Genomic DNA, 288,358 nt, shown 5'->3' on the forward strand with positions numbered 1-288,358 from the left:
GAGAGATGAACCCCTTGACTACTGGGTGTGCCGGCTTGACCTGTGGCCTGAGCTATCCCAATTTGCGATAGAACTTCTGGCCTGCCCCGCTTCAAGTGTCCTGTCAGAAAGGACCTTCAGCGCAGCAGGAGGTATTGTCACTGAGAAGAGAAGTCGCCTAGGTCAAAAAAGTCTAGATTACCTCACCTTTATTAAGATGAATGGGGCGTGGATCCTGAAGGGACTGACAGTGGGGGATGCATTTGACTAAAAAAGGCCTGATGAGATGCCTTGGGCCAAAAATGGTCCACACGCTGCTGTATTTAATCTCTGCATGCCGGATGACTTACGTGTAGGGTTGAGCAAACACGGACTGTATTATTCGTGTTCGTACCGAATAATTGGATTTTTGTTACCCGAACACGGACCCGAAAACTTTACTGTATATTCGGGGAAAAATCCGTGTTCGGTCGTTTTATTTCTGGGTTTTGCATGCTTTGGCGCGCTTTTCATGGCGAGCTTTCAACAGCCAATCAACAAGCGTTTAACTGGTGTGCCTAAGCCATCCCAACCATGCCTACAAATGTATCAGTAGCTGTGATTGGCCGTCTGAAGCATGTGACCAAGTCTTTATAAGTTCGAGGCAGCGCCGCTGCGGCGTCATTCTGCTGTTTAGTTCAGGGAGAGAGCACACATCAACGTGCTGGCTGCTGATTAAGGACAGACAGGAAAAAAAAACATTTGTGTCCGGATAGAATTGAGGGACAGGTCTGAGTGTGTTAGGCAGGGCAAGTTGTAGGCATTTTAGGGAGAGAGTCTGCTGATTTTTAGGGTCAGTGTGTTCTACAAACTACAATCGACATTGCTGTGTGGGATGGGGTTTGCAGTGACCGATCTACGATCTTATCAATCCTTTTAGGGAGAGAGTCTGCTGATTTTTAGGGTCAGTGTGTTCTACAAACTACAATCGATATTGCTGTGTGGGGTGGGGTTTGCAGTCACCCGATCTACGATCTTATCAATCCTTTTAGGGACAGAGTCTGCTGATTTTTAGGGTCAGACAGTGTGTTCTACAAACTACAATCGATATTGCTGTGTGGGGGGGGGGGGTTTGCAGTCACCCGATCTACGATCTTATCAATCCTTTTAGGGACAGAGTCTGCTGATTTTTAGGGTCAGACAGTGTGTTCTACAAACTACAATCGATATTGCTGTGTGGGGGGGGGGGGGTTTGCAGTCACCCGATCTACGATCTTATCAATCCTTTTAGGGACAGAGTCTGCTGATTGTTAGGGTCAGACAGTGTGTTCTACAAACTACAATCGATATTGCTGTGTGGGGGGGGGGGGGGGGGGTTTGCAGTCACCCGATCTACGATCTTATCAATCCTTTTAGGGACAGAGTCTGCTGATTTTTAGGGTCAGACAGTGTGTTCTACAAACTACAATCAATATTGTTGTGTGGGGGGGGGTTTGCAATCACCCAATCTACGATCTTATCAATCCTTTTAGGGACAGAGTCTGCTGATTTTTAGGGTCAGACAGTGTGTTCTACAAACTACAATCGATATTGCTGTGTGGGGGGGGTTTGCAGTCACCCGATCTACGATCTTATCAATCCTTTTAGGGACAGAGTCTGCTGATTTTTAGGGTCAGACAGTGTGTTCTACAAACTACAATCGATATTGCTGTGTGGAGGGGGGGGGGGGTTTGCAGTCACCCGATCTACGATCTTATCAATCCTTTTAGGGACAGAGTCTGCTGATTTTTAGGGTCAGACAGTGTGTTCTACAAACTGCAATCGATATTGCTGTGTGGGGGGGGGGGTTTGCAGTCACCCGATCTACGATCTTATCAATCCTTTTAGGGACAGAGTCTGCTGATTGTTAGGGTCAGACAGTGTGTTCTACAAACTACAATCGATATTGCTGTGTGGGGGGGGGGGTTTGCAGTCACCCGATCTACGATCTTATCAATCCTTTTAGGGACAGAGTCTGCTGATTTTTAGGGTCAGACAGTGTGTTCTACAAACTACAATCGATATTGCTGTGTGGTGTGGGATAGGAGATAGGCAGGTGTCAGTGGTCCACATCCATTTTGCTGTGTGTGGGCTGCAGTGAACAATCTTTTTGCATACCTCCCAACCGTCCCGGATTCCGCGGGACTGTCCCGCAATTTGGCGGGAGTCCCGCGGTCCCGGGAGCCGGGCTGAAGTCCCGGAAAATGTGGCCGGCCATCTCTTCTCCCCCCTCCTCCTCCCAGCTCTCTCAGCGCCGCTGCGCCGGCCGCGATCGCTGCAGCGGGGGACAATCAGAGGAACACATGTCAGGGGAAGATAACTCTTCCAGAGAGTAGACAGATGCAGATCGCAGAGACCTCAACTCCCGGGTCCCGCTGCACCCGCCCGCAGGTCCTGCTGCTCGGCACTTCCTGTAATCATCATCATGTGTCAGGGGAAGATAACTCCGCGGCCGCCTGACACAGTCTGCAGTTAATGCTGCAGCGGGCTGTCTTCACCCCTGTACTTTTTAACTACCGTCTGTGTCAGGCGGCCGCGGAGTTATCTTCCCCTGACACATGATGATGATTACAGGAAGTGCCGAGCAGCAGGACCTGCGGGCGGGTGCAGCGGGACCCGGGAGTTGAGGTCTCTGCGATCTGCATCTGTCTACTCTCTGGATCTCCCTGTCTCCCGAGAGGTTAGTGTCCTTTTTGGAACTCCCTACCTCTTGCTGCGATGCGAGGGGGGTTGTAAATGGAGCTGGGGTGAATGGATGTACCTGGGGAGGGATTTAACCGTGGGGGAGGGACCTGGGGGAGGGATTTAGCCAGGGGGTTGTATGGAGCTTGGGTGGGCATTTGGGGTGGATGGAGGGATTTAACCAGGGGAGGCTGTATGGAACTGGGGGGGGGGGGGAAGAAGGAGGGATTTAACCAGGGGGGGGCTGTATGGAACTGGGGTGGATGTAGCTGGGGGGGTTATTTGGAGCTAGGGTGGATGGATGGATGGAGGGATTTAACCAGGGGGGGGGGCTGTATGGAACTGGGGTGGATGTAGCTGGGGGGGGTTTGTTTGGAGCTGGGGTGGATGGAGGGATTTAACCAGGGGGGGCTGTATGGAACTGGGGTGGATGTAGCTGGGGGGGGGGGTTTGTTTGGAGCTGGGGTGGATGGATGGATGGAGGGATTTAACCAGGGGGGGCTGTATGGAACTGGGGTGGATGTAGCTGGGGGGGGGGTGGATGGACCTGGGGGAGGGATTTAGCCAGGGGGGTGTATGGAGCTCGGGTGGGCGATGTAGCTGGGGGGGGTTGTATGGACCTGGGGGGATGGATGGACCTAGGGGAGGGATTTAGCCGGGGGGGTGGATGTAGCTGGGGGGGTGGATGGACCGGGGGAGATGTGTGGAGCTGGGGTGGGCATTTGGGGTGGATAGAGCTGGGGGAGGGATGTAGCTGGGGGGGTGGATGGAGCTGGGGGAGGTATTTAACCGGGGGGGTGTATGGAGCTGGGGTGGATGTAGCTGGGGGGGGTGTATGGACTTGGGGGATGGATCGACCTGGGGGAGGAGGGATTTAGCCAGGGGGGTGTATGGAGCTTGGGTGGGCATTTGGGGAGGATGTAGCTGGGGGGGGTGGATGGACGGACCTAGGGGAGGGATTTAGCCGGGAGGGTGTATGGAGCTGGGGTGGGCATTTGGGGTGGATGTAGCTGGGGGGAGGGATGTAGCTGGGGGGGTGGATGGACCGGGGGGGATGTGTGGAGCTGGGGTGGGCATTTGGGGTGGATAGAGCTGGGGGAGGGATGTAGCTGGGGGGGGTGGATGGACCTGGGGAGGTATTTAGCCAGGGGGGGTGTATGGAGCTGGGGTGGGCATTTGGGGTGTATGGAGCTGGGGGGTAGATGGAGCTTTGTTGGGTATTTGGGGTATATGGAGCTGGGGTGGGTGTTTGGGATGGATAGAGCTGGGATGGCAGGTTGGGAAGGGGGTGAATGTAGCTGGGGGGGGGGTGGAATGAGCTGACGGAGGGATGTAGCTAGGGGAGGGGTGTATGGAGCTTGGGGTGGGCATTTGGAGTGTATGGAGCTGGGGTTGGCATTTGCGGTGGATGGAGCTGGGGGGGTGGATGGAGCTGGGAGGGGTGTAGGGAGCAGGGGTGGGCATTTGGTGTGTATGGAGCTGGGGGGTAGATGGAGCTTTGTTGGGTATTTGGGGTATATGGAGCTGGAGTGGGTGTTTGGGATGGATAGAGCTGGGACGGGAGGTTGGTAAGGGGGTGAATGTAGCTGGGGGGGTGGATGGAGTTTGGGGAGGGATGTATGGACCTGGGGTGGGCATTTGGGGTGGATGGAGCTGGGGGAGGGGGTGTATGGAGCTGGGGTGGGCATTTGGGGTAGATGGAGCTGGGGGGGGTGTAGGGAGCTGGGGTGGGCATTTGGGGTGGATGGAGCTGGGGGGTAGATGGTGCTTTGTTGGGCATTTGGGGTATATGGAGCTGGGGTGGGTGTTTGGGATGGATAGAGCTGGGATGGGAGGCTGGGAAGGGGGTGAATGTAGCTGAGGGGGGGTGTAGCTGTGGGAGGGATGGAGCTAGGGGGGTGTATGGAGCTTGGGGGGGTTATGGAGCTGGGGTGGGCATTTGGGGTGTATAGAGCCGGTGAGGGGGTGGATGGAGCTGGGGTGGGCATTTGGGGTGTATAGAGCTGGGGGGTGGATGAAGCTGGGATGGGCATTTGGGGTGAATAGAGCTGGGGGGTGGATGGAGCTGGGATGGGCATGGGGGGGTGGATGGAGCTGGGATGGGCATTTGGGGTGGATAGAGCTGGGGGGTGGATGGTGCAGAGTCCGACCCCTGCATTCTGTACATTACACTCCTGTCCCCTGCGCTCTGCACATTACATACTCCTGTCTCCTGCATTCTGTACATTACATACTCCTGTCTCCTGCATTCTGCACATTACATACTCCTGTCTCCTGCATTCTGTACATTACATACTCCTGTCTCCTGCATTCTATACATTACATACTCCTGTCTCCTGCATTCTGCACATTACATTCTCCTGCATTCTGCACATTACATACTCCTGTCTCCTGCATTCTGTACATTACATACTCCTGTCTCCTGCATTCTGCACATTACATACTCCGGTCTCCTGCATTCTATACATTACATACTTCTGTCTCCTGCATTCTGCACATTACATACTCCTGTCTCCTGCATTCTGTACATTACATACTCCTGTCTCCTGCATTCTATACATTACATACTTCTGTCTCCTGCATTCTGTACATTACATACTCCTGTCTCCTGCATTCTGCACATTACATACTCCTGTCTCCTGCATTCTGTACATTACATACTCCTGTCTCCTGCATTCTATACATTACATACTTCTGTCTCCTGCATTCTGCACATTACATTCTCCTGCATTCTGCACATTACATACTCCTGTCTCCTGCATTCTGTACATTACATACTCCTGTCTCCTGCATTCTGCACATTACATACTCCTGTCTCCTGCATTCTATACATTACATACTTCTGTCTCCTGCATTCTGCACATTACATACTCCTGTCTCCTGCATTCTATACATTACATACTCCTGTCTCCTGCATTCTGCACATTACATACTCCTGTCTCCTGCATTCTGTACATTACATACTCCTGTCTCCTGCATTCTATACATTACATACTCCTGTCTCCTGCATTCTGCACATTACATACTCCTGTCTCCTGCATTCTGTACATTACATACTCCTGTCTCCTGCATTCTGCACATTACATACTCCTGTCTCCTGCATTCTATACATTACATACTCCTGTCTCCTGCATTCTGCACATTACATACTCCTGTCTTCTGCATTCTATACATTACATACTCCTGTCTCCTGCATTCTGTACATTACACACTCCTGCACTATATACACAATACTGTACATTATATACTTCTCACCAAAGTCTTCATTGTCCCAACAGTTGCTGGTTGCTATGCAGTCTCTGACTATTTTAATGAAGTTCTTCTTTAAGGTAGGCTAAGCAATCAAAGCTTATTTTATGAGTACTAGGAAGTCTTGGTTTTGTTTACCCTATCCCTTAAGCCCCTCCCACTGCTACGCAATTGGCCACACCCACAATTTGCCTCATTTAGTGTCCCTCATTGCGAAGTTCAAAAGTTGGGAGGTATGTTTTTGGGGTGCAGTGAACACAATCTTTTTGGGGTGCAGTGAACACAATCTTTTTGGGGTGCAGTGAACACAATTTTTTTGCCCACTGAGGAGGAGGGAGAAAAGAATTTTTCTATCAGGCACTGTGTGCAGCATTTTTCCTTCAGCTGTGCTGTGCTGAGTGACTGATCATACACTGCTGTGTTCAGTTCACATGTGCTATTGAGTGGTTTCAAAAATCATACACTTTTTTTCTATTCCACTATTCAATATACAGCCTTGGGTTAAAAAAAATTAAATTGTGGCCTGCAGCAGAGCTGAATGATATTTGGGGTTTTTGGGGTTCATCTCATACTTCTGAAGATTTGAGGGTGCTGCCTGTTCCAAACTCCTCCTACTCCTCATCCAGCCTTTTAGGGGTACAAACAATAGTAATTGGGGCCTAGTGTGGTTTTGTACGCTTGAGATACATACACTTGTTTTGATCATATTTTCTATTCCGCTATTGAATAAAAACCTTTGGGGATCAGTTAAATTGCGGGATAGTCTGTGTTGGTACGTGTGAGATCCACCTTTCCAAGTTTTTGGGGTTCATCTCATACTTCTGAAGATTTGAGGGTGCTGCCTGTTCCATACTCCTCCTACTCCTCATCCAGCCTTTTAGGGGTACAAACAATAGTAATTGGGGCCTAGTGTGGTTTTGTACGTGTGAGATACATACACTTGTTTTGATCATATTTTCTACTCCGCTATTCAATAAAAAGCTATGGGGATCAGTTAAATTGCGGGATAGTCTGTGTTGGTACGTGTGAGATCCACCTTTCCAAGTTTTTGGGGTTCATCTCATAATTCTGAAGATTTGAGGGTGCTGCCTGTTCCATACTCCTCCTACTCCTCATCCAGCCTTTTAGAGGTACAAACAATAGTAATTGGGGCCTAGTGTGGTTTTGTACGTGTGAGATACATACACTTTTTTTGATCATATTTTCTATTCCGCTATTCAAGAAAAACCTTTGGGGATCAGTTAAATTGCGGGATAGTCTGTGTTGGTACGTGTGAGATCCACCTTTCCAAGTTTTTGGGGTTCATCTCATACTTCTGAAGATTTGAGGGTGCTGCCTGTTCCATACTCCTCCTACTCCTCATCCAGCCTTTTAGGGGTACAAACAATAGTAATTGGGGCCTAGTGTGGTTTTGTACGTGTGTGATACATACACTTTTTTTGATCATATTTTCTATTCCGCTATTCAATAAAAACCTTTGGGGATCAGTTAAATTGCGGGATAGTCTGTGTTGGTACGTGTGAGATCCACCTTTCCACGTTTTTGGGGTTCATCTCATACTTCTGAAGATTTGAGGGTGCTGCCTGTTCCATACTCCTCCTACTCCTCATCCAGCCTTTTAGGGGTACAAACAATAGTAATTGGGGCCTAGTGTGGTTTTGTACGTGTGAGATACATACACTTTTTTTGATCATATTTTCTATTCCGCTATTCAATAAAAACCTTTGGGGATCAGTTAAATTGCGGGATAGTCTGTGTTGGTACGTGTGAGATCCACCTTTCCAAGTTTTTGGGGTTCATCTCATACTTCTGAAGATTTGAGGGTGCTGCCTGTTCCATACTCCTCCTACTCCTCATCCAGCCTTTTAGGGGTACAAACAATAGTAATTGGGGCCTAGTGTGGTTTTGTACGTGTGAGATACATACACTTTTTTTAATCATATTTTCTATTCCGCTATTCAATAAAAACCTTTGGGGATCAGTTAAATTGCGGGATAGTCTGTGTTGGTACGTGTGAGATCCACCTTTCCAAGTTTTTGGGGTTCATCTCATACTTCTGAAGATTTGAGGGTGCTGCCTGTTCCATACTCCTCCTACTCCTCATCCAGCCTTTTAGGGGTACAAACAATAGTAATTGGGACCTAGTGTGGTTTTGTACGTGTGAGATACATACACTTTTTTTGATCATATTTTCTATTCCGCTATTCAATAAAAACCTTTGGGGATCAGTTAAATTGCGGGATAGTCTGTGTTGGTACGTGTGAGATCCACCTTTCCAAGTTTTTGGGGTTCATCTCATACTTCTGAAGATTTGAGGGTGCTGCCTGTTCCATACTCCTCCTACTCCTCATCCAGCCTTTTAGGGGTACAAACAATAGTAATTGGGGCCTAGTGTGGTTTTGTACGTGTGAGATACATACACTTTTTTTGATCATATTTTCTATTCCGCTATTCAATAAAAACCTTTGGGGATCAGTTAAATTGCGGGATAGTCTGTGTTGGTACGTGTGAGATCCACCTTTCCAAGTTTTTGGGGTTCATCTCATACTTCTGAAGATTTGAGGGTGCTGCCTGTTCCATACTCCTCCTACTCCTCATCCAGCCTTTTAGGGGTACAAACAATAGTAATTGGGGCCTAGTGTGGTTTTGTACATCTGAGATACATACACTTTTTTTGATCATATTTTTTATTCCGCTATTCAATAAAAACCTTTGGGGATCAGTTAAATTGCGGGATAGTCTGTGTTGGTACGTGTGAGATCCACCTTTCCAAGTTTTTGGGGTTCATCTCATACTTCTGAAGATTTGAGGGTGCTGCCTGTTCCATACTCCTCCTACTCCTCATCCTGCCTTTAGGGGTACAAACAATAGTAATTGGGGCCTAGTGTGCTTCTGTACGTGTGAGATACATACACTTTTTTTGATCATATTTCCTATTCCGCTATTCAATAAAAACCTTTGGGGATCAGTTAAATTGCGGGATAGTCTGTGTTGGTACGTGTGAGATCCACCTTTCCAAGTTTTTGGGGTTCATCTCATACTTCTGAAGATTTGAGGGTGCTGCCTGTTCCATACTCCTCCTACTCCTCATCCTGCCTTTAGGGGTACAAACAATAGTAATTGGGGCCTAGTGTGGTTTTGTACGTGTGAGATACATACACTTTTTTTGATCATATTTCCTATTCCGCTATTCAATAAAAACCTTTGGGGATCAGTTAAATTGCGGGATAGTCTGTGTTGGTACGTGTGAGATCCACCTTTCCAAGTTTTTGGGGTTCATCTCATACTTCTGAAGATTTGAGGGTGCTGCCTGTTCCATACTCCTCCTACTCCTCATCCTGCCTTTAGGGGTACAAACAATAGTAATTGGGGCCTAGTGTGCTTCTGTACGTGTGAGATACATACACTTTTTTTGATCATATTTCCTATTCCGCTATTCAATAAAAACCTTTGGGGATCAGTTAAATTGCGGGATAGTCTGTGTTGGTACGTGTGAGATCCACCTTTCTAAGTTTTTGGGGTTCATCTCATACTTCTGAAGATTTGAGGGTGCTGCCTGTTCCATACTCCTCCTACTCCTCATCCTGCCTTTAGGGGTACAAACAATAGTAATTGGGGCCTAGTGTGGTTTTGTACGTGTGAGATACATACACTTTTTTTGATCATATTTCCTATTCCGCTATTCAATAAAAACCTTTGGGGATCAGTTAAATTGCGGGATAGTCTGTGTTGGTACGTGTGAGATCCACCTTTCCAAGTTTTTGGGGTTCATCTCATACTTCTGAAGATTTGAGGGTGCTGCCTGTTCCAAACTCCTCCTACTCCTCATCCTGCCTTTAGGGGTACAAACAATAGTAATTGGGGCCTAGTGTGCTTCTGTACGTGTGAGATACATACACTTTTTTGATCATATTTTCTATTCTGCTATTCAATAAAAACCTTTGGGGATCAATTAAATTGCGGGATAGTCTGTGTTGGTACGTGTGAGATCCACCTTTCCAAGTTTTTGGGGTTCATCTCATACTTCTGAAGATTTGAGGGTGCTGCCTGTTCCAAACTCCTCCTACTCCTCATCCTGCCTTTAGGGGTACAAACAATAGTAATTGGGGTCTAGTGTGGTTGTGTACGTGTGATATACATACACTTTTTTTGATCATATTTTCTATTCCGCTATTTAATCAAAACCTTATGGTATAAACAATTAAATTGCGTGATAGTCTGTGTCGGTACGTGTGAGATACACCTTTCCAATTTTTTGGGCGCATCTCATACTGCCGAGGATTTGAGGGTGCTTCAGTCTGCCTCCTGCCTGTTCCGAACTCCTCCTACTCCTCATCCTGCCTTTAGGGTAGAAAAAATTGTAATCGGGGGCCTAGTTTGTGTTTGTACGTGTGAGATACACCGTTTTGTAAAATTTGTCCTATTCCGCTATTCAATATACACCCTGTTTGAGTGTAAAAAATTAAATTGCGGGATAGTCTGTATCGGTACATGTGAGATACACCTTTTTAAATATGTTTGACGCATCTCCTTCTACCGCCGAGGATTGCAGGGTGCTTCAGTTTGCCTCCTGTTCCCAACTCCTCCTACTCCTCTTCCTCATCCTGCCTTTAGGGTACAAAAAATTGTAATCGGGGCCTAGTCTGTGTTTGTACGTGTGAGATACACCGTATTATAAAAATTTTCCTATTCCGCTATTCAATATACACCCTTTTGGAGTGTAAAAAATTAAATTACGGCATAGTCTGTATCGGTACGTGTGAGATACACCTTTTAAATTTGTTTGGCGCATCTCCTTCCCCCGCCAAGGATTGCAGGGCACTTCAGTTTGCCTCCTGTTCCCAACTCCTCCTACTCCTCTTCCTCATCCTGCCTTTAGGGTACAAAAAATTGTAATCGGGGCCTAGTCTGTGTTTGTATGTGTGAGATACACCGTATTATAAAATTTTTCCTATTCCGCTATTCAATATATACCCTTTTGGAGTGTAAAAAATTAAATTACGGCATAGTCTGTATCGGTACGTGTGAGATACACCTTTTAAATTAGTTTGGCGCATCTCCTTGTAACGCTCCTACGTTTTACGTATGATGTGGATTTTCAGCTGCAGAAATATTCCACTTCAGTAGTCATGTAGAGAAACGCTGAGACACCATTCCCAACTCTCAATGACTCATCATGTGTGGATGATCTCAATTCAGCAAGTAAATACACACACTCAATAAGATGTTTCCTAGAGTGACTTATGTATATAGTAACACAGTGATGATAGGCTGAAGAGACAGGTTGGGTAGAGATGGTAGATGGCAGACACTTGAAAGGAAATGTTCTTGAAAGTAAGATAGTAGCAGATGGGATGCAGATAGGTTTAGCAATCATGTATGGTAGTAGATGACAGAGTAGCAGGTGGACATACAAGAGAGATCAACCCAGTGCAAGAACAGGTGGTAGTAGGCTCAAGAGCTAGCAATCTTAGATAATGCAGATGTAGTAATAGTCCTTAGTATGCAGAGCTAGATAGTGTAAGCTTTAGTATAAAGGTTATAGAGGTTTCCCCTGTGGGGTACTTATCACTAATAGCAATGTAGCAGAGGAGAGGTTCGGCAAGATGATCCGGTAGCGGGATACAGGGATCAGCGCAGCGTGGTTCCGACAGCGAGGTATGCTTGCAAGCATGTGAGCTTCAAGACAGGTTAGCATCAAGGCACAAAGCAGTTTGAACGAACACATGTGAGTGAGAGCCGGCGATCTAAATAGCCATCCAGTCCGGCGCTCAGTGATGACAGCATCAGTCTTAAAGGTGTATGCGCACCTTACCAAAAGAGAATGGTGGGGCGCATACACTTATGAAAGAGTAATTAGGGTACCCAAAGGTACCAGAACATTACACTCCTTCCCCCGCCAAGGATTGCAGGGCGCCTTAGTTTGCCTCCTGTTCCCAACTCCTCCTACTCCTCTTCCTCATCCTCCCTTTAGGGTACAAAAAAATGTAATCGGGCCTAGTCTGTGTTTGTACGTGTGAGATACACCGTTTTTTATCCTATTCCGCTATTCAATATACACCCTTTTGGGGTAAAAAACATTAAATTGCGGCATAGTTTGCATATTTGACTGTGAGATACACCCGTGCCATACTGTTGTTGTTTTGTTCCGCTATTCAATAAACACCTTTCTAGGGCAAGATCTTAAATTACAGAAATATGAGGAGACCGTCAAATAGGGGCCGTGGCCTGGGTCGTGGTGCTGCTGGTAGAGCTCCTGTTGCAAGGAGAGGACGTGGTCGATCTGTGCCAGCTACACGCACAAGTGAAACACCTTCCTCAAGTGTTAGTAGGCGACAGAACCTGCATCAGTATTTGGTAGGGCATCATACTCCTCTAGAAGTGATGAGGCCAGAACACAGAGAGGCGATAGTAGATTGGTTTGCTGCTGACAGTGCCTCCAGTTCCTTCACATTGTCTCCCACCCAGTCTACTGCAGAAAGGTCAGAGTTGGCACCTGCAGCCGATGTCCAGCCGTCTTTCACCTCACCCCCTTGCAAATCAGGCAAGCAGTCTGAGCCCCAAGCCATACAGCAGTCTCTTGTTCTTTTTGAGGACTCTGTCAGCAGGGTTTCCCAGGGCCATCCACCTAGCCCTGCCCCAGAAGTGGAAGAGATTGAGTGCAGCGATGCCCAACCACTTATTTCTCAAGATGAGTACATGCAAGGACCATCGCAGCACATCTCCGATGATGACGAAACGCAGGTGCCAACTGCTGTGGCGTTTAGCATTGTGGAGACCGTCAAGGAGGGCAGGGGTGAAGACTGGGTGGAAGATGATGTGGAGGACGATGAGGTCCTCGACCCCACATGGAATGAACGTCATGCAGGTGACCTGAGTAGTTTGGAGGAAGAGGCGGTGGTCGCACAGAGCCACCAGCACAGCAGAAGAGGGAGCAGGGTGCAGAAGCAGAGCGCCCGTGCCCTAGACACTACGCCTGCTACTGCCCATCGCAGCAAGGGAACGAGCGCACCAAAGTCAGCTCAAAGGAGTTCTCTAGCGTGGAAGTTCTTTAGAAAATGTGCTGATGACAGGACACGAGTGGTTTGCACCCTGTGCAATCAGAGCCTGAAGCGAGGCATAAACCTTCTCAACCTGAGCACAACCTGCATGATCAGGCATCTAAGTGCAAAGCACGAGCTGCAGTGGAGTAGACATCTTCAAAACCAAGAAACGTCTCTGGCTCATCCTGCTTCCTCTTCTGCTGCAGTCTCGGCCGCTCCAGCCACATCTGTAGTGATACCGGCACCTGCCACCCCGCAAACAGAGGATCTGTCAGCAACACCACCACCTGGGTCACCAACCATCTCCACAATGTCCCGTGGAAGCGTTCAGCTTTCCATCTCCCAAACACTTGAGAGGAAGAGGAAGTACCCCCCTACCCACCCGCGATCCCTGGCCCTGAATGCCAGCATTTCAAAATTCTTGGCCTTTGAAATGCTGTCATTCCGTCTGGTGGAGACGCACAGTTTTAAAAACCTTATGTCGGTGGCTGTCCCACAGTACGTCGTTCCCAGCCGCCACTACTTTTCCAGGCAAGCCATCCCTTCCCTGCACAACCAAGTGGGGGAAAAAATCAGGTGTGCACTGCGCAACGCCATCTGTGCCAAGGTCCACCTAACTACCGATACGTGGACCAGTAAGCACGGTCAGGGGCGTTATATCTCCCTAACGGCACACTGGGTAAATGCAGTGGCGGATGGGCCTGAGGCAGATAGCAATTTGGCGCATGTCCTTCCAACACCGAGGATTGCAGGGCGCTTCAGTTTGCCTCCTGTTCCTAACTCCTCCTACTCCGCTTAATCATCCTCTACCGCCTCCTCATCTGGACAGCGTAACACCTTCACCACCAACTTCAGCACGGCCAGGGGTAAACGACAGCAGGCAGTTTTAAAACTTGCCTGTTTGGAGGACAAACCACACACCGCGCAGGAGTTGTGGAGGAGCATGGAACAGCAGACAAATGAGTGGTTGCTGCCAGCGAGCCTCAAGCCCGGCCTGGTGGTGTGCGATAACGGGCGAAATCTCATAGCAGCTCTGGGCCTAGCCGGTTTGACGCACATCCCTTGCTTGGCGCATGTGCTGAATTTGGTGGTGCAGAGGTTCCTTAAAATCTACCCCGATATGTCAGAGCTGCTGCAGAAAGTGCGGGCCGTCTGTGTGCACTTTCGGCGTTCTCACCCTGCTGCTGCTCATCTGTCAGCGCTGCAGCGTAACTTCGGCCTTCCCGCTCACCGCCTCATATGTGACGTGCCCACAAGGTGGAACTCCACCTTGCACATGCTGGAAAGACTGTGCGAGCAGCAGCAGGCCATAGTGGAGTTTCAGCTGCAGCACGCACGTGTGAGTCGCTCTGCGGAACAGCACCACTTCACCACCAATAACTGGGCCTCCATGCGAGACCTGTGTGCCTTGTTGCGCTGTTTTGAGTACTCCACCAACATGGCCAGTGCCGATAACGCCGTTTTCAGCGTAACTATCCCACTTCTATGCCTCCTTGAAAAAACAATTCGGGCAATGATGGAAGAGGATGTGGCACAGGATGAGGAGGAGGAGGAGGAGGAGGAGGAGGAGGATGAAGAGGTAACATTTCCAAGGCTTTCAGGGCAGTCATTCGCAAGGGGCTCCGAGGGTGGGTTCCTGCACACACAAACGCCAGGGTCCAGCAGGGGCACAGTTCTGGAGGATGAGGAGGAGGAGCTGGAGGAGGAGATGGAAGCATGTTCACAGCAGGGTGGCACCCAGGCCAGCTCATGGCCATCACTGGTGCGTGGCTGGGGGGATACAGAGGACACGGACGATACACCTCCCACAGAGGACAGCCTTTCGTTGCCTCTGGGAAGCCTGGCACACATGAGCGATTACATGCTGCAGTGTCTCCACAACGACCGCCGAGTTGCCCACATTCTAACTTGTGCTGATTACTGGGTGGCCACGCTGCTGGATCCCTGTTACAAGGACAACGTACCGTCCTTAATTCATTCACTGGAGCGCGATCGCAAGATGCGCGTGTACAAGCGCACGCTGGTAGACGCGATGCTGCTGGCATTCCCACCTGACAGCGGGGCCACAGTGGAAGCACAAGACAGAGGAGGAGGAGGAGGAGGAAGAGGTCGCCAATGCAACCAGGGCACCGCCAGCACCTCAGAAGGCAGGGTTAGCATGGCCGAAATGTGGAAAAGCTTTGTCAGCACGCCACAACAAACAGCAGCACCAGCAGCTCATATGGAACGTCTTAGCAGGAGGCAGCATTTCACCAACATGGTGGAGCAGTATGTGTGCACACGCCTATATGTAGTGAATGACGGGTCTGCCCCCTTCAACTTCTGGGTCTCCAAATTGGGCACATGGCCTGAGCTTGCCCTTTACGCCTTGGAGGTGCTGGAGTGCCCTGCAGCCAGTGTATTATCTGAACAGGTATTTAGCACGGCTGGGGGCGTTATCACAGACAAGCGCAGCCGCCTATCCAGAGACAATGTGGACAAGCTCACGTTCATTAAAATGAACCAGGCATGGATCCCACAGGACTTTTCCGTACCTTGTGCAGAATAGCGATGGATACCGACCTTACCCACCCATTGTTCCATTTTTGCTCTTTCTCACTCTTTTGGGGTGTACCCTCATTTAAAATTTGTGAAAAGAAGCAGTGTTGGCTATCTCGTCCTCCTCAGGGCCAGATTAACGTAGGGGCTATTGGAGCTGCAGCTCCAGGCCCCTACCTTTATGTAGGCCCCGGGTTGGCCATATTCACTGTTACCGCTCTTCTGTCACTTGTAAACACAGAAGTCTGGCTTCTATGCTCGCTTCCCCAGGCAGCTCCCTCAGAACCTCCCCACACAGCACGAAGGCCGGACAAGGAGGGACAGTTGCCGATGCATGGATGTGTTTATGGGCTTCAGAGACAGCATCCCATGTTGAATTAGGCATGCATGGCTGCACCCTTCCTCCTCTGGGTGCATGCCAAGGCACGGCCTTTAAGGCCCTTCAAAATCCTCAGCACCAAGCCGATGATGCTCTTAATCCGGCCCTGGTCCTCCTCCACCGCCGCTTCCACCTACACCGCCCATAGGTGTGCGCAGCCTATTGCATTAGGGTGTGCACCCCAAAGTTTAAATACACATGCATGTGTTTGCCTACATGTACATGGCCCCGATACATTACTCTCCCTGCTGGCAAAGTGAAATAGAGCAGAGCAGGTCAGAGGGAGATCTTTCCCATCTCCTCACTGGCAAACAGAGCGATAATGCTAATGTGCCCTAGGTGATTAGGGTGTGCCCAGGTACACCCGGCACACCCTGTGCGCACGCCTATGACACCGCCACATCCACCACCACCTCAACCTCCCTCCTACTCCATATGGGCCTCGTCCTTCAGAGATGAAGAACATTGTTTTATTTTTCTGGTTTTTTTTTGTTGTTTTAAGTTATTTCCCTATCCACATTTGTTTGCAGAGCACTTGCCATGCTCTTAACTACGTTTTGCTGCCATTTGCAGCACTCTAGCCCTTTCCATTGGTGTTTTAGAGCCATTTTAGTGCCTGAAAGTTCGGGTCCCCATTGACTTCAATGGGGTTCGGTGTCCGGGAAAAGTTCGGCAAAAGTCCGGGACACGGACCCGGACTTTTTTTTAAAGTTCGGCCGAACCCGCCGAACACGGACATCCAGGTGTCCGCTCAACTCTACTTACGTGACTTCTCCGCCACCAACTACGGTTCAAGCCGCAATGTTTTAGTGAACTTTCTGCCTGGAAAACCTCAATTTTTCCGGCCGCGGCTGCAACAGTACCTACTTTTTCAGGCATGTGTACATGCCTAATTTTTCTGGCCTCTGGTGCTACACTGGGGCTGCAAAAAACAAAACACAAAAAAAGGCACATACATGTGTCAATTCCCCTTCGTGATCGTTACCTTGTTGTGGTGAAGGGGCTTGCGTATCACAATGAAGCGATCACCTCTAGGAGTGTGTTGGCAATGTTGGCACACCCCAGATAATAAGGTCGTTGCTTCATTGTGAACAGACCAAAAGCGATCCGCTGGATGATTTTTCATAGAAAATACATTAATTTTCTTTATGATCATCTTGGGTGATCATTAAAACCTGCTAGGCCAACAATGGGCCCACACTGCAGAATCATTGTTTTCTGGGTCACTTAATTGTCACTGAACTACCTCAGCATGACCATAGGCTTTGAAAAACCGCCATCGCCTGCAATCTCCCAAACGTGCGCATGAGCACAGTCATCACTACAGCAAGATTGACGCATAGAGGAATAAAATTTATGTCATGAGTGTGTCAACTATTGACAACTCTTTGCGCTTGTCTAAAATCTATTCGATACACGTCCCATGATAGGGGATGTAACAGGGATTAAACTGATAAGAATAGTACCACGTAACACACCACTCATATAGGATGGCACAGTACATTGCACGGCGCACGCGCAGTGCCCAAAATTGGAAGTAAGAGGACAGACCAACCATCTTTTTCCATCTCCCGGTTACTAAAATCTATTCCATACACCGGCCCCTGATAGGGGACGTAACGTAACAGGGATTAAACTGATAAGAACAGATTTTTTAATTAAAAAAAAAGAGGACAGCCTCTGCGGAGATGGGTATTTTTTGGCCATGTTACTGAATGCTCATGCACAATGGCTGTAGGCTCATGCGTCCTTTTGCAGAGGTGACAAACCTGGTCAGTCAAACCCAAGGCAACATCATCGACCTCATCCCATATGCATTTTTTCTGGAGCGTGCCCTGCGAAGAGTACTGGATCAGGCCGTAGATGAGCCTGAAGAGGAAGAGTTGTGGTCCCCATCACCACCAGAAGCAGCCTTGTCGTTGTCGATTGCTGGACCTGTGGCAACGCAGAGAGAGGAGTCTGAAGAAGAGAAGTCAGAGGAGGAAGGTGGCTTTGAGGAGGTGGAAGACCAACCACAGCAGGCGTCCCAGGGGGCTTGTTGTCACCTTTCGGGGACCCTTGGTGTTGTACGTGGCTGGGTGGAGGAAGAGACCTTCAATGACGTCAGTGAGGACAAGGAACGGGACATCGCTAGCTTGGTATCCAACCTTGTGCAAATGGGGAGTTTGCGGTTGTGCAAATGGACTGACTGTTAAATGGGTGTCAGGTCACCTGTGGCCAGGTGACAACTGCACCCTGTTGGAGGCAGGGGCGCAGCGCAAGGTAGTGAACCCAATAGCAGACTGCTGCGGATGGACCGGAACGTGAGCCCAAGATTCCCCAGGGCGCGGAGTCTAAGACCCAGCAGGTGTTCACCAGAGCCTCTAGTGGTGAGGATGGACTTGGCTGCAGCTGGGCCCAGGTCGCGGCCCCTGGGGTCCCTCAGGTCACGCTCCGTAGGGAGAGAAGGGAAGCAGCCACTCAGGACACACGGAATGGTGATGGGTAAGCCGAGGTCGGGGTAACAGGCAGACAAGGGTAACCACAGGACCACAGGACAGGCCAAAGGTCAGGGTAACAGCCAAACAGGAATAGTCAAGGACAAGCCAAAGTCGGTACACAGAACAGTAGATCAAGCACACAGGAAACAGGAAACTAGCAACAGGGAACAGCAAAGCTGACCTGCAGTGCACTGGTTAATATAGACTTCCTGGAATGGCCTGGGGTGGAGCCAAACAGGGAAGAGAGATGATAAAAGCAGCCAGAAGGAAGAGTCTGGCCATGAGGATGAGGAACAGGTAAACTACCAGACATTATTGCATGTCCATGACAATGGGGAGTTTTGTCTGTCAGAGTTTGGTCTGTCACTGTGAAGCTGGCGTAACCCTTACACTACCTGATTGATACAACATCATACCTGATCGTATACACACACTGGATGTTTTAAAGCACGTTATTCCAAACAATTTAGGAATGTTAGGTGATTTATGTCCTTTATGGATTAAAACCCGACTCTGCGTCAACTACGTAATTTTCCATGGGAGTTTTGCCATGGATCCCCCTCCGGCATGCCACAGTCCAGGTGTTAGTCCCCTTGAAACAACTTTTCCATCACTATTGTGGCCAGAAAGAGTCCCTGTGGGTTTCAAAATTCGCCTGCCTATAGAAGTCTATGGCGGTTCGCCCGGTTCGCCCGTTCACGAACATTTGCAGAGGTTCGCGTTCGCCGTTCGCGAACGGCAAATTTTAGGTTCGTGACATCACTATCAGCCATTAGCTGAGAGTGCTGACCGGGAGCCAGACCTTTTTCGGTCATGAGCCTTCAACATCCATTAGGAGGATATCTCTGGTTAGGAGAAGATGTTTCCTTTTTGGTAAATAGGGTAAAGGAGCTAACATCTGTGGTGGCACTTTTGCCCCAGGTGCTAATGTAATATCTTTATATGGTTTACAGCAGCAGTTTGGCTCATTCGTGATTGATTTTTGGAGACATTACCAACTAGCACATTTTTTTAAAACTCTTGAAACCCCAGTCTGGTTTTAGACTCTAACTGAGTAGGAAAAGATGCGTGTTAAAAAATCTAGGTGAAGCTCATGCCTTGTCAAAAACAGATTAGCTTCTAGTATCGGCTTATTCTCCCGGAGAATCACCCTTCTGGAGAAAAGGGGAGAAAGAACTGAACCAGGAGATCCCATTGTGTAGCAAACTGAAAATCTTTACACTTGTGTTCTTCATGAGTACGAAAACACAGGAATCATATTATAAATCCATCTCTAGATAGTACAGAACCCTTGTTAAACTCACATGAAGGAATCAACAACATACTTTAAATTGCTGGAGAGATTGTACTCAACCATGGAACATTTTTACAGATATGGTGGGAATGTCAAGGGATTCAAAAATTCTGGGAGGATATACTGAGGTAGGTGGAGAAATTATCTCCTTTTCCAGTAAAGAAAGAGGCTTTGCAAGTCCTTTTTCATAACACACAGGTCTCTGTCAAGACGTATAAGGCTTCATGTACACTGCAGCGTCTAAACTTGAGATTAGGCGATTTTGGCGTTTTTTGGCCACAGCTCCAAAACTTAACTACATAAAAGCCTATGTGTCAATACAGTCCTAGGCTTTTAGCAGAGTTCAGGATCTGCCTTGTTTAGGTGAGCTTCAAACTCCCTCTCATGAACGTGGAAGAATCGTGTTCAGGATAGGAACGTTTTGAACCGCAGGCTATGGGAAACTGCAAAATGTTGCAAAAACCACAATTTTTTTCCCCAATTTTCTGTGGTCGAGGTAAATGTAGGCCAGTGTACATGAAGCCCAAGAGTAGTGTCAGTCCTCATCTTTTGAATGCTGCCAAGTGTCTTATACCTTGTTATTGGAAGAAGGGGATATACCCAACTATAACAGATTGGAAGATGGAAGTGGACAGGATCAGTGAGGCAGAATGGTGGGTTTATAAATGTAAAGGAGAAGAGGAAAAATACCATAAAATATTGGATATATGGCTTTATCATTTTCCTCTAATTTGGATAGGAAGGGATTCTATGATAGATTGATGTATTAAATGTATGGATGAAGACATGGAACCCCATAACTAAAATGAACTGAATATGGAAACATCATTATTTCTCTCTTTTTGCTTTTCTTTCAATACCGTTATCAAAAATTCTGTGAGACTATTTAAAATCGCATACTATGGGTATTAGCTTGGTTCTAAAGCCTTAAGGTTTTTTGCACCCTATTGCATTCTATGCATTAAGGTGAGAAGCCTTCTGTGCTGCAGCTTCCCCCCTTTTTCTTACTTGAGCCTGATCCGATCCAGCAATGTGCACAAGTGCAGCAGCTTGTCACTGTCTTGCTCCTCATTGGGCAGATTGGGCAGATTGATAGCAGCGAGACCCATTGGCCCCCACTGTTTTCAAGAAAATACTGTGACACAGGGGTTGTGTAACGCTCCTGCGTTTTTATATGGTGTGGATTTTCAGCTGCAGAAATAGTTCCACGTCAGCAGTCATGTAAGAGATATGCTGAGATACCATTCCCAACCTCAATGACTCATCATGTGTGGAAGGTCTTATTTCAGCCAGTAAATACACACAATTAGCAAGCTGGTTCTTAGAGTGACTTTATGCATGTGGTAACACAATGATGAAGTTTGAGGGATAGGTTGAGTGGAGGTGGTAGGTGATAGACACTTGAAGGTGAGACAGTAGCAGATGGATGCAGGAAGGTTTAGCAATGTTGTATGATAGCAGATGATAGAATAGCAGGTGGACATACAAAAGAGATCAACCCAGTGCAGAAAAGTAGCAGTAGTCTCAAGAGCTAGCAATTTAGTTTATGCAGATGTGATAAACTGTCTCTACTATGCAGAGCTAGATAGTGTAAGCTTAGTATAAGTTTATAGAGAATTCCCCTGTGGGGTACTTAGCACTATTAGCGATACAGCCGAAGGGTGGTTCAGGAGAGGCGGATGATCCAGTAGCGGGATACAGGGATCAGCGCAGCGAGGTTCCGTCAGCGAAGTAAGCTTGCAAGCATGGAAGCTTCAAGCAAGGTTAGCATCCAGATAAGGGTGTTTGAACGAACACATGTGAGTGAGAACCGACGCCTTAAATAGCCATCTAGTCCGGCGCTGAGTGATGACAGCTCCAGTCTTAAAGGTGTATGCGCACCTTTCCAAAAGTAAATGGTAGGGCGCATACACTTGTGGAAAGTGTAATTTAGGGTACCAAAAGGTACCGGAACATTACAATACCCCCCCCTTAAGGCCTGCTCCTGAAGGCCTCTGGAGCTGGTTTGTCTGGGTATCTCGCATGAAAATTGTGGATTAATCTAGGGGCATGTATGTCAGAGGTGTTTAGCCAGGTGTCGTCTTGGGGCCCATAGTTCTTCCATCTAACCAAGTACTGAAGTCTTCTTCTGTAGATACGAGAATCCAGAATTTCTTTTATCTCGTATTCTTCTCCACCTTCAACTTGTACAGGAGGGGGAGGTGGAATATTAGGCCTTATTCCTTAGTCCGGAACATGGGGTTTTAGTAGCGACACATGGAAAATGGGATGGATTTTTAGGTCCATTGGCAATGTAAGCTGCACTGCAGCTTTTCCAATAAGTTTCTTGATTGGGAAAGGTCCCAAGAACAGAGGTCCAAGCTTTTTGCTAGGGATCTTCAGTCTCAAGTTTTTTGTTGAGAGCCAAACGAGGTCCCCGATAGTATACTGTGGAGAAGGTCTTCTACGAAGATCATAGTACTTCTTTTGTTGACTGTGAGCGTGTGCAATGGTAGTATTTAGTAAACCCAGAGAATCCTTTATTTGGGAAAGATAGTCTGAGGCTACTGGGTTATTTGAAGGAAGGATGCGTGGAGGGAGAATAGAGGGATGGAACCCATAGTTCAAGTAGAACGGACTCTGCTTGGTTGTACTGTGAGTTGCGTTGTTGTAGGCAAATTCTGCCAGAGGGAGAAGATCCACCCAATCATCCTGTTGGTAAGAAGTGTAACAACGTAAATACTGCTCGATGCATTGGTTGACTCTTTCAGTCTGTCCGTTGGTCTGCGGATGGTAAGGAGAAGTGAGCTTCCGCTCAATCCGTAGTATGTGACATAGTTCTTGCCAGAATTTAGAAATAAATTGGGATCCACGGTCAGACAAAAGAGTTTTTGGGATACCATGTAATCTGAAGACATATTTCATCAGGAGTTCTGCCGTTTGTTTGGAAGAAGGTAGTCTGCGAATAGCAATGAAATGTGCCATCTTTGTCAGATGGTCCACTGACACCAAGATGGTATTAAATCCTTTGGAAGGAGGCAATTCTACGATGAAGTCCAATGACAGAACCTCCCATGGAGTTTGGGGTATTGGTAGACTGCATAGTAGACCGGATGGTCTCGTAGTGTCAATTTTGGACCTGGCACAGACATTGCATGAAGAGACGAATTTTTGTATAGATGTTTTCATGTCAGGCCACCAGAATTGCAGAGAAATCAAATTGAAAGTCTTTGTCATACCCATATGTCCTGCCATAGGCACATCATGCGATAATTCCAAGATCTTGGTGCGTAGGGTAGGTGGTATGTAAAGTTTGTCGTTGTAGTAGAGGAAGCCTTCTGCATCGGTAGTTAGTTGTGGTGGGGGTGAATCCAACCTTATACCATGCAGAACCTCTTCCTTCAAGGAACGGACAACTCCAATAATGCGTTTGTGAGGTATTATAGGAACGGAAGGAATTTCAAAGTAGTTTTCTTCAGTTAGTCGTGATAGTGCATCCGCCTTTTTGTTCTTATCTGCAGGTGTGTAGGTCACTAGGAAGTTAAACCTTAGAAAGAATAGTGACCATCGTACCTGTCGATGCGAGAGAGTTTTGCTAGTCTGAAGATATTGGAGGTTTTTATGGTCCGTGTATATAATTATTGGTAATTGGGTGCCTTCAAGTAAATGTCGCCAATTCTCCAGAGCCAATTTTATAGCAAGCAGTTCCTTCTCACCCACGGGGTAATTTATCTTGGGACTGCTCAGGGATTTAGAAAAAAAGGCGACTGGATGAAGTGGTGAAGTGGGGGTAGGTCGTTGGGAGAGTATTGCTCCTACTGCCAGGTTTGACGCATCTACCTCCAGAATGTATTGGAGGGATGGGTCTGGATGGCGTAATATGGGAGCGGAAGTAAACCTTGTCTTTAACAAGTGGAAAGCCTTATTTGCTTCTTCTGACCATTTAAATGGTATTTTTATGCTAGTGAGCTGTGTGAGGGGTCTCACAATAGCAGAAAAGTTTTTTATGAACTTCCTGTAGAAATTTGAAAATCCCAGGAATCGCTGTAGCGCCTTGCGTGTAGTTGGTGTAGGCCAATCCTGAATGCAGGATATTTTACTCATGTCCATCTCGATTCCTGTTTTGGATATGATGTAGCCTAGAAAGAGTACCTCATCTTTATGGAACAAGCATTTCTTCAGCTTCACATAAAGATTATGTGCAAGCAATCTCGATAATACAAGTCTTACATGTCTTATGTGTTCAGACAGGGTCCGTGAATATATAAGTATATCGTCCAGATATACCACAACACAGACATCTAGTAAGTCTTTAAAAATATCGTTTATAAATCGTTGGAAAACTGCAGGGGCATTGCATAGGCTGAATGGCATCACGAGATATTCGAACAATCCGTATCTAGTTCTGAACGCAGTCTTCCACTCGTGTCCATCACGGATTCGAATGAGATTGTATGCTCCTTTTAGGTCTAATTTTGAAAAATAGGTAGCTCCACGCACCTGCTCAATGAGCTCAGGGATAAGCGGTAGAGGATAGCGATCTTTTATTGTGATATGATTCAATTTCCTGTAGTCGATGATAGGTCTGAGACTTGAATCTTTATTGCGAACAAAAAAGAGTCCTGCTGACGTGGAACTATTTCTGCTGAATCCATTTTTAGGTTCGTTCAATCTGTAACGCTCCTGCGTTTTTATATGGTGTGGATTTTCAGCTGCAGAAATAGTTCCACGTCAGCAGTCATGTAAGAGATATGCTGAGATACCATTCCCAACCTCAATGACTCATCATGTGTGGAAGGTCTTATTTCAGCCAGTAAATACACACAATTAGCAAGCTGGTTCTTAGAGTGACTTTATGCATGTGGTAACACAATGATGAAGTTTGAGGGATAGGTTGAGTGGAGGTGGTAGGTGATAGACACTTGAAGGTGAGACAGTAGCAGATGGATGCAGGAAGGTTTAGCAATGTTGTATGATAGCAGATGATAGAATAGCAGGTGGACATACAAAAGAGATCAACCCAGTGCAGAAAAGTAGCAGTAGTCTCAAGAGCTAGCAATCTAGTTTATGCAGATGTGATAAACTGTCTCTACTATGCAGAGCTAGATAGTGTAAGCTTAGTATAAGTTTATAGAGAATTCCCCTGTGGGGTACTTAGCACTATTAGCGATACAGCCGAAGGGTGGTTCAGGAGAGGCGGATGATCCAGTAGCGGGATACAGGGATCAGCGCAGCGAGGTTCCGTCAGCGAAGTAAGCTTGCAAGCATGGAAGCTTCAAGCAAGGTTAGCATCCAGATAAGGGTGTTTGAACGAACACATGTGAGTGAGAACCGACGCCTTAAATAGCCATCTAGTCCGGCGCTGAGTGATGACAGCTCCAGTCTTAAAGGTGTATGCGCACCTTTCCAAAAGTAAATGGTGGGGCGCATACACTTGTGGAAAGTGTAATTTAGGGTACCAAAGGTACCGGAACATTACAGGTTGGGGCCGAGTCCCGCTGTCTGTATCAATAGACGCAGGGCAGGGAACGAGCGAGCACGCACAGGTGCCCCTATGGAAAGCGGCTTTCGGTGGGGGCACTCGCTGAAGAGGAGAGGCCTGGAGCGCTGGCAGAGGACCGCAGAACAGGATCAGGGCTGCACTGTGCAAAAGCATTGCACAGAGAAGGTAAGTATGACATGTTTGATATTTTAAGAAAAAAACCAATATACCAATAATACAAATACCAATATATACATAGATCAATACCTATACATTATGCTCAAATTCATTCCTAACTACAACTGTGAAATTGACATTGGCACTTTTTCTTTCACATCATAGTACACTATATTGTCAACAGTATTGGGGCACCTGCCTTTACACACACATGAACTTTAACGGCATCCCAGTCTTAGTCCGTAGGGTTCAGTATTGAGTTGGCCCACCCTTTGTGGCTATAACAGCTTCAACTCTTCTGGGAAGGCTGTCCAACAAGGTTTAGGAGTCTGTGGGAATGTTTGACCATTCTTCCAGAAGCGCATTTGTGAGGTCAGGCACTGATGTTGGATGTTGGCCTGGCTCGCAGTCTCTGCTCTAATTCATACCAAAGGTGTTCTATCGGGGTTGAGGTCAGGACTCTGTGCAGGCCAGTCAAGTTCTTCCACCCCAAACTCGCTCATCCATGTCTTTATGGACCTTGCTTTGTGCGCTGGTGCGCAGTCATGTTAGAACAGACAAACTGTTCCTACAAAGTTGGGAGCATGAAATTGTCCAAAATGTCTTGGTATGCTGACACCTTAAGAGTTCCTTTCACTGGAACTAAGGGGCCAAGCTCAACCACTGAAAAATAACCTCACACCATAATTTCCCCCTCCACCAAATGATTTGGACAAGTGCACTAAGCAAGGTCCATAAAGCCCGGGATGAGCGAGTTTGGGGTGGAGGAACTTGACTGGCCTTCACAGAGTCCAGACCTCAACCTGATAGAACACCTTTGGGGTGAATTAGAGCGGAGACTGCTAGCCAGGCCTTCTCGTCCAACATCAGCGCCTGACCCAACAAATGCGCTTCTGGAAGAAGGGTCAGAGATTCCCATAGACACCCCCCTAAACCTTGTGGACAGCCTTCCCAGAAGAGTTGAAGCCGGTATAGCTGCAAAGGGTTCATGTGCGTGTAAAGGCAGGTGTCCCAATACGTTTGACAATATTAAATGCCTTGAGTAATCTACGGAGAAATGGTACCAACTTCCAGAAAAAATGTCAATATAAAATCGGGTAATGGGATAAGTGAGGCCTCAAGCTCCCCAAATATAGAGGTACTCACTGGGAAGGGGGGAAAAAAGGGAATAGGAAATTAACTGGATTTTGGGGTACCAATACCTTTATGTTAATATAGCTTAGATCTCATTGTTTAAAAAATATCTTTATTGAGTATAGAAAATCAGCCAATACATAATTACAACAATTATGACCAAATCACATATAATTGACATAGTTAATGACAGCTAAAAATTTACTTAAATGTGGAGAGTAGTCGGAATGTCTCCCCAGTTTTCTCTACATGTTTCGTGGACTGGGCCGCTTCTTCAGGAGAATATAATGCATGAATTTTTACCAGAGTCTACAGAATAAAGCAAAAATTAAGTCAGAAACAAAAACATATATGACCAAACCATAAGGCATAAAGGATCTTTAACATTGGGTATGGGGAGAGGTACCCACCTTACCTGTGGTCATCATAGGGCATAAATGCACCAGAGGGGAGAGCAGGATCACCAAGAATCTCACCGGCGGGTATGGGAGACCTTAATTATGATATATAATGGTGTATACGTTAAAGAAATAGATATATCCATAGTGTGTGTCAATATATATATATATATATATATTAGGGATGCACCGAATATTCGGCGGCCGAACATTATTCGGCCGAAAATAGAAAAAATAGCACTTTCGGTGTTCGGCCGAATAAGTCAAAAGGCCGAATAATTTTGTGCCGAACAATAGGGCTGAACGATAGTCGATATGATATCGACTATCGTTCTGTGGCCGTAGGCGATATTCATATCGCCGAGGTCACGATATTTACAGGGGGAAGGGACTCGGAGGAGGACAGGAGGACTCACAGACTTCCGTGTTAGGCAGGGGAAGCCGGGACACTTCAGCGGTGAGCATACATACATTACTCACTCGTGCACTGCAGCCCGCCCCACACATTCAGTGAGTCTTACTCTCCTCCCTAGTTTTTTCAATGGCACATTCAGAAAGCCAATCACGCCGTGATTAGCTGCACAGCGAACCAATCACGCATGCCTGCACACCTGATTGGTTCCGCTGTGCCGCTACTCACGGCGTGATTGGCTTCCTGAATGTGCCATTGAAAAAACTAGGGAGGAGAGTAAGACTCACTGAATGTGTGGGGCGGGCTGCAGTGCACGAGTGAGTAATGTATGTATGCGGCTGTGCTCCTTTCCAGGCTCCTACTAGTCCACCTCCAGCCTCCTACTACCACCACTATGAGAGACTGTCTGTCACTGTATAATCTGATCGAGTCCACACTGACACTGACTGACTGTCACTGAGTAATTGATGTTACCACATTAACCCTGACCTGCCCAGTGCCCTGTATCCGCAATAAAATTTTACAAGGCTGCCTGCATGCTTCCTGATTTCCATTCCCAGCATCCTTCCCAATCCCTACAGTGTCACTAACATTAACCCTATGGTACAAGGCTGCAGTGTGCACTGAATCCCATTCCCTACAGTAACATTTAGGGAGAGAGACATGAGAGGACGAGAGAGAGAGAGAGAGAGAGAGAGACATGAGAGGACAAGAGAGAGAGAGACATGAGAGGACAAGAGAGAGGACAAAAAATTGGCAAAATAAATGGAAAAAATGCGAAACACCGCGTTCGGTATTCGGCCTTCGGCCTTCGGCCAAACATTTCATTATTATTCGGCTTCGGCTTTGGCCAAGAATTTCATTTCGGTGCATCCCTAATATATATATATATATATATATATAGAGGGGATGAGGGGTTTGGAAGAGAGGGAAGAGAAAAGGAATCGGAATGAGAAGGGAGAAAAAAAGGGGGGAGGGGGGGGGAATGGCTGGTGAGAGTGTAGAGAGAAGATGAAGGAATATATATATATATATATATATATATATATATATATATATATTGCTATGTCACATACCAGGTAGAAGATCGAATACAGGATCTGTTAAAATGGTACATAAACCACACAGAGAGGGCTAGAGGACACCAGTTTTAAGAGCCTATATGCAAAAAGGCTATTTTAGGGAACATAGTGTAGCCTAGGGACAATCAGATCAAACGATATCCATCTGTCTGAGTTCCCTAGGTTATAATAAATACCATTATTGCTGTTTATATGATTCAGATAGAAGCAGACAGGATAAAACCCCAAAGAGAAGGATAACTGGTTTGCCACCAAAAGACTCTGATCGGATATAGAGACAAAGTCCTGGAAGACAAAATGCGACAACAAAAAAGGATAAGTCCAATTAGAGTCTTAGTATCCCAATGGGGGAATGAAGTCTTACTAAACCCAAGTAAAACAGTTACCTTGTGGGTCACCTCATGAGCGTCCTCTCTGTGTTGAGCATAAACGGCCGACGCCGCCATATTGGCAGCGCCGGCTATTTATGTGTCTCCAGGCGCGACAGACGTCCAGAGACTGCTAGTCAGGCCTTCTCGTCCAACATCATCGCCTGACTCAACAAATGCGCTTCTGGAAGAATGGTCAGAGATTCCCATAGACACACCCCTAAACCTTGTGGACAGCCTTCCCAGAAGAGTTGAAGCCGGTATAGCTGCAAAGGGTTCATGTGCGTGTGACAATATAGTGTACTATGATATGAAAGAAAAAGTACCAATGTCAATTTCACAGTTGTAGTTAGGAATGAATTTGAGCATAATGTATAGATATTGATCCCTTTTTTTTCCCCTAGGGATCTATTATATGAAAGTGATTGCACTATGAGTGTGTAATTATTTTTTTCTTTATTATTTTTGTTTTTGTTTTGGATTATAAAATTGCATTTAAATAAAAATAAATTATGATATATATGTATATATATGTATATATACTGGCCGGAACTGGCTAAAAGGGAGTGTCCAAAGGGTGGTAATAAATAGCCCGTACTCAGACTGGTGTGGGGTCCCCCAAGGCTCAGTCCTGGGACCAACCCTGTTCAATTTATTCATAAACAGCTTTGAGGACGGGATCAGTAGTTCTATATCAGTTTTTGCAGATAGCACAAAATTGGGCAGGGCAATAACTGCACAGCATGAGGCAGATATCCTACAGAATGACCTGGACAAAATAACGGAGTGGGCAACGACATGGCAAATGAGGTTTAATGTGGAGAAGTGTAAGGTTTTGCACTTGGGAACTAAAAACATAAAAGCACAATACACTTTAGGGGGGGGAACCTTTGGGGGAATCAAAAATGGAGAAAGATCTGGGAGAAGCCCCGTACACACGTACTGATCGTCGGCCGAACGATTGGCCGTCTTTTGTCCAGGGCTGTCATGTCTGTTGAAAACTGCAAAAGACTGCACACGAATTTTGTCGCCCAACAAAAGCCGACTGCAGAAGTGATGTCATGTGATGGTTAACTTTCCTTGTCTTTTTTCTTTTCTGAGCATGCCCAGTCTTGCTAATCTGCTGTCTGTTGGCCAAAATCGGTACTGACTGGCGAACAATCGGCCGTTCTGGTGTTGGCCAACAAAAATTTTAATGCCTGCACGACAGATTCTGTTCGGCCGAAAATGCGCTGTCGGCTGTCGGAAGCATCATACTAACAAGCCTACAATCGGCCGATCGATCGTCGGCCGAATATTTACGGCCGACAATCGGTACGTGTGTACGTGTGTACGGGGCTTAAGCAATAGCATGCAATGTCAAGCGGCAGCTGCCAAAGCCGGCAGAATATTAGCATGCATAAAGAAAGGGATATATTCCAGAGATAAAACTATAATCCTTCCACTTTATAAAACTCCGACCACATCTGGAGTATTCTGTCCAGTTCTGGTCGCCAGTCCTCAGGAGGGATGTGTTGGAGCTGGAGAGAGTCCAGAGAAGGGCAACTAAACTAATTAGGGGATTGGAGGACCTTAATTATGAAGAACGTCTACAATCGCTTAATTTATTCTCCCTGGAGAAGAGACGCCTGAGAGGAGACATGATAGCAATTTATAAATACCTCAATGGTGATCTCAGCATAGAAAAAAAGCTATTCAGTCGCAAGGATTGCATGAGGACTCGAGGACATACAATGCGATTAGAGGAGAAGCGTTTTGACCTCAGGAAACGCAGGGGGTTCTTTACTGTTAGGGCTACACAATTGTGGAATTCTCTACCACAAAAGGTGGTTTCTGCAGGAAGTATGGCTACTTTCAAAAGACTCTTGGACGTACATCTCAAGGATCAGAACATTAAGGGGTATGAGAGATGATTACGGCCACACGCGCCTACACAGGTTGAACTGGATGGACTTTTGTCTTTATTCAACCTCAACTACTATGTAACATACGGTATGTGTACTTTTATTGTAGGTGAGTCAGGACATCATGAAGACTGAGGATTATTCTTCAATTTCACGACCAAGCTCAAGCTGTCAATCTTCTAAAAGTAGATACTGGTCTACAGGACTGAGCAGAATAAAAAGGCTAAGCATTTTTCTAATACTTTGAGGGCACAAGTCATACATATACAGTGCTCAGCATAAATGAGTACACCCCTTTTGCAAAGTAAGTTTTGAATCAATATCTCAATGAACACAAGAACAATTTCCTAAATTTTGACAAACTGAATTTTATAGATTTGTTTAGCTCATTACGTGAAAGTAAGGTACAGTGCTTTGCGAAAGTATTCGGCCCCCTTGAACTTTTCGACCTTTTGTCACATTTCAGGCTTCAAACATAAAGATATTAAACTGTAATTTTTTGTGAAGAATCAACAAGTGGGACACAATCATGAAGTGGAACGAAATTTATTGGATATTTCAAACTTTTTTAACAAATAAAAAACTGAAAAATTGGGCGTGCAAAATTATTCAGCCCCCTTAAGTTAATACTTTGTAGCGCCACCTTTTGCTGTGATTACAGCTGTAAGTCGCTTGGGGTATGTCTCTATCAGTTTTGCACATCAAGAGAAATTTTTGCCCATTCCTCCTTGCAAAACAGCTCGAGCTCAGTGAGGTTGGATGGAAAGCGTTTGTGAACAGCAGTTTTCAGTTCTTTCCACAGATTCTCGATTGGATTCAGGTCTGGACTTTGACTTGGCCATTCTAACACCTGGATATGTTTATTTGTGAACCATTCCATTGTAGATTTTGCTTTATGTTTTGGATCATTGTCTTGTTGGAAGACAAATCTCCATCCCAGTCTCAGGTCTTTCGCAGACTCCATCAGGTTTTCTTCCAGAATGGTCCTGTATTTGGCTCCATCCATCTTCCCTGTCCCTGCTGAAGAAAAGCAGGCCCAAACCATGATGCTGTCACCACCATGTTTGACAGTGGGGGTGGTGTGTTCAGGGTGATGAGCTGTGTTGCTTTTACGCCAAACATAACGTTTTGCATTGTTGCCAAAAAGTTTAATTTTGGTTTCATCTGACCAGAGCACCTTCTTCCACATGTTTGGTGTGTCTCCCAGGTGGCTTGTGGCAAACTTTAAACGACACTTTTTATGGATATCTTTAAGAAATGGCTTTCTTCTTGCCACTCTTCCATAAAGGCCAGATTTGTGCAGTATACGACTGATTGTTGTCCTATGGACAGAGTATCCCACCTTAGCTGTAGATCTCTGCAGTTCATCCAGAGTGATCATGTGTCTCTTGGCTGCATCTCTGATCAGTCTTCTCCTTGTATGAGCTGAAAGTTTAGAGGGACGCCCAGGTCTTCGTAGATTTGCAGTGGTCTGATACTCCTTCCATTTCAATATTATCGCTTGCACAGTGCGCCTTGGGATGTTTAAAGCTTGGGAAATCTTTTTGTATCCAAATCCAGCTTTAAACTTCTCCACAACAGTATCTCGGACCTGCCAAGTGTGTTCCTTGTTCTTCATGATGCTCTCTGCGCTTTAAACGGACCTCTGAGACTATCACAGTGCAGGTGCATTTATACGGAGACTTGATTACACACAGGTGGGTTCTATTTATCATCATTAGTCATTTAGGTCAACATTGGATCATTCAGAGATCCTCACTGAACTTCTGGAGAGAGTTTGCTGCACTGAAAGTAAAGGGGCTGAATAATTTTGCACGCCAAATTTTTCAGTTTTTTTATTTGTTAACAAAGTTTGAAATATCCAATAAATTTTGTTCCACTTCATGATTGTGTCCCACTTGCTGATTATTCACAAAAAAATTACAGTTTTATATCTTTATGTTTGAAGCCTGAAATCTGGCAAAAGGTCGCAAAGTTCAAGGGGTACTTTCGCAAGGCACTGTATATATATATATATATATATATATATATAGTATATGGTCATGTTTGTCTGCATTCAGGCCCTTCAATGATGAGTAGATGATTGGCTTATTGTGCCCAGGGCAGAAATATGTATTGATGTGTACTTTTAGGTAATCTGAGAGGTCATAAAGACTGAAGATTCTCCAACTTGACGACAAATCATCACTCTTCTACAATGTAATATTGGACTACAGAACTGAGCACTTTAAAATGGCAGCCTCTTCGGTTTGTGACCAGTGGCATAGCCTTCATCCCTTCAGCCTGTGACCTGTCAGAGGCCATTGAAGTGGACCTCAACACTTCCATTGGTACAAAGGAAAATACACTGCATCACACAGGTAAATAGACATCAGCATTTTGAAGCAGGCCCTGCAATGTCTGTTGGAAGCAGTGTAGCAGTTCCTTTCATGGCAGGGCAGTGATGCAGTCGGACTCCTCACCCCTTTCCGTTGATGATAGTGGATCTGCCCCCACCCTGCTGCAGTGAACAAGTGGATCAGACCCCACCTCTGCCATGGTTGACAAGTGGACAATACCCCACCTCTATCGTGGTCAGCTGTGAGTGAGCGATCACTCATCGGTGAACAGTGAAACCACCAGTTCCCACAGAGGCCATTGAAGTGGACCACACCACTTCAGTTGGTAAGAAGAAAAGTGCACACAGGTACGTGGCTTTCAGCAATGTGAAGCAGATCCAGTGAAGCAGTGAAGCAGATCCAGTCATGGTAGGGCAGTGATGCAGCCCTCACCCCTTCCACTGGTAATAGTCGATCAGGCCCCCCACCTCTTCCATTCATGGTACACAGATCAGGCCCCCACCCCTTCTGTTGCTGGTAAGTGGATCGGCTCCCATCCTTTCCAGCAGTGGTCAGTGGATTGGCCCCCATCACTGCTTTTGTAAGTCAGTGGATTGTCTCCCACCCTGCTGCGGTTGGCAAGTGGATCAGGTCCCTTCTGTGATTGGGTGATTTTCCTTGCATATGATGTCACCAGTGAAGAAGCCTCTTCTGTGGATGGCCAGTCACGTGGCCACCACCCTATCTGTATGTGACCAGTGAAGCAGCCCCTTCCATCAGAGGCCATTAAAGCAGGCCACAACACTTCCATTGGTAAAAAGGAAAATGCATTTAAGTACGTCACACAGTTAAGTGGCCTTTAGCACTGTGAAGCAGGCCCCACAACGTCTTCCGTGTGCAGTAAAGCAGCTATTTTAATGGCAGGGCAGTGATGCAGCCCTCACCCTGCTGTGGTGGGCAAGTGGATTCAGCCCCCCTAACTTTGCCATAGTATTTAAGGCCCCACCTCTAATGTAATTGAGTGGATGATCACTCATGCACATGATTTGTTGGTGTCCAGTAAAGCCAGCTGTTCTGTCAGAGGCCATTGAAGCTGACTTTACCAATTCCATGTTGTGGCCCTCAACCCTTATGTCTGTGACCAGTGAAGCAGCCCCTACTGTCAGAAGCTATTGAAGCGGATCTCAACAATTCCATTACTGAAAGAAAATGCATCTAAGTACATCACACAGGTAAGTGACCTTCACTTCACTTACTTAGTACATCACACAGGTAAGTGGCCTTCAGTAACTGGCACTGTGAAGCGGGGCCCTGCAACATCTGTTGGGATCAGGCCCCCATGTCTTCCATTGGTGGTACACAAATCGGGCCCCTCTTCCATTGGTGAAAAGTGGATTGGCTCCCACCCATTTCATGGTGGTCAGTGGATCAGCCCTCACCCCTGCTTTTGTGGATAGGCCCCCACTCTGCTATGGTTTGCAAGGGGATCAGGCCACACCTCTACCATGGTAGAAAAGTGGACAAGGCTTCATCTCTACTGTGGTTGGCTGTGAGGGGGCGATCACCCATGCACATGATTTTGTTGGTGACAGTGAAGCAGCCCCTTCTGTCAGTGGCCAATAATTTGACTCTCACCCCTTCTGTCTGTGACCATCAGAAGACATTGAATCGGACCTCAACACTTCCATTGGTGAAAAGAAAAATGCACTTCAGCACGTTATACTAGTAAGTGACTTTAACCACTTACCCACTGGGTACTTAAACCCTCTTCCTAACCAGACCAATATTCAGTTATGCAACACTATACCCATTTGAAATTTTCATCCTTTTTTCACACAAACAGAGCTTTATTTTGGTGGTATTTAATCATCATTGGGTTTTTTATTTTTTGTGCTATAAATGAAAAAAGACCCAAAATTTTGAAAAAAAATGCATTTCCTGACAGACTCCATGGCAGCACACGTATGGGTAGGCTCCACCTCCTCTCCTACCCTATAGGACCCCACTCCCATAAATCTTTGCTCCATACCAGGAGCCGTGTTCCTTTTTTGTCCTCCTCATGCAAGAAGGAAGTCTTACCTTATAGGATATATATCGGTTTCAGGCGACCTGGTCGCGTGTGGACCTTCCTGTTGTCGTATGCCTCCTGTTTTATGTCCAGCAATCTCGATATTTATCGGGTGGACCTGGGCAATATTGTCTTGATGCTGAAGATGCTGTAAATCCTGCATGAGAGGTGGGCTGCATTGTTGGCCAATACGTCCTTGCTATTAAGCGGATAGGCCCTGATGCCCTGTCACACACGCGTGTATTTATCCAGGCCTGAGACTGTTCGGCTATCATCATGGTGGTAAAGTATAAAACTTTCTTTGGTCATTGTATTTCCTGTTTGTTTGCGGCTGGAGCGCTCCTGCGTTCCAGATCGCTGCTTAGGCTCCCCCCCCCTGCTTCTCTGGACCTCCGATTGGTCGTCCAGGATGAGGCTTGGCTCTGGCTTCGTTCGCGCATGCGCACGCACCGCTCCCGATCTCCTATGACGCTATTGCGTTGATGGGGGCGTGGCTTCGCGGCTCCCGGGAGATTTAAGCAGCTGTCAAAGCTGTTTTTAGTGGGATGTCTGCGGGCGTTGCGGTGGCTTCCCCATGCTGTCTTTCTGCTCCTCAGCGGTGAGTCATGCTTTGAACCAGTGGCTATTGGGGGTTGGGGGGGATGGTGTGGAGACGAAAGTTAGTACATGTATGCTTACTTTCTTCCTGTTGCAGGCTATGCTTCTATCTGCATTGGATGCTTCACCACCCCCCGGTGGCCAGTCCCTGCGCAACAGGTAAGCTAGTTACCTTAACCCTTACCTGTTTGCGTTGGCTGGTGGTGTGCGGAGCCTAAGTGTGTTTTCCCTGTTTCTTTCTCTATTTTCAGCCCTCTTAGGTCTGACCAACGTCCCATTTCTGGATCAAAGGATCGATCTCCTTTAGTCCACCGACACTCTTCATCAAAATCTGGTCATAGGTCTAGCTCCAGGTCTAAACGTCATGAAGACACTGCCAGTTCAGTCGCACCGCGACAATCCCACCATTCTGACCGTGGTTCAGGGAAGTCATGCTGGGGCTGCCGAGCCCGTGTCCCTGAGGATAGATCCTTGTGTGATACCTGTTTATTCCAGGGTACTAAAGGAGAAGCAAGACACTGTACAACCAGTGGAGTCTATGGTCAGGCGGATTGTACAGGAATCTCTCAGAGACTGGGATCCTGGTAGGCTGTCTGGTCACTCTTCAGAGGCTCCGGGTCCCCTTCCAAGGGATGAGTTGGAGCCAGGTACTTCTCAACCGAGTCGCTTTTCGGAAGATTCTACAGACAGCGAGGATGATTTGGAAGACCAGAATGTAGGTTTTGAACTTGCTATGGTTCCACCGCTAGTTAAAGCGGTTAAGGAGGCACTAAAGTGGGAAGATCCAGCAGAGTCCCCAGCTAAGCAAAATAGATATTTCAAACATCTTAAGAAAGAGCGTTCCCATTTTCCCCTTCTGGGAGAATTGGGAGAAATTATTACAGATGAGTGGCAGGGAGTTGAAAAAAGAAGCTCTTTGTCATCCAAGATCTCCAGGATGTATCCCTTTAAGAATGATAAAATGAAACATCTAGATTCTGCTCCCACAGTGGATGCGGCCTTGATGAGGTTGGTGAAGCACGTGACCTTACCATTAGAAGACTCAGTTTCCTTCAAAGACGCTCTTGACAGGCGGATCGACACAGATCTTAAAAAGATTTATCTCTCCGCAGGTATGGCTTGTAAGCCGGTCCTGGCATTGGCAGCCACATCCAAGGCGATGGAAGCCTGGGTGGAAAACGTGGAGACTACACTTCAGAGTGTCTCCGAAGAGGTGGCCAGGAGCTCGGCCATTCAAGAGTTGAGGCTGGCAACGGCTTTCTTGGGGGAGGCATCCATTGATATCATCCGCTTGGCGGCGCGGGTCATGCTGTCCTCTGTCACGGCCAAGCACGCCTTGTGGTTGCGTCCCTGGTTGGCTGACCCTGCCTCTAAACAGGCTTGGTGTAGAATCCCCTTTGAGTGTTCTTCTCTCTTTGGTAATAAACTGGACAGTGCTATTACCCGTGCCACTGGTGGTAAATCGGGGTTCCTTCCCCAGGATCGCCGGTTGATAGACCAGAGAAGACCTCCAAACAGGCAAAATCCCAATCGTGCCAGAGAGGCTCATTTCTACAGGCCTGGCTGTGAGTTTAGGAAGAACTGGAAGCGCCCTCAGTCTACGGGGCAAAAGTTCTCCAAAGGGAAATCTTCTGGAGGCCGAGAGGCAACTAAGTCCTTTTGATATAGAGCCTGTCCAGACAGTGCGGGTAGGCGCACGCTTACTTCAATTTGCGCACATCTGGGCAGCCTCAGTCGAATATCAGTGGACTGTCAGAACTGTATCACACGGGCATGTGTGGATCTTCGACAAAAGTCCTATTCTTTGTTTCATTCCTACGGCCTTACCCCGTTCAGAAGAAAAGAAGTTGACTCTTCTATCATTTGTAGAATCCCTGGTTGCCCAGGGTGCGGCAGAGCCTGTCCCAACCGAGGAAAGGTTCCAAGGCATCTACGCTCTTCATGGTCTTGAAGAAACGCGGCTCTTGGAGGACGCTCATAGATCTAAACACCTTCATCAAGAAAGAGAGGTTCAGGATGGAGACACTTTTCACAATTCGTCAAGTGGTGCAGCCAGAGGATTGGATGATATCCATAGATCTGAAAGATGCTTACTTTCACGTCCCAGTCGCAACAGAAATGCAGAAATTTCTTTGATTCGCAGTGGGTCAGGTGCATCTTCAGTTTACCTGTCTCCCTTTCGGGCTTACCACATCACCTCAAATCTTTTCAAAGATCTTACTGGCTGTGGTAGCCCTGATCAGAGCAAAAGGGATTCGTCTTTACCATTACTTGGACGATTTGCTTCTTCTGTCAAGACACCAAGATCAAATTCTGCATCACAAGGCTCAAGTAATTTCCACCCTTCAAGAGTTCGGGTGGCTCGTGAATTTGGAAAAAAGCCATCTGGAACCCACAAAGTCGTTGGTCTTCCTAAGGGCCCTCTTCGACACTTCCAGAGGCACTATCTCCCTTCCATTGGAGAAGATTCCGATAATTTGCAGCAGGATTCGTCCGGCATTATCAGCCTCTCATCTCCGTGCGTCCCAGTGCATGAAGATAATTGGGACCATGGTCTCCACGGCTCCCATGGTGAAGTGGGCACAATGGAGGATGAGGCCCTTTCAGATGGGATTCCTCCAACAGTGGAGTTTCGAGAGTCCGGAAGTCCTCATTCGGAATAACAGCATCCATGAGGGAAAGCTTAACCTGGTGGCTTCAGTGGGAAAATCTCTTAAATTGCCATTCGATCATTCCAGCATTCTGGTTGGTCGTGACTTCGGACGCCAGCAGGATGGGATGGGGAGTGCACTGCCTGTCGGAGGTGGCCCAGGGCAGTTGGGATTTCCCTGCCCACGGGGTGGTCTCGAATGTACTGGAGCTTCGGGCAGCGTTCTGTGCTCTCCAGGCTTTTCAGCATCTGGCGACCGATGCCTCAGTCCTCCTAAGACTGGACAATATGACAGCTGTCGCCTACATCAAGAGACAAGGAGGCACCTGAAAGAAGTGAAACCAATTATGGATTGGGCTCAAAGACATCTGTCCAACCTGTCGGCTGCCTACCTTCCAGGTGTCCAGAATGTCCAGGCAGACTTCCTTTCGAGGTCTGTTCTGGACAACAACGAGTGGTCACTTCATCCAGAGACCTTCAGGTGGGTCATGTCTCTAGAATCTCGTCCGGAGGTAGATCTATTTGCATCTCCAAGCAATGCCAAACTAGAGAAATTCTATACGAGGTGGCGTTATCCCCAGGCCTACGGGGTAGATGCCCTGATGGATCATTGGAGCTTTCACAGAGCTTACCCGTTTCCCCCAGTGCCAGTCATATTCAAGTTTCTTCAGAGTCTCAGGACGGAGAGAGTGGAGATTGTAGCGATTCTCCCCTTCTGGCCAAAGAGACCGTGGTTCCCTCTGTTGCTCCAGCTGAGCTGTCGGGACCCGGTACCTCTGCCAGCCAGGCCGGACCTTCTGTCCCAAGGGCCTATTCTTCATCCCTGCCCAGCACAGCTTCATCTCATGGTATGGCTTTTGAGAGGGAAAGACTGAAAGCTCTTGGTTGTCCAAACAAGGCGATCTCTACAATGATGAGTGCCAGAAGACCCAGCACCAACAAAGTTTACGAAATAATCTGGTCCAAATTTAAGGATTATGTGAATAGCAGATTTGGTTCTGTTACTGACCCAGGAATCCAGGATATTTTAGGCTTCCTCCAGTCTGGGCTGGATCTGTCATTGGCAGTAAGTTCTCTTCGAGTCCAAATTTCAGCCATTTCGGCTTTTACTGGGACTGCATGGGCGAAACACTTTCTGGTTCGCCAGTTCTTCAGAGGTGCTACCAGGCTAAGACCTCCTAGAAAACCCAGGTTTCCTAAGTGGGATCTTCCTACGGTTTTGGATTTTCTTTCCTCAGTCACCTTGAATCAGGAGGATCCATTCTTCCTTAAAAATATCTCAATGAAGACGGCCTTTCTAGTGGCTATTAGCATCAGCCAAATGGGTTTCCGAACTCAGTGCCTTGGGCTACAAGGAACCATTCCTTAAGTTTTTTCCTGACTGGGTAGTATTGGTTCCGATGCTTGGCTCCAATCCAAAGGTAACGTCGGTCTTCCATGTCAACCAGGAGATTGTCCTGCCTACGTTCAAATCTCAGAATGAAAATTCTACCCATCCTTTGGATGTGGGGGAAACTTTATGGCTATATCTGGAGACCACGGCTCCTTTTCGCCAGTCAGACCATCTTTTTGTCCTCGTCCACGGGAAAAACAAAGGCAAACAAGCTTCCTCAAGATCTATAGCGAGTTGGATAGTTCAGACCATCCAGTGGGCATATAGAGCCAAGGGACTGGCTCCTCCAGAGGTGGTGATGGCTCATTCCACTAGAGGGATCTCTACGTCGTGGGCAGCTTCTCTTCATGTAGCTCCTGACGTGATTTGCAGAGCGGCTTCTTGGTCATCAATCAATACCTTCGTGTCGCATTACTGTGTTGAACCGGCTTCGTTGTCTTCGGTTAAATTTGGTTTAAAAGTTTTGTCTGTTGACGGTGCAAATTAAACCTATTTTCTGTTAAACCAGCAGTTACCCGCCCGGGTGTGTATGGCTAGTTATTTCCCATACGTGTGCTGCCATGGAGTCTGTCAGGAAAACTGAAAATTTATATCAATACTTACCGTAATTTTCCTTTCCTGATGGACTCCATGGCAGCAGGAGTCACCTCCCATCTGCTGGAGTAGTCTATTTATGGAACACAGCTCCTTGTATGGAGCAAAGATTTATGGGAGTGGGGTCCTAGAGGGTAGGAGAGGAGGTGGAGCCTACCCATACGTGTGCTGCCATGGAGTCCATCAGGAAAGGAAAATTACGATAAGTATTGATATAAATTTTCATTTTTTTCTTTGTTCCGGTTTTAAAATTTTGCAAATTTAGTAATTTTTCTTCATAAATTTTGGCCAAAATTTATACTGCTACATATCTTTGGTAAAAATAACCCAAATAAGTATAAGTATAAATGATTTGGTCTTTGTGAAGGTTATAGAGTCTTCAAGCTATGGTGCCAATCATTGAAAATTGATCGCACCTGATGTACTAACAGCCTATCTCATTTCTTGAGACCCTAACAAGCCAGTAAAGTACAAATACCCCCCAAATGACCCCTTTTTGGAAAGCAGACATTCCAAGGTATTTAGTAAGAGGCATGGTGAGTTTTTCGAAGTTGTAATTTTTTTCCACGAATCTTTGCAAAATGAAGATTTTTTTTTTCCTTTTTTTCACAAAATGGTCATATTACAAAGTTATTTCCCACACACTTTATTGGCATACTTGCAACTACACCCCAAAATACATTCTGCTCCTCCTGAGTATGGTGATACCACATCTGTAGGACTTTTCCATAGCCTGACCACATACAGAGGCCCAACATCCAAGTAGCACCTCCAGGTGTTCTAGGAGAAAAAATTACACATATCATTTCCTGACAACCTATCACACTTTTGAAGGCCCTGGAGCACCAGGACAATGGAAACACCCACAAAATGACCCAATTTTGGAAAGCAAACACCCCAACACATAATCTAGAAGTCATAATGCTTCTTTTGAACGTCATTTTTTTTCCACACGTTTTTGGAAAATGTGGAAAGAATATGAAAACGCACTTTTTTTTACACAAAGTTGTCCATTTATAAGATATTTCTAACACATAGCATGTACATAGCAAAAATGACACCCCAAAATACATTCTGCTACTCCTCCTGAGTATGGCGATACCACATGTGTGACACTTCTACACAGCTTGGCCTCATACAGAGGCCCAACATTCAGGGAGCACCATCATTTCCTTACTTCCCATTAAAATTTTGTGAGGCACTGATAAGCACTGCAGTGGCACTGATGTGGCATGGATGTGGCATAGATAAGCAATGATGTGGCATGTATGAGCACTGATCTGTCATGGATGTGGCACTGATGAGCACAGACGTGGCATGAATGTGGCAAGGATGAGCACTGACGTGGCATGCTTGAGCACTGGCATGGCATGGATGAGGCACGGATGACCACTGACGTGGCATGGATGTGGCACGGATGAGTACTGACGTGGCTTGGATGAGGCACGGATGAGCACTGACGTGGCATGGATGTGGTATGGATGAGCACTGATGTGTCACGGACGAGCACTGACATGGCATGACGCTGTACCGATCGTTGTGTACAGTGTGCTGGGAGAGGAGAGAAATTAACTGGACATGCACCGGTTTGTTGACAAGTGATTGCTCCATCATTTGACGGAGTGATCAAGTGGTAAAGAGCCATTGTCATTGGCCCTTTACCACGATCCGTGAAGCGCCGGGTCCCTGGAACATGGCGAGCACAGACACTTCCGTGTGCATTCCCTAGGGGGCGCGCGGGAAGCACGATTCTGGGAGGAGGTCATTGTACGCCCTCCCAGAATAAGCCGACTGCGCTGTAGCCGTCATTTGGCTATGGCCCGGTCGGCAAACGGTTAAGCACTGTGCATCTGCCATGCACATAGAAAGAGCTTTCATGGCAGGGCAGTGATGTGGCCTGCACCCCTTCTATTGATGGTAATAGATTAGCCACCACCCTGCTGTGGTGGACAAGTGTATCAGGATCCACCTCTGCCATGGTGATCAAGGTCCCACCTCTAACATGGTCAGCTGTTAGTGGGCAAACAACCGATCACTAGTGTAGGTAAGCCGGGAGGTCATGAAGACTCTCCAACTTGATGACGGAACTGAATCAATCGATCTTAATCAATATTGGACTACAGGAGAACATTAAGATGGCTAGGTATTTTAATTGTTAGTTTTTATAAATTTACAAAATGCAAATTGAGTGAACAGAAGGTAAATCTAAATCAAATCAATATATGATGTGACTACCCTTTGGCTTCAATCAGCATCAATTCCTCTAGGTATCCACAGGGCTTGTGCACTTGAAGGAAGTAGGCAGGTAGGTTATTCTGGAGGGTAGGTTATATTGGAGAATTAACCACAGATCTTCTGTGGATTTACGCTGCCTCAGATCCTTCTGTCTCTTTATGTAATCCCAGACAGACTCCATGATGTTGAGATCAGGATCTGTGGGGGAAAAAAATCATCACTTCCAGGACTCCTTGTTCTTCTTTACGCTGAAGATAGTTCTTAACGACATTGGCTGTATGTTTGGGGTTGTTTCTAAGTATCTGTCTGTATTTCTCACCATTGAGGGCAGGATGACAGGGAAAAAGGCTCATAGCGTACAACCATTCTGGTATGTTTATTAATGAATTGAGGTATACAGAATTGCACTAACTTGCTGCTGTGCCCTATAACCAGGCACCTGGTATGTACAGCATTGTGTGTGTTTGTAAGGGGATGATGGCCACCACTCGTTCAGATACTGGAAGTCAGTTGTGGGTCACCACCCAGAGATTACGTCAGCAGAAGATAAGTCACGCTCACATGACCAAACTTTCTATGCCTTTCAACCTGATTGGTCGTCTTCAGGAAGCTCAAAATCCTCGCAGTTTGTTACAGGTTTTTATACCCCATGGGCATTAACCATTAAATAGCCAATTGTATTTCATCTGGAATTTTAATTTGCTGGGTGTTCTCATGTAATATTTGTACTTTAATGTTCATGCATAGGTTTTACAACATTGCAACAATTACATAAAAATATATGACATTTGTTACCATTAAAGTACTCCATTATATAATTAACCAATAAACACCTACTTTACATCTTGGAACATTAGTGCCAGATCTCATTGCCATACTGACATCTAGTGGTAAAATACTATATCAACACCTAAGTTCACCACTACATATTAACATGCTCCAATAGACAAAACTGAACATTTATAAAAAATAAAGAAGTTGTATAAAAAAATAAAATAAAAATGTACCGGTGTATATATATATATATATATATATATATATATATATTAAAAGTATTGGGACGCTTGCCTTTACACACACATGAACTTTAATGGCATTCCAGTCTTATGGGCCATACACACTATAAGATTTTCTGAAGACTTTTTCCTTTAGATTTACCAAAACCATATAATATGAGGTCAAACCTAAACACTTTCAATTTGTATGCAATCTGGCAGGCCCTTGCACTACATAGAAAAGGTAAATCTGAAGAAAAAGGTCTTCAGAAAATCTTATAGTGTGTATGGCCCTTTAGTCTGTAGGGTTTAATATTGAGTTGGCCCACCCTTTGCAGCTACAACAGCTTCAACTCTTCTGGGAAGGCTGTCCACAAGGATTAAGAGTGTGTCTATGGGAATGTTTGACCATTCTTCCAGAAGCGCATATGTGAGGTCAGGCACTGATGTGGATGAGAAGGCCTGACTCTCAGTCTCCACTCTAATTCATCCCAACGATGTTCTATCGGGTTGAGGTTAGGACTCTGTGAAGGCCAGTCAAGTTCCTTCACCCCAAGCTCGCTCATCTGTGTCATTATGGACCTTGCTTTGTGCACTGGTCCAAAATGAAGGGGGGATTTTGGTGTGGGGTTGTTTTTCAGGGGCTGCACTTGGCCCCTTAGTCCCAGTGAAGGGAACTCTTAATGCGTCAGCATACCAGGACATTTTGGACAATATCATCCTTCCACCTTTGTGAGAACAGTTTGGGGAAGGCCCCTTCTTGTTCCAACATTACTGCCCCCAAAGTGAACAAAGCAAGGTCCATAAAGACATGGATGAGCGAGTTTGGGGTGGAGGAACTTGACTGGCCTGCACAGAGTCCTGACTCCTGTGTTCAAATAGAACACCTTTTGGGATGAATTAGAGCATAGACTGCGAGCCAGGCCTTCATGTCCACATCAGTGCCTGACACTTATGAGCACTGTAGTTGCATCGTTGGGTGACGGGTGTTCTTTGGAAGTCTGTGCTCCACCCAACTCTTGTCTGATTTGACAAGTATTTTATTATGCCATGTGTCTATATTCTATATTTGCTGTTTTTTCTATTAAAGTGGAGTTCCACCCAAAATTGATACTTACCTCCATCTTCTCGCTCCGGGTCACCTGAAAAACAAATGGATAATCGCAATTTTTTTTTTTTTTACTTACCTTGTAGAGAACATATACTTACCTTACTTCCTTCTTCCTCCCCTCAGCGGCCACGGCAATTCGTCACTTCCTGGCCTTTGCAATGTTTCCTGGGAGCTGAACGTCATCGCTCCCAGGAATCATTGCGCCTGCACCGGCCCCGACGTCAGTTCCGGGGCGCGCGCGTCATTCCCTTCTAAACAGCTTCTGGGCATGCCCAGAAGCTGTGGAGGGATGACGCGCGCGCCCGGAAGCGACGTCGGGGCCGGTGCAGTGCATCGTGGGACCGAAGAAGAAGGAAGAGGACGCCGAAGAGGATCGCGCTGGCTTCAAGCTGCCCACACCTGAGATGGCAGCGCTGGAGAATACTTTTTCAAGGTAAGTATTTCTCCTAAAAGGTAAGTGCAACCCGGGACAGATCAGAGGCTAGCCATTGTGGAATGTACTAGCCCTGACTGCCCCGGGGGTATTTTTATTAAAAAAGGTATCCCCTGGGTGGAACTCCGCTTTAAGTTGATTTTATGTATATTCAATAAAAACATTTTTTAATTTTACATTTGGTGTTATTTTGGCCTTTAAAAGTCCCATTCCCTTTAGGGGGGTTTTCTTTCTATCCTAGTTGCATCGTTGGGCACTGATGAGCACTGTAGTTGCACCGTTGGGCACTGTAGTGGCACTGTAGTGGCACTGATGGTACTGTAGGGCACTGATGAGCACTGTAGTGGCACTGATGGTACTGTAGGGCACCGATGAACACGTACTGGCACTGTAGGGCACACAGGATCAAGGCAGCTCATGCTGATGCGATGTTTCTCTCTCCTCTCCTCACACCGATACAGTGCGTGAAGAAAGAAGAGGAGAGGAGAGAGAAACATCGCAGCAGTGTGAGCTGAACTGGTCATGATCCCAGTTTGTTGACAAAGTGATCGCTCCGTCATTGGACGGAGCGATCACATGGTAAACGGACGGACGCTCCACCTTTGCCTGTGGACATAGACGCTGCTGGTCACCTCACAGTGCCATGGGAACATCTGCCTCTCCTTGTTGGCCTTCCAGACATGATGGGGGGGGATTACCGAAATGTACTAGAGACAGGGAAACGTGTACTTGGATGCACTTTATTCAATGGAAAGTGGTATTTGGTGCATTTTAACTTGAGGACTCACTACACAGACACTCTCCACTAACACACTACAATATACTGCAGTAAAGCTGCACTGATGTACTTTAATATACTGCAGTAAAAGTGCTCTAATGCACTTCAATACACTCCAGTAAAAATGCACTAATGCACTACAATATACTGCAGAAAAAGTACACTAACGCACTTCAATATACTGCAGTAAACGTGCACTAACGCACTTCAATACACTAAAGTGAAAGTGCACTAAAGCATTTCAATATATTGCAGTAAAAGTGCACTAACGCACTTCAATATACTGCAGTAAAAGTGCACTAACGCACTTCAATATACTGCAGTAAAAGTGCCCTAACGCACTTCAATACATTGCAGTAAAAATACACTAATGCACTTAAATATACTGAAGTAAAAGTACACTAACGCACTTCAATACACTGCAGTAAAAGTGCACTAACGCACTTCAATACACTGCAGTAAAAGTGCACTAACGCACTTCAATGCACTGCAGTAAAAGTGGACTAACGCACTTCAATATACTGCAGTAAAAGTGCACTGATGCACTTCAATATACTGCAGTAAAAGTGTACTGACGCACTTCAATATACTGCAATAAAACTGCACTAACGCATTTAAATATACTGCAGTAAAACTGCACTAACGCATTTCAATATACTGCAGTAAAAATGCCCTGATGCACTTCAATATACTGCAGAAAAAGTGCACTAACGCACTTCAATATACTGCAGTAAAACTGTCCTGACACTCTACGCTGACACATTTCAATATACTACATTAAACCTGCCCGGACACAGTAAACTGACACTAAAATAAAAAAGGAAGGTTGCACTACACTCACACTGCACCATCACTATATTCACACTACACTGATACTTTGCACTCACAATAGAATCACTATAGCACACTAACTCACTAGTAGCAATGAACAGAGCCTTTCTCTATCTATCTCCACTTCTATATCACACTGCAAATGGCTTCTCTGGGAAGGAACCTTTTATAGTGTGGGGTGGGTCTATGGCAATGAGCCATGATTGGCTTAAGTCATCATTACTTTCTCCAATCATGGCTCTGACAGTTGTGAGGGATTAGCTCGGTGGTAGGCGTGGATGACCCCTTGGGGGGGTGCATTTACACATTAAGATAGCCGAGAAGTGGTTGCAAAAACAGTGTATGAGTTTTATTCTTGCAATTTTTCTTCATACCAGTGCAAGCATCAAAACAGCCAAAATAAAATAAAACAAAATAAATCCTTGCCACGGTGGGCGGCTACCTTCACACACTGGAACCTACCTAAGAGTCTGTCCCCAACCTACTGTTGGGCAGACTTGGCTGATCATACAGCAGACAATCAATAGTCCTTGTTTTATCTTCTCACAGCACATGTTCATTGGACTTTCCTTTCACATAGAAAACATGTCCCTTTGTTTTCTCTCCAGCTAGAGAACTTTCCTTTGTTTTCTTTCCACATAGAAAAATAATCCATGTCCTCACCTTGTGAAGTCTTCACAGCGGTTTACCCTCCTTAGCGCACATCACTTCAGGGGGTCTTCTCCCATGCTCACCAGCTTGTCGGGAGGCACTCATCTGTCTGTCCTCCTCTCCCAGCCCACACAGCTTCAGGAGACAGCTTCCGGAGGCAGCAATCAATAGGACTTCCTTTGGACAAATTATAGAGGCCTTCATTTCCTCATTCTGAACAGCTGAAGTCTGTTCAACTTCCTGCTGGCTAGCTCTGTAGCCAACACCCTATAGTAATTGGTGAACTTTCTAAATCAGGTGGAAATGTATCTCCTGCCTGTGACTACATTCCCAGATTTACCTGACTTCCTGTCACACAGTGTTCTGTTCCCTGATTGGGCAAAGCCTTCATTGCTTCATGCAATCAGGGCTTCCAATGCACTGTGCGGCGCGCAGTGCATTGTGGGGCGTTCGGGGGGCTGAACAAACAGTTGAACACCCAGACAATTCGGGATGTAGATGTGGTGATGTTTTCTGTACTGAATGGCGAACTTATGCTCATTTTATATGTCACCTGTTAACGACTCTGATCTGTTTACAGGCAGCTGTTAGAAATCATGGGGTCCCTTTACAGCATACCTGACAGGGCCCCCGACCCCGCACTTGCCCTGAGCCCACCACCGACCTCACCCCATGCTCTTATCTCAAAAAAAAAAAATTCAGCTTTGTTTTCAAGTGATATTTATCATCCCTTGTGATCGGTGGGGTTGTACACATGCTACAGCCACAGTAAATGGGGCCACTCTGCCCCACAGGGGTTAAAGCTGGCAGGTAGGAGGCAATACTAAAAAACACTAAAACATTAAACACTTTCTGAAGAGCGATCTGAATATGGATCACTCTTCAGAGATCAAAGCACATGTGAACGAGCCTGTACATTAGTGCTTGGGGGTAGTAAAACTCCATGGTTTACCACATTTTTACCACCCCTCAACTGCGATGATACCCCCGTCATGTTTGGTGGGCACTACGATCTGCCAAATGTGACCCATTTAAGTAAATAGGGCCACACTGCAACCATACACACTGCATGCAGTTGTGGCATGGCAGTCTGGCATTTAGGTGGTTAAAACAGGCAGAGAGAAGGCCATACAATGCCTCTTCACTGCCTGCCAAATGCTCTCTGATGCTAGGATCACATCTATGTGTTTTGTGTGTGCTGCGTTTTTACACGGGCACGGCAGCCAATTCAAATGAATGGGCTGCCATGCCTCTGTTTCTGAAAAAAAAAAAAGGTGTATGCACCTTTTTAAAAACACGGCCCGCAGGGAAATTGCATGGTCTTTTTGACTATGCGATTTCCCTCCAGTTCCTGCACCTGCACTGCAATTTTACATGTGTGGGGTGCCATTCAGAGTGAATGGCAGCCCCGTGCGTTTCCACAGAATTGTCAAACGGAAGCTGTTTAACCACTTGCCGCCCGCCCGCCGCAGTTTTACTGTGGCAGGCTGGCTTGGCTATGCGAAACGACATAGTCCTACATTGGTTGTGCGTGTGGTGTGGAGGGTGAGCACGTGCTGCCGGCGGCATGCTCCCTCCCCCACTAGACAGCGGGGATGCCAATCCACGGGACCAGCGGCCGCGATTGCCGCCGGGCACCCGCGATCGCTCCCCGCTGAGAGAGGAGGATGGTCAGCTGCAGTGGTGGCTGGTGCTCAAAATTTTTGGGGGGGCGCAAACAGAAAAATGAGTGACCAGCGTGCCCCCAATCAATGCAGAGCACCACAGCATGCCCCCATCAATGTAGAATGCCACAGCATTGCCCCCAATCAATGCAGAGTGCCACAGCATGCCCCCCAATCAATGCAGAGTGCCACAGCATGCCCCCCAATCAATGCAGAATGCCACAGCGTGCCCCCCCAATCAATGCAGAGTGCCACAGCGTGCCCCCCAATCAATGCAGAATGCCACAGCGTGCCCCCCAATCAATGCAGAGCGCCACAGCGTGCCCCCCAATCAATGCAGAGTGCCACAGCATTGTCCCCAATCATTGCAGAGCGCCACAGCATTGTCCTCAATCAATGCAGAGCGCCACAGCATTGTCCCTAATCATTGCAGAGCGCCACAGCATTGTCCCCAATTATTGCAGAGCGCCACAGCATTGTCCCCAATCATTGCAGAGCGCCACAGCATTGTCCCCAATCATTGCAGAGCGCCACAGCATTGTCCCCAATTATTGCAGAGTGCCACAGCATTGTCCCCAATCATTGCAGAGCGCCACAGCATTGTCCCCAATTATTGCAGAGCGCCACAGCATTGTCCCCAATTATTGCAGAGTGCCCACAGCATTGTCCCCAACCATTGCAGAGTGCCACAGCATTGTCCCCAATCATTGCAGAGCTGTAAAAGAATATACATCAGAATATGTCATCAGGTGCGTGATGACGTCAGCTCTGACGAAACGCGTCGTGCGTGGTTACGTCATTTCCGCCCCACTGGAACGCAGAACCTGGTCGCTGGTTATCGTAGCATCCCGGAAGTAACCGTAAACGAGGGACTCGCGGCCCCTACTACCTTTTATGCTGTATTTTCTCGTTCTTAAATGTGAGTACCTGTTTTATTTTATGCCCTAATAAACGTATCAAACGGTACTTCACCATATGAGGTCTTCCTTTTTCATATGTTATCCTGGGATATCTCCCCACACTGGAGAATGAATCTATAGAGTGATCTTGCTTATTGGAGATTTCTGACCGCACAGTGAGAGGACACCCAGGGATATTTCCATCTGAGAGCCTACTATTGGGATACCTAGAGAAAGGCTATTACCCTAAGGCTTATTACCCCTGCAGGGGTATATATCTCTGGTGAGTGCGGGACACACAAGAGGGGTGCACGATTGTTCCCACACCTATCACCGAATCACCCCCTGAATATTATGGAATCACGTTTTCTGAATCACAGATTTTTAAAACACTGTATGGACTGAATTTGGACTTTCAACATATTTATACTTATTTATTTAATTATTTCTGGTGATCGTATTGGATATCACTGCACTAGCACTTTGTTATTGTCACTTTATTTTGCACTTATCACTTTATATTCACAATCCATGTGCCTAATTTCTAATTTATATATTTATGTGTACTTAAGACCACATTTTATTTAATTATTTATTCATTTCTTAGATTTATGCACAGCGTCTTATATTATATTTAGTTGCACATTAGTAATTTATCATTTTTTATCCCTTCCATATGTGTATTTTTTACTTTTTATAGGTAGCGCCATTTTACCTCAATTTTACTCTTTTACCATTTGATATAGCCCTTTGGGCTATATTCTGAGGTAGGCTGCAGCCTTATTTCCATCCATAAGCGCGGATTTTCCATTCTTTTACCATTAACGCTTTGGTGGCCTCCTGGGCCAAAAGGTTCCCCTTTGGGCGGTCCTGTGGACTAGTAAAGATCCTTTGGACTCCGGGGTGCAACAACCCAGTATGATAAGAAGGAGAAGAAAGAAAGCTCCAAATAGCGTAATAAAGTCAATTTTAAAGTTTAAAGTGCCGAACATGAACGCAAAGTAAAAAACACCCCCTGGGGGTCAGCGGTGCGGGCTGCGCATCCTCCTCGCAGAATCAACGGGCTTACTTCCGGCTTGCGTTCCACCCAGGGTAGCGTCGTGACGCTATGCGGTCCAAGCTGACGCGTTTCGTCACATCCTACTCAATATTGGACTGTTCTATTCTTTGAATTGTATTAATACGTATACTACAGAATTCAATTATTTATTGTTTGATATATTTATTAAAATTTTATGTCACAGCCACTCATGCACAAAATGATATAATTTGAGCACATAATTCACTTTTTCCCCTTTTATTGTTTTTTTACTGTGGATTTCATATTTTATTAAGTCATTTTATCGAGTCATTCATGCAATTGGTTTAATCAATATTGGGAATCTCCATATATATAATTTATTTAACTTTTAGCTAGCAAGCTCTGTATGTGGCCTTTTCTTTAAAAGTCCATTCTTTTACAATCATTGCAGAGCTCCACAGCATTGTCCCCAATCATTGCAGAGCGCCACAGCATTGTCCCCAATCATTGCAGAGCGCCACAGCATTGCCCTCAATCATTGCAGAGTGCCACAGCATTGTCCCCAATTATTGCAGAGCTCCACAGCATTGTCCCCAATCATTGCAGAGCGCCACAGCATTGTCCCCAATCATTGCAGAGCGCCACAGCGTGCCTCCCTCAATGCAGTGTGGGCTCCCCCCCCCCCCCCGAGACAAATGCACTTACCTGGCGGCGGCTTCCTCTTCAGTCCCGGCGGTTTTTCCTCACTCTGTCCCCCGGCACGTCTCCACGAGTACTTCCGGTCCCGCCTCCTCCTCGGCCAATGGCAAGGGGTTTGCCTTGCGGCCAAACAGGAAGCGCGTATCGGAGGCGCTTCCTGATTGGCCAGGAGGAGGATCGGTGTGGCAATAGCAAATTTTCATTCACTATTGTCACACAATGGGTGGAGTCGGGACGCACTGCTCTGTGCCCCGGCTCCACCCTTTGCATCGCCCTATTAGAGCCTCTGGCTCTAATCAGGTGATGTTAAAAAAAATCCCCATTAAGCTCCATGCGTCCGGCGCCCTGCATGCAGATTAGGGGGCCGGACGCATGGATGGGGGGATGGGGGGGGATTGGGGGGGGGGGATTGGGGGGGGGGCGGCAATTTTCCATTAAAGTAACACAGTGCCGAATTGCAAAAAATTGCCTGCTCATTAAGGGGGCAAATCCTTCCGGTCCAAAACTGGTTAATGTGCAGGAACTAATTTCAGCTGCAGTGAGCCAGCAGTAGGGGTAGTATGATGCATGGTTTCTTGCATCACACTTTTATTGAACTATATTTGAAGTGCACCGAACAGGAGCGCAGTGCGTTGCTCTGCTGTGTGGTGACATGCGGTTCCTTCCTGTGAGCTACAATAAAATGCAGCAGCATGTCTGAATTTTATTGCAGCTCACTGCACTGCACCTCCAGGCTGTATTGCAGTGAGAACAGGGCACATAGAAATCAATTGTTCTCTATATGCCCTAGCACTGACTGGCTTTCTTCCAGTGCAGAAATACTCCAGCCACTGCTCTAGTGTGAACAGGATCCAAATGCGGATCGCTCATCAGAGAGCACTACTAGTGGAAGAGGGTCCCTTAACCAATTAAGCCCCGGAAGATTTTACCCCCTTCCTGACCAGGGCCTATTTTGCGATTCGGCACTGCGTGACTTTAACAGACAATTGCGCGGTCGTGCGACACTGTACCCAAACGAATTTGACGTCCTTTTTTTCCCACAAACAGAGCTTTCTTTTGGTGGTATTTGATCACCTGTGCGATTTTTTTGATCATGCGCTATAAACAAAAAAAGAGCGTCAATTTTGCAAAAATAATATTTTTCACATTTTTTTATATGAAATTCCCAAAAAAAATGTAAAAATCAAAATTTTTTAACATTTTAGGCCAATTTGTTTTATGCTACATATGTTTGGTAAAAAAAATCGCAAAAAGCGTATTTTGATTGGTTTGCGCAAAAGTTATTGGGTTTACTAACTAAGGGAAAGATTTTTGTCATTTTTGTTGTTTTTTTTTTTAACGAGTAATGGCTGCGATCTGCAATTTTTTTTTTGCGGGACTGCGACATTGCGGCGCACAGATCGGACCCTTGACTGACATTTTTGACACTTTTGGGGTTACCAGTAACATTACTACAGTAATCAGTGCTATACATATGCACTGTTACTGTAAAAATGACACTGGCAGTGAAGGGGTTAATTTTATTTGAGAGGGAGGGGTTAAGTGTGTCCCTAGGGGCGTGATTCTTACTGTGATTGGATGTGGCTGTGTGTGTAACAGCACAGATCAACGGTCCTACATAGCAGGATCGAATGATCTGTGCTGTTACAGAGGGGAGAATGACAGGCGGCTTTGTTTACATTAGCCGCCTGCCTTTCTCCCGCTGTAACCGACGATCACGAGTGACCGGCGGACATCGGGTCCGCCGGTCACTCGCGTGGGGGGGTCTGTGACCGAGCGGTAGCGAGAGTGCACCTCCGGCGGCGCGCGCTCGCTCCCTGGACCCTCACAGGCTAGCGATGTAGACCTACGTCGCTTTGCCTGTAAGGGGCTGACTGCCATCGTAAATCGTCGTTAGGCAGTCGGCAAGTGGTTAATTAAAAACTCAGCCAATGGAAGTCAGGAGTGTGTAGCGTGTACGCAGGCAGCTCAGCTCTCCCATTCCCTGCAGCCAGTTCTTAGCGCGAACAGCAATAACGCATCGAGACATGGAGTGCAGCTGTGAGTCCCTCCGCCGGGGACAGTAAATGACCTGGTGTTCTGCTGAAAACTCCAACTCGCCAAAACCTCCAACCACGTCACTTCCGGTGACTGTACAGCAGGAATAATTGGAGATTTAGGTGAGTTGCTGTTTGCACAGACCCCCGCTGCCTGTACACTATGGTACATGACCAGTTGCCTCTTTTTATAGAACACCAGGTAAGGAGAAAAAAAGTTGTCGCCGCCTCTGAGGCGGCCATGTTGTTGGTTAGTGGCGGCCGCTACTAACAATGTGCAGTCATTATAGCGTGTTCTGTAGTGTACAGGCCTGCCGGTGGTCTGTGGAAACAGCAACTTGTCTAAATCTCCAATTGTTCCTGCTGTACAGTCACTGGAAGTGACTTGGTTGGAGATTATGGCGAGTCTGAGTTTTTGCAGGACACCTGAACTAACATTGTCTTTACATGCGGCCGCCTGCCTACTCCCAGGCAAGTGCTTCTCCAGGCCACATCGCAATTTGAAAATATTTCCCCCAGGGCCGCTGAAAGAGGGGGACCACCAGTCCTCTTATGGGGTGCCCAACCAAACAGGGGGGGGGGGGATTGGTGATGAATGACATTTATAGAAATATTCCTCCAGCAGCTGAAAGCTGATCTCTCCCCCTCTCCCTGCTGCCAGCTTTTATCTGCTGAGACAGTTGTCCCTCACTAATCCCCCTCCCTATGTGGGCCCCCCTCCCAGCACTGGCTCTAATGTTAGCTCTGCTCCTAAGTTTGTTATCTCTGTAACTTTGTTTCTCTCCCTGCAGTTCTTCCTATACTCCTTGTCCCAGCATGTATATTTTTTTCATCTCACTCCCCTTTTCTCAGTCTCCCTGACACAGTCACAGCTCATCAGCTGCATTGCCATGAAGTAGTTACTGATACACCAGTTCCATAGATGCCTGTTATCTTGTCACAATGCAGTTTAATGTGCTTTATGTAGCTGGACTTCCCACTCCTCTCCCCCAGACTGCTTCCTGATCTTCACATCTTTGCTTCTTCTCCCCTACACTGTCAGTTCCCTCTGCATCCGTGTATCAACTCCTTCTATTTAACCATTTACTAACTGATCTGGCAGGAGTAAACTCCATTTTTTATCTTGTATCTACAGGTGCGCCTATAATAGGGTTTACATGTGGGTACAGTAAATATCTCCTAAACGCAGCAGCCGGTAATAGCACCAGCGCATGTGCACTGGGAGGGGGAGGGGGGGAGAATGAAAAAGTGCCTACAGCTGCATAAAGAGGATCGGTGTCAGACAGTGCAGCTGGCCGGGACCCGGTACCGGAGGGCCGGCTGTACTGCCCTATCAGCAGCCCTGCCTGTTTCACTGCCAATTATGATTTTTGTCCTTTATGTAACTCTGTAACTATGCCAAGCTTTTCAATAAAGGAACATTCTGTTTGTAAAAATAAAAGAAAAAGAAGGGAAACATAAAACTAGTGCGATATTTGACACTGTTTTTCGATAAACCTATGCACCAATATCTGGTTGGATGGATGTAGCAATTCTCTATGAATTCTCAAGGTGCTCATCAGATTTTTTGGTTCTAATTTTGCCCTTCGTGTGTTTCATCCTTGAAAATAGTTGCTCACAAATATAGGTGCTGCCGAAAACTGATGACATGGAATAAGGTATGATTGTGAAGAGTGCAATATTTTTCTTCGGGAATATAAAACATAAAAGTCCAGTAAAGAAACACTATTAAATTTTTCTTCAGCCGCATGTGTTTGCTAGTAGTGTAAATGCATTTTTACAAAAAATTCCACAAATAAATCAACATTTTGCAGTAAGTTTACGATTTGGTGTTGGGCTATCGTAGGCCGATTGCGGTCCGTGGGACACAGGATGGGCACCCTTGCCTTGTGGTGAGATGAGCTAATTGATAATTGATGGGAAAAACAGAAAGTATTTACAGGTCTCACTTCTATCACAAATATAAAAACAAAGGGTTTGGATAGTGGGCGGAGCAATGCAAATCACTATTCTCTGCCCCCCTGGCCAACTGCATATTCAGAACATATAGTACTACAGATACAGTCTAATTGTGGCCGTACACGTAAAAATCTGATCCTAAGATTCTTCACAGAACCAAACAATATAATCAAATCTTTAAATGATCAAAAAGACACATACTGTGTCATCGATTGATTGAGGAAAAAACAACTGATTACATTGAAATTGTTCTGATTGATCTGGATTAAAAATCTGATCGGAGGAAAGTAGATCAATAGGATCACCCCACTTCCACCCCTGTATTTTTCTCCCAGACAGTAAATCAGTCTACAATATGATTATATACAGTGAGCACATAAAAGTGAACCACAAAAAGTACAAGTACTTAGGTGGGGCTCCCCGAAAAGAGACCTCATGGGAGGGGAAGAACCTGACCATAAGGTCACAGGCCCTCACCTCCAAGACTTTCCCGGCAAGTCTACAATACGATTTCATGGCAAGTCTACAATACGATTATATACAGTGAGCACACAAAAGTGAACCACAAAAAAGTGAACTGGGTGTACACATGATCTTCTGGTCCTGATTCCCTGGGGCCCTCCCGAAGGGGACTGTGGCATTCATGGTCCACCTAGCTGAAACCAGAAGGAACCCATTCTTCAGGCAAGGTCCACCCAATTACTTAGGTGGGGCTCCCTGAAAGGAGACCTCATGGAAGGGGAAGAACCTGACAATAAGGCCATAGGACCTCACCTCCAAGACTTTCGTGGCAAGTCTACAATACAATTTCATGGCAAGTCTACAATACAATTGTATAGAGTGAGCACACAAAAGTGAACCACAAAAAAGTGAACTGGGTGTACACATGATCTTCTGGCCCTGATTCCCTTGGGCCCTCCTGGTAGGGACTGGGGGCATTCATGGTCCACCTGGCTGAAACCAGGAGGACCCAATTCTTCAAGCAAGGTCCACCCAAGTACTTAGTTGGGGCTCCCCGAAAGGAGACCTCATGGAAGGGGAAGAACCTGACAATAAGGCCATAGGCCCAAGACTTTCATGGTAAGTCTACAATACGATTTCATGACAAGTCTACAATACAATTATATACAGTGAGCACACAAAAGTGAACCACAAAAAAGTGAACTGGGTGTACACATGGTCCTCCTGCAAAGATTAAGGACAATGGCTCTGATTCCCTGGGGCCCTCCTGATGGGGACTGGGGCATTCATGGTCCACCTGGCCGAAACCAGGAGGACCCCATTCTTCAGGCAAGGTCCACCCAAGTACTTAGGTGGGGCTCCCCAAAAGAAGACCTCATGGAAGGGGAAGAACCTGACAATAAGACAATAGGCCTTAGTCTCCAACACTTTCGTGGCAATTCAAAGGACCTACACCCTACTAATCGGCAATGAGTACAATGTGTAATGCTGTGCATAATAAAATAAATAACTGCTAAGGATGCCAAAGTGACGGACTACGGCAGGCAAAGATCTCTCATCACCTCCTCTTGCAGTTTTGGGGCAGAGTGAAGGAAATTTTCTCAAAGCATCACAGATGACAAAAAAAAAACTTGACAGGGTTATAACCCCTCCCTTACTGTATCTAAAATGAAAAAATAAAAAAAAAAGTTTAGGCTTTAGTTCTACTATAATGAAAACTACAGTCGCACAGATATGAACGGTACTCATTGGAAATTATGGAGTATGACATGTGTGAAAGGCAAAACCTTTTTTAGTGGAGAGGGATTAGACCCCCTGTCAGGTTTTTATCACTGTCTGTGTCCCCGCTAGGAAGATTTCTCCCCTCTATTTGTCCTGTGTACCATTATCATCGAAAGTGAATGTAAAAGAAAATCCCAAATTTTGGGTTCACACCAGAACAGAAATAGATGTGAAATCTTCCAATAGGTACACTAAATCTGGTGACCCACCCCGGTGACGCCTTTCACTTTGGATGGATTTCCTCACACTTCCTGTTTGGCTATGGTACGCAGATGGCCAACCAATGGGGGGGAGGGGGTTATAACCCCTATTACTGTATCCAAACTGAATCTTTAATCACATCATGTCTGCGCTATAGCCAAAGGACAGCTACAGCGCAGCTCGCTCATTCTGGGGGGGGGGGGGGGGCGTCCATGGACGTCCCCCCAGAACAACGCCCCCTGCGCTCCCTTCGTTTATTCGTTGTGTCCTTTGGACACAGCTGATCACAGATCACGGTAAAGGGCTAATCACAGCAGCCCTTTGCCATGTGATCAGCTGTGTCCAATTGGAAACAGCTGATCCCATGTTAACAAACTCGCTGGTTATTGGCATTCTTTGCCTCACGCACTGTCACAGTGTGAGGAGAGGAGAGTGGGCAACCAGCAAATGTGACCGGGGGCATTTACACAAATAATCAGTGCCCTGATTATCAGTGCAGCCTCACCAGTGTCAATCAATGTCATCTATCAGTGCTGCCTATTAGTTCCTCCTTATCAGTGCTGCCTCTCAGTGCCCATCGGTGCTGCCTCATCAGTGCCCATTAGTGCTGCCTATCAGTGCCCATTGACATTGCCTATCAGTGCAGCCTCATCAGTTCCTCCTTATTAGTGCCCATCAGTGCAGCCTACCAGTGTCCATCAGTGCCACCTCATTGGTGCCATTCAGTGCAGCCTACCAGAGCCGCCTCATTAGTGCCCATCAGTGCCTATCAGTGCAGTCAATCAGTGCCACCCCATTAGTGCCCATCAGTGCAGCCTACCAGTGCCGTCTATCAGTGCTGCCCCATTAGTGCCCATCAGTGCAGCCTACCAGTGCCCATCAGTGCAGTCTATCAGCGCCGTCTCATTGGTGCCCATCAGTTCAGTCTATCAGCGCTGTCTCATTGGTGCCCATCAGTGCAGTCTATCAGCGCTGTCTCATTGGTGCCCATCAGTGGAGTCTATCAGTGCCGTCTCATTGATGCCCATCAGTGCAACCTTATCAGCACACATCAGTTATGGAGAAAAAAATGTTTTATCATTTTCCTGAGACAGTCAGAGCTTTCTCTTGGTGTTTTTTAACCTGTGTTTTTTTATTTATTGCTAAAAAAAAAAAAAAATTTGGAAAAAAAGTAATATTTGGGTACAGTGTTTCATGAACGTGCAATTGTCATTTAATGTGCAACAGTGCTGTAAATTGGCCTGGGAAGGAGGGGGTAAAAGTGCCCAGTACTGAAGTGTTAAGAAATGAAATCTTCTGTGAAATGTCATTGGTTGTCTTTCCATATATGAGAGTGTGATGATTGGTTGAGGGATCTCCGATGATCGTACATCCTCATCATTTCCCATCAGGTGCCGATCACAGCTGAATCCTTGGTGACACCGCTGAGTGGAGGTGCAGTGACAGGCAGTGCAGGGGTTAAGTGGAGGGGGGCTGAAGATTGGAGGAGAATCACCTCCTCCCGTGACGTCATCACAGGCTGTATACTGCCAGGCGCTGTCCGCACACACGGTGCTGAGCCATGTCCGCCAGTCCGGGTTACAGCGAGGAGAAGGGGGGGAGCCTCGGGGAGCCCGAGTACGGCCAGGACCCGGCCAGCGGGGGAATCTTCAGCAGCGACTATAAGAGGTGAGAGCCGGCTGTGTGCCATGGGAGGACCGCCATTATCAGGACATCCAAGGATGGATGGAGGGAGGGGGATGGGGTTATCTGTGAGCACAGAGGAGGGGGCAGGGAGAGCGCTACATCCAATCATAGCACACACATGTCACCTCTTCAAGGGGGACTCCACTCTCCATCATACCGAGACACTGCCTGCCATTGGATGGTGACCACATCCTTCATTACACAGACATGGGCCTGATCATTACAGCAAGGGTTACCCTCACTTCCTCCATTATAAGTATGAGGATCTCCATAGACAGACATGGGCCTGATCATTACAGCAAGGGTTACCCTCACTTCCTCCATTATAAGTATGAGGATCTCCATAGACAGACATGGGCCTGATCATTACAGCAAGGGTTACCCTCACTCCCTCCATTATAAGTATGAGGATCTCCATAGACAGACATGGGCCTGATCATTACAGCAAGGGTTACCCTCAATTCCTCCATTATAAGTATGAGGATCTCCATAGACAGACATGGGCCTGATCATTACAGCAAGGGTTACCCTCACTTCCTCCATTATAAGTATGAGGATCTCCATAGACAGACATGGGCCTGATCACTACAGCAAGGGTTACCATTACTTCCTCCATTATAAGTATGAGGATCTCCATAGACAGACATGGGCCTGATCATTACAGCAAGGGTTACCCTCACTTCCTCCATTATAAGTATGAGGGTCTCCATAGACAGACATGGGCCTGATCATTACAGCAAGGGTTACCCTCACTTCCTCCATTATAAGTATGAGGATCTCCATAGACAGACATGGGCCTGATCACTACAGCAAGGGTTACCATTACTTCCTCCATTATAAGTATGAGGATCTCCATAGACAGACATGGGCCTGATCATTACAGCAAGGGTTACCCTCACTTCCTCCATTATAAGTATGAGGGTCTCCATAGACAGACATGGGCCTGATCATTACAGCAAGGGTTACCCTCACTTCCTCCATTATAAGTATGAGGGTCTCCATAGACAGACATGGGCCTGATCATTACAGCAAGGGTTACCATCACTTCCTCCATTATAAGTATGAGGATCTCCATAGACAGACATGGGCCTGATCATTACAGCAAGGGTTACCATTACTTCCTCCATTATAAGTATGAGGATCTCCATAGACAGACATGGGCCTGATCATTACAGCAAGGGTTACCATTACTTCCTCCATTATAAGTATGAGGATCTCCATAGACAGACATGGGCCTGATCATTACAGCAAGGGTTACCATCACTTCCTCCATTATAAGTATGAGGATCTCCATAGACAGACATGGGCCTGATCATTACAGCAAGGGTTACCATCACTTCCTCCATTATAAGTATGAGGATCTCCATAGACAGACATGGGCCTGATCATTACAGCAAGGGTTACCCTCACTTCCTCCATTATAAGTATGAGGATCTCCATAGACAGACATGGGCCTGATCATTACAGCAACGGTTACCATTACTTCCTCCATTATAAGTATGAGGGTCTCCATAGACAGACATGGGCCTGATCATTACAGCAAGGGTTACCCTCACTTCCTCCATTATAAGTATGAGGGTCTCCATAGACAGACATGGGCCTGATCATTACAGCAAGGGTTACCATTACTTCCTCCATTATAAGTATGAGGGTCTCCATAGACAGACATGGGCCTGATCATTACAGCAAGGGTTACCCTCACTTCCCCCATTATAAGTATGAGGATCTCCATAGACAGACATGGGCCTGATCATTACAGCAAGGGTTACCCTCACTTCCTCCATTATAGGTATGAGGATCTCCATAGACAGACATGGGCCTGATCATTACAGCCAGGGATACCATTACTTCCTCCATTATAAGTATGAGGATCTCCATAGACAGACACGGGCCTGATCATTACAGCAAGGGTTACCATCACTTCCTCCATTATAAGTATGAGGATCTCCATAGACTGACATGGGCCTGATCATTACAGCAAGGGTTACCCTCACTTCCTCCATTATAAGTATGAGGATCTCCATAGACAGACATGGGCCTGATCATTACAGCAAGGGTTACCCTCACTTCCTCCATTATAAGTATGAGGATCTCCATAGACAGACATTGGCCTGATCATTACAGCAACGGTTACCCTCACTTCCTCCATTAGAAGTATGAGGATCTCCATAGACAGACATGGGCCTGATCATTACAGCAAGGGTTACCATCGCTTTTCTCCACACCTATGCGATCCGATTCCTGTCCGAATTGACAGTTTGCACTGCGATATGCAAACAAATCTGGGGGTGTCCTTAACTTTGTATTGACACTCCCAGCAGTTCGCATATGGCAGTGTGAACTGCCTGCGAGTCGGGTGCGATGCAGGATCCGCAGTGGATTTGCAAGGTTCCCGCATCGCACCAGTGTGTACCGACACTCAGACATAATGAATGTACTGGATGTTGGACACTAACACATAACATTGCAGGTCTGCAGTCAGTGAAGGGGCATACATTTTCTTCCACAGAATGTTACAAATTGGTGAACAGAAAGCATTTCTGGATTGTAATGATACATCTATTGCTACAATGACACATAAGAAGAATCTGTAGTACAACCACAGTCAGGTCTAGATCAGATTGGTAATAGCTTCCTCTGTTGCTGCTCTAGTAATGGCGGCCTCTTCTTGGACTTCACTTCCATTCCACTTTTTGTTTTATCTAGTTACTAGGATGAGGGGACAGTTATTAGGTGGGAAATGGCACAGAAACTGCATGCTACGTGCATTTTTATTACAGGCCTTCCAATTAACCACTTAGGGACCGGAAGGTTTTACCCCCTTAATAACCAGGCAAATTTTTGCAATACAGCACTGCGTTACTATAACTGACAATTACGTGGTCGTGCGACGCTGTACCCAAATAAAATTGATGTCCCTTTTTCCCACAAATAGAGCTTTCTTTTGGTGGTGTTTGATCAACTCTGGGATTTTATTTAATTTTTTTTTCGCTATAAACAAAAAAAGAGGGACAATTCTGAAAAAAATATATATTTTTTTTTACTTTCTGCTATAAAACATTCCCAATAAAAAAAAATAAAAAAATCATTTTTTGTCATCAATTTAGACCAATATGTATTCTGCTACATGTTTTTGGTTAAAAAAAAAAAATATCAGAATAAGTGTATATTGAATGGTTTGCACAAAAGTTATCGTGTCTGCAAACTAGGGAAGAGTTATGTCATTTTTATTTATTTATTTTTTTTACTAGTAATGGTGGCGATCTGCCATTTTTAGCGGGACTGAGACATTGCGGGAGGAATAGTGCCCCATCCTTGTTATTAGTGGGAGGAATAGTGCCCCATCCTTGGTATTATTATGAGAAATAGTGCCCCATCCTTGGTATTATTGGGAGGAATAATGCCCCATCCTTGGTATTAGAGGGAGGAATAGTGCCCCATCCTTGGTATTAGAGGGAGGAATAGTGCCCCATCATTGGTATTAGTAGGTGAAGTAGTGCCCCATACTTGGTATTAGTGGGAGGAATAGTGCCCCATCCTTGGTATTAGTAGGTGAAGTAGTGCCCCATACTTGGTATTAGTGGGAGGAATAGTGCCCCATCCTTGGTATTAGTGGGAGGAATAGTGCCCCATCCTTGGTATTAGTGGGAGGAATAGTGCCCCATCCTTGGTATTTGTGGGGGGAGCAGTGCCACACCCTTGGTATTAGTGGGAGGAGCAGTACCCCAACCTTGGTATTAGTGGGAGGAATAATGCCCCATCCTTTGTATTAGTGGGAGGAATAATGCCCCATCCTTGGTATTATTGGGAGGAATAGTGCCCCATCCTTGGTATTAGAGGGAGGAATAGTGCCCCATCCTTGGTATTAGTAGGTGAAGTAGTGCCCCATACTTGGTATTAGTGGGAGGAATAGTGCCCCATCCTTGGTATTAGTGGGAGGAATAGTGCCCCATAGTAGGTGTCAGTGGGAGGAATAGTGCCCCATCCTTGGTATTAGTGGGAGGAATAGTGCCCCATAGTAGGTGTCAGTGGGAGGAATAGTGCCCCATTCTTGGTATTTGTGGGAGGAGCAGTGTCCCATCCTTGGTATTTGTGGGAGGAGCAGTGCCCCATCCTTGGTATCAGTGGGAGGAGCAGTACCCCAACCTTGGTATTAGTAGGAGGAATAGTGCCCCATAGTAGGTGTCAGTGGGAGGACTAGTGCCCCAAGGGCCAGATAAAGGCTAGCAAAGGTCGGCATCAGGCCCTTGGGCCGCAGTTTGGAAACCCTGATGCCTTGGCCTACTAAAATAATAAACATGTTATACTTACCTGCATTGCGCAAGGGTATTGCAGCCCCAAAACTCCTTTTCTGGGGTCTTTCACTAGTGTTTTCAGCTCCTCCTTTTCTCTGCTTGCCACCATAGGAAGCCGCTTCTTATGGGGGCACATGTGCAGGTTCGATCCTGAGCCGGGCTGTGTGTGCCCATAGACACACACAGTGATGCCCGCCTCCTGCTTCCTCCTCACAGGATTTGACTGACAGCAGCAAGAGCCAATAGCTCCCGCTACTCTCAGCCAAGTTTGTGGGAGAGGGGAGAGAAGAACTGCACAGATGGGACAGCGCTGGATCGATACAATATTTAAGAAGAGGAGAGGATGGAACAGCAACTGGAAAGTTTTTTTACTTTTTGACTTTAGAACTACTTTCAAATTTACCTAAAGGCAAAACCTTTTTGTTTTGGATAGAGTGGTGAGGAATTAGATCCCCTGTCAGTTTTTGTTGCTGAGAAAATCCCACATTTTGGGTTGACACCAGGGGGTAAATCTTCCAATGGAGACACTAGTTCTGGTGACACACTGGGATTCAGTTACTTTGGAGTAGCCAAAACTGGAAGTGAAATCTGCAGAAAATCTCCCCAATGGGAAACAGATGGCAAACAAATCTGACAGGAGATATAACCCTCCCATAGTATCAGTTCACACTTCTGCGACTTAGGATCCGACTTTTGAGACCAAATGCCATGTATCTCTATGAGCCATTCCAATTGACACTACTGAAGCTGCGATTTCAGAAAAGGTTCCTGCCCTACTTTGATGCAACTTTGATATGGCTTCAGTGCCAAAGAGTGTAAAATTCTTATCAAAGTCGGACTCCAAAGCTGCACTGAAAATGTTGCAACTTTGGAGTCGGCTAGTGTGAACCAAGCTATAAGGCCCCTACATACGATGAGAAAATCGGAAGTAAAATTTAGTTCAATGAACGATCTGCTGATTTTCCAATCGTTAGTATAGTGCAGGGGTCTCCAACTGTGCCCCGAGAGCCTTTGCTTGCCTTTATCTGGCCCTTGGGGCATTATTCCTCCCACTGACATCTACTGTGGGGCATTATTTCTTCCACTGATACCAATGATGGTGTACTATTCCTCCCAATAAAACCAATGATGTGGTGCTACTCCTCCTCTTGCTGACCACCAACCCTGCGACCATGTTTATTCTCACTGATTCTGGATATCTTCTACCCCCACTGGCCATAATGCAGCCCCCCAAAAGTCTGAAGGACAGTAAACTGGCCCTTTGTTTGAAAAGTTTGGAGACCCCTGGTATGGTGCTTTCGACAGCCCATTACAAATTTTCATACGACAAAATCAGAAAACATTTTTATCGTACGTGAACACAACGTCTAATTTTCTTTTAATTAGTACAGTTTTCATCCAAAATAAAATCATAAGAGCAAGACTAGGCATGGTCAGAAACGAAAGAATACATACAAAACAATTCAGCACATGACATCACTTGTGAAGTTGAATTCTATCATATGGGAATTTTTGTATGTTGAGTAACCTCTTCACTTTCCATATGAGATTAGCATGCAACAAAAAATGGACGAAAAGTCGTCTGATAATCTGATCGTGTGCACGAGGCTTAAATCTTCAAGTTAACAAAAAGAATTTGCCTTTAGTTACACTTTAACTGTCTTTCTTTTATAAGGTCTTTTAAAGAATTATCTCATCAGTTTTGGATAATTAAAGAAAATTAAAGCTGAACTCTGAGAAAAGTTAAAGCGGTTGTATCCTCAAAAAAAACAAAAACCTGCAGTAGAAAGGCATAATGAGCTAGTATGCATCGCATACTAGCACATTATTAAATACTTGCCTTAGAATACTTGCCTTAGAATTAAGCCCTGACACGGTCGCCCAGACACTGTTGAGGCAGCTGACATCTTCTCTCGGGTTTGGCAGCTCCGGCGCTGTGAGTGGCCGGAGCCGCGATGACGTCACATGCAGGAGTTCACTTTCCGGTAAGGAGACGGCAAGGAGCTCTGAAGGTCCGTCTGACCTTTACAGCACATGCGCCGCTGGTGTCAGCGGCTGTATGCTGGGCGAATATCTCATAAACCATGCAAGTTTAGGAGATATTAATTTTACCTACAGGTAAGCCTTATTATAAATGAATGTGTGTGAAGGTGCGCTGGTAATGAATGAATGAAAGCTGCTACCTGAACTGTGCTTCAGTGAATTGGATGTGTAAATAATAGGTGCGCTAAAACAATATGATGCATAAACAAATATACAAATAATGCACAATTGCATAAAGTGATGAAGTGAGATCAATGTGATATCAATGATTGAAAGTCCAAAATCCCACTGAGTGCCTTGGATAAACTCAAAACTTATAAGTGCAAAAACTCTTAAAGGTGTTGTGCATTCCCAAAGTCCACAAAAACTCCAAGTGTTGAAGGTTGAAAAGGTGCACTGTATATGGCCGGTGCTCTGTAGTGAAAAATCCCACCACCAACACGCTATCCTCCTTACCAAATGCAATAAATTGGAAAGCAAAATTCATTAGATGCTGTTGGGAAGGAGGAATCAAAATCACCACCCTGTGAAAATGCAGGATAGGCCTCTTACCAAAAATCAGGTAACTCAGCGCAGGGAATATACATAGGTGATGCCTTTTCAATCTGTAGTAATCGGTGGCTGTTTTCTCTAATGATCCATCTCGTTACTGGCTCTCCAGGTTAAACATGGGCATGATGTAGGAAAAAACATATACAGACCATGGCGTGATATCCCCGGGATAGTTTATTGAATATCAAGTGTTGCACTTACATTCAATGTGGAAAACAGTAGCGACAATACAGACTGGTTGCCTGACTCGGCTGCAGACCGAGCAGTGCTGGACTACTCCTATCTCAGTAGAAGCCCGTTTGAGAGGAAACGCCGTCAGAGAGGAGGCGTGTCGCGCCGCCACGGACGTCCAGCACTGCTCGGTCTGCAGCCGAGTCAGGCAACCAGTCTGTATTGTCGCTACTGTTTTCCACATTGAATGTAAGTGCAACACTTGATATTCAATAAACTATCCCGGGGATATCACGCCATGGTCTGTATATGTTTTTTCCTACATCATGCCCATGTTTAACCTGGAGAGCCAGTAACGAGATGGATCATTAGAGAAAACAGCCACCGATTACTACAGATTGAAAAGGCATCACCTATGTATATTCCCTGCGCTGAGTTACCTGATTTTTGGTAAGAGGCCTATCCTGCATTTTCACAGGGTGGTGATTTTGATTCCTCCTTCCCAACAGCATCTAATGAATTTTGCTTTCCAATTTATTGCATTTGGTAAGGAGGATAGCGTGTTGGTGGTGGGATTTTTCACTACAGAGCACCGGCCATATACAGTGCACCTTTTCAACCTTCAACACTTGGAGTTTTTGTGGACTTTGGGAATGCACAACACCTTTAAGAGTTTTTGCACTTATAAGTTTTGAGTTTATCCAAGGCACTCAGTGGGATTTTGGACTTTCAATCATTGATATCACATTGATCTCACTTCATCACTTTATGCAATTGTGCATTATTTGTATATTTGTTTAAGCCTTATTATAGGCTTACTTGTAGGTAAAAGTTAAAACGCGGCGGAGTATGCTACCGCTTTAAGTCCACTGGGTGCAAGGATTTACTGCTCGTTTATGGTTTAGGAACCAGGTAGGTTGGACATACTGTAAGTAACTATCAAAGGTGCCTGTACACTGCAAAAAAAAGCCTGTAAAATTGTTTCTTTGAGCTTTACATAGAAATGACAGGTTATCAGAAATTTTACGGAAGTTATAGGAGTTGTAAAGTCTCATCGTTTTTCACCTTATTGCATTTTAATGCATTAAAGTGAAAAAACTTTTCTGCTTCACCTGCCCCCCAGACCCCCCCTTCCCCTTTTTCTTACCTAAACCGGATTGTTGCAGCGACGAGCAGGAGCTCCAGCCTCTGTCTCTCATTGGATAGATTGATAGCAGCAGGAACCATTGGCTCTGGCTGCTGTCAATCAAATCCAATGACATGGGAGTCCGGGGCTGGGGCAGGGCCGAGTCCTGCTGTCTGTGTCAATGGACGCAGCAGCAGGACTCGGGAGCGTGCTCGCACGGGTGCCCCCATGGAATGCGGCTCTCCGTGGGGGCACCCGATGAAGAGGAAGAGCCAGGAGTGCCGCGGGGGCACACCGGAAAGAGAGGGTACGGGCTGCTCTGTGCAAAACCCTTGCACGGAGCAGGTAAGTATAACATGTATGTTATTTAAAAGAATAAAAAAAAACCTTTACAGTCACTTTAACCACTTGCCGACTGCTGCACGACTATCTACGTCGGCGGTCAGCCCCTCACAGGCAAAGTGACGTAGATTTACGTCGCTCGCCTGTGAGGCTCTAGGGGGCGAGCGCGCGCCGCCGGAGGCGCGCTCCTGCCCCCGCTCGCTCCCTAACATCTCCGCGTGTGTGACCGGCGGACCCAATGTCAGCCGGTCACTCGCGATCGTCGGGTGGAGAGGGAGAAAGGCAGGCGGCTGATGTAAACAAAGCCGCCTGCCATTCTCCCCTGTGTAATGACAGAGATCATACGGTTCTGCTATGCAGGCTCGTATTTCTCTGTTGTTACACGAAAAGGCACGCCCCTTTACAGTTAAACACGCCCCTAGGGACACACTTAACCCCTCCTTCTCCAATAAAGTTAACCCCTTCCCTGCCAGTGTCATTTTTACAGTAACAGTGCATATTTATAGCACTGATTACTGTAATAATGTCACTGGTAACCCCAAAAGTGTCAAAAATGTCAGTCAAGGGTCCGATCTGCCCGCCGCAATGTCGCAGTCCCGCAAAAAAAAAATCGCAGATCGCCGCCATTACTCGTTGAAAAAAAAACAACAAAAATGACAAAAATCTTTCCCTTAGTTAGTAAACGCAATAACTTTTGCGCAAACCAATCAAAATACGCTTATTGCGATTTTTTTTACCAAACATATGTAGCATAAAACAAATTGGCCTAAAATGTTAAAAAATTTAGATTTTTAAATTTTTTTGGGGGGGAATTTCATATAAAAAAATGTGAAAATATTGTTATTTTTTCAAAATGTACGCTGTTTTTTTGCTTATAGCGCAAAAAGTAAAAATCGCACAGGTGATCAAATACCACCAAAAGAAAGCTCTGTTTGTGGGTGAAAAAGGTACAGCGTCGCACGACCATGCAATTGTCCGTTAAAGTCACGCAGTGCCAAAATCGCAAAATAGGGCCTGGTCAGGAAGGGGGTAAAATCTTCCGGGGCTTAAGTGGTTAAGCTGTGTAACAAAGTTACAAATAAAATAGTGATCATTTCCTTTAATTAAATGCCATAACCCAAACTGTCCACAAGATGGCGCTGTGTGGACACAGATTAAAATCCCTGTTCTATGTGTACATTGTAGTTGTATTAGGAGCAATAAAAGATGTCAAATTTTCCACATTCCTTATTGGCCAGTGAAGCTGTCCATACCAATGATTGGCCAGTATTGAGATGCAGGAGGGAGCAGGACCAAAAAAGCTGTCCATACACTAGTAGAATTTTGATTGAAAATTTTAATTTTAAAAACTTTTGATTTTCTAAATGTTAGTGTTGTCAAAATGCTGGTTTTTCACTGTAGTGAATGGAAAGTTGAAGAGTCGGACATTTGACTTACATGAATGAAATTCTATCAGTGAATGCGTTTGTTTGCTTTGGAAATCTACTCACTCTAAAATCGAATGTTAAAAGCAAAAGTTTTTGAAGTATTTTCACACGGCATTCATCTTGTTATCACATGTACTGATGAAAGTTTTTGTAGGACTGTTCATACAAATATTTGTTCTGAAATCCACTACTGTATTGTATGGTAGTTTAAAGTGGAATTCCAGCTTAGAGCGGAACTTTACCCATAACAACTTAATAAAAGTAATGTTCTTTAGCAAGAAACATACATTCCACATTAATATTTATGTTACCAAAATAAGTGTGTGCTGTAAATTACCTCCAGCATTGCTCCTGTTTATTCTTGCTGGAGGCGGCCATTTTACTGAAGACCAAAACCCCTGAGCAGAATTAAATCATAAAGCGAAACTAACCCCATTGATTTAACGGTTAAAAAAAAAAACAGTTACATTCCTGTATTGCTAACTGTCAGATTTGCTTTTTTCCCTCAACAAAAATGTTAAACCATCAATTGACTGGTGTCGCAACAGCTCCATGGCAGTTGCAGATCAAACAGAAGCAGCTTCCTTGGCTGTAAAGGAAAGGAGGGTTTAATTCTGCTTTAAAGGGATAGTTCACCTTTACCACAAAACTGCCTATGCAGATAAGGGGCATCTGTAGATAAAAAACAAACGGTGCAGAACTGACTAAAGTTAAATAAAGCCCTTGCTATAGATGTAGGCCAAAAACATTAGGGTGACCAGACATCCCCGGAATGGGGACAGACCAAGTATGTCCCCGGTTTTGTCCCTGGGTGGGTGCACCGCAAGCTGGGGCAGAGGGTAGGTGCCCTACTATGGGCTGCCTCGGAGGGGAGCTGGGGGGGGGTGGCGAGCGCTGCCAGATTACACGGAGCGGATCTTCTGCTTACCTGGTGGCTGCTGTCATACGAAGTCTCGCCTCCTGGACTGGCTCCTACTATAGACAGAACACTGGTGACGTCTATCATAAAAGCTGTTACAGGAGGCAGGACTTTGTATGACAGTGGCCGTGCCAGGTAAGCGAAAGATCCCTGCTCTGTGTAATCTGATCCCCATGCACTTAACAGGCTGCATTGATGGGCACTGAACAGGCTGCATTCATTGACACTAATCAGGCTGCATTGATGGGCACTGATGAGGCTGAGCTGATGGGCACTGATGAGGCTGCATTGATGGGCACTGATGAGGCTGAGCTGATGGACACTGGTGAGGCTGCATTGATGGGCACTGGTGAGGCTGCAATGATGGGCACTGGTGAGGCTGCAATGATGGGCACCGGTGAGGTGCATTGATGGGCACTGATGAGGCTGCATTGCTGGGCACTGGTGAGGCTGCATTGATGGGCACCGGTGAGGTGCATTGATGGGCACTGGTGAGTCTGTATTGATGGGCACTGGTGAGGCTGCATTGCTGGGCACTGGTGAGGTTGCATTGATGGGCACTGATGAGGCTGCATTGATGGGCACTGATGAGGCTGCATTGATGGGCACTGGTGAGGCTGCATTGATGGGCACTGGGGAGGCTGCATTGAAGAAGTATCTTTTTTTACTCTCATGGAGGAAATGTGAGAAATAACGTATATATCATACAATCATTCCATAAACACATACCACATACACTGCATATATCATTTAAAGGAAAATATGCTTATAAAATAGTTTACCATTTGCCAATAAAAAAAAAAAAAAAAATATGTCCCCGCATTTCATTTTAAAATCTGGTCACCTTAGTTTACATACAGTACCTGACTGGAATACTCCCAGGAAGTTGCTAAGTACTCCCAGGATGTTGCGAGGCCTAGTCGTCAATGCTCCCTGCCACCATCACAAGGGTGAGCTCTCAAATGCTGAGCTCAGAGTTGCTCCATAAGGGGTGAGAAAGAGTATGTGAGGGGGTTAGAATCAGAGAAAGAGCTCACTCCTGTGATGGTGGAGCAGTGACGACTAGGCCTCACTTAGCAACCTCCTGGCTGGGAGTTCTTAGCAACGTACTGGGAGTATTCCAGTCAGGCTTTATAAGATATGTATATGTCCTACATCTATAGCAAGGGTATTATTCATCTTTAGTCAGAGCTGCACAGTTTGTTTTATTCTACCAACATCCCTTACCTACATAGACAGGTTTTTTGTAAAGGTGAACTGTCCTTTTAAGGCTGTCAGCAGAACGGCCTCTACAAACTTACCAGTGCCTAAAAACGCCTAAACTAGAGCAACTGAGCATGTGCAGAGCAGTGTGAGACAGCGTGTTACTGGATTATACACAGCACAGGCAGTTATTTTTAATGTTTTACTTAGCTATACCTGAACAAGGAGACAACCTGAAGTCATCTAGCAAGACTCCAGTTCCACTTTAACCCTAACTACTCTTAAAACTGTCCCTAACCTGTGGTGAGAAAGATGTATATTCTTTCATAATTTCAGCCTGTTCTGGTCATGTGACCTGGCTTCCCTGTGTCAGCCAGCGGTGGCTGCAGGGGAGAAGAGGGAGAGCCGACAACGTATGGTCTATTGAAGCCTATGGGTCCAGGCTTTCCTAGCCGTTGTCTAGCTCTCCCTTCTTTCCCCTGCAGCTGACACAGGGAAGCCGGATCACCGGACCTGCCGGGAGTAGGCTGAAATTAAGTAAGTGGGATTTCAACTAATGATTATTTTCACAAAAAATCGGATAAAAACCTAAAAAAAAAAGTGTGGTGTATGATTTAGGTAATATGTAAAGTTTAAAAAAGACAACATATTCTTCAACATCTATATACAGTGGTAAATACACTGCTCACAAAAATTAAAGGAATACTTTTTAATAAGAGTAAAGCATGAAGTAATTAAACCCCTGGGATATCGATCTGGTCAGTTAAGTAGCAGAGGGGGTTGTTAATCCATTCCAGGTGCTTTGGTGTTAATGAAATAACAACAGGTGCACTAGATGGGCAACAATAAGACAACCTCCAAAACAGGAATGGTTTTACAGGTGGAGGCCACTGGCATTTTATTCCCCTACTCATCTTTTCTCACTCTTTTGCTCTAGATTTGCATTTGGCTAGGGTCAGTGTCTCTACTGGTAGCGTGAGGCAATACCTGGGCCCTATAGAGGTTTCACAGGCAGTCCAACTTCTCCAGGATGGCACATAAATACATGCCATTGCCAGAAGTTTTGCTGTGTCTCCCAGCACATTCTCAAGAGCATGGAGGAAATTCCAGGAGACGGGCAGTTACTCTAGGAGAGCTGGATGGGGACGTAGAAGGTCCTTAATCCACCAGCAGGACCAATATCTGCTCCTTTGTGCAAGGAGGAACAGGATGAGCACTGCCAGAGCCATACAAAATAACCTTCAGCACTCATGTGAATGTCTCTGACCAAACAATCAGAAACAGACTTAATTTCATGAGGGTGGCCTGAGGGCACGATGTCCTCTAGTGGGCCCTGTGCTCACTGCCCGGCACCATGGAGCTCAGTTGACATTTTCTATTGAACACCAGAATTGGTAGATCCACCACTGGTGCCCTGTGCTTTTAACAGATGAGAGCAGGTTCACCAAGAGCAAATGTTACAGACATGAAAGGGTCTGGAGAAGCTGTGGAGAACATTATGCTGCATGTAACATTGTTCAGCATGACCGGTTTGGTGGTGGGTCATTGATGGTCTGGGGAGGCATATCCATGGAGGAACACACAGACTTGCACAGGCTAGACAATAGCACCTTGACTGCCATTAGGTATCGGGATGAAATCCTTGGACCCATTGTCAGACCCTACGCTGGTGCAGTGGGTCCTGGGTTCCTCTTGGTGCACAACAATGCCCAGCCTCATGTGGCGAGAGTATGCAGCCAATTCCTGGAGGATGAAGGAATTGATACCATTGAATGGCCCCCACGCTCTCCTGACCTAAATCCAATGAAACATCTCTGGGACATTATGTTTCGGTCCATCTGACCCTGCCAGGTGGCACCTCAGTCTGTTCAGGAGCTCAGTGAAGCTTGAATTGCACTTTAGCCTATTACAATAACCCTTTCCCTTTTTGGTTCCTCTCCCCTCCCTCTTGCAAAACTGGGAAAAGGTTTCACTGTTATTTGAAAAGTACCTGCTTCCTGGCTAACGCTGCGTCCCGCTGCCTCCTGGGATTTCCACATCGCACATAACCCAGGAGGCTACGTGTCACTGAGGGTGTATGTGCGCTGCAAGATTCAGCACATGTGCATGCTCTGGGAATTTCTACACATGTGCACAAATGTCCATGGACCACTGCAATGCGCATATGCCAGAAGCCAGCAGCATTTGTGTGCATGGAGGGTGAAGTTCCACTTCTATGGAGATTAACTCCATTTTTAAGTATAAATAGATTTATTGGAGAGGAGAAGGACAATTTAGTGTCTGAATGCATTGTTTTAATTGTATAGCGGTAGCAAAACAGAGTACTATACATAATACTATGTTTGCTAGGAGAGATTTACATTTTTCAGGACAAGTGGTTAGCATTTCTGCCTTGCAGCACAGGAGTCCTCGGTTCAAATCCCAATCAGGACTCTACCTGCCTGGAGTTTGCATGTTTGCATGTTCTCCTTGTGCCTGTATGGGTTTTCTCTGGGTATTCTGGTTTCCTCGCACACTCCAAAGACATGCTGGTAGGTTCAGGGCCACTGTTGAAAATCATGGGGCCCCTTACAGCCGCCTTCCTAAAGGGCCCCTTAACCTCGCCTACAACCCACCCACTCCCCCCCCCCCCTTCCCGGGGTGCAGCAGAACAGCAGCACTAACTTTATCTGCCTTCACCCTATAAATGAAAAAATAAAATATCCCTCCTCTGTTTCCACCTCCTGGGCCCCTCTGTTATCGGGATAGGGCCCAGGGAATGTAATTTAAGCCCTGGTAAGCAAGTAGGAGCTGTGGTGTGGTCTAGTAAAATCCATTCCTTTTATTTAGGCATAAATGAACATGAAATGAAGCTGCTCTGGGCCCCCTTGTTTAGCTGATCAGGCCTGGGCCCAGTACAATAGGGCTGGTTGTACTGCCTTATCAGCAGAGATGTATAGTAACGAAGTAGAACTACTTAAGTACTGTACTTAAGTACCGAAATGCGGTATCTGTACTTTCCTAGAGTAGAATTTTTTTCTCCTACTTCTACTTTTACTTCACTACATTTTTTCGATGATTTCGATACTTCTACTCAAGTATTTTTTTTTTGTGCTGCATAGTTACTCGTTACTTTTAAAAAAATTACCACTGCCAGAACAGTAGATGGCAGGTTGCATAAAGCTCAAAAAAATGTGTATAATGTCATTTGTAAATCAGAGCATACGAAAATAAAGGCTGTGTATAATAAAAGCTGCTATACCAAATCTTTCCAATAAAAAGAAAAAATGAAACAAACAAATAAATGATGCTACAGCGCTTAAAGTGCATCAAGAAACTACTAACAAACACAGGTTAATCATTTGAATAAATCATTTGAAATAATAAAAAACAATATGATGTTCAAACTTTTGACTTCTTTCTTTAATAACTACATAACACAGTACTTGTACTTCTACTTTCAGTACTTGAGTAGAATTTTTTTTTCAAAACTACTGGTACTTTTTACTTTTAGTACTTAAGTAGCAAATTTTTTGAAAAAACTACTTGCAATACTTAAGTAAAAAAAATGTTGAATACTTTAGTACTTCTACTTAAGTAACTTTTTCTGCGAGCACTTCCACTTCTACTCAAGTCACTTTTTGATCGAGCACTTGTACTTTTACTCAAGTAGAAATTTCGAGTACTTTATACAAGTCTGCTTATCAGCGGCCCTGGGTAGGTTAATTGGCTACTCTCTAAATTCTCCCTAGTATGTGTATATCTGTATGCGAGATAGTGATGTCAAATTGTAAGCTGCATGAGGACAGGGACTGATATAACAGTATATACAGTATATGTAAAGCACTGCATAAATTGTCAGTGCTATATAAATACATATCCATTCACTTAAATACTGACTTCTTTAACCACTTGCCGTCTGCTCACGTTGAGCCTACTGTGGCAAAGTGGTTCGTTATCGTCTGACGACGTAGACCTACGTCGTCAGACACTCCCCTTTCTCGGCGGCGCGCGCGCGCCGCCGGAGGCTCGCTCCCACTATATTCAGTCACAGCGGGAGTCGGGCCAGGGGAGGAGCAGCGGCGATCGCCGCTGCTCTTCCCCGATCGTCGGGGAATCGAGTGTGGAGATCCGCCCGCCTGTGTAAACACAAGCGGGCGGATCTCTGAAGTGACAGGCAGGGTCAGATTGCAGGGTTCAGCATAGTTGAACCCTCGATCTGTCCTTGTGTCACACAGTCACCTCCCCCCCCCCCCCACACATCAGTAAGCACCAGGCATACATTAACCCCTCCCTCGCCAATAAAATTAACCCCTTCCCTGCCAGTGTCATTTTATATATAGCACTGATTACTGCAGTAATGTCACTGGTACCCCCAAAAGTGTCAAAAATGTCATTCAGGGGTCCGATCTGTCCGCCGCAATGTCGCAGTCCTGCAAAAAAAATTGCAGATGCCGCCATTACGCGTTAAAAAAAAAAACACCAAAAATGACAGAAATCTTTCCCTTAGTTAGTAAACGCAATAACTTGTGCGCAAACCAATCAAAATACGCTTATTGTGATTTTTTTTTACCAAACATAGGTAGCATAAAACAAATTGGCCGAAAATGTTAAAAAATTTTGATTTTTACATTTTTTTGGGGGGGGAATTTCATATAAAAAAATGTGAAAAATATTGTTATTTTTTCAAAATAAAACACTCTTTTTTTGTTTATAGCGCAAAAAGTAAAAATCGCACAGGTGATCAAATACCACCAAAAGAAAGCTCTGTTTGTGGGAAAAAAAGGACGTAAATTTTGTTTGGGTACAGCGTCGCACGACCGCGCAATTGTCCGTTAAAGTCGCACAGTGCCGAATCACAAAAAGTGGCCCAGACGTAAGACAGCAAAATCCTCTAGTGGTAAAGTGGTTAACCTTATAAAGGGAGAAACTCTTGAAAGCTTTTTCCTAACGGCTCAGTTTACCTTTTCCAGAAAATAGCCCTATGCAGTCAAGGGCCTCCAGTAGATATTGGGAACCTGGGACTGTGCAGCTTTGTAAAATATGCATTAAATCTAGCCATAGAAGATGCTGGTTGAATAAAAAAAACCTAAATGAAGTAGATGGAGGAATCCCATCCCGACAGGACTCTCCCCTGTCAAAATACACTGATCAGCCAAAAGTTTTCAATATTCCTGTCTGACAGAATCCTTTTATCAATCGACTTCTTTGGAACAGGGACAGCCACACATGGATTCAATTCGGCTGGTCCCTGCTGAACCGACCAAATTTCAATCCATCTATGGCTTAGCTTAATTGTATTGACATACCCGTAGGCCAGGGGCATTCCTAGAACCTTTAGGTCCCTGGTGCAAGAAACAATGAACCCGGCTGGAGCCAGGGCCCGGTCACAAGTGCTACCTTTCTGACCCTGGTAGTTCCGCCACTGGTATCAGTAGCTGTTTGTTATTAATATAGTGCCAACAGTTTGTGCAGCACTTTACAACATGAGGACAGACAGTACAGTTAGAATACAATTCAGTACAGGAGGAATCAGAGAGCCCTGCTCATTAGAGCTTACAATCTAGGAGGGAGGGCCAAGTGATACAAAAGGTAATAACTGTGGTGGATGAGATGATGGAAAAAATCAAAGTACAATTGTTAGGTGGAGACAGGATAGGCTTCTCTGAAGAGGAGTATTGGTTAATCGGACAGATTGGAGTAGGGAGTTCCATAGGATGGGAGAGGCTCTGGAAAAGTCCTTGAGGTGAGCATGGGAGGAGGTGACGAGGGAGCTAGAGAGCAGGAAGTCTTGGGAGGAACGAAGAGAACAATTAGGTTGGTATTTTGAGACTAGGTTAGTGATGTAGCTGGGGACTGAATTGTGGATGGCTTTGTAAGTTGGTGTTTTAGAATTTTTAAATGAACTTATTGGGTGAGCGGAAGCCAGTGGGGGATTGACAGAGAGGAAAAGCAGACACGGAGTGGTTGGTAAGGTGGATGAGCCTGGCAGCAGCATTGATGATGGACTGAAGGGGGATATCCTATGTAAAGGTAAGCCAATAAGAGGGAGGTGCAGTAGTCTAGGCGCATCAGGCAAATCAGCTGCATTAAATGAATGGACAGGAATACCTTTTGCATAGAACTACCCGTTCATTCACAAATAGAAGCATAGTAAACACAGTTTACTATGGTTCAGTTATGAATGGACAGGGTCAGGGATCAATATGGATCACTGACTCTCCATTACGAAAACAAGAGGGCCCGTCAATTACACATTTACTGGCCCCCTGCTCTCCATCCTGACAGATCCCTCTGCAGGGGAACCCGGAAGAGCTGCGGGTAATGGGGGGGGGGGCAGGAGAGAGCATAGGGGGGCTGGAGAGCACACGGAGGCAGCAGAAAGAAGCTGGATAGGGGGAGCGGCAGGGGTGGCTGCATATAGAGAAACTTATATCTCCATTTTCCTCCTGCAGCCACTGAATGCCTGCTTCTACTCCTCTCCCCACAGGCATTTAGTGGCTGCAGGAGGAAAATGATTGGTTCCTTTAGATGTAACCGCCCCTGCTACTCCTCCTATCCTGGTGTACAGAGGGGCTGCACTGCCTCCCTGCAGCATGGGGCCGGTTCACAACTGCAACCCCTGTAGGTACGCCTCTGCTGTAGGCCATTTGGAAACCTCTGGAAGCCTGGCTGAAAAACTCTTAGGTAGCAATCCCCCGTCTTGCCTTACTGTTAGGATGTGAAAACTGTTGGTGTAATGCTGGAAGTGATCATCCATATACCTCCCAACTTTCTTCGATGGGAATGAGGGACACCTATTAGCAAAAGTATGTAGGCAATGGACACGCCCCCTGCCACACCCACCTTAAAGGGGAATTGTACAAAAAAATGATTGGTTAAACCCACAAGTGCTTTTTTTTTTTTACCACCACTGTTCCTTTATATTGGCTTTTGAAATTTACAAATGCAGCAATTTAGAAATTGGATGAAAGGTTTTGCACTGGGAAACACTTTTTGATAGATAAGTAGTGCATTTTATATGATCAGACTGAAATGAGGGACAAATGAGGAGGAAAGTGAGGGACTTTTTTTCTCCAAATGAGGGATAGTCCCTCAAAATCAGGGACAGTTGGGAGCTATGCATTCAAGGTTTTTCATGCCCTAGCATTAAAGGACATGGGCATTGCTAACTGGGAGTTTTTTGGCTAGGCTTCCAGGGGGTCCAAATGGCCTACAGGTATGACACTAACCACTTGCCGACGGCCCGTCGGCTTTTTACTGCGGCAGGGCGGCTTGGCTGCGTCCAGTCACGTAGTACTGACTGAGTGCATGTGGTTTAGACACAGCGGGAGGCTGCCCTCCCGCAATCGTCGAAGAAACCGAGAGAAGACCCGCCTGCTTATGTAAACAAAGCAGGCGGATCTTCTGTCAGACAGGCAGGGAGAGATCAGCAGTTTCAGCTAAGCTGAAACTGCGACCTCTCTGTGCCTGTCACAGAACCATTCCCCCACACAGTCAGTAAGCACATTAGGCATACATTTAACCCCCTTGATCACCCCCAGTATTAACCCCTTCCCTGTCAGTGTCATTTATACAGTAACAGTGCATATTTTTAGCACTGATTACTGTATTAGTGTCACTGGTCCCCAAAAGTGTCAAAAATGTCAGTTAGGGGTCTGATTTTTCCGCCGCAATGTCGCAGTCCCGCTAAAAATCGCTGATTGCCGCCATTACTAATAAAAAAATAAAGAAATAAATAAAAAGTCCAACAATCTATCCCGTAGTTTGTAAACGCTATATCTTTTGCGCAAACCAATCAAAATGCGCTTTTGGGATTTTCTTTACCAAAAATATGTAGCAGAATACAAATTGGCCTAAACTGATAAAAAAAAAAAAAAAAAAAAAAAATTTTTATTGGGAATGTTTTATAGCAGAAAGTAAAAAATAATTTTTTCAAAATTGTCGCTCTTTTTTTGTTTATAGCGCAAAATCTATAAACCGCAGAGGTGATCAAATACCACTAAAAGAAAGCTCTATTTGTGGGGAAAAAAAGGACATCAATTGTATTTGGGTACAGCGTCGCACTACCGCGCAATTTTCCGTTAAAGTAACGCAGTGCCGAATCGCAAAAAAGGGCCTGGTCATTAAGGGGGTAAAACCTTCCGGGGCTGAAGTGGTTAAACTGACAATTTAACCACTTGCCGACTGCCTAACGACGATTTACGTCGGCGGTCAGCCCCTCACAGGCAAAGCAACGTAGGACTACGTCGCTAGCCTGTGAGGCTCTAGGGAGCGAGCGCGTGCCACCGGAGGCGCGCTCCCACTCGCTCACGGACCCCAACCCCCCCCCCCCCCGCGCGTGTGCCCGGCACTCGCAATTGTCCATTACAGCGTGAGAAAAGCAGGCGGCTAATGTAAACACAGCCGCCTGTCATTCTCTCCTGTGTAAGAATTGAGATCATATGGTTCTGCTATGTAGGACTGTTGATCTCTGTTCTTACACCTCAAGCCACAGCCAATCACAGTAAGAATCACGCCCCTAGGGACACACTTAACCCCTCCCTCTCAAATAAAGTTAACCCCTTCCCTGCAAGTGTCATTTTTACAGTAACAGTGCATATGTATAAAATATGGGTATAGTTGCGCTAAAAAACTTAAAAGGTAAGCGATTGAACGCACAATAAAATAATTAACAAAGCAGCTACACTCAAATCATACACTGAGCATATGTATATAACAAAAAAGAAATAAAATATGTAGCGCTAAAATATTATGAACAAAGTCCATAAATAAAGTCCATTTCCACCAGTGATATTGCACGGCACCAATTTGCAGTAAAGTGAAAGGAATCCACCACCAAAAGGAGTGTTCAAAACACGCTTACCAGATAGTTATATGCATTGGGCCTTGAACTATCATAGAACTGCAACACACTCGGTGACGAATTGGACCGGACCTCTTCACAAAGATGTCTTCTTCTGAAGACGTCAGTCATATGTGACGAAACGCCGCGTCGGGCCGCCCTTGTTGGACGCCTACATGCAATAGAGGACATTGGCTGCTACCTTGCTAACCGATTTGGAACCACGCAGGTCGGCGTGTGATTCGCACACTATACCCTTCTCAAATGTGAGTGCTATATATCTTTGCTTTACATCCAATAAAGTTTATGGAAATTACTGCACTATGAGGGGTTTTATTTCCTTCTTTTGAGTGGCTCCCTTAAGGTATACTGTCAAGGTATCAATTCTGGGATTCATCTTTGTGAAGAGGTCCGGTCCAATTCGTCACCGAGTGTGTTGCAGTTCTATGATAGTTCAAGGCCCAATGCATATAACTATCTGGTAAGCGTGTTTTGAACACTCCTTTTGGTGGTGGATTCCTTTCACTTTACTGCAAATTGGTGCCGTGCAATATCACTGGTGGAAATGGACTTTATTTATGGACTTAGTGCATATGTATAGCACTGATTACTGTAGTAATGTCACTGGTAACCCCAAAAGTGTCAAAAATGTCAGTCAAGGGTCCGATCTGTCCGCCGCAATGTCGCAGTCCCGCAAAAAAAAACGCAGATCGCCGCCATTACTCGTTAAAAAAAAAAAAAACAACAAAAATGACAAAAATCTTTCCCTTAGTAAACGCAATAACTTTTGCGCAAACCAATCAAAATACGCTTTTTGCAATTTTTTTTTTTACCAAACATATGTAGCAAGAAAACAAATTGGCCAAAAATGTTAAAAAATTTAGATTTTTAAATTTTTTTGGGGGAATTTCCTGTAAAAAAATGTGAAAAATATTGTTATTTTTGCAAAATTGACGCTCTTTTTTTGTTTATAGCGCATGATCAAAAAATCGCACAGGTGATCAAATGCCACCAAAAGAAAGCTCTGTTTGTGGGAAAAAAAAGGACGTCAATTTCATTTGGGTACAGCGTCGCACGACCGCGCAATTGTCCATTTAAAATCACGCAGTGCCGAATTGCAAAATACCCCCCTGGTCAGGAAGGGGGTAAAATCTTCTCGGGCTTAAGTGGTTAAGGGGGTAAAACCTTCCGGGGCTGAAGTGGTTAAACTGACAATTTACAATTACAATGTCCAGGCAGGGAGGATTCCTCCATTTACTTCATTTGTATAGAAGGAGGAATCCGTTCATTTTTTTTTTTTTTTTTTTTTTTGTTCATGTTTTGGAATTTTACAAAACTGTTTGTATTGTTTGCACTGTTTTCTAATAGCTACTGGGGACCTATAAGGCCCCTTTCACACATACGGTCCGTTCAGTTTATCAGTTCAGTCACGTCAAAATGTATCAGTTTTCCATCCATTTCCATCCGTTTTTCGTCAGTTGTCATCCGTTTTTCGTCAGTTGTCATCCGTTTTTCGTCAGTTGTTATCCATTTTTCATCCGTTTTTCGTCAGTTGTTATCCATTTTTCATCCGTTTTTCGTCAGTTGTTATCTGTTTTTCATCCGTTTTCATCCGTTGTCATCCGTTTTTCGTCAGTTGTCATCCGTTTTTCGTCAGTTGTTATCCATTTTTCATCTGTTTTTCGTCAGTTGTTATCTGTTTTTCATCCGTTGTCATCCGTTTTCATCCGTTGTCATCCGTTTTTCGTCAGTTGTTATCCATTTTTCATCCGTTTTTCGTCAGTTGTTATCCATTTTTCATCCGTTTTTCGTCAGTTGTTATCTGTTTTTCATCCATTGTCATCCGTTTTTCGTCAGTTGTTATCTGTTTTTCATCCATTTTCATCCGTTGTCATCCGTTTTTCGTCAGTTGTTATCCATTTTTCATCCGTTTTTCGTCAGTTGTTATCTGTTTTTCATCCGTTGTCATCCGTTTTTCGTCAGTTGTTATCTGTTTTTCATCCATTTTCATCCGTTGTCATCCGTTTTTCATCAGTTGTTATCTGTTTTTCATCCGTTTTTCGTCAGTTGTTATCTGTTTTTCATCCGTTGTCATCCGTTTTCATCCGTTGTCATCCGTTTTTCGTCCGATCCGTTTTTTTGACGGATGAAAAATAGGGCATTCACCCGTTCAAAAAAATGGACATTGACAGAAGCGGATGAAAACGGATGTTTAGGGCTCTTTTACACGGTCCGCATTCCGTTGCGGACCGTGCTCTGCTCAGCGGGGATCAATCCGCCGATCCCCGCTGAGTCGGTGGATGACAGCTCCGTCTCCAGTGCGGAGAGGGAGGTGTCAGAGCCCCGCTGCTCTCTATGGGGAATCAGATGAGAGCGGACCGCTTGTCCGCTCTCATCCGATCTCATCCGATCCCCAGGACGGATGGAAAATAGGGTTTCCATCCGTCCGGATTTCACGGACAGGATCGGATGCGGATGGCAGCGGATGTCAGCGGACATGTCACCGCTGACATCCGCTGCTCCATAGGGCTGAATGGGGCATCCGATCAGATCCGCCTAAAAACTGACAGGCGGATCTGATCGGAACGCCTGTGTGAAAGAGCCCTAAATGATGATCATCCGTTTTTACATAGAGATACATTGATGTCTGTTTTTCATCCGTCAACGGATGGATGAAAAACGGACAAAGGACAGCATGTGTGATGTGTAGCAGCTCCCAGGGTTTATAGGAGATGACACTATACAGAAGATGGATAATGCTCCTGCTCCCAGTTGCTCGATGACCAGCAGTGCATCAGAACGGGGAGATTTCTGTAGTTGTCCTTCCACAATACATTCAGCCCCCCCACCACCAATAGCACCCTTTAATTTAGCAGCTACTAAAAAATGAATGAAACATTAGCGAAACAGCAGGCTAGACAGGGGAGGAGATGTGCAGCATGTGGGAGTCAGAGAGCAGGCAATGGGGTGTGTAGCACATCATCTATTCTAGGCTGAGTCATGTTCTCGGAGATATGCTCCAGAGATGTGTGAGTGTGGGAGGAGTGGGGAAACTGGAGGAGGAGAATGACCTGCAAACGTGGCTCAGAAAACTGACTGAAACAGGACCAGCTGCTTGAAGGAGAGGAAAAAATAAGGGAGTGCGCCTTACTATGTGATGGCTGAACGTCTGCCCAAGGCACAGAGTGTGTCACCGAGATAGCGACAGGCAGGGATGATCCAGGAGTGTTCATAGGAGGAGTGAGGACAAGAAGCAGGGATGCAATGGATAGGATGACAGCTAGAAAAGCAGAGGTGATAGGTGTGAATGTAATCAGATAGGAGAGCAATGGACAGGAGGGTGGGGAAAAGCCAGGAGGAAGGTCTACAACTTGACCACCAACATAAATAGTGGATGTGCTATGCAGAGTATTGCTAGGAAAGAGACACAGGTAGACATAATAAATACTATTTCCCATAGAAAGCCCCTTATTTTGGTTCTGATGCCGTATTTGGCCCCTGTTGTAGATGTATCGGCAGAGGATCTATTCTAGAAAAAGTTAGTTTGCCATAGCCTATATGCTAGATCTCATGGACCACTGCTGTACTGGACCTTAGAGGAACAAGCCTGACCCCTTCACACGGGACAGGTCTATAGGAATCACTCCAAAGTGACCGGACTGCCATCATTCTTCAGGATTTTTAAGGATCTCTGGGACCACCTCTAAGCCCCAAGGCTACTGTCTTCTGTATACTTCTACCTAATCCGGACTTCCCGTAAACATTCCTGTGATTATATTGGACATTTTATTCTATTGCGGAGCACACCGTGGATCGTGTCCTGAATACAACCATCTTGGTGCCTCTATTTACATTTTCCAGCCATGAAGCCTGTACAGAAACTCTTGCAATTACCGGTGACTGCTGTGAATATGGTAAAGAATCACCGAGCCGAAGAGGCAAAAAGCCCCGTGTTGACCCCAGATGGGGGCGTCCAAACTTTTTATAATGCACTGCAAGCCGATGAGCTACGACTTCTGAAATCCCAAGTTATTGAATCCAGCAGGGAAAACAATGGATCCAGCAGCAACCCCAGTCAGCCTGTGCGGTATGGAGCCCCTGCACTACCTGGGTGTATGTAGGATCAGTCTGGGATAACATTATTCACTTGTAGTTAAAAACAAAAAAATACCTGTATGGTTAGCAATGGTAGACACCATCATTGATACAGCACATTTGATTGTACTTATGTTGTACAGTATAAATATACATTTATTGGGCACTGCTAAGTATGCTCCATCACACGTGAGGCCTTAAGCCGGCCATACACCAGTAGAATTTCATTTGAACGTTCTTAGGGATATTCTCTTGCTTGTCATTGCATTTCATTTAGCCATCATTACATAGTTACATAGTTAGTGAGGTTGAAAAAAGACATCAGTCCATCCAGTTCAACCTATGATGTGTGTGTGTGTGTTTGATGTTAACCGTACATTGTATACCCCTGTATGTTGTACATTGTATACCCCTGTATGTTGTACATTGTATACCCCTGTATGTTGTGGTCTTTAAGGTGTCCATCTAATAGTTTTTTGAAACTATTGATGCTCCCTGCTGATACCACTGCTTGTAGAAGAGAATTCCACATCCTTACTGCTCTGACAGTAAAGAACCCATTAAGTATATTAAGGTTAAACCGTTTTTCCTCTAGTTTTAGTGAGTGGCCACGTGTCTTATTTTATTCCCTTTTTCTGAAAAGTTTGTTCCTTATGCTCAGGTCGCCAGTACAGTATTTGTACATTGATATCATATCCCCCCTCAATCGTCTCTTCTCCAGAGAGAATAAGTTCAATGCTTATAGTCTTTTCTCATAGCCGATGTCCTCCATTCCCCTAATTATTTTTGTTGCCCTTCTCTGGACTCTTTCCAGTTCCAGCACATCCTTCCTGAGGACCGGTGCCTAGAACTTGACGGAATATTCCAGATGTGGCCGAACCAGAGTCTTGTAGAGTGGGAGGTAACCTAATTTTATTTGAAAGCCTAAGGCCCCTTTCACACAGGCGGACCGTTCAGATCCACCTGTTCGTTTTTTTGGCGGATCTGAACGGTCCCCCCATGCATTCCTATGGGGCATCGGATGTCAGCGGAGACATGTCCGCTGACATCCGACCCGATCCGTCAAATCTGGACGGATGGAAACCCTATTTTCCATCCGTCCAGCGGATCGGATGGGATTGGATGAGAACGGACCGACGGTCCGTTCCCATCCGATTTCCCCCATAGAGATGCATGGGGAACTGAGAGCAGTGTCTCCACACACAGCGCGGAGACACAGCTGTCCTCCTGATGCTCAGCGGGGGATCGGCGGCTCGATCCCCCGCTGAGAAAAACGGAATCCGTCCGACAGACGGATAGTGTGAAAGGGGCCTTAGGCTCCATTCACACCTGGGCGTTTTGGAGCGTTTTTCAGCTGCAAAAACGCTAAAAAAAAACACCCAACAAGTAAAACCCCATTCATTTTAATGGCCCCTGTGTTTTAACGCCTGAAGCAAAACGCCTGTAGCTGAAAAAAGTACATGAGCTTCTTTTTGGGCTGATTACCAACGTTTTTGATAGATGCCAATGCCTGCCTCCAAAAACGCCTGAAAATCGCGGTAAAATTGCGGTAAAAATCGCGGTAAAAAGGTCCAGGCCTGCAATTTAAACGAAATCCCAGATATATCAAACAGGTTTGTTTTGTTCCTAGCACATGCGTATTACAATAAGTATTTTTTTTCACAAACTAAATCCACTTTTTCTTAGAATTTAGTTTGTTCAGGATAATGTTTCCATCCTGCTCCTTTAAATTTAGTAGTCACTACAGCCATCGATTTCACCATTAGAAAACCAAACCAGTGTTCCGAAAGCAAAAATTTTCCAAAAAAAAATTCTACTGGTGTCTGGCCAACTTTACGCTGTATTGCGGTGGGATTAGACCAGCAGCGTGGGAGGAATGTGTGCTTTTTGGCTTCTTGTCATGTAGGTCACAGCAGCCTCTCAGCAGGTGCTCGGTAGCGGTGTGTTTGAACACCTGCTGTACTCTACACTTCCCATAGGTATGGCAGAAGATTCTGATAGTGTCGTATTTCACTATGAGCGGGACATAGTTGCTTGTTAAGTTTGACTGCTACAATTGTAAAAAATGTGGATGTAACCGAGCAAACTGTATTTGCTAGAAATACTTGTTTGTTTTTTTTTGTTAGCATGCTGGGATTTATGGTTCCACAAGCATAACCCTGGCTGTGGTCAGTAATGAACTTGTAGTAGCATTGTAAGATTAATACAGGAAATACACCTAAAGAATTAAACAATGCTGAGTAGGAACTATAAATCAATGAAAGCTTCCTCTTGATTTAAAAAACAATATAATTGTTAAACATGTAATGAAAAAAATAGGGGTGTGTTTGCTAAAGACAAATAGGCTTTTCGCTTTCCCTTAGTTTAGTGAATGGGTGAAGCTCTTCTAACTTCCATCATCCAATCATGTGCAAGCAAAAATACTGTCCTTGCACGTGATTGGGTATTCTTTGCAAAGTGACTTTTAGCCGCATTCATTAACCTAAGGGAGCGTTTCTTTGCAAAGTGACAATTCCTTTGCAAAGTAAACAGCCCAATTGCCTTTAGTACATTAACCCCATAGTGCCCATTGGTATTGCTTTGACATACAATTTGACTTAATTGCATAGTAATACAAAAAGCCATTGATATCCTATTATTATATTACCTATAATAATTTTACTGAAGATATTTTGCTGCTAAAACCTTTTTAATTTTGGAATAATTCACCAACATTTCTGGCAGGCATGTGTGATAACCATTTTTTCCATTTGTGTTTTTTTCTGGTTTTGCCTCTTTATTCAGCTAGGCATCATCGTCTTTGTTACCTATTTCTGATATACAATTAAAAAGGAAGTTATGCAGAAAAACGGTTTTATTTGAAGAAGTGGTGTAGGAAGGATAAGATGTGGAGCTGATATGTTTTTTTCCTCTGTCTTGCAATCTTTATGGCATGTGAATGCAAAAAAAAAAAATCACATGTACCGTGTTTCCCCAAAAATAAGACCGGGTTTTATATTAATTTTGTCAAAAAAACACACTAGGGCTTATTTTCAGGGGATGTCTTATTTATAAACCTTAGTTAAAGTCATTTCAAAATGATGTAATCAATTTTGTAAAAAGATTGCATAATGTGCAGTGTGTCTCTTGTAACCTTATTGTAGAAAATACCTTATTGACAGCGTCGCTGGGCGCTCACATGACCCGCCGGAGCTCTTCTTCCCCACTCCGAATACTGCAGAGGTAGGGGCCGTCAGCCCTGTTCTGAGCACTGCAGAGGGAGGGGCCACTGACGTCAGCTGGAAGGAGAGGAGAAGCTCTCCAGCAGGTCACGTGAGCACCCAGCGGCGCTATAAATAAGGTATTTTCCCCAGTACAAAAAGAGACACAGTGCACATTGTATAATCTTTTTACAAAATCGATGACATATTTTTACAAAGACTTTAACTAGGGCTTATTTTAAGTGTAGGGCTTATATTGCAGCCATCCTTGAAAATCACGGTAGGTCTTATTTTTGGGGTAGGGCTTATTTTTGGGGAAACAGGGTAGCGGCATCTCTCTCTCACTCTGTCCTCACAGGCACAGAGGCATCAAGGGGAGCCATTGGCTCCTGCTGCTATCAAGCAACAAATCCTTTGAGGAGGGAGTAGAGGGCAGGGCCGAGCCATTATGAGTGTGTCAGGAGCTCAGGAGCGAGTCCGCATGTGTGCCCCATAGTAAGCAGTTTGGTATGGGGGCAGGCACAGAAGAGGAGGAGCTGAGAGTGCTGGCTGGGGGACCCCCCAGAAGAGGAGGTTCGGGGCCACTCTGTGCAATGGTAAGCTGCTCAGCAGGGGACTCAGAGGGCAGCAAGGATCACTTTAGTAGCAGCAGCTACTACAGTAAAGGCCCGTACACACTTGACGGAAATCGGACGAAATATCCTCCGATTTTTCTCTCTCTTGCTCAGCGTTCATAACCGTTTTTAGTGGACAGTGCATAATATTCACGAAATTTCTCGTCCGATTTTTTTTTTTTTTTTTGGGACATTGTTCCTAGACTTCCGGGTCGTCAGAAACTTCAGATCATGTGCGGTCTTTCGTATACGATTTTTCACGGACGTACTGCATACACATTAAACGAAAATTGGTAGTCTGGGGACGGACGATAAAAATTTTGGTGTTTGTCCCTCCGTTTTTTTTTTTCGTTGAAAATGTCAGCATCGGCTGCTGAGAGTTGTGTACACACTAGCCGAAAATCGTACGATTTTACCTCGGCCGGGAATTTTCGGCAGATTGTCTACTAGTGTGTACCCCACCTAATTTTCCTTTCACAGAGATTGGGCAGGTATGAAATACTGGGACCAAGCTGGACCAATGTACTATGGAAAACTAAATACCTGGAACCAGGCTTTAATAGTGCAAAGGCCTACCAAATTGATGTATATTAGATTGTACGATGATTGTAAGATCAGATTATAATGTGCGTGGCCAGCTCATAATGTGCGTGGCCAGCTCTAGTCTTCACATATAGAAGCACTGGAAATATGTAGACTGTGAAATTCAAACATAACACTTCCGGCCCATTACATGTAACACAGGACATAGCCAATGCAGGGCTTCATGAGCTGGAAAGTAAATAGAAGCGATGAAAAGCATAATCTTACATTTCTTTCAGAAAGTTGAAAGAAGTAGATGGCTTAGTATGTGATAGATCCAGGTAAACAATACTAACAGTGATCAGCACTATGTCAACTGAATGGTTCAGCCAACACTCAGGAACAGATTTTACAGTGAATTGCAGTCACATTTTAGAATACAAAAAAAATTATATATATAATATATATATATATATATATATATATATATATATATATATATATATATATATTTACACTGTTCAAAAAATGAAAGGAACACTTTTTAATCAGAGTATAGCATCAAGTCATTGATGAATTTGAGCGCAGACTGTGAGCAAGACCTTTTCATCCAACATCAGTGCCTGACCTCACAAATGCGCTTCTGGAAGAACGGTCAAGAATTCCCACAGAAACACTCCTGAACCTTGTGGACAGCTTTCCCAGAACAGTTGAAGCTGTTATAGCTGCAAAGGGTTGGCCAACTTAATTTTGAACCCTGCGGACTAAGACTGGGATGCCATTAAAGTTCATGTAAAGGCAGCCGTCCCAGTACTTTTGACAATATAGTATGTATATATATATATATATATATATATAGTATTTATATTATATATTCCCTAACTTGGCAAAATGCAAGCATTTCTGAGTCAGTCTGTCTCAATAGAAAGGCTAAGGACACACTGAGCGTTACCTCTCTTTCTATAAGCCCAGCGACCCACCAACCTGCATGTTACAAGCATTCTCCCAATGCCGAAGGATTGAGTGACTTAATTGAGTGTTTGAGTAAGGCCCCTTTCACACTTATGCAACGCAATTTTACCGCAATTTTGCGGCACGATTTTGCCGCGATTTTGAAAGCAATAGCAAGGCTATATGCATTAAAACGCATTAAAATCGTGGCAAAGTAGTGCAGGAACTACTTTGAAGTCGGTGCGACTTCAAAACGCACTGATATGAATGGGGCTCATTGAAAACAATGGAAAACGACTTGTCATGGGATTTTGCGGTCCAAAATCGCGGGACAAGTCGCACTAGTGTGAATGGGGCCTAACTCATTCAAGGATGGCCCATGCCTAGTGCGTGATTTCTCCCTTGCTGAGCTGAGCTCCTGCCGAGGGGGAGGTGGCCATATGCACATCGAACTTGCATCTGATTTCTGCTACATGGGCCAAAATTTGCTTCGTGAGTGGCCCTGTTGACAACACCAGGATCGACAAAAGTCGATTTTTCACTCAACTTTTGTAGAAAGAGCCAGGTGGAAAATTCTCAGACGAACAGCAGTTCAGACGAAAGAACTGTTTGGGTATTGTGACAGCTGGTGCCACTGGCTGTAGGGATACAATAGCTTACAGTGGGAGATTTGTCCATCCACGAGCTCAATGAGAGAAATCTGTAAGTGTATGGCCAGCTTTACTAAAGCAAGACAGAAAACATTATTCAGTGAGGACTGCCTCCTCAAAATCAAGCAGTTCCACAATTATATATATTTTTAGTAGAGACCCTAGAGAATAACATGGCGATCGTTGCAATATTTTATGTCACACGGAAATTTCGCAGAGGTCTTTCAAATGCAATTTTATGGGAGGAAATTCACTTTCATGAATTAAAAAAAACAAAACAGTAAAGTTAGCCCAATATAATAGTAAATAGTAAGTAAATAGATACCTAACATGTCTTGCTTTAAAATTGCGCACACTCGTGGAATGGCGACAGACTTCACTACTTAAAAATCTCCATTTTCAACGCTTTAAAAATTTTAATGGTTACCTGTTTAGAGTTACAGAGGAGGTCTTGTGCTAGAATTATTCCCCTCACTCTAACGATTGCGGCGTTACCGCACATGTGATTTGAACGCCGTTTGCATATGCAGGCGTATGGGTGCGCTTCTGCGCGTAAGCAGAGGAACGGGGCGCTTTAAATCTATGTTCTTTGTCCTGTAGGTCTTTCGATTTAATTTTACAACCCAAGATGCCAGGGTCCTTCTCAACAACGTGTCTCCCTCTGTGTTCAATCTGCCCGGGAGGTGCACTGCCCTGGAGGTCCAGAAGGTTCCTTTCTGCCCAGAGCATAATTGGCTCTACCTCCCTGAGGAGTGTCCTGCTGCGAGTGCCTTCTTGTTTTTGCAGATGTGCAACCCCTGCCCTGTTTTCTAAACAGAGCACTACCCTTTGTCCTCTTACCTGAGGTGCCAATGAAGTTAGTGCTAGGAATGCAGCTCTCATTTCCAGAACATTGGAAACCAATCCCTCTGTGGGGCAAGACCATCGTCCATGTAGTCTGGTTTCCCCGCAAAGGGCTCCCCAGCCTTGCCTGCTTGCTTGGGCCTTATTATGATCCAGTGCAGGCTTCTGCATATTACTCCTGTTAGTAGGATCTTCTGAGAGAGTCGCTGTCTCCTCCATTGCACCTGTCTGGAAGTACCTCAAATGCCAGTGGTACTAAGGAATTAGGGGTATGCATGAGGACATCGTGCCTATGAGACTCAGGCGTTGTGAAGCCATCAGATGAGAACTCTGGATGACTCTGATCATCCTGTGAATGATGATCTTCGCCTTCGAAGGTGGTAATGACACCGTCCCCAGTTGCGTGCCAAACATTGTGCCCAGATAGATCATCTGCTGCGTAGGCAACAGTTGGCTCTTGTTGAAGTTTATGAGCAACCCCAGTTCCATTAGAGACTGCAAAAGTATCCTTCTGTGAGATATGAGTTGACCTGGATCGTTTGCTAGGAGGAGGATATTGTCTAGGTAATGGTATACCCTCAGCCCTTTACCCTGCAGGGGAGCTTGAATTGATATTAGTATCCTTGTGCATACCCGGGGAAAGTGAGACCAAAAAGCAGAGCTTAGAACTGTAGGTGGACCTGGCCCACCGCAAACCTCAAGTACTTCTGGAATGAAGGGGGGATTGGGATGTGCAGGTAGGTGTCTTGCAGATCGACTGAGATTAACCAATCCCCTGGTTGGACTAACTGAAAAATTGTCTGCAGGGATTCCATCTTGAAAATCTCGAGGTTGATGTACCGGTTGAGCTTCTTTATGTCTATAACAGGTCTCCACCCACCTGTCTTTTTCTAAATCAGAAATAGGGTGGAATAGAAACCTGTGAAGAGTTCTGCTAAGGAGACTGGCACAGCTGCCCCTTGGAGCTGAAGTGAGGTCATGAACTGTGTTAATGCCAGAGCCGAGAGGTTGGTATCTCTGTCCTTTTGAAAGATGTTCGAGGAGGAGGATGAGAGAAATCCCAAAAGTGTCCCAACTGGATTGATGACAGAACCTAAGGGTCCTGGGGCAATGGGTAGCCCAGACTGGCATATAGTACCTTAGCCTGGCCCCTACTAGAAGTGTCTAAGCTCTCCTGGCGTCAGAAGGGTTTTGTTGCCTCCTGGGGAGTGGTAAGAGTCTTACTCTTACGAGTATTCAAAAAGGAGGCCTGGGTGACCTTCCAGGATCTTCTGTTGTCCCTTAATTGCCTTGACTGCCTGAAGTCCCTTGAGTTCAACTGACGAAATCTAGACAAATAGACTCTTGATCTTCACACCCTTCTGTTTTGTGGCAGCAAGCCAGATTTGCCCCTTTGCACTCTGGAAATAGCCCTGTCTAGCTTGGCTCCGAACCATGCTTTTTTATCAAATGGGATCTTGCACCCGTTCTGTTTTGATTCTAGGTCATAACTGACCGCAGCATGGACCTTACTGAACAATGAATGTATCAATGGCCGCTTCTTTTGAGGTGGCTCCTCTGGGTCCTACCAGGCGATCGCAGTCTTGACTGCTTGTATAAACTGATAGGGGTTATAACTCTCCCTTACTCTACCCAAAATGAAAAAAAAAAAAGTTTTGCCTATGGTTCTACAAAATCACGTACCTGTATGTCATTTTGCTTTATGTGGTTGTACCGGGGTGATGCCTGCAGCTGATATAGTTTTTAAGAGCCGATGGTCAGCTTTCTTGTAATACCAAACAATGCAGCTTCCGCCACTCACCCTGGCTCTCTTGTCCCATTGGCTGGCCCGGAGACCTGGAATCGGCTTTGATCGGGTCTTGGATGTAGAACCCGGAGGGGACATCTCAACATCACTTCTGGTTTACTGGAGTCCTAAAGGCAACAGTTTTAAAAATTTGAAAGTATTAAAAAAAAACAGATCCCTCTATAAAGAGTACCTGTCACTGACTATTAGAGCCGGTTCACACTGGGGCGACTTGTCAGGTGACCTGGTCGCCTGACAAGTCGTCTTGGGTCGCCTGCCATAGATTAGCACAGGACCCGTTCTAATAGGAGCGACACAAGTCGGTCCGACTTAGAAAAAGGGTCCTGTACTACTTTGGGGCGACCTGGAGTGACCTGCATTGACTTCAATTATATGAAGTCTGTGCATGCCGCTCCGAGGTCACGGTGCGCGCTGTGCACCGCGACTTCACAGGTCGCCCCGGCAAGTCGGGTCGCTCCTATGTGAACCGGCTCTTACTGTCACAAGGGATGTTTACAATCTTTGTGACAACAATCAAAGTGATAAAAAAATAAATAAAGGGGCAATATAAAAATAAAAAGTAAAATAAATAAGAAAAAAACTAAATTTAAAGTTCCCAATCCCTCTGTGCTTGCGCAGAAGCGAACACGTACATAAGTCGCGCTGGCAAATGTAAACAGTGTTCAAACTACACAGGTGAGGTATCACCGCGATCGTTAGAGTGCAAGCAATATTTCTTGCACAAGACCTCCTCTGTAACTCTAAAGAGGTAACCAGTAAAAAAAAAATTTAAAGCATCGCCTTTGGAGATTTTGAGGCACCGTAGTTTGTCGCCATTCCACAAGAGTGCACAATTTTAAAGCATGACATATTAGGTATCTATTTATTTGGCATAACATCATCTTTCACATTATACAAAAACATTGGGCTAACTTTACTGTTTTTTTTTGTTTTTTTTCATTCAATAAAGTGTATTTTGTCCAAAAAAATGTTTTGTTTGGAAGACCACAGCACAATTACAGTGGGACATAAAATATTACAACGACCGCATTTTATTCTCTAGGGTCTTTGCTATAAAAAAATACATACAGTATATATATAATGTTTAGGGGTTCTATGTCAATTTCTAGCAAAAAAAAAATTGTCCTACTTTCAGTACCTGTGTACCTCTGTCTGTTTAACAGAAGCCTATCGAACGCTCCTGTCAAACAATCATTCTGGAAAACCAGCATTCGTTCAGCTTTTCCAGCCAATGGCTGCAAGCGCTGATTTGTGTATTCCTGAAAGGGGGGAACCCCTTCTGTGAGAATACAATAGAGCAGCGGGAATGATCCCTGCATTAACATTGCTTGTGTTGATGCAGGGACCTGTCAGTTTTTTTTTTCTGTTCAACCTACTGGTTGAAAGAAAAAAAACTGTACATGTATACAGTGCTGTATCTTGGCCTAGGCTAACAAGGCCCAGGCCTAGGGCAGCACTTTGCAGGGGGGGCAGCAAAAAACTGCACCACGCACGAGTAAAAAACAGCCTCCCCCACTAAAAAGAGTTCCTGACGGCTTGCACTACACACTTTTAGTATAGTGCCAGTCTTATAGGGCAAATTGGGCTGGAGGGCAGGGTCCAGGAGGCAAATCAGTCTGGCACCCCCATAAAGCGGTCACACTGCTACCTCCTGGTATGATATGGTATGATATGATGGTATGATGATGGGCACTGCTGAGGCTGAACTTATGGGAACTGATGAGGCTACACTGATGGGCACTGATAGACTGTGGCTGTAGTCTGTGGTTTAAAGATGACAGGGCAGGTTATAAATAGGAAGAGGTGTGGCCTTTACAGGAAGAGGTGGGTCATATTTAAATTAGGGGGTGCACAAGTTTAGTCAGGCCTAGGGCAGCACAAAACCTAAATACACCACTGCATGTATACCCTGCTTAACTCTCGTGGGTGCTGGTCTCATAGCTATGTCACTTATTAGCATTGTGTTTTCTACATTATCTATAGGGTATGCAAAGCTGTGGATAGCAGAAAATATCTGTTGTGATGTGCCATTTGACTTGGCATTACAGCAATAGCAGATGTGCTTACTGAAAAGCAGCAGGGAAGGCACAGCTTCACTGAGTAGATGGCGGTCTTTAACTTTACTCGGTGGTGAGAAGTTTCACACTGCAATGTCTTTTCTTCCCGGGGAGTTTCAGAGTTGCCAGGATTTCATCTCCCCCTCTGTAGTGCAGGTCACCTGATATCATTGCCCTGTTACTCACTTGATAAGTATGCAGGCAAGTTGTTCTGAGCTCAGTCCATTAACCCCTTCTGGACAAAATGATTTGCCCCCTTAAAGCGGAGTTCCACCCTGGGAAAGTTTTTTTTAATAAAAATACCCCCGGGACAGTCAGGGCTAGTGCATTCCACAATGGCTAGCCTCTGATCTGTCCCGGGTTGCACTTACCTTTTAGAAGAAATACTTACCTTGAAAATGTATTGTCCAGCGCTGCCATCTCCAGTGTGGGCAGCTTGAAGCCAGCGCGATCCTCTTCTGTGTCCTCTTCCGTCTTCTTCAGTCCCACGATGCACTGCACCGGCCCCGCCGTCACTTCCGTTGCCGCAGCGTCATCCCTGCACAGCTTCTGGGCATGCCCAGAAGCTGTTTAGCAAGGTATGACGGCGCCTGCACCGGAACTGACGTCGGGGTCGGCGCATTGATTCCTGGGAGCGATGACGTTCAGCTCCCAGGAATCATTGCAAGCTAGGAAGTGACGAATCGCCGTGGCCGCCGAGGGGAGGAAGAGGAAGTAAGGTAAGTATATTTTCTTGGTAAGTAAAAAAAAAAAATTCAGATTATCCATTTGTTTTTCAGGTGACCCGGAGCAAGAAGATGGAGGTAAGTATCATTTTAGGGTTGAACTCCGCTTTAATGACTAGGCCATTTTTTGCGATTTGGCACTGCGTTATTTTAACGGAAAATTGCGTGATCGTGCGACGCTGTACCGAAATAAAATTAATGTCCTTTTTTCCCCACAAATAGAGCTTTATTTTGGTGGCATTTGATCACCTCTGCGATTTTTATTTTTTGCGCTATAAACAAAAACGAGCGACAATTCTGAAAAAAAAAACAATAGTTTTCACTTTCTACTATACTGTATAACATTCCCCAAAAAAATATAAAATCTAATTTTTTTCATCCTCTTAGGCCAAATTGTATTCTGCTACATATTTTTGGTAAAAAAAATTGCAATAAGTGTATTTTGATTTGTTTGCGCAAAAGTTATTGCGTCTACAAACTAGGGGAAAGATTTATATCATTTTTATTTATTTATTTATTTTACTATTAATGGCGACGATCTGCGATTTTTAGCGGGACTGCGACATTGCGGCGGACCGATCGAACCCCTAACTTACCTTTTTGTCACTTTTTGGGGGACCAGTGACATTACTACAGTAATCAGTGCTAAAAATATGCACTGTTACTGTAATAATGACACTGGCAGGGAAGGGGGTAACCTTGATCAAAGTGTTAAATGTAAGCCTAGAAGAGTGTTTACTACCTGTGGGGGGAGGGGCTAGTGAAATGACCATAGAGACCTGTGATCCTATATAGAAGGATCACAGGTGCTCTGTGATCACTTCAGAGAGAACGGTCGACTGTGTTTACAACAGCTGACCGTTCTTCTCTCTCAGCAGGGAGCGATCGTGGGTGGCCGGCGGCAGCCCTGTGCATCGTCATCCCCGCTGCCTAGTGGGGGCGGGAGCGCAGAAGGGGTAGTCCTACATCGGTTTGCGCAGGAGGGGCTGCCTGTCGCAGTAGAACTGCGGCGGGCAGGCTGGAAGCGGTTAAGGGAAGCTTATCTCATTAATATTTTTTATCAGTCAGCAACACTGAGCTCTAGTTGCTGCTTTGTAAGATCCAGATTCTCTGGTTAACTTAGCATAGAATCACAGAGCCTTTCTTATGACTTCATTTAGACCCCATTCAGACTGGGGCGACACGACTTGGTGGGGCGACTTGCACGGACTTCATATAATTGAAGTCAATGCAAGTCGCCTCCAGGTCGCCCCAAAGTAGTACAGGACCCTTTTTCTAAGTCGGAGCGACTTGTGTCGCTCCTATTAGAACGGGTCCTGTACTATTCAATGGCGAGCGACCCACCACGACTTGTCAGGCGACCAAGTCGCCTGACAAGTCGCGCTAGTGTGAATGGACCCTTAAAGTATAAGTATAGGCAACACTTTTTTTTTTTAGATAGAGTGGAGAGGTATTAGAACAGCTGTCAATTTTTAATCGCTGTCTGGGCTCCCATTTGGAAGATTCATCCTCTCTATTTGTCCTGTTTATAATGTAGATTGAAAATTAAATCAAATCCCAAAATTTGGGTTGTCACCAGACCTGGACAGGGAGGAAATCGTCCATTGGGACACTTGTTCTGATGGTACTGGTGTATAGTAGGGCTTCCCTCACTTTTGGAAGGATTTCCCTTAATTTCTAGTTTTGGCTCTAGGCATGGAATTGAAGGGAAATCTGCCCAATGGGACACAGATGTCAAACAAGAAAATTGACAAGGGCTGGAACCATCCTTTACTCAATCCAAATGGGAAAAAAAGTTTTGGCTTTAGTTCTATTTTCATTAAATGTCTACAGAACGTAGCATCTCACGTTAGCGTTGCCATTCATCAAATGCTAAGTAGATTTTGATAATGGTGCCAATCTGATCTTGATTGACCTAGAAGCAGTGGCTTTTTTAATGGTAAATTTTGTAGAAATAAAGAACTTTAGGAAAGATAGGTATACATATTAAGGCTGGCCATAGACAAAGCTAATTTCTTTCCATGGGTTGCAGGAAAGAAATTCGATAGATAGTGTTGACTCTCGTGGAGGCATTGTGTTCTCCTGGCGGGAGAGTGGAGGAGGCCATCTCCACCAGTAGAACACAGTGATTATTGCTAGCAGCTATAACAGCCGTTCTCAATAATCACATGTAAAATCTGGCAAGCTGGTTGTACCCAAGTTTATCGATCAGTCAACTTGGGTACATTCAGCCTGCCTGTACATGGCTTGAACCATCTATGGCCAGCTTAAAAGTATTTTACCGCACAAAGTAAATAAGTAAATAACCGGACAAAAATTACTATATATTTAATTTGTAATCCTGAGAGTCAGTATAAAAAGCATTAGAAATAATGGGACTTTAGCACCGAATGATTGTTGCAGGCCCCATCTTGCTTTGTTTATGTGGTTACAGTCACACCATAGTCTTTACCAAGTATGTTTTTTCCTGATTTAGGCGCCTTTCACACAGGCGATCCAATCCAATCTGCCTCTCAGTTTTTCAGGCGGACCTGATTGGATGTTCTATGCATCCCTACGGGGCAGCGGGTGTTCGCTGACACCGTCTGCTATCCGATCCGATCCTGTCCGTGAAATCCGGATACTTGGAAACCCTATTTTCCATCCATCTGGAGGATTGGATGAGAAAGGACAAGCGGTCCATTCTCTAATCTGATCTCCCCATAGAGGAAATTGGGGATCTGACAGCTCCGTCTCTGCACATCTGTCATCGCTGTCATCCGCATGCTCAGCGGGGATCAGCGAATCGATCCCCCGCTGAGCAGAACGGACTCTGTCGGGGCAGTGCGTCCGTGTGAAAGGAGCCTTAAAGCGGAGTTCCACCCTGGGAAAGTTTTTTTTAATAAAAATACCCCGGGACAGTCAGGGCTAGTGCATTCCACAATGGATAGCCTCTGATCTGTCCCGGGTTGCACTTACCTTTTAGAAGAAATACTTACCTTAAAAATGTATTGTCCAGCGCTGCCATCTCAGGTGTGGGCAGCTTGAAGCCAGCGCAATCCTCTTCTGTGTCCTCTTCCGTCTTCTTCGGTCCCACGATGCACTGCGCCGGCCCCGACGTCACTTCCGGTGCCGCAGCGTCATCCCTGCACAGCTTCTGGGCATGCCCAGAAGCTGTTTAGCAAGGTATGACGGCGCCTGCACCGGAACTGACGTCGGGGCCGGTGCAGGTGCATTGATTCCTGGGAGCGATGACGTTCAGCTCCCAGGAATCATTGCAAGCCAGGAAGTGACGAATCGCCGTGGCCGCCGAGGGGAGGAAGAGGAAGTAAGGTAAGTATATTTTCTTCTAAACATGGTAAGTAAAAAAAAAATAAAAAATTGCGATTATCCATTTGTTTTTTCAGGTGACCCGGAGCAAGAAGATGGAGGCAGGTATAATTTTAGGGTGGAACTCCGCTTTAATGTGTGTGGTCCATTACAAGAGATATTCAGCATCAATACTAGACAAATACATGGGGTCACCAGATGTAAACAGACTCACTATGAGGAAAAGCTAGATCGAGGGTTGCTGCGGTTACCATCTGCAGCTTGGCATTCTTTTTCACCCTGGTGCAACCAGAGACCATTGATGAATATTTCACGCATAAGTGTCAAATTGTATAGTGACAAGAGGATGAGGGTTGTTAACACTTTTAGTTCCAAACTGGTTTATATCACATGCAACGTATAGTATAAGAAAAAAAAACGTTACTGTAAAATGCACAGGAAAAAAGTTGCACAATTTATGCTGAAGTCCACTGAAACATTTATTACAGAATGCGGTGAATACTAATGAACTGACGTTATTACCAAATGATTGTGATTCTGAATGTCTGAAGTGTTCAGACATTCACCCAAATTCTTTTTTAATTTGAATCCTACCTAGACACTCCTTAGGGCAGCCTTTCTCAAACTTTCTAACATAGATGAACCCTTGAAATAACTTTCAATCACAGGGAACTCCTGCTAATAATTACTATTTCTATATCTCATGGTACATTAGTGGGATGGTCATGGAGATCATTGGTTGCTAGGGGTTCCTTGACCAGTGAGCAATTTCTGCCTCTCAGATTAGTAACCACTGACAACAATCTAAAAAGAACATTATTGTTAGCGGTTACCTAAGAGGCAGAAATTGCTCAAGAAACTCCTAGCAACCTTTGGAGGACTCCTAGGGTTCCAAAGAGCCTTGGTTGCTCTAGAAAGGACAGCAGGGCAGAAAATCGAGTGAAATGACATATCTAAGCACCACGCAGGCAATTTAAAGGAAACTTCTCAGGAGAGAAATATGTAGTTCTCTATTACTGACCTCCCCTGTAAATGCTAGCTGTCAGCAAGGATGTAGTTGCCACCACTGTAACCCCTGTAGCAGCTCTTGGGGCAAAGGGCACAGAAAAGGGTCTTGGTAAGGCTCTATGTACACGGGACGCTGGAAATGGCCGTTTAGGAGCAGTTGGGCGTTTTTTTCAGAAGCCCCTGAACCCACCTCCATGTTATCTTATCTGTCCATGTACACAGGGTCATTTACAGTCATTTTCAGGCAGTTGAGTTCAGGGACGTTTTTTGGAAAGCAATTATTTGCGTTCGAACGTGTGTTTCCCGGCGTTTCAAACGCAAAAACGCGGCCGAACGCGACCAAACGCGATGACCCGCGTTTAGTGTTCGTGTTTTTCCATTTTAAAGGGGAATCATTTTTTTGACCTCTAGGAACGGTTCTAAGCGCAAACGCCCGCTAAACGCGGGTGCAAACGCGACCTAACGGACGTTTCAAACGTCCTAAAAATTCCAGCATTCAAAGGGACTTTTAACAACGTCCCGTGTACATGGAGCCTAAGGGTGACTTGAAAATTCATCCTCTCTCTGTTTGTCTGCATTCTACTACACTGTTATGGGGCCACCAGTTGCTGGCTCAGGTATTAAGAAGTGTATGGTAGTTTTCCTCACATTACTTTACCTGCTCAAGTAGACTTATGGTGCCCATACACTAGACGAAAAATCATTCCAAAATTTGTCATTTGGACAGTTTGTTTCTTTTTTCGTCCAGTTAATGGGCACAGATCGAAAATCCGTTGTGACGTTTTTGAACCAAAAAAAAAAAAAAAGTTTGGAAAACGTCTGCCGAATGGACGATGAATTGAAAGGTTAATGTTTTTCTTGCCCAGTAAAAATTGAAGTGTTGGTACTGCGTATATGGAACCCAGAAGCAAAAAACGAACAAGAAACAAATTAATTCATGTCCATTGAATGATTTATCGTTTGAAATTCAGTGATTACATGATGGAAATACTGTTTTCTCTCAGGTTCGTTTTTCTTTTTTTCTTTTCTTTTTTTTTTTTTAATTTTTAAATAATACAACTTAGCAGAGGATGGTTTTGATCCATCAACCTCTGGGTTATGGGCCCAGCACGCTTCCGCTGCACCACTCTGCTCCCCAGGTTTGTTTTTCGAAAAACGTGTTAGAAAGATTTTTCGACTGCTGTATGGCTAGCATTAGTTGCAATCAATATGATTCAAGAGAGGATCCAGAGCCATATAGCATAAAGAAATGGCAGCAGCTCGTACCAGGGGGTCTCAGAGCCCTGCCTGTACCACTGTACTAAATATTACGAGAACTAGGAGTGAGAGTGAGTAATACTTGGTAATCCTGGCTACTTTAACTACCCACTAAACATCAATGTAAAGGAGAATTAAAGCGGAGCTCCACCCAATCGGGAGATCTCCGGTTGTCTGCCTCCTACCCCCTTCTGGTGCCACATTTGGCACCTTGTCGGGGGGAGGGGGGAGCAGGTGCCTGGTTCGCCGTGGCAAACTCAGCCGGAAGTTCAGCTCTTGCTGCAGCCGGCCCAATGAGAAAGCACAGCATGATTTGCTCATGCCCAGTTGGAAACTGGCTGTGAAACCACAAGGCTTCACTACTGGTTTCCCTTACCCAAGATGGCAGGACCAGCACCTGAGAGCGAGCCGATTCAAGAATCGAATTGGCTGAGGACCCCGCAGGATCCCTGGACAGGTAAATACAATATTTGTAGCTGCTGACTCTTATTTTTTGTTGGGCCGGATGGAGCTTTGCTTTAACGTTCACCAAGAAATAGGGCCTTGTGATTTACATACTGTATAGGTTCCTGATTCCCTGTCTTCGACCCATGCTTGGCTTAAATATTTTCATATATTTTATTTGCTTACCCCAATAAGGTATAGTCATAAGGAATTCTGGCTTTTTTTGCTGCAAATTTGTTTGTAGATCAAAAGTGTGAAATGCAGCCACAGACAGGCAACTAGCATTATAGAAGGGTGTCAGCATTTCATAGTCTGTATGTTCATTTCATGACAGATGTACAAGGAAAGTATTAAATGTGTCATGTAGTACTTCAGGCCGCATTCACACCTGGGCATTTTAAATTGGCTGCATGCAATTTCAAAACACTCTGGTAAAATGACAAATCGCACAACGCACATTTCAGATGCCATTTATTTTATTGGCACCTAAAAACACGATGTAATCGTAGCAAATCGCATCGCACAAAGCTTGTCGCCCAAAAGAAGCTCCTGATCCTTTTTTGAGCGACAAGCTTCATGTAATATGGTTTGCCACAATTGCAGCATGATTTATCGTGGCAGAACCACACCATGTTTTTAGGTGGCATTAAAATGAATGGCATCTAAAATTCACATTACGTGATTTGCCATTTTTAGCAAAGCATTTTGTAATCGTGCCCAGAATCGTGGCGATTCTGCCTGCTATTTAAAACGCCCAGGTGTGAATGCAGCCTTACCTACTTCCTGCCTGCTCTATAGCCGAAAGACGGCTACAGTGTGGGCTGAGTTTGCCAGAAGGGTATCCATGGATGTCCTCCCAGGATCGCGCTGCCTGTGCCCACTACGGCGTGCAGGGGGCACGCTCTGTGATCGCCGAGTCATTGAGACTCAGCTGATCACAGATTGAGGTAGGTAGAGAAGAAAAAAGCCGATAACCAAGTTATGTTAAAGGGACATCAGCACTGATTATCAGGCCACTGATTATTAGTGCCCTGGTTATCAGTGCAGCCCCACCAGTGCCCACCAGTGCTTCCAATTAGTGCCCACCAGCGCTTCCATTTAGTGCCCACCAGTACTGCCAATTAGTGCCCAGCAGTTCTGCCAATCAGTTCTCATCAGTGCCACCTATCAGTGCTCATCAGTGCTGCCAATCAGTGCCCATTAGTGCCTCCTCATTAGTGTGATCTTTCAGTGCTGCCTATCAGTGCCCATCAGTACCGTTTTGCACAGAGCAGCCCTGAACCGCTTCTTTTGGGGTGCAACGCCGGGGATCTTGGCTCCTCATCTTCTCTGTGTGCAAGTGGCTTGCTACGAGGGGAACACATGCGTGCTTGCTCCCGAGCTGTGTGTGTCTATGGAGCCGCACACCAAAGACACACAAAGCTCGGCTTGGCCCCGCCCCCATTTTTTCCTCACAGCATTTGATTGACAGCAGCCATTGGCACTGCTCGAGTACCTGTAAGAAGAGGAAGATAGGCGAGAAGAGCGATGCACAGCATTGGATTAATTGAGGACTCAGGTAAGTATTTAGGGAGGTGGGGGAGGACCGCAAGCTGTAAAACATTTTTTACCTTAAAGCAGATAATGCACTAAGGTAGAAAAAGGTTTTGGCTTTAAAAGCGCTTTAAGTCTGTGTTATTATGGACTTTAGCACTACCTTTTGAGAACGTGGTCACTTTTTAAGCCATGTATTATACTAGAAGTCGGACTGGTTTAGCTGCCTTTCTATCTTTGTAAATCTTTGCAAATAGTACTGCAGACTCTGAAATGGAAATTTTCATGATGAAATTTACTTACCAATATTGTACATACTATAGCGCTGTGCATGTACTGAGGACAGAAGGGATTTGTCTGAGCTAAGAGAGCAAACTGCTGATGGCCGACTCAAACAATAGCAGGGAAGGTGAGACCTGGGGTGGTCTGTATCCTTTATGTTGAATAAAAGCATTTCACGCTGTTTTATGTAGAAATTGAGCAGGTAAGATTTATACACTATATTGTCAAAAGTATTGGGACACCTGCTCTTACACACACATGCACTTTAACGGCATTCCAGTTTTAGTCCATAGGGTTTAATATTGAGTTGTTCCACCCTTTGCAGCTATAGCAGCTTCAATGCTTCTAGGAAGGCTGTCCACAAGATTTAGGAGTGTCTAATGTTTGACCATTCTTCCAGAAGCGCATTTGTGAGGTCAGTCACTGATGTTGGATGAGAAGGCCTGGCTCACAGCCTCTGCTCTAATTCATCACAAAGGTGTTCTGTTGGGTTGAGGTCAGGCCAGTCAAGTTCCTCCACCCCAAACTCGCTAATCCATGTCTTTATGGACCTTGCTTTGTGTGCTGGTCCAAATCAGTTGGTGAAGGGAGGATTACGGTGTGGGGCTGTGTTTCAGGGATTGGGCCTGGCCCCTTACTTCCAGTGAAGGGAACTCTTAAGGCATCAGCATACCAAGACATTTTGGACAATTTCATGCTCCCAACTGGGAACAGTTTAGGGATGGCCCCTTCCTTTTCCAACATGACTGCGCACCAGTGTACAAAGCAAGGTCCATAAAGACATGGATGAGCAAGTTTGGGGTGGAGGAACTTCACTGGCCCTCACAGAGCCCTAACTTCAACCCAATAGAACACCTTTGGGATGAATTAGAGTGGAGACTGTGAGCCAGGCCTTTTCGTCCAACATCAGTGCCTGACCTCACAAATGCGCTTCTGGAAGAATGGTCAGAGATTCCCATAGACACACTCCTAAACCTTGTGGACAGCCTTCCCAGAAGAGTTGAAGCTGGTAAAGCTTGAACCCTAGGGGCTAAGACTGGGATACTATTAAAGTTCATGTGTGTGAAAAGGCAGGTGTCCCAATACTTTTGATATTATAGTGTATAATGATTGATTGATTATGGCAATGTATCTGATTGTAAGTCCACATCTGCAGCTGAATCAATCTTTGCACCAGGAATATGCACCCACTGTCATAATTCTGTGAGTGTCACATTCACTATTTTATAACAATACCCCTAGAAATCCAAAGTGATCATTTGCTGTAATTCTTCTTTTGCATTAACACTATATATAAAACACTATATATATAAAACACTATATATAAAACACTATATATAAAACACTATATATAAAACACAATATATAAAACATGTGTGTAAAATGTTTTATGCTTTATTCTGCAGACACGATGACTTGAAGGAAATGCTGGACAGTAACAAGGACTCCCTGAAGTTGGAGGCCATGAAGAGGATTGTTGCTGTGAGTTGTTCTTTCCTCCATCTGTGTAACAACATATAGTACCGTATATTGTGTGCTGAGACTAGCAAAATAATACTATCTTCTTATGTTTCCCAGATGATAGCACGAGGAAAGAATACATCAGATTTATTTCCAGCTGTTGTGAAAAATGTGGCCTGTAAGAATATTGAGGTGAGGTGACAAAAGTTATGATGGCACTTACTGACAGATGTCACACAATGACAATACACAGCAGTACAGGGATAGTCATGGTGGGGTCACAGATGTCTGGATACCATGGAGAACACTACAACATGAACTTACTGGGAAAAGTGACAGCTGCACAAAAACCTATCCTGTGGCTGTACAGTTGGGGCTATTGGCGCTTTTCCACTGCATGGAACCGAACGGTACGGCTCGCTTAAACAGTACCACCTCAGTTGTGGTTCCTTGTGACGCTTTTCCACTGCATGGAACCGAACGGTTCGGTTCGCTTTTGTGCTTTTCCACTGCATGGAACCGCATGGTACGGTGTAGGAACGGTTCGGTATGGTACGGTACAGCGGCGCTTTTCCACTACATGGAACCGAACGGTACGGCTCGCTTAAACAGTACCACCTCAGTTGTGGTTCCTTGTGACGCTTTTCCACTGCATGGAACCGAACGGTTCGGTTCGCATTTGTGCTTTTCCACTGCATGGAACCGCATGGTACGGTGTAGGAACGGTTCGGTAGGGTACGGTACAGCGGCGCTTTTCCACTACATGGAACCGAATGGTACGGCTCGCTTAAACAGTACCACCTCAGTTGTGGTTCCTTGTGACGCTTTTCCACTGCATGGAACCGAACGGTTCGGCTCGCTTTTGTGCTTTTCCACTGCATGGAACCGCATGGTACGGTGTAGGAACGGTTCGGTATGGTACGGTACAGCGGCGCTTTTCCACTACATCGAACCGAACGGTACGGCTCGCTTAAACAGTACCACCTCAGTTGTGGTTCCTTGTGACGCTTTTCCACTGCATGGAACCGAACGGTTCGGCGCGCTTTTGTGCTTTTCCACTGCATGGAACCGCATGGTACGGTGTTGGAACGGTTCGGTACGGTACGGTACAGCGGCGCTTTTCCACTACATGGAACCGAACGGTTCGGCGCGCTTTTCCACTGCATGGTACCGCATGGTACGGTGTTGGAACGGTTCGGTACGGTACAGTAAGGCGACGCTTTTCCACTACATGAACCGAACGGTACGGCTCGCTTAAACAGTACCACCTCAGTTGTGGTTCCAAGAGGGCCGTACCGGTACCATATCCCACAATCCTTTGCATGCAGCCTTGACTGTTTGTCACTACTAGCCACTGATTGGTCAGAGAATCGTTGTTTTACCACCCACTTACTTTAGTACTACTTTAGTGGAAAAGCAAACCATACCGAACCGTTCCAACACCGTATCATGCAGTGGAAAACCAAACCGGGCCAAGCAGGGCCGAGTGGAGCCGAGCCGGTACTTGCAGTGGAAAAGTGCCATAGGAGTACAACATATGAAAAATTCTTATCTGTAAGCTTAGTTGTAATAGTTTTGTTATTGTAATCCCTAAGTAATATTGGCTTTTCATTTTTTCTTCTACTGATACCAAGGACATGTCCTTTTAAATAAAGCCACTTTCCAAATATGTTTGAATATCCTATTGAGCTGTTAAAAGGAGTCTAGTCAATCACACCCTAAATTAAGAGCTTATATGTCTTTTTTTTTAGGTGAAGAAATTGGTTTACGTCTATTTGGTTCGTTATGCTGAGGAGCAACAGGATCTGGCTCTTCTCTCCATTTCTACTTTTCAGAGAGGCCTAAAGGTTGGTTAAAAATCATCTCCAGTCTCCTGTGTAAAAAAAAAAAAAGCAGCCACTCACCTATCCCACGACCCAGCACCGTGCTCGGCCCAGCTGTTTTCACCCTGTGTCCTCTCTCCTAGGGCACCAACATCTTCACCATGGGCACCCGGCTGAGACAGCTTGCGGCTTCACAGCCGGGTGCCCATTGGACATGCGCGAATGGTGTTTTACACACTGTGCATGGTCCCGCATTCTTTTGAGACCTGTCACATGTTCCAGAAGACTGCGAGAAGAAAGGGGGTAAGGAGAACTTCCACTTCCGTTCGCCTAGGCCACATGTGTCAAACACAAGGACCGGGGGCTGAATCCGGCCCTCCAGGTCATTTCAAGTGGCCCTCACATCCCTCTTGCAACTGCAGCACCCTCTTCTCAGCAGTCAGCAGCAGAGAGGAGGGCAGTACTCCTCCTTCAGACCCTGCATCACTCTATGAAGCCGAAGCACCCCCTCATCTCCACCTCCCCTAATCTCAGCATTCAGCAGACCCTGGCAGCTGACTCCAGCCCTCCTCTGGTCCTCCTCGAGACCCTGCACTTTCTGCTTCCTAGCTTTGCAGTAGCACAAGGTAAGGGGAATGCACTGTGATGTAAAGGAGGGTAAGGGACTCTTGACTTCTGATGGTGGGGGGGCTCTTGATATCTGATGTAAGGTGGGAGGGGGGGGTGGAGAGCTCTGGAAATCTAGTCCTACAGATACAACTGGCTCTTTGAGGGCAACCGTAATGCTAATATAGCCCGTGATGAAATTTAGTTCGACACCCTTTGGCCTAGGTGGTCGGAGCGGATGTGGAATAGGGTACCTGTCAAAATCGTGTACCTTTCCCCCCCTCCTCCCCAAAAGCTCCATTTCACAAACAGGAGCAGGGGAGAAAGCCTTTAAGCTGAACTTCCCCTTTTGTGTGGAGCTCCTCTTTAAGCATCAATAATGGCACAAAAATCTGGACTCAGTTTTGACCTTTAATCCTTACTAGCATATTTTTGCTTACCATCGTCCAGTTGCTTTATCCTTTGTAGATCAGGGGTTTGTTTACTCCAACCCGCACACGCTACGCTGTGCTCCCTATAATGCATGCATGGTGTGTGTTGTGAAGTGCCATGCGTTGTTACAACATATTGCACAGTTTACATTTACAGTTGTTTGTGCCATTGTGTGGATCTATGCTTGCCTTTCTCAGCCTTTTTACCCCAGTGCATGGGTCTCCAAACTTTCTAAACAAAGGGCTGGTTTACTGTCCTTCAGACTTTAGGGGGGCCAGATTGGCCAGTGGAAGTAGAAAATGCCCCAGTGGTAGCAAAAAAAAAAAAAACATGGTGCCTGTAGTCAGTAAAAGGAGGAATAGTGCCCCATCATTGGTATTAGTGGGAGGAATAATGCCCCATCACTGGTGTCAGTGGAAAGAATAGTGTCCCATCACTGGTGTCAGTGGAAAGAATAGTGTTCCATCACTGGTGTCAGTGGAAAGAATAGTGTCCCATCACTGGAGTCAGTGGAAAGAATAGTGTCCCATCACTGGTGTCAGTGGAAAGAATAGTGTCCCATCACTGGTGTCAGTGGAAAGAATAGTGTCCCATCACTGGTGTCAGTGGAAAGAATAGTGTCCCATCACTGGTGTCAGTGGAAAGAATAGTGTCCCATCACTGGTGTCAGTGGAAAGAATAGTGTCCCATCACTGGAGTCAGTGGAAAGAATAGTGTCCCATCACTGGAGTCAGTGGAAAGAATAGTGTCCCATCACTGGTGTCAGTGGAAAGAATAGTGTCCCATTACTGGAGTCAGTGGAAAGAATAGTGTCCCATCACTGGTGTCAGTGGAAAGAATAGTGTCCCATCACTGATGTCAGTGGAAAATGTCCTATTGTTGGTGTCAGTGAGAAGAATGGTTTCCCACTGTTGGTGTCAGTGGAGAGAATGGTGCCCCCTTTGTTGGTGTCAATGGGAGGTATAGTGCCCTGAGGGCCGGGAAAAGGCAAGCAATGGGTCACATTTGGCCCACAGGCCACAGTTTGGAGACTTCTGCCCCAGAGGATCCCTTTAAAAAAAATGTCAGGTCTCAAAAAACCCCTGCTAAAATGTATTGGAGGTCAGAGAGAAAAATGCCCCTTATATTTGGGGCCAGTGGAAAGAATTCCCCCCTTACAGACAACTAAAAGATAATGATGTCAATCAGCTGGCTCTGCCAAGTGGCATTTGCCCTAGACCAGTGATGGTGAACCTTGGCACCACAGATGTTTTGTAACTACATTTCCCATGATGCTCAACTACACTGAAGAGTGCATGAGCATCATGGGAAATGTAGTTCCAAAACATCTGGGTAGCCAAGGTTCGCCATCACTGCCCTAGACCATCAAATGGAAGGTCAATCAGCCACAAGCTCAGGGAACCTCTAGTAACCTCTGGAGATGTAGATCAGCCAGTGGACATGGAATGAGCCAAAAAAGGCTCTCTCATCTAATCCCTCCTGCCATCTCCTCAATAGCATATACCAGTGATGGGGAACCTTAGCACCCCAGATGTTTTGGAACTACTTTTCCCATGATGCTAAACTACACTGCAGAGTGCATCAGCATCATGGGAAATGTAGTTCTAAAACCTCTGGGAAACCAAGGTTCGCCATCACTGGCATATACTGATCTTTTCTCCCTCCTCTTTTGATATGTTCCACCATTGAGAGCAAAGCATAATACCTAGCACTTCTGTCTATAGCTAGCGTGTGACTTGGCGATAGAGTAAGGAAAGGTATGCTGCAGGGGAGGTGGGCATATTAGGTCACCCCTTCCACTGTACTCTACATGGATCACTTGTGTTATACTGTAATATCAAACTAAGGTTTAATTAACAGTGTTTACCAGATATTGGGAAAAGAAAAAGAACATCTATTAGATATACAACTTTTATTTGTTCTGCAGGTTGCCATTAAATGAAAAAGTGATAGCATCAAATTGTTTAGACCTCACTTATAGTCCATCAATCAGGCAAATTCCAGGATTTTTAACATAATTATTCTGTTTTAAGAAGTTTACTATTTGAATACTGCACTGAAACAAAGGAGAAAAGTTAAACAGGTTGTAAACTCATTCAAAATTATTTTATTTTTTTTCCAACCTGAAAGAGAAACACATAATGAGCTAGTATTCATCGCATACTAGCTCATTATGAAATACTTACCTTAGAACGAGCCCCGCTGTGCCGCCCGCTTACTTGTATGACGGGCGACATGTTCAGTCGCCCGTCTTCCGGGATCGCGGCATCCGGCCATCTGATTGGCCAGACCCGCGATTACGTCACTCCCGCGCATGCGCGCGGGAGCCGACAGTCACGGCACAGGGCTCTGAAGGAACGGCACCAGCGGCCATTCCTTCAGAGCGCATGCGCCAGTGATGTCACTGGCTGCATTTAAGGTAAATATCTCCTAAACGGTACATGTTTAGGAGATATTTACAGTACCTATAGGTAAGCCTTATCATAGGCTTACCTATAGGTAAAAGTTGCAGAGGAGGGTTTACTTCCTCTTTAATATGACAATAGCTGTCAGAGAATGTGATTAACTAATGATGATTGCTGTTGTTTTTTCTTCAGTTTAAACCCTCTACTTTGAAGTTCAACGTCTGGGTCTTTCACATTTGGCTAACAAAGATTTTGGTGGTAAAGCCTAAGCTAGGTCAGGTAGCCTGATCCACACATTATGGGCACCTTTGTGCTTACAAAAAATATCTGAAAGGATATTTAATACTTTTTACCATGTAACTTGTAACAAGACGATCAGATTTCCCTAATTACATTCTGAAAGTGGGGGGGTTCATTGTTGGAAGGAAAATCGGGTTGGAATCAAGCCTATCCCTTCTGCTTGCAAGCTGACATTAATTAATAATTTAAATGTCATGAGGCAATTGTCTTATTATCAGGAACTGTGACCTTGTGTTACTGCTAAAACCTTTTTTCATATTTTTAGAGTTATCCAATATTTGTGCTGATAAAAAGAAGAATTAGTAATGAGATAAGCACTATGTTTTCTTTTGCAGGACCCCAACCAACTGATCCGAGCCAGTGCCCTCCGTGTTCTCTCCAGTATCCGTGTGCCAATCATTGTACCCATTATGATGCTGGCAATAAAAGAGGCAGCTTCTGACATGTCTCCCTATGTGCGCAAGACAGCAGCACATGCTATACCCAAGCTGTATAGGTAACAAGATTATTGTTATTGCATGAAATCAGTCTAATCTAATCTGTATTTTCATATGTTACAAACACATCAGGGTTAACAAAGCTAATAAGGGGACTGGCGGATCTCAGTTATGAGGACCAGATACAAATATTAAACTTTATTCTCCCTAGATAAGAAGGGAAATGATTGCAATATAAAACTCCTTAAATGTGGACTCTAAGATTGAGAGGAAATGATTAAGGCCCCTTTCACACAGGTGGACCGTTCAGATCCGCCTGTCAGTTTTTTTGGCGGATCTAAACGGTCCCCCCATGCATCCCTATGGGGCATCGGATGTCAGCGGAGACATGTCCGCTGACACCCGATCCAATCCGATCCGTCAAATCTGGACGGATGGAAACCCTATTTTCCATCCGTCGATCGGATCGGATGAGAACGGACCGACGGTCCGTTCCCATCCGATTCCCCCATAGAGATGCATGGGGAACTGACAGCTGTGTCTCCGCACACAGCGCGGAGAACAACTGTCATCCTCCTGCTCAGCGGGGGATCGGTGGATCGCTCCCCCGCTGAGAAAAACAGACTCCGTCCGACGGACGGAGTGTATGAAAGGGGCCTTAACCTAAAGAAGACATGCAGGCACACAATAAAGTTGTAGTAGAGGTAGTTCAGTCTTAGGGCGTTCTTTACAGTTAGAGCTGAATAGATGTGGAATTCCCTTCCACAGTTGGTGGTGTCAGCAAGGAGTGCAGATAAATTCAAAAACATGTCAGATGTGTTTCTTCACACACACCTTCAGGTTGCATCCAGCGCTACACTTTGTGAGTGGTCTCGCAGCCTTCTGGGACCTGTGATCTGTCCAGGAAGGTTGCGGGGGGGGGGGGGGGGGAGAACTGCTGCTGCGATCCAACCAGAAGTAGGAGCAGGTACCTGTTCCCCCACCCTAAAAAAAGTTGCCAAAAAAGGGAATAGGAGGAGGAGGGCATAAAGCTGAACTTCTCCCTAAGGGTGAAGTTCCACTTTAAATAGCAAAAGAACTGGTGGAAATGCGCAGGTGGAATCTCACACACAGGTGAGATTCGGATGAAACAATTTATAAGCTGATAAATGTGTGGTTATTGTACCAATATTTTATTTCATTCTTTATTGTGGTTAGGACTTAAAAAAAAAAATGAGTTTAGAGCATATCTTTACTTTTTATTCAAGAAAATTTGAAACTATGAAATACACTTACCTGCCTGTTTGCAATCCTCTGTAGAATGTACATTGAACTGCACATGTGCAGCTTAGTTTACATTCCAGCACAGTGTCTTTGTGCTAGGAGGACTGCACTCCTGCGTGTGTACAGGAGTTAAGTCCTCATGCACTGGCCAATCAAGACAACCAAAGACCAGTACCCAGAAGAAGCTAGGAAGAAGATGAGGGACCTTACATGGAAGAGGTAAGTATTTTTGACTTTAGTGCCACTTTACGTCTCCTTATGCTTTGCTTACCTCTTGTTGCCCACGTAGCACAATGGTGTGCTGGCAAAGAGGGTGGGTTTTAATGCCCATACAACACACATACAGTGCATCCAAAAAGTATCTTTACTTATTCCACATTTTGTTACAGCCTTATTCCAAAATGCATTAAATTCATTATTTTCCTCAAAATTCTACAAACAATACCCCATCATGACAACATGAAAGAAATTTGTTTGAAATCTTTTAAAATGTATTTAAAAAAAAAAAAACATGTACATAAGTATTCACAGCCTTTGCACAATACTTTGATTGGCACCAATTGCATCCTCAAGTCTTTTTGAGTATGATGCTACAAGCTTGGCACACCTATTTTTGGGCAGTTTCTTCCATTCTTCTTTGCAGGACCGCTCAAGCTTCATCTGGTTGGATTGGGAGCGTCTGTGCACAGCTATTTTCAGATCTCTTCAGAAATGTTCAAGTCTGGGCTCTGTCTGGGCCACTGAAGGACATTCACAGAGTTGTCCCAAAGCCACTCCTTTGTTATCTTGGCTGTGTGCTTAGGGTCCTTGTTCTGTTGGAAGATGAGCCTTTGCCCTAGGTTGAGGTCCAGAGCGCTCTGGGGCAGGTTTTCATCAAGGATGTCTCTGTCCATTGCTGCATTCATCTTTCCCTCGATCCTGACTAGTCTCCCAGTTCCTGTTGCTGAAAAACATCCCCACATCATGATGCTGCCACCACCCTGCTTTACTGTTGAGATGGTATTAGCCAAGTGATGATCGGTGCCTGGTTTCCTCCAGACATGACACTTGCAATTCAGGCCAAAGAGTTCAATCTTTGTTTCATCAGACCAGAGAATGTTGTTTCTCATGCTCTGAGAGTTATTCAGGTGCCTTTTGGCAAACTCTAGGTGGGCTGTCCTGTGCCTTTTACTGAGTAGTGGCTTCCATCTGGCCACTCTACCATAAAGGCCTGATTGGTTGAGTGCTGCAGAGATGGTTGTTCTCGAAGGTTCTCCTCTTTCTACAGAGAATTGCTGGAGCTCTGTCAGAGTGACTATCAGTTTTTTGGACAGTTCCCTGACTAAGGCCCTTCTTCCTTGATCGCTCAGTTTGGCAGGGCGGCCCGCTCTGGAAGAGTCCTGGTGGTTCCAAACTTCTTCCATTTACGGATGATGGAGGCCACTGTGCTCATTGAGACCTTCAATGCTGCAGACATTTTTCTGTACTCTTCCCCAGATCTGTGTCTCCATACAATCCTGTCTACAGACAATTCCTTGGACTTCATCGCTTGGTTTGTGCTCTGACAAGCACTGTTAACTGTGGGGCCTTATATAGACAGGTGTGTGCCTTTCCAATGTCCAGTCAACTAAATTTACCACAGGTGGACTCCAATCAAGTTGTAGAAACATCTCAAGAATGATCAGTGGAAACAGGATGCACCTATGCTCTATTTTGAGAGTCATGGCAAAGGCTGTGAATACTTATATACATGTGATTCTTTTGTTTTTTATTTTTAATAAATTTGCAAAAATTTTAAAAGACATCTTTCATGTTGTCATTACAGGGTACTGTGTGTAGAATTTTGAGGAAAATAACAACTTAATCAATTTTGGAATAAGGCTGTAACATAACAAAAGGTGGAAAGAGTGAAGCGTTGTGAATACTTTCTGGATGCACTCTATGTATTCATGGACAGGACATGGATTCATGCTTTGCGCATGCACCCCGAACAGCAACCGAGCGGCCATAGACAACTGTCAGTCTCTCAGTATAATTGGGAGTTGGTGGGATGGGCTCTCGATCCTGTAGGCACTGTGAGAACAAATCACAGTGGTCACGTGATCAGTAAGTCCGTCCCACCCTTCAGGAAATATCAGATTGGGTAGAGTGACTCTTTATATAGCACAAATCTGCCATTATGTTGCAGCTGAAACGTGACTTTTGTTTAAAGATCTATTCATTTTCATTATGTAGACAAGAAGCATTTTTTTTTCTAATATGGGTACAAGCAAGGAAGCTTTTGCCAATGTTTGTAATATTTTTTTTTATTTCTTTTGGCACACAGCAATTTATAACATCTACAGAAATATCCTTCTTAGTGTTTTTGTTGCTGGGGAAAAAATTGAATTACAGTCATTAAAATATCTGTTTTGTCACGATTGTAACCATTTGAAGATAAATTGCTGAGCAATGAATTTAAAAAAAAAATGGAATATGCTATACAATGGTCACCTTCAGTAACTAGTCATGCTATTTAGTGCAACTGGCAATGCATTAATATTATTATTATTGTTATACAGGATTTATATAGCGCCAACAGTTTGCGCAGCGCTTAACAAAATGAAATTGAAAAGACAAGAACTCACTGCTCAAGGTGGTGTGATTGCCTGATGACTCACACTGGTGCATGCCCCGGCTCGCCTCCGTGAAAACTTGATAAAGGAAAAGGAATTGGCAGCACTCCAGGTTGAGTCAAAATCCAGATTTATTGACTGGACATCCAAATATGACAATCGTGACAAGGTAGACGCGTTTCACACACTGACTGTGTGCTTAATCATTAATGATTAAGCACACAGTCAGTGTGTGAAACGCGTCTACCTTGTCACGATTGTCATATTTGGATGTCCAGTCAATAAATCTGGATTTTGACTCAACCTGGAGTGCTGCCAATTCCTTTTCCTTTATCAACTTAACAAAATGAAGGCAGACATTACAGTTACAATACAATTTGGAACAAAAGGAATCAGAGGGTCCTGCTCGTTAGAGCTTACAATCTAAAAGGGAGGGTCAATTGATACAAAAGGCAATAACTGTGGGGGATGAGCTGATGGAGCTGAAGTGAAACAGTGTCATTAGTTAGTAGCCGGGTAGGCTTCTTTAACCACTTTAGGACCGGAGGATTTTCCTGCTTTACGTCCAGGCCACTTTTTGCAACTTGGCACTGTTCGACTTTAACTGACAATTGCGCGGTCATGCAACGCTGTACCCAAACGAAATTTACATCCTTTTTTTCCCACATACAGAGCTTTCTTTTGGTGGTATTTGATCACTTCTGCACTTTTCATTTTTTGCGATATTAATAAAAAAAGAGCGACAATTTTGAAAAAAAAACAATATTTTTCTACTTTGACAGTTAAAAAATATCCAATATATTCAATTTTTGTCATATATTTAGGCCAAAATGTATTTTTGTGGTATTTGATCCCCTGTGCGATTTTTACTTTTTGCTCTATAAACAAAAAAAGAGCGACAATTTTGAAAAAATAACAATATTTTTCACATTTTTTATATGAAATTCCCCAAAAAAAAATGTAAAAATCTAAATTTTTTAACATTTTAGGCCAATGTGTTTTCTGCTACATATTTTTAGTAAAAAAATTGCAATAAGCGTATTTTGATTGGTTTGCGCAAAAGTTATCGCAGCTACTAACTACGGGAAAGATTTATGTCATTTTTATTGGTTTTTTTTTTAACGAGTAATGGCGGTGATCTGCGATATTTTTTGCGGGACTGCGACATTGCGGCGGGAAGATCGGACCCTTGACTGACATTTTTGACACTTTTGGTTGTACCAGTGACATTACTACAGTAATCGGTGCTATAAATATGCACTGTTACTGTAATAATGACACTGGCAGGGAAGAGGTTAACTTTATTGGTGATCAAGGGGTAAATATATGCCTGGTGCTTACTGATGTGTGTGGGGGGAGGGGACTGAGTGACACAGGCACAGATCGCAGGTTTAGCTATGCTGAATCCTGTAATCTGTCCCTGCCTGTCACATAGGAGATCCGCCCGCTTTGTTTACACAAGCGGGCAGATTTCCTCACTCGATCCCCGACGATCGGGGAAGAGCGGCGGGGATCACCGCCTCTCCTCCCCTGGCCCGACTCCTGCTGTGTCTGAATAAAGCAGGAGCGAGCATCCGGCGGCACACGCACGCTGCCCACGAGGGGGGTAGTCCAGCGTAGGTCTACATCGCTGGATGGAATCGAGCCACTTTGCCGCAGTATGCTCCATGTGAGCGGTCGGTAGTTGGTTAAAGAGAAGGGTTTTCAGGGATCGTCTAAAGATGGATAGATTAGGGGACAGTCCTCAAGAAATCAATATAAAAATTCATTAACCCCGTACCTACTTAACGCAGCAAAAATGTGCATTCCCTTAAAATGGAAAAACGAGACACCTCCAGATATTAACATGTGGATCAATAAAGTGGAAGAGGTAAATAAATTTGAAAATCTTATATTAAATGCTAATCATAAAAAATATCACTTAATATGGGATAGATGGAACTTATTTGTCAAGTCGAGAAGACAAGAATAAAAATGAGGAGCTAGAGGATAGGAGAAGGCGCATACCCACGGGAACGTTACAAGCTATAAATTAACATTGTCCGTCTCCACCACCCCTCTTACATTATTATTTTTTTTTTTTTCTTAAACCCTAAATTTTTTATTTTTTTGGTCTTCTTTTCTTCTTCTCAATCGCACAATAGAACATAGCAGGACCATGAATAGTTTAGAGCTGGGGGGAATCTAGGAGAATTTGAGATTCTTTGTTATTAGTTTTTGTCTTTTAGAGTTATATACCAGATACCTCTATTTTTTACCCAAGAGAGAAAAATTTATTAAAACTATGAATATACGTTGCTGCTATAGTATAAGGTAAGATATGAAACTGTATGTACAATGTGCGATGAATACCTATGTATATGCTCTTTATTACTTTTTTTTTCTTTGGTTTTTGTTTTGTATGGAAAAAAAAATGTTAAATAAATGAAAATTTAGTAAAAAAAAATATTAGGGGACAGTCGGACAGATTGGGGTAGAGAGTTCCAAAGAATGGGAGAAGCTCTGGAGAAATCCTGGAGGCGAGCATAGGAAGAGGTGACAAGGGAGCTAGAGAGCAGGAGGTCTTGGGAGGACCGAAGAGAGCGGCTAGGTTGATATTGTGAGATCAGGTTAGTGATGTAGCTGGGGGCAGAGTTGTGGATGGCTTTGTAAACTATTGTTAGCACTTTGAATTTTATTCGTTGGGTGAGTGGAAGCCAACAAAGGGATTGGCAGAGAGGGGTGGAGGACACTGAACGGTTGGTAAGGTGGATAAGTCTTGCAGCAGCATTCATTATGGATTGAAGGGGGGATAATCTATGTAAGGGTAATCCAATGAGGAGGGAGTTGCAATAGTCGAGGCGAGAGATAACCAGGGCGTGAATTAAAAGCTTGGTGGTGTCATTGGTTAAAAAGGGCCGTATTCTAGAGATGTTGCGGAGGTTAAGGTGGCATGATTTAGACAGGGATTGGATGTGAGCCTGAAAGGACAGTGCAGAGTCCAGGGTTACCCCTAGCACCCTGGCATGTGTGGAAGGACTGATAGTTGTTCCATTGATCTTGACAGAGAATTCCGGGGAAGGGGCGCGTAGAGGAGGAAATATTATGAGCTCGGTTTGCAGCTCCGTTTAGCAGCATTGTAGCTGCTAGAAAATGCCAAAGAAATAATCAGGGATATTTGTAGCTGCTCCAAATCTCTGTGAAAAAGTTAATGGCGTGACATGTCCTTCTCACAAGTCTTTTCTCTCTTAGCTTAGTTTTATTTTCTCTTGTGTGCAGCTTGGACTCTGACCAGAAAGACCAACTTATTGAAGTAATAGAGAAACTGTTATCGGACAAAACAACAGTAAGTATAACATCTTTATATGGTTGAATATATATTCATGTTTAGTCACAATTATATTTTATACCTTTAACTTATTAGCTCAAGGTAGAAATAAACATTCTGTGTGACCATATGGCTCCTTTCACACTTGTGCGACCTAAAAGTTGCACGATTTGCCGCAATTTTTTTGCCATAAATTGCCACAATTTTGACTGGACTTGAAGCAATGTCTATGTCTATGTACCACAAAATGCATCAAAGTCAGATCAAAGTATTGCAGGGACTACTTTGAAGTCATTGCAACTTGAAGTCCCACAGATATGAACAGTACTCATTGGAAATCATGGAGTATGACTTGTCATGCAACTTTGCAGTCCCAAGTCACAGGAATAGTCGCACAAGTGTGAAAGGGGCCTTAGACCCCTTTCACACTTGTACGACTCCAAAGTTGCACCGACTTTGAAGACTTTGATGCAACTTTGGATGGGTGCAACTTGGATACGACTTTGGTTTTGACGAGTTTTAGATCCCTTCCACACCAGTGCGACCTAAAAGTCATGCGATTTTGCGGCAATTTGCCACTATGTTGACTGGACTTAAAGCAATGCCTATGTCTATGGACCTAAAATGCATCAAAGTCGGAGCAAAGTAGTGCAGGGACTAATTTGAAGTCATTGCAACTTGATATTAATAAAACGAAGGTGACCAGTGCTATGGAGTGAGTGGAAAATTTATTATGTAAGCCGGGTACCTGAGGTGTAAGCTGCCAACAACCAAACCCCGAAGGGTTAAAGATGAAATTGGAAAACAGAGAGGTTGATAAAGGCGCTACCTATTGGTGATGAGATGCCAAGACCAAATGGTGTACCCAACAGATATTCAATCTGCGTGATATGTTTCCATAAAGTGCATCAGAGGTGAAGTGATTAAATCACAGAAAGTGCACAAGTGACAAAACAGAAAATTATGTATTTATAAATATAAATGTAAAGTGCACAAGTGATAGAGTTGTTCCCACTCCACTAAGGGAAGGTACTCAATTTATTGTCCAAAACCAGACAATATACCAAAATAATGAAAGTGTCAAGTGCAAATAAATAAGTAAACAATAGCTGTGATGAAATTTTATTCCAAAAACAGATATAATATACGGTGCAAGTTCAAGTGAGGTGTAGTGCTCACCGTATTCCCAAATTATATAAAGTATAATGTAAAGTGCAAATTAAATGGATATAAATTCCTTCCTTAAAAAATTAAGTGCAAAACAGTGAAGGACTTTGCAAATGAAACAAAGCCCATAAATTATAGATTAGTGACAAAGAAAAAGGTTGTGTACACTAGTCTGGCCACTAGGTGTCGCACCATATGTTATACGACCTGTTTTCTTGTTTAATCAATGGTAAAGCTGTACCGATCAGAAAGCGGGGTTCCCTCCAGTCCAGACTGAGCAAAGGGCAGATCCTCAAAATGCTCAAGCGAAGAAAGGAGACCCCATGAAGCAAAATGTAATATTAACCAATGCAGCAAGGACACATAGAAACTTACAGTGTCGGCTGCTATAGATCAGCGTGGTAGCCGGGAAGCTTCCGCGTTCCACAGTCCGAGCTCCACAAACCGGAAGTGACGTATGACGTTCTAGACTCCACCCTACGCGTTTCGTCAGAGGACGTCTACTGGACTGGAGGGAACCCCGCTTTCTGATCGGTACAGCTTTACCATTGATTAAACAAGAAAACAGGTTGTATAACATATGGTGCGACACCTAGTGGCCTGACTAGTGTACGCAACCTTTTTCTTTGTCACTAATCTATAATTTATGGGCTTTGTTTCATTTGAAAAGTCCTTCACTGTTTTGCACTTAATTTTTTAAGGAAGGAATTTATATCCATTTAATTTGCACTTTACATTATACTTTATATAATTTGGGAATACGGTGAGCACTACACCTCACTTGAACTTGCACCGTATATTATATCTATTTTTGGAATAAAATTTCATCACAGCTATTGTTTACTTATTTATTTGCACTTGACACTTTCATTATTTTGGTATATTGTCTGGTTTTGGACAATAGATTGAGTACCTTCCCTTAGTGGAGTGGGAACAACTCTATCACTTATGCACTTTACATTTATATTTATAAATACATAATTTTCTGTTTTGTCACTTGTGCACTTTCTGTGATTTAATCACTTCACCTCTGATGCACTTTATGGAAACAAATCACGCAGATTGAATATCTGTTGGGTACACCATTTGGTCTTGGCATCTCATCACCAATAGGTAGCGCCTTTATCAACCTCTCTGTTTTCCAATTTCATTGCAACTTGAAGTCGCACAGATATGAACAGTACTCATTGGAAATCATGGAGTACAACTTGTCATGCGACTTTGCAGTCCCAAGTCGCACAAGTGTGAAAGGGGCCTTAATGGACAACTGTTGCACACAATTTGCATTGTATAACATTCAAGTATGACTTTCATGCAACTTCTGAGGGTTAACATTGAAGTCTATGGCCCTGAAGTGGCATGAAGCTCGGACCAAAGTAGTGCATGAACTACTTTGAAGTTGCTGCAACTTTAAGGCCCCTTTCACACTTGTGTGACTTGGGACTGCAAAGTCGCATGACAAGTCATGTTCCAGGATTTCCAATGAGTATCGTTCATATCTGTGCGACTTCAAAGTAGTCCCTGCACTACTTTTGTCCAACTTTGATGTGTTTTGAGGTCCATAGACATAGGCATTGCTTCAAGTCCAGTCAAAATCACGGCAACAAAATTGTGGCAAAATCACATAAAATTGTGTGACTTTTAGGTCACAAAAGTGTGAAAGGGGCCTAAGTTGCGCATGTATGAATGGGCATCAATGGAAAACATGGGGAACGACATGTCGTGCAACTCTGATGTCCAAAGTTGCATAATAAGTTGCACAAGTGTGAAAGGGGCCTAAAAGGCATGTTGGAATTGCTCATGATTACACACAGAAAAGTTCCAAATTGCTGATAATATTGCCATGTATACACAGTTAAAGTGATACTAAACACACACTGTATAACTTACATTGTCCCTTCTATTTCTGTATGTGGATGATGGCACTGTAATTATTTTAATTTAAAAAAATAAAAGCATCTAAGCACCTTTTTTCAAATCAATATATAGCGGTCACATGGCCCAGCTCTTTCCCAGCCTGCCTGCAGAGAAACGTAAGCAGGAGGAGCTTCTAGTCCATGTTACAAATAAGAAAACAGCTTTTGGAATACAGAGTAAAAACAAATAATGGTATCAATAAACAGTTTTAAATTGTCATACAAATACTGTATATATTTAAAATCAAATCTTTATTATTTTTTTAGCAATAACATTGCGTGGGTGGATTTCTGCTAGTCACAGGTTTTTCACGTCCCTCCAGCCTGTGTCTTAGAATAAGAGGGAGGCGAAGCCTCCAATAATGTACATCTTATATCCCACCCCCATTGTGTTTAGCTGGTTAGTGGGCATGGAGGAGGAGAGCGGGAGGGAGTGGGCTGTCATTTACCACTTTGTATATGCCCACATGTTGACTCTATAGTCACATGGGCTGCTCAGATGTGATAGGGAGGAAATGCTCAGCATAGAAATTCTCTGAAACTGAGCATGTGCAGAGCTGCCACCACAGCTGCAAAATCTCTGGAGCAGGTTTTCAGCAAGGATGTCTCTGCATTCATCTTTCTCTCGATCCTGACAAGTCTGAAAAAAAAATCCCCAAAGCAGGACCACCACCATGCTTTACTGTAGTGATGGTATTGGCCAGGTGATGAGTGGGGCTTGCTATTCAGGCCAAATAGTTAAATCTTTGTTTCATCAGACCAGAGAATTTTGTTTCTCATGGTCTGAGAGTTATCCAGGTGCCTTTTTTCAAACTCCAGGCGGGCTGTCATGTGCCTTTTACTGAGGAGCAGCTTCCGCCTGGCCACTCTACCATACAGGCCTGATTGGTGGAGTGCTGCAGAAATGGTTGTTCTTCTAGAAGTTCCTCTGGAGCTCTGTCAGAGTGACCATCGGGTTCTTGGTTACCTCCCTGACTAAGGCCCTTCTCCCCCGATCGCTCAGTTTGGCCGGGCAGCCCACTCTAGGAGAAGTTCTGGTGGTTTTAAACTTTTTCTATTTACGGATGATGGAGGCCACTGTGTTCATTGGGACCTTCAATGCTGGATACATTTTTCTGTACCCTTCCCCAGATCTGTGCCTCCATACAATCCTGTCTTGGATGTCTAAAGACAATTCCTTGGAATTCATGGCTTGGTTTGTGCTCTGACATGCACTGTTAACTGTGGGACCTTATATAGACAGGTGTGTGCCTTTCCATTCATGTCCAATCAACTGAATTTATCACAGGTGGACTACAATCAAGTTGTAGAAACATCTCAAGGATGATCAGTGGAAACATGATGCACCTGATCTTAATTTTGAGGTCAAGCCAAAGGATGTGAATACTTATAAACATGTGATTTTTTTTTTGTTTTTTATTTTTATTAAATTTGCAAAGATTTCAAACAGACATCTTTCACATTGTCAATATGGTGTATTGTTTGAGGAAAATAACGAAGGTAATCCATTTTGGAATAAGGCTGTAACATAACAAAAGGTGGAAAAAGTGAAGCGCTGTGAATACTTTCCGGCAGGGCCGGACTGGCCATAGGGCAGAGCGGGCATATGCCCCGTGGGCCGCCGCCGAACTGCGCATGTCACTTCTGTGACTGTCCCGACTCCCGCTCCGAGTCAGCTGCTCGCTTGCCGCTGGCCTCTCCGTGGCCGATTCCGCGGAGAGGGCCGCGGCCGCATATTCTTCTGGCCGGCCGGGTATGTATGTCCCCACTGAACAGCTGGGCTGATGCTGAGCCCAGCGCCGCTCACTGCAGCCGGCTCCGCAGAGTCCGCAGCCATCCAGCCTTCTTTAGGCAGCTCAGGAGGGGCGGACCGTGCAATTGGATACGAGGGGTCAGGTGACTCATGACTGAAGGGGGTGGAGCTAGAGGGGACCCCTTCTGAGTTCTGCTTGATGTCGGCTCGGGAAGCGGGAAGGAACACTGACTGCAGCACCAGCGCCGCACCACCCAAGGCCTGCCCTGCAAGGTAAGTGAAGTGACCCCCCCCCCTCAGCACTGCTACTAACCCCCACCCCACAGCGCTGCCACTGACCACCCCCCCCCCCTCAGCACTGCCACTGACCACCCCCCCTCAGCACTGCCACTGACCACCCCCCCTCAGCACTGCCACTGACCCCCCCCTCAGCAATGCTACTAACCCCCACCCCACAGCACTTCCACTGACCACCCCCCCCTCAGCACTGCCACTGACCACCCCCCCTCAGCACTGCCACTGACCCCCCCCCCCTCAGCACTGCCACTGACCACCCCCCCTCAGCACTGCCACTGACCCCCCCCCCCCTCAGCACTGCCACTGACCCCCCCCTCAGCACTGCTACTAACCCCCACCCCACAGCACTGCCACTGACCACCCCCCCCTCAGCACTGCCACTGACCACCCCCCCCCCCTCAGCAATGCCACTGACCCCCAGCCCTGTCACTGATCCAAACCCCCCCAGGCTTGTCACTGATCTGATCCCTTCCTCCCAGCCCTGTCACTGATCCGATCCCCAGCCCTGTCACTGATCCGATCCCCAGCCCTGTCACTGATCCGATTCCCAGCCCTGTCACTGATCCGATCCCCAGCCCTGTCACTGATCCGATCCCCAGCCCTGTCACTGATCCGATTCCCAGCCCTGTCACTGATCCGATTCCCAGCCCTGTCACTGATCCGATCCCTCTCCCAGCCCTGTCACTGATCCCTCCCTCCCAGCCCTGTCACTGATCCGTTTCCCAGCCCTGTCACTGATCCGATTCCCAGCCCTGTCACTGATCCGATCCCCAGCCCTGTCACTGATCTGATCCCTTCCTCCCAGCCCTGTCACTGATCTGATCCCCCCAGCCCTGTCACTGATCCGATCCCTCCCTCCCAGACCTGTTACTGATCCGATCCCCTCCTAGCCCTGTCACTGATCTGATCCCCTCCTAGCCCTGTCACTGATCCGATCCCCTCCTAGCCCTGTCACTGATCCGATCCCCTCCTAGCCCTGTCACTGATCCGATCCCTCCCTCCCAGACCTGTCACTGATCCGATTCCCCCCTCCCAGCCCTGTCACTGATCCGATCCCCTCCCAGCCCTGTCACTGATCCGATCCCTCCCTCCCTCCCAGACCTGTCACTGATCCGATTCCCCCACCCAGCCCTGTCACTGATTAGATTCCCCCCAGCCCTGTCACTAATCCGATTCCCCCCAGCACTGTCACTGATCCCCCCCAGCACTGTCACTGATCCCCCCCAGCACTGTCACTGATCCCCCCAAGCACTGTCACTGATCCCATCCCTCCACCCAGCATGGCCACTCATCCCATCCCCTCCATGCTGCCACTCCTCCCCTCCCTCCATGCCTCCCCTTTCCTCCCTCCCTCCCTCCATGCTGCCTCCCTCCACGCTGCCACTCCTCCCCTCCGTCCACACTGACACTACTCCCTTTTCCTCCCTCCACACTGCCTCCCCTCCCTCCACGCTGCCACTCCTCCCATCCCTTGCTCCACGCTGCCACTCCTCCCATCCCTTGCTCCACGCTGCCACTCCTCCCATCCCCTCGCTCCACGCTGCCACTTCTCCTATATCCCCCCTCTACATTGCCACTTTTCCCATCCCCTCCCTTCATGCTGCCACTCTTCCCATTCCCTCCCTCCATGCTGCCACTCTTCCCATCCCCCTCCCTCCATGCTTCCACTCTTCCCATCCCCTCCCTCCCTCCCTCCATGCTTCCACTCTTCCCATCCCCTCCCTCCCTCCATGCTGCCACTCTTCCCATCCCCCTCCCTCCATGCTGCCACTCTTCTCATCCCCTCCCTACATGCTGCCACTCTTCCCATTCCCTCCCTCCATGCTTCCACTCTTCCCATCCCCTCCCTCCCTCCATGCTTCCACTCTTCCCATCCCCTCCCTCCCTCCATGCTTCCACTCTTCCCATCCCCTCCCTCCATGCTGCCACTCTTCCCATCCCCCTCCCTCCATGCTGCCACTCTTCTCATCCCCTCCCTACATGCTGCCACTCTTCCCATTCCCTCCCTCCATGCTTCCACTCTTCCCATCCCCTCCCTCCTTCCATGCTTCCACTCTTCCCATCCCCTCCCTCCCTCCATGCTTCCACTCTTCCCATCCCCTCCCTCCCTCCATGCTGCCACTCTTCCCATCCCCCTCCCTCCATGCTGCCACTCTTCCCATCCCCCTCCCTCCATGCTGCCACTCTTCTCATCCCCTCCCTACATGCTGCCACTCTTCCCATTCCCTCCCTCCATGCTGCCACTCTTCTCATCCCCCTCCCTCCATGCTTCCACTCTTCCCATCCCCTCCCTCCCTCCATGCTTCCACTCTTCCCATCCCCTCCCTCCCTCCATGCTGCCACTCTTCCCATCCCCCTCCCTACATGCTTCCACTCTTCCCATCCCCTCCCTCCCTCCATGCTGCCACTCTTCCCATCCCCCTCCCTCCATGCTGCCACTCTTCCCATCCCCCTCCCTCCATGCTTCCACTCTTCCCATCCCCTCCCTCCACGCTGCCACTCATCCCATCCCCTCCCTCCACGCTGCCACTCATCCCACTCCCCAAGCACTGCCACTTATCCCATTCAATTCCCCCAAGCACTGCCACTCATCTGTTCCCCCCGCACAGCCACTGATTCCACCTTCCACATATTGTCACTCATCCTATCCTCCCCTGCACTGCCACTGATCCCACCATCCCTCCACACTGCCACTGATCCCATCCAATCCCCCCCAGCACTGCCATTAATTCCACCCCCCCCCCCCAAAACTGCCACTAATTTCATCCCCCCAGTACTGCCACTGATCTAATCCCCCTCAGTACTGCCACTCATCCCAACAACCCACCAGCACTACCAGTCATCTCACCCTCCTCTCGTACTGTCACTCATCCTATCCCCCCACACTGCCATTTATTCCATCCTCCCTCCACACTGATCACATCCAATCCCCCCCGACAATCGTTACACCCCCCCCCCCCCCCCAGTACTGCCACTGACTCCATCCCCCCAGCACTGCCACTGATTACATCCCCCCCAGCACTGCCACTCAATTCACACACCCCCTCCCCAACACTGCCACTCAATTCACACCCCCTCCCCAGCACTGCCACTTAATTCACCCCCCACCCAGTACTGCCACTGATTACACCTCCCCCCTTCCCAGCCACTATTGGGTTAGTGCTAAAAATGTGCAGTAACCTCTAGCAATCAGAGAGCAGTGACTGTAGCAGGCTAAATAGAGCTAAAAAACATTGAGAAACTGGTAGCTGTCATTATTTGTTATTTGGTTTAAATAATAATAAAAAAAAAAAAAAGGCTGCTCAGTCTAAAATGCCCGGGCCTATTTTTTGTCCCAGTCCGGGCCTGCTTTCCGAATGCACTGTAATTATAGGATATCCTAAGAGCGTGTGCAATGAGCTTCCCCAGACCTACTTAGAAACATTTTTAATGGTTGAAACAATGTAACGTTTTTGTGTGTGGCTTAAAATATAAATGCAGTTTAAAGTGGAGTTCCACCCATTTTCGTAACTTTAGATGTATGTAATCCCCTTTAAAACGACTTTTACCAATGGACACTTTTTTTTTTGCTAGTAAATACCTTATTTTCTTGTTTATTCCTCTTCTCCTCACTTCCGGGTCCGATCGGCGATGTCGTCATTCGGCGATTCACAGTGTGTGCTGTGATGTATTCCATGCCAGAAATCTCACAGTATTACCCAGGAGCTGAGCTGTACTGTGTGTATTGAGGCCGTGACCTGCCCCGCCTCCTCTCAGTGAGTTGTACTTTATGTATTGTATTCAGGCCGTTCTCTGCCCCGCCTCCGCCCCGCCTCCTCTCTGAGCTCAGTGAGGATATAATGCTTTCAGTCCTCGCTCACTGAGAGGAGGCGGGATGGAGGCGGGGCAGAGAACGGCCTGAATACAATACATAAAGTACAACTCACTGAGAGGAGGCGGGGCAGGTCACGGCCTCAATACACACAGTACAGCTCAGCTCCTGGGTAATACTGCGAGATTTCTGGCATGGAATACATCCCAGCACACACTGCGAATCGCCGAATGACGTCATCGCCGATCGGACCCGGAAGTGAGGAGAGGAGGAATAAACAAGAAAATAAGGTATTTACTAGCAAAAAAAAAGTTTCCATTGGTAAAAGTCGTTTTAAAGGGGATTACATACATCTATGTAATCCAACGTATTAAAAATGGGTGGAACTCCGCTTTAATGGTGACGTTTTTGTAATTTGAATGTACCATAAATTCTACATTTCTAAGCACCCCACAGGTAAGAATTGGTTAATAGTCCTGAGATAGCCAGAAGGGAATGAGCAGTGATCCAAACAGAAGACTTGTTTTTGAAAAAAGCGTAGAAATGTGATGAAACCTTTTCACATCTAACATACAGTAATCGACCTTCATAAACAAGAAATGAAGCAGATGGGATTTTGGATGTTGTGGCCTTAGATCTTGGCAGATCGTGATGCTTTCAGTGACATTGCTCAAAACATTTACTGCCATTATCATTAGCGGATATTGCAGGGAGCTCATTTTTCAAGAATTTAGATTGATATAATTAATGTAGGTGACTAAGTGCTTTTCTAGGTCTGACCCTTTTATTTTTTTCCCAAGTTGGTTGCAGGCAGTGTTGTGATGGCATTTGAAGAGGTCTGCCCTGAACGCATTGATTTGATCCATAAGAACTACCGTAAGCTGTGCAACCTACTGATTGATGTAGAAGAGTGGGGGCAAGTGGTAATTATCAACATGCTTACACGCTACGCAAGGACCCAGTTTTTGAACCCCAACCAAAATGTAAGTACCTTATAGACCAACTCACATTACTGACCATGTTACCAGTTCACTGCTCCAGTTTACTAGAATGAATTACAGCTGATTTTGTTGTTTAAAGCGGTTGAAAAGGCAAGATATTTTTAACTTTAAGCGCCCATTCACACTTGCGCGACACGACTTGCTGGGGCGACCTGTGAAGTCGCGGTGCATATCATTGAAGTCAATACAAGTCGCTCCGAGGTCGCCCCAAAGTAGTACAGGAGCCTTTTTCTAAGTCGGAGCGACTTGCGTCGCTCCTATTAGAACGGGTCCTGTACTATTCAATGGCGAGCGACACACCGCGACTTGTCAGGCGACCAAGTTGCCTGACAAGTTGCGCTAGTGTGAATGGACCCTAAAGTGATAATAAAGTGAATAAAAAAAAATAATAACAAAAATAACAAACATGTCACACACCTGCTCTGTGCAGCGGTTTTCCACAGAGCAGCCCTGATCCTCCTCTTCTCGGGTCCCTTGCAGCAACTTCTGACCTATATCTCCTGTCAAGTGCCCCCAGAGCAAGCAGCTTGCAAGAGGGCCACCGGACCAGGCTTGCTCCCGAGCTGCGACTGTGTGTCCATTCACACACACACAGAGCTTTAGCTCAGCCCCGCCCCCTCTCTCTCCTTATTGGCTAACTGGCTGTGATTGACAGCAGCAGGAGCCAATGAGGAGGGAGAGTCCCTGAAATGCAGAGGCTCTGGTGCACACCGCTGGATCGCAATGGGGCTCAGGTGAGTATTAGGTAGAGCTTGGGGGGGGGGGGGGGGCTTCTGCACAGGGAAGGTTCATGCATAGAATGTAAAAAATCTTCAGCCTTTACAAACACTTAAATGCATTCCCTGCATTAAGGTACAAAATATTTTTATTGCATCCTCCCTTTCCCCCTCCCAAATACTTACTTCAAGTCCTCACTCAATCCAGTCACAGGCCAGAGGCAGCAACAGGAGTCATTGGCTCCTGCTGCTGCCAATAAAATCCTGTGGGTAGTGAGCAGGCGGCAGGGCTGTGTGAGTCTATGGATGCACACATAGAAAGCAGCTTCCTATGGTGCACAAAGAAGAGAAGCAGCTGAGAGTGGCATGGGGGACCCCAGAAAAAGGGGTCTTTCACGCGGTCTGTAGGCGGATCCGTGCTGCTCAGCGGGGGATCGATACACAGATCCCCGCTGAGTAGGAAGGTGACAGCTCCCTCTCCTCTCTGTGTCGGAGCCCCATGCATCTCTATGGGGGAATCGGATGAGAGCGGACCGCGGTGTGTATACTATGTTTAATATTTATAATAAAAAAATATATAGTTATCTGTTACAGCCGCTTTTATTTTCCAATTACATCCCTTCCTTTTACAGATACTAATTTTACTGTGACCATGTAAATAGGTAACAATCAATAGCACTTTCTGAGTCAAGAAAACTTTCCTGTCTACCCCTCCTGTAGCCAAAACATTTCTTTTTTTCATTTGGATAGAGTGCAGAAAGGTTTAAACCCCTGTTTAGTTTTTGCTGTCTGTATCCCATCAAGGAGATTTCCCATCACCTAAAAGGTAAATTGACCCAAGAATGAAATGTAATAAATTGCATCTTACCAGCCCTTAGATTCGGTGACTGCACTAACTTTCATTTTTTAGATTAAAGCCCCGTACACACACGCAGATCGTCGTCATACAAATGTTCGTCTTTTCTCCCCGGGATGTCGGTGTCTGTTGAAAAGTGCAAAGACAGCACAAGGACAGCACAAGAATTTTGTCCGCAGACTTCAGCTGACTGCAGAAGTGATGTCATGTAATGGTTAACTTTCCCTGTGTTTTTTATTTTCTGAGCATGCCCAGTCTTGCAAATCTGCGGTCTGTCGGCTGATTTCTGTACTGACAGGCGAACAATCGTCCGTTCTGGTGTCTGCAGACAAAAATTTTCATGTTTGCAAGAAAGACTCTTGTCCGCGGATTGTGTGCAGACATCTGTCGGAGGCACCATACTAACACGCATACAATCGGCAGATCTTTCGTCCGCCGACGTTTGTATGACGACGATCTGCGTGTGTGTACGGGGCTTAAGAATAATTTCAGCAAGAAAAAAATCCTTTGATCCTGCCAGATATTCATTGTCCCTGTCAATTCGTGTGACTTGGAAGCCTATACAATGTTATCTTTCTTTTGTAAACTGATTATCCCATCAACCCCATGTAATGCAGATAAATAAAGGAAAACCTGTTTAAAGCTGACCAGAGATGGTTCAAATCTCAGGCGGTTCAGCAGAGACTGACCGAGATTCAAATCATGTATGGGGAGGCTGATTGTACCCAAATCGATCCATCGATCAACTTGAGTACAACCAGCATGCCGGATTTCCCATGCAATTATTGCCAGCGGCTATAAGCCGTTAGCAATAATAACTGTGTTTTCTCCCAGCATGGACGACCCCCCCTCCCCAGGAGAACACAATAGCTCCACGGGAGGTATTTACCCATCAACACTGACTGTGTTGATGGGGGAATTAAGCTATTCTCTTTTTAGCAGGAAAGGAAAACACACCATCTATGGCCAGCTTAAAGTCTAGCCTGGTTAGCAGTCATGGCTCCTACAATAGATACTGCAGAAGAGTGAGCATAGCCATCCAAGGACAGTATATGTTATCCACAGCAAAGGGAAAAGAGCCTGAAAAATAAACCTAATGCAGGCACCTTATCTAAAGACTGGTAAGCTGGGATACATTAAATATTTGGTTTTGGGTTAGAATACACTTTAATGTCCTAAGGACCAAACAAGAAGTGAAAGAAAAACCCTTAAAAATAAGGAAAATCCCCTCTTAATCAGTTGTTACAGGAACAAGTGTCCTCATCAAAAAAGTTGCCCTCAGCTCTTGTTCTGGTGATTTTTGGATTCCCTGTTCATGGGTTCCTTACAATGGTCACTGTAATAAATATAGACTACCGGCTACCCTATAGATCAGTGGTTCTCAGCTCCGGTCCTCAGGACCCACTAATAGGCCAGATTTTAAGTATCACCTTGGGGAGATGTAGACTAGAATACTGCAATCACTGAGCAGCAAAATATATCACCTGGGATGTATTTCAGTTATCTTGCAAACCTGGCCTGTTGGTGGATCCTGAGGACCGGAGTTGAGAACCACTGGTATAGATCCTACCTATCAGAAACAGAGAGAGCAATAAAAACTATACTGGGGTTCTAACCCGTGCCTACTGTATGAAAAACAAAAAGGTTTGACCTGTACATATACTTATCTTGCTTTGTGCTCTTAGGAATCTCTCCTTGAGGAAAATCCTGAGAAAGCGTTTTATGGTTCAGACGATGATGAAGCAGGAAAAGAAGACAAGACAGAGCCATCTTCTCTAGTGAAACGCAAGCCATATGTTATGGACCCAGACCATCGCCTCCTGCTGCGTAACACCAAACCGCTACTTCAGAGCCGCAATGCAGCGGTAAGAAAAGTAATTTAACAAAAGCAGAGAAGAGACAACTGCACAGACCCCCCGATGTTCCTGTACTACACTGCTTTTTTTTTTCATATTTGCAATATTTGGAAGTTTGTCACCTGCTATAAGGTGAATATTTGGGAATAAAGTCTGTTAATTGCTATGGATTATTTAAAGAGAAGCTCCAGGCTCCCCCCCCAAAAAATTCGAAGTCAGCAGCTACAAACACTGTACCTGTTGACTTTTATTATAAGGACACTTACCTGTCCAGAGATCCAGCGATGTCCTCACCTGAGCCGATTCTTTAGGGGGCTTCGGGTGCAGGTGCCGGCATCTCAAGTAAGGGAAACAGGAAGTAAAGACTTGTGGCTTCACAGCCGGGTTTCCTATTGTGCATGTGTGAGCCACGCTGTGCCTTGTCAATGGTCCCGTAGTATTTTGGGACCTGTGATGTGTCCCAGAAAACTGTGGGGCCGAACTTCCGGCTCAGATTGCCGCGGCATATCTGACTGGAAGTTGGAGCGAGTACCTGTCAAAAACAGGCACCCCTTGTCCTAAAAAGTGCCAAATATTGTAGTGGAGGGGGGATGCAAACAAGCGGAACTTCCCCTTTTGGGGGAACTTCATTAATGTAACCAAGTAATTCAAGCTTACCTCCAGCCAAAATTTTTAATCCTTAGGGTCCTTTCACATGGGTTTCCGCCCGGCGGACTCTGTTTTGCTCAGCGGGGATCGTCCAGCTGATCCCCGCTGTGCAGGCGGATGACAGGTCCGTCTCCACTCAATGTGCTGAGAGGGACCTGTCAAAGCACCGTTCTCCTCTATGGGAGATCGGATGAAAATGGACCACCTGTCCGTTTTCATCCGATTCGATCCTCCAGGCGGATGAAAAATAGAGTTTTTCATCTGTCTGGATTTCATGGACAGGATTGGTTCACATAGCAGCGGGTGTCACCGCTGACATCCGCTGCCCCATAGGGATGCATGGAGCATCCTATCAGGTCCGCCGAAAAACTGACAGGCAGACCTGATTGGAAAGCCCATGTGAAGGGGGCCTTAGTAATGGATAGAATGGAGAAGGTTTAGAACATCTGTTGAGTTTTTATTGTCTGTGTGTCGCTGGGGAAATTTCTCGATCAGATTCAGTATCTTGTCTGTGTCTCCATAGAGGAAATGTCTCTTCTCTTCCTGTTCTGACACCTCAAACCTGGGCAGGAAGTAGAACAATTACTCTCATGGGGACAGAGATGGCAATACAATCCTGACAGAGGTTTCTAAATCTTCCTCACTAGAAAAGTTATTTTATTGCTTCCTGTGTCCCTATTGGGGGAATTTCCCCTCACTTCCTTTTCATCCTGTGACATCCATTAAATAGACAGGAAATGGGGAGTTTTCATACACTACCTAAATAGACCAAGTAGAGTGTGGAAAATCCTCCAAACACAGGAACTCTGCAATAAAAAGCTGAAAAAAATTCTAACCCACTCTGGCTAGAACTGCCTGTTACCTAATATAGGCAGTCCCTGAGTTGCAAACATGCAACTTACATACGACTCGTACTTAAGAAAAGAAGCAGCGTGACATCACGCCGGTCCTGAGAAAAAGGCCGGGTGGCCATCTTGCTGCTCACCGAATGCTGCCACCTACTGTCCAGCGGACCTGTCAGCAATCCCACATCAATGCATGGACAGTTAACCCTTCCCTATGCTATCCAAAACTTGAAAATAACTTTTTGGCTGGAGTTACTTTTAAAAAATGTACCTGTTCCAACTTACATACAAATTCATCCTAAGAACAAACCTACAGAACCTATTTTGTTCGTTATCCGGGGACTGCCTGTACATAATATGTAAAATGTAATGTTAGTAATTGATTGAGAGTTTCAACAAAGTTTTAATCTCTTTTTTGCAGGTTGTCATGGCAGTGGCTCAGCTATATTTTCATCTTGCACCAAAAGCAGAAGTTGGAGTGATAGCAAAGGCTTTGGTTCGATTGCTACGTAGTCACAGGTATTAGAGCAAATTGGGTCAATGCTTGATAATAAATCCTGCTTTTTTGCCATTTTATGTCATACTTACATATAAGATGCATTTATGTGTTGTATATTGCTGCATTTAACGATTTTGGATCAACATTTCATTCGGGCCACTTACTCTTATACTTTGGTTGACTTCACACTATGTGGGAGTAAACCACGCTTTAGAGCGTCTTCTCAACCTTTTTAACAAGTAGGAATCCTTAAATTAACTTTCTGGTCCCAGGGACCACCTGCTGAAAATTAGTATCTCTACAGCAGTCCATTTGCCTGAAACGGATCGCATGGTACAAAAGTGCGATCCTATCGCAGTGTGTTTCCAAAAGTAGTGTATGCACTATTTTTTGTGCGAAGCAGTGCGATTTGAGTTCATTCAAAATGAATGGGCTCTGATTGCATTGCACTGAATCGCATGTGATGCGCATTCCTGCACGATTCATAGCGAAGCTTACAGGTAAAAAGATCATTGGTGTCAGTGGTTAGTTATCTAAGAGGCAAAAACTGCTCATTGCCTTCTCTTTGCCCTCTCACCAGAGCTATTTTTATGCAGAGTCCGACTAAACCCTGATCTCACACGTATTCCAGTTGGAGATGCGCAATACAAAATTTCGGCATACGCTGACGACTTACTATTCTCACTCACTAACCCTACTATTTCACTTCCCAATCTCATCCGTGAGTTTGAGACATATGGAAATATATCTAACTTAAAGATCAACTTCTGCAAATCAGAGGCCATGGGAGTTGAATTGTTGCCCATCTTTGGCGATCTCTGGAATCGACCTTTAGGTTTAAATGGACTGACACTGCGCTACAATACTTAGGTACATGTATTCCCCCTGACCTAGCCCACAGCTTCCGACCTAATTTCCCACCCCTGTTGAATGATACGCACACTCTGCTAGATAAATGGCATGGAGGTCTCCACTCCTAGTTTGGCAGATGCAAACTGATAGAGATGCATCTTACCTAAATATTTATACCTCTTTCAGACACTGCCCATTCACGTACCCTCCAAATTTATCAGACAAGTACACTCTATATTCTCGAAATTCGTATGGGCCAACAAGAAACCTCGTCTTCCTTGTTCCAATCTCACTCTTCCTAAATCACTTGGAGGCCTGGCATTCCCTGATGTTAGGAAATACTACTTGGCGACATATCTTGGCAGGGTCATAGACTGGTGTAGACATGCGGACACCAAATTATGGGCTAAATTGGAACAAGATCAAACGAAGGTCGCTCTCAATAGAGCCCTTTGGTGCTTTAACACTCTACCCCCGAAGTTGAAATCATAACCCTTATATGGTGCCACGCGTCACATCAGCACGAGAGCGTGCAATCAATCTTCCCTTTTTGACTTGGACTCCCCCTTGTATCCGGTTCTGGGGAACCCTGGATTTTCTCCGGGCTTAGACTTGCGACTCCTCATCACATTCAGAACCGTGGGAAAATTACAGGCATCGCACTTTCTGATAGACAGGCATTAGCCCTTGTTCTCGACTTTATCTGACTCCTTAAACGCCTACAAACTCCCGTTTTGGATTATAATGCAATTGCATCACTTCTTGCATTCCATTCCTAACCCTCAGCGATTTGACCATCGAATGATGCAGTTCGAGGAATTGTGCGCTTAAACTGGGGTCCTGCCAAGGGTCCTCTCCAAGATTTACTGCATGCTGATCACACCGCCAGAACAGCCTCGGCTATCCTGGCTACACAGATGGGAGGCTGACTTGGACCAATCCTTCCCAATGACGCAAACACAACACATAATTGATTGCACGCTTCGTACCTCGATATGCACTAAAATCCAGGAGACCAACTTTAAAGTCTTGATGAGGTGGTACTTTACTCCAACTAGGCTCCACTGATGCTTCCCTGACACCTCAGATGGATCAGATGGATGCTGGTGATGCCAGAAAGACGAAGGAACCTTGCTACACATTTTCTGGAACTGCCCTAAACTCACCCATTTCTGGTCAGAGGTTCATAGGATAATGCAACAATTTACGGAACGTATCATACCAAATGACCCTGCTTTCTTTCTGCTACATCTATCTGATATTCCGACATCGCAATACAAAAAATCAATTGTCAGACATCTATAGAACGCCGCAAAATCCTGTAGAAGAGATAAAAAGGATGGAGGACCTTGTTCTCACAGCCCAACCCAAAGGGAACAATACTCCAAAACATGGGATCTGTTGATTCTTTTTATCCTTTCAGCAGAAGGCATAGCTCTTCTTGGAAAATAACTCGCACCACATGGGTTCAGCCAGATAAGCTAGTCTACAGGATCTCTCACTGCTCCCTTTCCCCCTGTGCCCCCCCCCTTAGGGTTTTTTTTTTTCTCTCTCTCTCTTCTTCTCTCCTATTCTTTCCCCTTTTTCCTCTCTATTCCCTCTCCTCTCTTCTCCCACTTCTTGGAGTGTTGGCGTTTCATTGCTCCGCCATCCTCTTTATGATGAAGATAAAATGGTACGAGGTGATGGTCAAACAGACACAGTATGGATTTGGCCAGACCATATACTAAGTCATATACATATTATGAGGAAATCTTTTACTCTGCTGATTCTAATGTTGTTTGTTTCTTGATTGTACCCACTTCGTGCCTCAATAAAGTTCATATTTGCAAAAAAAAAAAAAAAAAACTGCTCATTCCTCAGGGGACCCCCTAGCAACCTCTTGACGAAACCAAGAATCACTGGTTGAGAAAGGCTGCTTTAGAGTCTCTATGTAAGTCAAAGTCTGCAATGTCCAGTGCACTCCAGCTTTTTAAACCTTCATAGCAGTGGGTACTATGGTGGAAAAACAATTGGGTGGCACTAGCATGAGATGAGAGGGCGATGCCAAATGATGTACAGATTGCAGTATATACAGTATATGTACTGACTTACATAGAGGCAAAGAAGTGTCACCAGCACACCATGTAAAGCCAAATGTGGATTTTTTTTTTTTTGTCACAAACAACAATCTGACATTTCAGGGCCACTGAGGACTCCTTTCTCAGGCAGCAGTCTAAGGAAATGGTCCTGAGTGGCCCTGAATTGTTGTTTATGACAAAAAAAATTGACATTGCATAATGTGCTTGTGACATTTTGCAGAGATTTAAGCCTCGTACACACGCGTCGAAAATTGGCAGGGAATTTTCGGCCAACGTCCGATCTGCTGATTTTCGGCTTGTTAGTATGATGCTTCCGACAACCGATTTCGACTTTTCGGCCGAAAAAAATCTGGTGTGCAGGCTATAACATTTTTGTTGGCCGTCAACACAACGGCCGATTTTCGTGCAGTCAGTATAGATTTCGACAGGGAAAAATCTGATGAGCAAGTCTGGGCATGCTCAATGAAGAAAGAACACATATAAAGCAACCCAACACATGACATCACTTCTGAAGTAGAATTCTGTTGGGCGAGAAAATTCATTTGCAGTCTAGGCACATTCCAACCAACAAAACACCACTCTGGACAAAAGACGGACGATTGGTCGGCCGATAATCGTTGCGTGTGTACGGGGCTTTACTAAAACTGCTGCACACAGATTCTGCTGCAGATGTGCATATTAACCAATCAGCTTCTAGGTTTTATTGTCAAAGCTTAAGGCCCCTTTCACACGGCTCCGTTCCGTCAACGGTGCCGTCCTGCTCAGCGGGGATCGATCCGCCGATCCCCGCTGAGCAGGCGGATGACAGCTCCGTCTCCGCTCTGTGTGCAGAGATGGAAGTGTCAGATCCCCGCTGTTCTCAATGGGGGAATCGGATGAGAACGGACTGCCTGTCCATTCTCATCCGATCCGCCAGACGGATGGAAATTAGGGTTTCCATCGGTCCAGATTTGACAGACCGGATCGGATCGGATTTCAGCGGACATGTCTCCGCTGACATCCGCTGCCCCATAGAGATGCATGGGGCATCCGTTCAGATCCGCCTGTAAAACTGACAGGCGGATCTAAACGGACCGTAGGTGTGAAAGGGGCCTAACTGAACAAGCTGAAGCTAGAACCTGATTGGTTATTATGCAAGGCTGCACCAGTTTTAGTTAATTCCCCCCCCCCCCCCCCCATTGCTTCTTTGCCACTATGCAAATACATAGAGATATGCAATCTGTACATTATTTGGCACCTTTTGGTGTTAATAGTTATGTTGTTGCTGATATAAATAAACCTCTTCTGTATGTGTTGAACTTACCCTCTGCTCAGTTAGATAATAAACACGTCTATACAGAAAACAGAGCAATGATGGAATAGCAGTTTACTTATAGCACAGTCTTGTGATTGCGGCATTGTCTGCTGTAAACTGATTATTCACAGGGGAATCACCTAGACATAGAACTGTCACCAGTCTGGTATCACTTGGCCCGTTAGGTTTCCTGTTAAAGTTGCAGGTTTCCAAGCTGCTGATCAGCTTTCACTGACCTGGAAAGGATACAAGATTCTGTGCTACATAATGGCACATCAGTGACAGATGTCTGTCAAATCAGCAGAAAAGAGGGGATCCAGCAGTTTGGAGATCTGCATGAAACAAAGTTAATTTCTTTATTACATTTCTAAGAATATATAATGACTGATTGTAAAGTTTAAATCTGCAACTGTAGAAGTGTGAATCTGTATACTACTGGGAGTTCGTGGTGCAACAAAATCACTATTATACTTACCAATCATTCCAACTGCAATCATTTTATATTTTAATAATTTGAAAAAAAGTTAAACAGTTTATAAAATCTTTCGGGCAGCATATTTATTTTTCTATAGCAATATAAAGAGGGCCCAAGATTTATAAGGAATGTTCACATTTATGAAGTGTAATTTATGTCAGGGATTTTTACTATTCTTTGAAATATTGTGAATAATCCCATTAAGATCTGTACTAGATTTAATATGGAATGCTCCTGATCTGCCCAAATGTTTCAATCTTAAGATTATTATTATTATCATTACAGGTACTTTTATAGCACTGATCATGTATACAGTGCTTTACATATATATTGTCATATATCACATCAGTCCCTGCCCTCAAGGAGCTTACAATCTTTAAGTGGAGTTCCGGCCACAAAATCGACATAATCGATTTTGTGGCCATCCGCTTCCTATTTGTCACGTGAAAAAAAAATGGATAGTTACGATTTTTTTTATTTTTTTACTTACCTTGTTATTATAGAAAAATATACTCACCTTTCTTCCACTTCCACCCTCGGCGGCCGCGGCCCGCCCCGTCACTTCTGGTTTGCAATGATTCCTGGGAGCTGAACGTCATTGCTCCCAGGAATCAATGCGCCGGCACCGGCCCAGCTTGTCACCTCCGGTGCGGGGCCACATTACCTGCTAAACAGATTCTGGGCATGCCCAGAAGCTGTGGAGGAATGCGGCGCCGCACCGGAAGTGACGAGAGGGGCCGCGGTGCAGGCGCATTCTGGGAGAAGAAGACACGGAAGAGGACGCAGAAGAGGATCGCGCTGGCTTCAGCTGCCCACATCCGAGATGGCAACGCTGGAGAAGAAATTTTAAAGGTAAGTATTTCTTCTTGTAGGTAAGTGCGACCCGGGACAGTACAGAGGCTATCCATTGTGGAATGCACTAGCCCTGACTGTCCCGGGGGTATTTTTATTGAAAAAATGTTTCTCTTACGTCCTCCGACAGTCGCCGCCTCTTCATATTCGTCACATATGGGGTATTAGACTTTTCTCCGAAGGAGTAGCTAGGCAACAGAATATGTTAACATTAAAGCTTTTAACATATCCCACCCTCAAGGGGTGGTCCCCTCAGTCAATACCCTCCTACTTCCTGCAACCATATCTCAGTTTTAATGTCTAGCTTGTCAGGAGTGGCTGGCTCTCTCTGTGCTGGGGCTTTGTGCCCCAGACTCTTTCTTCTTTTTTGATTTTTTGTTTGAGTTTTCTCTCTACCTTTACTTAGCTGTTCTTTTTGTCAGCGTTAGTTAGTTCTTCGGATGAAGAGGATCATGCGGGCTGGGTCTCGGGCTGATCCCCCTGGTCGCAGGTTGTGGGTCAGTGGCTTCCCAGCCTGCCATCGAGCGTTCAGCCAGGTAACGCTCCTGGCACAGTGAACGACCTATCCCTGTTCGGTGCAGGGATGATTGGTGAGGTGGCTACCTCACTGGACGCTGTGCGGTTTCTTAACCCCCATTCTGTGCGTCTTGTATGCGACTCTCCCTGCCTCATGTGCAGCGGCTTGTTCGCCTGTGCGGGTCCCCCACGCCATTGTGACGATAAATTTTCCAAAGTCGACGCTGAGTCCGTCGGTTCGTCTTCCCTACCTGGGAATGATTCTGGACTTGGTGCAGGCGAAGGTCTTCCTGCCGGAAGACAAACTCAGAACTCTTCAGGAGGAAGTCAGGTCCCTCAGGGACGTTCCGCACTCGTCTCTGCGGACGTGCATGAGATGTCTGGGATTGATGGTCTCGGCCTTCGAGGCGATTCCCTTTGCCCAGTTTCACACGCGGGGTCTCCAATCGGAGATCCTGTCCAGGTGGGACGGGCGACCTCAATCTCTGGATCTTCAAATCTCGTTGAGTCATCGCACCAGAAGAGACCTTCTGTGGTGGCTCCAGTCCCCGATGGTGTCCGGGGGCAAGTCGTTTCGTCCGATCTCGTGGACGGTAATCACCACGGATGCCAGCCTGTCGGGCTGGGGTGGTGTTCTGGGCGTTCTGTCCGCCCAGGGGACTTGGTCGGAGGGGGAGTCCTCCCTTCCGATCAACATTCTGGAATTGCGTGCGATAAATCTCTGTCTTCATCGCTGGACGGACCGGCTGCTGGGCTGCCCGGTTCGGGTGCAGACGGACAATGCCACGGCGGTGGCCTACATCAACCACCAAGGGGGCACCAGGAGTGCCCGAGCGGCTCGAGAAGTGGCCGACATTCTGTCTTGGGCCGAGGCTCATGTCCCGGCGATAACGGCAGTTCACATTCCGGGGGTGGAGAACTGGCAGGCGGACTATCTGAGTCGCCAGACCCTGGATCAGGGGGAATGGTCTCTCCACCCGGCTGTCTTCCAGATGTTGTGCGCGAAGTGGGGTCTTCCAGATGTGGACCTGTTCGCGTCTCGTCTCAACAACAAGGTGAGAAGGTTCGTGACAAGGACGCGCGACCCTCGGGCAGACGCGTCGGACGCGTTAGTGGCCCCGTGGCATCAGTACAGGCTGATATACGCGTTTCCACCGATTCAGTTGCTGTCCAGGTTCCTTCGCAGGTTACACTTGGAACGCAGCACGGTGATTCTTGTGGCACCGGACTGGCCTCGCCGGTCCTGGTACGCAGACCTCGTGAATCTGGCGGTCGACGCCCCGTGGCGTCTGCCTCTTCGAGACGATCTCCTGTCTCAAGGACCGATATTCCATCCTGCTTTACAGTCGCTGGCTTTGACGGCCTGGCTGTTGAGACCGAGGTCCTGAGGGAGAAGGGTCTCTCCCCAGAGGTCGTTCATACCTTGATCAACGCGAGGAAGTCTTCCTCGGGGAAGGTTTATTACCGTACTTGGAAGGCCTATTTTGCTTGGTGTGAGTCCAGGGGATTTTCTCCCCGCACGTACTCGGTTTCCCGAGTGCTGTCCTTCCTTCAAACGGGTGTCGATCAGCGTTTGGCGCTGGCTACGATAAAGGGTCAGGTGTCTGCGCTGGCCGTTCTGTTTCAACGTCCCGTGGCTTCCAACTCCTTGGTTGGCACTTTTGTTCAGGGTGTGCGGCATCTGGTTCCTCCTAGGAGGGATCCTCTGCCCCCTTGGGACTTGAATCTCGTTCTGTCTGTGTTGCAACGTGCTCCTTTTGAACAGATCAGGGAGATCTCGTTGTCTATGTTGTCCAAAAAGGTCGCCTTTTTGGTGGCGATCACTTCGGCTCGCAGAGTGTCGGAGCTGGCAGCTTTGTCCTGCAAGTCTCCGTATCTGGTTGTTCATTTGGATAAGGTGGTCTTGCGACCTAATCCTTCTTTTCTTCCGAAACGAGTTTCGGAATTCCATCTTAATGAGGATATTGTCTTGCCTTCGCTGTGCGTGAAGCCTAAACATCCAAAGGAGGTGAGATTACACTCTCTGGATGTTGTTCGGGCGATAAGGGTTTACCTTAAATCGACTGAGTCTTTTCGAAAGACGGATTCCTTGTTTGTTCTTCCAGAGGGTCCTCGGAAGGGCATGGCGGCGTCGGCCTCTACCATCGCCAAATGGATCAGGCAGACCATTGAACAGGCCTATGCTTTGCAGGGGAAGGTTCCCCCTGTGCCTGTGAAGGCGCACTCTACTAGATCTCTGAGTACGTCTTGGGCCTGTCGTCATGGGGCTTCTGTGGCCCAGGTGTGTAAGGCGGCGACTTGGTCGACCGTGCACACTTTCACAAAATTCTACAAAGTAGATGTTCAGGCATCTGCGGATGCTTCCTTTGGCCGCAAGGTTCTTAGTGCGGCGGTTCCCTAGGGTCCCTTGTGGGGACCACTGGCTGTTGGGATAAGTTTTTTATCCCCTGGTTATTTGTTTTTTCCTGGGTTGTTGCTCCTGTTGAGCACCTGTTTTTTCCTGTTGCCCAGCTGGGTTCCTTCCTTTGGTAAGGTTCCTTTCTTTGATGCGAAGACTGCGTTGCCTTTTCGGCGCGGATGCGTTTCCCACCCCTCATGTTTGCACTGCTTTGGGACGTCCCCATATGTGACGAATATGAAGAGGCGGCGACTGTCGGAGGACGTAAGAGAAAACGGAATTTTTGTAAAATCTTACCTGTAAAATTCCTTTCTCTGAGTCCTCCGACAGTCGCCGCCCCCGCCCCTCTTTTGGGGTTTGGTTGTATACTCTACTGCTATTCCACTAAAACTGAGATATGGTTGCAGGAAGTAGGAGGGTATTGACTGAGGGGACCACCCCTTGAGGGTGGGATATGTTAAAAGCTTTAATGTTAACATATTCTGTTGCCTAGCTACTCCTTCGGAGCAAAGTCTAATACCCCATATGTGACGAATATGAAGAGGCGGCGACTGTCGGAGGACTCAGAGAAAGGAATTTTACAGGTAAGATTTTACAAAAATTCCGTTTTTCGTGGCCGGAACTCCGCTTTATGACTGTACACACAGGTCAAAAATCAGGCAGCATCAGGCGGTTCAAAAGAAACTGTTTGACATTTGGCCCATGTCTACGACAGCCATTCGGCCGGCTTCCATTGAAGGGGCATGACCGTAAAAGGTCTGCCTATCTGCACCTGATCAGTTCTCTCAGCCATTGGCTGAGAGCGCTGACCGGTTTGTGTTTTGGCGGGGTGGGGGGGAATGGGAGAGCATCCCTCCATCAGAACACAATAGCTCAGCAGGGGAGATTGCTGTACTAACTTCAGATTGTTAGTACAACAGCTCCTTTTGATCTCTTTAGTTTTTTTCCATTCAGCCCGTTGGGTTGAATGAAAAAAAAAAACTACTAGTGTATACTAAGCTTAGGATCTCTAACTCACATTCGTACATACTAGGGCCAATTTAGATAGGAGTCATTAAACCTACAAATTTTTGTCAGTAATGTTCTATTAAAGTGTAACTCCACTTTTGCTGCGAAAAATACATTCCCCTCTGGGTGATCTATGTATATTGCAAATATTATAACAAACTTTGTTGCAGATTCCTACCTTTTGTTATTCTGAAGAAATCACCGATTGTTCCTCTGTGCCCCAGTGCTGAGTCGGTCTAATGGCAGTGGTTTCATAGTTATCAATCGGCTGTGCACCTGCAGAGCACTAATGAGGAGAGCTGCTGGGCCTGCATCCCTTTAGACGTGTTCCTATTGGGAGTATCTCACCAAAATTGACATTTTTGTTACTGGGGATGCCTGAAATCTGACTTATATCATATGGAGAAAGATATATAATAGATAGATACTCAGCAATATCCCTATATATATATAGTAGCGCAAACTTGTCAAGAAGCAAGTGCCAAAAAAATACTGTGCCTTATATCATAGTTCAGACTTCTGGGAAAATCAGTGAGCCAATCACACAAGCAGGAAATTATGTTTCTGAGGTGTGGCCAGTACACATTCTGTGTACAGAACACCTCCAGGTAGCCATATTGCATTGCATTTTCAGAAAATAACAACAGCTGCAGATTGAAAAGGAAAGGTCATTTTTAATAACACTCAATTACAATAAGAATTGTGTCGCAATTGTATACACTATATAATTTTTTTCTTTTTTTGCTTTTTTTTTTCCCCACGAAAGTGGAGTTACCCTTTAAGGATTTTACAATGGTACAATAGAAACAAATACAGGTAGACGCATACCAGTACACACAATCACAGTACAGAGCAGGTTTTCAGTTTTAAAAGCAAGAGTGCATAATTGCATGTAGACCAACAACAGCATACATAACAGCAAGATATTCAAAATGGTAAACAGTCATATCCCTGAGATATTTCCTATTCATTTTTAAGTAAGCAGCTTGTTCTCAGTCTCATCTTCATTTTTGCCACAATTTAAAATATTAACGCTTTGTTCTGTATTTTCACTGCAAATCAGTTTAATTTCATAAATTTCAATAAATATGTTTGTCACTTTCCTCCTAGTGAGGTACAGTATGTGGTACTGCAGAATGTGGCAACCATGTCCATCAAAAGAAGGGTAAGTGAGTCTCAATATATCCTTATTATTGTCATTCTTAACCTATGCATGACCAGAGGTCTTTGATACCTAGATACTAAGGCCAAATTTGTCAGCATGCATCAGTTAACTTGACCATAACTTGTGACTTATTTTCAAACCTAAATAATTTTTATATTTTTAAGGACATATATTACTTTTATTTGTTACACTGTTTTAATTAAAATAGTTTTCTGTATTTTTATTTTTACTATAGGCTTATAAATGCACAAAAAATGATTGTAATTCATGTGTTATATATTTTTTGTAATTGTCTGACAATTGTAGTATTAAACAGATTAACAACCTCAGATCTGGAAGGTTTTACAGTGGGTACGGAAAGTATTCAGACCCCCTTAAATTTTTCACTCTTTGTTATATTGCAGCCATTTGCTAAAATAATTTAAGTTCATTCTTCTTCCTCATGAATGTACACATAGCACCCCATACTGACAGAAAAACACAGAATTGTTGACATTGTTGCAGATTTATTAAAAAAGAAAAACTGAAATATCACATGGTCCTAAGTATTCAGACCCTTTGCTCAGTATTTAGTAGAAGCCCCCTTTTGATCTAATACAGCCAGGAGTCTTTTTGGGAAAGATGCAACAAGTCTTTCACACCTGGATTTGGGGATCCTCTGCCATTCCTCCTTGCAGATCCTCTCCAGTTCTGTCAGGTTGGATGGTAAACGTTGGTGGACAGCCATTTTTAGGTCTCTCCAGAGATGCTCAATTGGGTTTAAGTCAGGGCTCTGGCTGGGCCATTCAAGAACAGTCACGGAGTTGTTGTGAAGCCACTCCTTCGTTATTTTAGCTGTGTGCTTAGGGTCATTGTCTTGTTGGAAGGTAAACCTTCGGCCCAGTCTGAGGTCCAGAGCACTCTGGAGAAGGTTTTTGTCCAGGATATCCCTGTACTTGGCCGCATTCATCTTTACCTCGATTGCAACCAGTCGTCCTGTCCCTGCAGCTGAAAAACACCCCCACAGCATGATGCTGCCACCACCATGCTTCACTGTTGGGACTGTATTGGACAGGTGATGAGCAGTGCCTGGTTTTCTCCACACATACCGCTTAGAATTAAGGCCAAAAAGTTCTATTTTGGTCTCATCAGACCAGAGAATCTTATTTCTCACCATCTTGGAGTCCTTCAGGTGTTTTTTTTAGCAAACTCCATGCAGGCTTTCATGTGTCTTACACTGAGGAGAGGCTTCCGTCGGGCCACTCTGCCATAAAGCCCCGACTGGTGGAGGGCTGCAGTGATGGTTGACTTTCTACAACTTTCTCCCATCTCCTGACTGCATCTCTGGAGCTCAGCCACAGTGATCTTTGGGTTCTTCTTTACCTCTCTCACCAAGGCTCTTCTCCCCCGATAGCTCAGTTTGGCCGGACAGCCAGCTCTAGGAAGGGTTCTGGTCGTCCCAAACGTCTTCCATTTGAGGATTATGGAGGCCACTGTGCTCTTAGGAACCTTAAGTGCAGCAGAAATCTTTTTGTAACCTTGGCCAGATCTGTGCCTTGCCACAATTCTGTCTCTGAGCTCTTCAGGCAGTTCCTTTGACCTCATGATTCTCATTTGCTCTGACATGCATTGTGATCTGGAAGGTCTTATATAGACAGGTGTGTGGCTTTCCTAATCAAGTCCAATTAGTATAATCAAACACAGCTGGACTCAAATGAAGGTGTAGAACCATCTCAAGGATGATCAGAAGAAATGGAAAGCACCTGAGTTAAATATATGAGTGTCACAGCAAAGGGTCTGAATACTTAGGACCATGTGATATTTCAGTTTTTCTTTTTTAATAAATCTGCAACAATGTCAACAATTCTGTGTTTTTCTGTCAGTATGGGGTGCTATGTGTACATTCACGAGGAAGAAGAATGAACTTAAATGATTTTAGCAAATGGCTGCAATATAACAAAGAGTGAAAAATTTATGGGGGTCTGAATACTTTCCGTACCCACTGTATACCCCTTTATGACCAAGGTACCATGTGACAGCTGTGGGCCAATCACAGCATAGGAAGCACAGCTCATAACAGCTTAGTTGACATTGTGATCATGTGATCGCTATGCCCCGAGAAACAGGATCCAAAGTAGTCGCGTGGGGTGGGCGCTCCTAAACCCGGAGCAGGCACATGATGTACATGTATGTGATTGTGCCTGCACATGCCTCTCCATCGCAGTATATGTACTGTGGCAGGTTGACATATAGGTAACACTATAAACCGAATTCTGCCACTCTAATAATATCATAATGCAAACCACATTGATAAAGTGAAGAACCTATGTAAAAAAAATGATACTGTGTGTATATATATATATATATATATATATATATATATATATATATATATATATATATATATATATATATAAATTATAAGTCTATTTAAAATGTGCATGCATGAAAAAAACAGTCCCAATCAAAAGTTACATCCACTGCTGTGTAATGAGGAGTGTCAGAAAACTTCTATCTTCACCAGTGTTTGGAGACATTGCTGGCAGTGGCAGCAGAGGAGGAATCTTGCATTACCATTGTGGCCCCATATATCGACTATAGTCCTGAGGAACTGGGGATATCTTGAGGATTAGATGTAACCATCTGGGTCTCAGCACTGAACACTAGGATATTGTGGACGTCCTATGACGAAACGCGTAGGGTGGAGTTTACGTCTTTACGTCACTTCCGGTTTTTGGAGTTTGAGCCGTGGAACGCAGAAGCTTCCCGGCGTCTACAGCTGATCTGACATAGCTGCAGCCTAAGCGTGAATGCATCATACTTTTCAATATTTGACATTGGTTTACTGCACTATGGGGTTTTCTTTTCTATATTGGAGCATCTAGGTCTGATGAGCGCCCAGATCTCCAGACCATCTGCTCGGTTTAAGGACGAAACCCCCAGGATTCCTTTTTTGCTTGATAGCTGTCTATCAATACCATCTTGGATATTACATAGGGTGAGTGTGATGCCTAGTGGTTTCCCTAGGTATTAACACCCACTTTTATCTGTATCAAGGATACACATATCCTTTAACTTGCACTAGCACTTATTGAGCACCAGTATTATCTCGTTTTTAAGCCTCAATATATTTAATGATAACTTGATTAGGAGATTTACATATATATAATTTTTTCTGCACTGAACTAGTCACATCCGCACTTTATTAATAAATGTATTTTTATTTGTGCACCTCTGTTTATTTATTGTTCCAAACACTATTCTTAGTGGACACTGAATACTTTTTAGTCCACACACCATATTCTTTTCACACTTTATTACAAATATTTTAATTATTTATCATCCTTTATCAAAAGCACATTTTTTGAGATACTTGGATATTTAACAGGTAGCGCCGTTTACCAACTTTTTTTACGTTCATTTTCACTTTGACCTCTGTCTTAGGGGTTGGTTGGTGGCAGCTTACACCTGCACTTCTCACTTTCTATTCACTTTATTTATTTCACACACTCGCTGGTCATCTTCTTCTTAAATATATATATATATATATATAAATTATAAGCCTATTTAAAATGTGCATGCATGAAAAAAACATTCCCAATCAAAAGTTACATCGACCGCTGTGTAATGAGGAGTGTCAGGAAACTTCTATCTTCACCCGTATTTGGAGACATTGCTGGCAGTGGCAGCAGAGGAGGAATCTTGCATTACCATTGTGGCCCCATATATCCACTATAGTCCTGAGGAACTGGGGATATCTTGAGGATTAGATGTAACCATCTGGGTCTCAGCACTGAACACTAGGATATTGTTTGCAGGCCCACCTGACTCTGTAAAAGAGTCTTTAGATTCTGGTAAGAGTCCATTCAACTACTGGTGATTGCCCACTGGGTGAATATAGAAGTTTTCGGAAACTCCTTATACAGTTGATGGTAGTTTTATTGGGACTGTTGTTATGTACATTTTAAACTGACTTATAATTTACATAGTTTTTTCACTTTATCAATGTGGTTTGCAAATATAATATTATTAGCGTGGCAGAATTCTGTTTTTTTTGTTGAGTGCACAGTGTGTCTGACTGTCTCTGACAGCGGCTTTCTCTGTATATGCCAGCACATTTTCCATTATATACGAATATAGTTAAAGTGTTTGTAACCCTAAAAAAAAATAAAATGGATCCTGTCCCTTTGAAGCATTTTATACAGCACAGTGCTTATGCTGTGTAATTTGCACCCCCCCCCCCCCCAGATGACTTGATCCTACCCGGTTCTGAATTCACCTCCCCCCCCCCTACTTGTATACTGACCACAGTTTTTAATGCCTGCCGAGCTCTAACATGGGGTCATTTTACATGCCTCTGTCATCTGCTCTCTGCTCCCCCCCCCCTCCCTGCCTGTCAGCTCTGTCCGCTCCACGATCCTCCCCTCCTGCTGGTCAAATAATAGTGTAATGTCCCTACAATCCACTCTATTAGATGATAACATATGCCCCACTGTATGTCCTTTATTTAAAAAAAAAAAGCAGATTTCTACCTTAAATCAGAGCATCTCCCGGTGCTCACGTGACTCCTCAACTCCCTCCTCCTCTCCTTCCCTCCTCCCGGCTGACGTCACTCAGCCTCTCCCGCTGTAGCTGTCAGACTGGTAAGGGAGAGAGCCGAGGAGTCACGTGAGCACCAGGAGACGCTCTGGTATAAGGTAGAAATCGGCTTTTTTTTTTAAATATAGGACATACAGTGGGGCACATGTTATTATCTAACAGAGTGGATTGTAAAGACATAACAAATGGCTTTAAAACCACTTTATCACGGACATCTTCAGGCTGCACTGCCACCCTTGTTAGTTTTTTTTTTTTTTCCTCATCTGTTTCTCTTTAGGGAGATTTCCCATTGTTTCTTGTCCCATAGCCAAAACAGGAAGTGAGAGAAAATTCCTCCAAACTAAGGGAATCATTAGTTGTCACCAGGGTCACCAGAACTAGTGTCCCCATTGGAAGATCTCTCCTCTATTCCTATTCTGGGGACAACCCAAAATTTGGAATTTTCTTTAAGATTTGATGATAACAGTAAACATGGCAAAAGAGAGGGTGAATCTACCAAACGGGGAAACAAACAGCAATAAAAATTCCAGATGCTTTTTTCTTCTTTTTTTTCCAGGGATTTTTCACTGTACTGTGATCCGGTGCGTTTTTGATGCATTTTTGATGCACTTTACCACATTCCAGTACAGTTCTGTGCAGAAAAAAAGCAGCATTTTGTACTTTTTTTCTGGAACTGAAACGCACTGCGCTGGTGTGAATTATGCCATTGGAGCCCATATAAGATACTTTCCATGCGTTTTTGATGCAGAAAAAAAAATATGCATTGTATTTTAACCAGTCCCAGACCGCCCACCGCATATATACTGCGGCAGGGGTGGCCCGGCTGCAAAAAAATCACGTACATGTATGTGATTTTGTGCAGGTGACGTGGGGGCACGCCCATGCCGCTTCCGATGTGATTGGACACAGCAGGAGCCACTCAGCGGGTCCCGCCAATCGTTTGGCAGAATGACAGAATGGCGATCTGCCTGTGTAAACAAGACAGACTGCTGTTTTTTCAGGGAGTAAAAGAGAGATCTTGTGTTTCAGCTAAGCTGAGCATAGTGTGCTAAGCTAACACATTATGAAATACTTACCTTAAAATGAAGCCCCTGCCGCGGCGCCAGGTCACTGCTGAGGGGGCTGACATGTTCCCCCGGCATTTCTTCCGGGTTCAATGTGAGTGGCCAGAGTGGTGATGACGTCACTCCCACACATGCACAGGAGCCCTTGGTTTCTGGTAAGAAGCTCTGAAGTTCCACCACAATATGCCAGACCTCCAGAGCGCATGCACGCTGACATCAGCTGCTGCATGCAGGGTGAATATCTCCTAAACAGTGAACGTTTAGGACAGGGGTAGGGAACCTATGGCTCGCGAGCCAGACGTGGCTCTTTTTATGGCTGCATCTGGCTCGCAGACAAATCTTTAATAAAGGGGGTGTGTCCGGACGTGAGCCGCGCTGGACGTGTAGTCCCAGAGCTCCGCCGCATCTACCACTTAATCCAGTGCCATCCGCGTAGCTGTGCCTGGTGCCAAGGAGATTTCTGCACCCATCGACGGTACACTTTGTGGGCTACCTACCGCTACTATCAGCTAGTTTCTGGGTGACCGGAGTGCCGCGCTACGGACCCCGCGGCCTACTCGTGGTACCGCCGCCGGCTCGTATGCTGTGCATCTGAGGGTCTTGGCAACCACCACCCGGTAAGGAGATCTGCCATCCGCTCCCTGTGTCCCGAAAGACACCATCTCCTTCCCCTCTGACACCTGGGGACCCGCGGGAGCTGCCTCTCACATTAACTTCTGAGGCCTTCAGCGGCCGGCCGCCATTTTCTCAGGGCCTATACTCACCTCCATCACTCGCAGGCCTGCAGGCGCTTCACCACTCCAGCCTCATTGCATCCCTGCCTGCTCTGCTCTCTTCCTGACTGGACTCCAGGCACTTTCACACGGCTCCATCTACTTACTGTATAGCTGCGGCCCATGAATATGAATATTAAATAAAGGTTCCCGACCCTGAAATATAGTGTATGGCTCTCACGGAATTACATTTGAAAATATGTGGTGTTCATGGCTCTCTCAGCCAAAAAGGTTCCCAACCCCTGGTTTAGGAGATATTCATTTTACCTACAGGTAAGCCTTATTATAGGCTTACCTGTAGGTTAAAATGTCAAAGCGGGGCTTACAACCACTTTAAGAGAACATTTCTCTTTTTTTGGAAAGATCTCTCATTTTCTGCTGTTTCTGATGATGGGAAGAAAGGAAACCTCCCTAAAGGGACACAGACCAAAAATAAAAATCTGACAGGGTTATGCTGGATATACACTAGTAGAATTTCTGATGAAGATATTTATACAAAAATTCTTTGTACATTCAATGAATTGACGAATGTCATTCTAAAATTTCACTTGCTTTTAACATACATTGAGGCCGGGTTCACAAATGTGCAATTTGGATGTAGGTTTCCCTGCATCCAATTCGCATGACAGGCGAGTGTGATTGTCTCTCAATGGAGTCAGCTCACACAGGTCCAGGGTGGCTGCGGAGCGGATTGCAAAAGGGTCTTGTGCGTGTTTGGGTATGGTTCAGGTGCGAATTTAGGCAAAAAAAGGCCTGAACCAATGAACAGACACGCACCAGACCCCAGGCACAAACCTGCGGCCGCACATATGTGAACCCTGCCTGACAGAGAAAAGTTTTCCATTCTTCTCCTTCCAATTTTCATCACTGTGGTCAAAAACGAATGTCTATTTGACTCCACTGACGATTAGAAAATCAAATGAAATGAAACATTTCTAATTAAAATCTATGTGTGTATGGCCAGCAATTCCATACCAAAACTAAAAAAAAATAAGAAAACATTTTGGCTATTAATCCACTTTAATGACTGTATAGACTGTATAGATCTGAGGGTTGTTGGATGGATATTCTGTAATGTCTGAGTTATAGGCATTTATTGAAGTTATAATTGAAGTAAAAATTATTTCCTCTATGTATCTGAATTATAATGTAATGTAATAAATGGAGTGTTGTTAGTTCATATATGTAACTAAAAGTGCATGTGATATACATAGTGTGGTATGGTAACTTGTAATCTTTATACTATAGTGCTCATTCACATTCTCATGGCTTTTCACAGGGGATGTTTGAACCATATTTGAAAAGTTTCTACATCCGATCTACTGACCCGACACAAATTAAGATTTTAAAGGTAACTGTAAATGACATATTATAAATAGATTGAAGAGAAGCTTAATGTGAGTTGCTAAATTTACACAGCAGTTGTAGATATCACAGCATCATCACATTTTCACATAATGAACAACCAAAGAGAAGAGGGGGAACTTGTAGTTTTAAAACAGGACTTAACCCTCAGACCCTTTGCAAACAAGGAAGCTGCCATCTTGCACTCCGTTTGATCTGCAGTTGCCATTGTGCTGCACATGTGCTCCGTTATGACAACAACCATCTGATGACTTGACAAGTGGCGAGAACAAGCAACTTGTTTTTCCTTTTTTTCGAGCCTGCAGTGTGGTGCGCCAAAACAAAACACCAATTATGAACAAAAAACAAGATCACTTAGGGTGTACATTGGTCCCCTCCTGAAAAGGAAGGACCCTTCCCTGACCCCCTGGTGGGGTAAGACTCTTGACAGGGGTAAGGCACACTCTGGTCCACCTAGCTAAAAGGTCCTGGGGACCACACTCCTCGTGATCAGCTGAAGCCAACCAACGAGTACTAGATGGGGGCTCTCCTAAAGAGAGGTAGGGAAGAACCTAATACCAACACATCCTCTCTCTAGACTTCAGGGTATACCTGAAGACCTACACCCTACTATCCGAGTGAAAAGGAAACACATACATGAGTGCTGGGTGACACCCACGTGAAGAGAAAAAATAAATAAGAAAACATTTTAAGAAGTACCTGTGTAGATTCAGAGGCTATGCCTTGTGCCTGGTAAAGATAATTGCCCCGGTCTTGGCCAAAAAGCCAAGAAAAAAAAGCTTAAGTGTTGTAAACCTAGTACAGTTTCACACATTGGGGTTCCAAATATAAAGTGCTAATCTGGCACCCCTGGGACGACACTGCCAGGGGACACTTGACACTGAGAGCCCTCTGCCTTCCTAGCCCCTTCTCAGGACCCCATCATACCAGCAGGGGTACTATACAGCCAGCCATCCCAATCAGAAGGCCAGAATGGCGGCAGAGCAACACTACTGGACACTGGTAACAGTAGATATTACACTTGATCTTAGCCTAAAGGTTGAGAAATAAGCAAGCATGACAGCTGTCATTGCCAGCTTGCCTTGAATTTGAATAGAACTGTTTTGGGAAACTTAAGTCGATGGTTTTTGCACGCGTTCTGCAAGGGCACAAAAAAACATTTTTTTCTCTGTTTGCCCTGCTTACACCACAACACTGATATCATGTCCAGATTTTCTGTGCAGGAATCTGCCACTTGTATAAAACTCACTGTAACGCGCATGAAACCCGATGTAAACTCATGTCCCTGCAAATGAAATCTGTGGGTCAGTTTCCAACAGTTTTTCTGCACGTATGGAGTAAATGAGGCCTAAGAAAAACACAAAGACACAATTGCATAAAAAGAGTACTTAATAACAATATTTCTTGTTGTCTATAGCAAAATGTTTGCATTCAGATGTCATTTTTGTAAATGAAACAGGAGACTGGTTGGTTGCTCTGTGCAAAAGTAATGTTCTTTTTAGCACCTTATAGAATGCATAAGCCTCAATGTAACAAATAAATCACCCTGCTTATAATGTACATTCATAAGGGCTGAGGTACAATGAAAATGTAATGCAATAATGCCTAAACGGTGTGCTGTAGTGTGGTGTCGAAGCAGGAAGGGTCAGTTTATTTCACATGCTTAAAGACATGGGGGGTAATTAATAAAAAGTGCCTGGGACAAACGTTGTCTCTCCTGGATTGCAGCCAATCAGCTTTTACATTTACATTTTCTACGCTGCGTGGAAAATTGAAAGCCAGAAGCTGCTTAGTTGTCATTGGTGGTGGCAGAGTGGTGAGATCAAATGTGTCTCAGACACTTTTTAATAATTCCCCCATTGTAATTCAATTACTATTTAAAAAAATAATAAAGTAAGGATCCACTGCAGTGAAGAAATACCCCCTTTATTCTCTGCCTTTAGGTGAAAAGTGAGTTACTGGCCCGGCAACAGTTAACCACTTTACCCCCAGCCCTATTTCGGACACTTTTTGTTTACAAGTTAAAACCAGTATTTTTTCCTAGAAAACTACTTAGAACCCCCAAACATTATATATATTTTTTTAGCAAAGACTCTGGAGAATAAAATGTTGGTCATTGCAAAATTTTTTGTCACGCGGTATTTGCGCAGCGGTCTTTAAAACGCCATTTTTTTGGAAAAAATTTGAAAAATCACATTTCACTGCATTTAAAAAATACTAAACAGTAAAGTTAGCCCATTTTTTTTGTATATTGTGAAAGATGATGTCACGCCGAGTAAATAGATACCCAACATGTTACGGTTTAAAATTGCGCCCCCCCCCCGTGGGATGGTGACAAACTACAGTCAATAGAGATCTCAATCGGCGACGTTTAAAATTTATTTAACGGTTACCAGTTTAGAGTTAGAGTGTAGCTCTTTTTTTTACATTATTGCCCACGCTCTGGCGATCGCAGCGATACCTCACATGTGTGGTTTGAACAGCCATTTCATTCGCGGCTCGACTTGCGTATATGTTTTTTTTTGTGCGCGAGCTAACGGTGACAGGGGCGGCTAAATTCTTTTTTTTTTTGTCCTATTTATTTTTTTCTTTTTTTTTAACTTTATTACAGGTTTTTTTAAAAAAAAAAAAATCTGATCACTTTTATTGCTGTCACAAGCAATGTAAACATCCCTTGTGACACCAATATGTAGTGACAGGTACTCTTTATGGAGGGATCGAGGGTCTAAAAGACCCTAGACCCCTCCACTACACTTCCATGTATGCAAAACGCCGAAAACGGCGTTTTTGCATACAGACGTTTTTTAAATTTGCCGCCTTTTGCAGCACAGTAAACCGGAAGTGACGTCATGGACGCCGCCTCCGGGTTACGTCATCGGAGACCCGATCTATGCCGTTTCCGGCATTCATCGGGACTCCGTCCAGCCGGCGGATGTGCCGGCTGGGTGCTTGGGGCTCCCGGTGGGACGGGAGCCACGAGCAAAGCCACGGAAGGCGGCGGGAGGGGGGGGGGGACGTCCCCTCCCGCTCACCCGGGTAACGATCGAGTGGCTCCCGAGCCGCATCGGTCGTTACCGACGGAAAGCCGACCGTTGGCTTCAAACCACGGTACTGGGATGATGCCTGCATCATCCCGGTATAACCCCGCAAAGTTACCCGACGTATGGGTACGTCAGTATGTGGTAAGTGGTTAAAAGTATTACATCAGTTACCATATTAAACTAAACCAGGGACCCTGCATTCACTATATCTGGTCTCCCACAATACACAGAACATGGAAATGCAATTATTTTAGTAAATATAAATTGCTACATACCTTTTCTCATCAGCAGTACATGTGCATCTCATAAAATTAGAATATCATCAAAAAGATAATTTATTTCAGTAATCCAGAGCGAAATTATTTCAAGAATTTATTTTTTTAAATTTTGATAATAATAGCTTACAGCTAGTGAAAACCCAAGAAAAAACAAAATGCATTATCTCAGAAAATTAGATTACATAAGACCAATTAAAAAAAAGGATTTTTAACAGAGAAGCATTGGCTTGCTGAAAAGTATGTCCATGTACAGTATAGTATGCACTCAATACTAATACTTGGTCGAGGCTCCTTTTGAATGAATTACTGCATCAATGCAGTGTAGCATGGAGGCGATCAGCCGGTGGCACAGCTGAGGTGTTATGGAAGCCCAGTTTGTTTAGATAGCAGCCTTCAGCTCGTCTGCATTGTTGGGTCTGGTGTCTCTCATCTTCCTCTTGACAATACCCCACAGGTTTCTCTATGGGGTTTAGGTCAGGTGAGTTTGCTGGCCAATCAAGCACAGTGATACCATGATCATTTAACCAGGTATTGTACTTTTGGCAGTGTGGAAGGTGCCAAGTCCTTCTGGAAAATGAAATCAGAATCTCCATAAAGCTGGTCAGCAGAGGGAAGCATGAAGTGATCTAAAATTTAGAGGGCTGCACTGACTTTGGATTTGATAAAACACAGTGGACCAACAACAGCAGATGAAATGGCTCCCCAAATCACTGACTGTGGAAACATCACACTGGACTTCATGCAACTTGGATTCTGTGCCTCTCCACTCTTCCTCCAGACTCTGAGACCTTGATTTCCAAATGAAATGCAACATTTTCCACAGTCTGTGATGGTTTGGGGTGCCATGTCTTTCACTGGTGTTGGTCCACACCAAATCTCTAGCAACACACCAAACTGAGCTTGTACAGCTTGTCCCCTGGCCTCTGTTCTATCAGCAGATGGATTGGGGACAGTAAAAGAAGGGGAGGAACAGAGAAGACAGGATCAAACAGCCTTTTTACAAAATGCACAGGATTACTGTATCCCTTTAGGTTCCACTGTGAGTAAAACAAGCATGCTTTACTGCATATACAGACAGATTTTACTGTTGTGGGTTTAGAAACACTTTAAGTATTTTACCTTATCTGGTAATTTTACAAAGAAATGTGAGGAGATACCTCCCTAGAGTTCTCTGCAGCCTTAAAGAGGAAGTAAACCCTCCTCAGACACTTTTACCTATAGGTAAGCCTATGATAAGGCTGACCTATAGGTACTGTAAATATCTCCTAAACATGTACCGTTTAGGAGATATTTACCTTACATGCAGCCAGTGACGTCACTGGCGCATGCGCTCTGAAGGAACGACCGCTGGTGCCGTTTCTTCAGAGCCCCGTGCCGTGACTGTCGGCTCCCGCGCGCGTGCGTGGGAGAGACGTCACCGCGGCTCCGGCCAATCAGATGGCCGGATGCCGCGATCCTGGAAGATGGGCGACTGGATATGTCGCCCGTCATACAGGTAAGTGGGCGGCACGGCGGGGGCTCGTTCTAAGGTAAGTATTAAATAATGAGCTAGTATGCGATGCATACTAGCTCATTATGTGTTTCTCTTACAGGTTGCAAAAAAAAAAAAAAAGTTGTATGGGTTTACAACCTCTTTAAAACCATTGTTGGGTTAGGATCTTCCTCTCTTCTATGTGAGGGGCTGAGAAGTGATAAAAAGGCAGCTTTTACTCTGGCATTAAGAGTATTACCAGGTTATACAAACCCCCTATGCATTCCAGGATCCCCACTGCTCAGCTGGTAAAAATGGTGCCTCTGTATGTGTAGGTCATGTGCGACCTGTCAGCAAAAACTTCTCAATGCTCAATCCCCCAGCTTTTACAACTGTGCCCTCAGCAGCCACTTCAGCTCATGTAAACTGTGCGTTTGCAAAGCATGCTTCCTCCCTCTAGCAATAGTTAATGTCACACTACACGTGCCCAGGTTAAACAAGCCAGAACGGACACTGGAGGTGCACTAACATCCAGGCCAAGTTTTTGCTGACAGCACATGTAATGTGCTGGGATCCTGGAATGCATAAAGGGTTTTTTGGGGAAAAGTGCAGGAATGGTGAACTAACCCAATCAGGAAGCATAAACCAAATGTTAGAACTGTGCCACCAGCAACTCAGCTGAGGAGTGAGCACACTGCACATGTGTGACATCAGTGCTGCTGAACTTCCAATGTCTGGCCCAAGCAACATCTGGTTGAGGACCGAGTCGTTTTTGCTGACAAGCTGCATTGGGATTCTAGAATGCATTGTGGGAAAAATGCAGGAAAGTTGAACTAACCCTTTAAATCATGGGTGTCCAACCTTTCAGCTTCTCTGGGCCACATTGATTGTAGAGAAATTTTCCCGGGCCGCATATAACATTATAATATAGTTAAGGTATATAAGCAATAAAATGTTGCCACGCCCTTCCCACACCATGCCACGCCCCCCTCCCCTGCACTAATTTAACACAACTAGAGGATGATCAAATGAAATGCAATCAGTATACAGAGGTTTACGTCTCCTGAGAGATTTTAAAGAAACACTCTAACCACCAGTGATTTGAAGTGATCAGCGTCTGCAGATCAGTGTCTACAGTTATGTGCTGGGGGATAGTTGCACCCCTAGCACATGTGACTTAGGCAGCCAAAAAATGTCATGTTTTTATTCATACATGTATAAACAAGGACGTGACATATTATGACAAAACACAACTGGTTATTAAAAAACATATTGCAACAATTTACACACGCTAATGCACATACCTTTTCTACTTATTTTGCAGACTGCTGGCGGGTACTTCTGGTGCGGTTACTGCTTGTGATTACTGCTGGCGGGTAATGCCGGTCATGTGGGTACTGCTGGTCATGATTTTGGGTACTGCTGGAGGAAGCAGCGGCTGCAGTAGAGAGCAGAGCAGCTGCTTCCTGTATGGCTCCTGTCACAGGCGGACTGCATTTCATATTACTCCGCCTATGACAGAGCTGGAACTATACAGGAAGCAGCAGCTCTATCACTGACTGCAGACATCCTAAGTCTCCCGCGGCAGCCGGTGGATCGCACGGCACTTGCAGCCTAGTGCGTGCCCATCCAATGCAGCCTAAACCGTGCCATCCAATGCAGCTTCCCGGGTGCATACCCATCCTATGCAGCCTGATCAGTGCCCATCCAATGCAGCCTCACCAGTGCATGCCCATCCAATGCAGCCTGATCAGGGCCCATCAATGCAGCCTCACCAGTGCATGCCCATCCAATGCAGCCTGATCAGTGCTCATCCAATGCAGCCTGACCAGTGCATGCCCATCCAATGAAGCCTGATCAGTGCCCATCCAATGCAGCCTCACCAGTGCCCATCCAATGCAGCTTCACCAGTGCATGCCTATCCAAAGCAGCCTCACTAGTGCATGCCCAGCCAATGCAGCTTCACCAGTGCATGCCCATCCAATGCAGCCTGATCAGTGCCCATCCAATGCAGCCTCAAAAGTGCATGCCTATCCAATGCAGCCTGATCAGTGCCCATCCAATGCAGCCTGATCAGTGTCCATCCAATGCAGCCTGATCAGTGCCCACCCAATGCAGCCTCACCAGTGCATGCCCATCCAATGCAGCCTGATCAGTGCCCATCCAATGTAGCCTCACCAGTGCATGCCCATCCAATGCAGCCTCACCAGTGTGTACCCATCCAATGCAGTCTGCAATGAAGAGAGAGGAGAGATGCTGGAATACACAGAGCGGGGATCTCCTGCTTACCCGGCGACCACTGTCATACGAAGTCCTGCCTCCTGGACCAGCTCCTATGATAGAAGTCACCAATGTGCTGTCTATCATAGGAGCCGGTCCAGGAAGCAGGGCTTCCTATGACAGCGACCGCTGGATAAGCAGGAGATCCCCGATCTGCTTGTAATCCAGCAGCGCCCCCAAACCCCCCCCCCCCTCCGAGGCAGCCTCTGCCTACACTTAGTTGAAAGCCACTGTGGCCGTGCCCCCGACTCGCCTTCCTTCCTCCCCAGCAAAAAAATAATAATTGTCAGGGGGCAGTGGGCCGCATTGCCTGTGGTTCCGGGCTGCAGGTTGGACATGCCTGCTTTAAACACACTAATCTGTTAATAGAAAAGTAAAATTAAAGAAATAAATGTAGCTCTTCTGATTGTAAAAACCGTTTTAGCAGGATAGAGAGATTCATTTAGCATATTCACTGGTTTAGTGTACTAATAAGATTTAGCTGTCACATTCAGTGGTTGTACACTGGCTGCATCAAAAATCTATTCTTACCTGTCATTTGGGGAACACTTGGCAGGTGCTAAAAACACAATCAAAATATTCGCCAGCTTACCACGGATCTTTAACTAAGTCTGAACTTTTTTTTTAATTGAAGAAAGATCAAAGAACAAACAGAGGAGTGCAGCATTTTGAAGCTGCGCAGGGCCCCTTCGTCAAGCATCACATGCCTGATTAAGGGCCCTATATGGCTACAAAACATTGCACTTCTCAGTTTGTGATGTCATCTTCAATAAGACACCCTTCAGACTTAGAGCCCATTCACATTAGCGCGACTTGTCAGGCGACTTGTCAGCCTGACAAGTCGCGGTCCATTGAGTATGACAGGACCCGTTCTAATAGGAGCGACACAAGTCGCTCCGACTTAGAAAAAGGGTCCGGTACTACTTTGGGGCGACCCGGAGCAACTTGCATAGACTTCCATTATGTGAAGTCTCTGCAAGTCGCGCCGAAGTCGCGGTGCACAGCAGTGCACGCGACTTCACAGGTCGCCCCCCGAAGTCGTGTCGCCTCAATGTGAATGGGCTCTTATTTGAAGATCCACGGTGTGCTGGCGAATATTTACACTTTGGCGTGCATGCTTCAATACCTAGCTGGTGGTCGCTGCAGCAACCTGGTACTTTTGAGAGCTCATTCCACGAACATGTGCGATGGGAATATGGAAGGTTATCTGTATGTGCTGAGCACCGCTATTTAGCATCTGTGTAAAGGTATCGTTATTGTTTCATTCACCTACTATCTGCTTTTTATACTGTCGAGAGATGGTACAAATAAAAATGGTGGTTAATATACAGTACATAACCATGATAAATATTTAAGTATCACAAACGTGACACAGAAAGTATAATTAGTACTAATAAGAATACAAACTCTGTTTCTGTTTTTGCGCAGCTGGAAGTGTTGACAAATCTGGCAAGTGAAACCAACATTTCCATCATACTACGAGAGTTTCAAGTAAGTACAGAATTAATAGACAAAATAGGTTGTTTCTGCTAAAAGCTGCAAAATCAACTAAAGCATACAGCTTTCTGACTATACACAGTGTAAAGTAGTACAAACAGCAAAGGAGAAAGAGCTGTCATCCATAGCAACCAGTCTACTAGCCAATCACTTTGCTCCATTCACATTTGTGTAGAATCCTAATTGTTTTATTGTGGGTTACTGCCAGGGCTTTTTTTCTCAGAGAATAGGTATAGGAACTCCCTCACTTCTTGTCTCCGCCCCCTACCCACCTCCGAGCACCTTCCCTTAGTTCCACCCCCTACCCACCTCCCAGTACCGCCCCTTTTAGAGAATACAGGACCAAGTATAATTTTGTTGTAATAAATAATTTGTATGGAATTTGTTAATAACAACAAGAAAAGCAATAAAGTAGATTCCCTTGCAGCCAGCAACAACAGACCCAATAGATTCCCCCAGCAACAATGGACCCCAACAACAATAGACCCCAGCAGCAACAAAAGATTTCCCAACAGCCAGCCCAGCATCAATAGACTCTCCAGCAGCCAGCAACAATAGACCCTTCCCAGTGACAATATATTCCCCCAGCAACAATGGACCCCATCAACAATAGACCCCAGCAGCAACAAAAGATTTCCCAACAGCCAGCCCAGCATCAATAGACTCTCCAGCAGCCAGCAACATGAGACCCTTCCCAGTGACAATAGATTCCCCCAGCAACAATGGACCCCAGCAACAAAAGATTTCCCAACAGCCAGCCCAGCATCAATAGACTCTCCAGCAGCCAGCAACAATAGACCCTTCTCAGTGACAATAGATTCCCCCAGCAACAATGGACCCCAACAACAATAGACCCCAGCAGCAACAAAAGATTTCCCAACAGCCAGCCCAGCATCAATAGACTCTCCAGCAGCCAGCAACAATAGACCCTTCTCAGTGACAATAGATTCCCCCCAGCAACAATGGACCCCAACAACAATAGACCTCAGCAGCAACAAAAGATTTCCCAGCAGCCAGACCAGCATCAATAGACTCTCCAGCAGCCAGCAACATGAGACCTTCTCAGTGACAATAGATTCCCCACAGCAACAATGGACCCCAACAGCAATAGACCCCAGCAGCAACAAAAGATTTTGCAGCAGCCAGCCCAGCATCAATAGACTCTCCAGCAGCCAGCAACAATAGACCCTTCCCAGTGACAATAGATTCCCCCAGCAACAATGGACCCCAACAACAATAGACCCCAGCTGCAACAAAAGATTTTGCAGCAGCCAGCCCAGCATCAATAGACTCTCCAGCAGCCAGCAACAATAGACCCTTCCCAGTGACAATAGATTCCCCCAGCAACAATGGACCCCAGCAACAATAGACCCCAGCAGAAACAAAAGATTTCCCAGCAGCCAGACCAGCATCAATAGACTTTCCAGCAGCCAGCAACATGAAACTCTTCCCAGTGACAATAGATTCCCCCAGCAACAATGGACCCCAACAACAATAGATCCCAGCAGCAACAAAAGATTTCCCAGCAGCCAGACCAGCATCAATAGACTCTCCAGCAGCCAGCAACAATAGACCCCTCCCTCAACAGTAGATCCCTTCCAGGAACAATTTCCCCCGCAGCAACATAAGCTTAATTAGAAACAAAAGACCCCCCACCTAAAACAACAGACCTCCCTAGCAACAATAGACTGCCACACAAAAATATATGCCCCCCAACAACAATAGATACCCAGCAGCCAGCAACAATAGACCCCTCCCTCAACAGTAGATCTCTTCAAGCAACAATGAATCCCCCAGCAACATAAGCCCCTGCCCCAGCAACAATAGATCCCCCACCAGCAACAACAATAGACCTCCCCAGCAACAATAGACTGCCATGCAAAACTAGATCTTCTTCAGGCACAAGAGATCTCCCAGCAGCCATAGACCCTCCAACACACCCCAGCACCCCTTGCCATTACATAAATTCAGTGCTGGAGGTACCGGAACTGTGTTCCCCCACAATAAACACTGTTCTTAGCCTGACTAATGAAGGAATATTGTCATCTCTGCTGTGCATTTGGCCAAGAAATGCAACTAACTTTACTACAAAAATAAGCGAAGTACCCTAAAGCCGTCTGACGAGATATTAGGTTTTTTGGTAAATATCTCAAAAGCCTGATGTAGTTAGCCTGTGTGTATAGTCAGAGCTTTGTGATATGAAAAAGAGATATGATCCAGTAGGATTCATATAACTACATACTGTTGTATGCTACCAAATGAAACTTACCCTACACACAGGGCTGCTGTTAGAAATCGCGGGGCCCCGTACAGACTACCTGGCAGGGCCCCCTCAAGAAAATATTAAAGATATATTTAGCTAAAATTACAACAAATCACTATTATCAGACACAAATATAACATAACTCGCATAATTCCTGCTAAATCTAAAAAAAAAAAAAAAACGATGTAAAATAAAAAAGAAGATGAGATGAGAAAAATATACAGGCTGGGCAGCTGGAGCTCAGTGATCAGAGAGACAGAGAGAGAGAAACAAAGTTACAATTTACAAATAAGCTCCTGAGCAGAGATAAGTGCTGGGAGGGGGGCCCACACAAGGGAGGGGGATTAGTGAGGGACGACTGTCTCTTTCTCAGCAGATAAAAGCTGATAGCAGGGAGAGGGACAGATCAGATTCAGGTGCTGGAGGAAGATTTCTGTATTTGTTGTCCATCACTAATCCCCCTCTCTGTGTGGGCCCCCCTGTGTGCTCGGGCCCCCTACAAGAGGGCTGGTGGTCCTCCCCTGTCAGCGGCCCTGCCTACACAGATCCCATACCCAATTCTAGAATTCTGTAGCTACCCTGGTCTTCGTTTAAATGTGTTCAATAAACAAAATTGAATCACATCACAACATCTGCCTGTATATGTAGCCATTGTGCGAGGTTTTCCTATGTCTTCTGTACAATCTGCATCAGCAGAGGTGCGAAATGTGGGACTGATGGGTCTGGACCAGTGTTGGGGGTAACTAGTTACAAAGTAACTGATTACAGTAACTACATTACTTTTTTTGGTAACAAAGTAATGTAACTAGTTACAATACTAATATTGGTAACTACGCTACTTTACTAGGCTATAGGAAGTAACTACACTACTTTACTAGGCTATAGGAAGTAACTACACTACTTTACTAGGCTATAGGAGGTAACTACGCTACTTTCCTAGGCTACAAGAATGCGCTTTCCTGCGTTACCCAAGCCGTGCGATACAATCGTTATTTCGAAGAATAGAGAGGGATGAAGTTTATGACTTTTTGTTGCACTTTATGTTTTATTCTGTTTTTTCAGGTTTTGTTCTCATGTTTCCCAAAGCCTGTGTTTATACAATAAACTCTATGCAGAAAGAGTGTCATGTATCTTCTTCTACACGGTCAATTAAGAAAGAGGAAAGTAAAGTAATAAGTAGTGAAGTTACTTTTCAAATGCAGTAACTAGTAAAGTAATCTCATTACAATTTAAAGAAGTAACTAGTTACATTTTCTGAGTAACTACCCAAACACTGCTGACAGATCCCAACACTGGTCTGGACATACTTTAGATAATTCGAATGACCAATGTGTTTGGTTTATTTTCATGCATGTAGTATGTATTAAGTGCAGTACGGATAGTGAATTCAGTATCAGAGTATTAGATGAGCTGAGCTCCATCATTAACCTGTTCATGTCCTCTACTAAGACATCAATGTTCAAGTAAGGTGAACCTTAACTCCCCAGGTAGTACAATCTACTGTTCTTTACAGGGGTGCAAATTATCGCCAGTTATAATAAATATATATATATATATATGTATATACAATATATTGAACGAGAGGGCGCGGCGATCACATAATCCTATCATGGCAATGGCATAGTAAGATTTGACAATGTGTCAATGCAATGTTATTACCCAATGCTACATCAGTTCTGAACAATGAGAGCTATGCTCACGAAAAGTGAGTACTGCTGATCCATTGGGCGGTTCTTTCTCCAAACACCAATATTGGGTTCCCAGGTTTGTTTTTAATTTATTGCTGTAGCCAGTTCAAAACTTCTATGGAATATGATGGTGGTATGTATTTATTTGCTAGTATACGTAACACATTATACATTTTGCTTGGACCTGGCTACAGGAAGACACAATTTGTGAGGAAATTAGGACATTTACACCCAGAGAGTATGACGCGTGTATTAGGGGAAATTGGGTCTTATATTTTGTCTTTTAGAGAGGGGAACTGTGTCTTTGTTTAAATGGGTTTCTTGCAGACAAATCACAGATAGAGACAATTGTTGGAGGGTTGTAAACATTGCCTATTTCTCTTACGTCCTCCGACAGTCGCCGCCCCTCATACAGTCTTCACCAATGGGTATTGACTTCCTCAATACCCATTGGTGAAGACTGTATGAGGGGCGGCGACTGTCGGAGGACTCAGAGAAAGGAATTTTACGGTAAGATTTTACAAAAATTTGTTTTTTGTTGGGGTTGTTAAGGCCCCTGATATTTCACAATTCCACAATACTATTGTGCTGTGGTTAGCCATCATGCTATAAGAAAAATGTCCCTGTGGAAAGCACTGCATTCTTTGGTATAAGACCCAAGGCTACAGGAATAAAGTAGAGGTAAGTTTCTTCCAAGTGTGGTTTTAGTGTGAGCAGTCAAGGTAGAACGTAAGTCAGAACAAAACTGAACAACTAACAAGATCGGTGCAGGTGAGAACCAAGCAGGGTGACAAAGTGAACAAACAAGGTATGTGATTTCCATGAAGGAACATGAGAGAGAGAATTCTAGAGGCCTGTGTGACGTCTTTGACAGGTGCTTGTATATAGCATGTTGAACTTGTCCTTAAGGTTTTTTTTTTGGTCCCCAAGGCTGGCCATACATGATTCAATTTTTTCAGTCAACAAGCGCGTTGAAGAGAAAAAAAATGAACCAATTCCCCCATCCACGCGTCCCACTGAGCTATAGTAGCCTTCCCCGAAGGAGGAATACAATGATCAGTGTTGCCAGTTATAGGAAAAATTTGATAGGCTGGTTGTACAAAAGTCAATAGATAGACCAGCTAACCCATACATGGATTGGAATTTGGTTGGTTCCCGCCAAACCGGCAAAATTTCGATCTATGTATGGCCGGCTTAACATAAACATTTAGACAGCGCCTTAGCAGATAAAGAGTGGAAGTTCTGTAACTAGCTTTGAGATTCATATATCTTGACTATTTTCACCATTTAAACCTTGCAGACATATATCCGCAGTATGGACAAAGATTTTGTGGCTGCAACGATACAGGCTATTGGTCGGTGTGCCACTAATATTGGTAAAGTTCGAGACACCTGCCTCAATGGACTTGTTCAACTACTCTCAAACCGGGATGGTAAGATATAAGGGAAATTAGGTATGCTAATGACCTAAAAGAAATATGTTTTGTCCCAAATGATAAAATAGTTATTGTTCAACAAAAGGGTCTTAACTTAGGTGCCAGTAGATTTAAGGTGTAGAAACTCAAAGCAGCCAATCAAAGTTCATCTTGTAGTAATGTGACTATAGCAGTGTGAAGTCTGATCAGTTGCTATAAGTTCAGGTAGGAGCTGGAAGTAGGTAGTACAGCATGCAGCAAGGGAGCAGGCATCTGACACTTTGAGAAGTGGCAGATTCTGTAGGATCTTCTCTGATGTGAAATATCTGGGCTCCATGAATTTTAATTCAGTTCGCCTGCTGTAGGATATGGCTGGCCCTAATATTTCACTATTGTAGAACATTTGTAGGAAAAGCCATTGAGTAGCACAAATCTATTGCGTATGGTATAAGGAAATTCGGCCTACATTTGTGTTTGTGAACAACCTTTGCCAAGCCTTGAATAATAATTATGATCAAATAATGTGCCCACTTGCACAATATAGGCTGAAACTTCCCTGGCTAATCAGCACACATTAGTTTACAAAGCTTAAAGCAGACCTTCAGTCATTTTTTTAATCTTTCCATGTATTAAATCTTCTGCCCTTGCTGTTTTAACTTTAGATAGTAAAAAAAAAAAATTTCTGCCAGTAAATACCTTATACAGCCCACTTTCTCTTTCTTGTCTGGTCATTAGCCCCTAGGCCAGGGGTGGGCAAACATTTTGACTCGAGGGCCGCAATGGTTTCATATATTGGACCCGGGGCCCGGAACAAGAGTAGATGGCAAAAAACACTGTAAAAAATTGCGTGACTTTGAGGTCACAAAAGTGTGAAAGGGGCCTTCAGTAATTAAGGTATAGTGTGCCCCCTTTCAATGCAGAGTGACCAGCGTGCCCCCTTTCAATGCAGAGAGACCAGCGTGCCCCCTTTCAATGCAGTGACCAGCGTGCCCCCTTCAATGCAGAGACCAGCGTGCCCCCTTCAATGCAGAGACCATCGTGCTTGCCCCCTTCAATGCAGAGGACAGCGTGCATGCCCCCTTCAATGCAGAGACCAGCGTGCGTGCCCCCTTCAATGCAGAGACCAGCGTGCGTGATCCCCTTCAATGCAGAGACCAGCGTGCGTGCCCCCCTTCAATGCAGAGACCAGCGTGCGTGCCCCCTTCAATGCAGAGACCAGCGTGCGTGCCCCCTTCAATGCAGAGACCGGTGTGCGTGCCCCCTTCAATGCAGAGACCAGTGTGCATGCCCCCTTCAATGCAGAGACCAGCGTGCGTGCCCCCTTCAATACAGAGACCATTGTGCGTGCCCCCTTTCAATGCAGAGACCAGCGTGCGTGCCCCCTTCAATGCAAAGACCATCGTGCGTGCCCCCTTCAATGCAGAGACCATCGTGCGTGCCCCCTTTTAATGCAGAGACCATTGTGCGTGCCCCCTTTCAATGCAGAGACCAGCGTGCCCCCTTCAATGCAGAGACCATCGTGCGTGCCCCCTTTCAATGCAGAGACCATCGTGCTTGCCCCCTTTCAATGCAGAGACCAGCGTGCCCCCTTCAATGCAGAGACCATCGTGCGTGCCCCCTTTCAATGCAGAGACCATTGTGCGTGCCCCCTTTCAATGCAGAGACCAGCGTGCGTGCCCCCTTCAATGCAGAGACCATCTTGCGTGCCCCCTTTCAATGCAGAGACCATCGTGCCCCCTTTCAATGCACAGTGACCAGTGTGCCCCCTTCAATGCAGTGACCAGCGTACCCCCTTTCAATGCAGTGACCAGCGTGCCCCCTTCAATGCAGAGACCAGCGTGCCCCCTTCAATGCAGAGACCATTGTGCGTGCCCCCTTTCAATGCAGAGACCATCGTGCGTGCCCCTTTCAATGCAGAGACCAGCGTGCGTGCCCCCTTCAATGCAGAGACCTGCGTGCGTGCCCCCTTCAATGCAGAGAACAGCGTGCATGCTCACTTCAATGCAGAGACCATCATACGTGCCCCCTTCAATGCAGAGACCAGCGTGCATGCCCCCTTCAATGCAGAGACCAGCGTGCGATCCCCCTTCAATGCAGAGACCAGCGTGCGTGCCCCCCTTCAATGCAGAGACCAGCGTGCGTGCCCCCTTCAATACAGACTTTAGCAGATCAACCATCTGGTGTAGTTTTACATTTTTTTGCTGTATGGTATCTTTTTATTTCCATTGCAGAGCTTGTGGTGGCTGAATCAGTCGTGGTTATCAAGAAGCTGCTACAAATGCAACCAGCACAGCATAGTGAGATTATCAAACACATGGCTAAGCTTACAGATAATATTCAGGTATGTAAGATTCACACACCAGACATGGAAATAATCTTATTATTTCTTACAATTCTGTCAGGAAATTGTATACAGTCCACACTCAGTGCAGTTCTGTTACTGTGGTCCCTGTTTTTTTTTTTTTAAGAAAACATTCAGAATTGTAAAAATACATATGCAGAGACATTGCTTCTTAGTAATTTTAAGTAATGTATAGTATATAATTTTAATGATCTTTAAACAGTGAATGGGCTATATTAAAGGAAAATCTGCCATGAGGAGACATACTGTATCTCTTACCTACCCCCCTCATCTATTGTACACACAAATTTAAAATTTGTCATCCAGGGTACATGAACTCTGGTCTCCTCTTGAGCTGAGCTGTCTCCAAACACCCACACTTTGACCTTCAACTACCCCTCAAACCCTACTCTTTGTCCTCCAACAATGAAAATGTCTCCTCCAAAAGCGCTCTAACACCCACACTCTTCCTCCTTGTCCCCTAACAACTATTCTACTTCCATACTCTGTCCTCCAACAACTCTCCAACCCCCACATTCTGTCCACTAACAGCTCTCCTACTTCAACTTTCTATCCACCAACAACTTTCCTCCAACAACTCTCCAACCCCCAAATCTGTCCACTAACAGCCCTCCTACTTCCGCTTTGTGTCCACCAACAACTTTCCTCCAACAACTCCCCAACCCCCACATTCTGTCCACTAACAGCCCTCCTACTTCCGCTTTGTGTCCACCAACAACTTTCCTCCAACTCCCCAACCCCCACATTCTGTCCACTAACAGCCCTCCTACTTCCGCTTTGTGTCCATCAACAACTTTCCTCCAACAAATCCCCAACCCCCACATTCTGTCCACTAACAGCCCTCCTACTTCCGCTTTGTATCCACCAACAACTTTCCTCCAACAACTCCCCAACCCCCACATTCTGTCCACTAACAGCCCTCCTACTTCCGCTTTGTGTCCACCAACAACTTTTCTCCAACAACTCTCCAACCCCCACATTCTGTCCACTAACAGCCCTCCTACTTCCGCTTTGTGTCCATCAACAACTTTCCTCCAACAACTCCCCAACCCCCACATTCTGTCCACTAACAGCCCTCCTACTTCTGCTTTGTATCCACCAACAACTTTCCTCCAACAACTCTCCAACCCCCACATTCTGTCCACTAACAGCCCTCCTACTTCCGCTTTGTATCCACCAACAACTTTCCTCCAACAACTCTCCAACCCCCACATTCTGTTTACTAACAGCCCTCCTACTTCCGCTTTGTGTCCATCAACAACTTTCCTTCAACAACTCTCCAACCCCCACATTCTGTCCACTAACAGCCCTCCTACTTCCGCTTTGTGTCCACCAACAACTCTCCAACCCCCACATTCTGTCCACTAACAGCCCTCCTACTTCCACTTTGTGTCCACCAACAACTTTCCTCCAACAACTCTCCAACCCCCACATTCTGTCCGCTAACAGCCCTCCTACTTCCGCTTTGTATCCATCAACAACTTTCCTCCAACAAATCCCAAACCCCCACATTCTATCCACTAACAGCCCTCCTACTTCCGCTTTGTATCCACCAACAACTTTCCTCCAACAACTCTCCAACCCCCACATTCTGTCCACTAACAGCCCTCCTACTTCCGCTTTGTATCCACCAACAACTTTCCTCCAACAACTCCCCAACCCCCACATTCTGTCCACTAACAGCCCTCCTACTTCCGCTTTGTGTCCACCAACAACTTTTCTCCAACAACTCTCCAACCCCCACATTCTGTCCACTAACAGCCCTCCTACTTCCGCTTTGTGTCCATCAACAACTTTCCTCCAACAACTCCCCAACCCCCACATTCTGTCCACTAACAGCCCTCCTACTTCTGCTTTGTATCCACCAACAACTTTCCTCCAACAACTCTCCAACCCCCACATTCTGTCCACTAACAGCCCTCCTACTTCCGCTTTGTATCCACCAACAACTTTCCTCCAACAACTCTCCAACCCCCACATTCTGTTTACTAACAGCCCTCCTACTTCCGCTTTGTGTCCATCAACAACTTTCCTTCAACAACTCTCCAACCCCCACATTCTGTCCACTAACAGCCCTCCTACTTCCGCTTTGTGTCCACCAACAACTCTCCAACCCCCACATTCTGTCCACTAACAGCCCTCCTACTTCCACTTTGTGTCCACCAACAACTTTCCTCCAACAACTCTCCAACCCCCACATTCTGTCCGCTAACAGCCCTCCTACTTCCGCTTTGTATCCATCAACAACTTTCCTCCAACAAATCCCAAACCCCCACATTCTATCCACTAACAGCCCTCCTACTTCCGCTTTGTATCCACCAACAACTTTCCTCCAACAACTCTCCAACCCCCACATTCTGTCCACTAACAGCCCTCCTACTTCCGCTTTGTGTCCATCAACAACTTTCCTACCTCACCACTTTGTCCCCTTACTCTTTTACTTCCCCAAATTTTCCTTCTACAACTCTACAGCCCTCACACTCTGTCTTCCAACAGCTATCCAGCCCCTACACTGTGTCCTAAAAGCCCTCCTACTTCACCACTCTGTTCTTCAAACATGTTCACATTTTGTCCTCCAACAACTCACCTACCTTACCACTCTGTCCTCCTGCAATTTTCCAACCCCCACATTCTGTCCTGTAACAGCCCTCCAAATTTCATACTCTGTCAATCAACAACTCTCCCATATCATCAAAACTCTTCTACGCCCACAAATTGCCCTCCTAGTGTCATTTAACAACTCTCCAACCCCCACACCCTGTTTTCCAAGAGCCCCCTACTTCCACAACGTGTCCTCCCACAAATTTTCCTCCTACAACTCTCCAACCCTCACCTTGTCCTCCAATACCTCTCCAGCCCTTACACCGTATCATTCAACAACTCTCCAACCCCAATACCCTGTGTTCCAAAAGTCCCTTTACTTCCACAATCTGTCCTCCAACAACTCTTCAACCCCCACAAATGTTCCTCCTACAATTCTCCAGTCCTCACACTGTCCAGTGTCCACCAACAGCTCTCCAACCCCTACACTGTGTCATTCAACAACTCTCCAACCTCCACACTCTTTCTTCCAAAAGCCCCCCTACTTCCTCAATCTGTCCTCCAACAACTCTCCTACTGCTACAATTTGTCTTCTAAAGGCCCGTACACACGTACCGATCGTCGGCATACAAACGTCGGTGGACGAAGGATCTGCCGATTGTACGCGTGTTAGTATGGTGCCTCCGACAGATGTCTGCGCACAATCCGCGGACAAAAGTCTTTCGTGCAAACATGAAAATATTTGTATGCCGACACCAGAACGGACGATTGTTCGCCTGTCAGTACACAATTCGGCCGACAGACCGCAGATTTGCAAGACTGGGCATGCTCAGAAAATAGAAAACACAGGGAAAGTTAACCATTACATGACATCACTTCTGCAGTCGGCGGACAAAATTCTTGTGCTGTCCTTGTGCTGTCTTTGCACTTTTCAGCAGACACCGACATCCCGGGGAGAAAAGAGGAACATTTGTAAGCCGACCATCGGTACGTGTGTACGGGGCTTTACAAGTCACCTACCTCACCACTTTGTTCTCCAACAACTCTCCAACCCCTTGCAGTCTGTCCTCCAACAGATCCTTACCCCTACACCATGGGGTTGGTTTACTAAAACTGGAGAGTGCTGTGCATGGTAGCCAATCAGCTACTAACTCCAGCTTGTTCAATTAAGCTTTGACAAAAAAAACTTGAAGCTGATTGGTTTCTGTGCAGAGCTGCAGCAGATTTTGCAGTCTCTAGTTTTAGAAAAAATTAACCCCTATGTTCTTTAACCACTTGCCGACCACCCTATAGCACATTTACTGTTAAAGGGTGGCTGCGCTGCGCATGATCATGTATTTATACGTGATCCTGAACTTGCGGGTATCAGGCGAAAATGCTCCCAGCCAGCAGCTTGCTTCCACTGTGAATCTACACATCGGGAGCCGATGTCCGACGGCACCTGCTGATCGTTCTGTACACAGGCAGAACAGCAGTCTGCCTATGTAAACAAGGCAGAGTGCTGTTCTCTCAGTACAGAAGGCATGGATCCTGTGTTCCTGTAAAGTAGGAACACCGATTCATGCCTTCCACTAGTAAAAGCACCTCTCCCATTACACTGAATCACCAGCTAGGCACACATTTAACCCTTTGATCGCCCCTGATGTTAACCCCTTCCCGGTCAGTGTCATTAGCTCAGTGATAGTGCATATTTTTAGCACTGATCACTGTAATAGTGTCACTGGTTCCCAAAAAAGTGTCAAGTGTCCAATTTTTCAATATCGCAGTCCCGCTATAAGTCTCTGATCACCGCCATTACTTGTAAAAAGAAATAAAGAAATAAATACAAATTCCATTAATATATCCCATAATATGTAGCAGAAGACATATTGGCCTAAATTGCTGAAGAAATTAAATTTTTTACATTTTTTTTAAATATGTTTATAGCAGAATGTAAAAAATATTGTTTTTTTTTTTTTTGTTTATAGCGCAAACAATAAAAACCACAGATCAAATACCACCAAAAGAAAGCTCTAATTATGGGGAAAAAAAGGACATAAATTGTATTTGGGTACAGTGTCGCACGATTGCACAATTGCAAGTTAAAGTAACGCAGTGGCGTATGGCAAAAAAATGGCCTGGTCAGGAAGGGGGGGGGGGGTAAATCTTCCGGAGGTCAAGTGGTTGACAACATACCAGGACTCATACTCTCTCCTCTAACAACTCTTCTATTGCCACACACTTTGCCTTTCAACAACTTTTCTACTTCCACTTTTCTTATGCACACTTAAAAAAAAATATGTGTAAATAGCTGTAAATGCTAACTGAATGAAATTGAGTTTGTTAGATCGCTGTGTATCATAAATGCATGCCTTTTTTTTTTTGTTTATATTAAAATATGTATTTTCAATATTTTCACCCATAGTTATATTTCAGTGCGGCTCTCCTGCAGCCTCTTTGCCGTAACTTTCTGTTTACATACATGCAGTCCAACAATGGTTGCATAGCATTTCTCATTGTGTGTTTACTGATGGTGACAACAGTGGGCATGCCTGCATAATGCCACTTGTAGTCTGCGCCAGAAGCCCAAGTGACCAGGGGGACAAAGCAGGAACACAGCTGGAAAACAGTAGCCAAGTGTTGTCGCTCTATAACAAGGACCTTCAAATCTTGTCATGTGGTGACAACACCTATAACAAGTCAAGTGTTTGCTGTTTTGGGGTACTTACTCTTTGATGGTAAGTTTTTATAGCCACCTTCCCTGTAGTTACTTGTACACGTCTTTAAAAGGTTGTAAACTCTTACATATACCCAGTGAAGTGACTGGCCTCAGGTGATACATAGAAATGAAACAAATCCTTCTACATAAGTTGTACCTGTTTATCTACAGCCACGTTTCCCCTACATCCATTAAGTGCAGAATTTACACAGGATCTCTAAGCTCTGAAATGCATGGGGCGGAGAGTTGAAGTTACGTCAGTGAGGAGAGCTCTGAGAGCTGATTGGAGGGAGGAGATACCCCCCCCCCCCTTCACACAGCACCCAGGAACAGAGCTGAGGCTGTCCCTCCCCTGTCACCATTTTTCTTATGGTGTCAGAAAAACTCGTCAGAAGTCATTTATGCTGATAGCAGAGGAACCAGGCGGCAGACAGAACTTACCCTTAGTCCTCTGGATTGAGACAAGTACACATTGTGTCTGAGGTTTACCACTTTAATTAATGCCCTCTGATCGCTTGTTATCCACTCTGATTGTGTTTGTTTTTAGGTACCTATGGCACGTGCCAGTATCCTGTGGCTCATTGGGGAGTACTGTGAACATGTCCCTAAAATCGCTCCTGATGTGCTAAGGAAAATGGCCAAAACTTTCACTAATGAGGAAGATATTGTGAAACTCCAGATCATCAACTTGGCCGCAAAGCTGTATCTGACAAACTCAAAGCAGGTACATTGTTAATGATTATAATCAATAATTTTAAAGTTCAAAGGGAATTTAAAAAGTTTTTTCCTTATTTTACATAGCATTAGCATAATTGTGGTGCAATTTATAAAACAATAGTATTTTTTCTAATTAATTTCTGTATGTGCTCCATCTAGTGGCAAAAATGCTGTATAGTTTTCTGAAATAACGGAATGAATAAATATACTGCATTGTGGCCACTAGATGGAGCTGATGATACAGGAATTATTTCTTTATAAAACATATGGGAAAATTGTGTTCAGCTTGTCCGAATGACATTTGGCCAATCAATTTTTTTTCAAATGGACCCCAAGGTGTGTTTTTTTATAAGTCCTTTTTATCATACCAATATAGTTTACCCATTTTTGACCACAATACAACTTTGTAAGTCCAAATGTAAAATGCCCTTTGCTGTATGAGAATTATTAACCTTGCAGAAGAGAACTGGGAATGTGTAATTATGTGTGTTCCTAGTTCCCAGACCCCTTGTCAATCAGAAAAAAATAATCATACAGCTATAGTCTAGTTAATTGACACAAAAACAACACTGTTAAGCTGTGTCCAGGCATCTAAGCTTCAAAAACTCTGGTCATAAAAAGGTTAAGGGTTACCGCACTAGAGCAATGGTAAAACAAAAGATCAGAAAGGATGGATATCTATATAGATGCCATTAAGGTTCATGGAGAGAGGTTGCAACAGTGCATAAAGTTAAATTGCTAAGATAAAAGGCAGTACTTTCAGCAGCTATGTGATCATTAATACTCTTTAGTAGATAACATTTTATAACGTAGATGAAAAAGTCTTTTGATAATACAGAGTCTGTTTTTTAACAGTAAGACCAGACATGGTGAATGGTTCATGTTACCTGATGTACAGTCTACCATATATTCTGAAAGAAGAATTCCAGTTCAACCCCATTGAAATATTTTGCAGACAAAAGTGCTCCCCCTCTTACAGCTTGTCTCCCTCCCTGACTCCAATCCAATCACAGTCCCCCCCCCCCCCCCCCCCCAGATTTTATTCCACCTCTTACCCATTTGTCCTAGTAAGAACTATTCTGTGTATCTCTGTAAGGCCGTTTTGTGCTAATAGTAGAAGAAATCTGGTGCCAAGCTCAGGGTGAATGGCACTGACCCTGGGGTGGAGTTGGGTGGAAAGATGCAAGAGACGCTGCAAAAGGGGGGGCTAGGAAGATGGCCCCCTGTACAAACATATTGTGGTCCCTTCCTTCATTTCTGTGACATTACCCTCTTCCTTTTATTCAATTTCCTCAAGCTGCTCCCTTATCAGCAGTTGTGTGTATATTGGAATTAGGAACTGGAAATAACATTGGAAAAACATAGCCCTGGTGGGACTTTAAATGAGGTGGATGCAATAGTCACTAATGATGGATAGTCAGTTTAATAAATATAAAAATACAATAAATGTAAACATATGCCAACAGACAACAAAGCTAGACATAATGAGCATGACAGGGTTACAGCAGCAATATGCATATAAAACAGTTGACTTGTAATTGGACTTATATAAAGTAAAAACATACAATGAGAATAAGGATATTGGTACATAGGCCAATAGGCATCAATGCAAGACATGTATAGCAATAATGCATATAGGTGGAGTATCGTGTATTAAAACTCAACAGAATATCTTTTATTAGGACTCGACGCGTTTTGTGGGTCTGTTAGCCCACTCATCAGGAGTATATATAAGTAATATATATATATATATATATATATATATATATATATATATATATATATATATATATATAAGTAAGCCTGTCAAAGATAAATAAATATAAATAATGTCAGATCTAATACACATTGTAAAATAGCCAGCAAGTATGGATTTTCAACAAGGAACTGGAAATAAAAGTCTGCTCTGTGGGCAGTCAGTTTGCAGATATCAGTGATTGGTGTCACTTTCATTTCTTCTGAGTAAGAAGTGTTCTGTGTTACCCCACAGTGACCAATCAGTTTTACATCTGCTCTGTCCTTACAGATAGATAAAGGACATTAGACTCTCTATGTTGGCTATGTGGCACATAAAAAATGTAATATATTGTTTTCTTAATGAGCTATTATTCTGAGTTATGTGGTTAATATCTGTTTATGGCTAGTGAGTTAAGCTGGCCATACATTTTTTTTTTTTAACCTTCTGTTTTTGGGACATTCATTCTGTTCTCATCAGTTCCATTTAGTTTTTCGTTTTCCTTTCATCACAAGCACCCATACAACCTACTTTAGCATAAGGGCTCTTTCACACAGGCATTAAAAATAGGTGGTTAGGTCGTAGGGAGCGGAGGGAGGTGTTCACACTGCAGCGTTAGCATAGCATTGCATTGCGGTAAGACAAAAATAATGCTGTCGCATGATGCCTACAGTGCATTTAGGCTCAGTTCACATATATGCAAATTGGATGCCTTTTGAACCGTATCTGATACACATAACATGTGAACCAAACCGGCTTTCTATGGAGCCAGTTCACATATCTGCGATGCAGCCACAGTGCAAATTCAGTGCAAGTTTAAAAAGAGTCCTGTGCATTTTCAGAAACTCAGGCTCATTGCCTTCTATCTATGGGAACACTTCTGAATAGCATTAGTTTTGAACACAAATTGAGAAAAAAAAAAAAACAGCATGGGCCCCCCTCCCCCCCCCCCCCCAATCCATACCACAGGCCATTCGAGTCCAGTATGGATTTTTAAGGAAACCCGATGCCAAAATGAAAACAAAAAAAAAATTGTCCTACCCCCCCCCCCCCCAAATGCATGCCAGAGCCTTTTCCGAGCATGCAGCCTTTTCCGAGCATGCATGGGAGCGAGCCATACAGGGCCACATACCCTCAACATGGGGGGGGGGGGGTGCTTTGTTGATAAAGACAGGGGCCTCTTTCCCACAATCCTGGCTGGTAATTGTGGGGGTCTGCAGGCAGAGGGTTCACCAAAAAAGTGTAAAAAATAAAACAGAGACATTTTTTGAAAATTCCTTTATTAAAAAACAAAACAAAAACAATGTCCCCCAGTGTAGATCCAGCGTCAATTGCGATGAATGCCGCCATGACCCGGAAAAAAAAAAAAGAGCTCTGTACCCGTCGCTGGCCCCCACCATCAGACAGCTCCATGATCTGTAGCTCCGCCGTCTGACAGTTCTTAAAGTACTAAGGGGTGGTGACCTCTGATTCATCGGTTGTCAAGGACGCAGCAGGTGGCTTCCCGCAATGCTCCTTAATAACCAGCTATTGTTAAAGACGCCGGTGGCCCCTAGCTCCTGAGATTTGCATCTGAACTGTATCTAAATTGCAGCTGAACTGCTGAACAACTACATTGGAAATTCGCAGTGAAAACTGGCCCGAAATTCGCACCGCACATGTGTGAACTTAGTGGTTGCAAAGCGTTTAAGGTGATCATTTCCCATTTTAGCCTTGTACAAAATGAAAAAAAAAAACACGTCTCACAGGGCGTTTGAGGAGTGTTTCTTGACACAACATGAATGTCTGTACAACACGTCCAAAACGCTCATTAATGCTATAGGTGCGTTAATACGCTTTATGGCTGATTTAGAATTTAATGCCTGTTTGAAAGAGTTTTAAGAGCATCTACCTCCACTACTCTAGCTGACAAGCCTCTGAAAACCCACCAATCCAGTTGGTAAACTTCAAAATCCCTCTAAAAAGTGATATGTGATATTTTAATTTTTTTCTCTTTTATTGATAATTTCCCTTTTTCTTTCCTTTTTATCATAACTGTAATGCAATTTCCCCTCTGTGTCTAGACAAAGCTCCTCACTCAGTATGTTCTGAACCTTGCCAAGTATGACCAAAATTATGACATCAGAGATCGAACAAGATTCATTCGCCAGCTGATTGTCCCTATAGACAAAGGTGGCGCGCTGAGTAAACATGCTAAAAAACTGTTCCTGGCTCAAAAGCCTGCACCTATACTAGAGTCTCCGTTTAAAGGTAATTCTGGCATTTATTTTCCAAACTACCATGAAAGCCACTTTACACTCCCAATTCAAGGCAATGCAATAGGTAAGAAGGAAGCTGAACTCCAGAAATATAGAAAAGATACAAATTATGCAGCTTTGTATTCATTAATACGGCATTAAATATATTTTTAAATGCAGATGGTGTAAGTACCTGAATTTGCTTTGGTATCAGCCTCTTGCAATCCAAGGTACAGCTGAGCTCAGACTGTAAGACAGAGAAACAGCACAAGTAGTCAATCATCTGCTGTGGTGCTCATGGAATATTCTGATAAAAGTAGAGAGCAGAATGACAGAGAGGTAAGCTCATCAGTCTGCTGCTACTCCTTTCACTGTCCAGTCATAGGCTTTATTCATTACTGCAGCAAATAAAAATCAGGTTCCTGGTCTGCAAGGCATGCCTGTGCTATGTGTAAGAGCTGTATAAAACCCAGAATTGAGTGTACAGAAATACAGACAATTTGGTAAGTAAAATACTTTCCACACATGTACTTCAAAAATCTTACCCTCTTTTGTGGCTTGGAGCTTACGCAGGGCTTTCTCCCTTTGCTTTTGGCACCCAAAGGTAAACAAAACAAGGGTCTGTAGGTGCAACCGGGAAGGATTGCAGCTATAAAAGCTTCAACTCTTCTGGGAAGGCTGTCCACAAGGTTTAGGAGTCTATGGGAATGTTTGACCATTCTTCCAGAAGCGCATTTGTGAGGTCAGGCAATGATGTTGGACGAGAGGCTTGGCTCGCAGTCTCTGCTCTAATTCATTTCAAAGGTGTTCTATCGGGTTGAGGTCAGAACTCTGTGCAGGCCAGTCAAGGTCCTCCACCCCAAACTCACTCATCCATGTCTTTATGGACCTTGCTTTGTGCACGGGTGCGAAGTCATGTTGAAACAGGAAGGGGCCATCCCCAAACTGTTCCCGAAAAGTTGGGTGCATGAAATTGTCCAAAACGTCTTGTTATGCTGACGCCTTAAGAGTTCCTTTTACTGGAACTAAGGGGCCAAGCCCAACCCCTGAAAAACAACCCCACACCATGACCCCCCCCTCCACTAAATGATTTGGACCAGTGCACAAAGCAAGGTGGAGGAACTTGACTGGCTTGCACAGAGTCCTGGTCCTAACCTGATAGAACACTCTTGGCATAAATTAGAGCAGAGACTGCAAGCCAGGCCTCTTGTCCAACATCAGTGCCTGACCTCACAAATGCGCTTCTGGAAGAATGGTCAAACATTCCCATAGACACACTCCTAAACCTTGTGGACAGCCTTCCCAGAAGAGTTGAAGCTGTTATAGCTGCAAAGGGTGGGCCAACTCAATATTGAACCCTACAGACTAAAGCTGGATACACACTATCCAACTTTTGTGGTTAGATTTCCTTCAAATTTACCTTTTCTATGTAGTACAAGGGCTAGCCTGATTGCATACACATTGAAAGTGTTTAGGTTTGACCTCATATTATATGGTTTTGGTAAGTCTGAAGGAAAAAGTCTTCAGAAAATCTAATAGTGTGTATGGCCCATCAGACTGGGATGCCATTAAAGTTCATGTGCGTGTAAAGGCAGGCACCACAATACTTTTGGTAATGTAGTTCATGTGAACACAACCTAAAGCTGAAGTTTCTGTACAGCTTTAGTCACATTACTTAGCAGTAATGAAATATGTCCCACAACATGCAGGATCCTGTTGAAATCTTCGCTGCAGGGATGCCCTGACCTCTTCCTGTTTCTGAACTTACAACACTGTGGGGGTTAATAGCTTGTTAGTGTGAAGTTACACTGGGGACCCACCACTCCTCCTTCTTCCTCCATTAAAGGCTAGGCTCACCTTTACAAAAAAATAAATAAATAAAGGCACATTTTTTGCATGTAAAAAAATAGGCATTTAATATTTTTTTTGTAATGGACCTGTAAAGCATTGCACCCATGATCAGCAGATCGTGGGTTTAATGCCATGGTCCTGCAGAATGTCTGTGTATCTCCCTGGCCATACCTCCGATACAAGCCAGGCAGTTACACTGTGACAGGAAGCATTAATGAACTACCACAACTCTTAACAGCGCCGTGGTAGTTCATTGAGAACTGCCAGCTGATAGCTGCAAAGGTTGCTGGATCTTGTAGTTTTCCCATTCACGGACCACAGATCCCCTGCTAAAAGTCAGAACGGGGGATCAGGGAGAGTGGGGGCCATGGCATCTGTAACATGTACCCTGAATATAGGTGTAACATGTTACAAAACGTGAACTTATCCTTTAATAAAAGTTCTTTCATTGCTTACACTGCCTGTAACATGGACACTGAATGAGGAGAGTCTGACTGAGGAATTACAGGATTCCCTCCCTCATTCAGAGATGGTGTTACAGGCAGTGAAATAAATAAAACAAACTTTTCACAATGGAGAGGGCAGGCCCCCAGCGCCACTTTTTCACAGATCAGAGCCTGAAACTATTAAAGAGGAGTTCCAGCCACCTGTGAAAAAATAAAAGTCAGCAGCTACAAAAAGTATAGCTGCTGACTTTTAAAAAACAGCCACTTACCTGTCCCAGGGTCCAGTGGTGCACTCAGCCCAGCTGTCTTCACCCCCTGTCCTCCCTTGGCAGCACCGGCATTTTCGTTATGGGCACCCGGCTGTGACAGCTTGCAGCTTCACAGCCGGGTGCCCACTGCACATGCGTGAGCCGCGCTGTGCATCGTGAATGGTGGATGCAATCTTCTGGGACCGGTCAGTGTCTCAGAAGACTGCAGGGGGAGGGAGGGGAACTTCCATTTCCGAGCCCCGGCGCTTGGAACGGAAGTGGGAAGCAGGTACCTGTCAAAATCGGGTACCTGATCCCCTACCCCGCTCCACAAAAGTGCCAATTGTGCAAGCGGAGCGGGTGACGAGTCCTTAAATTGGAACTTCCCCTTTTGGGTGAAGCTCCGCTTTAACACCTGCAGAGGCGTAAGTTCAGAGACCAGAAAGGGACAGGGCGTCCCTGCAATAAAGATTACTCTAGAATCCTCCCTGCACAACTTGGGACATAAATTACTGGTAAGTGATGTGATTAAAGCTGTACAGAAAAAGAAATGTAGCTAAACTTCATGTAGGCAAACCTCTAAATAAATATGAATGCAATCATAAAAGGAAAGCTTGTCAAAGACTGACTGGATAATAAAGAAATGGCAGCTCACTGATGAGGTCATCTCTGTGCTTTCACCTTCAGTAAGCAAGTTCCCCTTATTAGATTTACAGCACTGTTCAGTGTAGTAAAGCCTGGCTACTTGGCTGTTAGTGCCATCTGTGTCCCATTGGGAAGACTTCCCTTCACTTCCTGTCCCATATCAAAAACAGGAAGTGAGAGGAAACGCCCTTTAACATGAAAGAATCCTTGGTTGTCACCAGAAATAATGTGCTTATTATTTATTGACTAATTGAAAGGGTGAATCTCCCTAACAAGGACACAGACAGCAATAAAAACCTGACAGATGTTCTAACCCCTCTCCACTTTATCCAAAACAAAATTAACTTTAGTTATAGTTAATGCTTTCTAGTTTTAACATACTTACATGTACATTACTGATACTTCAGCCTTCAACCTATGCATCATTGTAAGAAAGCTCACACACAGGCTGTACAATTGATGTACATGTTTCTAAACTACATGACTTTGCATGATCTTTTGGGAATTTATTGATTTGTGCATTTTAAAATGAACTTCAGATTAGTACTAGTTGCATTTTTTGCCTGTAGCAGGGTGAACATACGGTATATTTTAGTTGTTTAGAATAAAGACCACAAACACATTCACAGGAGGATAACCCGGTTTTTGTGTTTTTATTATATATATATTTTGCAGAATTATGCAGAAGATTGAGGAACTAAAGAAATACTAACTATACCAGTAACAAGTAGTAGTATACTTAAAGAGGAATTCCAAGCGTGCTTAATTTTTATATAGTTACATTGATCCAGCTTGGGACGTCACTGCCCCACTTCTCCTCCCCATCCAATCAGAGAACGTTTTGCATTCATTCAGAAAACGGTGCCTTTGCTGAGTGGCCGACTTCCTCCATTCAGAATTCATTAAGCCAGCCACTCAGCACGAGACCGGGAAGCAAGTAGAGATCACTAGAATACCTAGACTACTTCACTGATTTCCAGCTTCCAAGGGCATCTGTCAGGTATGGTAGATATATAGTTGCATTGGTCCAAGCTGGACCAATGTAACTATGTATACAATATCTATACTTGGAATTCATATTTAAATAGGACTGAATTTTGAAAACTGTGCCCAAAAAGACAGGCAGAGGCCAAAGGACTAGTTACCAGTATTGCCTATGGTCACCCTGCGGCTGATCTTTCCCTGTTACCATGGAGGTGGCCATCTTGGTTTCTGCATGTCATAGCTACAAGAAGACCAACAGTAAGTAGCACAGTAGTGGCATCATCAAATCTAACTCCAAATCTCTTGAGACTTGCAGTCAGGGCCAGCAGAGCGTTAGATCTCACACTATAGATATACAGCTATGAGGCTAAAGGCAAAGGAGTGTCTATGCTTATCAAATACCAGGAAATGCACTTCTTTTTTCGGGAGGAATTCTAGACAGAAGGTACATTTTCAGTGGGTTTTTTTTAGGCTTAATTGCCAATTCAAAAACTTTTTTTTTAATATAGCAAATCTTAACTTTTTTGGTTCAGTTCCTCTTTAAAGAGGAAGTAAACCCTCCTCTGCAACTTTTACCTATAGGTAAGCCTATGATAAGGCTTACCTATAGGTACTGTAAATATCTCCTAAACATGTACCGTTTAGGAGATATTTACATTGCATGAAGCCGATGACGTCATCGGGACATGCGCTCTAAAGGAACGGCCACCCGTGCCGTTCCTTCAGAGCCCTATGCCGTGAACGGCGGCTCCCGCGCGCATGCTTGGGAGTGACGTTATCGCGGGTCCAGCCAATCAGATGGCTGGATGCCGCAATCCCGGAAGACGGGCGACTGAACATGTCGCCCGTCATACAGGTAAGCGGGCGGCACGGTGGGGGCTCGTTCTAAGGTAAGTATTTCATAATGAGCTAGTGTGCGATGCATACTAGCTCATTATGTGTTTCTCTTTCAGGTTGGGGAAAAAAAATAATAATTTTTATGAGTTTACAACCTCTTTAAGTGTTAGTGCTTGTATATGTTGTCTAGAGAATAGACTAATTACTCAGAATGAATTGGGTTACACTTCAAAAATGTCCCTTTAATATACCAAATCTTCATTGTTTGAGTTCCTCTTTAGGTATTAATGGAAGGTATATACTGTCTAGAATAGACTTATTACTCAGAATGAATTAGATTACATCATAAGAAAAATTCAGTAAGGATTGTATTTATAAAAAATAAACGTATCCACTTCTTTGTTGCCCACACAGATCGGGATCACTTTCAGTTGGGCTCTCTCTCTCACCTTCTTAATGCCAAAGCTATTGGCTATCAGGAACTTCCAGACTGGCCGGAGGAGGCTCCCGATCCATCTGTGCGCAACGTGGAGGTGAAGGAAGCTGTGCGTGCTATAACATGAGTATATAGGGATATGGGATTGCCCACCGCTGTGCCCAGCTAAACTCCCCTTGCTCTGCAAGACTACATGTCTTCCTTGTCTACGCTCTCCTTTGTTCCTATTACCATTAGGCGCTTACCTTTACCCTTCCCAACCTAAGCTAATACACAATGGCTTTATTTTCTACTGCTATCATACCTCCTGTTCTAATTACGCTCAGCTTTTCCATCTCTGCAGTATATAGGGAAGAAATAAGTGCTAGTGAATCATAAAAACATGCCACAGACCAACATTCTCCCCTTGTCCTCAGGAAGAGGAAGACAGTGGACCCATAGACAGTCACATCGGACTCCTGGGGGAATGGAAAGAGGTTACCTCTTGCGTGTGTGAATTTCGAATACGTTTGCAGTTTGCAGTGTTTTCTGTTTGCAGATCACTACCTTTTCTTTTTTTCTGGGTTCACAAGTACTATAACAAATTACCCAAAATGTAACAATTAGGTGCAAAATATCATGTGAACCCAGACTTCTAAGGCATGCAAGTCAGTCTGGCAGTATAAGTGGTGTGTTAATACTGTGAATCACTTACTACAACTTCTCTAGTATCTGCTGACAACCTCTTCACCCAACTAATGGCTCCTAGTAAATGTCTCTCCTGCTACAGTTACAAAATCCCTGAAAGCAGAAAGCTATTTACTTACCTTCTTTACCCTTCTTGCTTCCTCCATGTAAATGCATTGTTTTCAAATCCACTCTAGATTTGCTATAAGTTCTGTTTGCTGACTGGAGCGTAATGCTTTTTACCAGCGCTCTACCCTCTAGCAACTACCTAGGTGCTTGCAGCAACCAGCTCTATACTTTTTTAAATATATAATGCTTTGTAAATATTTTCTTTATTAATGTACGTCCAAAAACAATAACAATTAATTTTTTAGTTAAGTAAATATAAAATATTGGGCATGAACATTTTATATATATATATATATATGTATATATATATTCCAGCCGGCAGGTGGAGCTGTAGGCCCCTTTTTCACATACTAGCCAGGCTATTCATTATAAGTGCCCTACTGAAAAAGGTCTGTTGTTTAAAGAGCGCAGTAGCTCAAGTTCAAACATACACATACACCTGAATAAGGCCATGTTCATATGATCATAATTAAGTGTACATTGGTGCGAAGGGCTGTGAAGACAAACATAATAAAAGCACCACTCTAAGCCGGTCTGCCCAATACACCCCGTCATATATCTTTCATGCCGGCCTAGTCCTCAACCGAGGAAAGCTTTAAGCAGAAATGTGGATAGCTATACACTGTACCTCCAAAAAATTAATTTCACAAATAGATCCAGATAAAAACACCACAGCCAATGATATGCACATGTTGATGCATTTCATGCTCTGAGGTGCTTATTCATAACAGAGCATGAAACGCGTCAACATGTACATCACCGCTGGTTGTGGTGCTGTGGTTTTCTTATCTGGAACTATTGGTTAATAGTTCAGGGCTGGTATGGACTTAAAGGAGATCCTCATGCCAAAATAAAAAAAAATGGCGTGGGGTCTGCCCCAAATCCGTACTTGACTCTTAGGTCTGATATAGATTTTGAGGGGAACCCCACACCAAAATTAAAAAAAACAAATGCCATGCCCCCCCCCTCCCCCCAGGCCATACCAGGCCATGTGCCCTCAACATGGGGGGTGCTTTGGGTAGAGGGCTCCCCCTAGCTGCTTTGCCCCCACCCCAAAGCACCTTGTCCCTATGTTGATGGGTTCAAGGGCCTCTTTCCCACAACCCTGGCCAGTGTTTGAGGGGGTCTGTGGATGAGGGAGGGGGCTTATCACTATCTGCAGAATCTGGAAGCTCCCTTTAACAAGGGGGCCCCAGATCCCAGCCACCCTCATGTGAATGAGTATGGGGTACATTGTACTCCAACTCATTCACCAAAAATAGTGTTAAAAATAATTAAAAACACTGAGACAGTTTTTGACAATTTCTTTATTCAAAAAAAAAACCCAATGTCCCCCGGTGTAGATCCAGCATTAATCACAATGAGTGATGACTCGTTAAAAAAAAACAAAAGCTCTGTAACCTTCACTGGCTCCCGACGACTGACAGCTCCACCGTCTGACAGTTCTTAAAAACTAAGGGGCAGGGCCACCTTTAGGCAGAATACCTTTGGGCTATACACTGTACCTCCAATAATTTATTTCACAAAAAGTTGCAGATAAAAACACCACAGCCAATGATATGCACGTTGATGTGTTCCATGCTCTGAGGTGCTTATTCATAACAGAGCGCGAAACGCGTCAACATGTACATCACCACTGGTTGTGGTGCTGTGGTGTTCTTATCTGGAATTATTGGTTAATAGTTCAGGTCTGGTATGGATTTTAAGGGGATCCTCATGCTAAAATTAAAAAAAAAAATAGTGTGGGGTCCCCCCCAAATCCATACTAGACACTTAGGTCTGATATAGATTTTGAGGGGAACCCCACACCAAAATTGAAAAAACAAATGCCATGGGCCCTCTCCCCAAAATGCACGCCAGACCCTTATCTGAATATGCAGCCTGGCAGGCCAGGAAAAAGGGGGGGCGAGCACTTGCCCCCCCCCCCGAACCATACCAGGCCATGTGCCCTCAACATGGGGGGTTGCTTTGGGGTATGGGGGCTCCCCATAGCTGCTTTGCCCCCCCCCCCAAAGCACCTTGTCCCTATGTTGATGGCTACAAGGGCCTCTTCCCCACAACCCTGGCCGGTGGATGAGGGGGTCTGTGGATGGGGGGGCTTATCAGAATCTGGAAGCTCCCTTTAAAAGGGGGCCCCAGATCTCAGCCACCCTCATGTGAATGAGTATGGGGTTTTTGGCAATTTCGTTATTAAAAAAAAAAACAATGCCCCCCAGTGTAGATCCAGCATTAATCACGATGAGTGATGACTCGCGAAAAAAAAAAAAAACACTGTATCCGTCGCTGGCTCCCGCCGACTGACAGCTCCTCCATCTGACAGTTCTTTAAAGACGAAGGGGCGTGTCCACCCAGTGATGTCACTGGATGGCCCCACCCTCTTATGGCATCATCGGCTGTCGATGATGTCACAAGGGGTGGGGCCACCCAGTGATGTTGCCAGGTGGCCCTACCTCTTAGTTATTTAAAAACTGTCAGACGGCAGAGCTGTCAGTCGGCAGGGGCCAGCAACAGGTACAGAGCTGTTTTTCTCCTAGGTTGCGTCGGCAGTATTCATCGTGATTGACACTGGATCTACACTGGGGTACATTATTTTTGTTTTTTTTTTTCTCAGCACATCACAGCACCACAGCCAATGATATGCACATGTTGACTCTCTAAGGCGCTTATTCATAACAGAGCGGGAAACTGTTGGTTAAATAATGTATTGCAGTTCTTGTTACAGTGTGCAGCTACCTACCTTTCCCTGAAAGGCCTGGTATGGATTGAGGGGGGACCCCACGCTGTTTTTTTCTTAATTTGTGTTCAAAACTGTGTGCAATCCAGAAGCTCTGCCATAGAACGCAATGAGCCTAGAATTCGCATCTGAACTGCGCCTCAGTGCTCAGAAAACGCACAGGACTCTTTTTAAAATTGCTCTGAATTTGCAATGCCGCTCCACCGCAGATATGTGGACCGGCTCCATAGAAAGCCGGTTTGGTCCACATGTCATGCAAATCAGATGCGGTTTAAAACACATCCAATTCACATATATGTGAACTGAGTCTAAAGCTTGTCTAAGAGCTATCCTGTAAATTTGGACATTAAATGTATTTAGATTGGGAAGCATCTGGAGATAAAAAAAACAAGGGTGCCTGATGGTTGGTACTATTACAGGATTTACAAACTGTTATTTTCATTATGGCTTAAAGAAACTTAGGATGGGATCTGCCAGTATTCTCACCATGCAAGTACTGTGAACACAACCCCCATACCAATGGATATTGAATAGTACAGTTAATGCATCTGAAAGTGTCTAGCAATCTAGTTAAGAGTTTCCCCTGAACTGGCCTAGTTGCAACCCAGAAATTCGGTTTGGACACTGAACGGCTGGATCTCCCAGTATGTATGCCGATCACCAGCTATATTTATTGTATTAATCCTATTATTGACTTATTCTCTGTGCTTTGTATCTTGAACTTTTCAGGTGCCTGAATGGACAAAGTGCCCAAACAGAGAAAAGCGCAAGGAGAGGGAGGAAAAACCATTTTATTCAGATTCAGAAGGAGAATCTGGACCAACAGAATCTGCAGATAGTGGTAAGAAACTAGGCAAAAGCATTTATCATGTTACAATTGTGGAACTGAGCGGTTTTTATGTTTGTTAGTTGTTTGTACTTGTGTGTGTAGGGCTATCTGCCCTTCCAGCTCATACGGTTTATTAAAGTCCAACTCCAGGCATTCATGGTTTAATACCTTTAGAGAACTTAATAGGTGTTAGTAGGTGCACCATAATGCATGCAATAGTGTGTGTTGTGCATGCAATGTGTTACTAGAACGCATTGCAGTGCTTGTTTTTTTTTAACTGTACACTTAAAGTAAAAGATCAGTCAAACTATACTATACATATATAACTATACTAAAACCTACTCCCACCCACATTCTAAGCCTTTTCTAACTACCCTATAAAGCAAAGATGTCTATACCTACCTATACTGAGGGTGCTCGGTCACATTGATCTCCCCAGTGGTCAGCTTTAGTAAAGAGGAAAGATCGCCAACAGCAGCTGCAGAGCTTAGGCAGTGACGTCACCCATGAGCTTACTATGGGGCATCTATACTGAAGCCGCCACTGGGGCCACATCGTATGACTGGACCAGAGCGCCCTTTAGAATTGGTAAGTATAGACATCTTTCCTCTACAGCAGGGGTCTCCAAACTTTCTAAAAAAAAGGGCAAGATTACTGTCCATCAGAGTTTAGGGCGGTTGGAATGTGGCCATCAGGAGTACAAAATGTCCCAGCATCAGTGGGAATAAACAATCACCCATCATTGGTGTCAGTGGGAGGAATTAGGCACCATCATTGGTGTCATTGGCCCCCATTGTTAGTGTCATTGAGAGGAACTGTGCCCCATCATTGGTGTCATTGGGAGGAATTATGCCCTTCATTGGTGTCTGTGAATAGAATAGCACCCCAAGGGCCAGATAAAAGCAAGAAAAGGGCCACATCTGGTCCCCGGGCTACAGTTTGGAGATCACTGTTTTACAGGATAGATAGAAAAGGCTTAAAATGGGAGTAAGAGCAGGTTTAAGTATAGTTAGGATTTGACTGAATATCCAATTTACTGTAAGCCCTTTACAGTGAGTTGCAATATGCTGCGTTACAATAAAATGTATGCCTGCATAATTTTTTTGCAAGGCACACCAATGCATTGGTATGAACAGGCCTTTAATGTCTGTTTTCTTCAAACACCTTTAACCTGCCTGGCGGTATGATTCTTTCGGATTTTAGGTGCTGAAAGCGGTACCATTATTTTGCATGTAATTCTTAGTAATGAGTAAGCGACACATCTAGTCGTGAAGCGCGTCTACCGTCTGGTCCTGCACTCACAGTGTGTATGTATTATATTTTGCCATTCGTTTGATGTGGAATAAATACACTCCATTTTTGAACTTTATCGGAAGTGCGGTCATTCCTTCTTACCTCATGCTTTCTTCAAACACCTTTAACCTCCCTGGCGGTATGATTCTTTCGGATTTTAGGTGCTGAAAGCGGTACCATTATTTTGCATGTAATTCTTAAGAATGAGCAGCCAAAACCAACTATCTATATATGATTTTTTTATTGTGCGTTCTTCTTTATAACATCTCGGGTATGATAAAGTTTGAAATACAAAATCATAAATTATAATATAATAAAAAACTATAAAAAAGTTAAAGTATGTATGTATGTATATACCGTATTTATCGGCGTATAACACGCACTTTTTCCTCCTAAAAATGGAGGATAAAACACCAGTGCGTGTTATACGCCGATCTAGTAAAAAAAAAAAACAGTCCGGGCAGCGCTGAGAGGCAGAGGAGGGGGGCGGGCTGGGTTGAGTATAAGGAAGGACGAGCGGTGTCTGTCATAGGAAGTCCCGCCTCCTATGATAGACAGCACAGTGGTCCAATGAAGGGACGCGGGACGTGTGACGTCTATCATAGGTAGACGCCGGGACTTCTAAAGACAGCGGCCGGTGTACAGTTGAGTTTAATCCAACTCTCGTGCACAGTGTTCGCCGCTGTGCACGGGCATCAACTCTCGCGGCCAGGCATTGCATTGCAAGTTCCATTGGAAGTCTCCTAGCCGCTCGTACTCGCGGCGGAAGTGACGTCTGAGGTTGAATTATTCGGCAAGTTGAATAAATCGCCAGTACACCACTCGTCCTCGCTTCCCCTCGGTCTGGCCCGCCCCCCTCCTCTGCTTCCCAGCGCTGCCTGGACTGTTTTTAAAATACTGGTATATCGCTGCAAGTACGATACATGACTAAATTCTTAATAGCTTTTATTTTATAGTCTATGAGTGTGACCTGACCTGTGTATATAGAGCAATTGAAGTCATAAACTGGTGATAAGCACCGTCAGTAAATAGGAGATCTTTCATATGTGGTGGATTGATTTTCCAGAGCCTGCAAAATCTGGTGCAGCTATGTATATAATCTTACTTCAGCTTGTTCCTTTACAGTGATTGTAAAGTCATATATATATATATACCATATAAAATACTGTGCTGATAAAGCTGCATTCAGGGGCACTGGTAAGTCTGCATTTGACTAAAAAAAAAAAGTTCTGAGTTCAAGCTATTTATTTCAAAATTTAAGCTTTTTTCCTAAAACTTCCCTCCTAAATTTGAGGTGCGTGTTATACGCCGGTCCGTGTTATACGCCGATAAATACATATACAGTAAAACCTTGGTTTGAGAGTAACTTGGTTTAAGAGCGCTTTGCAAGACAAGCAACATTTTCAAATAAATTTTGACTTGATATACAAGCGATGTCTTGATATACAAGTAGCCTCAAGTCACAGCGGAGTATAAAAGAGAAGAGAGGCGCCTCTAAGTGTAGCAATATGGTTACATTTAATAAAGGTTCAATATTTAGCAACTCACATGGTTTATGATTGGAACAGGCACATCTAAGGATGCAGGCATCAGGGGTAAAGCTGTCCACATAGGACCATCCTCCACACCGCCATCTACGTCATCCCTTCCATGCTGCCCCTCGCTTTCAGATCGTTTTACTGCAGGGTGGTCTTCCCGGTCAGGATTACAGGCTGGCAGCCGGCGGTGCAGAAGATAGTCTATGTGAACAGCTTTACCCCGGATGCCTGCATACTTAGATGTGCCTGTTTTATTCATCAACCATGTGAGTTGCTAAATGTTGTACCTTCATTAAATGGAACCATATTGCTACACTTAGAGGCGCCTCTCTTCTCTTTGATACCCTGTAGCTCCTGCTGGATTTTGATTCCAATCCCCTTGTGGAGGCACCATTTGTGGATGGACATTTTATGGTTACACAACCTTTCGCAATGCTATAATCTTTTTATATGGACTATAAATTGAAGGATTTATGAATAAATGGTTGTGGAACGAATCATCTGAGTTTCCATTATTTCCTATGGGTAAATTCGCTTTGATATGAGAGTGCTTTGGATTACAAGCATGTTTCCGGAACGAATTATGCTCACAATCCAAGGTTTTACTGTATACATAAAAAGTACAGTAAAACTGCAGGAAAGGGCACTGGGGGGCAATTATTTTGAATTGTATCAGTGTGTTTGGTGTGTTTTACATTTGGATTTGCCGCTGGTTCCACCCCCCTGCGAACATCACGTCGCAGGAGACGGAAGCCGGGGCACGGAGAGGACCGGGAGGAAGATCCGCCGGGACACATCGCTGGATCCCTGTGACAAGGTAAGTAACCCCGCTTTCAGGATCCAGCTATGCTTCTGGCGGTACACCGAGTGTGGCTCGGGGTTACCGCTTTTGGCTCTGAAATTTAACCCCGAGCCACACTCGGGAATACCGCTAGGAAGGTTAAAGAGCTTCCACTGTACATCTGACCCCCCCCCCCCCCCCCCGCGAACATCAGCACTGCAGGTATAACTCCAGCGTTGGCATCTCCACCCTCATATATACCTCGCCATTCACAAAATTCAGCCTGTGATGAAGCTGTGGTAATGCTTTTTGTGACTGGACAAGCTTAGACAGGGAAGGAGGCAAGTTGCAAGTGCTGATGCCACTGTGGGGTGTAAAAGTACGACAGGAGATGTACTATTCAGTAAAACTAAAAGACCTCTTTCCAAGCTGTTTGAATAAAACAAACATTAAATAATTACACAGCAATAGTAAAGACCCACCAAGCCCTCTAAAGGTAAAAAAAATGATGGTATCCGGAGCTGGACTTTAGGTTCAGACCTAGGTTCTGCTACTAATCTTCTCATCCATTCTATGATATTTCTGTTCTACAGAGCCGGAGTCAGTGAGTGAATCAGAGAGTGGTGAAAGCAGCAGTGGCAGCGGATCTGGATCAGAGAGTGAAGAGGAGGAAGAAAGTGAAGAGGAAGAAGAGTCTGAAAAGGAGGAGGAAAAGAAAGAAAAGAAGAAACAACCACAGAGTGAGGGAAGGTAAGGGGACCTATTACAAGGGCAGAGATGGCAACCTAAGCAGGGGTCTAGGGCCCAGTGGTTGTCCAGGGGGCCCAACAACATCCTTCATGCACCAGCAGTAAACCAGGGGGATAGCAACATTGGTCAAATCTGTGCAACTTTCCTGTCACTTCACAGGGGAAGATACAGTACGCTTGTAGAGTGCCTTTTACAATCCTATCAATGTCAATCTAGGGCTGAATTCTGTTCTAAGCTGTCTCTGGTTCTAAATACAAAAATATACTATTTCCATGGACTTCCATGCTGATGGAAGCACACCTCACATAAGACCCCACTTGTCTACAAATCCTATAGTAACTGTGTGCTTTGCCAGAAAAGTGGGCTAGTTTCAGATTACTTTGCATAAAATTGTGTATTAGTAATTGTAGAAGGGATTGGGTCTTTACAAGTTCATGTTGGCAATAAATTTGTTAAAGGCACTTCAATCTAACTCATCAAAGATAAGCATGGTTTATATTTAACCACTTCTGGACCTGAAGGATTTGCCCCCTTCCTGACCAGGCCATATTTTGCGATTTGGCACTGCGTTATTTTAACAGACAATTGCGCGGTCGTGCGATGCTGTACCTAAATAAAATGTATGTCCTTTTTTTTCCCACAAATAGAGCTTTCTTTTGGTGGTATTTGATCACCTCTGCGATTTTTATTTTTTGCGCTATAAACAAAAAAAGAGCGACAAAAAAAAAAAACAATATTTTTCACATTTTGCTCTATAACATTCCCAAAAAAAGATGTAATAATCAGAATTTTTTTTAACGTTTTAGGACAATTTGTTTTCTGCTACATATTTTTTTCAAATAAAATTGCAATAAGCATATTTTGATTGGTTTGCGCAAAAGCTATCGTGTCTACTAACTACGGGAAAGATTTATGTCATTTTTATTGTTTTTTTTTTTACTAGTAATGGCGGCAATCTGCAATTTTTTGCGCGACTGCGACATTGCGGCGGACAGATCGGACCCCTGACTGACATTTTTGACACTTTTGGGGGGACCAGTGACATTACTACAGTAATCAGTGCTAAAAATATGCACTGATACTGTAATAATGACATTGGCAGGGAAGGGGTTAACATTATGGGTGATCAAGGGGTTAAATGTGAGCCTAGGGGAGTGATTCTAACTGTGGGGGGGCGTCGCTTCTGAAATGACCATAGAGACATGTGATCCTATATATAGAAGAATCACATGAGCTCTGAGATCATTCCAGGAAGAAGAACGGTCAGCTGTGTTTACAACAGCCGACCGTCCTCTCTCAGCGGGGAGCGATCGCGGATGTCAGGCGGCAATTGGAGCCGCCTGCCTGCTGCATCGGCTTCCCCGCTGACGAGCGGGGGCGGAAGCGCAGCTGGCGGCGCGCGGTCACCTCTTAGCCTCCTGAGAGTGAGCGCCGTACATGTACGGCGATTTGCCTGGGAGCTGCTGCCTGCCGCAGTACATCTGCGGTGGGCGGTCGTAAAGAGGTTAAATGGTACATTTTCTCAATTTAAACATTTGGTATGTTTTCTATTGTAAATATAATATGGGATTATGAGATTTGTAAATAATTGAATCCTGTTTTTATGTATATTTTACACAGCGCCGAAGTTTTTTGGAATTAGAGTTGTAGGAAATCATAGTCTATCACAGGCCTGTGTATAAATAGAAATACCACTGGGTTACCCTAAGCCCTGGTTCACACTGAATATGCAATTTTGCATTCATGCTTCACTTCACCTGAAATCACAAAACAAAAAGTGCAGTAACCTTTTTTCATAAGTCGCACCAATTTCACCAGTTCCATGGCTGACAAAAGGGTGAGACTTATCATACGATTTGGAACTGTCAAATAACATGACAAGTCGCATTGGTCTGAACGGGGGCTAAAGGTGACAATGCAATTGTGTGGGGATATCCTGATAGTTTTTCTGTTTGGAAGAATGCTGACATTTCTATGAGAACAATATTGACAATTTCCTTTAAGGCTCCGTTCACATTAGGTCGCTCCGACTTAGGGGGCGACCTGTGAAGTCGCGTGCAGCGCGACTTCGCCGCGCCTTGCTTGGACTTCACATAATGGAAGTCAATGCAAGTCGCCTCCAGTCGCCCCCGAAGTAGTACAGGACCCTTTTTCTAAGTCGGAGCGACTCGTATTAGAACGGCTCCTGTACTACACAGTGGGAGCGTGAGGACCGCGACTTGTCAGGCTGACAAGTCGCGGTCCAAGTCGTAGCAGTGTGAATGCGGTGTAAAACAAAGTTATTTGTCAACATAATTGCCTTTATCATTTTTTTTATGAACTGAGATATATTTTGAGATGATAGTAGTTGATTATAAGACATTGAGAAAGGAGTTACTGTATTCTAATTTGACAGTGATGAAAGTGATAAAGACCAGAAAGTGAGAGGAAAAGGGAAGAAAACACCTACAAAAACCAATCAGAAGTCAGCCTCTGAGGGCAGCAGCTCTGAGAGCAGTCAGTCTGAGAGTGAATCTTCATCAGAAGAGGATGATGACGATGAAGAGGAGGAGAAAGAGGAGCCCACACCTGAACCTAAAAGGAAGAAAACTGTGAGCATCTTAATATATCATATACTGTACATGTACTGATGTTTATACTAGTAGAAGTATTCAGATAGATTCCTGCTCTGAACCTGTTGTTTGATATTAAATAACGATGTAATTGTTCAGGCTCACTTGTAGATTTGTATTTTATAAAACATATTTTGGTATGTTCTACTTGGTTTTGGCACATTGTTATGTATTTTCTTGCTTTTCTATGCATTTTACATTTAGTACTATGGTGTGACTTATGTGAAGTCTGTCCATAATATCAGGGCTCAGATAACCTACCTACTTGGAGATTATATGAATAGAATCATATATAGCCATGTTTGAGAGATTACATGTAATCTAAAATATCCTTGGTACTGGACATAATGTATATGATCATCTAAACAAGTGCCTTTTTTCTTACTTTACTGATTATTTATTGTCCTTCATAGCCACCAGTTACCAAGCCAGTAGCAAAAAAGCCCAAGGAGACCAAGGAGATGTCATTACTAGATCTGGATGACTGTAAGTGCAAGTGTGCTGTTCTATTTTATACCTAACTTGCCATGGAGAAATCTTTTTGCTGGCAAACAATTTTCAGAAAAATAAAATATCTATACCTTGGTGTAAATTATGTTATTCTTTTATTCTTCTGGAGCATGTCTTTAGAAGAGGTTCAGGAAACCAGTGGGCCATTGAGCCTACTGTTCATTTAAAGGGGATTTTGAATAGACTAACCATTAACTACCAAAAGTAGCAATCTCTTATGTAAAACAACCATGTACTGTATCTCACACTTAAAGTGTAAAGACTAAAGGCTGAAGATTTTTTCACCTTCATGCAGTCTAAAACATTTCTATGTGCAGCATCCCCCCCCCCCCCCCAGACCTCTCCCTTATTCTTACCTAGAAGAGGAGGATCGGGGCTGCTCTGTGCAAAAGCATTGCAAAGAGCAGGTAAGTATGACATCTTTGTTGTTTAAAAAAAAAAAAAAACCCTGAGCCCTTATTACTACTTTAAAGCTCATCTTTACTTTTTTTTAAAACCCACCCCAGAATCAAAACCAAAAAAAAACACTTTACACATACCTTAAAGCCTGTTTAACGTCACTTTAAATAGGTTGCTTAGACTAAGCTGGCCCAAACAAAACTATTTACTGCATGAACAGGTGCACTTGCTGGGCGTTCCATATGTAACCTTAGGTACATACAGTACACAGGTACATGCAGTATACAGCACAGCACTTACAGTGGGACACCAAAAACAAAACAGAGTTAGGGCGAGTGCAGCTCAGTCATTCACAGGAAGCTTTGTATGCTTTGAATGTATACAAAGCTTCCTTTGTTTGGCTTAGGCGGAGAGGCAGGCAGATGATGTCAGGATCTTAGTCTTAGCCAATCAGAGGGAGCTTTGTATTCATCCATTAAATATAAAACTTCCTGTGAATGGCTGAGCAGCGCTCAGCCCAAATCTGTTTTGTGCAGTAAATAGTTTATTTGGACTAGCTTGGCCCACACAAACTATTTAAAGGGACATTAAACGTGGGGTTAGGCTTTAATTCCAGTAGTCTTCTGGCCAGTGCGGTGACATCACAGGTCATTCTCTCTTCTTTCCAGCAGTGGAGGTGGGCAATTCTTACCGATACACTGAAAAGCACTAATTTATGGACATGTATGTTCAGTGCAGCAGTATTATATGAGCCCAGGTCTTTGTAATGATGAACCTTAGGGGATGGGTGCAGGAAGTGGGTTGCATGACGCTGACTGTGATTAAACTCAGAAGAGAATGGCCATCGAGCACAGAAGCAGACTTAATGCTGGAGAAAGCGCCGGATTAAAGGTGAATATTACAGCAAATGCTGCTCTTTGGGCTATTTTTTTTATGTTCACTTTACAGTAAACCCCCCTCCATTGCGGGGGTTACGTTCCGGACCCAGCCGCGAAAAAGTGAAAATCCGCAAAATAGAAAAACCCTATTAAAATGCATTGTAGGCATGGTTTTTTTTTTACTGTCACTGTGCGTGTAAAAGCATTTTAAGGTCTTTAACTTCTTCCGATCCGCGCTATAGCCGAAGTACGGCTACAGCGCGGACTCGAATTTCCGGGAGGCCATCTTTAAACGGCCTCCCAGAAACAGGCTCCCCGCGCGCTCCCGCAAGCGCGCATCGGGGAAAATCTGTGTCGGCCGTGTCCCTTGGACACAGCCAATCACAGATCGTGGTAAATGGCCAATCACAGCGGCCATTTACCACGTGATCGGCCCATGCAATGAGAGATGATCTCATATGTAAACATATGAGATCATCTCTCATCGCCAGCTCTCCTCCCTCACACAGAGACTGCAGTGTGAGGAAGAGGAGAGCCGATCAGCCGTTCGGGGACACAGAGGAATGTAATCAGGGCACTGATCACCAGTGCCCTGATTACACAAGGTAAATAAAATACACTAAGTGCCCACCATCAGTGCCCACAGTGCCCGCTATCAGTGCCCACAGTGCTGCCAGTCAGTGCCCATCAGTGCCTGCTCATCTAGGCACGGATGAGCACTGACTGGCAGCACTATGGGCACTGAGTGTGGGCACTGATGGTGCTGCCCATCAGTGCTCATCAGTGCCGCCCATCAGTGCCACCCGTCAGTGTCCATCAGTGCCACCCATCAGTGTCCAGCAGTGCCGCCTCTCAGTGCCCATCAGTGCCGCCCGTCAGTGCCGCCTCTCAGTGCCCATAAGTGCCACCTCATCAGTGCCCATCAGTGCAGCCTATCAGTGCCCATCAGTGCCGCCTCATCAGCGCACATCAGTGAAGGAGAAAAATGTATTTATTTTCAAAATTTACTCACAGAAAATAAGAAAAACTTTTTTTTTTTCAAAATTTTCTGTCTTTTTTCTTTTTTTTTTTTTGTAAGAAATAAATACCACCAAAAGAAAGCTCTATTTGTGTGAAAAAAATGATAAAAATTTCATATGGGTACAGTGTAGCATGACCGCGCAATTGTCATTCAAAGCGTGAGAGCACTGAAAGCTGAAAATTGGCCTGGATAGGAAGGGGGTGAAAGTGCCCGGTTGGCAAGTGGTTAAACACACTTTTAAAACAATAGAAACGCATTTAAACACATAAAAGATACTGAGAGACATAGCAAGAGCTATGGAAAACACAAAAATATTTCATTTTTAATGATTTATATAGTAAAATAACATTACAACAAAAAAAAACGCAATATACCGGGACCGCAAAAACTGAACCGCGATGGCGGGGGTTTACTGTACTTCTTTTGCAAAAAGATGTGGAAAACCAAGAATTACTATCAGTGTTTTCCTTTTTTTACAGTCTCTGCCCCGTCTGCTCCAGTGGTAACATCAGGAAACATTGTATCTTCCAGCCTGGTGACTGACCTGGAGGGATTGTCCTTAACAGATACTTCTCTGGCTCCCACAGTGAGTTAAAATATAACTAAAGGGAAACTTTTTTTTAAAGTTTTGCATAGAGTGTAGATGAATTAGAACACTTGTCCGTTTTTATTGCTGTCTGTGCCCAGTTAGGGAGATTCACCCTCTCTATTTGTCCTGTTTACCAATTATCATTGAAAGTGAAAGTAAAAGAAAATCCCAAATTTTGGGTTGTCCGCAGAAAAGTAATAGAGGGTAAAAAAAGTTTTGCCTATACCTTCACTTTAAGGCCTCATGCACACAGGGCTTTAGAAAAAACGAGCTGCAGAGCCACTGCTAACGCCAGGAAAAAGCAGCTGTAAAAACTTGCTTTTATTCGTTTTCTCCATCAGCGTTAATGCAAGTTTAGCCACGTTAGCTTTGAGGAGCGTTTTTCTGCCTCTATTCAAAATCAATGGTTGCCTATGAGCCGTCTTTCATACGGCTTTGAGCCCATTGATTTGAATAGAAGTCTGATCAGGATGATCTGACTTGTGGTGCCACTTTACGCTCTGAGGATCTTGAGGGGAAACTCCACGCCAAAATGGGAAAAAAACGGCGTGGGGTCCCCCCCCCTAAAATCGATACCAGACCCTTATCTGAGCATGCAGCGCGGCAGGTCAGGGAAGGGGCGGGGACGAGCGAGCGGCCCACTCCCTCCTGGACCATACCAGGCCACACTCCCTCAACATGGGGGGGTTGGTGCTTACATGGGGGGTGGGTGCTTTGGAGCAGGGGGGGCTCTGCACCCCCCCCACCCCAAAGCACCTTGTCCAAATGTTGATGAGGACAAGGGCCTCTTCCCGACAACCCTGGGCGGTGGTTGTGGAGGGTCTGCGGGCAGGGGGCTTATCAGAATCTGGACGCTCCCTGTAACCAGGGGGCCCCCCAGATCCTGGACCCCCTCCCCATGTGAAAGAGTATGGGGTACATTGTACCCCTACCCATTCACCCCAAAAAAGGCAGTGTGGTGTAAATAATGACAAGAGACAGTTTTGCGAAGTCCTTTATTAAAAATCTTCCTCAGATCTTCTCCCTCCGGTCTTCTTCCTCTGGTCTTCTTCCTCCAGTCTTCTTCCTCTAGTCTTCTCCCTCCGGTTCTCCTCCGACGATGTCTCCCGTAATTATGCCGGCTCCGCTCTTTGCAACTTCTCATATAACTGCAATTTTATATGTATATTTCTTATTGGTTTATCAGTGATGATATGCCTATCATATACTTCTAGCAGGCAATTTAATATTTTGGCTCCGGTGTCAGCAGGAAGTTGGATGAGTCCCGTTAATGAGGAAGCGCTGCGGCGCCGCCTCCTCTCTTCCTGCAGTCTGATATGGCGTCTGGTTGCCAGAGCAGGGCACGTTGTGTCTCCTCACCCCGCTGACAAATTCACGCCTACTGAAGTAACGCGTACGGGGGGGGAGGAGTTTGACGTCACCCACGGCCGCCCGATGCCTGCATACCTGCATGATGTTATCTGCCTGCTGCTGATGTTATCTGCCTGTTATGAGCCTGTTACGAGCACTGTCACAGTGCTAGTTTTGTAAGTTTTATTCTTTGGCTTTTATGAATAAATTGTTTATAGACAGAGAGCATTAGATCTCTTCTTCTTTTATATTCCCCCGGATGAAACGTCCTTATTAAGCCCAATCAAGATCTGCAAGGGAAGCTATCTGTCTTCAGTGATTTATCAAGGCGCAGTGACCCCTAGTGGTCATTCATTGGAGGTGAAAGGCTTTGACACTGTGGTGGAGGGACTCACTACATACAGTTGGTGTATATTGCTCAACTTTCCTGCACTGAAGGCTTTATACATTCCAAATTTTAGCACTGCACTATTTTTGTCCTTTTGTTCATGCCATAGATTTTGTTAGGTTTGACCTATTTCAATGTTCAGCTGCTTACAATATTTCCATAGTGATTTAAGCGCTGAATAATTCCCTTGCTTCAACTTCTCATATAGTCATGGGGGCATGGCCACCGGTGACATCACCTGGAGACCCCGCCCCCTTGTATCATGACGACACAAGGGGCAGGTCTCCGGGTGACGTCACTGGGTGGCCACGACCCCATGGATATATAAAAAGGTGCAAAGAGCGGAGGCGGCATAATCATGGAAGACATCGCCGGAGGGAGAAGACCGGAGGGAGAAGTTTGGTGAGAGAAGATCGGAGGAAGATTTTAAATAAAGGACTTCTCAAAACTGTCTCTTGTCATTATTTACACTACACTGCCTTTTTTGAGGTTAATGGGTAGGGGTACAATGTACCCCATACTCATTCACATAGGGAGGGGGTCCAGGATCTGGGGGGCCCCCTTGTTACAGGGGGCATCCAAATTTCGATAAGCCTCCTGCCCGCAGACCCCCACAACCACTGCCCAGGGTTGTCGGGAAGAGGCTCTTGTCCGCATCAACATGGGGACAAGGTGCTTTGGGGTGGGGGGATGCAGAGCCCCCCCCTGCTCCAAAGTACCCACCCCCCTATGTTGAGGGCATGTGGCCTGGTATGATCCAGGAGGGGATGGGGCTGCTCGCTTGCCCTCTCCCCTTTCCTGACCTGCCGGGCTGCATGCTCAGATAAGGGTCTGGTATGGATTGTGGAGGGGACCCCATGCCGTTTTTTTTTGCGTGGGGCTCCCCTCAAAATCCATACCAGACCCGAAGGGCCTGGTTTGGAACCTTGGGGGGACCCCTACCCTGTTTTTTTTCCTATTATGGCGTGGAGTTCCCCCTCGAGATCCTCAGAGCGCAAGTAGCAACACAAGTTGGATCATCCTGATCCAACTTGGATGCAACTTCCATTCAAATCAATATGCTCCCATAAGGAACCATTAATTTTCACGTAAAAAGAAAGTGGCTAAACGCTGTATAAGCAACGTTAAGCAGCCTTTAGCAGTGTCAGATGTTTTAAAAGTTCTAACGCTGGTCCTCAGAACGCACTGGCCCTGGGTTTTTTTTTTGCAGCTTTAAAACGCCTATGCCACTTACAGCTGCGAAACATCTGTGTGTGCCTGAGGCCATAAGATAACATGGAGGGGAGTTTTTAAGTTGCAAAAAAAAAAGTCTGATGCTCCTAAAAGCGTGTGCATGAGGTCTAAGTCTTATATTATTTAGGCAATTTAGAAGAAAAAAAAAATATATATATATATATATATATATATATATATATATATACTGTATATATTTATATTTTAATTCATGATCCTAATCTTTCATGTACTTTTCTTGCTAGGTTCTCAGTCCAATGTTCTCTTCTGGGCGGACCTTTGAGCTGCTGCATCGCATGACAGGGGAGGGTCTGTCTGTGGAATACATATTCAGTCGTCAGCCTTTTTCGCCAGACCACCGCATGGTGTCTGTACAGATGCAAATATTTAACAACTCGGAGAGTGATGTTCGCAATATCCATATCAATGAACCCAAGCTGCTGTCTGGCATGAGGATAAAAGAGTTCAAAGAGATAGGTAAATGGGGGCTTTACTGGCACTGATGACAATGGGGGAAGATAACTTAAAGCATCTCCGGCCCTAACTTTGCTCTAATAAAGTTACTAACTCTTACCTAGCTGTACAGGTTCTCTCCTATATTGAAATTGCTTACTCTGGTTTCACTGCACACTGTGAGCTTCCTACAGTGTTCAGTAGAACCTACAGCAAGTCTGATAGAGTCCACCTCACTTCCTGACTGGAGAACATCCAGCATCATCTGGCATTTTCTTTCCCAGCCTTACTGTCCCTGGTCCCTGGTTACCTAGGGCAGGCTGCATGCAAATGCAGTTTGCCCAGGAATGCCCACCAAACTGTAACCCAAACTGTAATCCACCCATCAAGGCATTTTTATATTTGCATAACTTCTTCCAAGAGCCAGACCACTCCTTGTATCTGGACTGAGAGCTCTTAAAAGGAGTACTGAAGCAGGGTGCTGTGATGTTTTTAGGGAGCACAGCACCCTGTTGGCCCCTCTCATCAGCCATGGTCTACCGCCTTTTGGCTAAGATTAAGTGTAGTATCTGTTCTTATCAGTTGGTATGGACCATGGTTAGTACCGGCATGACTGAAATCCGGAGCGCCTGGATGTCACTGGGGTATGGAAAGTAGGTAATGTCCGAGAAAGCTAGGAGGGTCCGCCGCCTCCTGATTTGAATGGGATAATCTGTTCTTACCAGTTTGAAGGGAGCAAGAAAGCCGGTCTGTCCTGGAGGCCGGTTAGTATTGCTCCTGGATGTAATTGGCTGAGGAACGGGGATGGTGATGGGAGGGCCTTTCCTCCTGGGTTGAATCTGACCTTGCAAAAGGCTTGCAAAGGTGTATAATGAAAACAAAGGAGGATCACATACACTAGCAGCGCTAAATAAAAGACCCTAGTTGAATATGCAGAAATAATGCATCCAATATTAATCCTCAAGGATGCAAACAAATGTCCATTTTAAGTGAGTGATAACCACAAAAGCTGTGTAATGTTGAAAAGTTCGTATGGTATATTTGATCCTGGAATGAGAACCTATAGACCACCAGTGATGTTCACTGCCGAGATGGACCACCGTCACCACACCTCCAAACGTGTCCCCCTAGGTAGTAAAAACTCACCAAAACCTGGGAAAGAGACCGCCTTGAGAAGGATTTGAATCCAAAAATGGTATACGGATCACAGGTAAACAAACTCCGGTTTCACCAGTAGCTGATACTTGCATAAAAACTTCAACGTGACATAAACAGCAATATAATCCTCGGAACATGAGAGGAAAAGAAAAGGGGGAGGACCAATAGTGTAATTCCGTAAAATACACTTTATTTAAAATTCCCAATCCCCCATACAAATACACTCACAAAAATGCGACTTGGTAGTAGCATGTAAAATATATAGGTTGTCTGTCGTGTGCCGGTCACTCACCGCTACCTCTAGCAGCCAAGGGAACCCGAGCTCCGGAACACCGACTCTGTGTGACAGCTAATGGATGCGTGCTCGCGCCCTTACATGTTTCGTCACACGGACTTCTACGGAGGGCGCGAGCACGCACCATCAAGCCTCTCTGATATACCTTAATGGGCCGGAAGGAGAGCGGGACATTGTCCAATCAACGGCCCGCGTCAGTGACCGCCCATTCCGGACCCGCGGGCCAATCCTAGGCTTTACGCCAAGGCTCGGACCAACCCAGCTCACCTCCGACCCGGAAGGTAAACAAGCTTAACTCTTTGCATACGATATGGCTCATACGCAAATTATGTGTCCTCTCCTCACTGGTATGAGCAATCCTCGGGAATGTATAAACCCCTCCCGCAATAATGCAGAAGCCAGATCAAAGGAGATTCATTCACATATATCACATTTGTCCTAAAAATTATTATTTATTCCCGCGGGACACCTTATCCAGGTTTTCCCGCTGGTATACATTCCTTTTGACAGAGAACTATATGGACACTTAGATCTATGCTGATACATTATTTCACATGCTACTTTACATATTACAAATACAATTTAAGATACATATAAAATAATGATAAAATTCTGGAAAAGATAAGACTATGTGATCCTCTTATATAGGGGACATACATATCACAAAATTATTAAATACCAATTACAACGTCATAAAAAGAAGGCAAAAAGAAAATTACAAATGCAGGTAAATGAACGTAAAGAAAGGGGATTATAAAACACCACCTAAGGATGGCCCTCATCATCACAGTCAATTTAAGCCCGTTAGAAAAAAGCCCTAACAAAGGACAGTTAGCATTTAACTAAATGAAGACAATGGTGCAAAACCCAAAGGCTCGCAGAAGTTAAAAATTAACATTTATAAACTACTTTAGTAATTGCTAATGAAGCAGTTTATGTCTAACTCCACGTTTAACCCATTAGGGTGCAAAGCGTTCGTGAGGTAGATCCAGTGAGTCTCTCTCTTCGAGAGTTCTCGCACTCGATTAGAGCCCCTCCAAACTGGATCCACTCTCTCGATACCCCAAAATTTGAGATTTGTTGGGTCTTTGTTGTGGTGGCGTTTGAAGTGTAATGGAACACTGTGGTGTTTATACCCCTTTCTAATGTTAGTGAGGTGTTCAGCAATACGGACACACAATTTTCTCTTGGTGCGGCCTATGTAAATATAGCCGCATGGACACTCCATACCATAAACTACGTGTGTGGTATGGCACGTGATGAGATCTTTGATCTGAAAACTTTGGTTATTGGCAGAAGAGAAGAAGGAGGTGAAATTACGTAGGTGTGTCCGTACTTGTCTGCAGGCCCTACAATGTCGGCATGCATAAAAGCCACTTCTTTCCTCCCAAAACATTCTTGGTTTAACTGGGGGATCCAACACCTTTTGGACTACCTGGTCCCCAAAGGTTGGACCCCTTCTATAGATGAAAGAAGGGGATGCTGGTAAAACTTTACCCAAGATACGGTCCATACACAACACATTCCAATGTGTTCTGACTACGTCTTCTATTTGTTTATGTTGTGTATTAAACTGTGTAATGAAGCTCCACTCATGGTTAACAGTGGAACTCCTATTACTCGGCGCAAGGCATGCATCCTGGGACAGTTTAGCCACTTCCTTGATATCCCTGTCCAAATGTGCAGGATTGTATCCCTTGTCTACAAACCTCTGTTTGATGACTGTCGCTTGGGCCAAGAAGTCACTGTCCAAAGAACAGTTTCTCCTGACTCTCAGTAGTTGGCCTTTAGGGATATTTTTTAGCCAACTACTGTGATGGCCACTTTGAATGGGCAGATAGCCGTTTCTATCTGTAGGTTTAAAATAAACCTTCGTGTGTAAGATGTTATTATTCAGCATGACTTCCACATCCAGATAGTGAATGGATAACCTACTCCAACTGAACTCCAGGCGAATGTTGTTATGATTGGAGTTCAATTCTGATGAAAACCTTTCTAAAGAGCTTTCAGGTCCCGACCATATAAAAAATAGGTCATCTATGTATCTGCGGTACATGATTAGCTCCGACCTTTGTGCTCCATATATAAAGTGATCCTCCCACTCCCCCATGAAGAGGTTCGCAAGACTCGGCGCGAATTTCGCGCCCATCGCAACTCCTCTTTTTTGATTGTAAAACATCCCGTTATACCAAAAATAATTGTGCGATAGGCAAAACTCAAGCGCGTGTTGCAAGAACCTCTTCTGGGGGTCGGGAATATCGGATCTCTTACTAAAAGCCCAATTAAGGGCTAAGAGAGCATCCTGATGTTGTATTATTGTGTAAAGGGATGCTACATCCGCAGTTACAAGAAATATGTCCGAGTTGGACGGCAAGGATACTTCTTTTAAGGAGAGCAGGAAGTCCTTTGTGTCCTTAAGATATGACCTCAGTTGTGTAACACTAGTCTGAAGAAAAAAGTCCAAATATTCTCCCAGCCTCGAAGACACAGAATTAATGCCATTAACAATTGGCCGGGCTGGGGGATTAAGTTGATCTTTATGGACTTTCGGAAGGGTGTATATTGTTGGTACCCTGCTGAAGCTGGGCATCAGGTATCTCTTTTCTTTTTTAGATAGTATATTTTTATCAAACCCTAATTCTACCAAGAGATTCAACTCTCGTCTGTACTGAGAGGTCGGATCTCCCCTTAGTACTTCATATGTCTGGGCATCTGATAACAATTCTAAAAGTTGTTTGTGGTAAAATTCTTTTGTCAGAATCACCACCCCTCCGCCCTTGTCAGCAGGTCGGATGACTACGTCCTTCCTTTTCTCCAAGGACTCCAATCCCCTTCTTTCATCTATAGAAGGGGTCCAACCTTTGGGGACCAGGTAGTCCAAAAGGTGTTGGATCCCCCAGTTAAACCAAGAATGTTTTGGGAGGAAAGAAGTGGCTTTTATGCATGCCGACATTGTAGGGCCTGCAGACAAGTACGGACACACCTACGTAATTTCACCTCCTTCTTCTCTTCTGCCAATAACCAAAGTTTTCAGATCAAAGATCTCATCACGTGCCATACCACACACGTAGTTTATGGTATGGAGTGTCCATGCGGCTATATTTACATAGGCCGCACCAAGAGAAAATTGTGTGTCCGTATTGCTGAACACCTCACTAACATTAGAAAGGGGTATAAACACCACAGTGTTCCATTACACTTCAAACGCCACCACAACAAAGACCCAACAAATCTCAAATTTTGGGGTATCGAGAGAGTGGATCCAGTTTGGAGGGGCTCTAATCGAGTGCGAGAACTCTCGAAGAGAGAGACTCACTGGATCTACCTCACGAACGCTTTGCACCCTAATGGGTTAAACGTGGAGTTAGACATAAACTGCTTCATTAGCAATTACTAAAGTAGTTTATAAATGTTAATTTTTAACTTCTGCGAGCCTTTGGGTTTTGCACCATTGTCTTCATTTAGTTAAATGCTAACTGTCCTTTGTTAGGGCTTTTTTCTAACGGGCTTAAATTGACTGTGATGATGAGGGCCATCCTTAGGTGGTGTTTTATAATCCCCTTTCTTTACGTTCATTTACCTGCATTTGTAATTTTCTTTTTGCCTTCTTTTTATGACGTTGTAATTGGTATTTAATAATTTTGTGATATGTATGTCCCCTATATAAGAGGATCACATAGTCTTATCTTTTCCAGAATTTTATCATTATTTTATATGTATCTTAAATTGTATTTGTAATATGTAAAGTAGCATGTGAAATAATGTATCAGCATAGATCTAAGTGTCCATATAGTTCTCTGTCAAAAGGAATGTATACCAGCGGGAAAACCTGGATAAGGTGTCCCGCGGGAATAAATAATAATTTTTAGGACAAATGTGATATATGTGAATGAATCTCCTTTGATCTGGCTTCTGCATTATTGCGGGAGGGGTTTATACATTCCCGAGGATTGCTCATACCAGTGAGGAGAGGACACATAATTTGCGTATGAGCCATATCGTATGCAAAGAGTTAAGCTTGTTTACCTTCCGGGTCGGAGGTGAGCTGGGTTGGTCCGAGCCTTGGCGTAAAGCCTAGGATTGGCCCGCGGGTCCGGAATGGGCGGTCACTGACGCGGGCCGTTGATTGGACAATGTCCCGCTCTCCTTCCGGCCCATTAAGGTATATCAGAGAGGCTTGATGGTGCGTGCTCGCGCCCTCCGTAGAAGTCCGTGTGACGAAACATGTAAGGGCGCGAGCACGCATCCATTAGCTGTCACACAGAGTCGGTGTTCCGGAGCTCGGGTTCCCTTGGCTGCTAGAGGTAGCGGTGAGTGACCGGCACACGACAGACAACCTATATATTTTACATGCTACTACCAAGTCGCATTTTTGTGAGTGTATTTGTATGGGGGATTGGGAATTTTAAATAAAGTGTATTTTACGGAATTACACTATTGGTCCTCCCCCTTTTCTTTTCCTCTCATGTTCCGAGGATTATATTGCTGTTTATGTCACGTTGAAGTTTTTATGCAAGTATCAGCTACTGGTGAAACCGGAGTTTGTTTACCTGTGATCCGTATACCATTTTTGGATTAAAATCCTTCTCAAGGCGGTCTCTTTCCCAGGTTTTGGTGAGTTTTTACTACCTAGGGGGACACGTTTGGAGGTGTGGTGACGTTGGTCCATCTCGGCAGTGAACATCACTGGTGGTCTATAGGTTCTCATTCCAGGATCAAATATACCATACGAACTTTTCAACATTACACAGCTTTTGTGGTTATCACTCACTTAAAATGGACATTTGTTTGCATCCTTGAGGATTAATATTGGATGCATTATTTCTGCATATTCAACTAGGGTCTTTTATTTAGCGCTGCTAGTGTATGTGATCCTCCTTTGTTTTCATTATACACCTTTGCAAGTTATTAGATCTTTATAGCGGCTGCTTTTTTTATATATATTTTTTTATATATATGTGTTTTCTTGTTTTTTAGCGCTGGGTTGAGTGGGTGTTTCAGTGCTTACTCCTATTATCTACTTGCAAAAGGCTTGTCCCTAGTTGAAGGTAGGCTCTCCCTAAGCCGTCCAAGTTCCGGTGCCTGCTGGTAGGGATAGGCTACGCTGGTCTGGCTGAAGGCCGGGACCGAAAAAAAGCCCGTGGTGTACATGCCCCTGGGGTGGCAGCCCAGGGGGTGCCGTAATTCTCACTGGTGAGGCGTAGTTTACCTTGAGTTTTTTGGCACCTTGGTGACTGCATCACATACACACTTTTTTCGCACCTGCCTCTTGGGAAGGGCCTTTTGGCCAGGACCAGAGGAATTTTTTATTCCTGGCCGAGGGGTCTGTCAAGGTCCTGCACCTTGACACTACCTGCACTTCTCCACTTCCCTTTCCCCACTCTTTTTTTGTGTTGTGTGTTCACGTTTTGTCCTTATTTGTGTGGCATTATACTTTTCACGGCATGATTAGTAGGGCATAGGTTCTCGGGCCTGCCCTGAAAGTCTTGGGAGGGGGTGGATATGGCCTTCTGGCTTAGTTCACCCTCTCTCATGGGGTCTCCCTTTGGGGGAGCCCCACCTAGTACTTGGGGTGGGCTGTTTCGGCAGTCCTCCCAGATAATGGGGTCTACCTGGTTTCGGCCAGGTAGGACCAAGTAAATACCTCAGTCCCTGTCAGGAGCCTTGCGCCCCGGGGATCAGGGTTAGGGCCTTTCCTTTTCGGAGGAGGGCCATGTGTACGCCCTGTGCACTTTTTGAGTTTCTCACGTTTGCGTGTGTGCACTTTTTTATGCACCGGGTGTAGCTTGAGTGTGTTTCACACACCACGGGCTTTAAAAAAAAAAAAAAAAATCAGCCATGGTCTACCTGCATTTCATAGAAAGGCACAGAGTCCCAGTGATAATATCACTGGGTCTAAAATAAAGTTTGTACTGGAAATGGGAAAGTCTTATGTAAAAATGTCATTAGCATGTTGTTGAGGGCGGAAGGGAAGGACCATGAAAGACAAAATATAAGCAAATTTGACTTTTGCTTTAAATATTTAACATACTCAGTGATAAAGGATTATTATTGTACACTGGTTTTCAAGAAACCTACACATTTTTTTAAAAATACAAGACACACCCGACTCCTAACTCTAACTTGCCCCTTAGGCTTTAGCTTACACTAAGGTTTCACCTAGACATGCTGTTGGAGGGTGGCAAAAATGCATGCTTGACCCACTTTTACCTGAGCCCCATCTCTGTCCAGCCATGCCTACGAGTCCCTCGGCCGTCCAGGACTCTCCCTCCTGATTGGCTGAGACACAGCTGCAGCGCCATTGGCTCCCGCCGCTGCCAATCAAAGTCAGTTAGCCAATTGGGGGCCGGGACCATCTCTCCTAGACGCCTTCAGACACGGAGCTTCAGCTTGGCTCGGGTGCCCCCATAGCAAGCTGCTTGTAATGGGGGCACTCGATAGGAGGGAGGGGCCAGGGGCAGCAAAGAGGGACCCGAGAAGAGGAGGATCCAGACTGCTCTGTGCGAAACTAACTGCACAGAAGAGGTAAGTATAACATGTTTGCTATTAAAAAAAAAAAGGTCTTTACAATCACTTTAATACTGCTTTTTGTGATCAAGTCATATGTGTTCATATTCTTTAGCACTACTACACTTGTTATAAATAATATTTCAGCCTGATGATTTAATCACTGCCTTTCTATAATGTATTTCTTCTTCCCACAGAATCTCTGCCTGCTGGAGATAGTACCACTGTAATAATGGGCATTGATTTCTGTGATTCTACTCAGGCTGCAAATTTCCAGCTCTGGTTGGTACATTATTTATTACATACTCAGATTTGCAGATTTTTTTTTAGATTCCTAAAAGCATTTATAGAGAAACTGTATTACATACTGTAAACGTCTCTGGTGATCATGTGGAAACATGAATAATATGATGCGCTTGCTTTGCAGCACCCACACCCGCCAATTCTACGTGTCCATCCAGCCACCTGTAGGAGAGCTTATGGAGCCTATGTTCATGAGTGAAAATGAGTTCAAGAGGGAACAGGGTGAGTGATGGCGAGCGTGGGAGAGGAGATTAGAGACAACAAAGAGACAGGCAGATTAAAGACAAAGGAGTGGAAGAAAGAGAGTTGACATAATATTTATACAGACACTTTAAACACTCAAGAATCAAACAATATTTTAATATGAATTACATCTTGCAATTGTTTTATAGCTTGTTGGTTTCTTCTCAATAAAAAGATAATTCGCCATTATTGAAGTGCATGTACAAAGACAAAAAAAAAAAACGTAAAAGGCGGTGAGCATACTCACACATATTGGCAGCCTATATTGTCACACAATCTGCATAGCTCATTGTTTTTTTTATCATTTTGTACCCGACTTACCACATAGCCTGCCTATAGGCCCATAGGCTGATTGTAAAAAATCATATGGATTCCCCCAATCACACAAGTGAGGTGGATAGAGGAATTTACTCCACTGTGCTATTGTATTCCAACAGCAGGGTTCCTCTGCTGTCAGAATACAGTGATTAGTGCTGCGGCTGATGATAAAATGAACATTTTCCAACATTCCCGTTCGACAGAAGTCGATCGCTAAATCGACTTCTGTCAGGTGGGAATGACCATAGATGGATTGAAATTTAGCTGGTCCCTGCTGAACCAGCTGAATTTCAATCTATCTAGGGCCAGCTTTAGAAAGCTCAGGTACCCAGAAATTATAGCTTCAGTGTCCAGTTAATTACTGGTAATAAAAAATTCATATGCTGGCCATTTTAGTGGACACATGCAAAGTAACATTTTTGAAATAGACTTAGTTGCAGAGATAATACTGTAGGGGGAATTTAGTAAATTATTTGGGACATTTTTCTGGCCATATGGCCCTTTAAAAAGGCCTGCACCAAATTCAGATCACCAATACAAAGTGGCGCTGGGGCTGCACCAAATTCAAAAAGAAGGAATGTTCTAAGAAAATTAATTTGTTTTCTAATCATCATTTTCGACGGCAGTGATGAGAGAATTCAAAGGAGCACGATGAAAAATTCTTCTCGAGCAAATGACATGATGTGACATTTATTAGAGGAGTTTTAAAGGCAGAAGGTTTTTTTTTTATCTCAATCCATTCTATGCATTAAGATAAAAAGCCTTCTGTGTGCAGCAGCTCCCCTTAAACTTACCTGAGGTCCCTCTGTCCAGCCGTCTGAGATTTTCCCTCATTGGCTGGGACACAGCAGCGGCGCCATTGGCTGCCGCTGCTGTCAATGAAAGTCAGCTAGCCAATAAGGGAAGAGGGGGGGCAGGGCTGGGTCGGGGCTCTGTGTCTGAATGGACAGAAGGAGCTGTGACTCAGCTCGGGTGCCCCCAAAGCTAAGTGCTTGCTGTGGGGCCACTGGACAGGAGGGAGGGGCCAGGAACCCAGACGCCGGGCTGCTCTGTGCAAAACCACTGCAACAGAGTATAACATGTTTGTTGTTTTTATAGGAAAAAAAACGAGACTTTACAATCACATGGATTGCCTATGATGCAATTTGTGCAAAAATAAAAGCATCATGTGTCTGTTTCCTAATTTGTCACTGAAAATGTATAATTTGAATGGGGGTTTTCTGCAATAGTTATGTATGTATGCTGGAGAAAAATTAATAAAATTGGACACAGTGCTGCTGTGTACGTACCATGGCTTGAACATAGTAGCATACATCATGAGTAACACTCTTCTTGTAATGTAGGTAAACTCACTGGCATGAATGAGATCACAGAGAAACTGACATTGTCTGGGAAATATCACAGTGATCACGTTATTGTGCAGCGAGTCATATCTGCAGCCAACATGAATCGAGTTCCCTGCGGTGCTGATAAAGAATATAGGTAAGAACCTGTACATGTTATATATACAATACCTATATCCTCATCGTTGTCCAGTGTGGTTATAGGGAAAGAATTCTTTAAAGCGGAGCTCCAGTCCCTGAAGTGTAAATTGTGAAAAATAGTGAAAATTGTAGCTGCTGACTTTTAGTAGTCACTCTGTTACACCTGTACCACGATCCAGCGGTGTTCTCACCCCAGTCGTGTTCTCCCTGTGCTGTGCTGCTGGTGCTATTCTGACCACGTGTGTTACCACGTCTGCTATTTCATCATGGACAGCAAGTTAGAACGAAGAACAAACGTGAAATTCTGCATGAAAATGGGCACAACTGCCACAGAGACGTTTGACATGATTCGGCAAGTTTACAGCAATGCTGCAATTGGTCGTTGGAGGTATTTTGAGTGATACGCTTGCTTCAAGAGCAGACGGACATCACTGGAAGACGACGAGAAAACAGGAAGACCTTCAACAAGCTCAACCCCCCAAAATGGCAAAACCATTCAGCAACTTGTGCATGATGATCATCGGAGAACAATTGCACGTGCCACTCAAAACACTTCCATTGACTCATTGCAGCATCGTCGTAAACTTGCCGAATTAAGTCAAACGTCTCTGTGGCAGATTTGCTCAGTTTCACGCAGAATTTCAACTTCGCTCTTTGTTGCCGTCCTTGATGAAAAAGCAGTGGTCAGAATAGCACCAGTTGCACAGCTCCCGATGTACACAGGACGTTGTCTTTTGGCACATTGACTTATGAAGGTTGGTGCTCCCTGTGGCTGTGCATGCAGCCTTGTGATGCCATCTGTTGGCGTGTTACAAAACTAGTTTTGAAACCTTTTAATACCACCTTGTACTAAACTTTGGGGAAAATGAGTGCAACTGCACTTGTAGAATGCAAAGTCTATTTGCCTTTAGCAAGTCCACTCCACAGTGCCACATAAATTTGTATTAGGCCTCTTGCACACAGTACTGATATTTGAGCAGCAGCATTTCTGGGCGTAATTTCAGGCATTTGTGTTGCGTGTATTTTTGCACATATGCGCATTTACGTGCAGAATACATTCCCAGGCAAAGTCCATTAATATTTATGTTTATATGCGCATATTTGTGTGCATTTGCACACATTTGCGCGTACCGGCGCAAAATACTGACTGGGAACACAGATTTTTCTATTTTTTTTTTATTCAAAGAATATGCAGTTCTTGTTTACCCGCCCGTGTGCACAGGCACATTGTAAACAATGGGCCGCATTTTAGATCAGTAAAAAAAAAAACCTGCTGTACTGAGATTTTTCAAGTGGCAGTGTGCAAAAGGCCTAAAAGTGCTTTACACATCTTTGTTATATACTTTCTCATACCTTCTATTATACATTGTTACTCATACCTCTGCATTATACACCATGCCCCATGCTTGTCTTTTACATGCAATACCTTATATCTTTTTATTAAACAAAGCACTTGATACCTACTGTACATTGCATGCATTTCTTCACACTTCTCTATTACAAGCTGTGTATCATATCTCCCTATGACATGCCATACCTCATACCTTTCTATTGCAGTTTCTTTTACCTCTCTATTACAACCCATGCCTCATACCTCTCTATTACACCCAGGGTCTTAAAGGAGAAGTATGGGAATCAAAAAATAGGTATACATACTCACCTCTATGCTGCAGCATCAGTGTGGATGCTGCAGCTGTCCTGTGTCAGTTCCAAGACAAAGAACTGAGCAATCACATAGCCGCTAATCACTCAGCTCTTGTTCTTCTCAGAGCAGAGAGCAGTGATTGTCAGTCACCGCTTTCTGCTCTACCCCTCCAGCACTCACTTGCTTACAATTGTTCCTGGACAATCAGACCAAAGACAGTCATTGTGCCAGTACAAGACTGATCAGTGTGTGCATAGGGTGCATATTATTTGTTGGTGGTTTGAAAGTTCACACAGAACACTAAATACAGGTGCATGTTTAAAAATGATATTTCTCTTTATTTTAAAGTCATTTTATGCTAACCTGCTGTTTTTTGATACAGTAACACAGAAGCCCCAGAGGCAGAATCCCCCTCTAAAAGGTAGTGGCTCTATGATGTGCCTCTGCGACTATCTCCTGCTTCTCTTTATCTTGCTTTCCTAATATGAAAGGCATGATGTGTGCACTATCTATGCTTTGCCATTGGCAGTTCTGTAAATCTGCCAGAATGCAGATCTGAAACTTTAACCTATACCAGTTATTCTCCCTATCCTCAGCTGATGCGTTTTATGATCTGAGATGTTCAAGTATACTGACGTTGCACAACCCTTAAACTGCAGATAGAGATATATTTATAACTGCTGTGTTACCTTCTATCTGGAACAAGTCAATGACAATGACAATCATATGGTTTTATGTTGCTAAGCAATATACAGAGCTAACGGTTACACAAAAGCAGGTTGAATTTATATTTCAGACTAATAGCTACAGTATAAGTGGAGAGATAAAACATATTCATCCAGAGGCTTGTGGCTTTTTATCTGAAGGATGATTTATATGGTGAACCAGAGGCAATTATTAATTTTGAATGATGTTGAATCTTTAGCTATGGATTAAATAGCCTTGTTTTAACCTACAACCCCTTTGGTAGGTACTGAGGCTACAATAATGTCTCACATGTATGCATTTATTGTGGAATTTTGAGTCATAGATATATTACTCATAGCAGCAGCATAGCCTATAAATTCTTCTGGCATCAGTACTGATATAATGGAATTGACCGGAAGGGTATGGCTTCATAGAGTTGTTTGGTCAGCAGTTAATTTCCAGTGCAAAGATTATGGCACAGGCACTGGTACTTACTTGATTCTGACTTATATAGAGCTACTGATCTGCTGCTAATTTTAATTAAATGTACAGTGAGAAAGAGGCCTTGCTGGCATCATTCACAACCTTGAAGTTATAAAAGAAGACTTGTGAAAATCTGTCAGAATAGACCTAAAAATATGTATATAAATAATATCCAGTGCGCCTGCAACAGCCAGTAAGGGATTACCCTATAACACTATAAGGATTTGTACAGAGCAGATCCTGACCTTCCTAACAATGCCGTGTTCTAACAAGATCAAAGCTTACTGCTGTTGACATGAACCATATCTAAAGTTGTAATTATGTCTTATTTGCTAAGGTTTGAAAGTGTTCTGGCTACAAAAGAATTACTGTGCCTAATATTGCAGGTTGATGCTTCTTGGGCATCTCATAATCCCCGCAGTTTTTAATATTTAGCTCCTGCATAGATTATGTGGGATGCAATTGTCAAATAACACTTATTTATTATGGATGCGCAAATTGCTATTTTTTAAATAAACAGTTAATAAACGTAACAAAAACAGAGCACAGAAATTAGTATTTAAAAATAGAATAAACATATAGTTCTAGCGACAAAGTACATTTAATTAATTATTATATGGAATTGTAATGATTGATGAATATACATGACAAAAAAACATATAAACCTAATGTTTTTCAGGGCTTAATGTGTTACTAAACACACACTGTTTAATTTACATTGTCCCTTCTATATCTGTATATTGATGATGGCACTGTAATTATTTTAATAAAAACTTCTAAGTACCTTTTTCCCTAATTGATATACAGCTGTGACATGACCCAGCTCTTTCCCAGCCTGTCTGCAGGGAAATATAAGCAGGAGGAGCTTCTAGTCCTCTGCTGCTAGTCACATGGTTAAAAAAAAACAGGCTTTGGAATACAGAGTAAAAATAAATAATATTAATAAACTGTTTTAAATTGTCATAAAAATATATATTTGAAATCAAATGTTTGTTATTTTTTGGCAATAACATGGTGCGGGCGGATTTCAGTCAGTCACAGACAGTGTCATGCCTCTCCAGCCTGTGTCTTAGAAAAAGAGGGAGGTGAAGCCTCAATTAATCTACATGTAATACCCCACCCTCATTGTGTTTAGCTGGTTAGTGAGCATAGATAAGGAGGGAAGGAGTTGGCTGTCATTTACCACTGTGTATACGCCCACATGTGTGACTCTATAGTCACATTGGCTGCTCAGACGCGATAGGGAGGAAATGCTAAGCATAGAAAACTAAACATGTGCAGAGTTTCCACCACAGCTGCAAAATCCCTGGCTGAATTGGAGACATGAACAGAAGGTGGAGATAGAGAGCAGCAGGATCAGCCAGGTTTTTTGCAGAATACAGAAAACAGATCTCATAGCGAGTGAGTATAAACAGAATGTAGTACAGCATTTATTGATAGTTTTTTTTATGATGTGTGACACTATAACCGACCCATGCTTTTTCCACCAGTCCTTTTGCAAAGTATTATATATATCTCACAATACAGCCTTTCTCTATACCTTAGAAATTTAAAATAATATAATAACTCTGTTTTCTCACAATAGCTAACTCAACTTACTGTTTTACCATTTTAGATTCGCAGCCAAGACAGTAACCAGTGGGACACTTGTCCTGGTGACGCTGACTATGAAAGACGCTTCTTCTGCACTGCTGACTATTAATAGTGAAAAAATGGTGATTGCAACGATGTTGGCAAAGGACATTGTGCAAGCATTGACTCAGTGATGTTTGTAATATGGCAACCCCGAGACTTGTTTTAAACCCCTGATACAGCATCAAGAGACCGATATGTTGATGTATGAAGATCAGATGTGACCTCTTGCAGTCTTATCATTGCTGCTAACACAATCACACTCCATAAGATGGTTTGTCTCTGCAGAATCCATCCCAGGCCAATAGAAAATTCTGAACAGCTCTTAGATAGTCACCACGTCTGAGGACATTTGAATGCCACGAGTTATAAGCTTGGTGAAACAATGAGTGATCCCACATGTTGAATATAAAGCCAGATTTATTAACACTTGGAATGACCCTAACCACAACAATTATCTACAAATAAATGCTAAAAATGACTACCCGTACTTTAAAAGCCTCTAGAGGATCTGAACCCAGAACATGGTCACACACAGGCTGGATCCAAAAGAATAAATGAGTTCATATTCCCATAATTAGTCAAAATGTCTTTTCAGTCAAGTGCCCAGGTGAATTTTTTTATCATCATTTTGGCCTTTGATGTGATTGGAAATTTATAGAAGAAAATGGCCTTATATAAAAAACCTTCATGCCCATTAATGATTTGATTTCCTACAAGATATAAGTCTGTGAGAGGGTAATTAATGGTAGAAATGATGTACGCATGAGATACAATGCAGAATGTGTGGTGTGTTATATTTATCTTTTAAAGGGAAGCAACGGGTCAGTGTTCTATAGATCTCTAGTGAAGCTGAATAAAAGTGAAAGTGCTCTTGATCAAGACAAAAAAATATCATATTCAAATCCCGTTTAGGTGAGAGTGTGTGGCCTCTGTGCTGTCTTTAAACACCTATGGTCATGGTAATAAACCAATCCCTTCATTGATGCGTGTAGACTGATATTACTATGACTTGTGTGGTGTCTTTCCCACCTCATGTATTGTATTATTTTCAGTGTCAGCAATACAGCTTTATTTATTACAATTGTAGCATCTCTCATTAAAGTACATTGTGAAAACAATTATGTACTGTGTACTGTCTAGATTTCAGCTTATTCAATGTATAGTGATCTGTTGAATACAACATTTTTTGTGCAGAGAATGATTGGCTGTACATCTCCTATGGATTACAGGAGTGCCGTTCGTTTTGCACTCCTAGGACCCGTTTTTAGCAGAGAGTGGGCTGAAGTCCGCTCTCTACTGACGTCACAGAAGTCGGACCATGCACCGCGTCATTACGACCACGGAGTCAGTATCCACCTAGATCCCTGGACTGACACCCGGCTCAACCTCTCAGCTAGCCGCTTAGAGCCTGTGCCGGCTGCTCCCCGCCCCTCCACAGCCCAGATCTCAAATGAGCGAGGAGGGGGTAGGGCAGAGAGCTGCTGACAATCAGCAGCTCTCTGCTCACGGAGCTGTGAGAACCGAGCGATCGGCGGTGTTCGATTTCTCGGTGTAGAGGTGCAGGGGAACAGGTGCAGCATCACACCGATGTTGCATCCACCTAGGTAAGTATAAATCTAAAAAAAATCACTAACCCATACTTCTCTTATAATAAAGATTTAATTATATTTTATAGTCTAAAAATGAATGAACTTTTCATGGAAAAAAAAAAAAAAATATATATATATATATATATATATATATCATTTTGAAATAAGAATTCCTGACAAAAAAATATATTACAGCTTAAAATAAATGTAGAGGCAGAAGGTTTTTTTATCTTAATGCATTCTATGCATTAAGATAGAAAAGCCTTCTGAGTCTAGCAGCCCCCCTAACACCCGAGGTCCATCTAGATCCAGCGATGTTGCAGAAGTGTCTCAGCTACCCAGGACTCCCCTCCTCATTGGCTAAATCAATCAAAGTTAATTAGCCAATAAGGAGAGAAAGGGGGCGGTGGTGGGTCCGAATGGCTCAGTTGAGGTGCACCCATAGCAAGCTGCTTTTTGTTGGGGCACTCAACAGGAGGGAGGGGCCAGGAGCAGGAACGAATGGAAGAGGAGGATCAAGGTTGCTCTATGCAAAACCACAGCATAGAGCAGGTAAGTCAAACACGTTTGTTATTTTTAACTACAAAAAAAAAACAAGACTTTAGTATTACTGTAAGGTGACACTAAACTCTGGTTTAAAAACAAATTTTAGTTAAATATGTATTCTTAACTCAAAAAGTCTCTCAGTCTCTTCGAAATGTCCAAATTCCTTTGCTGCTGTAATCTGGCTTCCTGTTAACCCTTTCACCATCAGAGCCATTTTTTGCAAACATTTAAAAATTCATTTTAGGCCTGAAGATTGCATAAAACACCCAAAACATTATATAAATTGTGAAAGCAGACACTTTAGAGAATAGTGGTAGTTTACATTTTTTATGTTAGACATTAACACAAAGGTGTAGAAACCGCAAAATATCTGTAAAAATGACACTAAAGTTGATTTTAGGGCATACAAATGCAATAAATTACCCAAATATAAAAAAAATATAAAATATCTATATATAAATATAAAAGATGAGGTTGCACTGAGTAAATAGATACCCTACAAGTCAAACCTTAAATTTGCGTGCACCAGTGAAATGGCAAGAAACTTCAGTAACCTATATTTTCCACAAACAATGCTTTAAACTGGGGGGTCAGCAACCTGTAAATCACAATCACCAGTAGGCGGACAGGTGACTGGTAGATCGTGATATAGGCTTGCTGACCCGCCATTCTAGAGCAACAGAGTGCAATGCAGAGGGATTACTTGTAAAGTTGGAGCTGTAAGAGGGAGCAAAAATCACATAAGCCGATGACTCCTCTGTAGTGCTGGCTGGCTCCCGTCCCATGCTGAGTGATACCAACTGCACTCCACCTCTAATCCTGACTAGCAACCTCCATAGTATTGCCAGTCCTATATGTGATGATTTTTCGGTGACAGGATTTCTTTAATGAAACATCCAGTGTCCCTGAATTTCTCCCCTGTGCTCCAGATTGCTTGCTGGCCAGGGAAAGTGAAAAAGGGACCCGGAAATTACTTTTACATGTCGCTTCCGAGTCAGCAAGAAGAATAGGAGGAGAGCAGACGCATGTCTGCTCAGCTCCCTCCCTTCTACCCAGCAGCACCCACCATGCAGGTCCTAGGTGCACCAACGAGGGCACGTGCGGGTGGGGGGGGGCCCCCCAGTTACCAGGGGGTGTGGAAGCAATTCGATGGCAGCAGAGGTGGCAGATTTCTTTAATCTGACAGCCAGGAGACGGCTTTATCAGATACAATCAGGTCCATAAATATTGGGACATCGACACAATTCTAATCTTTTTGGCTCTATACACCACCACAATGGATTTGAAATTAAACAAACAAGATGTGCTTTAACTGCAGACTTTCAGGTTTAATTTGAGGGTATTTACATCCAAATCAGACGAAAGGTGTAGGAATTACAACAGTTTGTATATGTGCCTCCCACTTTTTAAGGGACCAAAAGTAATGGGACAATTGGCTGCTCAGCTGTTCCATGGCCAGCTGTGTGTTATTCCCTCATTATCCCATTTACAAGGAGCAGATAAAAGGTCCAGAGTTAATTTCAAGTGTGCTATTTGCATTTGGAATCTGTTGCTGTCAACTCTCAATATGAGATCCAAAGAGCTGTCACTATCAGTGAAGCAAGCCATCACTAGGCTGAAAAAAACAAAACAAACCCGTCAGAGAGATAGCAAAAACATTAGGTGTGGCCCAATCAACTGTTTGGAATATCCTTAAAAAGAAAGAACGCACCGGTGAGCTCAGCAACACCAAAAGACCCGGAAAACCATGGAAAACAACTGTGGTGGAGGACCGAAGAATTCTTTCCCTGGTGAAGAAAACACCCTTCACAACAGTTGGCCAGATCAAGAACACTCTCCAGGAGGTAGGTGTATGTGTGTCAAAGTCAACAATCAAGAGAAGACTTCACCAGAGTGAATACAGAGGGTTCACCACAAGATGTAAACCATTGGTGAGCCTCAAAAACAGGAAGGCCAGATTGGAGTTTGCCAAACAACATCTAAAAAAGCCTTCACAGTTCTGGAACAACATCCTATGGACATATGAGACCAATATCAACTTGTACCAGAGTGATGGGAAGAGAAGAGTATGGAGAAGGAAAGGAACTGCTCGTGATCCACAGCATACCACCTCATCAGTGAAACATGGTGGTGGTAGTGTCATGGCGTGGGCATGTATGGCTGCCAATGGAACTGGTTCTCTTGTATTTATTGATGATATGACTGCTGACAAAAGCAGCAGGATGAATTCTGAAATGTTTCGGGCAATATTATCTGCTCATATTCAGCCAAATGCTTCAGAACTCATTGGACGGCGCTTCACAGTGCAGATGGACAATGACCTGAAGCATACTGCGAAAGCAACCAAAGAGTTTTTTTAAGGGAAAGAACTGGAATGTTATGCAATGGCCAAGTCAATCACCTGACCTGAATCCAATTGAGCATGCATTTCACTTGCTGAAGACAAAACTGAAGGGAAAATGCCCCAAGAACAAGCAGGAACTGAAGACAGTTGCAGTAGAGGCCTGGCAGAGCATCACCATGGATGAAACCCAGCGTCTGGTCATGTCTATGCGTTCCAGACTTCAGGCTGTATTGACTGCAAAGGATTTGCAACCAAGTATTAAAAAGGGAAAGTTTGATTTATGATTGTTAATCTGTCCCATTACTTTTGGTCCCTTAAAAAGTGGGAGGCACATATACAAACTGTTGTAATTCCTACACCGTTCACCTGATTTGAATGTAAATGCCCTCAAATTAAAGCTGAAAGTCTGCAATTAAAGCACATCTTGGTAAATCCATTGTAGTATAAAGCCAAAAAGATTAGAATTGTGTAGATGTCCCAATATTTATGGACCTGACTGTAAGTATCTTATTTTTCTTATTTCTTTATTATCTATACAGTATGTATTTTGTAGTCATAATATTTGTAGAGGGATCTTGATTAATTCCTAAAACCTAAATGAAAGCACACTTTCAGTCCTGAAGAAGCGAGACCACCGGGAAACATGTAGACTGAGTGAGATATACTATACACTGTTATATTCATGGTCAGTAGGCCCTTTAAATTGATGGTCAGTGCTTAGTATGTCCTTTACATTGGTGGACAGTGGGGAGAATGCCCCTTACTTTGATGATCAGCTGGAAAAGTGCCATCTTTACAGACAGCTTAAAAGTTCTGGTGGTCTGAGAGTCTTCAGTGATCACACGCCAATAGTTTCGCTGTATAACTTCCTGGAACGAGGCATCATCAGGTAGGAGGTCCATCTACCACTGCTCACTGCGCAAAAAGCCTGTAGCAACCTCTTTAGTTTTTTTTTTTTACCTAAACATTACAATAAAGACTGAATAACCAGCATGCTTTCCTTTGGTTGGTGAATGCAATAAAGAAAGATTATGAATTAAATATAATGTCTAACTGTTCTTAATGATTTCCAGTATCAAATTTAAAACCAGTGTACAGTATACAAACATGAGAAAATGTATATACTCCAACGTATTTGTATTTTATGGATAAGGACACCCATAGTGAACACTATTAACATACTGCAAGTCATCTCTGATGTCCATTATATTTTAAAGAATTCTTTTATTGCCAGGGAAGTTCTCAGCAAGTGTTATACTCCTACATACATTAGCCCTTCACTCTATATTTATTACCTTTATGAGTGCTCTCTTGTTTCATTGTGCTGGTCTAGGCTGTTCAATGATTTTCCACTGATTACTTTGTCATAGTTTTTATACAGTGACTTGGAAAAAGTATTCATACCCCTTGAAATTCTCCATATTTTGTCATGTTACAACCAAAAACGTAAATGTAATTTATTGGGATTTTATGTGATAGACCAACACAAAGTGGCACATAATTGTGAAGTGAAAATGATAAATGGCTTTCAAAATTTTTTACAAATAAATAGTGCAGTGTAGTTTCCAGAGCAGCCTAGCAGATTCTCTCCTCACCAATATTGTGTTCCTGAGCAGATCATGTTTCTTCTCATGTGAATTGAGAGGAAGTAGGATTGGAACAGGTCGACACTGCTGGGATTGCATATCTCAGGGGGAACAATAGCAACCATTGCAGGTTTTCAAACCTGAATTATACAAAGTGACCAACTGGCAGGATCATGGACATGAAATCTCCACTCCAAAAGTGGCCAGATTGAGCCATTGTCATCTCATGTCTATAGGTACCCTAAAATAATCATAGTAAAGCAGCCCTCAAAATTTCCACTCGCCTGCTCGTATTTGGCAAATGGAAATAAGCTGTGGGCGAGTGTTTCAGCTCAGGCGGAAGGTGGGTCCGCTTGGCTCAGACAAGCTGCCTGCGTCAAACATCTATACGGAGGGCTCTGTGTGCCACCCTTCACGTCAGGAAGTGTAGTTTCCAGCGCAGCCCCATGGATTCTCTTCTCACCAACATGGCAGACAGGAGGCGGTGGATTAGACACGCGTTCCAGGACAGCGAGGAGGAGGAAGAAGAGTCCTGCAGTGAGAGTATAGGCTCTGGGAAACAGCCGACCTACCAGGGAGAAGTGAGGACCAAGAGGTCGGGGAGACCCTCAGAGACAAGTTCGAGTGTGTAAGTGTGCACAGGCTGGCAATGTACAGGAAAGCTGGGCGCAGGCCGCCCACTTACTGACTCACACCCCTACCTACCTTTTTCAGATAAGAAGTGGAGCAAAGTGCAGCCACCCATAGCATCCTATTAGAACTCAGCTTACTGAGACCACACCAATGTAAGGCAAGCTCTGATTGGTTACAAGGGATACTGCACTGAGTGTTCAGGTTCTTGTTTCTGTAGTGTGAGGTTGTACAGACAGTTGGGCCTAGTCACCCAGTGCAGTAGCCATAGCAACTGTACTGGCTTCAGATTGGTTGCTATTAGGTTCCATTTACACCTATTGTTTTATGCGCAAAATGCATAGGACAGTCCATTTATTTAAATATGGATACCCTACACAAGGCAAAGTAGCTCATGGAACTATTGCTGCATTCAGTTTTGGGTGTTTTTTTTAGTTTGTGTGTTTAGTGGTGTTTGCGATGCCATTAACAATAAATGGCTCAGCAAACGTGATGTGGTTTTAGCACATTTAATAAATTTGTGCAGAAATGTGCAATTTTGCATGCGTTTACAAAACACGCAGGTGTGAGTGAAGTCTTGGGGATGGGCTCGGTGCGGACCCAGAAAGAAGGTGTCACTCCCTCCCAGTCACCTAGCGTAGTGCACCTCTAAACCCTACATACTGTAGGTAGTGCATATTTACCGCTAGGCTAACAAGGCAGTAATGATGTGTACAGTGCCTATGGTATGGATTGGAGTTGGGGGGGGGGGGGGGTGACCCTACGTGTTTTTTTTTTTTAATTAGTTTTTCTTTTTTTTACATTTCAGCTGTCAGTGGGGAAGCCTGCTGACAGCTTATGAGTCATCGGTTGTTAAGGACGCGGCGACCGGCTTCTCAACAACCAGCCATACTTCACACAGTATTCGAATCAATCGATAATTTTTCCACCGATCTGAACTCAAATCGTTCGAAAAATTTGGAATTAGTTTGTAAACGACTATGCAAAACCAAATTAAACAAATTTCAACCAAATTCATTACTATTTCATTCGAAGATTTTGATACATCTGAATAACAATCATATTTTATTCATCACAGTCATATCAATGAAATATACGTTGTTGTTGGTAATATTTATTTTTGTAACTTAATTCTGCATAAAACATTTAACAATGTAATTTCATGAGATAATTTAGGAGGACATCTTTAGGGGTGGAATTTGAGGCGGGGCAGGGGTTGGGTGGGGCAACTGGTGGCGAGTAACTCAGGACTTTAAATTTTGAGCCCTGCAGTAAAGCATGTTTGTTATACTTACTGTGGAACCTAGGGGGTAATCCTCTGCATTGTGTAAAAAGTCTGTTCGATCCTGTCTCCTCTGATCATCTCCTTCTTCCACTGACTCCAATATATTTCCTGATATTTACAGAGACAGGGGACAGGCTGCACATGCTCTGTTTGGTGTGTATTGCTAGAGAGTTCTTTTTTTTTTTCTTGGGAGAGTTCATGTGATGAGCATGGGGCCAATCAGCACTGTCCAGACAGAGGGTCAGGGGTCCTGAATCCTCATATGATAATCGTGGGAGAATAAAAACTCCTCCTACAAGCTTTATCCAGACACTCATAGAATTTACAAGACTGCTATATACTGCTGATGAAAAAAGGTATTTAGCAGTTTACATTTGCTAAAATAATTGAATTTTCATGTTCTGTGTACTGTGGGAGATCAGATATAGTGATTGGAGGGTCCTGGGTTTAGTAACACTTTAAGAAAAGGTAATTTTTACATACACTTTAAGGTCTTATCTTTAGTTACAATGGCACAAATTAATCTTTCTCTCTTTCATACCTCCTTTTCTGGAAAAATCACACGGACACTCTACAACCATTTTCAGCATACCTTGCCTTTTTTGCCTGTTCTACTTTGAGCAGTGATCCTGGAACAAAAATAACCGTTGTACTGAATCAAGTCATAGCCGAATGCCCACATCTTACAGACTATAGTAAAACATGGCTGTTAAAGTGCATGGAAAAATGCATTTATGTGATGAGAGCATATTATTGGATGATGCAGCCACCATTCAGCTGACAACTATCTGCCCAGCTTCTTGATTTTATTTTGCATATATTATGGCCAGCTTTAGCCAGTAACATGCTGGAGAGATACAGTGCATCCGAAAAGTATGCACAGCGCTTCACTTTTTCCACATTTTGTAATGTTACAGCCTTATTCCAAAATTGATTAAATTCATTATTTTACTCAAAATTCTACAAACAATACCCCATAATGACAACGTGAAAGAAGTTTGTTTGAAATGTTTGCAAATTTATTAAAAATAAAAAATGAAAAAAATCGCATGTACATAAGAATTCACAAACTTTGCTCAATACTTTGTTGAAGCACCTTTGGCACCAATTACATCCTCAAGTCTTTTTTAGTATGATGCTACAAGCTTGGCACACCTATTTTTGGGCAGTTTCTCCCTCTCTCTTCTTTTCAGGACCTCTCAAGCTCCATCAGGTTGGATGGGGGAGGGTCGGTGCACAGCCATTTTTAGATCTCTCCAGAGATGTTCAATCGGGTTCAAGTCTGGGCTCTGGCTGGGCCACTCAAGGACATTCACAGAGTAATCCCGTAGCCACTCATTTGTTATATTGGCTGTGTGCTTAGGGTCGGTGTCCTGTTGGAAGATGAACCTTCGTCCCAGTCTGTAGTTCAGAGTGCTCTGGAGCAGGTTTTCATCAAGAATATCTCTGTACATTGCTGCATTCATCTTTCTCTCGATCCTGACTAGTCTCCCAGTTTCTGCCACTAAAAAACATCCCCACAGCATGATGCTGCCACCACCCTGCTTCACTGTAGGGATGGTATTGGCCAGGTGATGAGTGGTGTCTGGTTTCCTCCAGACAAGGCACTTGCCATTCAGGCCAAAGAGTTCAATCTTTGTTTCATCAGATCAGAGAATTTTGTTTCTCATGGTCTGTGAGTCCTTCAGTTGCCTTTTGGCAAACTCCAGGCAGGCTGTCATGTGCCTTTTACTGAGAAGTGGCTTCCGTCTGGCCACCCTACCATAGAGGCCTGATTGGTGGAGTGCTGCAGAGATGGTTGTTCTGGAAGGTTCTCCTCTCTCCACAAAGAAACGCTGGAGCTCTGTCAGAGTGACCATTGGTTCTTGGTCACCTCCCTAAGGCCCTTCTCCCCCAATTGCTCATTTTGGCCAGGTAGTCTGCTCTAGGAAGAGTCCCGGTGGTTCCAAACTTCTTCCATTTATGGATGATGGAGGCTACTGTGCTCATTGGGACCTTCAATGCTGCATACATTTTTCTGTACCCTTCCCTAGATCTGTGCCTCCATACAATCCTGTCTCGGAGGTCTACAGACAATTCCTTGGACTTCATGGCTTGGTTTGTGCTCTGACATGCACTGTTAACCGTGGTACCTTATATAGACAGGTGTGTGTCTTTCCAAATCACGTTCAATCAACTAAATTTACCACAGGTGAAAATGTTGTAGAAACATCTCAAGGATGATCAGAAACAGGATGCACCTGAGCCTAATTTTGAGTGTCAAAGGCTGTGAATACCTATCTACATGTGATTGTTTTCGTTTTTTATTTTTAATAAATTTGCAAAGATTTAAAAAAAAAAACTTTTTCATGTTGTCATTATGGGGTATTGTTTTTTAGAATTTTGAGGAAAATAATGAATTTAATCCAAGCGCTGTGAATACTTTCTGGATGCACTGTAACATTGTCATGTTACTGCAAAATGAGTTAACAGCAGCATTTTTGTGTGGGCAGAAGGCATATGTGCACCACCCAGCCCCAGTACAAGCAGTCAAGTCAATGAGAGGCTTCTAGGGGTGGACACTGTGCCAAGGGTACTAACATTTAAGGCTGTATGCGAACGAATGCCCGGAAGGCAAGACATCTACTTTCTTGGCATCCATCCCTGGGCACATATTTATTATTTCAGGTACTTATATAGTGCTGTCAATTTACGCAGCGCTTTACATATACATTACACATGGACATCAGTCCCTGCTCTTGTACAATCTAAGGTCCCTAACTCACATTCATATATACACAGTAGGGCCATTTTTTTGTTATACAGGATCCAATTAACCTACCAGCATGTCTTTGGAGTGTGGGAGGAAACCAGAGTGTGGGAGAAACCCATGCAGGCACAGGGAGAACATGCAAACTCCAGGCAGATAGTGTCGTGGTTGGGATTCGAACCAGTGACCCTCTTGCTGCTAGGTGAAAGTGCTAACCACTACACCACTGTGCTGCCCAGGGCCGTCTTTTCCAAGGGGCAAACCGGGGCAACTGCCCAGGGCCCAATCTTTATTGAGGGGCCCAAAGCAGCTGCCGCTTGAACCCGCACATTGGGGCCCCGATGGCGGTATTGCAGAGCGGCGCGCACGGAGGCTGCATTCCCGAGCAAGCCAGCAGAGAGGGGGCGGGACTCGGAGCTCCGCCTCCACTGATGCTCTGACCCCGCCCCATGCATCCTGTATGTTCAGATCAGAGCGGCTGTAGGGAGAGCAGTGATCGGAGTGGGAGCCCCGCCCCCAGACCTCTGTATTCTCCTGCCAGTTTAGAGGGGGGCAGGGGTCAGAGCATCAGTGGAGCTCCCAGTCCCACTCCCTTGCTGCATCCTGTCTGGTAGGATTAGAGTGGCTGCCTGTAGTGAGAGGCTGAGAGCAATGATCGGAGTGGGAGCCCCGCCCCCCGACCTCTATTCCCCAGCCAGTTTAGAGGGGGCAGGGCCAGGAGCTCCACTGATGCTCTGACCCCGCCCCCTGCAGCCTACATGCTCGGGAATTAGCAAGCAAGATCAGAGTGGGAGTCCCATCCAGTGACCTCTGAAATTGTGTAATAAGCCCAGCTGGCCAGGTATGTCCTTACACTGATATAATGCTTGCTTTTCTAAAACCCTGAGCTGTGTTATTCAACTGTAAAGGTGTGCATTGTTGAAAGTTTTCTGACTCCCTCCTGTACCATGTCCGCAGCCTCTGACCCCCCTCCTGTACCATGTCCGCAGCCTCTGACCCCCCTCCTGTACCATGTCCGCAGCCTCTGACCCCCCTCCTGTACCATGTCCGCAGCCTCTGACCCCCCTCCTGTACCATGTCCTCAGCCTCTGACCCCCCTCCTGTACCATGTCCGCAGCCTCTGACCCCCCTCCTGTACCATGTCCGCATTCTCTGACCCCCCTCCTGTACCATGTCCGCATTCTCTGACCCCCCTCCTGTACCATGTCCGCAGCCTCTGACCCCCCTCCTGTACCATGTCCTCAGCCTCTGACCCCCCTCCTGTACCATGTCCGCATTCTCTGACCCCCCTCCTGTACCATGTCCGCAGCCTCTGACCCCCCTCCTGTACCATGTCTGCATTCTCTGACCCCCCTCCTGTATCATGTCCGCATTCTCTGACCCCCCTCCTGTACCATGTCCGCAGCCTCTGACCCCCTCCTGTACCATGTCCGCAGCCTCTGACCCCCCCTCCTGTACCATATCCGCATTCTCTGACCCCCCTCCTGTACCATGTCAGCAGCCTCTGACCCCCCCTCCTGTACCATGTCCGCATTCTCTGACCCCCTCCTGTACCATGTCTGCATTCTCTGACCCCCCCTCCTGTACCATGTTCGCATTCTCTGACCCCCTCCTGTACCATGTCCGCAGCCTCTGACCCCCCTCCTGTACCATGTCCGCAGCCTCTGACCCCCCTCCTGTACCATGTCTGCATTCTCTGACCCCCCTCCTGTACCATGTCCGCAGCCTCTGACCCCCCTCCTGTACCATGTCCGCATTCTCTGACCCCCTCCTGTACCATGTCCGCATTCTCTGACCCCCCTCCTGTACCATGTCCGCAGCCTCTGACCCCCCTCCTGTACCATGTCCGCAGCCTCTGACCCCCCTCCTGTACCATGTCCGCAGCCTCTGACCCCCCTCCTGTACCATGTCTGCATTCTCTGACCCCCCTCCTGTACCATGTCCACAGTCTCTGACCCTCTCCTGTACCATGTCCGCAGTCTCTGACCCTCTCCTGTATCATGTCCGCAGCCTCTGACCCTCTCAAGTACCATGTCCGCAGCCTCTGACCCTCTCCTGTACCATGTCCGCAGTCTCTGACCGTCGCTTGTACCATATCTGCAGTCCCTGACTGTCTCCTGTAGTATGTCTGCAGTCTCTGACCATCTTCTGTTGTATGTCTGCAGTCTCTGAGGCTCTCCTGTAGTATGTTTGCAATCTCTGACCCTCTCCTGTAGTAGGTGTATTAATGTGCCGCTTTACTTGCGCAATTATTTGGGATTGCTCCACTGCTCAGTCAGTGGTAATATTGTGCAATTAGCTGTAGCAATCAATAATCAGTGGACAGTAGTGATCTGCTGTAATCTCTAGCAACCAATCAGTGAGCAGCAATAATGTGCAGTAACCTTTAGCAACCAATTGGCAAGCAGAAATTATGTATTGTAACCTCTAGCAACCAGTCTGTGAGCAGTAAGGATAGACTATAACCTCTGGCAACCAACTGTAATCACTGCATGATCTGCTGCAGTAAACTGATTTTGAGTCTACCTGCTATTTTTATGTATGTCCCAAGAACGGAGGTGGGGGGGGGGGGCCCAAGAAAATTTTTGCCCAGGGCCCAATCAGTATTAAAGACGGCCCTGGTGCTGCCCAACATATGAGCATAAAAATGATCACTTCCCATAGACTTTTGCAGGCTGTTGGCACGGTAGCTGGACGGTGCACTTGTGCCTTCCGATCACACAAAAAAGCTACAATCTCCTCCCGGGAAGACTAGGTTTTGCTTACATTATACCTTCCATCGATCTGTAAACTAAGATTGATTCACTAAAGATGGCCATAGATGGGGGTTAGCCGTCCCCGCTGGGAGAATACAGCGATTACTGCTAATTGGTATAACAGCCGCTAGCAATAATCGCATGTAAAATCCCACAGGCCGGTTGTACCCAAGTTGATCGATCGATCAACTTTGGTACATTCAGCCTGCCCACTTATAATTCGAATCTTGCCCGGTCCCTGCTGAACTGGCCGAGATTCTAACCATCTGTAGCCGGCTTTAGTAATCAAATCTGTTAAACTGTATACAATTTTGCAACATCAATTCATATCAGAAGTCACTGCCGATAGGACTGCGATATTACATCTGTTTCAATGGCAGGGATTTGTTTTAACACAAATTAACCACAGCTTCTTAGGGAGGCTTTGCTGTTATTGCTGAAATCACTCTGCTCACTTATAATTCATGTATCATTATGCAGTTATAATAATTGATGCTTCAAAGAATAGTCAATTGTACTTTTAGAAAAGTCATCATCTTGGATGCTGGAGGTAGGGGCTGCAGGATCACATTTTTAAAGGTCAAGGACTAGCAATCAAAGTAATAGAACACAACTCAGATGGCATCCTAAAAACTCAGTCAGCAGGGGTTTAAAACAAAGAAACTCTTGACTGCAATACTCACCTCCAATCATGGCCTTACCCCCGCCCTCCTCCTCCCTGAGGGTGAGTTACTACAGGGGCCAACATGTAAATGCAATGATACTGAAGAGTTCTGTGCATCATTGAGGACCATCCACCGCTGTAGAAGATCTGAAGAGAAAGAGAATTGTGCACATCATGTGATCGGCCTGAAGAAATCTGGGGAAGTTAGGTAATAAAAACTAAAGATATTGCTAGGGGTTGCCGTGGGGAGAGAGCATGAAGTCTGGAGTTTGACTTTACCCACTTGACCTCCATAAGATTTATACCCTATTATTATGATAAGGCCATTTTTTTCAATACCGCACATGCGTTATTTTAACTGACAATTACGCAGTTGTGTAACGCTGTACCCAAATAAAATGTTTGTCCTTTTTTTCCCACAAATAAATCTTTCTTTTGGTGGTATTTGATCACCACTGCATTTTTTTTTTTTTTTTTGCGTTATAAACAACAAAAGACCGACAATTTTGAAAAAAACAAAAATATAGTGCTATAAGACACATCCAATAAAAAAATGTAACCACTTGAAGACCAGGCCTTCAATAAAATCAGTATTTTTTCTTGGAAAATTACTTAGATTTTTTTTGTGTAGCAGAGACCCTAGAGAATAAAATGGCGGTCGCTGCAAAATTTTATGTCACACTGTATTTGTGCTGCAGTCTTTCAAATGCAATTTTTGGGGAAAAAATACACTTTAATGAATTTAAATAAACAAAATAGTAAAGTTAGCCCAATTTTTTTGTATAATGTGAAAGATGATGTTACATCGAGTAAATCGATACTTAACATGTCATGCTTTAAAATTGTGCACACTCGTGGAATGGGGATAAAATACCGTACTTAAAAAGTCAACGCTTTAAAAAATTTTAACGGTTACCTTTTTAGATTTGAGGAGGTCTTGCACTAGACTTATTGCTCTCACTCTAACAATCATGGCGATACCTCACATGTGTCGTTTGAACACATTTACATTTACAGGAGCGACTTACGTATGCGTTCGCATCTGTGGGATGGGGTGCTTAAAATTTTTAGGTTTTTTTCTATTTATTTTATTTTTAGCCACATCGGTTGTTATTACAAAAGAGCCGATGGTGAGCTCTAAAAAAACGCTACAGCTGCAGGCATCATCCCAGGTTCAACCACTTGAAGCCAAATGATGTACAGGGACGTGATTTTGCAGCAAGTTGTTAAAAACCCCAAATTTCTTCATAAATGTAGGCCAATATGTATTCTGCTACATATTTTTGGTAAAAAAAATCCCAAGAAGCGTATAGTGATTGGTTTACGCGAACGCTATAGCGTCTAAAAACTATGGTATATACTGTATTTATGGAATTTTCTTTTTTTTTTATACTAGTAATGGTGGCGATCAGTGACTTATAGCGGGACTGCAATATTGCGCCAGACAATCAGACACTAGCTGACACTTTTGACACATTGTGGGAACCAGTGACACTAATACAGTGATCAGTGCTAAAAATATACACTGTCACTGTACTAATGATACTGGCTGGGAAGGGGTTAAACATCTAGGGCAATCATAGGGTTAACTGTGTGCCTAGCCAGTGTTTTTGTGTACTGTGTGAGGTGCTTTTACCAAGGCAAGAGATGGATTTTGTTCCCTGCCTTGCAGGAACACCAAATCCATCCCTTCTCCCCTGTCAGAACGGACATCTGCCTTGTTTACAATTGGCAGGTGCTGGTGGACAGCCAGTGCCCGGCACCCGCAGATTGGCTTATGCTGTAAATAATCACAGCAGAAGCAGCCCACAGCCCCCTGCAGGCGGAAGTGCAGAATCATGTATATGTACATGAAGAATTCCAGATATAGGTTTTTAATACTTAGTTACATTGGTCCATCTTGAACCATAATTATGTATATATTATACCTGGTCGATGCCCCTGGAAGCTGGAAATCAGACACTGCTACTCCATTGATCTTCACTTGCCTCTAGGTCCTGTGCTGAGTGGCTGTCCTGCTGCATTCTGTGCACAGAAGATCGACCACTCAGCACAAGCACCATTCAAAGAATGCTTTGCATTTTCTGAACAAAGCCTTCTCTGATTGGATGAGGTGAAGAGCGTGATGTCATCACCTCTCCACTTTGCCCAGAGAATGTTTTGCATTCATTCTTAAAATCATTTGCCGAATGGCGCTTGTGCCAAGCATATATAAAATATATATAGGGTGCACTGCACCTTCAGGAAATCACTATATCTCATAGAAACAAATCAGTTGAAAAACAATATATCCACCTTCTATCGAACACAAATCATTAAAATTCAGTGAAAACTGTGAAATTCATTGACAGTTCACCCAACAGTCCATTGATTAAATAAAATAAATGAAATGCAGTCCAAATACATAAAAAAAGAAAAGTCCCAAGTAGAAGTGAACAGCTCCTTGGGTGAGATGACCATATAATGTAGTGCCACGAGCATAGGCGTGCGCAGGGGGTGTGCCAGGTGTGGCTGCGCACAACCTAATCACCCAGTGCGCCGAAGACTCTCCCTGCAGATTTTTCACCAAATCCCCCCAACTGGGCTCCTAAAAAATTGTAAAAAATAATTAAAAATTAAATAATAAAAATAAAAAACTGACACCGTCCACTTCCCTAATGACACCAACCTCTGCCCTAGTGACAAGTCCACTGCGCTACTGACACCATCAACTGCTCTACTAACATCGTCCATGTTTTAATACATTTGGGGTGCACACCTATGGCCAGGAGGAAGAAATGGTGCCACCAGAACACTCCACGCATTGGTAAAGCAGGCTCCTTACCAAACATTTAGATCCAACAAAGGGATCATATAGTGCCTTTCTGCCTTGCAGCACCACTCAGTTTGGCCTTATAGACCTTAATTCTAAAACTCTGGATGGATGCACTGCACTGTATGTACAAATCTTGGGGTTCCCCATAATCACACAGCCCCTCAGCAGAAGACTACCATTCCCACCATGCCAAGCAGCCAACCTCTTGTGTTCAAACTCCAGCAGAGCAATTGCCTGGAATTCATGTGTAAGATGTTCACATATACGATATGACGTTTTGTAGTTTTGTAGTATACAGTATGGACATGACAAATCCTTTTTCAGCCTAGACATCTGGGTCTATCTTTTTATAATGTAAATATATATAAACCATACCTATGGGATCCCTGTGGAAGTTGGAAATCACTGTAGTAGGCAGTTGGGTTCTGTGCCAAATGTCTGCCTCACTGATCAGTAAACACAGGAGGTCGGCTGCTTGGCACCATTAAGGCCCCGTTCACATAGGGGCGATCCGACTTCGGGAGGCGACCTCAGAGGTCGCGGTGCTTAGATTTAAATTGCATTTGAATCTAATTCCATTCAGAATCAAATTTATTCTATTGGATGATGGTTATATTCTTTCTATTTCATTCTATTCTATTGTTTTTTTATAATCTATAATTTTATTTTCTATTCTATTCTTTTCTTTTATATTATAATATATACTTTTCTATCCTATTCTAATTTATTCTATTCAAAATGTGAAATTTCGCAAAACAGTATATATTGTTGTATGCTTTCTATTCTATTCTTTTCTATTTGTTTATTCTATTCTATTTTATTATTTTATTTTCTATTCTATCCTATTTTAATTAAAATTCTAATTTCTATTCTATTCCATCTGTTTTTTCTATTCTAGTCAATTATATTCTGTTATTTTCTATTCTATTCTGATCTATTCTTTTCTATTCTATTTGAATTTTCATTTTGAATTTTGGAAAATGGTTATATACTTTTTATTATACTCTATTGTTTTTTTAATTCTATTCTTTTATTTTCTATTCTGTTTTTTTGCTATTGTATTTGAATTCAAATGTATTCTATTTGAAATTCAAATTTTAGTTCTTGTTCTGTTTTACTCTATTCTTTTATTTTCTATTCTATCCCTTTATTTTCTATTCTATTTTTTTCTATTCTTTTATTTTCTATTCTGTTCTGTTTTACATTCTATTCTTTTGATTTCTATTATATTATTTTTTATTCTATTATAGTTTTTCTATTCTATTCCTTTATTTTTTATTCCATTTTATTCTCTTTGGAAATTCGAAAACAAATCGAAAACTATTTGAATGGATTAGAAAACTATTCAAATTTGCATTTTGTCTGAAATGTTTTTTCATTATTTCGGATTTGTTTAAATTCGTTACTATTGTAATTCAGAAATTAGGATTTATGCAAAATTCAGAATAACGAAAAATGTGTCTGAATTTCAATACGAAACGAATCGCACATGTCTAATTAAGAGAATACGCGTGTGTTTTCACAATGAATGAACATGTTCTGTTATTAGACGAGGTAGAGATCGCAACATCACCACCCCACTGTGTCCAGTCTCCCCCCCAGTCTCCCCCTCTCTCCATGCCTTCATACTAGGAAAGGACACTTAGGGACTGCTGTATAAAAAAGTTTGCTAACATAAACAATTTCTTGATCCCAACAGAAACCTGCTGTGCAAGCTTCCTTTTTGCATTTTTAATTTTGCACTGCAGTAATGACAGGTGCAAGCTGACTGGTTGCTTGTTCGCAAACGTTTCATACAGAAGCCCTTGCTGTTCATGCAAGGATTACTATTGATCAACAAAGCTATTGCCTGGGGTTCTACTTTTATGTGTTAATGGGAAATCTTACACTGAATAATTTATAATATGAAACTTTTTTTGTTAATTTAAGAATATCTGTCTAAATTACATCTAAATTTGAGCTATATGTGTAATATGTTTTTTGTTTTTTTTTTTGTATCGACGACCTTGTGTGCCTGAGAAGTCAAGCAATTCTTTATTATTACATTTAGTTTAGTCTTCCTCCGTAGGCTATTCCTGTTTATTTACAACCTAAGCCTCCCCTCCCCTCCCCTCTTTTCTACTTACCACTTTTTCTTCTCCTCCCCTGTACCTCCTTTTCTTTCTTCTTCCCCTCTGTTCCCTTTGATGCTATTATACACTCCATAAATTGTTAATGATATCATTTGCTGTTTATATATTTTTTTTAATCCCTGCATAGCTCTTGATTTTGAGAGCATGGCAGTTGGCCTTCCATATTCCTTTTCTCCAAGCAATTTAAAATAACGCCATAACTCAATTTGTAGTGGATTTTTTTCTATTCTGTGTATTCTTATTCTATATGCTGACTTATGGAAGACAATTCTACCATAAGTATCATAAATTGTTAATTAAATAATTTGCTGTTATATTTTTTTTTTTCCAATCCCTGCACAGCTCTTGATTTTGAGAGCATGGCAGTTGGCCTTCCATGTTCCTTTTCTCCAAGCAATTTTAAATAACGCCATAACTCAATTTGTAGTGGATTTTGTTCTATATTATGTATTCTTATTATATATGCTGACCTATAGAACACGCTTGTACCACACTTGTGCTATTTGTTATTTTTTATATTGCAATACCAATAAACATACTGAAATTTTAAAAATAGCTATAGAAAGGACAGAAATAACAGGAGCTGCATATAATCTCTATCGCAACACCTACTAACATACAGAAAGGTGATCACTACACAAATACAGTAGCACAGACCTAAAATAAAATACATTTAAAAAATGTAATTAAATTAAAAGCACAGACCTAGCTATCTGGCACAGTGCATGTTAGATAATAACAACAGGACAGAGATAAGTCTGTCACAAGGATTTAGATATACACTCAGGAAGCTATGGGTAGCTGCAGTTAAACAATTAGAATATAGGAATACTTGCATAATAGCCTCTGCTTCTGATCTGGCTGACAAAACAGCAGCAGTGGAAGCCCCTGTGTGTAAGGCCATGTGGCTCAGTTCTTTGTTTCTCTAAACTTCCTAATTCTGGGGTTTTCAAAGCCCCACCAGAGACTGGGAGTGTTAATTTATAATTATACTTAACACTATGATATTAGCAGCTAACAGTAGAGGGCAGCAGATCTTACTTACAGCACTTTTCTTTCAAACGAGATTTTTCTGCAAACATCTGCCAGCCCTCTCCTACATAGATGATCAGTATTTCAATACCCCTCTGTGTATGATCATTTAGGTATGGTGTTTAACTGCTTCACACCCGCAGTATAGTGAAATGACGGACGGGCAGAAGCACTCTAATTTTGTGAGAATGTCACACGACATCCTCCTATTCTTGGCGCGCAGTGCAGCAATCGATGGTGTGCCGTGTCCCCACCAATCACGGTAAAGAGCCTATAACGTAGGCCCTTTACCACGTGATCAGCTGTGTCCAACCACAGCTGATCACAGTGTAAATAGGAAATGCCGCTTATCGCCATTCCTCTCCACACGCTGACAGCGCTTAAAGAGAAGAGAGCTGGTAAGTGGCATTCCTCAGCGTGGACATCTGCACTGAAAATTAGGGGACTGCTCATCAGTGTCCTGATTGTCAGTGCAGCCCCAACAGTGCCTACCAGTGCTGCCAATTAGTGCCCACCAGTGCTGCCTATCGGTGATGCCTTTCAGTGCCCATCAGTGCCTCCTCATCAGTGCCACGTTTTAGTGCTGCCTATCAGTGCCGCCTATCTGTGCCACCTATCAGTGCCCATCAGTGCTGCATATCAGTGCCCCCTATCAATGCTGCATATTAGTGCCTCCCCATCAGTGGCACCTGATCAGTGCACATCAGTGAAGGAGAAAAATTACTTATTTACAAAATTTTATAAAATATTAACTAAGAAAAATTTGTGTTTTTTGTTTCAAAATTTTCAATCTCTTTTTTGTTTATTTAGCAAAAAATAAAAACCCAGTGGTGATTACATACCACCAAAAGAAAGCTCTATCTGCCTCAAAAAAATTATAAAAATTTTGTTTGGGTAAAGTGTTGCATGACTGCGCAATTGTCATTCAAAGTGAGGCAGCGCTGAAAGCTGAAAATTGGCCCGGGCAGGAAAGGGGTGAACGTGCCGGTAGGCAAGTAGTTAATATTTGCTGTATGGTCTTCTATGTCTATAAAGCCACATCCTTGGAAAGCAAAGACAGTTTCCTTTGTTTCGGAATCTTATACTAATGACGATAAATCAGGTTTCTTGATAATCTATCAATATCTCCACCAGTGATGGGAATAACGGCGTTAAAGTAAACGTTTACTTTTACGCCGTTACTTTTGTGGGTAACTAGTAATCAAATTGATTACTTTTCCCCAGGCGGTAACGCCGTTCCCATTACTTAACTACCTCAATACTGGGCACTTAAACCCCCTTCCTTCCCAGACCAATTTTCAGCTTTTAGCGCTGTTGCATTTTGAATGACAATTGCGCGGTCATGCAACACTGTACCTAAACCAAATTTGTGTCATTTTTTCCCCACAAATAGAGCTTTCTTTTGGTGGTATTTGATCACCGCCAGGTTTTTTCTTTTTTGGTGCACAAATAAAAAAAGACCGAAAAGTTTGAAAAAAAAATTTTTTTTTGTTTAGGTTATACATTTTTTTAAATAGATATGTTTTTTCCTGCACTGATGAGCACTGATGATGCTGCACTGACAGGCACTGATGAGGAGACACTGGTGGGGTGGCACTGATGGGGTGGCACCTATGGGGTGGCACTGATATGCAGCACTGATGGGCACTGATAGGTAGCACTGATATGCAGCACTGATGGGCACGGATATGTTGCACTGATAGATAGCACTGATATGCAGCATTGGTGGGCACTGATAGGCGGCACTGATGGCCACTGATGGGCATTGATAGGTGGCACTGATGGGCACTGATCGGCACTAATGGGCGGCACTGATCGGCACTGATGGGTGGCACTGATGGGCACTGATAGGCAAGAACGGGCACTGGTGGGCGGCACTGATAGATGGCAATAATGGGCACTGGTGGGCAGCACTGATAGATGGCATTGGTGGGCAGCACTGATAGGGAGGGCACCACTGCCAGGCTCTGAGCCCTGTGTGCCATCCCTGGTGGCCATGGTGGGCATCCCTGGTGGTCATGGTTGGGCATCCCTGGGGGCTCTAGTGGCACCCCCCCCCCCAGGGCTGCACTGGTAATCAATGTTCTGATTACCAGCACAGACCCCCCCTGTGATCAGTGAGCAATTAGAAAAACTCACTGATCCCCTGGCTGCAGCACAGATCGTCTTCTTCTCCTCACTGACAGGATCTGTGTGAGGAGAAGAAGAGATCAAAGCCGTTACAACTGCTGTATTTACATTACATGACGGCTGTAATTGGACACAGCCATCATGTGATCAGGAGGGCCAATCACAGGGCCCTCCTGCCGCAACTTGTTGCTCTGTGTCCGAGGGGCACAGGCATATCGAGATCGCGCCGCTGCACGTGCCCGCGGCGGCGCGATCTCGCTCCTTCTGAAGGACGTTCCGGAACGTCCGATCAGAAGGACGAGACTCCCACCCGGCCGTATATGTACAGTGGCCGGGTGGGAGGTGGTTAAGCGGTGTTACCGCAATTACATCTACCGCCACTAGATGGCAGTAGTGTAATTCCTCCTCACTCCTCTATGACCCTGCCGGCGCTGTCTGCGGCACTGGCATGTGTGACATTGAGGAGAGCAGAGAAGGAGAGTGGACCCGTGAGAGTGGTGAGAGCCCTGCACTGTACCTGTACATCCACCAACACCCCCTATATACACCTACCTACCCACCCTATACACCCACTGACCCCTATATACACCTACCTACCCACCCTATACACCCACTAACCTCTACATATACCTACCTACCCACCCTATACACCCACTGACCCATATATACACCTACCTACCCACCCTATACACCTACTAACCCCTATATACACCTACCCACCCTATACACCCACTGGCCCCTAAATATACTTACCTACCCACCCTATACACCCACTGACCCCTATATACACCTACCTACCCACCCTATACACCCACTGACCCCTATATACACCTACCTACCCACCCACCCTATACACCCACTGACCCCTATATACACCTACCTATCCACCCTATACACCCACTGACCCCTATATACACCTACCTACCCACCCTATACACCCACTGACCCTTCTATACCCCTACCTACTCACTCTATACACCCACTGACCCCTATATACACCTACCCACCCAACCTATATACTGGCAGTGTACTACGCAGGTACCAGTGTACCATGCAGCCAGCCAGTACCACTCAGCAAATACCACTCATACAAGTTATTTGACATATTTGATTTTTTTTTTTTTAAAGTAATGCAATAGTTACTTTCCCTGGTAATTAGTTACTTTTTTACTGATGTAACTCAGTTACTAACTTAGTTACTTTTTGTGAGAAGTAACTATAACTAATTACTTTTTTTAAGTGACATGACCAACACTGATCTCCACTGAAAATATTAATATTTATTTTGAAAATGGGTACCAGAATCAGAAGACATCCCTGAAACAGTACATAGGGTTTCAGGAATATACAATCCCCCCTTTCTCCTGGGATAATAATGTGTTTATAAATATGGAAATGACTTCTTGGTTGATATTTACTCGTTATGTAACCAGTTAAATGGATTCACACCCACACAACTCTTCTTTTCCCATGAGTCTGACTGTCAGCATATGTACTCAACAGTTTAGAAAAGCATGAAAGCATTGCAAAATTCCCATTTACATCCATAGCATTTCCAGAAGTCATTCATTCCTATGGTACTTGGTAATATCACTAAGCTGTATTTCTCAGTGCAATAAAATGATACATAAAAGTATATTTAGTTGCAGTGATCTATTTATGTTGTATATATTTGGATAAATACACTTATTATAGTTTTGACAATTTTATTTTTTGTTTTTGTTTATTTGTACTGTATTTCTTTTTTTTTTTTTCTTATAAAATCAAGGATAATCATTGTGATGCCCTAGGAGCGGAGAAAGGGGAGCACATGGAAGGAAATCACAGGGAACTCGGCACGCAGTCGTTTATTGAGGAATTGGGGTGTATGGGAGGAATGGCATTAGGACACAGCACAGGGAGACAGTCCATGGAGTACCAATAGGCACAGAATGGATAAACAGGTAGCTGCATTATATTGTCAAAAGTATTGGGACGCCTGCCTTTACGCGCACGTGAACTTTAATGGCATCCCAGTCTTAGTCCGTAGGGTTCAATATTGAGTTGGCCCACCCTTTGAAGCTATAATAGCTTCAACTCTTCTAATAAGGCTGTCCACAAGGTTTAGGAGTGTGTCTATGGGAATATATGACCATTCTTCAAGAAGCACGTTTGTCAGGTCAAGCACTGATGTTGGACAAGAAGGCCTGACTCGCAGTGTCCACTCAAATTCATCCCAAAGGTGTTTTATCGGATTGAGGTCAGGACTCTGTGCAGGCCAGTCAAGTTCCTCCACCCCAAACTCGCTCATCCATGTCTTTATGGATCTTGCTTTGTGCACTGGCGGGCAGTCATGTTGGAACAGGAAGGGGCCATCCCCAAACTGTTCCTACAAAGTTGGGAGCATGAAATTGTCTAAAATGTTTTGGTATGCTGAGGCCTTAAGAGTTCCCTTCACTGCAAACTAAGGGCCAAACCCAACCCCTGAAAAACAACCCCACACCATAATCTCCCCCTCTACCAAATGATTTGGGTCAGTGCACAAAGCAAGATCCATAAAGACATAGATAAGCGAGTTTGGGGTGGAAGAACCTGACTGACCTGCACAGGGTCCTGACCTCAACCAGATAGAACACCTTAGGGATGAATTAGAGCAGAGACTGCAAGCCAGGCCTTCTCATCCACATCAGTGCCTGACCTGACAAATTTGCTTCTGGAAGAATTATGAAACATTCCCATAGATACACTCCTAAACCTTGTGGACATCCATTCCAGAAGAGATTAAGCTGTTATAGCTGCAAAGGGTGGGCCAATTCAATATTGAACCCTACAGACTAAGACTGGGATGTGGGATGCCATTAAAGTTCATGTTGGCACTTTTGGGGGGGGGGGGTTTGACATTTTAACACACGGTGCACATTTAGGAGATATTTACACTACCTATAGGCTTATAAGCTTACCTATAGGTAAATGTTTGCAGAGGACATTTTTGGGCGATTTTCCTTCTTTTCAGCTCCAAAAACTCCCAAGACAAATCCCATTCATTTCAATGGCCCCTGTTCACATCTGAGCGTTCAGTCACTTTAATCAAAACGCCTGTCGCTCAAAAAAGTACATGAGCTTCTTCTTTGGCAGATACAGGCGTTTTATTGCTTTTCATTGGTCACTTGTCAACAAATGCCCGCACAAAAAGGCTGCAAAAAGAGCAACATCTAGATGTGAATGAAGCTTAAAATTCTTTTAATATAAGGACACTTACCTGTCCAGGGATCCTGTGGTGTTGGCACCCTAAGCTGATCTGTCCATCGGCTCATGGTGCAGGCGCCATCTTCACCAAGGAAAACAGGAAGTGAAGCCTTGTGACTTCACAGCCTGTTTACCACTGTGTATGCGCCAGTCACGCTGCGATTTCTGAATAGTTCCTCTGTCATCTGGGACCTGTGGGGGGGGAGAGGAGGGGCTGGAAATTTCGTAGATCATCGCACACCAATTATAGCAATCTTTCCCGGAAGGGAACGTGCTTACCTGATTTTGATGGGAATTCACTGCCCTTCGCCCTCCAAAGGTGTCAAACGTGGTAGCAGAGGAGGGGAGGGAAGCAAACAAGCAGAGCTTCCCCTTTTGGGTGGAGCTCTGCTTTAACCTCTTGCCGACTGCCCACCGTAGTATTACTGTGGCAGGGCGGCAGAAAACCACATAGTGCTACTTGATTTTGTGCACGAGATCTCAGGGGCGCACACGCGCCGCCCTCGAGGAGCGCAGGCGATTGCTGCTGCCCTCCCGCGATCATCAGTTAAACTGACAGAAGACCCGCCTGCTTATGTAAACAAAGCAGGCCGGTCTTCTGTCACGCAGGCAGGGAGAGATGAGGAGTTTCAGCTAAACTGAAACCATAATCTCTCTGTGCCCATCACAGAGCCCTCCCCTCCCCCAGTGAGCAAGCATATTTAGGCATACATTAACACCTTTGATCACCCCCAGTATTAACCCCTTCCCTGCCAGTGTCATTTATACAGTAACAGTGCATAATATTTAGCACTGATTACTGTAATAATGTCACTGGTCTCCAAAAAGTGTCAAAAATGTCAGTTAGGGGTCCAATCTGTCCGCCGCAATGTCGCAATCCCGCTAAAAAACGCTGATCGCTACTTTTACTAATATAAAAAATAAATAAAAAGTCCAAAAATGTATCCCGTAGTTTGGAAATGCTATAAGTTTTGCGCAAACCAATTAAACTACGCTATTTGGGATTTTCTTTTACCAAAAATATGTAGCAGAATACAAATTGGCCTAAACTGATAAATAAAATGTAATTTTTAAATTTTTTTTATTGGGAATGTTTTATATCAGAAAGTAAAAAATATGACTTTTTTTATCAAAATGGTCGCTGTTTTTTTGTTTATAGCGCAAAATCGAAAAAATGCAAAGGTGATCAAATACCAACAAAAGAAAGCTCTATTTGAGGGGAAAAAATGACATTAACTTTTTTTGGGTACGGCGTTGCACGACTGCGCAATTTTTCGTTAAAGTAACGCAGTGCCGAATCGCAAAAAAATTGCCTGGTCATTAACCACTTGCCGACCAGTCACTGGGACTGTACTGCGGCAAAGTGGCTTGATTCCATCCAGCGACGTAGACCTATGTCGCTGGACTCCTCCCCTTGTAGGCGGCGCTCGCGTGCCGCTGGAGGCGCGCTCCCGCTGTTTTCAGTCACAGCGGGAGTCGGGCCAGGGAAGGATCGCCGCTGCTCTTCCCCGATCATCGGGGAATCGAGTTTGGAGATTCGCCCGCTTGTGTAAACAGAGCGGGCAGATTTCCTAAGTGACAGACAGTGACAGATTGCAGGGTTCAGCATAGCTGAACCCTGGATCTGTCCCTGTGTCACTCAGTCACCTCCCCCCACACACGTTGGTAAGCACCAGGCATACATTAACCCCTCCCTCTCCAATAAAAATTAACACCTTCCCTGCCAGTGTCATTTTTACAGTAACAGTGCATATTTATAGCACTGATTACTGTAGAAATGTCACTGGTACCCCCAAAAGTGTCAAAAATGTCAGTCAAGGGTCCGATCTGTCCGCCGCAATGTCGCTGTCCCGCAAAAAAAAAAAAAACGCAGATCACCGCCATTACTCGTTAAAAAAAAACCCACCAAAAATGACAGAAATCTTTCCCTTATTTAGTAAACGCAATAACTTTTGCGCAAACCAATCAAAATACGCTTATTGTGATTTTTTTTACCAAACATAGGTAGCAGAAAAAAAATTGGCCAAAAATGTAAAAAAATTTGATTTTTACATTTTTTGGGGGGGAATTTCATATGAAAAAATTTTAAAATATTGTTATTTTTTCAAAATAAACGCTATTTTTTTGTTTATAACGCAAAAAGTAAAAATCGCACAGGTGATCAAATACCACCAAAAGAAAGCTCTGTTTGTGGGAAAAAAAGGACGTAAATTTCGTTTGGGTACGGTGTCGCACGACCGCGCAATTGTCCGTTAAATTCGCACAGCGCCGAATCGCAAAAAGTGGCCTGGACATAAGACATCAAAATCCTCCGGTGGTAAAGTGGTTAAGGGGGTAAAAGCTTCCGGGGCTGAAGTGGTTAATGACTTTACTACCTCTGCTGGAAGTCCGCACCATGCAGCCACTACTCTTCCTGGAATAAAACACTTTCCAAGGTTAGTTTTTTTTTTTAAAGTTTTTCTTTTAGAAGTTCCATTGCAGCCAGCATGTTTCCGCCTTTGTATCACATTGGAGCAGGTTTTGTATACCGGGCTCCGTGCGTTCTCTGACATCACCATACACCGGCGGCCACATCCCCAGCCGCTGGCCCCGCCCCCAGCGCTCAGCTCACCCCGCGGACAGGTGCAGCCAATCACCGGGCGGCGGGACATATAAAAGAGCGCACGGGACACGTGCAACTGGTTGCAAAACGAAAACACGTAAAGAAAAGAAGTAGCAACTGCAAATTATTTTAATTAGAGAACATTCCTCCTTCCCGAGGAGGACCCGAGCCATGGCCTTCCCACTGGTAAGCAGCTGGAGTTGTTAGGCCGGGATTGCAGGAAATGAACATTGGCCGACCATTGTGTGTTGTATGAGATGCATGTCATGTCATGGCGGGGTGGTAGGTGGGCAGTTTTCTGGCTGCAGGACCGAGTCTGGAGCGGTGGGTATTGCAGCCTGTCGTTGGAGCACAGGAAGCGTCTGTTTGCTATGGGGCATGACTGAGGCAGGCGGCGGGGTGAGGGTTAATGGAGGTCACGTGTCCTCGGGCGGGGTTGTGTAGTTCGGCACGAGGCGGAGCTGGCGGGAAGATGTGGGCGCTGCAGGTGAGCGCTGTACACGGTGGCCTCGCTCTGTAGGGCGGGCCGGGCGAGCTAGACGCTGGAATGGCTTACATACTGTACGGCCCCCGAGGAGCAGCCATAACTCCGGCGCTGTGTAGAGTGAGGGGAGGAGGTGTGGACCGTCCTACAATAGGCCTGGGGTGTCTGTAAATGGGAGTGTTAGTGACAGTATATAGAATTTATTCTTCCCACATGCAGCACATTGGGGTTTCATGCATATCTCCACACTGTCCACTTCTAAATGGGGACAGCTGGGTGCACTGTGTGGTGAATCTACCTGGAAACTTTAACGTCATTCTAAATTTTTTTTTTTAATTATATATTTTTCTAATATGTTGTGCTTAGTGATACAGGTCTGTGTTATATTTATTTTTGTTAAAAATAAACACCTCCTCTGTAGTTGGTTTTGTCCAGAGCAGCCCCAATCCTCCTCTTCTCAGGTCCCTCTTTGACACAGCAAGCAGCTTACTATGGGGGACACCTAAGCCGCAGCTACCTTTGTCTTCTCTCTCTCCTCCCATTGGCTCACTGACTTTGATGGCAGCAGGTGCCAAGGCACTGTGCTGCCGTCTCAGCCAATGAGGGAGAGTTTTTGTCAGCCATGACACTCTTGCAGCATCACTGGATTGAGATGGGGCTCAGGTAAGTATTAGGGGGACACGGAAGCTATTTTTATCTTAAAAGAAGTCCAGGCTAAACCTGCACTGTGCCACATTCTAAACCTAACCTATCTAACCATGTAAAGCAAAAATTGCTGTACTTGCCTGTTCTGCACCCGATCCAGTCTCCATCGGCGTAAGCTCTGTGTAGAAGAGGACTGACGGCTGTGAAATGCCTGGGAAGCCCGGCTTCCGTTGTTGAATGCTTCTCCTGCACCCGCCTCCACTGATGCTGGGACTGGAGCGGCTGCAGAATGGGTAAGTACAGGGATTTTTGCTTAGCGGTGTTCGATTAGGTTTAGAATGTGGCACAAAGTAGGTTTAGTGTTGGGTTTTGCCTGGACTGCTACTTTAACCGCTTGCCGACTGTTTACTGCGGCGGTCAGTCCCTCACAGGCAAAGCGACGTAGGACTACGTCACTAGCCTGTGAGGCTCTAGGGAGCGAGTGAGCGCTGCCGGAGGCGCGGTCACAGACCCCCCACGCGTGTGCCAGGCGGACCCGATGTCTGCCGGGCACGCGCAATCTTCCGTTACATTGGAAGAAAGGCAGGCGGCTAATGTAAACAAAGCCGCCTGTCATTCTTCCCTGTGTAAGAATGAAGATCACACGGTTCTACTATGTAGGACCATTGATCTTTGTTCTTACACTAGTAGCCACAGCCAATCAGTTAGAAACACGCCCCTAGGGACACACTTAACCCCTCCCTCTCCAATAAAGTTAACTCCTTCACCGCCAGTGTCATTTTTACAGTAACAGTGCATATATATAGCACTGATTACTGCAGTTATGTCACTGGTAACCCCGAAAGTGTCAAAAATGTCAGTCAAGGGTCCGATCTGTCCGCCACAATGTCGCAGTCCCACAAAAATCGCAGATTGCTGCCATTACTCGTTAAAATAAAAACAAAATGACAAATCTTTCCCTTAGTAAACGCAATAACTTTTGCGCAAACCAATCAAAATACGCTTTTTGCAATTTTTTTTTTTTTTTTTTTTTTACCAAACATATGTAGCAGAAAACAAATTGGCCTAAAATGTTAAATAGATTTTTACATTTTTTTTGGGGAATTTCATATAAAAAAATGTGAAAAATATTGTTTGCAAAATTTACACTTTTTTTGTTTATAGCGCATGATCAAAAAATCGCACAGGTGATCAAATACCACCAAAAGAAAGCTCTGTTTGTGGGAAAAAAAGGACATCAAATTAGTTTGGGTACAGCGTCGCACGACCGCGCAATTCTCCGTTAAAGTCACGCAGTGCCGAATCGCAAAATATGACCTGGTCAGGAAGGGGGTAAAATCTTCCGGGGCTTAAGTGGTTAAAGAGGTTGTAAATACACTTTAAATGGCTTAACTATAGGGGCTATAAATCTCTCCTAAACATGCACAGTTTAGGAGATATTTACAGTGCATGCAGCCGATGACGTCATCGGCACATGCGCTCTGAAGGAACAGCCACCCGTGCCATTCCTTCAGAGCCCTATGCCATGAACGGCGGCTCCTGCGCGCCAATGTTAATTTCGAAGACTAAAACATTTTAGTCGACTAAAATACAACTAAAACAATTCAGATGACTAAAACTAAAATGGCATTTTAGTGAAAAGACTATACAGTAAACCCCCCTCCATTGCGGGGGTTACATTCCGGACCCAGCCGTGAAAAGTGAAATTCCGCGAAATAGAAAAACCCTATTAAAATGCATTGTAGGCATGTTTTTTTTTACTGTCACTGTACGTGTAAAAGCATTTTAAGGTCTTTAAACACACTTTTAAAACAATAGAAACTAATTTAAACACATAAAAGATACTAAGACAGAGCAAGAGCTATGGAAAACACAAAAATATTACATTTTTTAATGATTTATATAGTAAAATAACATTACAAAAAAACGCGAATTACCGGGACCACAAAAACTGAACCGCGATGGAGTGGGGGATTACTGTAACTAAATCGAAATTTGCTGCCAAAATTGGTGCATGCTCAAAGCTTAATACCATAAATAATAACATTAGATTTTTCACTCCAGGACCAGCAGTAGTATATGAGTTTGGAAATTGTAGAGAAATGCTTAAATAATGCATTACAAATTACAATTGAACTACACCCATTCGATTATAGATGACTAAAATGTAGGCCGTTTTAGTCGACTAAAATGTAGGCCGTTTTAGTCGACTAAAATGTACTGGAGTTTTAGTCGACTAAATACGACTAAAACACTTGCAGAAGACTAAAATGGGACTAAAACTAAAATGCCATTTTAGTCCTAAGACTAAGGCTGGCCATACACTATACAATTTTCTTGTTCAACTTTGCTTTAGATTTACCAAAACCATGTGATATAGGGTCAAACCTAAACACTTTCAATTTGTATGCAATCTGGCAGGCCCTTGCACTACATAGTTTAAGGTAAAGCTAAAGGAAATTGAATAAGAAAATTGTATAGTGTATGGCCAGCTTTAGACTAAAACTAAATTTAAATTTGCTGCCAAAATTAACACTGCTGCGCGCATGTGCGGGAGTGATGTAATCGTGCCCCCGGCCAATCAGATGGCCGGAGAACGCGAACAAGGAAGCAGGGCGGCCGGACATGTCGGCCGCCCTGTTGCGGCGGCGGCACTGCAAGGGCTTAGTTTTAAGGTAAGTATTTCATAATGAGCTAGTATGCGATGCATATTAGCTCATTATGCCTTTGTCTTTACTGGGTTTTTTCTCAATTTTTTTTTTTTTTTTTTTTGTGGGTTTACTTCCTCTTTAATGCATGAAGATAAAAAACTTCAGGCTTTGCAACTTTAACTAGCCTGCACAATGATTTTGCACAGAGAAGCCACAGTTCTCCTTCTGGGGTGCTCCACTGGCACTCCTCCTGCCTTGAGTACCCCCTAGCAAGCCTCTTACTAGAAGTCGGTATTCAAACAAGTTAACCCCAAGCCCTGTTGTCTACGTCCTTATAGAAGAGGATCCGGAAACCGCTGCACTTCAACCTTTATTGCACGTTCCATAAAATCATCAGTGTGGGGGTACAGCTTGTAGCACAAAACGCATTAACTTTTAGCTGTACACCACACTGACTTTATAGAACATGCAATAAAGTGCAGTGCATTCCAGATCCCTTTCTCTTCTGTAGCTTTGCAGACAAGCTTTGCTTGCACCTTCACGTTTGGCAAGTAGATGGCCAGCTAATCACTCACCTGGAGTGGCTTTGCTTGTTTGCCTGCATCTATATAAAGACAGGGTTTTGCCCCACCCATGCTCTCATCATAGGATTTGATTGACTGCAGCAGGAGCCAATGGCTCATGTTGATATCAATCTACCCAGTGAGCAGTGGCGGCCTGTGCATAGGGGGCGCCAGGGCGCCGCCCCCCTAAAAAAAGGAGAAAAAAAATTACAAAAAGTAGTTCGGCGGCATATGTGGTGGCTATGGGGGGGTGGGGTTTACGACCCAGAAGGGGGCGTAACCTGGGCGCAGGTTATAGCGCTAGGTCACCCCCACTTTTTTGATATCCTGGCTGATTGGTCCAGTCTCCAGCCTGGATCAATCATCTAGGACATCCGATTGCTGACGTCGCAATGGGGGCGGTGCGTGCGTCAGTCACGCACCGTCACCGCCCGATCTCCTTCCCGCCGCCCGGACCGATCGGAAGACCAGAAGAGGACGAGAGGAGCAGCGCCGTGGACGGTTCCCGGAATCCCGCCGCCATCAGAAGAGGACTTGAGAGAAGCAGCGCTGTGGACGTCTCGCAGGCAGCCCAGGAGGAGAGCAGGTAAGTGATTGAAGCCAACCTGTGCCATGCCGCTAATTGCCATCACCTGTGCCATGCCGCTAATTGCCATCACCTGTGCCATGCCGCTAATTGCCATCACCTGTGCCATGCCTGTACCATGACCTCAGTCACGCAATTTTTTTTTGCCGCGAAGCAATACCTATTTTTTCTTTTTGCGCCCTCCCCCACCAAAAATTTTGAGCACCAGCCGCCACTGCCAGTGAGTAGTGACAAAGTGCAAAACTAGTGAAAAAGTCAGAAAAGATGAGTAGGGGGAAAGTCAGTGGTCTCCATGTGTAAAACATTCCTGCTTTGGTGGTGTTAACCACTTGCGAAACGTGCACTGTAGCTTTACTGGTGTACACTGCTCATAAAAAATAATCAAAGGAACACTTTAATCAGCGTATAGCATCAAGTCATTTAAACTCCTGGGATATTGCTCTGGTCAGTAAAGTAGCAGAGGGGGTTGTTAATCAGTTTCAGCTGCTTTGGTGGTAATTGACAGGTGCACTAGATGGGCAACAATGATAACCTCCAAAACAGGAATGGTTTTACAGGTGGGAGGCCACTGACATCTATTTTTTTTTTTTCCCCTCCTCCTGACTGATTTTTACTAGTTTTGTTCTGCTACAGCCCTTAGTTTGTTTCTGCCTAGTTTAGGAGTAGGACCTAGTTCTCTGCTGGACTTCGGTCTTAGCTGTTATATTTTGGGAATATTTTACCTGGTTGGCTACATTTAGCCTTTGGGGATTTGTTGTCCCCCCCCCCCCCCCCCATGAAAATACTGCTTTGGGGCGTCCCAATGGCTAAGAAGATGTGAAGCTGAGTCAATGAACGATGAACTGGATTTTTGACTAAGGGCTCTTTCACACGGGCGGTCCGATCAGATCCGCCTGTCAGTTTTTTAGGCGGATCTGATCAGATCCTCCATGCAGCTCTATGGGGCAGCGGGTGTCAGCGGAGACACCTCCGCTGACACCCGCTGCCATCCGCATCCAATCCTGTGCTGAAATCTGGACGGATGGAAACCCTATTTTTCCATCCGTTCAGTAATCGGAGCGGATCTGATGAGAGCGGACAAGCGGTCCGCTCTCATCCGATCCCCCATAGAGGGCAGCGGGTGCTGAGACACCTCCCTCTCCGCTCTGCAAGCGGAGACGGAGCTGTCATCCGCCCGGCTCAGCGGGGATCGCGGATCGATCCCCGCTGAGCAACACGGATCCGCCTACGGAGGCGGACCGTGTGAAAGAGCCCTTACCGTAAAATCCTTTTCTCTGAAGTTCATTGACAGACACAGCACCCATCCCTCTAATGAGTGGAATGGGGTTGTTTTCTAAACACTGCTTGCAGCGAAACTGAGGGCTGTAGCGGAATGTGTGGTGTTATTCCTGCAGGGACAGCCCCATAGGTGTGGTGAAAGCTTTTCCTGCCTAGTGTCCTATTCCTGATGGGAGGAGCATAACCCAAGCTGCATCTGTCAATTAACTTCAGAGAAAAGGATCTTACGGTAAGTCAAAAATCCATTTTTTTCCTTAAATGTCTTTCCTTTTTTAAATTTCCCAGGTCAGGTTTCCCCCTAGTCTGTTCAGGCGCTCAGTGATGCCCTGGTCCATATCTGGGAGAAAGTACCCCGGTGCACCATCTGCCTTATTAGGAGCATGCCCCATTGTTGTCAGGCATGCATACAAGCATGTGGAGGCCATACAAACGGAGTACCATTTTGAGGTACTGCAATGAAATTTCAGCAAAATGGACTAGTCTGCTGCATCTTTTTCACTTTGGATTTGAACTCAGTAATGTGTATGGCCCCCACGTGCTTGAATGCATGCCTGATAATGCCAGGGCATACTCCCAATGAGACGATGGATAGTGTCCTCAGTTATTTCCTCCCAGATCTTGACCAGAGAAGTACAACCTGGTGGCGTGGGATGGGCCGAAACATAATGTCCCAGAAGTGCTCTATTGGATTTAGGGAAGACAGGTGTCGGGGCCTTTCAATGATGACCATTCATCCTCCAGGAAATGGCTGCATACTCTTGCCACATGAGGCCAGGGTTTGTCATGCACCAGTACGAACCCAGGACCCACTGCACCAGTATAGTCTGACAATGGGGCCAAGGATTTCATCCTGATGCCTAATGGCAGTCGGGTGCCATTGTCTAGCCTGTAGAGGTCTGCGTCCCTCAATGGGTATGCTTGCTCAGATCACTGACCCACCACCAAACCAATTATTCAACCAAGCATAATATTCTCCTCGGTTTCTCCAGACCCTTTCACATCGGTCACATGTGCTCAGGGTAAACCTGCTCCTGTGAAAAGCACCGGGTGCCATTGACAGACCTACCAATTTTGGTGTTCAATGGCAAATGCAAATCAAGCGCCATTGCCAGGTAGTGAGCACAGGGCCTATTGGAGGACGTCAGGCCACCCTTATGAAGTCTGGTTCTGATTGTTTGGTTAGACGTTCACCAGTGGCCTGCTGGAGATAATTTTGTACAGCTCTGGCAGTGCTCAGCTTCTTCCTCCTTGCAAAAGGAGCAGATACTAGTCATGCTGATGGGTTTAGGATAGCTGGACAGGGCTGCAGAAGGTTTTGAGTAATTGCCGGTCTCCTGGAACCTCCTCCATGCTCTTGCGACTGTTCTGGGAGACACCGCAAACCTGGCAATGGCACATATTGATGTGCCATCCTGAAGGAGTTGGGAGTGCCTTTGCAACCTTTATAGGGTCGTTATAGTAGTTACCCTGACCCTAGTTAAATTAAAAACTAGTGTAAAACAGACGAGTAGGGAAGGAATGTCAGTGGCCTCCACCAGTAAAACTGTTCCTATTTTGGAGTTTCTCATTATTGCCCATCTAGTGCACCTGTTAAAGTGTTTTACATTTTTTGCCATGCATACAGTATTTCACAAAAGTGGGTACACCCCTTACACCTTTTGTAAATATTTTATTATACATTTTCATGTGACAACACTGAAGAAATGACACTTTGCTACAATGTAAAGTAGTGAGTGTACAGCTTGTATAACTGTAAATTTGCTCTCAAAATAACTCAGCACACAGCCATTAATGTCTAAACTGCTGGCAATGAAAGGACGTAGACCCCCCTAAGTGAAAGTCCAAATTGGGCCCAATTAGCCATTTTCCCTCCCCGGTGTCGTGGGACTCATTAGTGTTACAATGTCTCAGGTGTGAAATTTGGCATGATCGCTTTACTCATACTAGAAGTTCAACATGGCACCTCATGCCAAAAAACAGGATCTCAAAAAAATTGTTGCTCTACATAAAGATGGCCTAGGCTATAAGATTGCCAAGACCCTGAAACTGAGCTGCAGCACGGTAGCCAAGACCATACAGCGGTTTAAAAGGTCAGGTTCCACTCAAAACTGGCCTCGCCATGGTCAACCAGAGGTTGAGTGCATGTGCTCAGCGTCATATCCAGCCCAATTTGGACATTTTCACTTAGGGGTGTACTCACTTTTGTTTCCAGCGGTTTAGACATTAATGGCTGTGTGCTGAGTTATTGAGGGGACAGCAAATTTACTGTTATACAAGCTGTACACTCGTTTACATTGTAGCAAAGTGTCATTTCTTCAATGTTGTCACATGAAGATACATTAAAATATTTACAAAAGTGTAAGGGTTGTACTCTTGAGGGTACTGTACGCATCATAAAATTTGAATATCAAAGTTAATTTATTTCAGTAATTCAATTAGTGAATCATATATTTTATATAGATGTTACACAGTGATTTATTTCAAGCATTTTTTAATTTTGATTATGGTTTACAGCTAGTGAAAACCCAAAATTCAGTATCTCTAAATAGATTACATATAAAGGATTTTTAATACAGAAATGTTGGCTTACTGATAAGTGTCCATGTACAGTATAGTATGCACTCAATACTTGGCTTTTGCTTGAATTTACTGCATCAATGCTGTAGGGCATGGAGGTGATCAGTCTGTGGCACTGCTGAGGTGACATGGAAGCCCTGGTTTCTTTGCTAGTGGCTTTCATCTTGTCTGCATTATTGGGTCTGGGGTCCTCTACACAATGTCCCAGATTCTCTTATGGGGTTTAGGTCAGGCGAGTTTGCTGGCCAACCAAACACCAGATACCATGATCATTAAACCAGGTATTGGTATTTTTGGCAGTGTGGACAGGTACCAAGTCCTGTTGGAAAATGAAATCAGTATCTCCATAAAGCTGGTCAGAGGGAAGCATGCAGTACTCTAGAATTTTTCTTGGTATAGGGCTGCGCTGGCTTTGGATATGATGAAACAGTGGACCAACATCAGCAGATGACATAACTCCCCAAATCAGTGACTGGAAACTTCACACTGGGCTTCATGCAAGTTGGATTCTGTGCCTCTCCACTCTTCCTCCAGGCTCTGGGACCTTCATTACCAAATGTAATGCAAAATTTTCCAGTCCTTTATTTAGGGTGCTATGTCATCTGCTGGTGTTGGGCCACTGTTTATCAAGTCCAAGTCAGCACAGCCCTGGAAGTTTTTTTTTTACCAAGAAGTTTGAGCACTTCATGCTCCCCCCCCCCCCCCCCCGCCCACACTGTGCTTGATTGGCCAGCAAACTTGCCTACCCTAAGCCCCATAGTCTGTGGGGTATTGTCAAGAAGATGACACCAGACCCAACAATGCAGATGACCTGAAAGCCACTATCGAAGCAACCTGGGCTTCCATAACATCTCAGCAGTGCCACAAGCTGATCGCCTCCATGCCACACTGCAATGATGCAGTAATTCATGCAAAAAGAGCCCTGACAAAGTATTACATGCATACTATGGTGTACATGGACATACTTTTCAGTAGGCCAACATTTCTGTATTAAGTTTTTTTTTTTTTTTGTTCTATTTTCTGAGATACTGAATTTTGGGTTTTCACTAGCTGTAAACCAGAATCATCAAAATTAAGATGCTTGGAATACCAATATCACAAACGCATCTATATAAAATGAGTCGCTTATTAAATTACCTCAATAAATCAACTTTTGAGGATATTCTAATTTTGAGATGCACCAGTATATACCCACTGAGAACAGACCTCTGCATTGTTTACATAGACGGAGCTCGGTCCCAGCGGGCACGCACTGGCTGGCACCCGCTGATTGGTTTGTCCTGTGACTAATCACAGCACAGCCTGTGCTCTCCCAGGTAGGGGGTGTGCTGTGGCTGTGCTGTGATCACAGCACAAGCCAATCAGCAGGTGCCGGCCAATGAATGACTGCTGGAACCCACTGATCGACAAGGAGGAAGACGGAACAGATCTGTCTAAACAATGCAGAGAGCTCTGTTCAGTGGGGATGTGCAGGCTTGTTTCCGTGGAAAGCGCAGAAACAAAACCAGCACATTCCTTAGTGAAAGCACCACATGGTGCACGCATTTAACCCTTTGATTGCCCTATATGCCTTCCCCCCCCCCCCCCCAAGCCAGTTTCATCAGCACACTGACAGTACATATTTGTAGCACTAATCACTATTAGTGTCACTGGTTCCTACGTGTCAGGTTAACTGCCATACTATCGCTGTCCTGCTAGAAGTCGCTGATTGCTGCCATTAATAGTGTAAAAAAAAAAAAATTCTATGATTTGAAAATTTCAAAATGTGTATTAGAATGCATATTGGCTTAAAGCTATGAAGACTTTTTTTGGTTTTGGGATAGGTTTTAAATCAAAGTAAAAAAAAATAATTTTCAGTCTTTCCATTTAATGCAAAAAATAGTGGTGATCAAATGCCATGAAAAAGCTCTATGTACTCAAATTAGATTTAGATCCTTTCCCCAGTGTTGCATGACTACATAATTGTCAGTTAAAGTAACGCTGTGCCATATAGCAAAAATTTTAGGGATGGGGGGGGGGGGGGGGTGGGTAGCGTGGTGTGTATCTTCTGGAGGTAAAGTGGTTAAACCTGAATGCAAAAAATGTTATGTTGCAGCTTCTAAATCTTAGATGGCCACATTAGCTTTCTTAGGGTCCTTTCACACGGCCGCTCCGTGTGTCTGCAAATCATCCCATCCGTTTGCAGATGATTTGCAGACATAATGTAAGTGAATGGCATTGCGGATGTCAGCGGAATACCATCCGCTGACATCCGATTTTCCTCCTTTCAGTTCTGTTCCGTTTTTCCTAATGGAACAGAACCCTATTTTTTCATCCGTGTAAAAACGTAAAGGAAGGAAAATCGGATGTCCGCGGTTTCGTCCGCTGACATCCGCAATGCCATATACTTTATGTCCGCATATCATCCGCAAACGGATGGGATGATATGCGGGCACACGGAGCGGATGACACAAATGTCATCCGCTCCGTGAAAAAAAAGTCCCGCAGCGGACTTGAGCAGCGGAGCGGCCGTGTGAAAGGACCCTTAGGTTTTTTTTTATTTTTTTTTTCTTAACAGAACAAGATCTCCAAGTTCCAGTGTTTAGAAAAAACATTGAACATTTATTACTTGCAGGGGTCAGCTTACAATGTTCGCTTTTATTTAGCTAAAACTAGCATGCACCATTACCGGTATCCTAGCCAGTACGAAGCATTTGCGCGAGTTCTTGTATGCGTGCGAATGATCAGATTCTAAAACCGATAATTCAAGTCAGGACTGTACCTTGTTCACATATGTGAATTGGATGCGTTTTTGAACCACATCTGATTCGCATGACAGGTGAACCTGCAGCCTTTTCAATGTAGCCGGTGCACACGTTTGTAAGACAATGGAAATCACTTGGGGTTGCCCCATACCAAAACACTTTCAGGGCTTCTACTTGAAAGTAGTTTTAAAGTGCTACTAAACCCAGGACCCTGTATTCACTATACCTGATCTTCCACACTACATAGAACATGGAAATGCATAGTTTTAGTAAATATAAACTGCTGAATAACTTTTCTAATTGACAGTATATAGCAGTCTTGTGACTATCAGTGTCTGGTTAAAGATTGGAGCGTTCGTTCTGACTGTCCTATGAAGGGTGCAGGACCCCTGACCCTCTGGAAAGTGCTGGTTGGCCTTGTGCTGATCACATGCATTCTCCCCATATAACTCTAGCAAACCGCACCAAACTGAGCATGTGTAGTATAGAGCCTTGGGGCAAGCTATTGGCAGATGGTTTGGGGACAGTGTAAGAAAGTATTAGAAGACCAGATCAAACTGCCTTTTTGCATGATGCAAAGGATTAACCCCTTAGGTTCCACAGTGAGTAAAACGAGCATATTTTACTGTTGGTTTAGTAATACTTAAGGATGTTTTCTGAGGAACCTATAAAACCATGTTGGAAGCTAGAGGAAATTACATCTACATAGGCCTTTACTAAATAAGACCAAACCACTAGGGCTGAGATTTGACCATTGATTGTACGGGAGGACCAATACTGATCAGGACCAGACATGAGAAAACACAGGATTTGGAACATGGTGTACCTTAAGGTGGACTTTACACTGAGAAATATGAATTTCAGGTTCGAAGGTAGCATTTGAGTCAATGCCTAGAACTTTTAAAAGCGTTGGGATAACTGAATCATAGGCCCATATACCTCAGGACCTGGGTTGCCCACAGCCAGGCCTTTAAAACCAGAGATCCAGAAAGGGGTGGTAAACTCCTTGGGACAGAAGATCTGGGAGACGGCTTTAGGGAACATGCTGCTTCTGCAAGTCTTCACCCCTCTGGTAGGCATACAAGGCTTTCAGGGACAGGGCTCCACCAGACTGGTGCACTGCAGCCGTGGACTTGTGATTTGCTCTGCGACTGACCCACATGTTTCCCTGCTTTTTTCTGTTTTTGGAGTTCAGGGGACCCTTCAGTGCCAAGGGTCAGCTGATCCAGAAAGCTTTAAAACATGCCCTTTCTGGCTCTGCAGCACCTAAAGAAACGTGCTAGAGAATAGAACGTTTGTTTCCCCAAAGATCAGTACTTCGAGGACCTTAAAAGGAAAAACTTGCATGAGTGAAAGGGGTCCTTAACAGCTTCCTGCCAGGGTCCATTCTCCTAAAGGTGGTAGCATCACCCAATTTACATAAATTGGCATAATTATGTCCCTTAATATAAATGGGAAACTTTTCACAATTTTAGTCCACTGAACTTTAAGATTATACAGAAGTAAAAAATTAAACGTAACACAACAGGGGCACTCAGCTCACACCTTGAGGTTCCAGTTTTCTTGTCCAATAATAAATATACCTTTTTTCAAACTGAATTCACATATTGCAATTATCTGAGTAGTACAGGACTGGTATTTGTAGACCTTTGGATGTGCCCAAGCAATAAAACTTGAAGGGTGGGCATCATGTCCCCAAGCAATAAATTATAAGGGGGGCAACAAGCCCACAAAAATGCAAGGAACCCAAACACTTAAGATAGCCTGAAACCCTTTGCAGCCAAAGCTTGCATCAGCTGAGGCCTGAATGTCCACCTAGCAGAACTTGCAAAAATGTGTAAACAGTAGGGATAGAGCGGTTATCGGCAAGGCCGATATATCGGTGGTCGATATGCACTTTCCCCAATATGTTTATTGGCCCCGTAGCTGGCCAATATTGCTGATATTTTTTACGTCATTCTGCCGCCTTAGGCCGCCTCCCTCGCCTTGGACAGCCTCGTCTGGAGTCGGACTAGTCTCGTGGGAGTGTGGGAGTGTATCACAACCATACACCCACCTGCAGCAGCACGGTGCCAGCCACCCACCCACAGGACCTGTACGTGCCAGCCACCCACCCACAGGACCTGTACGTGCCAGCAAGCCAGCCATTAAGCATTAAACAAAAAATAACCTGTTCAGTAGCAGATTGGTGTCAAAAATTCTTTATTTTTCAAAACTTTAAATGTACAAAATATCGGCTGATACGTTAAAATATTGGTATTGGCCCTGAAAAAAACATATCTGTCTATCCCTAGTAAATAGATGACCTGGAAGCGGGAAATGTGAGGTTCTTGATGTGAAAGCCTAATTTGACACAAACAGCCCTGGTGAAATTGGCTCTGGGAAAGGTAGAGACCTTTTCCTTAAGAGTATATGCCCTGGAGAGGAATAGTTTGATTGCTTGGCAGTGGGGGTGGAGGAATTGGACTAAGCAGGGGCTTTGAGGTGAGATTGCTGGGAGGGGGAGATTGGGCTAAACGTGGTGGTTTGTAATCTTTTCTGTGTATGCTAGATGACTGTCCTGGTATTGCCTGCACTACACACAGACCACTCAACAGATCTCCTCCCCATACAGCACATAAGAGGATTCCTTTACACGGCCTCAATCTGCGTAGTGTAGCTGCCTGCTTTGTTGCAGTTCTGATCTCTAACTCCCCGGTTAGAATGGCAGTGCATGCAGCAGATTGAGCCTGTGTCTGTAAGGTTCTCCGATCTCAGCTGTGTGGGGAGATCTGCCCAGGCTGTGTACAGTGTGGGGATGGACAGAGGAGCTATGCTGAGTGCCCTGCCAGCAGTGACCCTGTCCTTTTCTCTGCTGACCCTTTCCTCTACCCCGCTGACCACCTTGTGTACCCTTCCTTACTGACCCCTGTCTTTTTTTCCCTGATGACACTTGGTTTCCACTCTGCTGTCCCCTGCTGATCTCTCATACTCTCTGCTGACCCTATGTATGCTGTCCTACAAACGGCCTCTGTACATTGCCTTGCAAACTGCTGACCCTATCCTCTGCCCTGCTGACCCCCTGTACACTGCCCTACTGACTCCTATACACTGCCCTGCTAACCTTGCATCCTCTGCCCCCTGACTTTTTTTATTGCACCCCCACATTAGACAGGCTATATCCAGCCCTGTCAAAGTTTAATAAACTCAAAAGTGTTTTGAATGGTTTTAGAGATGGCAAGTGGTTGGGGTGTAAGTATTCTATTCTACTCTGTAAAATACTGGCTTTGGATGTAGGTTGGCTAAATTCAGTCACTTGGAGAACAAGCAAAGGTTTCTGTAAATAAGCAGTATATCCAGTTGCTGTGATATTTAAGCCTCAAATTAAGCTTTACATTTTCTTTTTTTTTTTTTTTGGTAAACTTTTATGTAATTTTAAACGATACAAACCATGTATTGGGGGGGGGGGGGGATACTTTGCTTCGGGGATATTGTATATAATCAATAAAGTAACACTTTTTTTTTTTTTTTTTTTTTTTTTATATGTGCTTACCAAAGAAATGTATAAATGCATCCATCACAGTATTATCCTATATAAAATAGTTGTTTCCTTGTATGTATAGCTCAAAAAATATAGGACATGATGGTAAAAACAAAGTGCACATATTCAATAAAGTGCATAAAATAGTTTGAGCTGTGGTGCTGTGCAATAATGCAAGATTCCAGAAGGCGTTGGATTGAAGTGCATGTATAGTATAGTAGTGCAACGGTGTTGTGCAGTAAAGAGGTGTATAGAGGATACAGGATTGTTTGGGACATCGCCATGTGTCTTAACACTGAAGCACTGTGAAAACTGTTTTGTTTGCAATCAGATTATATGGACTTATTTTTGTTTTCTAATTGATTAATTTTGTAAAGGCACTGGCACTTTGATTTATTTATGCACCACTATTTAAAGAATATATCTGTGCACAACACCTTTTCCAATTAAATTTAAGCACTACTATACATGCACTTTATTCCAACGCCTTCTGATAACTTGCATATTGCTTAGCACCACAGCTCATAAACAATTTTATGCATTTTATATTAAATATTACACTAAAGTCACTGCACTGTACACTTATTATTCTGGAATCTTGCATTATTGCACTGTACAGCACCACAGCTCATAACCATTTTATGCACTTTTATATTGCATATTTATTTCACCAAAGTCACTGTGCACTTATTATTTTTTACTATCATGTCCTTTTTATATTTGAGCTATACATACAAGGAAAATACTCTTTATTTTATATAGAGGATTATATTGAAGAATACTGTGACAGATTTATGTATTTATATATTTATAAATTTGTTTGGTAAGCACACTATATAAAAAGTGACTTTATTGATTATATAGAATATCCCTGAAGCGCAGTATCCGCCCCCCCCCCCCCCCATACATATTTAGTACACTTAAAAGGTTTCAGTCAACATACGAGCAGCATCAGGGATAGATTTGATATTGACAGGGCCGGCGCTACCACTAGTACAGGGATGCAGTTCACTACCGGGTTACACCAGCAAAAAGGGCAGCATGCTACACCGGCGCCACGCTAACCCTGAGTGAGACTCCTCAGTCTCACTGCTGCCACGGCTACCTCCTGTCACAACGCCAACCAAGTGTGGAGGAGGAGGAAAAAGGGCGACCTACCGCGGTCTACCCCAATGGCTGATACTACCTGCTCGACCCTCACCACCTGGAGCTGAGTCCTGTCCACAACTTCACCGTCTGTGGTAAGTACCATGGGGGAGCTCTCAGCATGGTCTTGCCTTGGGTTTAGGCATTGCAGTTCCTCAGGATCACTGCGGTGGGCATGCTGGGCATTGCATTCCATCTGTCTCACTGCAGAGGGCATGCTGGGCATTGCAGTTCCTCAGGATCACTGCGGTGGGCATGCTGGGGAACTGCAATGCCCAGCATGCCCTCTGCAGTGAGGCAGAGGGACTGCAATAACCAGCATGCTATCTGCAGTGGTTCTGAGGGGCTCCACATCTATCATGCTGTTGGGATGACGGGCTACAACTCCCAACATGCACTCTGCAGCCTACACTAATTGAGAATCCTCTCCACCTCTTCTCTACCCCTCCTCTCCCCCCCCCCTATCCATAAACCCCCTCCTTCCTCTCCATACACCTCCACCCCCCTTCCCCTCCTCTTCCTCTTTATACACCCCTTCCTCTCCACCCCCCTCTATTCCTCCTACTCTCCATCCTCCTCTCCTCCCCCCCCCCCCCTCCTCAGTACCGAACGCACACCCCTTAACCCTGCATGCAGTACGTAGCACACCCCACAACCTTGCACTATCCAAAAAGCGCACCTCGCAACCCTGCACTCAGTACTTGGCACACCTCTCAACCCTGCACGCAGTACCTAGTGCACCCCAAAACCCTGCACTCAAGACTTGGCGCAAACCTCTCAACCCTGCACTCAGTACCTAGCGCACCTCTCAACCCTGCAATCAGTACGAAGAGCACCCTGCACGCAGTATGTAGTGCATCCTGCAACCCTGCACGCTTTATGTAGCGCAACCCTGCACTCCCCTGCATTCTGTGCGTTACACACTTCTGACCCCTGCCACCTACACCGTATACATGGGCAGGGGAAAGGGGGTGCAGTAAGGGGCAGAGACAAGGGGGCGGGGGGTGGCAAAATTGGATTTCGCCTAGGGTGTCAAAAGTCCTTGCATCGGCCCTGGATATTGAGTCTCCAGGACAGCGCAAGAATCGCACCAAAATAATTTAATACATACAACCAACTTTGAGATAATACAGAAACCATTGCTTGTAAAACCAAAAGTAGGAGTAGCAAAAAACAAGGAAATGAAAAACCGTGCCACAGTTTCAAATGCCCGTGTAGGGCATAGCTCATACATTTTCATCACAATGAGAAATTAACATAGCAAGGAGCATGAACAGGAGACATACAGGTAAGGGGGGGGGGGGGCAAGTGGAATGAAAAGGGAGAGGTCAGTCATTGTAAGCAAAACCAGGATACACATTTTTTGAGACTTAAGAGGATTCATTTGCAGGGGAAGAGGTTTTAAGATCAGTTGACCCAGAAGGACCAGATTTTTTTTTTTTTTTTTTGGGGGACAGCCTCATACATCATAGCTAGAAGGGAAGTACTTGGTTAATGAGGGAGACCCAGAATGGTATGTCAGATTTCCTAGCATAAAAGAGCCAAACGTAAAAATATTAGTACGACTCAGAACATCCTCCTCATCCACATAGCCCAGCAGGCATCGAAGGGGGCGGCAAATATTAAACAGTTGTGTAAGAGTAGCAATGAATTCCGTCACTGCAGACCAAAAGGTCCGTATTGGTGGACACTCCCAAAACATATGAAAGAAGGTACCCGCATCAGCAGAGCACTTTGAACATATAGGGGATGGCAATTTACCAATGCGATGTAGAAATGCAGGTGCAGCAGTACCTTCTTGAGGCACTGCCTCTTGACAGGGATGAAGACCACTGGTCTAGGGGGCTGCAGTTTCTGTGATGCCTCTTTGGATGTGGCTCCCCTAGTGGCGCGGCTTTCTGTTTCAGCAGTGTCTCCTTGGCATGTCTTTGTTTAAATGCTGGTCTGCGGACCACTTCTAAAAAGACCTTGACTGATCTTCCCTTTCAAGGAGATCGCCTGTTTGGAGCTACCCTGGATGACATCATAAAACGTCTCTGGGGGGGGGGGGGTTACCTTTCTTCCGCAGGCTACTAAAGTCAAGGAACCTTGTCGTAGACATGGACCTTTCGTCTCGGGTCCTAAGTAGTGAGGAGTCCAACACCCCCCCCTGTTTGGTTCGCACCAGAACACCGTGAACAGGGGAAAGTTAGTTTGAACAAACAAACTCCATTGAAGTCTATGGGACTCGAACGTCAAAAATCAAGTGTCATTTTAAAGGCATAAATGCAAGTTATTGCCCAACTAAAGTGTATGGGGGTCTGGGTACTGACCTGGGAACAGGTAGCAATGCAAAATTTTTTTTAAAATTTTGAAAGTGGTGATTTACTGATTTTAATGATGCTATAAAAAAGAAAATGCTTTAAATAAATATTGTGCCTCGTGCCTGTAAAGTAGTGCATCTGTACGATTTATGTAAATACTGACATTTCTAAAGGAAGAGAATATCGTATACAAATATCCATGCAAAATTTCAAATCGCATGTACTTTTCATAGAGGTGCAGAAAAATTGGGCCTTTGGTGTTGTCTGAACACCATAACCCCTCAGTTACTCTTGCTGGGCACAGACAGGGACAGGCACTGCAGTTAAAAATTGGATATGAAATCGCATGTACTTGTCATACTGGTGCCGGAAAATTGGGCCTTGGTTGGTGGTGCCTGAACACTGCAGCTCCTCAGTTACTCTTGCAGGGCACAAGTCCTGCTGTTAAAAATTACATACAACATTTAAATTGTATGCACCTGTCATACAAGTGCAGAAAAATTAGGCCTTGAGTGCTGGGGGTGACCTAAACCAAAAACATTGTTGGGAGCTAGCAGAATCAAGGTTGAGGAATAGGATAGGCAGCAAATGCAGTCTTCAAGGGATGGCAGACCCTTAGCAAATCACTTGCATCAGCATCGGGTTTGATAGCTGCTGTTGACAAGGACTGATTCATTTTGATAAGTCAGCTGGTCAACAGTCTGTGGATAGACACTTTTTTTTTTTTTGTCTTGTCACAAAACCTCCAGCCGCACTGAATGTCCGTTTGGAAAGCACACAAAGCGGGACAGGCCAGTAGCTCCATTGCATATTGAGCAAGTTCTGGCCAGTGGTCCATCCTCAAGACCCTGTAACCCAGTGGATGCTCAGTTGGAAAGGTCTGTGATGGTAATCAGTCACTGGGAGTGAAAGACAGATATCTAATGGACACTGAAAATATGGCTTGGATTGCTTCCAATGGGGTCTGTATTTACACTTATGCTAACATGTATTGTACTTCAATGGCAGAGACAGGCTCTCCCTATTTCTGTATTGAGATGTGGATTCTGTTAAGCTGTCCCATTGTTACGGTAAATGTTAATGAACTCAGTTTCTGTCCAGATGGTTAGATAATTCAGTTTAATTCTATTTCTGTATACAATTTCATCTGCATATGATGTAATCGGGCAACCCCTGACCTGTGTGTGGTAATCTGATCAGGAGGGGGCAGTCCATGCTGTATATAAAATCTGTGTGACTGTTCAATAAACAGGATATTCTGGTACAAACTAAGTTGTTGGCTAGCTTTGTATGGGGACGGCTGGAAAATCTGATATCTATGTTCACGACTAGAAGGAAGCCATAGACTGATAAAAATCCACAAGCAGTGTGGGTTGCAGTTGTTGCAGTCTCCAAGGCTGCTCTTGCCCCTAGATAAGCATGCACCATATGATGGAGACGCTGCCGATGCTTAAACCGAACAGCCCTGGGTGCTGAGTACTAAAGAACTGTTCAAAGGAATTGGTTAGCTGGCTACCTTCTCCACCGCTCCTCCTTTAGCTGAACGATGCCTCCGAAAACATGTCCAGAGAATGTTGACCTCCCAGTGTCTGGAAAGGTGTTGCACACATTTTTCTTTAAGGTGTCCTCAAGATGTTTCAGCCTCTGCTCCCTCTACAACAGTAAAGTTGCAGAGCTCCTCCTGCTTTTGCAATGTGGATCAAGAAGGGTTGCCAACCAGTAATTAGCCCTCTCCTTGATTTTCTTTTCTTTTTCTTATCATTGCTTATTGGTACCCAAAAATCCAGACCCAACTCCTTTTTTCCCTCCTCCCTCCCCCCTTTTGGGCATCTCTGTTTTGGGGAACCGAGGCCCAATCAAATCCCCTTTCCCCGTTTTTTGATTTTAAGATTTATTCTGGAAGTTGGTACCCCATTTTTCCTTATATAGATCAGGCTTCCAATATTCATCCTCTCCTTGATAGCACAAATCCTCCGGTCCTTTCGCAGGCTTTGCAGAATTAGGGAGCCCATGCAAAGCAAGTTTGAGGAGGCATGAGCTTCTGAGTCCTCTGGGTCACTAAGGAGGACATTGTCAGGAGCAACTTCTCCCCAACCACGTACCACTCCTGGGGTTTCTGGGGAATGAAACCATCCCTTGAAGACTGCTGTATGCTATCCTCCACAATCCTCCTCCTCTTCCTCCTGTTTGTGTCCCTGCAGGAATACATGCATTAATGGTACCTTGTGAGGAAAAGTAGTCGTAGTCTTCCTCCTGCTGTTCTGCCTCAAGTGCCCTGTCCATGATTCCACTTGGTGTGCTCTAGTAGATGGACTAGAGGGATAGTGTGATGCTTGCATTGTCCCGACTCACTATACTTGTGGCCTCAAATGGTGACATGACGGTGCATGCATCCTTTATCAAAAGCCACTGAACGTGGCGAAAAAAGCAAAGCTCTCCTGAGTCTGTCCTTGTGCAGTAATCATTGATGGCTCTCTGTTCGTGAGTCCACCTGGTGGGCATGTCACAAATAGGGTGGTTAGTGGGCAGGTTGAATATCAGATGGCCAAGCACTGGCATTGTATGAACGCTGGAAATGGTCAGACTTTTCTGGCCTGCCTCAGGAGATCTTGGAAACCCCGGGTATCTGTTCAAGAAACACTGCACCACCAAATTTAGGACATGTGCCAAGCATGGAACATGTGTCAAGTGTCCCTGTCAGAGGGCGGAGAGGTCTGTGCCATTATCGCATACAACCATTCCTGGCTCAAGCTGTCATGGCGTCAACCATCTCTGAGCCTGCCCCTACAGAGCTGACAATCTCTGCCCTGGTGTGACTCCTATCCCCTAGATAGATCAACTGAAGCACTGCAAGGCATCTTTTAGCCTGACTGCTTGCGTAGCCCCTTGATTGCTTAGGGAGCACTGCTGCTTCAGAGGACAATTAACCACTTTAAGACCGGAAGATTTTCCTGCTTAATGACCAGGCCCTATTTTGTGATTTGGCACTGCGTTACTTTAACTGACAATTGCGTGGTCCTGTGACACTGTACCCAAATAAAATTGAAATTTTTTTCCCCCAAAAATAGCTTTCTTTTGGTGTTTGATCACCTGTGCATTTGTTTATAGCGCAAAAAAAGAGCGACAATTTTGAAGTAAAACAATATTTTTCACATTCTGCTATATAACCTTCCCAAAAAAAGTTTAAAACATTTTTTAATATTTTAGGCCAATTTTCTACTACATATTTTTGGTTAAAAAAAAATCTCAATAAGCGTATTTTAGATTGGTTTGCCCAAAAGTTATTGCGTCTAACTATGGGAAAGATTTGTCGTGTTCTTTTTTTTTTTTTTTTTTTTTTTTTTTTTTTTTTTTTTTTGCAGGACTGCGACGTTGCGGCCGACAGATGGACCCCTATGGACGCTAGTACCGGGTGATACCTCTAGCTGCAGGCATCACTCTGGTACAAGCACTTTTACGAAATATCAGTCACCTTGGTGGCCGATTCTGATATATTGGGGAAAGTGCAGACCGGCCCTCGATAGATTGGCTTTACCGATAATTGGTCGATCCCTAGTTTTTAGTATTGGTTGATATAAAGATATAGAGCATATATGCACTGCTGATATGTAATGAACTGTCCGATACTGAATGGCCTGATATATGTATATATTAAGTGGCCTATATCTCTATAGAGATCAATGTATGGTCTATACTGAAATGACTGATACCGAATTGCCTGATATAAACAGAGGTGCATAGATAGTAATTTGTGGTATATACTGCACTGCTGAATACACTTCACTATCTGATCTCTTAAATTGTAAAAAGCACAAATTTCTCTCCCTGCCAAACTGACTGCTAGCTATGTCTTAACTAGACTACTCTGCTGACTACACTGCACTGTCTGAGAAACTGCAAATCACATTCCTCTCCCTGCCTCAACCACTTCCTATCTTGCCCACTACATGCCGCTGCTGTGTGAGCAGCCTAATTTATAGTGTGGGGCGTGTAGCCCCTGAGCCATGATTGTCCTGCCTTTGTCCAATCATGGCAAAGATTTGATTGGCCAAGGCATGGAGGTCGGGGTACAATCACATAATGCACTGCACACGTGCAGTCCATTAATGGATGCGGGCGCTCAAATTTCCTGCGAAGAAGCAGATTTGTTCGTCATTTGAACGGGTGAACAGCCAATGTTCGAGTGGAACTAACGTTCGACTCTACCTCGAAGCTCCTCCTTACTCATAAAGTGTTGCTTTTTTTTTTCCCTAAAACGTCTTTCAGGACAGCACCTTAGAGATGGCTCCTCCCTCTCCTCATCAGGAAACACCCCATCCACCAGATTTTAAAAGGAGGCTTCTCCCACCATTCGACAGTTTGTTTCCTCCGGCCGAGGAACACCTCTGTGGGGAGCTGGGCTCTCAAGGTGCGATCCTGAGACCGGGCTTCCTACGTCCACCTACCCTTTTTTGGAGACGATTGCTTCTCCCATTCACGCGACCGACTGCAGTGCATGGGCTCCTTCTTCCTCTTCAGTGCTCTAGGCTGAGTCAGGACCCCGCAGAGCACAGCCCTGGGAAGGCATTTTGGTGAGCGGAACGATTTTTCTCCAGTCTGTCCAGGACAGCACAGGAGATATAGGCTCCACCTCCGGAGACAGGAAACACAAAGGATCAGGTGAATAAAGGGGCGGACACCCATCTTCCCCAGTCTTTTGTGTTTCCTCCCCGGAGGAGGAGGCAGGTGTGGAGCTCTGCTGTACCTGTCCTGGGAAGGAGGTCAGCGGTGGGGGCCCCCGGTGGTCGACGAGGCCGTGTCCGGCGCATCTCCTCCTGGAGCCCGGGGAGGGCTATGTCTAGTGCCTGCTACAAGGGGAGTCCGGTCGCCGTACCGAGGACTTCCGCATTCAGGCAGGGGGACGCATGCGCAGGCCTTGAGTTCCGGCCTTTGGAGCGCATAGGAGGAGGGCGGGGCTTCCGAAGCATCACTTCCGGTTCCGGCTCTCACAGCGGTGATGACGCCGGAGCCATGGCGGTTTATTTAAACTGCCAAAGCCGCTTCAGGACCGCGAGGCTTCCCTGAGCAGAACGCAGCGGCATGATGCTGCAGGACGAAGAGGCCTCTCTCATAGAGACTGCGGGACACAGCGGTGGTGGCGCCATCTCAGCCCAGGTAGGTGTCACAGGGGTAGGCTACCTACTGGGCTGGGAGAGGGGGGGGTGAGTACAGGGACCCTCAGAATGCTGTGATTTTCCCTGTTTTATTGCCCCCCCCCCCTCAAAGCTGAGTCCGGGCTAATGAGCCTATAATGAGCCTAGGAACTCTGGCTTAGCTTCTCTGGCAGGGGGAGGGGGTGGCTATTGTAGTTTATCCCCCCTCGTTTTTCTGTTAGGGTCTCACCATCTCCTTGTTTTTTTTCCCTCTTCTCGTCTTCAGGCTCAGCCCAAAGACACAGAGAAACCTTCGGGGAAGAAAAGATGCCCAGCCTGTGCTGCTAAGTTTAAGGAGGGCTGGAGTAAACCCCTTTGTAAACCCTGTATAGACAAATTGGTCTATAAGGAGTCAACAGGGGCATGCAAGGAGTTAATCGCAGGAGTCCAAAAGGAGATGAAAGCGATTAAATCTATGCTGACTAACATAGAGACCCCCAAACAGCCAGCAGAAGCCCCCCTAGTTTCAGCCCCAGAGGAGGGTGTAGAAACAGAGGCAGAGGACTCAGATTCCCTTGAAGAGCTTAGTGAGGCAGCTTCTTCCAGGGAGGTCCTTGAGTTAGGGACTAAATCGCCTAGGTATAAGTTATCACTGGAGGAAGTGGATGCTTTACTAGGAGTGATTTATGAGACCTTAGAAATTAAGGAAGAGCAGGTCTCTCTGTCCCTACATGACAAAATGTACCAAACCCTGAAAGCTGTCTAGGGTATTTCCGGTACATGACACTTTGTCGGACTCCATTAAAAAGGAGTGGGTGGAGCCTGAAAAGAAGCTGTTTTTCCCAAAGAGCTTAAAGAAGAGGTTTCCCTTTAAGGAGGACCCCTCTTGTATTTGGAACAAGGTTCCCAAGCTGGATGCGGCCTTCTCACAATGCGCCAAATCTACAGACCTGGCCTTTGAGGATATGGGTGTCCTTAAAGAGCCTATGGATAAGAGAATAGAGGTTCTCCTTAAAAGGTCATAGGAGGCAGTTATGGCTAACCTAAAACCAGCTATGGCCACAACAGTGGTGGCCAGAAATCTGGAGGTTTGGCTGGACCAACTTAAAGCCCATCTGGAAGGAGGGACTTCCCGTAAAGAAATTTTGGATTCCATTCCTATGCTGTCAAAAGCGGCCGGGTATATGGCAGATGCTTCGGCAGAATCAGTCAAGTTGTCCGCCAGAACTGCAGCCCTGGTGAACTCTTCACGTAGGGCCTTGTGGTTGAAGTCATGGTCAGGGGACTTGGCGTCCAAGACGAAGCTTTGTAGTATCCCCTTTGAAGGGGACCTTTTATTCGGCCCAGACCTAGAGAAGGTTCTGGACCGACCAGCTGACAGGAAAAAAGCTTTTCCGTCAAAGCCCAAGAAAGCTCTAGAGCGACGTTTTTTTTTCGTCCCCAAAGACCACAAGGGCAAATTTCCAAAATGCCAGCCACGAAAAAGCAGTGGGGGAGAGGACAACAAAAGAAAGGTATTCTCTTTTCCTCTCCTAAAAAAAAAAAAAAAAACCTCTAAACCCCAATGACCGGGTTCTGGTGGGGGGAAGGTTGGGTCAATTCCTCCCACAGTGGGAAAGCGTGACCCAAAACAGGTTCATATTGAGGATTATCAAGGAAGGTTATCAGATTCAGTTCCAGGGTATTCCACCCGCGAGAACAGTTCTGACCTCCCCTCCCAAAGATCCCCCTAAAGGCGTCGGCACTGTTGTCGCAAATTGGCGACCTTGTGGACCAGAAAGTTCTTGTTCCAGTGCCCCAGGAAGAAACAAACAGGGGTTTCTACTCGCACGTCTTTGTGGTGAAAAAGCCATCGGGGAGTTTTCGGCTAATCCTGAACCTAAAACCTCTGAACAGATGGGTGACCTACAAAAAATTCCGGATGGAAACCATCTTTACAGTGAAAGCCATGCTCCCCCCAAATTGCTTTATGGCTTCCCTGGATCTAAGGGATGCCTATCTTCATATCCCGATTCACAAGAAGTCTCAAACTTTTAAGAATAGCGATAAGATGGGGGAGTGCTGTTCGCCATCTGCAGTTCAGAGCCCTGCCATTCGGACTGAGTTCTTCTCCCAGGATTTTCACCAAAGTCCTGGCAGAAGCACTGGCTCCCTTAAGACTAAGGGGAATCCCGGTCATTCCGTATCTGGAAGACCTTTTATTTTTTGCCCATTCCTTTCCCCAGTTACAGGAAGACTTGCGGGTGGCCACCCGGTTCTTGGAGGACCTGGGTTGGTTAATCAACAAGGACAAATCCAATCTGATCCCAACACAAGAGTTGTGCTATCTGGGGTACAGGATAAATTCAATAGAGCAGAAAGTTTTTCTCACTCTAGAAAAGGGGGAAAAGGTAAAGGCGACAGCAGCCGCCCTGCAATCCAACATGGCACTGTCCATCAGGACAGCTATGTCAGGCCTAGGGTTCCTCGCAGCAACAATCCCAGCTGTTCCTTGGGCAAGGGCCCACTTTCGGTGTCTCCAAGCCAACATCCTGAGAGTTTGGGACGGGAGACAACCATCCCTGGACAAGACCATCCGTTTATCTCCAAAAAGCAATCGCTCTGGTGGTGGAGAAAAGAGAACCTCTGGGGGGGTCTTCAGTGGTCCTTCCCAGGATCCCTCCGGATAACTACGGATGCCAGTACCTGGGGCTGGGGAGCCCATTGGGGAACGAGGATGGCTCAGGGAGCATGGTCCAGAAGGGAATCTCGGGAATCGGCCAATTGGAGAGAACTACGGGCAATCTGGGAAGCCCTAAGAGTGTTCTCCAAAGACCTGAACGGACACCATGTACAAGTCCTATCGGACAACGTGGTGGCGGTCGCTTATGTCAACAAACAAGGAGGGACTCAGGGCCCGTCCCTGATGCAGCTGACAGCGAACCTTTTTTCCTGGGCAGAAGTAAACCTGAGCTCTATTTCCGCAGTCCACCTAAGGGGTGTGGACAACGAGATGGCAGACTTTCTAAGTCGCCATTAGGTATCGGAAGCAGAGTGGTCCCTAAACAGGGAAGTCTTCCAGTTGGTGACCCAGAGATGGGGCGTTCCAGACATAGATCTGTTCGCCAGCAGGACGAACAACCAAGTACCAAGGTACTTTTCCTTAGAGAAAGGCGGAGGAGCCATAGGGCTGGATGCCTTAGCTCAGGAGTGGACTTCTCAGCTGAGTTATGCCTTTCCCCCGTTCAAGTTGATTCCTCTCGTTTTAAGGAAGTTCATCCAGGAGGATACCACCTTAATCCTGATAGCCCCCTTTTGGCCAAACAGGCCTTGGTTTTCATCCCTGAGACGTCTAGCAGTGGGTCCCCCCCTCTTGTTCCCAGAGAGGGAAGACCTGCTATCTCAGGGGCCAATACAACTGCCAAAGATTCAGAGAATGAAGTTGGCAGCCTGGTATCTGAAGAAAGTCTTTTGAAGTCAAAAGGACTTTCAGATAAGGTGATCCGCACAATTCTTTCTAGTAGAAAGGTCACCCAGGCAATTTTAAGTGTTGGAAAATTTTTTGTTCTTGGCTAAAAACTGATAACAGGGAGGTCGGTATTCCAGCCATTCTTGAATTTCTGCAGGAAGGTGCAGACAAGGGACTGGCCGTTAGCACTTAAAAGTGCAAGTAGCGGCATTATCAGTGTTTCTGGAAAAATCCCTGGCTTTAGAACCTTTAGTGGTGAGGTTCTTCAAGGGACTATCCAGAATTAGACCAGTTCCATTAAGGTTCTTCCTAAATGGGACTTGTCAATAGTACTACAGGGTTGGATAAAACTTTTGCAGGATGTAGACCTGTCAAAGTATATTACCCTTAAGCCTTTCTGGTAGCAATTTCTACAGCCAGGCGCATTAGTGAGCTTCAGGCGCTTTCAGTTAGGGAACCTTTTCTTCAAATTTTTGAAGACCGGTTGGTCGTACGTACAGATCCAGGATTCCTACCTAAAGTGGCTTCCAGGTTCCACAGGGCCCAAGAAATGGTGTTACCATCTTTCTGCTCCTCCCCTTCCAATCCAAGGGAAGCAGAGTTTCATCTTTTAGATGTCAGGGCCTGTGTTAAGCTATCTAGAGTTGTCTAAGAGCTTTAGGAAATCCAATGCTTTATTTGTAGTGCATTCAGGGAAAAATAAGGGGCAGCAGGCTTCAAAAAATACTATAGCCAGGTGGATTAAACAGGCGATAGTAGAAGCTTATAGAAGTTTAGATAAAGAGTGCCCTTTTTCTCTGTTAGCCCACTCCACGAGGGCATTATCTGCTTCTTGGGCGGAGCGGGCTGGGGCAACACCAGAACAAATTTGCAAAGCAGCCACCTGGTCTAGCTTCTCGACATTAATCAAGCACTACAGGCTGGACCTTCTCTCTGCGCAAGATCAAGCGTTTGGAAGGAAGGTCCTCCAGGCGGTAGTCCCACCCTAATCTGGTAAGTTCTCGTTGATCTCTCCTGTGCTGTCCTGGACAGACGACTGGAGAAAAACCAGAGTTAGACTTACCGGTAACTCTGTTTCTAGGAGTCGTCCAGGACAGCAGGGATTCCCTCCCTATAATGCTGTTTTAACCATGGGCGAGTTTTTTTGTCTTGTTGCAGATGCCATGTCCGGGGAGTTCTCGGATAAAGACTGGGGAAGATGGTGGGTGTCCGCCCCTTTATTCACCTGATCCTTTGTGTTTCCTGTCTCCGGAGGTGGAGCCTATATCTCCTGTGCTGTCCTGGACGACTCCTAGAAACAGTTACCGGTAAGTCTAACTCTGGTTTTTCTTAGACCTCCGCCTTTTTTTTTTTTTTCAAATTTGCTGCCATTTTCCTGGATCGAGTGACGCTCGTCCGGACCGGAAGTGAGGTTTCCGGAAAGGGCAGCGTTCTGCAGGGGGCGTATGGCGTCATTTCCGCCGGACGCAGAGGAAGGGAGGAGCAAGCTGGTGCCTTGTTCCGGTCCAGTGCAGGTGCGCTTTGGTCTCCGGAACCGGTACCGAAGCCACGGGTGATACCGCTGCCAAGCGATGGAAGCTTCATCAGCGAGTGGGACAGGCACCAGTAAGGCCCAGGTAAGGGGTATCTTTATTATGGCCTATCTTACTGTGGGGTCTCTCTCCATCCCTTTTTTATCTTTCCCCCCGGTGGCTGGGGGCCTGTCAGGGCACATGGGACTTCCCTTAAAATGTCTTCCTTAAAATGTCTTCCTGTGCACCTTGGTGGCCCTGAGAATCAGGCTGACTCTTAAGAAGCATGTGTATGTTTTTTCCTTTCATGTCTTCCAGGCTCAAGGCTCTGAAACTGTTTTCAAGAGAAAGTGTCCCTCATGCAAAGTTGTCCGAACACTGGAAAAAGACACTTTGCCAGGGGTGTATTGATGCACTAGTAAAGGAAGAAGCATCTGCAGTATGTGGCGATTTAGTCGCATCTGTGAGGAAGGAATTGGATGCTACCATTCAATCCTTTCGGTCATCCCTGCAGGATCCTGCCCTGAGTCAGCCATCAGCCTCACATTCTTCTCAGGGTTCACAATTGGTTCCTTCGGTGGGAACAGAAGGGGTTCCTCCCACCCAAGGAGATCATTCCCCCTCACATTCCAAAGAGGATTCAGAGGAGGAAGGGGCACAAAGTAGGCCCACTAAATACAAACTGTCCTTAGAGCAGGTGAATGGTCTCTTGAGGGCAGTTTACATCACCCTGGGTCTAGAAGAGGATAAGAAGGAACTGTCCCTACTAGATAAAATGTATGCAGGCTTGGAAGAGCCTAATGCCCCATACACACGTGCAGATTATCTGCAGACTTTTGTCTGCAGATTTACCTTTTCTATGTAGTGCAAGGGCCTGCCAGATTGCATACAAATTGAGTGTTTAGGTTTGACCTCATATTGTATGGTTTTGGTAAGTCTGCAGACAAAAGTCTGCAGACAAAAGTCTGCAGATAATCTGCACGTGTGTACGGGGCATTAGGGCCGTATCTTTCCAGTGTATCAGACCATCTCAGATGCAATAAAACATGAGTGCGCTGATCCGGAAAAGAAAACCTTCTTCCCTAAAGCCTTTAAAAGGCGATTTTCCTTTTGATGAGGACCCAGGAGCTCCCTGGAATAAGATGCCAAAGATTGATTCAGCCTTCTCCCAGGTTTCTAGGTCAACGGACCTAGCATTTGAAGACATGGGAGTCCTGAGGGATCCCATGGATAAGAAGATGGACCAGCAACTTAAGAGATCCTGGCAATCCATCATGGGGAATCTGAAGCCTGCCATGGCAGTAACCTGTGTGTCCAGGAATCTGGAATACTGGCTTAGCCAGCTAAAAGCACACATCACAGCAGATTCACCTAAACAGGAAATTTTGGATTTCTTCTCCACGGCCATAGCCTTCATTGCTGACGCTTCAGCAGAGTCAGTGAAGATGACAGCAAGATCTGCAGCATTAACCAACTCAGCCAGAAGGGCTCTTTGGTTAGACATGGCCTGGGGATACGGCTTCTAAAAATAAGCTATGTGGACTTCCTTTTCAAGGGGATCTACTATTTGGGCCTGGGCTAGACTCTGTTCTAGATAGAACAGCGGATAAAAAAGTATTTTCCCGTGAAGAGAAAACAGACAGCAAAAAAGCTTTTTCGACCTCAAAAGGCTCAGCAGAATAGCAGACCCCAGGCGAAGAGAAGAAACTGGTCGACACAAAAACCCAAAGGGAAAGGAGGTGTTCTCTTCCATCCTCCTGTGTCAACCAACAAAACACAATGACAAAACATTGCTGGTGGGAGGAAGATTGAAGGAATTCCTCCCCTATTGGGCAGCCATAACAGAAAATCAATACATTCTGGATATGCTGTCCCAAGGCTACAACATAGTTTTCAGAAACGCCACCCGAAAGGTTCTTTGTCACAAGCCTCCCAAGAGATGCAGAAAAAGCCCTGGCTATGATGGACCTGCTAAAGGACCTGAGGCGACGGAGTTGTCTGTCTAGTACAAGTGGAGGAACAACATCAGGGATTTTATTCCCACACATTTTTGATAAAGAAACCATCAGGGGATTTTCGTCTTGTATTGAATCTGAAACCACTAAACAGTCAGTTCTGTACAAAGTTTTGAATGGACTCAATTCTTAGTCAGAACCCTGTTAACAAAAGGATGCTTCATGGCATCAATCGACTTAAGGGATGCTTACCTACATATCCCTATAGCCCCTCGCTCAGATTCCTAAGGTTGGCAGTAAATCTGGGAAAGGAAATGCTTCACATCCAATTCAAAGCACTCCCTTTCGGGCTATCATCCTCCCCTTGTATTTTTACGAAGGTAATGGCAGAGTGTTTAGCTCCCCTCCGCCTTCAAGGAATCGCTGTGGTGCCTTACCTGGCCAACCTGCTTTTCTTTGCCCCGTCAAAGGAAAAACTTCAAGAGGACCTGCACAAGGCAAGAGGTCATCTAGAGTCTCTGGGATGGATAGTGAATATCCAGAAGTCGAATCTCACACCGGCTCAACGGGTTCAGTTCCTAGGGTTTCAGTTATGCTCTGTGGAACAAAGAATCTTCCTACCAGAAGACAAACGGGTCAAAATACAGAATTTGGTAGCAAGGCTACAAACAAATCAGTGGTGGTCGATCAGAGAGATCATGTCAGTCCTTGGAAACCCGACTGCATCAATTCCAGCTGTCCAATGGGCAAGGCTTCATTTTCGACCACTCCAATATTTCCTCCTCAGAATCTGGGATCACAATCCAGAGACTTTGGACTTAAAGGTAAAAATCCCCACCAAGGTCAAGAGGTCCCTATGGTGGTGGAGAAATCCGATAACCTTGTCTCAGGGATTGACCTGGTCCTTCCCAGCAGACCAAAGGATAACGGATGCCAGCAGATGGGGGTGGGGAGCCCACTGGAACCAAAACCTGGCACAGGGGGTTTGGTCTCGCACCAAGACAAGGAAATCCTCAAATTGGAAGGAGTTGAAAGCAGTTGGCCTAGCCCTAGCTGCCTTCTCTCAAAATCTTCAGGGGACTCATGTTCAAGTCCTTTCAGACAACGCCACTACAGTGGCATATCTAAACAAGCAAGGGGGCACAAGAAGCAAAACCCTACAGCTTTTGGCAACGGAAATTCTGCAGTGGGTGGAAAGTCAGTTACTTTCCTTGTCAGCAATCCACCTAAAAGGTACACTAAACAGTGTGGCGAATTATTTAAGCAGGCAGAAGATCCGAGAAGCAGAATGGAGCTTGAACCCAGAAGTCTTTATGTTGATAACCAAGACTTGGGGAAAGCCAGAGGTAGATCTGTTTGCAACGAAAAAACGCAAAACTTCCACTTCTCACTCCACAGAAACAACTCTCTGGGAGTAGATTCCCTGGAAGTTCAGGTTGGGGTATGCCTCCCCCCCCCCCCCCCCCCTCCAGCTCATTCCGTTGGTGTTGAGAAAAATCCAAATGGAAAGAGCCTCAGTGATCCTGATCACTCCTTATTGGCCCAAAAGGGTTTGGTTTTCGACTGTCCTTCAACTATCAGTCAAACCTGCTTTTCAGCTCCCTCCATCGGGACCTACTGCTTCAAGGTCCAGTCTATCATCCAGAAGTGGAAAAGCTAAAGCTCACCGCCTGGTATCTGAGGAGCAACTGCTGAAAAGGAAAGGATTTTCAGATGCATTAATTGCTACTCTACTTTCCAGTAGGAAAAAAGTCACAAGGAATATATATGCAAAGGTTTGGAAAACCTATAATACCTGGTGTGAATCGAAAGATCAAAAATTGGACAGTATTGTTTCAATTTTGGAGTTCCTACAGGAGGGTCCAGGAAAAGGTTTGGCAGGAAGTACCCTCAAGGTACAAGTAACAGCCCTGGGGGTATTCTTGGAAAGGCCCATTTCTTCAGAATCTCTAATCAGATTCTTCAGGGCCCTTACCCGCTCCAGACCAGTGCCTATCAGAAGCTTCCCCAAATGGGACTTGTCGGTGGTCCTTCAGGCCTTCACAAAGGAACCTTTTGAACCACTAGAAACTGTTACACTAAAAAAAGACGGTCTTCTTGGTGGCAATAACATCAGCAAGAAGAATCAGTGAACTACATGATTTATCAGCTATTGAACCTTTCTTGTCCATATATCCAGATAGGATAATTCTCAAGACGGATCCAGGGTTTCTCCCAAAAGTAGCTTCAATGAGAAACCGATCACAAGAAATTGTTACCTACCTTCTGTCCTAATCCATCAGGAGATAAGGAAGAAAGCTTTCACTACCTAGATGTAAGAAGGGTTCTTGTACACTACTTGGAGGTTACTAAAGAGTTTAGATCATCAAACTTTTTGTTCTTTCTGGCAACAAAAAAGGTCGCCAGGCATCAAAGGGATCAATAGCCAGATGGCTCAGATCCGCTATTTCAGAGGCTTACTCCCAAATGAAATGGTCTCCCCCACAGGGGATCAGAGCTCACTCTACAAGAGCGCTAGCCACGACATGGGCAGAGAAAGCTGGTGCCACTCCAGATCAAATCTGCAAAGTGGCTACGTGGTCAAGCTACTTAACATTTGCAAGACACTATAGGTTGGACCTTTTGGCAGCTGAAGATCAGGCTTTTGGCAGAAAGGTCCTTCAAGCTGTGGTCCCTCCCTAAATTGAGTAAGTCTCAATCCTCTCTAAGGTGCTGCCCTGAAAGACGTTTTAGGGAAAATTCAAGTTAGACTTACCGGTAACTTGTTTTCCAATAGTCTTTCAGGACAGCAGGAGGATCCCGCCCTATTGTAAAAATTTATTGCTGTGATTAACCATATCTGTTTGTGTTCCAGCATGGGCCGGAGGTACTCTTCTACAAACTGACGAATGGTGGGAGAAGCCTCCTTTTAAAATCTGGTGGATGGGGTGTTTCCTGATGAGAGGGAGGAGCCATCTCTCTAAGGTGCTGTCCTGAAAGACTATTGGAAAACAAGTTACCGGTAAGTCTAACTTGAATTTTTTTTTTTCCCCGTCCCTCTCAGGCTTGATTGACAAGGGCTCAAAGCCTTTCAGGGCTTCAGGAGGATCCAAATGAACTTGGGGTGGTTGAGAAGTGTTGATTTCCTGGATCTGTGGACTTCCCTGGTACAAGACAAGTGTGTCCACGAAGTCATTCAGTCTGGCTACATGATCGAGTTTTGCTCCCCCCTGCAAGGTTCTTTCCTTCCAACTTGTATCTGTCCCCAGACTGCTTACATGGTCTGTTGGGGGATGTACAAGTCCTGTTGCTTCAAGGGTTGATTGTTCCGACTTTGGAACGTTTTGAGGGTTTTTTCTTAAAACTGCTTACAGTTCCCAGAAAGGAAGGCAAAGTGCTTATCCTGGACCTCAAGGCGCTGAACTGCTTTGTGGAGGTCCAGAAGTTCAGAATAGTCCATTTGCACGATGGTGGCATCCCTGCGTCAGGGGCATTTCCCCATCTATCAACATCAAGGATGCCTACCTTCACAATCCAATATGTGATCACCAGCGCTTTCTCAGCTTTGCTGTGGGAGAGGAACATTATCAGTTTTCTGGTGTTACCCTCTGCTTCTCGGGTCTTCACAAAAGTCCTAACTTTATTACGCCAATGGGGATCGCAGTGCTGGACGATTATCTTCTGCGATCGGAATCTCCTAATGCTCTGGTGAGAACCTGGAGATCAATACGAACTCGCATATAAACAAATACGAACTCTTGACTCGGGACCCAGCCTTAAGCCTCGTACACACGATCAGATTATCGAACGATCTTGCGTTCGTCTTTTTTTTTTTTTTTTGCATGCTAGTCTCTTATCGAAAGTGAAAAGATTACTTTCATATGAAAATTCCCGTATGACAGAATTCAACTTCAGAAGTGATGTCATATGTTGCATTGTTTTGTATGTGTTTTGTTTCTGAGCATGCCTAGTCTTGCTCTTACGATTTTTTTCAGACAAACTGTACTAAATAAACAAAAATTTGACTTGCAATAAAAATTTTATAGCCTGCACATCCAGATTTTGTCGTCCGAAAATTCGTAATGGGCTGTCGAAAGCACCATACTAACAATCTGACAATCAGCAGATCATCGGACGAAACTTTAACTTCCGATTTTCGTATCGTGTCTTTAGTCAGTGCTCCTTCCTCAGGGAATTGCAGGCTGCATTAGTCTCCTGCTGTCCAGCCGATGGTCATCCCTCAGGACTTGCATGCGGGTGCTGGGCCTGATGTCAACCTTTTTGAGGCGGTTACGTTTTGCAGTTCCAAAAAAGGTCCCTGCAAAGGGAGATTCTGGTTGAATGGGAAAAGACTCTGCAGTCTCTGGACAATCTGATCTGGCTGAGTCAGGGAACGAAGGAGTCCCTGATATGGTGGCTTTGTTCTCCGGTGCTTCGGCTAGGCAAATCCTTCCTCCCCTTGTATTGGACAGTGAAAATAGAAAAAAAGTGCGCTGATAATTAAGTGTCCAAGATCCACCAATGTGTGGAAATAAGTATATGTGAAAATTGGTGCGCTACAAGGTGTTAGGAGTTCGTATAAATATAAACATATATACATAAACAAATGCAGTATAAGAGCCCATTCACACTAGCACGACTTGTGTAGCCCCAGGTCGCTTGACATAACAAAAGCAATGTTAATCAATCAGTGCCGTCTTAATTGGCACTACTGAAGTCGCTCCGACTTCAGAAAAGGGTCCTGTACTACTTTGAGGCGACCTGTGATCCCACTGTCCCATATACTTCAATGGGAGTCACCTCCTTATCTTAATTGACACGACTTATCAGACTTTCCAGGAAGAAGAAAGATTAGCCAGGCATTCCCCACAAAGTCGCCTGTCTCTTCAAAGTAGTACACGAGTCTCTTCCGAGTCAAGGGGCGACTTTCTGGTCGCGGTAGTGTGAACCGGCTCTAATCCACCACGTGATGACAATAAGTGAGTTTTCAAAACATGTTAGATCACCACAGTGACCACACAAGAAATTCAAAGATAGTCCAAAAACTCAAATGAATGTCCACCCAAGTGAAATACAGCATAAACAAAAATAATTGTGTGGAGTCAACAGCCCGACATCGACTGTCCAATGTATCTGCTGAACAAACTCAGTCTTTAGCAATGAAAAAGTGGTGATGTGAAGACAAAAACAAACTGGTGATGAAGTGATTACAGCGAGTTGGTGAGTTTCCCACCACCTTCTGGATGTGCTTCTTACCAGATAGCTTGTAAAAGGGCATATAAGTGATCGCTATCAAACTTCTGATAACGCCTTAAACTCAGGGTGAATCAATTTTCCCTTCACCAAATTTTCAGACAGCTCCTTACCAGATGTAAAGAGATGGAGAGCAAAAATCTCCCTTTTCTTCCTGAACTGAAATGATGGGAAGTTTCTCCAGGCACTTATCGATTTACCATCCACAGCAATTCCACCTGGTGACTGGTCCTGGCGCTCAGCTCTGATCCGATATCCTGGTCATTATAGGGGACAAATCCTTGCGGTCCAGAAGTGGTTAAACCTGTACAGCTGCTCTACACACACCGGCATCTGCCTAAACCTGTAGAGCTGCTCTACACACACCGGCATCTGTGGACAGTGGTCACCATGAATGGCAGCCTGGCTGGGGAGGCGTCCTCAGCAAGTATTTTGCTCAGCGATCTGGGCTCTTGGAGTCCAGACTACCAATGTCTTGGAACTCCAGGCAATCGGACTGTCTGGACCATTGGACGGATCGTCTTTTGGGTTTGTCCAGTGTGCATTCAATGCCACGACTGTGGCTTATGTCAATCACCAAAGGGGGCACAAGTGTCCTTGCAGCTCTGGAGGTACCCGGCATTCTAAGGTGGGCAGAATGGTTCGTTCCAGCCCCCTCCGCCGTACACATTCCTGGAAAACTGGCAGGTGGATTACCCCAGTCAGCAGGCTTTGGACCAAGGAGAGTGGTCCCTTCATCTAGTGTTTCATCAGTTGTCTCTGGGGCATCCCTGAAGTAAATCTGTTGGCTTCTCGGCTCAAGATGGGTGCAGAGGTTTGCGGCTCGGTCAAGGGATCCTCTGGCAGAAGCCACAGACACGCTGATGGCCCAGTGGAGTCAGTATCGTCTGATTTGCACCTTCCCTCAAGCTTCTGCCAAGAGTTTTTTTTTTTTTTTTTACGCAGGATCGAGGCAGAAGCGATTCCGGTCATCTTGGGGGCTCTGGACTGTCCTCGTTAGGCCATCTGGTGCGACTGGTCGCAGATGTTCCTTGGAAGCTTTCCTCTCAGAGCATCTCCTGTTCCAAGGGCTGATCTTCCATCCTGCTTTAGTCCCTGGCTTTGATGGCCTGGCTGACTGCCAGGTGCTGAAGGATAGAGGTTTATCTGAGTCTGTGATTCCTACACTATTAAAAGCTAAGAAATCTACCATGGTACGTGAAGACTTGACTTTGAGTGGTGAGTCTGTTGGGGTTGTTCCTCAATGGCTTGGCTCTTGACCTTCCTTCAACAGGGGGTTAAACAGAAATTAGCCTTAAGTACCATCAAGGGCCGGGTTTTGGCTTTGACGTACCTTTCTTCAAGGTATCTGACATTTGGTTCCTCTAGTGAAGTCACTGTTGCCTCCTTGGGACCTCCAATATGGTACTTTCAGTCCTCCAGAAGCCTACCTTTTGAGAAACTTCGGGAGATTCCGTTGCTTATGCTGTCACAGGTGGCCTTTTTGGTGGCTATCACCTCTGCTCATAATTTGGCAGCATTTTCCTGTCCACGTCGTTCCTTCCAAAGGTTTTCTGATTTTTCATTTGAGGACATTGTGTTGCCTTCCCTGTGTCCCAGGCCTAAACATCTTAAGGAAATTGCCTTGCATGCCTTGCATGCCTTGGGTGTGGTCTAGGCAATTAGGGTGTACCTGGCAGCTATGGAGTCTTTTTGGTCACATGCTTGCAGATGGGCCTTGTAAAGGGTTTTCAGCTTTCTCTGACCATTTCTAGATGGAATAGGCCTGAATAACTGTCTGATCCATCTATCAGGGGTAAGGTTCCTCCTTTCCCTGTCAAGGTGCATTCTACTTGTGCACTTGGTGCTGCCTGGGTCTTGTCATCAGGCATCAGTGATGCAGGTTTGCAAGGCTGCCACCTGGTCATCGGTGAGCACTTTCACAACGTTCTAGAAGTGGATGTTTTTAGCATCTGCGGATGCTTCTTTTGACCACAATGTTTCGCAGGCTGTTTAGAGGATCTGGTTCTTTGTTGGGTTTTGGTTAAGCTCCTGTTGCCTGGTTGGCTACTGTGTAAAGCCTGGGGAATTTTTTTTGCTGTTCCCACCCCTCGTGTTTAACACTGCTTGGGGACATACCAATGGTTATGAAGATCAGGAGCTGTCAGTCAATGAATGAAAGCGAAAATGGGATTTTTCACTTACTGCAAAATTTCTCTGACCCTAGATACAGCTGATCTTCATAACAATTGGGTTAAGGAGGGGGGGGGGGGGGGGATGAGGCCTGATGGAGCACACATGCCTGGACATGCCCACTGCTGCAACACAAGTCCTCTGGACAGGACGGGACAGGATTTCCCCTCTCCTCCCCACATCTGGAGCCCTGGAACACCACCGAACGGTCAGAGCACCATGAGAACTGGAACCTGCTTGCCGTCAGGACTGCATCTTGGTGTACCCATGATCCACATACCTGCTTCAGTGCTATATATTTTTTTTTTAAATGTTACTTTTTTTACCTGCTGCACTAAGATTGGGTTCTTCTTGGCCCCGCCCCTACAGGAGTAGGCCACTAGGCAGAAAGAATTTGGCTATGCATATGGGCAGTCCCAGGAGGTATACTCCCTCTCCCTGCTATAGGCACTTAATTTTTTTTTACAAACACCCTTCCCCTTGTCCCTTAGTTTGATTTTCTCCTACAGAGAAACATTTTATTTTTATTTCTTACCTGAAGACTGTTGGATGGTCCCCCTGTGAGGCAGGTTCAGGAACACTGGTGAAGGCCACTCTACCTGCATGCCTTCTAGGCTTCTCGTATATCGCCCCAGGATACAGGCAGTCGGTCAGTGATGGTACCTCCAGAGCCTGTCCTGGCCATTCAGCTGCATTTTGCATTCGGCAGGAATTAAAAAAAAAAAAACGCCGGACAGCACGATCCAAGCCTTTTTTGAAACCAGAACTTCTGGGTTTTTGCAGAAAAGGGGAGCATGTGCAGCACGACCCAGAAAGTATGGAAGAGACGCCGGACCCGCATGGCACGGTGGTAAGGCACACTCTCCAGCCACAAAGCCGGGAAGTTGCCAAAGAAATGAAACCTGCCGCAACCCACCTCATGGAGGGAAGGTCTGTTCAGGTGGCTACAGGCAGAAGCAGATCGGAACCTGGTAAGTGCCATTTTCTTGCAGTTTTGGGGCTGTCAGTGTCAGGCTTAGTTCCAAAAAACAATAAGGTGAAACCACCCTTCTCCTGCGCTTGGTATCCAAGCCCCTCAACCACACTCTTCACGGGACTGACAAATGGCTTCTTAGATGGCTACTGTCTTGCTGCCCTTAACGGACTGGGGTCGTCCACCGGTACTACAAGCAAAAAGAACAAAAAAAGGGCGCACCGACCTAGCGCATTATCCTCAATAAAAGGCTTTATTTATGTAACATTAAAAAAACCGAGAGACCGGAACAACTACTCGGTACCTCGCCATTTTTGCCAGTTCCATGATGGAGACCCTACAGGGTTAAGGGTGTTCGGGATTGAAGTCATCGGCAAAGATCAGGATGACGGGGTGAGATTCCAGAAACTCTGTAAAAGAGAGTCCTACTGGATATTCACTCTGGGGTCCCTAGCACCAGGGGGCATAAATGAGGATATAGAGATCCATGGGATTCTATAGGATTAATGGGGCATACCAAATCGATAGCCCCACCTGTCCTCATGCACTCCTCACTTTACAGGCCTGATACAGGTGTTATATGGCTCGCCTGTGCCATGATCACCCTTTATTCGGTCTATCTCATCTCTGCTTTTTGTGATATATATATATATATATATACATATTTTTGATATATATATTTTTGATAATTTTGATAATTTTGTTAACCTTTTAACAATAATTTTTAGACAAATTCTTTTAATTGTTTCATTTATCTGTCTGGTTTCTATTCCCGGAGCTGCGTTCAAAGATGCGGCTCCTAAGTTCTAGAACTACATCTAAAATTATGGTCCCATTCAGTTTGCAATGAGTCATACAGTCTTGGGTTAGTCATAAACCTGCGACTGTTAGTGAACAAAGAGATTAGTTCACCTAGTTGAGAGGATATGTTTTCCTTAAACAGTCAATCCTTGGGTCATTTTCCAAAAAGGTCCACTCGTTCACCTATACATTCTCCTTGGTTATTAAATTCACATTGATTCTAACAGTTTTCTCTATACTGTGACTGTATTAAGTATCTATTTAGATAGTGTGGTATATTCATATACGTGTGAGATACTTGTTTTGTATCTACAAGCTTTAGACCCTTGATTGAATCAGACGGGGGTCCCATCAAACCCATATGCATTTTATATAGAGGAGTTGCTGCGTGCATGTGTGGCTGCATATGTACATGAGCCTGCATGCCCCTTGTGGGTTTTGTACGTGGTTGTGCATGTGTGCCCACACGGGTATACAATAGGACTACATCATTATTAGTAATTGTATGTAGCAAAAATATACACATGGATAAATGCAATCTTCTTGATTCCATCAAAGATATATAGTGGCCTAAATATAGTTTTTAATCAAGTATATAGAAGGGTGGAGGCTTTCTAAATAGAGATATTGGCACAATGGAGTTCCGAATTCAGGAATCTACAGAAGCGCCTAGAGGGTAAACAAAGTGGGATATGATGTCATGTATTAGGGGCGCTGATGGCGTCTGTTGGGCCAATGCAGAGATAGAGGGAGTGGCCCGAGAGACAGACCGCCCCGCTGCACACAGTACCTCGACTCCCGAGATACAGGAAATGACGTCGGCGGAAGTGACGACAGGTGGAACGCATGACGCAACAACCCGGAAGTCGGGTAGCGGCGTGCGTTCCACGGAGCCGATGATCGGTACAGCATGACCGATCGGCTCCAAGTTACATTATTATCTATGCCCCACTCGTCCCATGAAGTTGGGGAGTGGCCGATCGGCCTCCTACCCCCCCCTCTCTGATCTCTCCTATTCAGTGGGGATCCCCCCAGCCTTCCATCCCTCCCCCTATTTCCATCCCTTCCCCCAGTATGATGGAATCGCCTGGGAGAACAGAGAGCAGAACATCATCATATATAAACAAAAATCTAGCCTGGACTAGACACAATAGACAGCGAAGGTAATGGGAAATATTGTGGGGGAACTATCGATTATTGATAGATTATATTAGCTAACCTTTGCTGTCATTCTATGGAATGTTTACAATGATTTTAAGTGCACCCAGCAAGCATTTTTATCCGTTTTTATCCATTTTTAGTATTTGTTTATGGTAGTATTTGTTTATGGTGGTTTTTTTATCCAGATTATTTTATTGTTGCACCGTTTTCCTTGTTGCACTGTTTCTATGCATATACATTTTAATTTCACGTATATATTCCAGCATTTGTATTGCACTTGCATGATCAATGTATGCCACTGTATATTACTAATGATGCCACAGAAGTGGGTGGGGTGGTGCTCCAGTCACTCCCCCCGGGGGAGGGACACTCCCACTTGGGGGTAGTGGCTGGGTCACTACCTCACTACTTAAATCAAAGAGACAGTCATGACACAGTGGCTCTGAGGAAGAGGCTATGCCTCGAAACGCGTCAGTCATCTCATCGGTCATGGACGATTATATGGACTAAACACGGACAATTGAGCAAATCAGCTTGACACGCCCTATGTTTATCTACGTCTGTGAGTAGCCATTTTTTAATGTTACATAAATAAAGCCTTTTATTGAGGATAATGCGCTAGGTCGGTGCGCCCTTTTTTTGTTCTTTTTGCTTGTAGTGTCAGGCTTAGTCCCTGATAACTCCCATGCTCTCCCTCAGTGGGGCCTGTAACCAAGTTACTATGGGGCAGGAAGAGTGATCTGTTATTGCCTCTTCTCTTGCAGAATCCCCAGGAGGCCTCTGATAAAGCACCCCCCTCTATCCCTGGCACTAGCTCCTCTAAAAAATGTGGTAATTGCAGAGAGACTGCCTGGGCACTCACACCAAGCCCTTTATTATAGATGTATTAACAAACTGGCTGGTAAGGAGGCCTCAGGGTTAATGAAAGATTAAGTCTATGCAGGAGGAAATGATAGCCACTATTCAGTCCTTCCACACCTATGTAGCTTCCCCCCAAGTAACAGAACCGGGTGAGCTAACCCCTAAAGAGGTAGGCCCATCTGCTATTCTGCCGGGTTCGCAGGGTCTAACCCCCCTTTTTTTTTTTTTTTTTTTTATTTCAAGCAAGGAGTGGAAAACAGAAAATGGTGAAAGTCAGGCTAAGTCTCCGCTTAGCTCTGGGGGGGAGGTTGATGTGGACCCAGATAGTGAGGTAGAAGAGACCAAATTGATCAGAAATCTGTTTGGTCTGGAAAATCTGGATGGACTCCAAGCTGTTTATGCTACAGAAGAAATCCCAGAACCAAACCCCCCCCCCCCAGGAAACCTCGGCACAGGATAACATGTAAGGGCAGTTTCCTGAAAGGTCTGGTTAGACCAAAGACATGGGAAAAGGAGATTCCCCTTTGAGGAGGTGCAAAAATTCTAAAATTGGAACACCTCCCTCTGTTTCAAGTAACTAAGGGGTCTGACCTCTCCTTTGAGGACACAGGGAATATCAGATCATGGGCCGTAAGTCAGAATCTGTTAGAGCCTGGGATGCCAACTTGTCCACCATGGCTCCAGCACTGGCTGCAACCTGCATGGCTAGGAATGCAGATTTCTGGATGGAAAGGCTTACAAAGCACCTTTCACAGGGGAAGAAGTCCCAGGACCTGCTGGATTCCCTTTCAGTTATAGGGAAAGCTGTCGCCTACTTAACCGATGTAGCAGTTGAGTCAGCTAAAACTAGAGCTTTCATTCAGCTAGGAGAGCCATTTGAAGTAAAGTCGCCTGTCCAAGCTTTATCCAAAGGTGAAGCACTGTGGGCTACCTTTTGAAGGATCCTTACTGCTGTTTGGCTCAGGCCTGGATGAAGTATTGTCCAGATCCTCTGAGAAAGGGAAGAAAGTTCCTAGCAAACCCAAAAGGAAGAGAGATGGGAAATTTTTTTGTGGCCCCCTGGGGCAAGTTAAAGCCAAGAGAGCCCAAAAAGTGGGGCTTTGTTAGAGATAGGCAAAGGAATAATTTCCTTCCACCGCCAAAGATAAATAAGTGATGCCAGAGTCAGTGGGGGGGCAGACTGTATCATTTCAGTTCCAATGGGAGGAAATTGCAGTCAGTCCATACATTCATCACCTCCTTCAGGAAGCCTACCACCTGGAATTTTCATCCATACCCCCACTAGAAGTGACTTGAACACCTCCTCCAAAGTGTGTACTAAAAAGAGCCCTTTTGTATGGGATTCAAGAACTAGTGATAGTTCCTGTGCCAGAAGACCAGCTTTACCAAGGCCTTTGCTCCCACGTATTTTTGGTACCCAAACCCTTGGGAAAATACTGCCTTAACATAAACCTCAGACTTAAAAATTTCTTGTACGCTAGGAACTTGTTGAAAGGAAGTATTTATGCAGTCCGCAAAAACCTGTTGAGGTGTTTGACTACTCTGGATCTCAGGGATGCATACCTGCATGTTCCAATTCATCCAGAACACCAGGCCTTTTTGAGATTGCGGTGGTCAGAGGAAGGGACTGCACATTGGCAGTTCAGGGCACTCCCCTTTGGTCTAGCAGCCAGTCCAAGGATTTTTACCAAGATCCTGGCGGAGGCGATGGCCTATCTTCCGCTTCAGGGAAAAGCTTTGATTCCTTACCTTGACGATCTACTGATTTTTGGTCCATCAGTGGACCAGATGAGAGTTAACACCCAGAGGGCGAGTCTTACAGATGCTAGGCTGGCTGGTCAGCATAGAAAAGTCATCCCTGGAGCCTGCCCAGGTTCAGACCTATTTAGGGTACAAAGTATTTTCCTTTCAAGGGAAAAGGTGAAGGTAGTCTCTTCGGTAAAAAGGTTGGTCACACCTTCGTGCTCAAGGAGAGAGATCGTGTTCTGGGGCTCATGTCAGCCAGCTTCCCAGCAGTAGCTTGGGCGCAGCTACACTCAGACCTTCCAATTCTTCCACCTTTCCTCATGGGACAAAAGGTTGAGTCCCTGGACGAAAGGGTAATTCTCACCCCTCAGGTAAAAACATCCCTGGAGTGGTGGTCAATTCCACACAATTTTGAAAAGGGCAGACCTTG

At 44.8% G+C, this 288,358-nt stretch overlaps 1 protein-coding gene across 10 annotated transcripts; it reads left to right on the top strand.

The window, feature by feature from the left end:
* The first annotated feature begins 58,896 nt into the window (after positions 1–58,896).
* Positions 58,897–217,472, top strand: AP3B2 (adaptor related protein complex 3 subunit beta 2). 10 transcript variants are annotated; one of them, XM_082254195.1, is made up of 28 exons: positions 58,897–59,142; positions 104,766–104,841; positions 104,938–105,012; positions 106,572–106,667; positions 110,722–110,882; positions 117,939–118,005; positions 127,732–127,914; positions 131,190–131,369; positions 133,275–133,372; positions 143,939–143,993; positions 151,688–151,759; positions 160,272–160,334; positions 165,592–165,724; positions 167,938–168,047; positions 173,855–174,031; positions 177,823–178,009; positions 183,422–183,552; positions 183,860–183,931; positions 187,702–187,813; positions 192,007–192,163; positions 194,559–194,754; positions 195,189–195,261; positions 198,063–198,169; positions 201,389–201,620; positions 209,754–209,838; positions 209,984–210,081; positions 211,764–211,902; positions 216,335–217,472. In XM_082254195.1, exons 1-28 carry the CDS (start codon positions 59,036–59,038, stop codon positions 216,483–216,485), a joined length of 3,393 nt encoding a protein of 1,130 aa, XP_082110321.1. In that variant the 5' UTR covers positions 58,897–59,035; the 3' UTR covers positions 216,486–217,472. The 10 variants fall into 10 exon arrangements, with proteins under 10 accessions (XP_082110321.1, XP_082110315.1, XP_082110322.1 ...); XM_082254189.1 differs by having other exon boundaries at positions 183,860–183,919; XM_082254188.1 differs by lacking the exon at positions 58,897–59,142 and adding an exon at positions 83,911–84,149.
* The last annotated feature ends 70,886 nt before the right edge of the window (positions 217,473–288,358 follow it).

The sequence above is a fragment of the Pelophylax lessonae genome (assembly GCF_965119305.1).
Source record: "Pelophylax lessonae genome assembly, chromosome: 4".
Lineage (NCBI taxonomy): Eukaryota > Metazoa > Chordata > Amphibia > Anura > Ranidae > Pelophylax > Pelophylax lessonae.

Excerpts from the sequence above, each read along its gene's own strand:
- AP3B2 (XM_082254188.1), top strand. The coding sequence starts at position 83,926 with ATGAAGCCTGTACAGAAACTCTTGCAATTACCGGTGACTGCTGTGAAT. Across the intron at positions 105,013-106,571 it reads TGGCCTGTAAGAATATTGAG|GTGAAGAAATTGGTTTACGT; the intron begins GTGAGGTGACAA and ends CTTTTTTTTTAG. Across the intron at positions 143,994-151,687 it reads CCATGTCCATCAAAAGAAGG|GGGATGTTTGAACCATATTT; the intron begins GTAAGTGAGTCT and ends GGCTTTTCACAG.